Genomic DNA, 243,048 nt, shown 5'->3' with positions numbered 1-243,048 from the left:
AATTCCCTTTCCGCGTGTTTCGCCTACATTTATCAGTTTTAGTGATATAGCCATATGATCAGTTGAGCGTATCTGAGCTGATCTTATATCACAGGAGTTAATTCTATTTAAAAAATCTTTTGCTCTAAGCCAGTAATCTATCCTGCTTGCTTCTTTTCCATTTTCCATTTTTTTCTTCTCCATGTGTATTGTATTGTATTTAAATGTTTACTTCGCCATATATCAATAAGATTAAATGATTTAATTAGATCCTTCAGACCAAACACTGGTTTTCAATTTTTGATATTATTTGCTTTTCTGTCAATTGGTTTCAGAGTTTCATTGAAATCGTCCCCAATGATATTTATTCCAAGACTTAATTTATCTAACTTTTCTTTTAATTTTTTAAATAATGCATTTCGTTTTATCGGCTCATTTGGTGCATAAACATTTGTTAATGTATGTATGTGTTATTATTAATTTTCAAGATCAAAATCCTACCATCTTCAGACTTAAATTGATCTATCAAGTTATAATGCACATTTTTATTAATATAAATTGAAACTTCTCTACTACTTTCGCTTTTCCCTATACAATTAAAGATGTGTCTATCATATTCTTGTTCTATCAAGGGAAATAACTCTAGAGTATAATGTGTTTCTTGTAGAAAAAATTATGTCACATTTCTGTTGTTTAATATATTGTAAAAGACGTTGTCTTTTAGATGAGTCTCTCAATCCCTGTGCATTCAAAGAGATAAGATGGACATTTTTTTATACCATTGTGATCTTTTTTTCATATATATATATATTATTATACTGTTAAAATATATCTCTCTATTTTACATAAAATGTATGTAGTTTTGGTGTTGTATGTACACAATTAAATGTATATCTTTTAAAAATACATTCGAAAAAACAACTCACAAATTGTAAATCGCACTAAACATCAACGCGACAATTCCCCTGATGATGAACCTGTCCCTCACATGGAACTTCGCAGTCACAGAAATAAAAAGCAACAGCACAACACAAACATCACTTCCATTGATTGTAGCCAGAACAAGGTAGTTCACACCTCCACACAAACAGATACAAATACAGCACAAGACGGTACAGATAGTGACCATTTACAATCATACAAAGCTGATACAACATATGTTAAAGACACACGAAACATTGGTCAGTTTACTTCCTTGATCTGTCTATAATGTTTTATCATGTATCTATTTTTATTGGTATAATGTTTTTTTCAACTAATTTTTTTTTCTCATTACAGACACTCGAAAAGTCGCAATGAGACTGTTAATACTTTCTTGCTGATCACCATAGCAATAGCCATCAAAATTAATGAAAATGTCATATTTAAAGAACCAATATGATAACCTCTACAAAATCACAATGACTAATTTCATATGCTATTAATTTTCATGACTATGACAGGTTCATAAATAGTGTCTATAGTGATACCAATACGGCAACAAATTTGATACAGGTTTCTTTAAACCACACCACACCACACGACCTGAAGTATATTTTCATAATTACAAAAAACAATTAGATCTTTTTACCACACAACACGGCGCATTGTTATCAACTCTCGCTGACATTAAATCCTTACATCTCACAAAACGATCTATTCTACCCTTTGTAGGCAGTGCACTTAGCTTTCTTTTTGGCACCACATCCGAAAGTGACCTTTCATCTATTAGAACACATATTAATGTTATTTTAAAAAAATCAACAAAAGATTAAACATATTATGGAAGCTAATTTGTCTGTTTTAAACGTCACACGATTTGGTGTTGAAACTAATCGCCAGAAAATATTAATTTGCTTATAAAATTCTTTTCGTATATTCAAAGAAACGGTCCTTTCCGGTACCAATTATTTACACAGAGCCGAAGCAAATAATTATTATTTCACTATGACGTTTGCTCATGTATCTTCCTTCATTTCACACGTAAGACTTATTCTGGAAAATGCAATAATTCACATTCAAAACTTAAAACTTTAACTCGACATGCTTTCCTTAAATCACCTCTCACCAAGCACTATTACACCATCTCAACTTCGACAAACACTGTTAGATATTCAAAACAGACTACCAAGCACATTAGAGCTTCCATCCAATCCTCAATATGATATTTGGCAATACTATCAATATTTAACTTGTTCTACATTAATTGACCCTGAATAAATTATAATTGTTATACCAATACCTTTAATGAATGCAGTGAATAAGTTTCGCGTATATAAAGTTTTTAATATTCCAGTGGCTATGCCTCTACCTTCCAATTCAAAATCTTCAAATCAACAAGATTGTGGAGCTTGTAAATTAGTTGCCAAATACCAATTAGAAACGTCTTCAATTGCTGTTAACCCAGAAGTTTCTAAATATATGTTTTTAAATGACCATGATACTCGTATTTGTTCCCATCCTTTTTATAAACAATGTCAGCTTACTTCCGCAGTATATCCAATAAATCTACGTACTCATTGCATAGTTGCCTTATTTACAAACAATAAGTTGAATATTAACAAATATTGTGTCACAGTTGTTGTCCCAGACTCACAACTTCCGTTAGGTTTTCACATACAAAATGGTTCTTGGGCCATTACAACCAACATAGAAATGATATTTTCCCTGGTGTGCCAGAAACCTGATGAAACTTCACAAATACTTGTAAAACCTCCCATACAAATTATAAGTGTGCCTTATTCATGCTCCGCATCCAGCGATCATATAATTTTGGCAGCCTCTTTTCAAATGTCTATGGCAACTCGTGCACTAAATATTACTTTTCCTACACATAAGCATCTAAATATTTTAATGAGTTCTTTATGGATACCTTTTCATCAAAAAGTCCCTAACTATTCAGCTGTAACAATACCTACTCGCTTAAAACATATGGACAAACTATCGATGACATCGTTAATTTCTGAACTTTCACCTATAGAACCTGTTGATAATAATTTTTCACGTATACAACAATACATTATTCCATTAGTTTCAGTAATAGGTGTCATTTGTTTATTTATAGTGTCGATATTTTTGTATTGCAAATGTTCACATAAGTGTAAAAAGAATGTTGAATCTTCTAAAAATGTAACATATGGTGTTCAAAAGAAAGGAGGTAACAGTAATAGTCCATCCGAGATACCATCTTCATCACATGCTACGGGAGTTCTCATGCCACCACGTTATGACTACCAACACCTGAATACAGCTATATACCCACGCCTGTCATCTATAATGCCGCCGCCAGTGGTAGAAATGGATCAGTAGTCCATCATAATTCTGACTTTATTTTGTCTTCGTTTATATTTGACTCGTTTGTATATGCCGTCTTCATGTAATATCATCGGAGTTCCTTATTTATATATATCTTCATCGAAGAAACTTTTGTTCAGCGTGTTATACCACAAGTTTCAACTTTGCTTATATATCTTCATCGAAGAAACTTTTTCAACATTTTACCAAATTTTCAACATTGTTTACACATATTCATGGAAGAAAACTATTTTACATCAATACCAACACTTCAAACGCATTTTACATCTTCTGGATTGTCCACCTGAAGTGATTAAGCACCAGGATACATTTGTTATAAGGGCTGTGCAAGGCTATGTCAGAGTCAGAGATAGTGACGTGTTATTTCACGCAAATTTTCAATCATATCTCTGTGCTTGAAGACATAAATATTCACCAACAAAACACCTACATATTCAACGGATAGGGAGGAGCCGATGCAGTCTAATGCCGGAATGTTTGTCTAAAGTCTTCTTATCCAAAGAATTCAACACTACACCTTTCCACGTCAACACAATTATCATCAACGAATTTGGAAATACCCGAAGCAGTCTAATGCCGGGAAAATTGTATAAACCTCCTTTTCCGATGAAGTCAACACAACACCTTCCACGTCAACATATATCTTCGAAGTGTTAAACAGATTTGGAAATACCTGATGCAGTCTAATGCCGGGAAAACGTGTTTTATATTTTTATCTCCGGAGAGGACTCATCACACTTAGTTCAACTTATTTTTTTTTCACGGAACTCTCATCTTAAATAATTCTTAGCCTTATTGGGCAAGAAATCACAGTTGGTTTCAAGATGGTTGTACATCGTTTTCAACACTCATTAAAGTTTCATCACGCGACGGCATATTTATAAACATTTCTATCTCTACGTTGGGCATTTTAAAGTTATATTTTGAATACTGTGTTTTTATAATCTATTTGGAACTATACGTTTTACATAATATACTTATTATGCTTTATATATATCCTTTTCAAGCAACATTCATATCAGTAATTTCACTTTCTTTATTCATACTTCATTTTCAATCAAAATATTGAACATTATTTGAAAGTGTCCTACTTTCATTGTAAATTCACTGTAAATTTTCATTGTATTATTTACATGTATGTATATGTAGTTCGTACTACAGTTCAAGATTCAGTAATTAAGAATATAATGGTCATAATAATAATATAATAATGATCAAGATTTTAGAAATTTTATAATTTATTATATCAAACTATATCTAATTTGACATAATGTATAACATGGCGACGAATGTGGTGTAATATATTAATGATAAGAATTTTAGAGTTTGAAATTTGGACTTATATATAATTATCTACATTTATATGTGTGGCTTTCAAGTATGTTACATTGTGTAGGTCAAGCACTTGTGTTTCATATTTACAATAGTATATATGTACCTACATATAAAGTCTATTGGAAACCAACTTCTGTTAGGGTCATTGTATAACTACTAATTACATAGCCATGCTGTTAATTATGATACATAAGTTCTAATGAGAAACCATATTTCCCTATGTAATACAGCAGCTATATTGATATACAACTGTTCCAGGTATGGGTTATCATACCCAAATATTGACATTTATTATTCTGGTGTACTGCTATATCAACTCGCCAATAATCTCTGTACATAGTCGACTCCTAACTTCCTAAGACTCCAATAAACGTATCGTACCATCTATTAATCTGCGTTGGAGTTCTACATTTCCACAACGTAGACAACCACGAGATTTTCAATATTACATAATCTCATGTGCGGTAAATGCTAAGTACTGACCATTAAGTCGGTTGTTTTTCTCCAGGTAATCCTCCATCCGTAAACCTCACACGTCCATAAAGCGACACATTCTGTTAATAGCACATTAACCAAATATCAAACCAAACAATTTGTCTAACACACTTATATTTACACATACCGTATCACACACACTGGTATATGTGATATGTTCGTTCATGCGCTGTGAACGTATTTTGTACCGTAGATAATTTCGCATGTAAACTGCAAAATAAAGTCACCGTGAATATTATGTTTGGCATGAGAACGCGAAACTAAGTCACCTTGAACATGATTTTGGTCATGAAAACGTGAAATTAAGTTACCGTGAACATGATATTGGACATGAAAACGTGAAATTAAGTCACCGTGAACATGATGTTGGACATGAAAACATGAAATTAAGTCACCGTGAACATGATGTTGGTCATGAAAACGTGAAAATTAAGTCACCGTTAACATGATGTTGGACATGAAAACATGAAATTAAGTCACCGTAAACATGATGTTGGGCATGAAAACGCGAAAATTAAGTCACCGTGAACATGATGTTGGGCATGAAAACGCGAAAATTAAGTCACCGTGAACATGATGTTGGGCATGAAAACGCGAAAATTAAGTCACCGTGAACATGATGTTGGGCATGAAAACGCGAAAATTAAGTCACCGAGAACATGATGTTGGTCACGAAAACGCGAAAATTAAGTCACCGTGAATATGATGTTGGACATGAAAACATGAAATTAAGTCAAAACGCGAAAATTAAGTAAGTCACTGTGAACATGATGTTGGACATGAAAATGCGAAAATTAAGTCACAGTGAACATGATGTTGGTCATGAAAACGTGAAAATTATGTCACCGTGAGTGTACATGATGTTGGACACGAAAACATGAAATTAAGTCGCCTGAACATAATGTTGGGCATGAAAACGTGAAATTAAATCACCGTGAACATGATGTTGAACATGAAAACGCGAAATGCAGTCAACATGAGCGTGATGTCGGGTATGAAAACGCGAAATTAAGTCACCGTGAACATGATGTTGAACATGAAAACGCGAAATAAAGTCAACCTGAACATGATGTTGGACGTGAAATTAAGCCACCATGAACAGGCTGTTCACGTCGATCCAACATAACAGAAGTCATGAAATTTTCACAAATTGATATGTATTTCACCTATTACTTATTAAATACAATCAGAAGACTGTAGCAAAGATACACTAAATTTAAAAGTCTTTCCTAGTTTTACACTCTTCGACCCAACACAATAATAAAACATTTTTTCTTTGAAAAAATATATTTGAAATATAAAGTTGAGCCCAGTAATCAATATATTGTAAGAATAATAGAACAATATAACACAGAAAAAAGGCCTTTTCATCCAGTTTCAAATAAAAAAAAGAATGACCATCCTTTATTTTTAAGCAAGTGTTAACCGGATCTACAATACCTTAGTGGTTTTTAATTCCTATTCGATTAGCCGATAATATGCCTTTTTATTCTACGTCACAGCTTTCAAACGGTCTTTGGGTTACCCGAGATTAATGGGATTTTTATTGTTGTTTTATTTCATAGGGTTTGTGTTTGTTTCGTAATAACTATCTACAAATATCTATTATCTATATTTATTGATATCATAATTATTCTTAATAATACAGGAATGATGAATTCATCGGAAAAAAACGGATAATGATTTGTAAATTTCAGCTAAAGAGTTCACCGGTTTTTAAGCCACACGTAAATTGATTAAACAATTTTGTTTCCGGTTGAAAATAAAAATATCGTTTGTGGTCATAACAAACCTATAAAGACTAAATCATTCAGAAACTTCGCCAGAGAGAATTTGTCTACCTAAACGTCATGAAGGTAAGTAAAACCGTGTTCAAATTCTAAAACATTTAAAAGAGAAAAATGACAGTGACTCTAAAATGATACAAATGTATGGTTTGGACCGTTTTGGACCCAAAATCTATAAAAGATGAATCAAGCATTTAACAATCAACTCATTCACTCACAATGTTTTAAATAAAGTTTGTCTAAGGATACTCATTATTATAACGTGAATTCGAAAATGGTCAGAATTGATAAACAAATAACTTGCATACTTTCTGCATTTCATGATGAAAATTTGAAATACTTACATTTTGATCACTTTATTAATTTTAAGGACTTTAAAAAAGGACAAAGTTAGCGCTGTAGAGAGTTCAAACCTTTTATGTTTATTGTTTCAAATATGAATTCGGTTAACATAACAAACGCCATTCAAAGGATTTCCGTAATACTTTTCTCGTTACTTCTACAAGATATTAGGGATTGTAAGGTAATTTGTATAAAATAGTAAATATTCCAAAGGTCTATGTATGGTTTGGGCCCTTTTTGGCCCCAAATTCGTCAAAACTGTTATTTAATATTTAGAGTGTTGGATTTTAATTGCAATGATAGTTTTCTAATTTTGCAGCTTTAGTTGCCATGGTAATCACTTAAAATATATATTAATTATGAAAATGTGAAAATTTTGACAATTTTGGCCATTTGATTCCATTGTTTTTTGTTTTAAAACATCCTTGAAAAAACTTTATATTCTCCTAAAGATATATTGGAAGTGCATAGTATCCTCACTAAATATAAAGTTAGGATGTCTCTATAGTGTCAGACAAAAATTTACGCAAAAATGGCCAACATTGTCAAAATTTCCATAAATTTTCATAATTTATGCATATTTTGGATGGTTACCATGGCAACTCTATATCTGTAAAAATAGAAAACAATCATTATATTTGAATTAGGGATATATACTAAATATTTAAAATACAACAAATTAATCACTAAATAAGTTTTGAAAATTCTAATGAATTTGGGCGCCAAAAAAGACCCAAACCATACATAGAGGATTTTATTTAATTTCATCAAATTATTATCGAGATTTTGCTGTTTGCTATATCCATATTAGTTATATGCACAAGGACTGGTAAATATTCTCCGCAATACACATTGATATGTATTAAAAGTTTAGATTTTAACACGCACAGTCATACCGACGTATTACATTTTGTGGTATTATGTCCCTTTCAGGTCCTACAGTCCTTGACGGGTTTAGTTTTAGCCTCCATCGTGGGATGTCTGTTCCTCACCATCACAACAGTGAAGGGTCAATATTCCCGACCCCGTCATATCCGAAATTGTCAGCAATTTCGTGATCGACGCGGCCGATTTGAGTTAACCGGAAATGACGACAGCGTTTATTGTTTGCAGCAGAATTTGTATCAATCCGCCTTATCGTCATCGCCTTTTAATGTTTCCATAGTTTATGTTGAAGCGCTCCTGCAAAGAGCTCTATTTAGATGTTCATATTTTAATTTTGTATTCCGACGAAATGCAAGGGAACGTTGTAACTGGGAACGGAAAGAAGTCCGGATGTTGTCAAGATCAGAATGGCATCGGTTTACCAACCGCCTCAATATTCTAAAGAGGCCAGTCGTGAGTCACCTTTTCATATTTTAAATCTATTATTCATAAATATTATTCGACACGCATTAGGGCTATATCAGTATTTTGAATTGACTAGTTTAGAGTTGATACATTCCAAATGACATCCCCGATACTCTAGGGGTTACTGTCATTGATTCTATATCAATCTTTGAATATCTCAAAGTAAAACTTGAGGCAACAGATGAAATAGTTAATTTCATCCTTCGATGTACAAAAGAAGTTTTGCGGGCTTGTGATTACACAGTTGTTTTCTCTCGTGAACTGCCTCCAGTTTTACTATGGGATAGTCCGGAGATGGATAAAACATCTGTGATAGTTACGCATGGGGTATTGAGGATGTCCAAATAACAAATAGGCCGAACAATTACACTTCTCAAAATCGCTACCATTCATACACAAATACTCAATCGTCGTATTGCATAAACATAATGTTATTTCTCCTAGGTTATGCAAGTTATGAACATTGTGTCAATGGTGTAAAGTAACTTATATTTTAAGTATTGCATTGTTTTCAATTGGTAATTTTTATAATATGTAGGCCATGGGAAAAATAGCAATCATTTGCCCAGTATACGCACCCGGTGATGCTTTGTAAACCAAATGATGGTATATCAATAATTCTCTTTTGTATATCTCTATATTTTTGTTGTTGGTTTTACTGATTAATAAGAGATTAAATAAATAGTTTGTTGTTGGGAAACATTTCTGCTGCGTCTAGCCAAATATGAAATTACCATTTCTTAAGCTTAAAATATTATTTTTTTCATTTCCTTCGTACAAATCCCTATGTATTTTGCTGTTTTTGTGGTCATTTTGATTTCTCATTTATCTAATTCGGTTGGAAAATGTCAGTGTTATGACTATTTTTCATTTTTTTTTGTGATATTCGAGATGGCGAACATCTTATAAATGACGTCATTACCGGAAGTTCATCCCAACTTATGCAATGTTAACATTGGTTTTTCAGTTGTTGTTGTTTTGATTGATTGATAAGAGGTCAAATAAATAATTAGTAATAATAGATTGTTGTTGGGAAATATTTCAAGCCAAATATGAAAAAATTGCTAAAAAATTACCATTTTTGAGCTTAGAATCATATGTTGTTATTCCTTGGGTAGAAATCACTAAAGTAATATGTAATGTACTCCTGATATGTATTTGTTGTTCTTTTGTGGTCATTTTGATACGTCATTTGTCTAATTCGGTTGAAAAATGTCAATGTAATGACTGTTTTTCACTTTTTAGTCAAATAAGTGATGACGGCCATCTTGATGACGTCATAACCGCAAGTTCATCTGACCTTATGCAATGTGAATATCTTGATATGTGATCAGTGGGTCATAAAGGTTCAGAAAAATATTGGTTCGGAGGTGAGACCCTCCTAGCCCATTGCCTATTGGCTTTAAAATAATTGTCAGAAAGACATATATACATATCTTTGATTACTTATTCTTCGATGTTATGTGCATTGCTGGTAAGTTGGTTTTGAGAAGTTTACTGTATATGAAATATGAATTACTTGTTACAATGTATTCCTAAATTTCACTATGCGTAACTTCCAGTGCCAGTGACCTACTTCTTTCTTCACAGAGGCTCCCAGGGGGAATCTCCTTCATTCCATACGATATAATTTCTGACATTCATCGCAGTGATGTTAATATCGATGCAGCACACGGAGGACCTAGCTTCCTTGGCTGGCACCGAGTCTATCTTCTTTTGTAAGTTCAACTCTGTTCTTCAATCTTTCGACTTATCTGTAAATACAGTTCAGTTGTATTTGCCCTAAGGCTTAAGGCTCATCTGTAAGTTCAGCTCAGTTATTTTTTGCCATCAAAATTTTCGGCTCATCTGTATAATCCTTTTGAAAAAAATAAACATCTATATCAATACAAAATACATTTTATGATAGACCCTGTCGCATATGTATGTACACGTTCCATTACTTACACCAGAATCACGATCATGTTTATTTAAACTCTATATATATGCAAACAGATTTGATAGTAGGGAATGTTTTTATTTAACATGGTATCAACAAAATAAATATATATATATCTACAATATAAGCATAGGAAAAAATTCACAATTCAACATTTTTTGCATGTTATGTGACAATTCACTTCGTGTATTATCCTTACCCATCTACTGAAAAAATTAATCGGCAAAGGCAATGATCATTAATATGATTCAAACTTGTTACACAGACTAATAGTTGCTGTTTATAAATGTTTTACTCATATTATTACTTTTTCTTATTCAATGCATTAATAAAAGCTCGTGGTTTTGTAAGGATTGAAAACAAATAAATCAAGTGAAATAAGCACCATGCATATACAACAACAGTTAGTGTAACATTTATGTACTATTTTGTAGATTGGAGGCTGCCATTGGTATGCCCGTACCTTACTGGGATAGTAGACTGGACTATGATATGACAGAGCCAACAGACTCCGTACTTTGGTCGGACGAGTTTTTTGGCCCTGGTTTTGGAGTGGTAGATTCTGGACCTTTCGCTGGATGGATCACTGCAGACAATATATCTCTTGTTCGAAATATTGGAAGCCGCGGCAGTCTGATATCAGATGCTATGTTTAATGATATATTACGTTATACAAGACATGATCCGGTCGTGGATCCAACCCAAGGGAGAAGTATTTCAATCGAACGCATACATGCCGGTCCTCATGTTTGGGTTGATGGGCAACTTTCTTCACTCCAGACGGCATCACAGGATCCAGTGTTCTTCCTTCACCACGGCTTTGTCGACTACATATGGTATGTCTTCAGGAATCAAATGCGAGACGATGGGAATATCAACCCAGCATCGGATTATCCAAACAAGGGACCTACTTCACATAGACCACTGGGGAATATGATACCGTTCGGAAGCCTCCGGAACATACATGGATACAGCGACTTCCTGGAGAGCCTGACTCGTTATCAGACGTCCCCGACATGCCCGTCATGTGGAAGAAGCAGGTATCTGGAATGCGATCAAACCATAAACAGATGTAAATCCAAAACCCGGCGACAGTTTCAAAATAGCATCTCCCTTGCCGATGTTTCAAGTGGCAGACGACAGCCTGAAAACATCGTTTCCCTCGCCGATGTTTCAAGTGGAAGACGACAGCCTGAAAACATCACTTCCCTGGCCGATGTTTTGAGTGGCAGACGACGCGCCATGGGACCTATTTATCTGGGTAGGAAATTCAAGTCCTCATTCACCGACAGAAGAACGCGAGGAGATGCTTTAAGGTTTTTACCCCTGATCCGTAGACAGACACTTGTTTAGACTGTAACGATGGCAATTTTGTCTATTGTGTCATATGAACTGTAAAAGATATGAGACGTCTTATTGTAAAAACGTTGAAAAATAGTATTGCTTTAATATTTTACGACAATATTTCATTTGTATTAATAATCATCATTTTATCATTAGTTGTGCAGTTAAAGTCACTCGATATAAAAAAAATTGTCTTTTAGTGTACGTACGATTTTAAAGGATCACCTTTATTTCTTATAATAAGTATGAATATTTAAGTCACACTTTACGTAACAATAAAGAATAAAAATCAAGTTAGATTATACCTCGATATTGTTAGTGTTTGTAGATATAGTTGAAATTAAGTGGGATTTTTTGTTGTATGTCAAAGAATTTTTATAATGATTTCTTAATAACTTTGGTGTAGCAGTGCCTTCATTTTAAACTGGTCGCCATAAAAGTTACGAATTTTGCCGAACGGAAGTCGGAAAGTTCATGACCTATTCTAGGAAGAGTTCGGACAGACGTTACGTAGTTACGGTAGTCACGTGACGTTATCGGCGACGATGTTACAATGTTGGCTAACTTTAGCTTGTTTGACTAAATGGGACCGACCTGGCGATGTTTAATATTTATTTGATTGTCTATCAAAAGTTTTTCGCTCATCTTGACTTCCATTTAGTCCTGTCTCTACATGATTTATGACAGGATTTGTTTTCCAAATTCTTCAAAAGTCATGAAAAAATTAAGACAGATACGGATATTGGGACTATAATTGTGGTGTGTTCTTATTTAAATCGCAGAGAAAGTATTGTTGTATATTATGTAATACATGCCTTTGTAACATGATAATCATACATAAAAATGTTCGCCATGAAATTGTTTTTTATTCTGTTTTCCGTTTTTGTTTTGCATAGCATATATAATGAAAATACATCGTGCCATAATATATGTAATACACTGTATTAGGTAGATATATTTGAGTTGAATATTATTTTGTAAAATACTTCTGTTCTCCTTGTTTATATGCCATTACTGTAAACCATCTTATTTTCACGTACGATTTATTTTCACGAATTTCCCGGACAATTAGAATATGCAAAAATAAATCTTCGCGAAAACATGTAACTAAAATTACAAGTACCATAGACAATTTACCTGTAAACTGCGAAATTAAGTCACCGTAACCATGATGTTGGACAAGAAAAAAGGAAATGCAGTCACCTAGCTGCAATATTGTAGCTCAAAAAACTTTTAGACAAATGTGTCGTATGTAGAGCTACATTTGGTGCATATTACTGCTAATGTATTAAGAAAGAAATGAGTGTGCAAACCATTATCAAAACGTCTGTATGCATTTTATCTTACTTGTTTGATATCACTTACATACAAGGCAATAAAACTGAACCGTATAAACTTCACAGCGAGATATTATGTATATCATATGATGGTCTTTTCGAAGAGAAATTATACGGCAAGTCCGAAAATTACGTATTTGACGTCTTATTAGTGGTAAAAAAAAAAGATTTTTAAAATGGTCGTTATGTTTCTTTTGAACAAAGATGATATATAAATATATGTGTACGCTTAAAATAATTAGAAACCTACAACAAAGTATGGAAAACTGTGCCCGAGTGATTTTCTGAGGCAGTGCTTCACTACGACATACAGGAACCGAACATATTGTTGGACATGAAAACGGGAAATGCAGTCACCGTAAACATGATGTTGGACATGAAAACGTGAAATTAATAGCCCGAGTCTTTGTAATCTCTTTTTCCTTATTACTGCGACATTCCTGGCGAAACAACTACTGTAGCAAAGCAATGGGATATAGTTAGAAAATTGATGACCGAGTAACCAGATGTGGCGACCTACATATATACCAAATGTGGTGACCTAGTTACCAAATGTGGAGACATATATACTAAATGTGGTGACCTATATACCAAATGCAGTGACCTACATACCAAATGTAGTTACCTTCTTCCCAATACTGATTGCTAATTTCGAAATATCTCTGTACGATTTCCCATAATTGATATTCTGCTATCGAAAACGATGACAGTTTTACTAACTGCGAATACGAAAGGAGACACCAAGATTACAAAACAATTTAGGACTCAATCTCCAAGTCTTTCCTAGTTTTGAACTCTTCGACATTAGTGATATACGTATCAACAACATGCGTCTATAGAAACAACAATATAATAAAACGTATACTTTGAAAAATAAGAATTACATAATTGAACCTAGTCATCAATAGTAGAAGAACAATAGAATAATAGAACAAACAACAAAGATCTATTTATTCAGTTTAAAATTAAAAAAAAAAACAATGACCACGGTTTCATTTCAAGCAAGTGTCAAACCGGATCTAGGAATGCCTTAAGTGGTTTTTAATTCATATTAATTAGCCTTGTCTTCTTGTTTTACGTCATATATATCAACCAGTCCTTGGGTTTCCCAGCAGGAGATTAATGAGATTCTATTTTTAACGTTGTTGAACTTTGTCTGTGTTTAGTAGTTGTTATATACAAATTCTAATTATCTACATGTATTCGATAACATAATGATAAATCATGATAAGATAAACTGTGTTGATGATTAGCATCAGTAAATGGGAGTATAATTAAATGAGGTGAAAAAAATAAAATTAAAGAACCGTAAAATTCAATGAAAAAAAAAGATGTTAATTTGTTAATTTCCACTTAATAGTTTATGGGGTTTTCCATAATTTTTAGCCACACGTGAATTAATTAAACAATTTTATTTCCTGATGAAAATAAAAATATCGTTTGTGGTTACACGAAAAACTATAAAAGACTACATCATTAAGAAAACTTCGTCAGAGAGATTTGCCAACCTACACGGCATGAAGGTAAGTAAAACCGCTCTGGTGACCATTATACATTTGCTATACCGTACAGAAAAAAAGTGTATGGTTTAGACACAAAATCTATACAAAAAGAATCAAGCATTCAACAATCAACTCATTCACTCACAATGTTTTAAATAAAGTTTGTCTAGGGATACTCATTATTATAACGTGAATACGAAAATGGTCAGAATTGTTAACACATTTATATTTGCATATTTCTGCATTTCATGATGAATATTTGAAATACTTGCATCTTGATCACTTCATAAACTTTCAGAACTTTACAAAAAATGATAAAGTTAGGGCTAAAGAGAATCCAAACCATTTGTGCATATTGTTTCAAATATGAATTCAGTTAACATAACAAAAGCCTTTCAAAAGATTGCCGTAATACGTTTCTCATTACTAATACGTTTCTCATTACTTCTTCAGGATACTATGTATTGGCAAGGTCTTTTATCAGAAACATATATTAGAAAGATTGACAACTCCGCCATTTTTACGATCGGCAGATGTACCACTGTATGTGCTTAGGGGTTTTCAGATATACTCTTAAATAGTTAAATACAGCAGAATAACTTTGATATGGTATAAAAGTTGAGTAATTTACAGATGGTTTGAGTACGATTAGGAAAGAAAAAAATAATATTTTAACTTATATACTGATAAAACAAAATGCACTTCCGGTTTTATAAATCTGATTTTTGAAAAACCATTTCATGCTTTCAAAAATCATCTTAAATCATATTACTCGGGACAATTGTGATCATAACAAACATGATATGATATTTAAACTTTGTGTTGATGCAGACATAACATGTTAAAAAGAATATACTTAAAAGTAGTTAGCCAAAGGAAAATGCCTATAAACTATATTTGTATTTCATCAAATATTATAGAGAATGTGTTGCAAGGTTCATTTGATATATAAATATTAGCTATATGCACAAGGACTGGTATATATTCCTTACAATCCACAAAGATATTTATTCAAGGGTTAGATTTTAATACGACACTGTTCACACTATTTTCCAGCCGTGGTAAGTCGTGGACTTGTAAGGCTGAACTACATATCTTCTCTGTTGCATTATAGGGTGAAAAGTTACAGTACGTACAATGTAAAGCTCTAAATACTCAATATTCACATTGAAAATGTTAAAACATAAGTACTGGTAAAGAGCGATACAATTTCACTAGCTTGTTAGGATTTTTGAGTCCTGTTTGATATTTTTAATATGTTTTGGCAATTGTACTACTAATCATACAGCTATACTATATACTGCTGTACTTTTACTGCATCTGATCAAATATCAAGTTAAACTAGATTCCTCAATTTTAATAACAATAGTAATAATATTATATTGTACACTATATCCTATCTACCTGTAATATATGAGTTACATAATTAGCTACACAGTGTCACTAAAATAGATCACTTATTTCCGTAATGATGAACACATTATAATACTCAATAGAATTCAGTTGTGATCTTGATAAGCAGATTTCTCCAACGTTCATTGAGTTTTGATTTAAAGGAGTTTAGACTTGTAGCTATTAAAACTGACTCTGTAAGTCCATTCCATTCATTCATCAGCACTCTACTTGAGAAACAATACTTCCCACAATTTATCCTGCTTCAGTATTTTTTCATCTTTATTTGATGTCCTCTTGCATGGTTGTCGTTCATTGTGAAGAATTTTTATTTGTCCACATCATCTATTTCTTGTAAGGTTCTATAGACTTGACGCATATCATTCCTCTTTCTTCTGTATTGTAGCGTTGGTAGTTCTAGCCCTCTTAATCGTTCGCTATATGTTTTGTGTTTGATTAATTTCACTAATTTGACGGCCCTTCACTAAACATTGTCTAATAAAATGATGCCTTTCTGTAAATAGGGTTTCACATTGAGCTTAAATATTCTAAAGGCGGTCTGATCAGGCCTTTATATAATTGTAAGAAGGTGTCCTTTTCCAGATATTCAAATGTTTTTTTTACTATTCCTATCATTTGGTTTCTCCGAGATATGCTTGTTAAATGTTAGGTCCTTGTTGAAGGTTACCCTCACAAGTCTTTTTCCTCTGTTACTTGTTGAATGTAGATTGCGTTACCCACTACTGTCATTGAGTACTCATGTACTCATGTTATTGTATCCTAGATGTAAAGATTTGCGTTTGTTAATTACTGAAGGATATCTCCCATCTATTGGACCAATCAATTACGTTGCCGGGAACCTGTTTTATTGCTGTGATATGTTTCTCTGAACTAGCGCTTCGTAATAATTTTAGCATCGTCTGTAAATAAATTGACCAAAGTGTGGCTATGTTCAGGCAGGTCATCGATAAATATTAGAAATTATAGTATTTTTGCTAAGCACACTTTCTTACGTAATTCCCGAATTTACTTCTCTCCATTTAGATTCCTCTGCGTAAATGACTACCGCTTGTTCTCTTCCGATAAGTAAATCTTTTATCTATTTTAATAATTTCCCCTTTATTCCATAATTTCTCAGTTTTAATAGGAGTCGCTTATTAGGAACTGTGTCGAAGGTTTTTTTTAATTCTAAGTAAATGATATCCGGTGGTTCTTTGTTATCAAGAGTTTCGGTTATGGTTTCTATTCTTATCATTCCAATAGTTGTATAGTTGTTGATCTCCCTTTCCTGAATCCTAATTGTTGTTTGTTTCTTTTGTGATCCATGACCTTATAGTTTTTTCCATTGTGTTGGTAGTTTTGCTTCCTCCGTGGACATGAAGATTATTTCTAGAGATATCTCTTTGATCACTTTAGGATGTAGTCCGTCTGCTGCTGGTGATTTAGTAGTTTTAATTTCGTCTTGTTTATTCAATTAGTGAGATTGTTAATTTGGACTTCTTGAATCATGTTGTTAGCAACTCAGTTGGGAAATGGTGGTAAAGTATCAACTTTCTCTTCAGTAAACACACCACAGAAGAATATGTTTAGTATATTTGCTTTCTTTTCGTTATCAAAAATAATGTTTTCATTCTTCTTCGTCACGCACAGTCATACCGACGTATTACATTTTGTGGTATTATGTCCCTTTCAGGTCCTACAGTCCTTGACGGGTTTGGTTTTAGCCTCCATCGTGGGATGTCTGTTCCTCACCATCACAACAGTCAAGGGTCGATATTCCCAACCTCGTCATATCCGAAATTGTCAGCAATATCGTGATCGTCGCGGTCGATTTGAGTTAACCGGAAATGACGACAGCGTTTATTGCTTGCAGCAGAATCTGTATCAATCCGCCTTGACGTCATCGCCTTTTAATGTTTCCATAGTTTATATCGAAGCGCTCCTTCAGAAAGCACTATCAAGATGTGGAAACTATGATTCTCTAATCAGACCTCCTAATCCGACCAATAAGAAGTGCAAGAAAAACAAGAAAAAATGTCGTAAGCAAAGTCTTTACGGTCGTGTAGCAAGGACACAAGAATCCAGTAGAAGGCATGGAAAAAGGAATTGTAGCTGGGAACGGAAAGAAGTCCGGATGTTATCAAGATCAGAATGGCGTCGATTTACCAACCGCCTCAATATCCTAAAGCGGCCAGTCGTAAGTTGCCTTTTGATATTTTAATCCTACTATTCATAAACATCATAATACACGCCATGGACTATTTCATTATTTGAATTGACTAGTATAGAGTTGACCCAATCCAAATAACATCCTCGATACTCCAGGGGTTACTGTCACTGATGTTATACCCATCCTTGGACTATCTCATTGTAAAACTGGAGGCTACAGAAAATATAGGTTATTTTATCCTTGGTGTATAAAGGAAGTCTCTTTTTCGTGAACTGCCTCCAGTTTTACTATGCGATAGACCAGAGATGGATATAACGTCAGTGATCGTAACCCCTGGGGCATCGAGGATGTCCAAATGACAATAGGCCGAACGACTTTCATTTTCACTCCTTAAAAATGCTACCATTCATACACATCGAAAACGTGATAGTAAATGCAAATAAGTTAATGTTCATTCAGACTGGTCTGATGATTAATGTTGATGATCAATTATCGCGTATCTGTACTCAATTGACATACTGCATAAGCATTATAATGTTTCTTATAGGTTATGTATGTTTGTGTCAATAATGTAAAGTAACTTGCAGTTTAAGTATTGCATTTTCCCAATTGATAATTTTGTATATTCATAATATAAACAGGCTCCGTTTCAAATTTTATATTATGTATATTGTAAATTATGTTCCCTTTGGAACACTTATAAGAAGTTTGATAATTTTGTATTTAATGTGGCTTTGAAATAATTGTAAGAAAGATCTTAACTTACAAAGCCCCAGGAAAATTAATTCGAAAATGAAACTTGTTTGGTGAGGATGTCAATTGAGCTCAAACCTTTTTTCTTAAATGATCTTGATATACGGTAAAATTACTCGGTTACTATTTGATATATATATATGTAAAATTAATGCAGTAACAATGTATTCCTAAATTTCTTCAAGCGTACTGTCCAGTGACAATGACCTACTTCTTTCTTTACAGAGGCTCCCAGGGGGAAATTCCTTCATCCCATATGATATAATTTCTGACATTCATCGCAGTGATGTTAATATCGATGCAGCACACGGAGGACCTAGCTTCCTTGGCTGGCACCGAGTCTATCTTCTTTTGTAAGTTCGACTCTGTTCTTTTGTCAACCTTTCGACACATTTGTAAACACAGCTAAGTTCTTTTTTACCTTCAACCTTTCGACTTATACCAACAACATTTTTGGCTCATGTGTATGTTGTGCGCAGTTCCTTTTTTATATTCAGCCTTTTGGATAAGCGTTTTGAAAAAAAAACCACCATCCACATCAATACAAAATACTTTTATGACAGACCAAGTCGCATATGTATGCACACGTCCCATTACTTACACCAGAATCACGCTCATGCTTATAAAATATCTATATCGATACAAACATACATGTATTTGTTTTTGCGATAGTGAATGTTTATCTATTTTGTTATATAAAACAATATATATATATACAACATAAACATATGAAATGGATGTATGAAGTATTTCACGATTCATCATGTTTGCATATTATGTGAAACAAAACATTTCGTGTTCGTAATAGACTTATGATAAAAGACACATATAACACACTCAATGTAATGTATATGATGTAACATGCTAAAGGGACTTGATTTGGGCTGAAAGATACGGTAGGTCTAACATATGATTTAATAATAACTGTAACGTTAGCACAACAGTGCACACAACTTAAATTCTAGCCATTACGTAAGACTTGTATTCTGGCGCGAGAATTTTTTTTATTTTTTTTTTTTTGTATAATAAACAATTTATTGGCCTGACAGTTAGAAGACATGACGATTAGTTTACCCGCGGCAAGTCATATTTCCCTCGGGAAATATGACATGCCTTGGGTAAACAAAGCGTCATGTCTCCCTACCGTCAGGGCAATAAATGTATAATATCCGTATCCACCGACTGAAGTATAATAAGGAGTTTTGGTGATTATGTTGATTGTTTGTCCTTTTCGGACATTTCGTATGATAAAATTTGCAGGACACAAAACGAAAAATTCAATTGGGTTTGCTTGTTTCTTGTATTGAATCATTACTTTGAATTCCATATGGTGAATAAACGAAATAGTGACACATTCCATGAAATTCAAATCAAAGTTCTCTCTGGCTGGTAGATTTCGGAAAAAATATTTGTTCGTGTTGTTATTGGGAATTTTCTCTGGTACAAGGTGTCGTTATGGTATATGGTATCCATTGTTGAAATGCGGAGCATGTGAGAACAGTCTTGGTGTTGGTTGGGGTCAAGCTAAGGTTTCCGGGACCTTGTATGTAACTTTGGCAAGTTACTCGGTATTCTCTCGCCAATTATGATATAGAAAATTTGATGAACATGTTGATAATTGTTTAAAAAAAAAAAAAATAATAATAGATAGAATTTGCAGGACACAAAACGAAAAATTCAATTAGCTTTTGCTTTTAGATTGTATTGAGAATATTGTATTTGGTTCTCATAATACAAATAACAAAATAGTGTTACATTCCATAAAATACAATCAAAGTTATCTCGTTTTTTTTCAAATTTCTTTTTTTTTCAATGCTACATAATCTTCGCTTTCGCTTAGAGTGTAGCTATTTCCGTTGTACCGATGATAGACGGTGATAATATAATACAGTGTCCCTTCAACAGAAGGCCTCTCGTACACATTTCCATATTTCTACATATCTTCCCTCTCTTTCCACAACTCTCAATATGTTTATTTATATATTATATATTAATATAATCCTCCTCATATATATCTCGTATTGATGACCCAATATAGACACTGAATTAATTGTTTGTAGATGGCGATCCAACAAAGCAATCCACAATTTGAAATATGTTCACACTCACAATTCACTTTTTGGTATTTTTTTTCAAAAAGAACTATTTTATTCAGTAATACATGTAAATAACAATACATTTCCCATTCGCATATTTAGGGCTCTCATTCATTTTCCATATTTGTTATCTTTTAGATAAAATTTACCTCTTTCTTCTCTCTTACATAATTACAGATGTATTAAGCATTTGCGCTTGCATACATTTCAATCAACTATTTGGTAATCCAATAAAGGTTTAATTTCCGAAGTGGACGACCTGTTCCTGAGGAGGTTGGAAGTTCAGAATATCTTAAAAACGTATTTATATGACAGAAGTGACCATTGGTCTATTTGACAAGTAACCCGGATGAAATAAAAATTAATTGCATAAAACATGCTATCACAATTGATAAACTTCACAATACAACCTTCACAATATACAACAATTACGTAAAAACAAAGACCATCTCAAATTTATCTAAGACAGCTAAGACTAAATCAACACCGGCAAGCTTGTTACACAGACTAGAAGTTGCTGCTGATAAATGTTTTACTCACACTTTTTTGTTTTAGTGTTATTTTTGTTATTGTTTCTTATTTATCATCGAAAGTTAGTGGTTTTCTAACGTTTGAAAACAAATAAAGCAGTGAAACACAACATTATTTACAGCAACTGTAAGTGTAACATTTATGTATTATTTTGTAGATTGGAGGCTGCCATTGGTATGCCCGTACCTTACTGGGATAGTAGACTGGATTATGATATGACAGAGCCAACAGACTCCGTGCTTTGGTCGGACAAGTTTTTCGGTCCTGGCTTTGGAGTGGTAGATTCTGGACCTTTCGCAGGATGGATCACCGCAGACAATATATCTCTTGTTCGAAACATTGGAAGCGGCGGCAGTCTGATATCAGATGCTATGTTTAATGATATATTACGTTATACAAGACATGATCCGGTCGTTGAGCCAACACAAGGGAGAAGTATTTCGATCGAACGCATACATGCTGGTCCTCATGTTTGGGTTGATGGGCAACTTTCTTCGCTCCAGACGGCATCACAGGAACCAGTTTTCTTCCTACATCACAGCTTTGTCGACTACATATGGTACGTCTTCAGGAAGCAAATGCGAGATGCTGGTAATATTAACCCAGCATCGGATTATCCAAACAAGGGACCTACTTCACATAGACCACAGGAGAATATGATCCCGTTCGGAAACCTCCGGAACATACAAGGATACAGCGACTTCCTGGAGAGCCTGACTCGTTATCAGACGTCCCCTACATGCCCTTCGTGTGGAAGAAGCAAGGATCTGGAATGCGACCGGACAATAAACAGATGTAAGTCCAAAGCCAGGCGCTCTCCAGTAATCACCTCCGACGCCGATGCTCCAAGTGGTAGACGACGCGCTATGGGACCTATATATCTGGGTAGGAAATTCCAGTCCCAACACACTGACAGAAGAACACGAGGAGATGCTTTAAGGTTCTTACCGCTGATCCGTAGACAAACACTTGTTTAGACTATAAAAATGGCATTATATTGTCTATTTTGTCATAGAAATTATGAAATATTTTACTTTCTGTAAAAAATACATTGAATACCAATGAAATGTTGCCTTATTTTATTACGATATTTGCATTTATAATCAGTATGATAATCATTACAGGCCCACTACCTTTCCGAAACAAAAAAATGAGTTTCTTAAAATCAATAATAACATAAGGAAATATATACCGATGCCCTATGATGAGGTTACCACACCAAACAAATGTTCAGAAGATGATAATTAATGTGGTACAGTGTGTTAACGTTAAGATAATAGCTTTACAAAATTATCAATCTTGTTCTACATTCCAATTTTCAAAAATTAAAAGCCGTTTCAGAAAGGTAGTGGGTCTTTAATTGTGCAGTCACTTGCTATAACAAATGTTTTTTTTTTTTTCTTTTTGTGTACATACCATTTTCAAATGATCACTTTTATTTATACTAAGAATAACGAGCTTGTTTAACAACTATGTTTATAACCGACACTGTATCGCATGACATCCTCGATACACCAGAGGTTCCGATCATTTACGATCTCTACACCCCTGGACTATCTCATAGTAAAAATGAAGGCAGCTCAGGTGAACAGATCTGAACCGATCACAGACCAGCAAAGATTACCTTTGAAGACTACAGAGAGCGACGCCCAACTTCAAAGCCACACGGTCAACCACAGTGTACCGTTATGCGGCTCTTTTGATGTACATCAAAGGAACAAATTACCTGTTCTATTCTGTTGCCTCCAGTTTTTCTACGAGATAGTCCAGGGGTGTAGAGATCGTAAGTGATCGGAACCTCTGGAGTATCGAGGATGATCGCATGATGGTTAGTCTTGTTATGGGTATAAATATTAATTGTGGTATGTTCTTATTTAGATCGCAAATGAGATATTATTTCATGTTATGTCATATATGCCTTTATAATATGATAATCATTACTTTTAACATTTTTTGTTTTGTTTTCCGTGTTTGGTTTGTCATTTGAAACATGTTGCGACAAAATGACCGCAAATCTGTATGTCCTCGTACCGAATGGTTTAAAATCACTATCAAGCAGATATCTTACAATCAGTACCAAAGTCTTGGAAATCTTTCTTTCACATTATTACTTCGACATTCCTGGCACAATTAACAACTGTAGCGAAGTGATAGGACCTATTTAGCAAAATGATGACCTAGTTACCAAATGTTAGATAACCTACTTACCAAATATGATCTACGTACCAAAAGTGTGATGACCTACTTATCAAATATGATGACCCGTTTACCAAATGTGTGATAACCTATTACCAAATGTGATGACTTGCGTATCTACTTACTAAATATGTGATGACCTACTTACCAAATGTGTGATGGCCTACAATAATAATAGTTACGAAACGTGTGATGACATACTTACAAAATGTGTGATGACCTACTTTACAAATTTGTGATGACTTACTTACCAAATCTGTTATGACAGTATTCAACTGAAATGATTACTTTAATTATTTCTTTTAAGTGTTAACCTACTTCCCAAAATGATGCACAAAACAAAACCTACTTCTTTCATCCTAAACGTTGTGATCTACGTTGTGATCTACTTTCCAAAAGTAGTTACCTTATTCCCAACAGTGATTCAGTCATTTACCTAGATACATGGCCTCATTTTGATTGGTTGTTGTGTTCCTAAATGTCAATGTCTCCCACCACGTCCAGTTAAGATAATTAGAGAACAAATGAATAATCATGGTATACTCAGAAATAAACAATTTATTTTAGGTCTTATACTTCAACATTTTACAAGTACAAACTTTCATGATATTACTGTATAGTCAGTTATTTTCACGTGATGGTAATTTAACTATTTCACGGGACATTGTTTTGATCGCGAAAATCTGATCCGTAAAATATTGAGAAATATTGAGACATATAAACCTTGAAAGCAAGATCGCTTAAATTTAAAACTGCAAAATTTAATTTGATTGTTTTTTGATAAAGTCGCACAAATTTTGACCCACCTTTTAAATAACCGGCTACACAGTAAAACAGCATCATAATATAAAGTCTTGGTAACAAAATGAAATGATACTACTATAAATTTCTTAAAGTACCAATCTAGCACAAAGACAATGCTATTAAAATACACAATGTACTTTATGAAAACATTTCAAAAATCCAGTATATAAATTTACGACAAAATCCTATCTTTCATAAGATAATCATATAAAAGTTTGAAGAACTTTAAAAAAAAATCAACATTTTCTGTTAAAAATGCAATGCCATGTGCAACATGAAGAGACTAAGATAATAAAATTTTTGTATTGTCCTAATACAATATAAATCATTATTACGGTCATAAACACCATACTTACACTTCAGTAATCACTGATAAAAGCCTGGGACAGAGACCCGAAGACATCAGACTATATCTATTAATATACTGCTTCAGTGACAAAATTTTCACTTTCATTGTACTAAACAAATTTCTATCAAAGTCAAAAATGGTTTAAAAGATGAAAGATTAAAAAAGAATCTTTCATCCCCTTTGGGGTGACACAGGAGAATCTCAATACGAGGGGTAAGATTCTTAAATTGTTTGATAACTTAAGAATCTTATCCCAAGGGTTGAGATAACCGGTCTCATCCCAAAGAGGGTGAATGATTCTTTTTATCTTACCCTTTGTGAACATGTGCAAAGATCTGCTGTAGCTTGTATTTAGCCTTGGATGAGAAAGAAAAATCTCACATCAGTAAAATTAGTGATATCCCTGTCTGGGTAAGAGAAAGTAAACCCTAAAATTGCAGAATAAAAGTAATTTGAAATTAAAAGGTTATTAAACCTATAATGCAACACTTTGTTTGTGTTAATTAACAATTATCAAATTAGGTATACATGCATATGCCGAGTCATGTTTTTCAAAAAATAGCCTTACCGTATTCGCTGTAATTAGTGCCCCTCCCCTACCCATAAGCGCCCCTCCCCTCTTCTGATTTGAAACAACCTCCCCCATCCCATGGATTTAACAATGATATACAACTGTGTGATGTTTATAATGTTGGCATTGTATCCCATATTCCATGAACTTGTGGGTTTTTCACCTGTGAATCACGGCCAAATTAAGCATCTCAAAAGAAAGAAGGAGTCTGCATCCTTACTATGACATATTAATGTGCTCCAAGTAGCATGGTGAATACGGAATATATAAGACTTATTTTTAGACTTATTTTTAGACTTATTTGGTCAAAACTTACATTTTGGTTCCCAAATAAGTGCTCCACTTTGTTGTGATATTTTAAGCCCCCTAAGCGCTAATTATGGTAAATATGGTAATATATAGGTAACATATGTAGTATTACTGTCTTTGATTATAATGAACTTTAAAACACTACCTGTCTCCGTAAACTTATACAGCATTCAAAGAAGCACATGATCAAATATGTTATATTCTAGTAACTAATCAAATTCCTTTTAGTAAATTAAAAGGTTAAAAAGTTTCAATATTAAAAAAATTCTGGTCAAGGAGTAAGCATTAGAAAATTTTTATGCTATTTAATAGAATTAGTAAAAGAATGTTTATTAGATAAAAACGTTCACAGTACATGACATTGTATACATGTACTTGTTAAAATGTAAATGTAACGAATCAAAGAATATCTTGAATTAAGAAATACATAGTATTAAAGCTTCATTGATTATTTGAGTATAAAATTATTTTGTCATGAGACAAAACACAGCACAGCTTGATTAGTACCAAGAAGTTTTAACGTTTCCAGTCTTTTTTACAACATACAAATTAAAAGTTAAAGACACATAAAACAAATTACTATTAAAAGTGAAATATGCGACTGTATAGTTAAAGCATAATACAACAGAAACTAGAACTGTAAGTTAATGGATACCCCCATCCACCTTTTTACATATTCCTTCATTTTGTTTCCATGGTAACCAATATAGGAGCATGAGATATGACAAGGTATAGACATCTATATTTAACAAAAATTGACGAAGTTTGAACAAAATTGATCAAAAAGCTAATGTCACTCTTGACCACTTTATAAATCCTGTGTGCAGACCTGGTCACCATGGCAACTAAAGTTTTGACAGAAGAAAACCTGCATGCATAACCACACATGGTCCCCGTACATTACTGTTAAGTTTCATTGAAATTGGTCCTGTAGTTTAGTAGGTGTCTGGACAAGGTTTGCAGATGACAAACAGACAGACAGACAGACAAAATGAAACCAGTATACCCTCCCTCTAACTTTGTTATGAGGATTTAATGAGATTTAAATTGGGGAAAAGGACTCTACCATGTGATTTCTTTAAAGAACTTACTGGCAAACTGTAGTACGACTTCCAGATAAGTAATATCACTGATATCAACTGAAGACATTCAGCTGACTAAATAAAAGTCAATTTGTTCTTTACACATATATATTTACTGATACACAATGTACAATCATTTAATTGTAAAAAATAGATATGTACAAATTCTCAGTAATGATAAAATGTTTGTTATACCTAATAGTACAGAAGCAAATACAACACAAGCAGGATACCAATATTCTCATACATGAGATATTGGATAAAATATGTACTCTTACAAAAATACATGACAAAAAAGCACCATAACGTAAATAAATTGTCTAATATTATCCGTAGACTTTCAAATCATAACAAAAAATATACAATGTACTATTATAAAACAGTCATACATGTCATTAAAAACCATCAAGTAACATTAGACCATGAAACAAATAATTCACTTCTTGAATCATAATTATACATATTTAGTGACTTTTAACAACTGATGTGTCAAGTTATCTCCCCTTGCTAAATCTGTTGCCAAGAGAAGATAACTCCTTCATACACTGATGGGATCAATATAAGCAGTGTACTCACCAGTTACTGGCTTCCAAAGTTTAAATATCAAATAGATGTACTATGTTTTCCAAACTTCCATGCTATTATACTGAGAACATATTTTGGCACAGAGGAATTCAATATACCAGTAACTTAAAACCTACAAAAACATTATGGTAAGATATGGAGATACTGGTATTGTGATCTTTGAAGAGCATTTTTTAAGTTGAGCAGGGGTCAAACATTTCACTTAAAACTGGAATAATCATAATCACTGAAAAATTAAAGATGCTTCCTTGCATTTTTCAGAGGTTGAAAATGTAGATACTGGCCGATCACATTTAAGATCCATACACTGTAACTAGTCTAAACCATCGGCAAAGTCAGGTGTCCGGATTATGAAATAAACTACTATACAAGTATGCCATAATATACAGGGAACCAGATTAGACAAGTTACATCGTACTTGAATTTTCTGTACATCGTACTAGAATTTTCTGTACATCGTACTAGAATTTTCTGTACATCGTACTAGAATTTTCTGTACATCGTACTAGAATTTTCTGTACATCGTACTAGAATTTTCTGTACATCGTACTAGAATTTACTAGAATTTTCTGTACATCGTAGTAGAATTTTCTGTACATCGTACTAGAATTTTCTGTACATCGTACTAGAATTTTCTGTACATCGTACTAGAATTTTCTGTACATCGTACTAGAATTTTCTGTACATCGTACTAGAATTTACTAGAATTTTCTGTACATCGTACTAGAATTTTCTGTACATCGTACTAGAATTTTCTGTACATCGTACTAGAATTTTCTGTACATCGTACTAGAATTTTCTGTACATCGTACTAGAATTTTCTGTACATCGTACTAGAATTTTCTGTACATCGTACTAGAATTTACTAGAATTTTCTGTACATCGTAGTAGAATTTTCTGTACATCGTACTAGAATTTTCTGTACATCGTACTAGAATTTTCTGTACATCGTACTAGAGTTTTCTGTACATCGTACTAGAATTTTCTGTACATCGTACTAAAATTTTCTGTACATCGTACTAGAATTTTCTGTATATCGTACTAGAATTTTATGTATGAGATTAATCTCCTGCTTCTATATGAAATGGGCATGGAATGAACATGGATAACGCTACATTGCTTCTGTAAAATTTATAAACGTAAATTCTAAGCACGGCAAATAATGCCATAGTAATTTACGATTAGATTACCAACAGAAAGTACTGTTTAACAATCATACATATAAACTAAAATACAATAAAGAGCAAAGGGAGCCTGGTTCAAAGTATTGAGTCATTTAAATTTTGTTTCTTCAAATCAACACCAAAACATTTTTGATGCGACAAGGAAATATCACACAGCTGAAATCTGTGTCTATCTAAACATAAGTGCTTGATAATGGTCAACTTTCAAACAAACCATAATGTTTCACATAGGTCTTCTGTATAGCTATCCTAGCTAGCTAAGCAGGTTGAGCATTCAATTAGGTTTCACAGATCCTCCAAAGGTTGAGCTTTTGTCAAGTTTTCCTAATTCATTAGATCAAACAGAGCAGTTTTGTCAAGTTTTCCTAATTCGTTAGATCAAATGGAGCACTAGATTTGTCAGCAGTAGATTTTTTGTCAAGTTTTCCTAATTCGTGATCAGATCAAATGGAGCACTAGATTTTGTCAAGTTTTCTACTTCATCGGATCGAATGGAGTACTAGATTTTGTCAAGTTTTCCAACTTCGTCGGATCGAATGGAGTACTAGATTTTGTCAAGTTTTCCTAATTCGTCAGATCGAATGGAGCACTAAGTGGCGTCTCGTCCTCAAGCGTATCTAAGTCTGATGGTGAAGGTGATGGCTCGTCAAATCCTCCGGTCAGTGTGAAGGGAGACATCCTAGTAAACGCCTGGTCATCGTTGTCAGCTCCGGAGAGGAACTCCATTTCTGTGTCACCCGACGGAGAGTTCTACAGTAGGGAATTAACAATTGTTACCTTGTGTATCACAATCTATTTTAACTGTGTACAGCATAAACAAACTGGGGGAAATCCCTCACAAAATAATGCAAAAATAACTTTTTCCCTCATTTTCATCCTGAACTACTTTTTCACAGTGATTAATTTCCAAGATTTTTAGTTTCAGAGTTGTAAGATTCTACTCTACGTATACCTGTCAATTTATTTTCTTGATTTCCACTTGCCTGTGAAATATGGTAATATTTACATGCAATCACATATTCCACAGCCAAAAAATTATTTGAATTTGTTATAAGCACATGCAACAGGATCAGTAGAACCTTACAAATTTAAAATGTGAAATTAAATCATGCAAAAATTAAAAAAAAAAAATAGGGATGAAAATGTGAAATTATGTCACAATGAAAATTAGCCTGAGATACTCTGGCCCTGACACCAGACTTAGACATTAAGATTGATAGATATCTGGTGTAGGGCCAGATCACAAAACCACATGAAAAGGTGGAACTCGCCGTCACCGTTTGGTATCAGGGCAGACTGATCACCGTGAAGCGTCACTTACCTTGGTCTTTTCAACCAATGAATAATTTATCTACCCAAACCTAGCAATCTGTCGAAGTTAGAGGCAATTTGCATACTATGAGAAAATGGCGACAACACGGAGCAAAATTTTAATTTGTGGAAAAGAAAATACTGTATTGATTGATAATATCCATTTGTTGAAAAGACCAAAGTAAGCGGTGCTTGTCGGTAGTAATGTTGTGTAGCAGTATGAAAAGGAGATAAAATCCCTAGAAACCAAAGCCATTTAAAGAAATGTCAGGTTCATAGGTGGAAGGAAGCCAGATTACCTGGAGAAAAACCACTCATCACTGGCAGTCAGTACCTGGCAACTGCCCCCTATCCCCCAACCCATGGGATTAGAACTTGCTACCCAGAGGTGGAGGGCTCTTGGTAATATATGTCAGAACATCTCTTGGTAATATATGTCAGGATATGTTAACCATTCGGCCACGGTGGCCCTGATTACTAAAGGACATCTACTTACCAGGTGTTGACTATTATATCTATGGTTTTTCTTTGGGGACTATTGCTTTTCCACTACCACCATAACCTAGCACAACCTTGATTAAGTAGACATAGCTGTACACACAACGTTCACAACATCAAAGCCAAATATGTGGCTGTAAGTAAGAGAGAAAATGAGGTAGCTTACATAGTAGGTATCTACCTGCATCTCATCCTTGATCTTCCTGCTGCTGAAGCTGGAGAAAGGCAGGTGTTTCAGCTCCTCATCCTCGTCCTGTAACATCGTTCATTGTCACATTAAACTTACTGTGATAGTATTCCACCAAATAAGCACCCACGTCCCTACACTAAAAGCGCATCTTCCCTTTTTGAAGCCTAAATATCATTTACCCTAAATCAAATGCAGGCTGAAACTATGAAAACCATATTGGTTTCAGTATTTGATTTAAACAAAATTGATTTAAGGTTTTACTTTGAGCAACAATTTTACAAAAAGTTAGTCAAAATTTGGTCCTATTAAACATCCCCTCATTTTTTAACTGCTTTATTGGGTTGAATACACTAACAGTACACTGTACATTGTAACTCATCCTAACCTGATGTCACCAAACCAACATATTTGGCTGGTACTGTATAGCTAGGTTTCCGGATTACACAGGTTTTTTGTTAACTATAATATAATTATGCTAGAATGCACAGGGATCTGGATTAAACAGGGGTCAGTTTTGACAAGTTTTACTGTACATGATCCAATCACCTGTAGGGATGAAGCTGGTATTTCGTTGGGAGTCGTTGACCTACTCCTTCCCATCTTTTTACCACTGTCTGTCCTGCCTGCCATCATCTGTGCTTTCACCTTCTCCAACATCCACTCTGGGATGGTAAACCCGATCAGTTCCTGTGGCATCTGGTTACCATTGTCTCTGTAACATGTCAATATATAACGTATTCAAATTAAAACAATACACAATCTGTTTAATCAATTATCCGAGAAATGTCCTATTTAGGAGATAAAGTCCAGGTCGTAGATCAAAAGCCAAAATATACCGGGTACACTAGCTGTAAACAACCGTTATTGCTTTTGCGTTTACAATATTTCACATCTTTGTTGCTTCCAACATATTCGTGATATGTACATAAATTCACAGACGAGGGCTCTTACTGACAATTGTCCAGTCATATGTACATTTTAAACATTATTTGCAAAATAGTTGCGCTAAATTCACTATCAAGCTGGCATGCAAAATTTGCATCTTGTGAATTACCAGCTCATCAAGATGAAACCATAACCTAAATATATGCATCCCATATTCACACATTGTATGTTTTGCAACAATTTGTTACAGGAAATACAACTTAAATAGGGGACCAAATTTGATCAAAATCTGTCAAGGAGTTTAGAAGTAGTTCGCCAGACAAAATTGTGCCTACAGACAGACTAAGAGATGAACAACCACATTCCAGTACATCCCCCCCCCCCCCCCCCCGGCCTTAACTTTATTGCGGGGTATAATGACCTTTCATCTGACATAACGACCTTTATACACCTGAGATAACAACCTTACCTGTACTCATCATCCTCAGCCAGCTCCTTGACATCCTCTAGAAGTAACATGTAGGCCTTACCACCCGTTGCCGGCATGTGGTGGTTCTCGTATAGCCACTGCTTGTCATCTTGGTCTCCAGAAAACTAAAACATCACCAGTCATAAAATGGAAAAACAAAATAGAATACATAGGGCTGAGAAAACAATGTTGAGAACAAATTCCTATTTGTCTCAAGCATTACAAGACACCTCCAGTGTCAATCCAGAGAGGCATCTAAAAATGTTACTTAATTCACTCAAGGGGATTTTTCTATGAGTGTAAACAAGGAGCAGCAAGGCGTGGCATAATCCCACGCCCTGCAGTTTGTACAACAACAAAATACTGATACATCTATATATTAAGCTCAAATTAAGGGTATTAAAGTATAACTTTATATAAATGAATTTTGACTAAGCTTCCATGGTGACAGAAAAAATACCAAAAATGGAAGGTCCGCAACAGCAAAAGGCACAATTAGAGCACTTATCTGATATATACAGAAAGTTTCAAGGAGCTGCGTTGAACAGTTTTGGTGTGATAGCCAGGAAACAAAAGGAAACAGTAACTTGGTATTTTTGACTAGGTTTCCATGGTGACAGGGATAATAAGCAAAATACATAATTTCTTAAAAAGGATTCTCAAGGGGGGTTTCATGAAGACCTAAAAAACCCTATATGTATGAAACATGAAACTGACATCTGCTTGAATGTCTTCATAACTTTCAACAGAAACTCTTTCAGTATGTTTGATCACATCCTCGATACTCTGGTGGTTCTGATCACCTACGATCTCTACACTCCTGGACTATCTCATTGTAAAACTGGAGGCACCACATCAAAACAGGTAATTTAGTCCTTTGATGTACATGAAAAGAGCCATATAACGGTACACTGTGGTTGACTGTGGCTTTGAAGTAGGGCATTGCTTTCTCTGTAGTCTTCAAAGAAAATTTTTGCAGGCCTGTGATTGGTTCAGATTTGTTTCCCTGAACTGCCTTCAGTTTTGCTATGAGATAGTCCAGGGATATAGAGATTGTAAGTAATCAGAGCCCCTGGAGTATTGAGGATGGTTTAATCCACAATAAAATTAGTTTCAATGTTTTCGAAACGATACGTTTCCTGGTATTATATTCATTTACAGCATATTTACAACATTTGTAAGTCTTACTTTAAACAGATCTGGGTGTTTGATATAGATCCTTCCCCTTGTGGCTCCCAGACCAAGGGCTCTGAAATGGAAAGAAAAAATAATGTAGAATTCATTTGGTTGTAAGGATTGGTAACCGGACACAGCCAGAAATGTATTTCTTTAGTTATCTACAAATCTCAGCACTTTGAAATTAAAAGAATTTTATAAAGTCCAAAATGTACTTTTGAATAATGTAAAAACTGTCTTAAATGAAAACAATTTTCTGCGTATGCAATAACAATCTATGATTTATATTGATATAAAATTTTCCAAAAACTTTTAACACCTAACTATAATTTTTTTAAACTGAACTTTGTTTTCATGCAATTACAGATAACCAGAGTCCCAAGGGCCTTAACGGGCATCTGACTACCTTGGAAATAATTGTATAGGAAGTTAATTACTAGATAGTGTCATGGTAGCCATTTTTCATGCAAGTTTCAGCGCAAGGCGGACGACGGACGAAACATGATGACTATAGGTCAGCCTGACCCTTCAGGTCAGATGACCTAATAAATCAAGATAAACTTTGAGACAACATAAAGTTCCATACTTGTTTGCTCTGGCTCCCATTATAAACAACGAGTTGAGAGTGATTCTTTCCTGGTCCCACTGTAAAGTCAAATATACAGCACTGTAAATACCTTAAATCTAGCGTCTTCATAATTAGTTTCAACAAATTGTGATCAAGGCCTAGTATGCTTACTAACAATCAGGCATTCATATATACGTCTGACACAACTCTCATGAAACATTTGAATTCATGTTTGGAGCTTTCTTGTGAAATTAAGTGAAAATTTGTATCTTGATAAAATACAGGTGTTCACAGTATTCACATCACATAATAAGCATGTTCAGTGTGTTTATTTACTTGATTATTCAATGCCTAATAGTTCTGGAGAAAGAGTACAGACAAGTTTTTTTTCTTCTTAAACTGAGGTCAAAGGGAAAATTTTGGTCACAGTGACAAATGGTAATTCTTGATGCTTAATTCAGGGAAATAAGAAAAAGTGTATCTCTAGACATCACACTAACTATCAACTTAAAATGAGCAAGGGCACTTCAGAAGTCAACATGATTTGCACTTTTTTCAGAAGAGAAGTCTTCTTAGAAGAAAGTTTTCCAGTTTATAGGAGGAAGAGCTACAAATGGAGTGATTGGAAGATATATTACTAGAAGCAGAAGAGCGCAAATAAAATTGTACTTGAAAATGGGCAGAGTTTTATTGCTTCAATTTCCTAATAGGGTATAAACAGTATCAAAGAAGTATTATATACTAGCCTATTTTTGATAAATAGTTTTTTTTTATTAAATGGGAGCTAATTGTGCATAATTATGAAAATTGATAAATAGTCAATACACAAATTTTAAAATAACTGTCCACACTGTTACAGATTTAACTACCTTGGGGCCTTCTCTCTTGACTGGATCACTGCTCTTCAGTTTGGATGGGGTAGACCGACTGTAAACACACAATTAGCTATATATATCACAAACATTTCTGGCAACATCTGACATACTGTAAAAGTAAATATTTTTGTGGGTACAATATTTTTGCTTAGTAAGCTTTCAAACTGTTTGCAGTGTGATAATTTTAGCGATATGTATCTAGATTAATCAGTAACATGTTGATATGTTTATATGTTAATGTATTCATAAAGATTTTATTATCAATAAAAGTGAAAATTTTTGCTTGGTGAATAATTACATTTTTACAGTATGCATTCAAACTGGTAATTAAAACAAAGCTACATAATACAAGATGAGACATTGCTATGGTCCCGAATATTTGATCTGAAATATATATACTGGGAAATTGTGAAAATATAAAAGCCAGATGGACAAAATTTACAACCACATAATTTTTTTTCTCACATTTTATTTATATAAATTGGTAAAATCGTGAAAATTTTATCCCATGTAAATAACTAGATATATATATAGGGTAACTATACTCCTGAGTAAAAAAATCTTTAGGAGATCAGTGTGTTATGTTTAAACATACCCAGATACCAGTGGAGGTCTTCCCTTTTTCTGAAATGTATATCAATAATTCATGTCAATAAACATACATGTATATCGTAACCTCAGACAGACATTTTTAGAAAAAGCATCAATTCATAGAAAACATACAATATAACAATTAATTTGGTACTCCTTTTTATCAACACCTTTGATTTCAGTCGCACCAAAGAAATGTTTGCATTTACTATTAATAGATATTTCATTTAGACATTTTTCTCTGAATTATGTTTGCATTCACTATCAATGATATTTTATTTAGACATTTTTCTCTGAATTATTTTATAACCTTATATTATTAGATTACTTACTCGTCTTGGAACAGCATGGCTTTTCTCTGAATCTGTATCTGATTGCTTCCTCTTCCTTCCAAATGGTACCTAAAATATAACAATTAAAAGTTGACAATTACTGCTAAAAGTTTTATTCTGAAATAATATGATATGCATGGAATGACATGGATGTGAGTTTTTTCGGACTATCGTCCAGATTAATTATCGACGGTTCAGTATATCACTGAATACTACCAGCAGATGAAACATAACTCACTCGACTACGACTGCCAGTACTGCCGTTTTCAGACACATTGTCAGGGATGTCGCGAGTTGGTGTAACACTGCAACGCCCCTGGTCTGATAAATACATTTTCTTGGCCTGAAAAGACAAAATATGATCAATGCCTCTGTTCTGATAAATACATCTTCTTGACTTGAAAAGACAAATTAAGATTATGATCAACGCCACTGGTCTGATAAATACATCTTCTTGAAAAAAAAAATTGGATTATAACAATACACTTTATATATTACATAATCATTCATGCTACGACACATGGCATGTTATAGTTGGTTATTTTCATAGACAAGATCTTTTCATGATTTCCCAGGACATCGCTATATCACTTAAAATTTGATCTGAGAAATATTGAGAAATGTATAGAACATCCACATGTTGATACTGATACATTTGTAGCCAAATCACATTTTTAAAATCACTAATATTTAATTTTCTCAGTTTAGTAAAAAACTTGAATATTTTGATCTGCGTAAAAAATGAGTTATATTCTAGAGGTAGAAGACGGCAAACTGAATACTTATGTATTAGGCTCTGGCTATACTGTGCCATCCATGATCAAATAATGATACAAATACAATCTAAAATCAAATTTTCGTATCTAATATAGAAACACGCACCTCCTCCAGCATTTGTCGACACACGGCCTGCAAGTGTTCCTCACTGACAGCCACACTTCCACTGTTCTCCTTAATGTTCTCCATACCAGGCTTGAAAAATTTCTGAAATTATTTTCACAATTTTTCTTTTTTAAATTTCTATCCGGCAAATTGGAAGATAATATGTTGACAAAATGAAATAGACATAAAAAAGAGTTGACTAAAAAAAGGATATAAGGACATCTATAGATTATGTCAATGAATGACTCTAGACTTATGGTTGTTTGTTAATTTTGCCTATATTTTGGGAGACTGCAGTATGTTCGAGGAATTTTTACCATTTTTTAGTGTTATCTCACTGAAGCCTGCTGTCAGGGAACAAACCAAGCACACCCCACCCAGTCACATTATAATGACAACATGTTGTGATGTGTGTAACCAAGCACTCCCCACTCAGTTACATTATAATGACAATGTGTTGTGATGTGTGTCAACAAGCACACCCCACCCAGTCACATTATAATGACAGTTACAAGCACACCCCACTCAGTCACATCATAATGACAATGTGTTGTGATGTGTGTAAACAAACACACCCCACCCAGTCACATTATAATGACAATGTGTTGTGATGTGTGTAACCAAGCACACCCCACTCAGTCACATTATAATGACAATGTGTTGTGATGTGTGTAACCAAGCACACCCCACCCAGTCACATTATAATGACAATGTGTTGTGATGTGTGTAACCAAGCACACCCCACTCAGTCACATTATAATGACAATGTGTTGTGATGTGTGTAACCAAGCACACCCCACCCAGTCACATTATAACGACAACGTGTTGTGATGTGTGTAAACAAGCACACCCCACCCAGTCACATTATAATGACAATGTGTTGTGATGTGTGTAACCAAGCACACCCCCACCCAGTCACATTATAACGACAATGTGTTGTGATGTGTGTAACCAAGCACACCCCACTCAGTCACATTATAATGACAATGTGTTGTGATGTGTGTAACCAAGCACACCCCACCCAGTCACATTATAACGACAATGTGTTGTGATGTGTGTAAACCAAGCACACCCCACTCAGTCACATTATAATGACAATGTGTTGTGATGTGTGTTACCAAGCACACCCCACCCAGTCACATTATAAATGACAATGTGTTGTGATGTGTGTAAACAAGCACACCCCACCCAGTCACATTATAATGACAATGTGTTGTGATGTGTGTAACCAAGCACACCCCACCCAGTCACATTATAATGACAACGTGTTGTGATGTGTGTAACCAAGCACACCCCACCCAGTCACATTATAATGACAACGTGTTGTGATGTGTGTAACCAAGCACACCCCACCCAGTCACATTATAATGACAACGTGTTGTGATGTGTGTAACCAAGCACACCCCACCCAGTCACATTATAATGACAATGTGTTGTGATGTGAGTAACCAAGCACACCCAACACCATCACATTTTTTAAATGACAATGTGTTGTGATGTGTGTAAACAAGCACACTTCACCCAGTCACATTATAATGACAATGTGTTGTGATGTGTGTAACCAAGCACACCCCACCCAGTCACATTATAATGACAATGTGTTGTTATGTGAGTAAACAAGCACACCCCACCCAGTCACATTATAATGACAATGTGTTGTGATGTGTGTAAACAAGCACACCCCACCCAGTCACATTATAATGACAACGTGTTGTGATGTGTGTAAACAAGCACACCCCACCCAGTCACATTATAATGACAACGTGTTGTGATGTGTGTAAACAAGCACACCCCACCCAGTCACATTATAATGACAATGTGTTGTGATGTGTGTAACCAAGCACACCCCACCCAGTCACATTATAATGACAATGTGTTGTGATGTGTGTAACCAAGCACACCCCACCCAGTCACATTATAATGACAACGTGTTGTGATGTGTGTAAACAAGCACACCCCACCCAGTCACATTATAATGACAAGGTGTTGTGATGTGTGTAACCAAGCATGAATAACTATACTCTCACCTCTACATACTGTTGTATAATGACATCTATCTCTTTGTTTATAAACCGCGGTAGGTTCTGTCGCAGTAGATCTAGAGACATACCTCCACATACTGTTGTATAATGACGTCTATCTCTTTGTTTATAAACCGCTGTAGGTTCTGTCGCAGTAGATCTAGAGACTTACCTCCACATACTGTTGTATAATGACGTCTATCTCTTTGTTTATAAACCACTGTAGGTTCTGTCGCAGTAGATCTAGAGACTTACCTCCACATACTGTTGTATAATGACATCTATCTCTTTGTTTATAAACCGCTGTAGGTTCTGTCGCAGTAGATCTAGAGACTTACCTCCACATACTGTTGTATAATGACGTCTATCTCTTTGTTTATAAACCGCTGTAGGTTCTGTCGCAGTAGATCTAGAGACTTACCTCCACATACTGTTGTATAATGACGTCTATCTCTTTGTTTATAAACCGCTGTAGGTTCTGTCGCAGTAGATCTAGAGACTTACCTCCACATACTGTTGTATAATGACGTCTATCTCTTTGTTTATAAACCACTGTAGGTTCTGTCACAGTAGATCTAGAGACTTACCTCCACATACTGTTGTATAATGACATATATCTCTTTGTTTATAAACCGCTGTAGGTTCTGTCGCAGTAGATCTAGGGACTTACCTCCACATACTGTTGTATAATGACGTCTATCTCTTTGTTTATAAACCGCTGTAGGTTCTGTCGCAGTAGATCTAGAGACTTACCTCCACATACTGTTGTATAATGACGTCTATCTCTTTGTTTATAAACCGCTGTAGGTTCTGTCGCAGTAGATCTAGAGACTTACCTCCACATACTGTTGTATAATGACGTCTATCTCTTTGTTTATAAACCGCTGTAGGTTCTGTCGCAGTAGATCTAGAGACTTACCTCCACATACTGTTGTATAATGACGTCTATCTCTTTGTTTATAAACCGCTGTAGGTTCTGTCGCAGTAGATCTAGAGACTTACCTCCACATACTGTTGTATAATGACGTCTATCTCTTTGTTTATAAACCGCTGTAGGTTCTGTCGCAGTAGATCTAGAGACTTACCTCCACATACTTGTTGTATAATGACATCTATCTCTTTGTTTATAAACCGCTGTAGGTTCTGTCGCAGTAGATCTAGAGACTTACCTCCACATACTGTTGTATAATGACATCTATCTCTTTGTTTATAAACCGCTATAGGTTCTGTCGCAGTAGATCTAGAGACTTACCTCCACATACTGTTGTATAATGACGTCTATCTCTTTGTTTATAAACCGCTGTAGGTTCTGTCGCAGTAGATCTAGAGACTTACCTCCACATACTGTTGTATAATGACGTCTATCTCTTTGTTTATAAAACCGCTGTAGGTTCTGTCGCAGTAGATCTAGAGACTTACCTCCACATACTGTTGTATAATGACGTTTATCTCTTTGTTTATAAACCGCTATAGGTTCTGTCGCAGTAGATCTAGAGACTTACCTCCACATACTGTTGTATAATGACGTCTATCTCTTTGTTTATAAACCGCTGTAGGTTCTGTCGCAGTAGATCTAGGGACTTAGCAGCACTCACTATACAGCCAGACCTAGGATTAAAACATACATTTGAATTTATACAGTTTAAGAGTTATTTGTAATTTATCAATAAAAGTGATAGATGTCCTCAACATTCCTTTAAACTGTATTGAGACTGCGCTTCCAAGCAACATCCGATTTATCCTTTCTATCAATTGAATTTTGATAAACCCACCTACCTCAAATTTTAAAATAGCTAGTTCGAGGCCCGGATAGCGTATGAGTCAATAAATTGTCATCCTTTGTTAAATTGTATTTCTTTGATATGTCATAATTACTAAACACAATGTATCATATGCACTATGTGTTGTTGATCCAAAGGTTTAATTTGACAATTTACACAGTGATCATGTCAGCATATCAAACCGACTATCAATTTGTCATAGAAACATCCTTTTAGGAACGTGGATGTGGTGCGATAGCAGAAGGTGCAGGCATGTTTGGCTAGGTGATTGCGTGCCGTAGATCGTGAGTTCGAGTCCAGGATAGGGCATGAGTCAATACATTGTCATCAGTTGTTAAATTGTGTTTCTTTGATATACCTATATATTTTGTGTATAGTTGTATGGGTACAAATCAATGTTTTGGATCATTAAATTGTGTTTCTTTGATATACCTATATATTTTGTGTATAGTTGTATGGGTACAAATCAATGTTTTGGATCAATGAATCAAAGATGAATAAATTCTCAGTCTGTAAATGAGCATTCAACTTTATTATAATATTTATTTCTTTCAAAATTTAAATTTGTCTTTTTCTATTGGTTATTGTTAACTATTTGTTTTACGTGTGTTTTAATAAAGGAATGAGAACTGCCTTGAAAATATGACAATCTATTCTCTCTATATAGTTTGGAATACTTTCTTGTCCCATATTTGCTGTTTGAAGATATTTGTGTCCTACAGACATACATTTGTATGGATCTGGCTTTACCTAGGACATACCATTGACATTACTTCTTTGACTCACACATTGTAGATCTGAGATACTTACTTTGCTCTCTGTACCGCGACCGAGTGTGCTCTGTAGGATGATCTATATATAGAAGTTGTGGGCAGGTTGGCGAGGTTTTGTAATCTCATGTTAAATGGATTGGGCTAAAACAGAAAAAGAGAGAAGTACTAAATGAATTTGTCATGCCAGTCAATACATGCAGTTTCACTTTGATATTCTGAAGCATTTCAGATTACAAAGCATCTATACAATCTGAATCAGTCAAGTCATGATTTAGATTTTAAATTTTCCTAATGGGACTACCGTAATTTACGTACCACGTGATACTCGGTAACATTTGTGCACGACTAATGTCTCCAGCGGTAACATGCCCGTTAAAAAGACGTTAACGCAAAATATCATCTTTTGACGTCATTCCATCACCAATTCATACAATTGCCCCCCACAAACGTTATCAGGTATCACAGGGTACGTGACCTTAGTCCCTTTAAATTGTTAAATTCAAAGAAGAACTTGCTAACTCGGACTAGTAGAACCAGAAACCCTGTTTAATTTGAAGTAGTGATAAAATTGTCCTCGAGTAATAAGTTAAAAAAAATCCACATTTACAGTAATTATATCCAGAATAAACCCTGACACAGACTTTTAAAGCGCCGGAATATTTACAAAAATTATCAATACTGCGAGTACAGATCACATAATCCTTCATCACAACACTAACAACTTACAATGGGAGTCAATTCTTCCATGTCGCCCGCTTTATCTTCCTTACGCCTGCTACCATCGTGCTCACGAGAATTGACCGGAGAGACCGGGAGAAGTTTCGGCATATCATCAGCGCCATCGGCTATCATCGGTTCCCTCGGCGTAGGATTGACCCGTTTCTGTCCCCCAACAGGAAACTCATCTTTACTGTCCACAGGAAACTGGTGGTAGGGGAAGAGCTTAGCATGTGCCTTTGGAGGAAAGGTAAATGGGTTGACTTGCTTATGATGAACCGTTTGTTTCTGGGGTTGTTCAGGTTTCTTGGCAGATCCAAATACATCTGCTACAGATGTTTTTTCAGGCCTGGAGACGTCAGCCATAACCCTAGTCTCCTGAGACATCTGTATGACGGAGTATGGAGAGGGTGCTCTCTTATCCTCTTTACCAGGATGGTTATCAGGCAGTCGGACCAAGCTCACGACAGGCTGACGGATCTGACCAGTATTATGGGGTATATTAACATTAGGTGGTACAGTTGTCGGAAGCATAGCTGATGACAGATGAGGAGGAGGTACAGATGATACATGCGAAGTCTGTAAAGATGACGGGACAGACGTCTGGTGACTCGCTCCTTTTGCCGCGTACGTCTGGTGCAAGGCAGCTAGCTGCTCTTTATGGCGATGTTGTGGTTTAGGTGATGGCACTTTGTGTCTGAACCCCTCCGCCGGAACACCATCCATGCTGCCGCCTGTTGACATTTTGGGTGATATATTAGCTGGTATGATATACCGCATTGGTTGCTGTGCGGCTGTACTAGATGGGATCTGGGATCCTGATGCTAAATGTGACACAGTCCCGGGTACCGGACTCGCCCGCTTTAATTCTATGCTACCCGATAGCGCTGCGTGATGATGTTGATGTGGAGACGGACCTCTTCTTCCTGGAGTTGGACTGACAGTCCTCCTCGACCCATCCGCCTCAAATTTATACATAATAGGTCCTTGTTCATGAGGCTTTGGCTCTTCCTTTATAACACGACTTCCATGTTGAGTTGCATGGAGTGCTTGATTTGCTGAATGCATCTGAGCGTTGGAGACACCCTGTAGTAAGGTTTGGCGCAAGATCTCGCTCTGTAACTGTCCGCCAGACTGGACAGTGTTGAGGATCTGACTTGGGATAGAAATGGAGCCTCCCTCTGGCCGAGACAATTTATGGAAATTTAACTCTGGAGCCTGAAAAAAAATAGATATGAATGCAATTAGCCTATAATACATTAAATGCCTTAAGATTATTTATTTTTATCTGAAGACACAAAATGACCTTGAAGTCACTTTCATATTATTAGGTACTTTAAAAGTAAACCATTGGTTAGGTTAAACACAAATAAATATTGATAGACCAACTATTTGTATTATTCGAAAAATAATCTTGAGTTTGAATAATTAGCTAAAAACAGCAAAAATCACAACTGTGTAAAATATGGTAAACCGACATGGCTGACATAACCATTTGATATTAAGGTAGAAATTCTTGAACAAAACAATTATTATCAAACAAACATATAAAATGCTGATTTATTTGAAATATCATAACAGTATAGAGATATCCCCTTGCTAATTATAGCATTATAGAGATATCCCCTTACTCTTTATAGCAGTATGGGAAGATTGTCTAACTTGTTAATTATAGTAGTATAGATATCCCCTTGCTATTTATAGAAGCATAGTGGTATCCGCCTTGCTATTTATAGCAATATAGATATTCCATTGCTATTTATAGCAGCACAGGGATATCCTATGCTATTTATAGCTGTAGAGGGATATCCACATGATATCTATAGCAGTATAGAGATATCTCCTTCCTATTTATAGTTGTATCCCTTGCTATTTATAGCAGTATAAATATTCCATTGCTATTTATAGCAGTATAGGGATGTCCCCTTACTATTTACCTTGATGGTATAGTCTTGTTGCTCCGTTCTGGGAGGGTGATACACGACATGGCCGGGAGCGCCTGCTTTTGCCTGGTTCTGTATAGCGTACAACGTTGACAACACTGCCCCTGTAATACCCGCCTGTCCACCACCCGCCTGCTTCTTGTGTACTCCACCACCTTGCTTCTTGTGCAACTCAGGAATGGACAAATTCACTGGTTGTGTTTTCTCTGGTTGTTCCTGCTGTTTGCCATAGGAAGGAACTGGAGAGCGTCTTTCAACATGAGCAGGTGACGGAGTTCGCTGTATGGTTGACACATGATAGGGAGTTTGTTCACCCAGATGTGCAGGTTGTGGTTGAGATTCTCTCTTTGCTGGTGATACAGCACGGCGAACATCTTCCCTAGATGTTGGAATTACAATTCTCTGTAATTGAATTTTACCAGGTCCTGGACCAGAGTCAAAATGTTGTTGCGGGAAGTTGATCTTTTCCTCAAGACCTAGCGCTTTGCTGTGGTGTCCTCCCAATATCCTTCCAGTCTCGGTTTTCGAACCAAAAGTTGGGACCTGTACATTTGGTGGTGCTATTGTCCTGCTGATGTCCTCTCGTTGGTATTTGATGGGAACTGTTTGTGGAGACTGTCTCTCACTCCCCCTGTCTAAACCACCTGTAGACTGCTGGTAGGGACTAAACTTCCTCTCTGATTGATTCAGTGGATCCATGGGAAGGGTCATCCTTTGCTGCAAGAGTTGTTGACGGAGTAGTCCCCCTTGTTCTAGATCCTCTGGCCGACTGACATTCACAGGGTGGTGTTTACCTGTAAGGTGAGCTGCCAGTTCAGACGCGGTGTTGGCAGTAGATCCTTGACCTTGACCTTGAAAACCAGCTGGAACTCCTATAAACAGATAACATTTCTATTGTTACGATTGATTCCTTGTTATTTTGCAAACATTTAACAGGTGCATGAAAAGAGTTTGAAAACTTTAAATTTCTTATACATGTTAATATATCACAGTTTCCTTACAAAAGTTTCACTCAAGATCTGAAACTCAAATCTATTATGCTTATGTAATTGTGAAATTATACACTATGCAACAATTTCTTATTCAAGATGCAAGAAGGAATGATAACATTATTACGAGATTCCTTGCAGCATTATTGCATTGAGCACAGGCGCCCAACGTAGGATTTTAAAAAATATGATGTAGAAGTACACCATATATACAAGTACTACATCATCATTTTTCTTTTAATGTGACAGGCACCTGTGCTGTGAGAGAAAAACCAAAGGTGTGTGACTTTTTCAGAAGGCTATAATTATGTATTGAACTGCAGGCAAAGTTTCCATTTATACAGAATTATTCAACAAAATGCACTCTCTCATAATTATAATACTAACCCAATGCTATTTGATAAACAATTTAGCAGATTATATTCTTGCAAGCATATATGGTAGCTCACATTATATTTATATAAAATGTTATTGGACATTATAATGAGTTTCATTGTCACTGCAAATTGAAAAAGTGATTTAAATTACCATGCACTTGTGTAAAAAATATACTATTATTATATTGGAAGACTGCGTGTGAGCAATATGTGAAAGTCAATCAGTGAATTTTTTTATGTCTCTTTTATTTATTTATAACATAAATTCAACAGTCAGTTTTACATTCTAACCTTATAACATAACATGAATTTTATTTCATTTTTATCTTATCTTTGCCATAAACTGTTTGAGGATGGCTTGGGAGTTAGTTTAAACATTTCGTGCATAGCTCTAGGAGTTTAATTTTTGGTATAAAATGAAGGAAAGAAAATTTTCGATATTCATTTAAAATTAGCAAACCTTATGGATTACTGGATTTATTTGTTTCTGGGGAAACAATAACAAGCAATAGTTGGTATGGCAGTTAGTATAAGATGATATTCAATAAATGTCATCTCAAAGTCTAAGTAATAATCTATTATCAAATGGGAGATAACTCATATGCTCATTTAAAAACATAGGTAAATTTAAGTACACAGTGCATTTATAACCACATTTACATAAGTATTTTTTGTACATATATATGCATATATTTACAAATGTCCCTATATATAATCAATGGAATAGGAGTTGCATAACTGCTACAATAAATATGTCTGTATCCAACTGCATTCATACCACCTTTATCACAATCAGAACACTATTCACTCCCTATATATATACTGTACAATAAATGCAAAAATAGATAAATTTCTAAATACTTATTTCTCCTTTTTATAAAATTATCCTTATTTCTAATTACGACTAAACTCATCAAGGAAAAAGCAGTTGCGAAATATGGAAACCCAGGAGAGTATAAGGCAGCTGATTACATACTTTGTCCTTAATCGGATGTCAATTGTGATTTAACAAACAGATTTCCAAAGCTAATAACAAAGGAAGGATTGATTACAAAACTGCTGAAGCTGGATATGAGTATCAGTGTTCAGAAAAATGTAATATTCATCCAGTACAGTAAATTTAAATTACTGTATGGGGAAGATGTTTCTTGTGCATGCCTTAAGGAGTTTTGTTGAGAGTGGGAAAGGCGCAGAATATGGTAATGGTGTTGCTAGTGATTTCTGACATACAAAACAGCACAAGCTCTGATTGATAATTAGTTATTTATCCAGTGGTCCCAAATAACAAGTCAGCCAATTAACCAATCTAATTAAAATTAGACTTGTTATTCCGCTCCACTATGATGCTCTTAGATATGCTGCATTACAAGATCTAACAACTCCCTGATCAGAGTCACCTCAGCATGACCTCTATGATGAGCCAATCAACGTGTCACCTATAACAATCTTTGGTGTTGTTTAATCTTTCCAAAGTATAAATGGCTACCAATATATCCTGAGATGTCCTGATTCTAGGCCAGGGGTCATGTTATGGTGACCCCAAACAGGGAGTTGTTAGATCTTGTATTAGAGCCTATTGTAGAACATCGAAGTGGAGCGAAATTACAAGTCTAATTTTAATTAAATTTACCATTTAACTCAGCAGAAACATTGATGTACTGGAAGTTTGGAAGCAAACAGTTGTTATACATGGGATGCAGTAATAGATTCTTGTAAAATCATATTTAGCGATAACAAGCATAAATCTATCTACCCAAATCCATTATCAATTACACCCGGTGTTTTTTTCACTTGGTTAAAAATTGTTTTCTGATGTGATAAAAACAAATTTTTCACATAGTTTTTTATATTTCTGAATTATAGAACAAAACTTCATAGAATACTGAAGGTTTTGAAGCTACTAAAAACCAAGAATTACACCGTTTACCAGTGACCGCCAATCTCACATCCGCCAATCTCACATTATGTGAAATTATATCATAAAATTATGACTTTGACAACAAAAAATCGCACATTAGAGGCCTCCCAAATTGAAGCCATGTATTCAACCCTGAAACTATCAATTATACAGGTAGAAATTAATTGGTCTTATCCAGGTAAATCACAAACATGGTTGTTATAAACATTGCTTAGCCTTTCAATCAAGCTCACCGAGTACCCCAGCCCTTGCAATATTTCTCATCAAACAAAAAAAAGCCTGCAAGCGTAGGGAGATATATCCTCTGCCATGACGGGAAGATCAAACCAAGCTGACTAGCAACAAGCCTACCATGCCTATGTACTATAAATAGAACACCTGTAAACTGATATTGCCATGGTCGACCTTGACCTAGACCTAGAGCAAGATGACGTTGAATTTGACCTTGTTGTTCTGTGAGTGCAGCCATCCGTGAAGGCGAGATGCTTTTCTTCGGGGGAAGGCTGGTTGGAGTTCTCAGTGCTGAATGGCTTGGAGCTGATGTGACAATGGAGCCGTGCTGTGTGGTCGTGAATGGGGAACTGGAGGAGAGATGTTGAGTTGTCATTCTCCCTACAAAGCTGCTGTGACTGTCGCCCAACATGAGTCCTTCCTGTTGATGTAACTGTTGTGCTTGACTAAAAAATGGTGCACCGCTCTGCTGCTGGGGTTCCTCATGTTTCCTCTCCTTTTTTGAACCTGGCAATGTCAAAATATTGAAGTCAAACCTTAATCACTCCTGAAGAGATATTTGAAGGCAAGAAAAGCTTATTATGTAAAGGAAAAGTTTATTATGTAATTTCAGTGGTGAATTAAGTAATATGACTTCTAGTCCCTCATATAAATTTCATGGACATTCTTTTACATAGAACTATCAATTTACATTACACATACACCCTTGTAAACTCATTTGAGCTCTTCTGATTCAAAGATTGGAAAAGTCCATTATAAATTTTCAGGGGTGAATGAGTTACGGATCTGGGCTAAAAACCTTTTATTATTCAGGTGCTCTACAAACCCATGACTACTTGGTCTTATGATGTCACATAAAATATCATCACATTACCTTGTGATCGTTTCTTTTTCTCCTTGACAGGTTTGCTTTTCTTCACTTCATCCATATTCATTGCGTAATTGGATCCTTTAATACAAATTGAAACCGGTAATTAGACAATGAGCACTTAAAGACATAAACAATATCGATCTGTACGTAATATCACATTATGTTAATAAATGTTATGGTAACAGGGAGAGAGTAGCATGTATTACTATGATTATCCACTCCTGGAATATGTAATAGCAAAATTGAAGGCTCTGTTTTGCGTTACCATGCACTACCAGATGTGCAGGTAGTTTGGTCATTTAATGCAAATGCACATCGAAAGAATCAAATAACGGTACATTGTAGTTGACTGTGGCTATGCATGAGTTCGGGTGTCACAGTCTCTGACTCTCTGTATTCTTCAAAGGAAATCTTTGCATGCTTGTGATTGGGTATAGTTTCTTTCTCTTGAACTGCCTTCAGTTTTACTATGACATGTTCACAGATAGACAAAACAATTGTAATATTTATAATTAATGTATCAAGGATAAGGGGGCAATCTCCCAATACTGAAGGGAATTTCAGTTATCTCCCTTAGCGGTAGAAGGCATCTTCTGTAAGGCAACATCAATAGTGCAGGTCAGAAATTTCTCTTCGTTAAAATCTAAGTTAAAGATGCTCCACCGCCGACAGAGCATAAATGATATTCATCATTTGAACAATAATTGGTGTTTAATCTTGTGTATATATGTCTAATTAACACAGAATATAATATAAAATAATTTGTTTTGCCTTTGGTGCATGCGCAATTAGTACTTCAATCCATATAGGATACAGTGCCACAGATTTTTTTCGGGATGCAAAAATATTTTTCATATGTTTAACTTGAAGTAAAATTAGAAGCTCGACCTTTTCAATGGTGATAATGGTGTAAAGTAAGTATTTTTTGTAACCGAAGAAAATTACTAAATCGTCTGCTCCTGTTTTAGATAGTGAAAAAACACCATTTGTCAGCGTTAAAAATCTAAGTTAACTTTATATGGTTGGATTAATAAATTGGCAAGTTCTTCAATTTAGAATCCCAATATGTGGTTTCGAGATCCCAAAATGACATTAGTAAAGTAAGATTTATCGTTGATTAGTCCCACTTCTCTATGATAGCTAGATGTCATAAATGTAATCATGTTAAAAGATGTTGGGACTAATTAAGCATTGAACGTCTTTCAGTTGGCATTCATAGCCAAAATGAATGAAAACTGGACAGTGGCAATTCATGTTGAATTTGCCTCTGTTCAGTTGGCATTCATTGGATATGAATTCTAACTGAAAGATGTTCAATGCTCATATTTACATTTGGTTACAATTTTATGCTGAAATCCCCAGGGATTTTTCATCTATAATGAAATAATCATTTGTTATTGTCATGGATGGAACTGCCATTTGAACAGCCATCTTCCGTGATCGCTGGCATGACAATTGTGACGACACAATGAAAATGACGTCATTATAAGCGCTTGAAGTTCATTGTCTATATGACTGCCAACTGCGCTTGATAAGTTTACATAGTGGGACTGCAGTGAAAATGTACAAATTATATGTACAGTATATACGGTAAATCTCAAAATGGCTGTATTGCCTAAATATACATGTGATGCCAAAGTCTTTGGTTCTTTAATTCTATAAATGTCTAGACTTCTATAGGCATAATCATATGATCTCTGCGCGTGCATATTAAACATGTGGCATCACATTCAGTGTCACATGTTTAATATGCAGTAGATTACAACATCATGCAGTTATCATTAGGGTTATAACTTAAGCTTGAATGCAAGTAATTTTCTCAATCTCGACATTTTTTACTGGATATTGGATATTGCAAAACCACTGCGATATGCACCATTTGTCGAGATTGTGAAAATAACTTGCCTTTACACTGTTAGAATCCAATAATGCTGATTGTACGAAGTAGCCTTCTGTTCAGATTAAATTGATCAATAGGCCTATATAAAGATCGATTGATGTGAACATAAATCCCACCTTCTTAAGATTACACAGCTTTTAAATCTGGTGTTATTTAAATTTCTACTAGGCCAATAACAGAATTATTTAGTGGACCAGACGATGGCACTTCCATTCCACATCTTCCGCTAGATTGTAAACAAAAGTCCGGGATTATTATTTGAACTAAAAAAAAATTTCAAAAAATGAAAAATACCATGATATATTAATGTTACAAGAATTAATATTTTGGACTACATCCGTTGAATTTATGTGTTTCAATGCCGTAACAATATTATTTTTTTAATGTTCTTCGAAGGAGATTGTAAGAAAAATATTCGCAATCTTTGCCGGTATTAAATATCCGGATTTTGAACGGTCCCTATATCCCCAACCGTAGTAAAAATTTGTGGCAATGTTTGGGAGGCGTGTTTGAAACATGAAATGATATAGAGCAAAGGCAATTATTTCTTATCATCAATAAAACTGTATGAAGATTTATAGGAGTAAAAAACTAAGAAAATTAAATCCCACTATCCGAAACATTGAGTTAATTCTTATGGCCATTAGAGGCCTTGATTCGCTTAAAATGCTTATATTGTTATAATGCCCCGGTAAAATATAAAATAAAAACTTCCGATTATGTAAATCGGGTTGGTATAACACCAATTTTAATTGTTTAAAAGATTCGCGTAATATTGACCAAAAAGTTCGCGTAATAACGCAAAAAGATTCGCGAAATAACGCGAAAGTTTCACTAATAACGCCATAGTTTCGTGTAATTACGTCATAGTTTCGCGTAATTACGCCAAAGTTTCGCGTAATTATGCGATTTTTTTTCTTCTACCAAAATTAGCCCATGCTTTCGTCAGAAACATATATACATATGCATATGTATATATGTTTCTGCTTTCGTATAGATAATAAAACATTAACAATATTTGTTCTTTTAAACATGCGTTTTGTTATTGGATTTGTTCTTTTAAACATGCGTTTTGTTATTGGATTTTCTTTTCCATTACAAATGTAAAGTATCTATGTCTCTGATTATATATACCAGAAACCTATATATTTTTCTGTATATATCATGAAAATAATTAGTTAATCTAATAGTCTTAACAAAAACCATATGTACGAATACATAAAAGTTTAAAAGTTAATATTATCCATTCATACAATTCTTATGAGGAATCCGACGTTTGAAAATTAGGATTTTCTTTTCTCTAAACGGACTTCTCTCTTAGTTTTTTTTATGCTCTCATGAGGGAACTGTTATGATTCAATTGATCTTTTACGAAATAAAACTCGTATTTTTTATAAATCTAAGAGACTTACCTTCTTTTACCGATCTCGCAATTTTCTAAAAAATATTTATGTATTCAAAATATATATATACAATGTATTTAAGATTAAACATGTATAGAATTAATGTATAATTAATGCCTTTGTCAGATCTCTACAAACAATTTTGATTGTATAATATACGTTAATTTATATGTACATTTAGAAAATAAAAAGATATAATGCATTTATAGATATAATATACTTTGTATATTTTACATTCATAACCGCTTCAAGCACCTGTCACAAAAAATACATTTGCTCATGAATACGTATGTACATTTTTTGTTACAAAATGAAATAACAGAAATATTGAGATTATCCCAAATTTTCTGTAGATAAATCCTTTACATAAAAATGGAAAATGATTTCGTAACTATTTTTTCAAGAATAAACATCAAGTAATACGTTCGTAAATTTCACCTGTGTCCGTATTTGTTTTCTTCGCTAGTGTATGCCATTTTCAGCCAATGAGATTACGGGAAATATTAATTCCGGAGCATCAAAATATTGCGCCGGCATTTTCGTTTTAGACCTGAAGTAAACAAAACAAATGCTGACTTAACACAAATAAGTTAAGCACAGGTTACTTCAAACGACGCGGAAAAGCAATGCCTGAAATAACTGTTCAACATGTTGTTTCATACAGCAGTGCCGATAAGGTAAAGGACCAAATAGACAATGCACTGAGGCCGTGTTCGCCAATGTTTTGTAAACAAAAAGCTGCAAACATTTTGACCTCGGGTTCAAAAGTTCGTTTCAGTATTTAACTGTTTGGATGTATTTTTCAAGAGTACTACAAACGTATAAAACAATAAGCAGAGTTATTTTACATTTTCTGTTTGAGTTTTACTTTACTTTGTCAGCGGTTGTAAAACCAGAAACATGTCACACATTTGAACACTGTTGAAAGGAAAGCATAGGGACTTGACGCATTTCATGAGGTTCTGTCACAGGCGTCTGTTTCTGGTTTGAATAAAAAATATAATATCATACGCCTACTATGTTCATATTATGTTGGGGACGTGAATTTGGGTTCAATTCTTAGTGGGAACACTCATGATCAGGAAAGTGCATTTTCCTGATTCTACATACTGGTACTTTTTATTTTATTAGGGCTTCCCAGCTGATAACTTGTTGAAAGCAGAAGGCACCCACAAATGGAAGACAACCGCTCCAGCTGATAAACATGCTACAGCTGTTCTTCAGGTAACTACAAAAGCATTAAATCACTGAAAAAGGATATTGTAAATTTATTTAAGGAGAACTGCATGGTGTCACCATGCTTATCTGTTATCATACCCAGTGGTCATCCTCGATGCTCCAGGGGTTCCGATCACTTAGGATCTCTACACACCTGGACTATCTCATAGTTAAACTGGAGGCAGTTCAATGGAAAAAATCTGAACCAATCATAGGCCAGCAAAAATTTCCTTTGAAAACTACAGAGAGAGTGACGCCCACCTTCATAGCAACACAGTTAACCACAGTGAACTGTTAAATGGCTCATTTGATGTACATTAAAGGACTAAATTACCTGTTCTGTTGCCTTCAGTTTTACTATGAGACAGTCCAGGGGTGTAGAGATCTTTGAATTAGCGATTGGAACCCCTGGAGTATCAAGGATGACCAGTAATTGAAAGTCATGGATGAGTGAATTATATGTTTATGAACATCTATGTAGGGATACTCTTCGAATAAAAAATCTTCCCATGAAATTAAAAATTATGCTGTTAAAAATGAAATGGCAAGATAAAATATGTATAGGTTTTCCAATGGTTTGTTGGTTTATTATTTGATTCATTAAGAAACAGCTTAAAATTATCACAAGGACATAGATATCAATGTATTTCTCTTTCATTGTCTAGTGTGTGTTTCTATGTAAGTTTTTTTCTTATGTTTTCTACAGTTTGAGAAAGCATCAAATATCCACAGCATTGACATCGGAAATGAAGGTTCGGCGTTTGTTGAAGTTTTGGTCGGCAAATCATCAGCCAGGGAGGACAAAGATTATCAGGTAATTCTGTCCCCTAAACCAAGCAAAATCTGTGTTTGCTTGCAATCTTTCTTTCTTCAATTTTCTTATGTTGTGAATTTTTTTTTTTTTCGTAAAGATTGGTTGCCATGGTACAAAATGGACGTAAAGAATGGTTGCCATAGTACAAAAAGAAGGGTATCTGATTGGTCAACAATAATAGATAGTGCTAGAAAAAAAAATATATATATATATATAGGGGTTATGAGGGGTACTGAACACAATTAATGATATGTCGTTGTGTCATTTAGGGGTCATCTGTAATGTTTCCATTACAAATCATTACTTGTTCCTGCTAACTGGACTTAGGCATTATATAAATGTAGACGAAAACTAGACCTAAAACAGTTATTGGTAAATGTGAAATGCTGTTTTACTATCGAGTGACTATTTTAGCATTTAACCTTACATCTATGCTTGTAATACCTTGTATAAATTGTAATGAGTGGAGGAAACCAATAGATAAAATTTTGATATGTCTTATGCTCCTGCCATAGAATGGCAGAGGGGTGTCATATAGGGTTATTCTTGTCCGCTGTCCAGCTTTATTAGTTGGAGGTGAGGGCATTGATATTGAACAGGTACTCCAACAATGTTAGAGGATAGCATGGCAGGACTCTTTTGAAACAGTATGTTGTGTCAAATAAACCCAGAAAAAAAGGCAATGAAAGTAGGACATTAATGTCTTAAGCCATTTCCAGTTCAGTTAACTTTACACCTGAGTTCATTGTAATATTTTGTTACAGGTATTGCTGGTGGCCTCCTCGTTTATGAGTCCCATGGACAGTCGTAACAATACAAACAGGAACAGCGTACGTATGTTTGGTAAAGAAAAGCTCTCCAAGACCACTGCCTCTGAAAAGTGGGATAGAGTGAAGGTCGTTTGTACTCAACCATTTAATAAGGTAAATACACAAAAGACGGTAAATATTTCTATAAGATGTACAAAGTGGACTATCGAATGAACGTAATCATTACATAACTGGCCCATCCAGCCATGTCATATGGCTTTTTCATAAATATCGTAAGACACGTGTGTAACAACACTATTGTGACGTCACAGGTAGTTTTGATGTCATAATCTATTTATGACGCCGCATGATAGTTTCAGTAGACAGAAACATCATATCTGAGCAGGATTTCTACTGTTTTATATAAAGACAAAATTAAATGTTTTGCTTATATTTCTCTTTTAAAATAAAAATTATGTGATAAATAGAATCTTACACTTGTGACTATGTCATATGAAATTCTACATTTATAATGATACTATAATTTCAATTAAGTATATATACCTTGGTAGCCTTAATTCAGATTTTTCAAAGTTAAATTTTACATTAAAATTTTTGTTTCGAATTAGCAGTTTTGGGAACCTGTTACAATCTGTGCATGTTTATTTAACAGACGTCCAGTTATGGTTTGTCATTTATCAAGTTCCATTCCCCACCAGCTCCAGGCGAGAAAAGTGAACCCGCTGTAAGTATACATCAACAATACATCAGTTTCAAGAAACCAAAACAACGTGGGTAAGGTACGATTTACTATCAATTAGTCCCACTTTCCAGTAATTGTGACATCATATTTTGTTGTGATTTTTGTGTCTATCTTTCACTGGATCGTGTACCTTCATAAATATATGTATAATAATGGAAAAAAAAATTTGCTTACTTTTTATCATTTATAGCACCATTTTCTTCATTTAAATACAAACTTTCTCAGCTGTTACTCTTTGATGGTATTGAATCAGCCATTAAATATAATTGTGATTAACTTTCAGCGGCAATGCTTTAATAATGAATGCTATATGATGACTGGATTTTCTTTAAAAGTTAGAATATTCTTAGAAATGTGTTATTTTTGATGCTTAAGACATTTTCCATTTAAGTATTTACAATTTAATATGATTATTCTGATTCTTTAGGTTGGTGTAAAAAAGCTTGGTGCCTTCTTAATCAAACCAGAGAAAGAGGATGACATACAGACCGGGTCAGCTTTCGCTAAACGATCAGAGGTCAAGGAAACTCCTCCGGCCACAGGTACAGTACAGTATGAGGCTTTGAATTCTTATCACAGTAGTCTAGAGTGCTTCTAACTTGCAAAATCATGCATTTGTTGTTTGGCTTACATTAATATATATGATGTCATTAAGTTTCTTTTTAAATATTGATTGCTGCATATTTTGCTACTCCTGGGCCTTCTTTCATCAACATTTCCTAATTTTAAAGGATATTCCTTTCTAACTTAAAATTCTTCATAGGAAAACATTTAATTCTAAAATCTTAAGGAAGGTTTCTTAACTTTTGTAATGCATAGGCTTTCCTATGTGGAATTTTAAGTTAAGGGATTCCTTTAATTTAATGAATATTGATGAAACTGGGCCCAGGATTCACAAAAATATAATCCTGCAAAAATAACTGGCAGGCCATATGGTGCATATCTCCTTTATTTTCATCAAGAACATAATTGTTGATATTCAAAATTTTTCATCCTGACTCTGTATATAATTCTGTCTCTAACAGGGGCAGCAGCGATCCGGGCAGCGTCCAGACTGTCGGAAGAATCCCGCTCTGCATCAATCTCATCTCCAATAGCTTCACATAAATCTAAAACCAGTGACTCGTCACTCAAGTATGAAACCAGTGAACCATCATCATCTTCTAAACCAAGCAGTCTAAAGGCAGCTCCCAAAATGCCAGAGGTAAATAAACCGTACCATTAAACTGGACCTTGAGAACCAATTTTGAGGAACCTCAAGTTTTTATCATCACAGCTTTTAACAGGATACTAAGCATGGTGATGGTCATATTTCACAGCAAATAAGACTCCTCACCCAGAGAAATAAAGGTGAAAGGTGGGGGGGGGAGGTCTTATTTGCAGACAATCTGCCTGATTACATCAATCTAATAGGTCACCATCTTGAATAAGTCGTCAGTCAGACGGTTAATAGCAAGATGTTCTAGCTTTGGTTATATTGATGAAGATGCGCAAATGAAATTCAATCAAATTTTAAGAAAAAAATATAAACAAAACCAGTAGTAGGCCTGATCTCAGAAAGGGAAACAGACTGTATTTTTGCACGAGTCTCATGAACATTCACTGAAAGAGGAAACATACATGCCCCTGAAAATTAAACAAAATCAACCAATCAAGAGGCGAAGGTTCTGATATTAACAGGACTGTAGCATGCATATGATTAATAGGTAGCAGGTGAGCAATGGAAACTGCTTGAGGCCTGGTTGTAATTGTTTTATAATTTCCGTGGTATGTGTTGTAGAACCGCAGTAAAAGGAAGCATGAGTTCAGTGATGATGTGGGTGGCAGTACAGACGATGACGACAATTCACCTCCGGTCAAACCTCCGATGAAGAAACAGTCCACCAGTCTCAGTTCTACTGCCTCCTCACTGAAAAGTGACACAAAAGCCACGCTGAAGAAAACCAAATGTAATTACGCTTTACCCAGAAATGTCTTGTCAAAAGATCCGTGATACATCAACAAGATGTTCTAAAATTGCCTAGTTAATGAAATTTTTGCTTGGATAGCAAGCAAAATAATACTGACTGAATGTTTATCCATTCTTATAGACAATTGTTATTAGCTATGTGTAAATGTTTTGGTTAATGTTTTACATGAAAACAAAAATGATCTGACAGAATTTGTACCTTTACAGCCGAACCTCCGCGTGAATCCCCTGCAAAGTCCTTCAAACGTTTGCTGGAAGGAGTGGTGTTTTCGTTGAGTGGATTCCAGAACCCGTTTAGGGGCGAGCTACGAGACATGGCCATGGAGATGGGTGGTGTTTATAAGGCTGACTGGGATAAAACCTGTACACATCTAATGTAAGTACAATGGTCATGGTAGCAGACTGGAATTTACTTATCTTATACACAGACAAAATTTCCTAACCTGAAATATTGACCAGAATTTCTCATGAATTTCTTTTCTGGTTAAAAATCTTACCTAAAATTGACAGATTCAGATTATGTTTGCCTGTGTACGATAGTGATTAGGACATAGGTTACTCCTGAAGACCATATAAAAGATTGAAACAGTTTGTTTTGTAAAATGAGTTTCAAATTACTGAAATATAAGTTATTCTTACCAGAAATGTTTTCTTTTACTGTACTGTGCTGTTTTGGCACTGGGTACTTCTGTCATTGTTTGAATTATTTTGTGTAATGGTAGAAATATTTGTGTTTGGTCACAGCACCAATAATGTGTAAACCAAATTTTATAATTGTTTTTATATATTTATTGTTCAAAAGCAACCACAAAAATATCAAAATTTTCTACACACATACATTTCATATTTTATGATATTGTGAAATAGCATTGATATTGGTTAAAAACAATAGCAATATTTGATTTTTAAACTGAACCTATAACAAATGCCTCTTTATTTCATCAGATGTGCTTTTACTAATACACCAAAGTACAACCAGGTGAAAGGGAAGGGACGGATAGTGAAGAAAGACTGGCTTCAACACTGCTACAAACAGAAAAAACGTCTGTCATGGAGAAAGTAAGTCAGATGTCAAAGTGTCAAATGGTTTTTTCAGTCTAATAGCATAGACAAGTGAATTACAATTATAGGTCCCACTTTACCAGTAATTGTGAAAATTAGGTTAAATGCAGAAAAAAAAACTTTGCTTACTTTTGATAATTTATAGCACCATATTCTTCATTAGATAAAACTTTCTCAGGTGTTACTCTTTGATGGTTATTGAATCAGCCATTGAATATAATTGTGATTAACTTTCAGTGGCAATGCTTTAATAATGAATGCTATGTATGAATGACTGAATTTTCTTTAAAAGTTAGAAAATTCTTAGAAATGTGTTTATTTTTGATGCTTAAGACATTTTCCATTTAAGTATTTACAATTCAATATATAATTATTCTGATTCTTTAGGTTGGTGTAAAAAAGCTTGGTGCCTTCTTAATCAAACCAGAGAAAGAGGATGACATTCAGACCGGGTCAGCTTTCGCTAAACGATCAGAGGTCAAGGAAACTCCCCCGCCCACAGGTACAGTACAGTATTAGGCTTTGAATTCTTATCACAGTAGTCTAGAGTGCTTCTAACTTGCAAAATCATTCATTTGTTGTTTGGCTTACATTAATATATATGATGTCATTAAGTTTCTCTTTAAATATTGATTGCTGCATATTTTGCTACTCCTGGGCCTTCTTTCATCAACATTTCCTAATTTTAAAGGATATTCCTTTCTAACTTAAAATTCTTCATAGGAAAACATTTAATTCTAAAATCTTAAGGAAGGTTTCTTGAACTTTTGTAATGCATAGGCTTTCCTATGTGGAATTTTAAGTTAAGGGATTCCTTTAATTTAATGAATATTGATGAAACTGGGCCCATTCACAAAAATATAATCCTGCAAAAATACTGGCTGGCTATATTGTGCATATCTCCTTTATTTTCCTACAAGAACATAATTGTTGATATTCAAAATTTTTCATCCTGACTCTGTATATAATTCTGTCTCTAACAGGGGCAGCAGCGATCCGGGCAGCGTCCCAGACTGTCGGAAGAATCCCGCTCTGCATCAATCTCATCTCCAATAGCTTCACATAAATCTAAAACCAGTGACTCGTCACTCAAGTATGAAACCAGTGAACCATCATCATCTTCTAAACCAAGCAGTCTAAAGGCAGCTCCCAAAATGCCAGAGGTAAATAAACCGTACCATTAAACTGGACCTTGAGAACCAATTTTGAGGAACCTCAAGTTTTTATCATCACAGCTTTTAACAGGATACTAAGCATGGTGATGGTCATATTTCACAGCAAATAAGACTCCTCACCCAGAGAAATAAAGGTGAAAGGTGGGGGGGGGAGGTCTTATTTGCAGACAATCTGCCTGATTACATCAATCTAATAGGTCACCATCTTGAATAAGTCGTCAGTCAGACGGTTAATAGCAAGATGTTCTAGCTTTGGTTATATTGATGAAGATGCGCAAATGAAATTCAATCAAATTTTAAGAAAAAAATATAAACAAAACCAGTAGTAGGCCTGATCTCAGAAAGGGAAACAGACTGTATTTTTGCACGAGTCTCATGAACATTCACTGAAAGAGGAAACATACATGCCCCTGAAAATTAAACAAAATCAACCAATCAAGAGGCGAAGGTTCTGATATTAACAGGACTGTAGCATGCATATGATTAATAGGTAGCAGGTGAGCAATGGAAACTGCTTGAGGCCTGGTTGTAATTGTTTTATAATTTCCGTGGTATGTGTTGTAGAACCGCAGTAAAAGGAAGCATGAGTTCAGTGATGATGTGGGTGGCAGTACAGACGATGACGACAATTCACCTCCGGTCAAACCTCCGATGAAGAAACAGTCCACCAGTCTCAGTTCTACTGCCTCCTCACTGAAAAGTGACACAAAAGCCACGCTGAAGAAAACCAAATGTAATTACGCTTTACCCAGAAATGTCTTGTCAAAAGATCAGTGATACATCAACAAGATGTTCTAAAATTGCCTAGTTAATGAAATTTTTGCTTGGATAGCAAGCAAAATAATACTGACTGAATGTTTATCCATTCTTATAGACAATTGTTATTAGCTATGTGTAAATGTTTTGGTTAATGTTTTACATGAAAACAAAAATGATCTGACAGAATTTGTACCTTTACAGCCGAACCTCCGCGTGAATCCCCTGCAAAGTCCTTCAAACGTTTGCTGGAAGGAGTGGTGTTTTCGTTGAGTGGATTCCAGAACCCGTTTAGGGGCGAGCTACGAGACATGGCCATGGAGATGGGTGGTGTTTATAAGGCTGACTGGGATAAAACCTGTACACATCTAATGTAAGTACAATGGTCATGGTAGCAGACTGGAATTTACTTATCTTATACACAGACAAAATTTTCTAACCTGAAATATTGACCAGAATTTCTCATGAATTTCTTTTCTGGTTAAAAATCTTACCTAAAATTGACAGATTCAGATTATGTTTGCCTGTGTACGATAGTGATTAGGACATAGGTTACTCCTGAAGACATATAATAAGATTGAAACAGTTTTTTTGTAAAATGAGTTTCAAATTACTGAAATATAAATTATTCTTACCAGAAATGTTTTCTTTTACTGTACTGTGCTGTTTTGGCACTGGGTACTTCTGTCATTGTTTGAATTATTTTGTGTAATGGTAGAAATATTTGTGTTTGGTCACAGCTCCAATAATGTGTAAACCAAATTTTATAATTGTTTTTATATTTATTGTTCAAAAGCAACCACAAAAATATCAAAATTTTCTACACACATACATTTCATATTTTATGATATTGTGAAATAGCATTGATATTGGTTAAAAACAATAGCAATATTTGATTTTTAAACTGAACCTATAACAAATGCCTCTTTATTTCATCAGATGTGCTTTTACTAATACACCAAAGTACAACCAGGTGAAAGGGAAGGGACGGATAGTGAAGAAAGACTGGCTTCAACACTGCTACAAACAGAAAAAACGTCTGTCATGGAGAAAGTAAGTCAGATGTCAAAGTGTCAAATGGTTTTTTCAGTCTAATAGCATAGACAAGTGCAATTAAAAATTAGGTTAAATGACGAAAAATAAATTCTTTATTAAATATACACTGTATATTGAAAGGACTATAAATGTATGGTTTGTTATCCCTCAATATTCAAACTTGTTATTTAGGGATATTGTTAAATTTTAAACATCGAGTACATTCTATATATAAATGATATCAATGATATGATCATAGTCGTGAATGATCATAGTCATGAATGATCATTGTCGTGTATTGATGCAGCTGTAGTTACTATCATGGTAACTATCCTAAAAATGCCATTTTGCAGGTGTAAAAATCTTGTCAATATCAGCTATTTTTGTGATGTTTTTTGTGATACAAGAACCAATTCAGTGCTATTTGATATGACATTTCCTTGTCGTGATAGGTATAGGCTTGGTGATGCTGATTTCTCCAGTGATGAAGAAGAAGAGGAGGAGGAGAAACCTGCTATGATGAAAACATCATCCAGTAAACACAAGGATTCAAATGATAATGATTCACATAGTAAACACAGGGATTCACATGGTAATGATTCACATAGTAAACACAAGGATTCACATGGTAATGATTCACATAGTAAACACAAGGATTAACATGGTAATGATTCACATAGTAAACACAAGGATTCATATGGAAATGATTCACATAGTAAACACAGGGATTCATATGGTAATGATTCACATAGTAAACACAAGGATTCATATGGTAATGATTCACATAGTAAACACAAGGATTCATATGGTAATGATTCACATAGTAAACACAAGGATTCATATGGTAATGATTCACATAGTAAACACAAGGATTCACATGGTAATGATTCACATAGTAAACACAAGGATTCATATGGTAATGATTCACATAGTAAACACAAGGATTAACATGGTAATGATTCACATAGTAAACACAAGGATTAACATGGTAATGATTCACATAGTAAACACAAGGATTAACATGGTAATGATTCACATGGTAAACACAAGGATTAACATGGTAATGATTCACATAGTAAACACAAGGATTAACATGGTAATGATTCACATAGTAAACACAAGGATTCACATGGTAATGATTCACATAGTAAACACAAGGATTAACATGATTCACATAGTAAACACAAGGATTCATATGGAAATGATTCACATAGTAAACACAAGGATTAACATGGTAATGATTCACATAGTAAACACAAGGATTAACATGGTAATGATTCACATAGTAAACACAAGGATTCATATGGTAATGATTCACATAGTAAACACAAGGATTCATATGGTAATGATTCACATAGTAAACACAAGGATTTATATGGTAATGATTCACATAGTAAACACAAGGATTCATATGGTTATGATTCACATAGTAAACACAAGGATTTATATGGTAATGATTCACATAGTAAACACAAGGATTCATATGGAAATGATTCACATAGTAAACACAAGGATTCATATGGTAATGATTCACATAGTAAACACAAGGATTCACATGGTAATGATTCACATAGTAAACACAAGGATTCATATGGTAATGATTCACATAGTAAACACAAGGATTCATATGGTAATGATTCACATAGTAAACACAAGGATTCACATGGTAATGATTCACATAGTAAACACAAGGATTCACATGGTAATGATTCACATAGTAAACACAAGGATTAACATGGTAATGATTCACATAGTAAACACAAGGATTAACATGGTAATGATTCACATAGTAAACACAAGGATTCATATGGAAATGATTCACATAGTAAACACAAGGATTCATATGGTAATGATTCACATAGTAAACACAAAAATAGTAAACATAGTAAATGAACAAAACGCGCCACAACTAGCTGGAACCAGCTAACTACGGTGTCTAAGAAGAGGTAACAGGTAAGGTAACAAGGATTCATATGGAAATGATTCACATAGTAAACACAAGGATTAACATGGTAATGATTCACATAGTAAACACAAGGATTAACATGGTAATGATTCACATAGTAAACACAAGGATTCATATGGTAATGATTCACATAGTAAACACAAGGATTCATATGGTAATGATTCACATAGTAAACACAAGGATTCATATGGAAATGATTCACATAGTAAACACAAGGATTAACATGGTAATGATTCACATAGTAAACACAAGGATTAACATGGTAATGATTCACATAGTAAACACAAGGATTTATATGGTAATGATTCACATAGTAAACACAAGGATTTATATGGTAATGATTCACATAGTAAACACAAGGATTCATATGGAAATGATTCACATAGTAAACACAAGGATTAACATGGTAATGATTCACATAGTAAACACAAGGATTAACATGGTAATGATTCACATAGTAAACACAAGGATTAACATGGTAATGATTCACATAGTAAACACAAGGATTTATATGGTAATGATTCACATAGTAAACACAAGGATTCATATGGTAATGATTCACATAGTAAACACAAGGATTCATATGGTAATGATTCACATAGTAAACACAAGGATTCATATGGTAATGATTCACATAGTAAACACAAGGATTCATATGGTAATGATTCACATAGTAAACACAAGGATTCATATGGAAATGATTCACATAGTAAACACAAGGATTAACATGGTAATGATTCACATAGTAAACACAAGGATTAACATGGTAATGATTCACATAGTAAACACAAGGATTTATATGGTAATGATTCACATAGTAAACACAAGGATTTATATGGTAATGATTCACATAGTAAACACAAGGATTAACATGGTAATGATTCACATAGTAAACACAAGGATTAACATGGTAATGATTCACATAGTAAACACAAGGATTAACATGGTAATGATTCACATAGTAAACACAAGGATTAACATGGTAATGATTCACATAGTAAACACAAGGATTCATATGGAAATGATTCACATAGTAAACACAAGGATTCATATGGTAATGATTCACATAGTAAACACAAGGATTCATATGGAAATGATTCACATAGTAAACACAAGGATTAACATGGTAATGATTCACATAGTAAACACAAGGATTAACATGGTAATGATTCACATAGTAAACACAAGGATTCATATGGAAATGATTCACATAGTAAACACAAGGATTTATATGGTAATGATTCACATAGTAAACACAAGGATTCATATGGAAATGATTCACATAGTAAACACAAGGATTAACATGGTAATGATTCACATAGTAAACACAAGGATTCACATGGTAATGATTCACATAGTAAACACAAGGATTAATATGGTAATGATTCACATAGTAAACACAAGGATTCATATGGTAATGATTCACATAGTAAACACAAGGATTCATATGGTAATGATTCACATAGTAAACACAAGGATTAACATGGTAATGATTCACATAGTAAACACAAGGATTCATATGGTAATGATTCACATAGTAAACACAAGGATTCACATGGTAATGATCACATAGTAAACACAAGGATTCACATGGTAATGATTCACATAGTAAACACAAGGATTCATATGGTAATGATTCACATAGTAAACACAAGGATTTATATGGTAATGATTCACATAGTAAACACAAGGATTCATATGGTAATGATTCACATAGTAAACACAAGGATTCACATGGTAATGATTCACATAGTAAACACAAGGATTCATATGGTAATGATTCACATAGTAAACACAAGGATTTATATGGTAATGATTCACATAGTAAACACAAGGATTCATATGGTAATGATTCACATAGTAAACACAAGGATTCACATGGTAATGATTCACATAGTAAACACAAGGATTCATATGGTAATGATTCACATAGTAAACACAAGGATTTATATGGTAATGATTCACATAGTAAACACAAGGATTTATATGGTAATGATTCACATAGTAAACACAAGGATTCATATGGTAATGATTCACATAGTAAACACAAGGATTTATATGGTAATGATTCACATAGTGAACACAAGGATTCACATGGTAATGATTCACATAGTAAACACAAGGATTTATATGGTAATGATTCACATAGTAAACACAAGGATTCACATGGTAATGGTGTTACAGGTTTGTAAATTTTAATATGTTGTTAGGCAGCTTATACATATATCCAATAAACAACATGCCATTGTGTGACTCCAATATACTGTATAATTGGTAATTTTCGCATGTGTAAAACTTCGTTATTTACTCTTTGGTACTTTTTCGTGAGGGCTTATATTCATGAATTGTATTTATAGCCTTTTGAAATCATCATTCACATGATGGGTGTAAAAGGAGAGATATTAATTTTTTGCGAATGGGGATGAATCTGCTAATTAAGCAAAAATAAAAAATAAAACGCTAATATTAGTAAATATACAGTAACATGCATTCTGAGCTTTTGGATTAAAAACAATTAAGTGCTTTATATTCTGATGACTGTCAATAATTTTTGTCAGAGAGTTAAAATGTATAGTGTACCAGTAGTTAAATTTTATTTCAGGTTCAAAGGATGATAAAGCCCCTTTAAAGAAAGAATCAACTCCTAAAAAGATAGATGCTGGAGGTAATTACACAATGTTCATTATCATTAAGATATAGGTCAATACCAGCGAATACTGGTAAGTAGGGGGAAATGAAATTAAAAAAATAATGGTCACTCTATAGTCTGGCTTTCATGATCTTTATGATTAAACCACAATCATAGCAATCTCCTGCGAATTTGTGTAAATATCATCCTTGCAAAATAACCAGTTACTAGGTGTCTGTATTTTGTCAAATGTTCTTTTAAATCATATTTTTTTTCAATAGGTTATTTTGAATTATTTATTACAAATAAATTTGTACAGACTGAAGAGTAATCTGACACTAGTTAATGATTTATGAACTACTACACAGAAATATATATTTTTATGTTCCAGTGTATGATAATGACACAGATGTGGATTCAGGGGAAGACACCGAGGATGAAGTTAGAAGGTATAAACAAAAATCACAAAGAAAAAATTTATATAATAAAGATCTAACTCATTTAGCAGTAAGCAACATGTGTAGTATACAAAAAAAGCATGACTGACAAAGGTATTTTTATTCTTCATTTAACATTACAGTCATCAATTATATGGTTCAAAGTTCCCAATGATAAAAAAAAATTCTTATCATAATCAAGTAACATTTCAAAACTTGCCTTTGAATTTTATGCAAGAAAATTAATGAAAATCAGTCATACTTGTTACGGCGTTAACTTTAATATTGAGTCTAAATGTTTTAAGATTCTAAAATTGTTTTTGATATCAGTCTACTTTTTTAAACCTTTTCCTAATTAAATTTCTTTAGAATAAAACAAAAAATGGATCAGGACAAAAAATCAAAGACAGATGATGTTGACATGTACGGAGATTCAACAGACGAGGATGAACCACCACCTAAAAAAACACCACAAAAGGAAGTTAAAATGGAGGCAGACGACGATGACAAAGACTTGGAACTTCCGGAACTTCCAGATCTCTTCACCAACAAGAATTTCTTTCTATATGGAGATTTTTCTGTGTCAGAGAGGCGTCTAATTATCAGATACATAACAGCATATAACGGGTAGGTGAACAAAGTTTATTCTGTATTTGCATATTACAGACTTAGTTATCTGCCCTTGCGGGTACATATTGATTGAGACATCATCAGTTTAAAAGGAGAATGACATTATATTGTTCAGAGAAAATGATGTGAGTTTTGCTCACAAAACAATGATGTTACAATAAGTACCTACCCACATTGTAGATAACTCTGTAATATGCAAAGACAGAGTACAGTATGTTAGGAGAAAAAATTGAGACAAGGCCAAAGTCTGTAACAGTGTAACCATTGTGTAATTTCAATTTCAACAAGATTTTACTGAATAAGATATTTTTGTCAAATGGATTGGATGTTAGGCTATCCCGGGCCCTTTGAAGTCGATTCCTATGTTAAATCTAACGAATTGATAATTTTCTATAGTATTCTACTCTTAGTTGTTTTCAAAATTATCTCATTTTTTGTGTGCATTATACCAAAATAAAACAATACAACCTGTATTAAAATCATGAAGATGTTTATATCAAGCCATGACCAAGATATAGCTTGCTTTAAGAGTTTTATTCAGAAATTACTGTCTATCCAAGTTAAAAATTTGTTTAAAATTGAGTCATACGATGCATTACATTATGTTTGGTTAACAGAGAGCTGGAGAACTATATGACAGATAAAGTGAATTTTGTTGTAACCTACAATAAATGGGATGACAATTTTGACGAGGTAAGATAATTTATGGATCATATATCAATTTACTAATTATTGAAAAATGATATTACTTTTAAATCGGTTCATAATTATTAACGAATGGTTAGTTCAACTTTTAAGCCATGCAGTATATTGTCTACTTAAAATTTCACTTTTGAACCAATTCATAAATACATCTTTCTAATTTGGTAATTTAACAAAAAGATTAATTTTGTTCATTTTAAGCGATGAAGTCTCATGTATTGTCTACTTCATAGCACCATGCAGTTTCTGCATCTCCATTGTCTAGAAAGCTGCCACCTCTGAAAAAATTACTAATATCAATCTTTTTACTTTATTTGTATCAGGCTCTGGCAGATAACTCCGAATTAGTGTTTGTGAAACCAAAGTGGATTTACTCATGCCATGAGAAAAACAAGACTATGCCTTTCCAGCCTTACATTGTTGTGCCAGACTGAACTACTGTAGACCTTGGTTTTGATTAACTCAGTGTATTTATAGACAGTGTGGAAGATATGTTCATTTGGTGTAATATGACATATTATATAACTGGCAGCTGTTAATTCTTCCATAAACACAATTCACTGGTATTAATTGTTAGAAACAACAGGCATTTGATTTGGTTGGATGTAATACAGTAAATTAAAGCTGCTGCAGTTAAGTTGAAAGAAAAATTGGTTTTCATTGAATACATGTATACGATGTATTAATACCCTAGTACCGTATGTCAAATGTATTTTTGTTAACAAGGGAAAATGCACACCTGTTCATCCTTAACGAAAAATATCCATGTAAGCTATACACCCACAGAACATGTTTTTGCACATTGTATGAATGAATCATATCATGTAATCAACGATAATTCTGTTGTCTCAGGAAAATATTTATTTTTATTCATATTTCATTATTCAATAAGAATTTGTTACCAATCATAGATTAATTGTAATTTGAAGAGAATTATTCCTGTGTCCGAGTACATATTCCATCTTTACGTATTAAAAAATGATTTGCCCATGCATGCATGACTGTGAAATTATGTGTTTGCAAGTATAATGTCAAATTTTTCAGTGAAAACAATATGAACTTATCTCACAAAAAAAAGTCACAATAGTGATACTTCCTGCAAGGGAGATAACTGTAATATACGAAAACCAATATTCATAATTGTTAAGAGTGTGCATGTCAGTCTGTGTCATGCAATATAGATAATTGTTACAATGAAATTAGTGCAATGATTGTTCACCAACCTGTCCTGAATCAGAGTTACCTCCCTTTGTTTTGCTCTGTCGGTATCTGCGGACTAAAACAAGGGAAGTAACCCTGGTAGATCAGAATGATAGTCAGTAGTTTCAAAGTGAATAGAATTAGACTTGTAGTAGGAGCCAGAATTACTGAAAGGTACTCCCAAGTAGATTTTTTTTGAGAAAATATTGATTGTTAAAACTTTATTGATTATGTCAGATAACAGCTCATTCCACTGTGCATTAAAATTGTTAAGTTTAATATTAATAAATGTATCATTGGTTATGATTTGTTTAAAACCATGCATATATAGAGACAACTTCAATGCGAATTGTAACTTTTTTTCAATAAAGTACAGTACATAAATGTAGCAAACTATAGCTACCCGATAATTGATGCAAAATTTGTAAAATGCTGTTGGTGATGTTTCTTAATCAAGGAACTGATAAATTTTCCGTTTGTTATTGTATTGTATGATGAAGATTTCTGTTTATAGTTATTGGTAATTTTTTGTCGTTTAGTCTTTCTGTATTGTGATATCTGGTATGTAAATTTTGTATAGGCACCAGACGTATTACCAGGTATTGAGAAAATTGGCGACTATTTTTTAATACATGTTGTTAGAAAACAGAACTTCATTATTCATGTAATTAATAGAAGTAAATATAAATAACAATAAATTTCAGCAATTTGTATTTTTTCTGCACATATCTCCAAAGCTGATCCAAACACAAATTTGAAGACCAGATTTACACTGTATATTGGTTAACTGCAGTTAACTACATGTACCTGGACCTCTCTGTTATAACACAAGCTAGAAATATCAGAATATCTTAAAAACAGTAAGGCCACATTATGTGTATGAAATTTAGACTGTATCAATGTGGGCAACACTACCAGGTATGTATATACCTGCCCTGCCATTTCCAAACAACCTTAAATTAAGATTTATTATTTTTATTGTTTATTACACAGCAAAAAATATTAACCTAGATTACATTGCTACATTTCAATAAGCTCTATCTATACACTAAAGGCAGTCTCTGTCTTATCATGATGTTTTGTTCAAGCTGAGGTCAATGTCTAGACAAGTGCTAGTTATTTTCCTGGTCAAGAAATCTTTTGTTTCTATGTAAATTAGTATGCATACCAGATCCAATCAACAGGCTTGTCCACTCTAACCTTTGTAAGGACCCCTATTGATTAGGGGCCAAACTAAAAATAGTTGTTATTAGAATATGTGCAAGAACCAATCGTGGCATGTATAATGCACGACGTCAGACATACAGATGCAACTGCCTTAATTGTGTAGCGTCAGTTTTGATGAAATTGTCAGGACATACGGATGCTCTTACTGTTCACTTAAATTCAGAGTTAAACAATTCCTGAAGGCTAAACGGCCACCATCCCCAGCTTAGCCTCCACTTTTCCTCCTCGGAATTCCTTCAAGTTCTATTAGTATTCAGTGACCAAATGCTGCAATAGAAACCAAGTTTAAATCTTAATTGTAAGTTGATGTTTCTATCGGCATGGGGCTGTTTCTGTACACCAGATTCCTTCTGTTCAGTTATCCGGCATTAATCCCCATTCGGATTATCATACATATATAAGACTTGCAATCAAATCCTTTTGTTTCTTTATCTTGGAGCATCTCATCACAGCTCAGAGGACCTCCGGTCCCCACATAGGCTCTGGTACCTTCGGTACCCATTCAGTAGGGTATTTCCGATTCCCACCATAGACTTTAGATCTGGGACCTTCAGTCCCCACATAGGCTCTGGGACCTCCGGTCCCCACTTTAGCTAGGGAACCTCCGGTTTCCATTGTGACCTCCGGTCACCACATAGGGGCGCTGGGCAAAAAAAAGGCATTTTTTTTCGCGACATAAAACATTTAGCGCATTTTATATACGACATACAGCTGTCAGAAACAACTGTATAATATGTATATCATTGCATCATAATCATCAATTATTCTAATATCATTACCTATATTATGGCATCAAGTAGACTTTGGAGTGTTTGTGAATTCTCCAAAATGTCTGAGACATAGAAAGAAAATGTTGACTGTTTTGATAATGATTCATTTAATTTTTATTTGGATTAACATGTACAGGATGCCATAATATCTGCTTTGTTTCAGTTCTGTATTTGTCTCTGTACTCTCTGCTGATTCCTTAAGTCTTACTTCAAGGAACATCTTCCATATATTTGTCTTTGCAATGTGTGTTTGTCATTTACAAAGTCCATTCAGTCTCTCATTAAGTAACGTTAGACATAGTTTGAGATGTTCTAAGAAACCTTAACTTCATCACTTGAGTCTTGTTACATAAGCAGCCCCCAAGATTTTTGTAATTACAGAGTTTCCTTTATTTTCTGTTCTGCAATACTGAGTTGATATTAAAGTTCTGACGCAAGATCGAAAAAAATAAAATCCTAGAGAAGTTCCTTTAATTCTTGAATTTGTTAAATAAATAGTAAAACTTTATCTAGTAATAACAAACATCAAACTCTTGATACAAAACATTTTTATTTGTTGCTGTACACAGCTGGTAATATTTCCCTTACAATAAATAGCACATCAGCTGACCGGTGACACACTTCAATACACTACAAGGTGGCGCACATTGTGTCCGAGTGGAAAGCACTTTATATGAGGACAAAATCAACATGAATCAAGGTGAATTCATTTTAATGTTAACATGTACAATTAATAACATACAACAATTCCACATTTGCATAATACAGAGTTATTTCCCCTTGCAGGTAGGTATTTGATTGTGACGTCATGTGTTTGCGAGCGTAACATCATACTTTTCCGAGAGAACAATGTGATTTTCACTCACAAAGTAACAACATACCTGCCCACAAGGGAGCTACATTTGTAACTCTGTAATGTGTAAAGACGGAAGAGCATCGCTGAAATTTTTTAATCTTCAGTATTAAATTATCTTACGATCATACAATACTACTGTTTACAAAACGATGGAAATTTTTTATGAAAACTTATGTTCATGAGAGGGAACTTTTGATTGAGCTTTCAAAATTAAGTGTTTGGCCCTAAATCTTGCAATCAAATCTTATCTACATTATAAATAAAATATTATCTGTATCATAAATACATTCTGTACGCAGGTATCTATACAAACTTTCTTTTTTTTTGACAAACTACCTGAACAGGAATGTAAAATGATCACTTGTACAGTCCAAAACTATACTGACAAAAGACTTATTAGTCTTAGTACAACACACTCCATACCAATAGTTATTCAGATATCCTATATGGTAAGTACCTTTTTGCATTTCTAAATGAGTCAAAAAAGGAAAGAAATGAATAGTTACATTTTTCTACAATTGTATCTTCATTCCTTCAAATGAGATAAGTGTTTTTTTATGTATTAGGGAGACTATGTCACACGATAAAAATAGCGTAGCACAGTGCAATCAACTATATAATGGGTCTCCAACATCGTAAGATAACATGTTTTACATGAAAGATGAGATACATGTACAATTACATTTTTGCAGATTTGCCATAAAAATGGAGATTCATGTGCTAGAACCATTCACGTTTTATAGTATTAAGTTAAAGGCCCACTATACCTTTCCGGAAAAACCCAGAAAGGTTTCTTAAAAACATTAATAACATCAGAAAATATATATCGATGTCCTAAGATGAGGTTACAACACCAAACACATGCAAGATTTCCTGCATAATATATGAAAACAGGGGAGAGTCATTTCGCTGTTTTGCTGTCTGGTGCAGTGACAGTCAACTACCGCACGGTATTTAGGATGACGGTGGGAAACATAAGATGACCTGCATTATGAAAATTAACATTTTATTTATTTCAATAATTATTTTTCAGAACGTGATGATATGTGAAGAATTACAGTAAGTTAATGACTTTTGCGACTCTACAAAATTATCTATCTCGTTTTATATTCCCATTTTAAAAATCAAAAGCTGTTTCGGAAAGGAAGTGGGCCTTTAAGGACCCAATTGCAGATGTTACATTCTATCTAGGCAGAGAAGTGGAGAGTGATGTTTAAACAAGAACTTACATAATACACATTTGATAAAAATAACAATAACTAATAAAACCCTGACCGGGTCTTGTAAAACATCACAATGATAAGACACAAATATACAGTTACAAACATTTCAACAGAAAATTTGCAGTTAAAAGCACTGCCTGAACACAAAAGTGATACAGTATATATCATTAATTAATACTCTTTGGTAATTATAAATAGGAGGACTAATTTATAATAAATGTAATTAACAATTATATTTAAACCTGATAAAATTCAATACATGATCATTTTAACAACATATTAATATCAGAAAATGTGACATATTGTCGAAGCAATTGAGATTCAGAAAATTTAAAATTCAGGTCGTCAGAAGCTAATTTGAAGTGATATTACAGAAGTTAAAATGTTAAAATTTTACAGTGTATCAGATTCTGAAACTTATCAATTTAGCAATTAACCCAAGACATAGCTTCAGAAATATTTTGGCATTTTAATATCATCTCGTTCTCGATTGACTTAACTCATATTTAAATACAATTTAATTTTGACAAATGGTCTAACAATCGAACAGTTCATTTGGAAAACTGGCTGAAAGGTGTATATCTTTTTCATTAAATAACAAATATCAAAAACTGGCGCGTCAGAGTTAAAAAATTTCAAAACTTATAAATTCTATCAGTAAAAGGTGCAGATTAAGAGGTAGTTTGGAACAAGGCTTTGACATTAACACATATACTAACTAAGGAGATGCGTATACTGTAAAGCACAGGGACTTGACATAAATTTCCAATTAAAGTTCAATATATGCAGTATAACATATCTATATTAAACATTGGATGAAAATTCATGTTAAGTCCCTGTGCTGTAAACCACATTTTTTTCGTGAGATACTAATTTTCACGGAACTTTGTGAGAGAGCTCAAACGCAAATTTAAATGTTTCGTGAATACTAGTGTTAAAACGTAATTACAAAATGTAAAATAATGCACTTAACAGCTTTAATCACTAATTAATTTGCAAAAATGTTGAAATTGATTAAGACAGATGTGAAATACAGTATATGCAAAAAATGTGGTTTGCAGTAGATAGCAGATTATGCTGTAGTTTGTGTGAACATAAAGTCGATAAAAGGAGATTTGTTTTCCTCTAGTCAGTACAATCCTAATTTTGTAGACTACAACACTTAACAGGTAACATACAATGATCCTCCTAAATATCGTATGGCCAGTTACTTACATGGGACAATTTTTTTCGCGATTTTACCTAAAAAAAAAAGAAATTTTTGGTGATCCGACTTTCACAGATTTTGCAGATCAAATTTTTGTGACCAAGGAATGTCCCACGATATCATGAGCTCAACCTGATTTGTGCTCTTCAATGAAGAGAAGTCGACTCAGATCTTCTAGCCTATAGACAGAAGAGCTACCAGAAGTAGATCGGCTATAAACGGAGTGATCGGAAGTTATATTCTAAAAGTAGAAGAGAGCAAATCGAGTTAGGCTACAAAAATATCATCACTGCACAAAAAAACCAGCTCTACAGTTATGTTTGTACATGTACATGTAAAGTGATAACAAAAACACAATAGATAACCCACTTACTTTAACAGTAAAACTTCATCCTTGACTTCCAATAACATTATCAGTAAAACTGAAATTTGTACTTAGAGCCACGGTTTCATAACATTAAACGACCACAACAAAATCAACACGTCAACTTATCTAAGTCTGGTACTATTGATGGTAACAACCTACTTAGGGGACATGTACACGTATATATGAAACACATTAATTTAAAAGGTGACCATTTACATAAGGATAGCAGTAAACTAGTAGCAGTATCTGCTACAGAGTCAGATCTACCAACTACATGTACAAACAAATAACAATAATAACAAGTTTACTTAACACCTACAGACCACAACCTAATATATACAGGTTTAATAGTACATTAACAACAAATGAAAATGATTCATATTTCCACAAACTAAAAGTTGTTTGTGCTCTATTTATATCTAGTCTTTTTTGTTCCTTTAATTCACCGTTAGAACACTATTCTGTATTTGCGTATTACAGAGTTATCTGCCTTTGCGGGTAGGTATTGATTGTGACGTCATGTGTTTGCGAGCATAATGTCATACCTTTCGGGGAAAATGACGCAAATTGCACTCACAAAATAATGACGTAACAATTGATACCTACCCGAAAGGGAGCTAACTCTGTAATATGCAAAGACGGAATAAAGACAAGGGTCTAGACCAATACGGTTATAGCCCTTACTTTTGGAGTAATAAATACACCTAAAAAAATCTATACTTGAGTCATTTTATTTTCATAATTTTCAAATAAAAAATGTGGCAAGATAAAAATGTTAAACCTTCTTGATACACCCCTGCACCATACCTAAACAAAATGGACTCTTTAACAGCTAGTGTAGAGAGAAAAACAATACCGGTAATTTCAAATGGGACTTTTCTGGAAATATGTATAAATCTTAAACATATAACGTTACAATGATTTTTTTTTCACAACCTTGCATGCACACAAACATGAGTCTTGCGTATTTAAAAAGTTTTGACTAAAAATGATGTTACAAACTTCTACAATATATGATATACAAAGTCAGTACCTCTTTCATGAGACAGCTGGCGCATTAACTGCAATAGAATCAAACTATAAACTAAACAACAATATAACTTTACTAATAACTAGGTAAGTAAATGTTTAAGATACTACAGGCTGACTGTAATTCATTGTATACTGTGATGTTGTCCTGTATTATAAATACATAATTAGTTATTGTTAAACTTTATTGTTAAATGTAAACTTTATTGTTAAATGTAAACTTTATTGTTAAATGTAAACTTTATTGTTAAATGTAAACTTTATTGTTAAATGTAAACTTTATTGTTAAATGTAAACTTTAAAATTTGAACACATATCAATCATAATTTAGTTTGCAACTGGAAATAACTTATTAATAAAGACAATTTTAAAAATTTGCTTGTAAATGAGCAAAATAACAATATTTCAACAGGATTTAAATTTAGCATGTTTTAAACAAAAATACTGAAATGTACAACTGAAATAATAATTGCAAACTATCCTTCAGATTTTTATATATGACTCTATATGGAATATAGCTTCAAGGCTTTGAAGAAAATTCTTTCCAAGTGTGAAACAAACATGCACTTCAACATGAGGACAAAAACAACAATGTTTACCAAAGGATAGAACATCAAATGCTGAATAAATTTTAAAATCATAAGTAAGCAAAAAATCGCAGTGTAAAAATTTTGTGAAAAAAAAAAGACAATATTTACAGAAATAAAAACAAGCAATTGGCTTTAAATGTCCATAATATAAACAATCTTGTGTCATTAAAATGATGGCTACAAAAATAGCTGGAATGTTAAATGCGTTATATGAATAAACTAAAAATATGCATGCACACTTCTAATAAATAATAAAACAATATGTGCATACAACGAGCATTAGATACAGGTAATGAAAGAAAAACAAAAAAAAAAGAAGCAAGCAAATTTGTAAGTTGATCAGCCACTTTAGGATCATAAATGTTAAACATTATTGCAGTTTTAACCGATCAAATGAAATCTGCTAATTATCAATTTCTCTTTTTTTTTTTTTTTTGTTAGTCAAAATACTTGCCACCATAAGGCATTTGCTGTTGCTTGAAATTTCATAGAAGATTGATTTAATAATTGATAGTGATGCCATGGATATAGCAGAAAATAATCCTGTCAGTTAAGGGGCCATAACTCCACAAAATTGTCTGCTGAAAATGCTGATCAAGTTTACTTTGTTTTACATGCTTAAAACAGCATAAAATCTGTAGAAAAAACACTGACCAGCGGTCAGTACCTGGGAAGTGATTCAAAAACTTGAAACCTAGAGGTGGATGGCTAGTGGTTATATGTCATAACACCATAATCACTCGGCCACCGCGACACTATGCATGATTAAATCTGGTGAAGCAAACATGATCTATGCATAATATACTTTTTGAACTTCAACTGATGCTATGCAAGATGCAAGTGAGTCTAGAAGTGGATATGATTATTAAAGTGAATATTTGGTGCAGAAAATTATACGCTAATATCAGCACTGGCAAGAAACATCTACAAATTGTGAGTATTAAATCATACGTGTACAATGGTTTGGGCATAATGGAATTTGATATACATAAAAATTCATTGACTGTATATCAAATAAATTCTAACATCAAGCTTACACTAAATTCCATACTATCTAACAGAAGTGTAATAATTGAAATGGTTGCAAAATGTTTCAGATTAATATTCCTGCTTTGAAATTAGTGCTTTAAAAGCTTTTATTCCTCTTAAAAATAATTATACACATTATTCTACTCAATAAGTGCCCAGAATGCTTAAGAAATGATGTGGTACTTAATGAGACCAAATTTAGACCTTTTACAAAATTATTGCACAAAGCGAACCACAAATAAATTTTAAGAAGAATTAAGACAAAGATAGTCCGTCAAATGAAACGTTAGTAAAATAATATATTTTCAGGGAGTGGACATGCTTGCACCTGATTGAAACTAAGAACACGGATAATTGCAAGAAAATCGTTCTCAAGTCTCCTCTGGTTCCCTTTAGTCTACCAGGCTACGGGACAGATAGATAGAAGATGTATAAAAAAACTATTATAGGGAATTTGTTCACTTGAGTACTTGGGCACGTATTGGGTTGATTATGGTATCTTGTCTTTCAGGTTATTGTATTAGATAATAGTGAGTACTTCAAAATATTTTGGTCTTGATACCATTGTCGTTGATACATTGACAGGAAGAAGCACTAAAAAGACTTTGTCTCCATGTCATTGTCGTCTATAGGCAAGAAGAAGAAGACAGCAGCGGCAACAGAAAAAATGAAGCCTCCCCAGCCAAAACCGTAGGTCCAATCAAAATCCCAGCGCTTCACATTGATGAATGTCTGTATAGATTCACGAAACTTGATCGGGAAAATGATCAGCGACAGCAAATCTGATAATGCTGTAATTAAAATAAAAATAGCATTAGAAGGTGACTAAATAGCATTAGAAGGTGACTAAATAGCATTAGAAGGTGACTAAATAGCATTAGAAGGTGACTAAATAGCATTAGAAGGTGACTAAATAGCATTAGAAGGTGACTAAATAGCATTAGAAGGTGACTAAATAGCATTAGAAGGTGACTAAATAGCACTAGAAGGTGACTAAATAGCACTAGAAGGTGACTAAATAGCACTAGAAGGTGACTAAATAGCACTAGAAGGTGACTAAATAGCATTAGAAGGTGACTAAATAGCATTAGAAGGTGACTAAATAGCATTAGAAGGTGACTAAATAGCATTAGAAGGTGACTAAATAGCATTAGAAGGTGACTAAATAGCATTAGAAGGTGACTAAATAGCATTAGAAGGTGACTAAATAGCATTAGAAGGTGACTAAATAGCATTAGAAGGTGACTAAATAGCATTAGAAGGTGACTAAATAGCATTAGAAGGTGACTAAATAGCATTAGAAGGTGACTAAATAGCATTAGAAGGTGACTAAATAGCATTAGAAGGTGACTAAATAGCATTAGAAGGTGACTAAATAGCATTAGAAGGTGACTAAATAGCATTAGAAGGTGACTAAATAGCATTAGAAGGTGACTAAATAGCATCAGAAGGTGACTAAATAGCATCAGAAGGTGACTAAATAGCATCAGAAGGTGACTAAATAGCATTAGAAGGTGACTAAATAGCATTAGAAGGTGACTAAATAGCATTAGAAGGTGACTAAATAGCATTAGAAGGTGACTAACTATGAAGATCTGTAATTATTCATTGGTTACATGTGTTGTTGATTAAAAATGCTTTGAACATCATGCATTATGCTTTATTGACAAAGTAAAAATAAACTATTTACTGGAGCAGAACTGTTCTCATATACAAAGGGGAGATAATCAATTATGTAGTGAGCAGAACTGTTCTTTTATCTAAAAAGGGGAAATAACCAACCACTCAATGATTAAAACTAGTCTTTGATTGGCAAAGGGGAGATAACCAATTCCTAAGTAAACAGAACTGGTCTTTATCCCATGAAAAAGAGACAACAAGTCTCCATAAGTTACCTATTAGTTTATTCATAGATGGAGATGTTATTATTATTACCCTGTGAATAAGACCTTTATTTATGATATTTACTACAGAAAATACATAATCACCACTCAGACAGGGAATATTCATCTACCAAGAGAAATTAAACAATCATTCAATGGGAAAAATATGACAATATTTACTCTGGGAAAAATAAATTATGACTCATAAAACCCTCTATATCAACTTTTTCACATGGGAGATAACTATTTACTTACCAACAAGAGTAACAATACCACCGGCTATTATATAGAAAAGTTTTCTTCTTGGGATATCCAAAGAACAGAGTCCAAGTATACCACAACCCACAACTACCACACTGAACAGGAGAGAGACAATGCTGAATGTAGCACACACCTTCACCCAGTCTGAAAAGTAAGAAAATATATATCAGGGTGGAACATTTTGTAAAATTATTATTCATGAAAATTATTATCATAGCTTTTTGTACCTCATTTATGTCTTTATGATCATATGTGAATATATTTATAATCAATGCAATGTTTAAAATTAAACTAGTGATAAGGAAACGGTAATCAAAATTAACACAGGATGTGCATTCTCATGTTCACATTCGGTAAGGCAATGACAGATACTATTAATTCATGATTGCAAAGTAATGTTACCAGTAATTATACGTACATGTAAGTTGGACCTCTTTTTCATTCCAATAGATCACATATTATTTTACATTATTATAAGTGATTAAATAATGCAGAGTGTTCATGGTCAAGCTCAATCAACATTCACAAAATTTACATACAAATGTATTTTACATCATTTGATATACCTGTTGTGTTCGAAGAACATGAATTTCCTTCGCAGATATCCCACAATCCCCATGTGATGCTTTGTCGGTTATCATGATGAAATTTCACTTCTACCCACTCCTTCCCAGCAATGCTACTGATCAGAAGAATGACTGTTATCCCGCTAAAGATAACCGCTATAAGCTGAAAAAGTGAACAAATTCTACCTTATACATAATGTAACATAAGACTATATAAAAACCATAGTCTGAAAGGTTGACGCACAGAAAATGAAATAATGCATATTTTATCTGAAAAGGACCCCATTCATATTGAACACCCCACACAAACTCAGAGGTTATAATTAAGAGTTTTTACTACTATGAAACAACTTTTTGCAGATATTTGATATCATGATTTCCATTTCAAAACAAATTTGTGAAGATCAACTGGAAATTCCTATTAATGAATTATGTAGATGGTCACTGGAGATAAACTTTCATGAATTTTCTTGGATAGTGAAATTCACAAAAGCAAATTGCATGTGAAAGAAAGCTTACAGTATATGATCTGCTAAAATATATGTTGTATTGAGGTGGGTTTAAATTTGACAATACTCATATGAATTATGAACATATTTCAGCAGAATCTTTCAGACAAATCTTTAAACATTTCTATCTAAAAAGTGAAATATACTTGTAGAAGAGCAGGGTAAAAAACACATTCCTGTCGAGTGCCCGAACAGAAATCAAACCCGGATCTCCCGTGTGAAAAACTACAGCTATACCGACTGAGCCAAAGAGGCATGCTCCGTCAGCTGAGTGACAGAGACTGTATTTAACCCAAGTATGGTCAAGCGCCCAAAATTCGTCAGGGACCTGTTTTCGTCATATTTACAATTTTGCTTATATCTCATGAACTATCACATGATTTCATGAAGAGTGTCGCCTGCCAAAGCAGATTTGATCAAGGAAGATTTGTCTTTGCTTAAAAGGGAGTGTGTGTAAACAAGTGCTTTTATGATAACGATGCAGCAATATACCCCAAACCAAAGGTAATTGATCAAGTCCAATTTAAATGAAACTTTAGAACGCTACCGTGAGTGTTTGACTGTCCATGTGCACTGATCAGCAGTATGTCAACAAAGTACTAGAAGTCATGTGTATGATCATGTGATTCATTGCCCAGATTTGGATTATTACAAACTATTTTGGCGATTCAACTTACCCGAAAATTTGGTGCGATATTGTTGAAAACATAACGTTATTCTATGTAAACAAAGGTGTTAGTCACTTTCCATGAGCAATTGGTTCAAAGACTTAAAATTTATGCAACAACAAGAAATTTTCAGCTTATAATAACCACAATATCACAAATGCCTGCTGCTCAACATTTATTTGGAATGACCTAAATTTTTGTAATATGCAAAACAGCCTCCCTGACAAAAATAGGTCCCTATTGTGTCGGTCATCACCCAGAGACCAGCAGATATAAATTGTTCGGTATCATGATATATAGATAAATAATGAATTGATAGACAATTTGTTGTACAAGTAAGACAAAATATTATATATTTGTGGTGATAAAATTGGTACATTTTATTTCTTGCTGGTTTGTTGATATCCGACAGGATTTGATTACCCTGACGAATGTAGCGGGATTGGACTGGGTTGATCATCGGTGACCAGGTAGCTCAGTCGGTAGAGCACTCAGCTAGTGTTCGGAGGGTCCCGGGTTCGAATCCTGGTCTGGCCGCTACATTTACTCCTCTCCTGTTACAAAATTGGTGCCGAACTAAATAACCCACGGTTGTGGTGTTTGGAAGTGTCTCGTATGTCTTTGATGGCGAAGACTTCGAGAAAGGAGGGAGGAGTGTAGCGGGATTGGACTGGGTCGATCATCGGTGAGCAGGTAGCTCAGTCGGCAGAGCACTCGGCTTGTGTTCGGAGGGTCCCGGGTTCGAATCCGGGTCTGGCCGCTACATTTACTCCTCTCCTGTTACACGAATATTGGCCCTTCAAGGGTAACTATGTACAAACCACACCGACCCGCTTCTTTCACATACTTATCACTTTATCATCATAAAAGTACAATGTACAGTATTGGTTTGAATATATGGATTATCAAATTATGGATGGATCATTCATTTGGCTATGCTGTATTTTTTACTTAAATCTCTGTATCTGGATGTTAGAACTTAAAAGATCACGGATTATGGTAAATAAACCTAAAATTCATCAAAATCTCTAGATGTGTATTGGATTTATAGAAAAAGGCATTTTAATTTTTTATAGTTATCTTTTTATTAATGATTTTCATTCAGTACAATATACTAATACACTCAATAGACTCTCAAACACATACACACATACTTAAAACACATACACTCATACATATATACAAATACGAAGTTTAAATGTCTAGTACATAAGGAGAAAGAATTATACAAATTAGGAGTTTGGAGGTGAGGGGAAAAACAATTATATTGCACTGAATATAAGGAAAGGAATCAAAGACAGGATTAGAAGAAAAAAAGAGTGATAGAGTGGCATTTTAAAATTGTTGATAAGAAGTATTCAAATATTCACATAGTAATAAATCATTGTGAACTTTTGATACATTAACAATTTTGGAGATTTGCATGCATTTTACACAAAATCAAACGCAATGTGACATGACCAACTAAATTGATTTACTGCATTTGAGGAATACAAACCTTAATTGGCCTGATCTTCACTACCGCACTGTCAACCATTTTTCAAAGAATCATGTGAAACATTAACGAAAGTGGACATTTGTCCTTATGCAAGAAAACTTTCAAATAATTACCGCACAAATAATTATATTTCTTGCTCAGAAAAGTTACCGGAAGTTATACAAAGGGGGATAACTTCGAGTAACTTTTACTTCCGGTAAAAATGCCATGTGGAGAAGATTTGCAGACCTGTGTGCTGTAGAAGTGGCAATATCGTTTTATTAGCGAGTAAATCGGATGATATAAACACTATGTCGAGAATTATTATCAAAAATCTTCCCAACAAGGTGAGAATATAACATGAAACATCATAAAATAAGTTGAAAACGTGATACGACATTTCAAAATCAGCTGAAAATGTCAAGAAGAAAAATGGCACACAGTAAGCCTAGTCTAAAAGCTGGCCTATGAAGGCTATGATCGTCGAGAAAGAACAAACCGATCTACTATTAATACAAAGTTGCTATTTTCAAAAGAAAAAAGAAATCGCATTCAATACGAGAAATTACAAAATACAATTTAGATAAATAGTTTATCATATAAAAAGTATGTTTTCTTGATGTGTTTCAGATAAAAGAGGAAAGACTTAGGTCTATATTTGGAAAAAATGGCCTGATTACTGATTGCAGCATGAAATTCACAAAGGATGGTCGATTCAGAAAATTTGCCTTCATTGGATTTAGAACTGAAAAAGAAGCGCAAGAGGCCATCGACCATTTTAATGACACCTTTATTGATGCCTCAAAAATCAAGGTAATATAAACAAAAAGTGTGATTTAATACTGTTTTATATATGTTTCCTAAAACTTTCACAAACAATTCTTTTTTAGTTATAAACCATTTTTTTTTTTTTTTAAAGAAATATGAAACGCAGGAAAATTTAAAATTATAGATGATGAGATGACATTCAGTTATCATTCATGTATCAGTTTTGTATAACTGTTTTTTAATTAACCTGAAGTTTATATATAAGCAGTGTAACTTCATGTAATTAAAAAACCTTATTAGTTTCTAAATATGTTCCATCTCTTGGTATATTAGTATTCCAATTTTTATATAAAATCCATCCAGGTTGAAGTTGCAGCAGATTTAGGTGATGCGAAAAAGCCACGATCCTGGAGCAAGTATGCTGCTGATAGTTCTGCATATCGAAAGGCAAATACTGAGAAAGAGGTTAAGACCAAGGACCAAGAGATTACGCCAAAGGTGATTGACATAATTGGTAATCTTACCTGGGCCTGTCAAGTATCTCAGCATGATGCCAAGTGCCGCCTTGCCAAAATCTTTAACTTGGGTTCAGACAACCCTATGTACTTAATCGACCCATTTTTTATTGCTTTTCTGTTAAGAAAATTATGAAATGTTAGTGGTTTAGAATCATGTTCCCAATCCATGATGTCACATAATTATTAAGTGAAAAATCTGGTTCAATATGTTAGCACATGCAATGTATTAAACTCTTAATTGTATTGTGCTAAAACTTCACTTTAAGCCAGGTCGATGAAGTATGTTGAAAACTGTAGAACTCTCTCATCCGTTAAAAACCTGATAATATTTAATTTATAACAATGTTTTAGTACTTTAGGGATGATAACAATTTTTCATCTTGTGCAAATAAAGAAACTTAGATGTACATCATAAGACATCATTTGCGGAATGTAAGAAATTGGATTATAATTTTATGTATTTTTGACAATTGACTTTTTTGTTTTTAGCAAAAGAAAGAGAAGAGAAAGACTGCTAAAGAGAAGGCTTTGGAGGAGATGCTTGGAGATGTATGTATGCTATAGGAATTTATCAGTGATACAAAACTCTCATGGTCATGTGATGTCATGACTAACACTACAATAATATACTATAATGAACAATCGAATGCATTATTATGTTATTTGTATCATTTATTTGAAATGTTCTGTTTGTATACTATGTTAACCATGTGATTTTAAAATGGTTTTACAGTAATAATGTCTGAGATAAATGACAGATATTGTATTGTTTTCTTGTAAGGAAAATTGACTTCCAGTCGTGGATTTCTTCAAATTAATTTAAAAATGGCGGGATATTATAGTTGTAAAATTGCAATAAAAGGTCAAGGTATGAAAGAAAAATATCCCTATCCTTCATATCCACATATGAAAGAGTCTTATATTAATTACCGGCACTCAATTTAAAAGAGAATTTGCAAGTTTCTGCCTGAAAACATGAACAAGTAAATAAAAAATCACTTGTACTCAATTCATTTAAGAATATGTGTATCCTATTGTTTAGCGTTACTATTTTTGTTATAGCTGAAGGACGACCCTGGCTTTGAGGAGTTTATGGCCGCCCATAAAAGGTCAGGGAAGAAGACAGTGTGGGATAACGACGCTGATGTTATAATGCCTAAAGCTTCCAAAGATGAGTCGTCAGATGAGGAAGATGATGAGGATGATGATGAGGAGGAGGAGAAAGAGGAGGATATGGAACAGGATGATGAGGAGATGGATGAAGAGGAAGATGACAGAAAAGTAAATGTTGGAGCAAGTCAAAAAGTGAAAGGTGAGTAGGTACTTTCCAATGAGATTCCAGAAATTTTTTTGGAGTTTTTAAACAAACAAAAGACATAATTTTGATAATCTCTCCCTGGGTTCAATGTGGTCCCCACATTCACTTCAGTTCACCTGCAGTTGACCTTGGGTCACAGAATAGTACTTTGCAGCCCACTTGTAGATTATGCCAGAGTGAATGTTTTTGAAATGGCAGAGGTTGTATGCAAATATAGTGGACCTAACATGATGCTACCCAAATTGGAACACTTTTTGAAGATAATTGTAAAAAAATTCTTACTTGTGGTTGAATCCAGATTTTTTTCTTAACATTCCACAAATAGATGCTTTTATTATTAATTTCATGATTTGTTTACTTGTCAGCAGTGCATATATTTATAAATACAGAGCTTGGAAGCATGCCCGGTCCAGCCTTGTGTTTCAGCAGGTTTGAGTACCCATAATGGAACACCTCCTAAATAAAGTTTGATTAATAAATGCCCAGGCATGATAAAAAATGTTTGAATTCATTAAAAGAAAGTTCAAACATTTTTTAGTTTATTCAAGTCACATGTCTTTCAAAAATATTCCATTCAGCATTTATTTTTCTTATTTTAAAATATATGGTGTTTTTAGGGTTGTCGCACGACGTTGTTTCCTGAAGTTTTTTCAAAATTTCATTATTTTCATTTTTAAATACAGATAACAAGCAACTGGAAAGAAAATGACATATCAAAATTGTCACAGTTATTAGTCAGCACCTTAATTTTTGTTCAGGACTGTTATTGTTAGTTTAGATTGTAAACTGAAAATTCTGTATCACATATTTTAAAAGTGTTTCATTTTGGGTAGCGTTCCAAATTGGGTAGTGTCACGTTATTTCTTTTTAACACCACATTACATAGTACATTGAATACTGTTATTGCATGCAGCAAACACAATAACAACCAAAGGTAGCTTAAGTATTATTGATCACTCTGGACATTTTTTATTTAAATTACAGATGTGAAGATTAAAGAAGAAAAAGACAAAACAGCATCAAAGGCAGATGTCTCTGATATGGATGTAAGCATATTTTCAAGGAAAACAAAAAAATAATACATGTATAAACAATAACTAACAAACAAAAAAATAAAGAAGCACAAAATGTGCTTAAAATTTGGAGTGAATATTTCCGCGTAATATATAAGAACACTCCTTCATAAATTTTAATTCCTGGTTGCTTCAAAACTAAATTCAAGAGAATATTCTAGTTGTTCCTTGTCAATATAAATAGTTTCTATGGCAGTTGATATCTGAGCATTAGTCATACAGATACTGTTTAAATGCAGTAATACCTGCATTATGGTTAAAGATATTAAAGGCTGTAAATCAGAATGTGATTTTACTGTAAACTGTGTATCATAGGGTATCTGGGTACTTTCACTAAATTCTCTAATTTTGACTTCTTCTTTTTTTACAGTATCTGAAATCTAAGATGTCAAAGAGAGACTTGCTGGACAGCGATTCCAGTTCTGAGAAAGACGAAGAAGAAAGTGAAGAAGAAAATGATGAAAAAAGTGATAACAGTAGCGATGATGATAGAGATGATTCTAAAATCAAGAAAAAGGTGGATTCAAAGGCAGCAAAATCCACTGAAAAAAAAAGAGACATCAAAATCGGCACAGAAAAAAGTATGTCACTTGAGCTTTGATCTGGACATAAAAGCAAACATTTTGTGTTTCTTTAAATGTTTTGAGTTTACTGTTTTCTTTTTCAAGCATAGGATTAACAATTGAAAATAGAAGGATGGACATTCTCTAGTTAACCAGAATTTGTTTTAATTTGTTTTTGACAGGTTAATGGACCCAGGGTTAGTGGTTAAGATGAAAGGGCTGCACGTTTCTAGTGGAGAGGTTTGTTGTAATTAGTTTTAATGAGTTTGCCTTTTGTATAAATGATGAAGTCTTGACTCGAATAGCCAATTGCAAATAGTTATTAAATATGTACTGTCAAAAGAGAACTGTTTTGTATTCTTCAGATTTAAATCACTGTATAACATGAAGTTTTCTGTTGTGTGAAACTTTCATTGTTTTTTGTAGTTGCTATGAATATAAAAACAGTGGAAATGTGATATAGATATATTCATAGGGGTGACTATTGATTACAATTTTAACTATTTGCAATACTATTGCTATCGAGGGAAACACTATTGCGATAGTTTAACTATTGCAGTATACCATTGAGCAATAGTATCGTAGATTATGAATTGCAGCAATGAATATTCATTGTCAATCCTGTTCGGATGAATTGGTTCGCCGTGCCATGTAGGAGTGTACGTTTAACATCTAGTGCAGTATTGGTTCTTGATTACAGTAATTTTAGATCCAACGTTACAGAAAAATATCTGTCTAGATTGAAAACTATCGATAGTTTGTGCATACTATTGTGCGATTGTCTAGCTGACTTTATTTGAAATTGCCATCTGATTGATCGATTAGATGGGCATCCAATTGGTATATAATAATCAATAGTCCGATTAAATTGATTACACCACATAATTATCAGTGTCGCCTATAGTTAACCTTGAACAGAGTAATATTTAGGTTCCACGTGGAGAAGATTAACAAACGCGCTCAAAAACCACAAGAGAATGGCTTAATACACAGACATATTATCATTGTTTATACTGTTTACAGTAGTAGGACACATGCATTTCATTATGTTTAGTCTGCTGCTTGTGATTTTATATAGAGTGATTGAAAAACTTTATGACATGATCCATTTCTTATACAGGTTTTGTGTTCCCTCATAAAGCGATTACAGAAGAGTTTTTGTCCAACGTTCCACTACATTTGACCACAATCAGGCAGGGATACTCCAGGAATTGCCGATGGAAAATGCCTATATATGGTTAAGTAAGTTACAATGTTATAACAGATTAATATAATTGATGCTGTGTAATTTGGTGAAGCTAGAAGATATTTACATTTAACAAAACAATATATATAATTGTAACAGTATAGTGCTGAAGATGGGTGATTGTAAAATATGTATTTTCAACCTACTTTTAATATTCTGAATAACTTATGAATTAGAACCTCTTGATATAATGCAACAAAGGTCATCACTGAACATGTTTTGCTTCATACAGCAAAGAATTTTTGAAATATAGCGCTTAAAAAAAGGTATTGATTAAAGCTATTCTGCAGTATGTGTTAATTGTTCCTCCCCATATATTATTCTGTCTTTACAGGGATTGCCTATGTAAGTTTTTAAAGAATGAAAAAAGACATTGAGGAGGCCATGAAGAAAAACAAAAATTTCATTGGTATGTAGAGAAAATTGATTTTAGTTTTCATTTTTCAGAATCACAATCTGGCTTTCAGAATGGTTCGGTTTCATATGAAGGCGAAATCTCAATTTTTAAAATCAAAATATTCTGCTGTTTAATAGATGGTATATCACTTAAACAAATGTTGATAAAAAGATTTCAACTGTCTAATAAAAACATATAAATTTTATTGCGCCGCTGAAAAAATAATCCACAGCACTATATCCACTATATACATTGAAGTTCTAAAAAGTGCACATTCATGTGATATAGTATATCATGGGGTCATTATTGTGTACATTATTGCAACATTATAACGAGGATTTAAACGACTATTGCATAGTTTAAAATATTGCACGAATACCATGCAATAGTATGTGTAGTATTTGGCACTATCTGGAATATTCGATTTTACAATCCGGTCGATGAATTGAAACACCATGTCGTACATCTAGTGCAGTCTTGGTTTAGAGTACTTCCTTGACACTGTAGTGTCAGTACCAACTCAAATGTAATGAGATCGATAGATTGTACAACTTGTTGGAGTTTGTGATTGGTATCTAAATAGTCATGAAAAAAGTGCATTTTTTCATGACTGTTAGTTGGTGACGCATGTATGAAACCATTGAAATGATGTCATGTGATTTTAGTCCAAGTTACACAGCAAATCAATATCTGATGATTGATTACTCCCCAGATAGTTTGTTTTACTAAAGTTTTATGCATTTGAATTATAATAGAGGATTGAACGATTATGATCGGTACCAGAGGCTATGTACCATTGTAAATGGTACCAATAGTCACGGATGTATTGGCCGACGGAAACGCTATGGTTTATCAATCGTCCTATTGTACCACAATGTTGATTTAGTCCACAGATGATTCTAACGGCCTAAACACAAATCGGAATCTTAATAAACAATGAATATTTTATCAATTATCCTGACAGTAGTAGGCAACTGCCTTTAATGTTGTGTCTGTTGTGATTTAGATGAGGATTGAAACTTTGATATGGTGATTTCTTTATTGGATTTGTTCGCCGAAGCAAAAAAACGTTCTTCTGACGCCTGATACATTTGATCCTCCATCAGTGATACACCATATATGCCAAGTCAACAGCCTTATTATGGTATGTTTACCTGGTATACAAGTTTAATATAATTGATTCAGAATGGAATCTAGAAAATTGTACAGGTAATGTAAAACATTATATAAATGTACAGTTAGTGTAAGTTGTGATCTAAGAATGATTTTCATAAATTATTTATGAATGCAATATGTAGGTTTGAAAAGGTTCATCAGGTCTTTACACTAAAATAAGAATGCGCTCTAAAATAGGTATGATTATGATCATTTGCAGTATTGTGAATTTCATTATCGCAAATTCTGTCTTTTACAGGGATTGCCTATGTAAGTTTCTAAGAATGAAAAAAGAATCGCGAGGAGGCAGTGAAGAAAACACAAAATTCATTGGATAATGTAGAGATTTTCACAATCTGGGCTTTCCAGAAATGGGATATGAAGCAATTTTAAACAAAATTATGTTTTATGATTAAAAAGTTTTTTACGATCATAGCAGTTCTTGTCAAACTAACTTCCTCGCAAAAATAATCAGCTACAATCGTATGTATAATGGTAAATGGAAGTCAGTGATAAAAAACATAGTGATTTAAAAAAAAAAATCTTCATAAATTTTAATTTCACTTAGGAAATGTCATAGATTAATGAGAATACTGAGTCTGATATGATTCATTCTGATATGATTGATAGATTATCTCCCCTTGCCGTAGATGCTAATTGTAGATATTCCCACATATCATTGATTTTTCAATACAGAGTCTGAGATTACCGATTCTGATATGATTGATACATAATCTTCCCTTGCCGTACATGCTTATTGTTGATATTCCCCTATATCGTTGATTTTTCAATACAGAGTCTGAGATTACAGAGTCTGATATGATTGATAGATTATCTCCCCTTGCCTTAGATGCTAATTATAGATATTTCCTTACAGGAGGGAAGCGTATCTTCCTGAAGAAGTGTACCCAGACAGAGAAAGGGGCTCCGGTACAGTGGGAGGATGTTCCTCGCCCGTGGGAGTTAAAGGTAGGCTGGAATTTTATCAATGGTTTCGTTACTTTCATGGTGTCGGTAAGAAATGTAATTATGCAACAGATAAATGTTTTCATTCGACACCAAATATGATAATTCTGCTGGTCTTTTTCTGGGTGTTGTTTTATTGCAAATCATAGGCCAACTTCTGAATGCAAATTATTTTAAATTGAAGCCCCCAATTACATACTGTACCATAGAACGAATATACGTACCCGGCCTACTAAAGCTTTCGGCCAGGTATGAAATGGTCCCTATATATTGTAGTGGAGCACTGCCTCAGAAAATCACTCGGGCATAAATTTTCTATACTTTGTTGTAGGTTTCAAATTATGCATATACATGCATTTCTATATTATTTTTGTCCAAAACAAACATAACGACCATTCTTAATATCTACTGCACAGTTCACAAGAGGTCAAATTCACAATTTGTAGAATTGCTGTATAATTTTTTTGCGCAAAAGACCATCATATTTATATGTGAAAAAAATAATGTCCTGCTGTGAATTTGATATTTCATGCGGTTCAGTTTTTAGCTCACCTGGCCCGAAGGGCCGGTGAGCTTATGTCATGGCGCGGCGTCCGTCGTCCGTCCGTCGTCCGTTCGTCCGTTCGTCCGTCCGTCCGTCCGTCCGTCCGTCCGTCCGTCCGTCCGTCCGTCGTCCGTCCGTCAACATTTCCTTTAAATCGCTACTAGTCATAGAGTTCTAAATGGATTGTAACCAAATTTAGCCAGAAACATCCTTGGGGGAAGGGGAACAGAACTTGTATAAATTTTGGCTCTGATCCCCCAGGGGCAGGAGGGGCGGGGCCCAATAGGGGAAATATAGGTAAATCCTTTAAATCGCTACTTGTCATAGAGTTCTGAATGGAATGTAACAAAATTTGGCCACAAACATCCTTGGGGGAAGGGGAACAGAACTGTATAAATTTTGGCTCTGACCCCCCGGGGGCAGGAGGGGCGGGGCCCAATAGGGGAAATATAGGTAAATCCTTTAAATCGCTACTAGTCATAGAGTTCTACATGGATTGTAACTAAATTCTGCCACAAAGATCCTTGAGGGAAGGGGAACACAACTTGTATAAATTTTGGCTCTGACCCCCCGGGGCAGGAGGGGCGGGGCCCAATAGGGGAAATAGAGGTAAATCCTTTAAATCGCTACTTGTCATATAGAGTTCTACATGGATTGTAACCAAATTTGGCCACAAACATATCCTTGGAGGAAGGGGAACAGAACTTGTAAAAATTTTGGCTCTGACCCCGGGGGCAGGAGGGGCGGGGCCCAATAGGGGAAATAGAGGTAAATCCTTTAAATCGCTACTAGTCATAGAGTTCTACATGGATTGTAACTAAATTTTGCCCACAAACATCCTTGGGGGAAGGGAAACAGAACTTGTATAAATTTTGGCTCTGATCCCCCAGGGGGCAGGAGGGGCGGGGCCCAAAGGGGGAAATAGAGGTAAATCCTTTAAATCGCTACTTGTCATAGAGTTCTACATGGATTGTAACTAAATTTTGCCACAAACATCCTTGGGGGAGGGGGAACAGAACTTGTATAAATTTTGGCTCTGACCCCCCGGGGGCAGGAGGGGCAGGGCCCAATAGGGGAAATAGAGGTAAATCCTTTAAAGCGCTACTTGTCATAGAGTTCTACTTGGATTGTAACCAAATTTGGCCACAAACATCCTTGGGGGAAGGGGAACAGAACTTGTATAAATTTTGGCTCTGACCCCCGGGGGCAGGAGGGGCGGGGCCCAATAGGGGAAATAGAGGTAAATCCTATAAATTGCTACTAGTCGTAGAGTTCTGCATGGATTGTAACCAAATATGGCCAGAAACATCCTTGGGGGGAAGGGGAACAGAACTTGTATAAATTTTGGCTCTGACCCCCCGGGGGCAGGAGGGGCGGGGCCCAATAGGGGAAATAGAGGTAAATCCTTTAAATCGCTACTAGTCATAGAGTTCTACATGGATTGTTACTAAATTTTGCCACAAACATCCTTGGGGGGAGGGGGAACAGAACTTGTATAAATTTTGGCTCTGACCCCCCGGGGGCAGGAGGGGCGGGGCCCAATAGGGGAAATAGAGGTAAATCCTTTAAAGCGCTACTTGTCATAGAATTCTACTTGGATTGTAACCAAATTTGGCCACAAACATCCTTGGGGGAAGGGGAGCAGAACTTGTATAAGTTTTGGCTCTGACCCCCGGGGGCAGGAGGGGCGGGGCCCAATAGGGGAAATAGAGGTAAATCCTATAAATTGCTACTAGTCGTAGAGTTCTGCATGGATTGTAACCAAATTTGGCCAGAAACATCCTTGGGGGAAGGGGAACAGAACTTGTATAAATTTTGGCTCTGGCCCCCCGAGGGCTGGAGGGGTGGGGCCCAATAGGGAAAATAGAGGTAAATCCTTTAATTTGCTACTAGTCATAGAGTTCTGCATGGAATGTAACCAAATTTGGCCAGAAATATCCTTGGAAGAATAAGAACTGAGTTTGTATAAATTTTGGCTCTGGTCCCCGGGGCAGGAGGGGCGGGGCCCAATAGGGGAATTATAGGTAAATTCTATCAATTGCTACTTAATTGTCCTAGAGTTTTGTATGGATTGTAAGTAAATTTGGCCACAAACATCCTTGGGGGTAGGAGAACAGAACTTGTATAAATTTTGGCTCTGACCCTCAGGGGGCAGGAGGGGCGGGGCCTAATAGGGGAAATAGAGGTAAATTCTTTAAATCGCTACTAGTCATAGAGTTCTGCATGGATTGTAACCAAATTTGGCCACAAACATCCTTGGAGGAAGAGGAACAGAACTTGTATAAATTTTGGCTCTGATCCCCTGGGGGTAGGAGAGGTGGGGCCCAATAGGGGAAATAGAGGTAAATCCTTTAAATCGCTACTTCTCATAGTGTTCTGCATGGATTGTAACCAAATTTGGCCAGAAACATCCTTTGTGGAAGGGGAACAGAACTTGTATAAATTTTGGCTCTGACCCCCAGGGGGCAGGAGGGGTGGGGCCCAATAGGGGATTTAGAGGTTAATATTAAAATTCCTTCAGAAAAGAAACAATGAACCTGTGTTCAGAAAATTATTTGGCATTACAAACCAGGTGAGCGATACAGGCCCTCTGGGCCTCTTGTATTGCCTAGTAGATAAGTGATATAAAACAAGTAGGATATAATGCATGCAGACGTTTTAATAATGGTTTGCATGAGTAGCTCTAAAGCTAACACCATTATCTGTCTTTTGAGCTACAATATTGCAGCTAACTGTACCATACCATTCCTGGCATTTCACTTCTAAAATGTACCATATTTCTTCCTAAAATGAAATTGCCTTTTCTCAAACTGGTACTGTGAGAAAAAACTCTTATCTGAACCAGCATAATTTTTTTATTTTTCTTATTCTCAACTTGATAATTGTATTAAAAATAGTAGTATGTATATATATTACTTGTTTCAGTCCAAGGATGAGGATGGTGAGGAGGAAACAGTTGCAGAGGTAAGACTATGTTAATCTGTTATTTAGTACAAATCAAATAAAAAGTTTAATAGCTGAATATATCAGCTTTTAATCTGGGGATTTAAATGCTTCAGTCAGTAGGGGCCGCGGTTGCGGAGTGGTTAAGATGTACCGACATATTACCACATGCCCTCCACCTCTGGGTCGCGAGTTCGAATTCCATGTGGGGCAGTTGCCAGGTTCTGACCGCTGGTCGGTGGTTATTCTCCGGGTGCTCCGGCTTTCCTCCACCAACAAAGCTGGCACGTCCTTAAATGACCCTGGCTTTTAATAGGACGTTAAACTAATCAAACCAAAAAAAAGCTTCAGTCAGAAGCAGACAAGGCAGGACATTGCAACAAAAATTTGATTTAGTCAAACTTATTGCGGTTATGCATGTTTCATTATTAGCCTCTGTAAATTTTAGTACAAGTATATTCCACATGATTTGTTACCTTGTTTCAATAAAATGTTAGATTTGTTTTGTTATTATATATACAACATGTTGTGATTGTGTTTCAGTCTGGAAGAATATTTGTCAGGAACTTGGCCTATACCTGCACAGAGGAAGATCTTCAAACTTTATTTGAAAAATATGGTAAGCAACCCCATGACCATGAACTTGCGGATATGGTTACGATGGTAGCTACATGACATTGTATTTTAGCTTGTAAAATGAAGCCTTAGACTACAAATCACAAAATTTCCTTCTTTGTCATCTGTGTTAGTTTGATTTACCTATAATAACTGTGATGCAAGGTTTAACACTTATAAAGAAATGAAACACAAAAAATACATACGGATCTGCTAAATCACTATTATACAGCCATGCTATATGGTCATGTATATTGCCTGGTTGGTGTAGATTTTATAAGGGAATGGCTCTAAGGACATTGATATTTTTGATGGATACTTGTATAACTTCCTTTTTTTTTTTTTAAATGTTTGAAAATTTTCAGGACCGGTGTCTGAAATACACCTTCCCATTGATACTCTCACCAAGAAGATGAAAGGCTTTGCTATAGTGACATATCTAATGCCAGAACATGCTGTGCAGGCCTTTGCAGAATTAGACGGATCAACGTTCATGGTAAATGTTCCACTTTCTTGTCACATTTTGGTGGAATGTACATGTCTGCGACTTCATGCATTATTGGTGAAAAGAAGTAATATGATAATAAGTTAATGTATGATTGTTGAAAATCTGTCCCTGTAAATTTACATATATTAGCTGTAGTCTTATTTTAGATTTTTTCGCATGAGAAATACTAACTTAAAGCAGTGACATGTACGGTTGCACTAATTTTGATTTCTCTATCTCGTTTATATATAGTTATATATGAGATATAATGTAGAAAGTGAGAACTCATCTTCACACTAATCTGTTCAAGATTGCTCTTACACTAAGATTTAATTGTGCCAAATTAGATATAATTATAGTATGGTATTTGTAGATATATATTGTAACAGGTATCCATTGATTTACATGGGGATGATATTTTTCTCAAACTATCGTGCCATGACAAAGCTGCAGTCAAGAGAATTTCCATTGGCATAATAATAAGTGATTGATGAGTCATATGGTCTCTAATTGTCATGTCACAAAATTATAATTTGTACTACCGGTATTTTAAAATCAAACAATGTGAGATATCTCAATACTTCAGCCACCACTAGACACTGCCATTTAGGATTAACACCAAGCAGAAGCCACCACCTGTCACACTTGACTCCAGAAATTGCTTACTTAGTTACATGAGATACACTTGCGAATTATGTTGAATAACAGACATCCTTATATCTGTATTAACACTAATGTACTTCTATCTGCATTTTCAGGGAAGACTGTTGCATCTGATTCCTGCCAAGACTAAAAAGGAAGAGGAGGTCACAGCTTCAGGTAATTAGTGACTGGTGCCAGTATCAGAGATATGGGAGCTTTAATCTTTCTGTGCTTGAAAAAATTAGAATGTACTTAAAACAAAAATATGAGCACTCAGCATAATGTTGCACTGGCATTTACAGTAAAACATATTGATAAGAAAGTAGAACATGCAGGTTTCAGATACCAATATGAAGATGTCTTGGGCGAAATATGATTTACTGTTGAATCAATCTTATCATGCAGTTATTGTGATGTCACAATCACCGTTGAAGGTGGGACTAATCGACAGTAAATTGTACTACACCTGCATTGTTTTGGCTTCATCAAAATCAACTTATTGATTTGAATTTATTTTGTGATTATCAGAAATTGGCATTTAACTAGTTTGTCTTTGTGTTAGAATGTTTTGGTCTCTCTAAACTACCAGTTAAGTTTAAACAATGTGTTTTCTTGGAATTATATAATTCACATTTCATCTTGATTGTTTTGTAATTACAGAGGGTTCATCTTACAAAACTAAGAAACAGGAGAAACAGAAAGCTCTTGCAGGCAGGTATGTATAGTAGTGGAATTGTTCAACATGGGCATTTCTCTAGATGTTTTCAAACATTATTTTTGAAAAGTGTGTTGTGCTAGTAAAATGGCATTTTATATTCCCAGAGATGACGACATAATTTTTATATCTTGATCATATGTTAGGGAACTCAATAGGAATCATAACTTTTGTACATTCCATTTACAAGAGAGAGAAAAAAGAAAATATATGTTTAACCAATTTTAAAAACTGCCCAATGTTTTAATCCAATTGCTAAATTTGTTTTTGCTTACAGCTTCATTCTGAAACCATGTGCACTTAGCAAATCAATTAGTTTTTATCAAAACAATTATGTTAAGATAGTTTGATATATGTACAGTATACATCATACATTTGTCTATGAATTTCTTGCAGTTCTCATAACTGGAACTCTCTCTTCCTTGGAGCCAACACTGTGGCAGATGTCCTGGCTGATAAGTACAGCACAGAGAAAAGTCAAATTCTGGATGCTGTAAGTCAAGTTATGGATATAGCCTCAAAGAACTTTAAGGAGATAATTTGTTGTATATACTGTACATTTAATATGTTCGACCATATGTGTGAACAGTCTTTGGCTCTTTGTGCAATCAAATCAAAATAAAGTCTATTATATTATTTAAAGTGAATCATTGATGAAATTAATTTAAGTCATGTAGGTGCTATTCACTGTTCTTTATTTTTGATTAACGGTTACTGTTGTGTATAAGCTCAGCCCTTTATCTAAACTGATAGACTGCTTTTGGAAATTTTTGGTTTACCATTCCAAAGGAACCAACATGGTTAGTGATTTTTGGGACTTAGCTAAATGAATCACGGACTTCAGTTTCAAGTTTTATCCAAACTTTGGGACTTTCATGTCTTTCCTTTTGGACTTAATTAAGTTTTGAGAGCCCACTTCAATTATCTCTTAGTATTAGAACTTGCCAAAATTTTTGTAATGTCTAAAGTTGGCAAAATCGTATAAAATTCATTGACATAAGGGCCATGTTGTATTGCAGGAAGCCAAACAGAGTCTTGGAGTAAGGATGGCTCTGGGAGAAACACAGATCGTAGCCGAGACACGGGACTTCTTATTGGAGGAGGGCGTGGCCCTAGATAGTTTTAGTCAGGTAAGTACAGATTGTAGCCGGGACACGAGACTTCCTGGTAGAGGAAGGCGTGGCCCTAGATAGGTTTAGTCATGTATGTACAGAATCCATGAATATCCTAAATCAGTTATGTATTTTTAACACTTTTTAACACCTTCAGTTACAGTTAAACTTCTACACGCTAGGAAATTAGAAATTATTAGAAAGTTTATCACATGAAAATTACAAATGATTAGAGAGTAAGCCACATCATAATTAGAAATTATTGGAAAGTTTTTCAAATTATAATTAGATTTTCTGTGCATTGAAAAACTTCAAGTAATTGATTACTGTAATTATTGTAAAGGCTTCTATTATTTAAGGCTTAATTTAGAATATATGAAAAAATGTGTATTTGAATTCGTATTCGTGAATTTAAGAAAATGTTTAGTATACCAGCCACTCTTCAAATTGTAATGCAAGTGCATACTTCTCGTAATCTGTATACTTATTACAGAGTTATCTGCCCGTGCAGGTAGGTATTGAATGTGACATCATGTATTTGTGAGAATATTTCAGTAATGCTTTTTGGAAAGTAGATATTGAATGTGACATCAAGTGTTTGCGAGAATATTTTAGTAATGCTTTTTGGAGAAAATCATTTGAATTTCGCTCACAAAATAATGACAGCACAATAGATGTCTACCTGCAAAGAAGATTTTAAGAATTATGCAAGAAATAAATTGAAATTAAATTTTACAATTGGGTATAAATATTTTTTACATTATAGCCTTCAGCAGCAAGGAGCAAATCCGTGATACTGGTAAAGAATCTCCCGGCTGGCACCAAGTCTGAGGAGTTACGAGACTTGTTCAGTAAACACGGCACTGTGGGGAGGGTTGTTCTTCCTCCATCTGGTGTCACAGCTATTGTAGAATACCTGGAACCAACAGAAGCCAAGACAGGCTTCAGAAGATTGGCCTATTCTAAGGTATGCTCAGTAGAGATCAACCTGTTCTTGACTAGGACTCAGTGAAAAAGATATGATAGAGAGAGAGAGCAAGAGAGAGAGAGAACAAAATTTTGAGTTAAGATTTCTAATTTCTGAGTTGAGGTAAAAAGATTTAACGGATTACCCTTTTATACATTCTGTGCCATAAGTTATTCTGGTTCATTGTTATGTATAATTATATCATGTTAATCATTATGAGAATTATTTTGAAACTTAACACTATAATGATACCAAAGCTTATATTGTCTGCCATTTTTGTATTTAAGTAATATTATACCAAGTTGTTGATATTTTAGTTTCAGCATTTGCCTCTGTACCTGGAGTGGGCTCCAATGGAAGTATTCAAAGTGCCAGCCAGTGTACAGCCAGTTAAAGAGGAAGAGAAACAATGGGAAACTGACACACAATCAAAACAGGTAATGGTAATAAAAAGCTGTTGAGTAAAGAATTAAGTTTTAAATCTTTTCAAAATCATGTTTTCTGATCACTAAATCAATTAACTCTGCCTTCCAAACTATTACATATTACAGTGAAACCTGCCATAGTCACCACCTCTGTATAATGACCACCTGCTTATCAAGACATCTTAGGGTCCTGAATGATCATTTATATAACACAATTTGACCTCTATATAGATATAAAGACCAATTAGCTATAGCGATCCCTTATCCATATGTTGCTCTTTATAGACAGCTTGGATTGTACTATCAAAAAAAAAAGTTTTTATTTAGTTAAGGTTCTTTTGATAAGTTCCAACCAAAATCTGTTCAAGATAGTTTCGAAGAAGATCAAATAGAAATATATAGCTTGTATCTGCTCAATAACAATTTTGTATCTCAGATCTGTGTGACACAACACATACACATGGTATTTAAGTAACAGTTTATTTTAATAGTACTTCAGTTGCTTTTTACATATCGATGTTACCTAGTCCCCGAATTTCGCCCGGCTTTCTAACACCACCTCGGACTCCCCGTCCGGGTGATGTTGCCTTGTTTTCTACATTTCTGGAGACTCTCTCTCAACTCCCTAAATTCCCAGTATATCAACCTAACACCTACTGCTCCATGCCCCTTTGTGCATATATTAAAAAGGCACATGCATCCCAAAATCTCTAATCCCCATCTAACCTAAACCTTACAATTTGCTGCGTTATCATGTTGGCTGTACCGCTGACTGCTTTGATAAGCTGCAAGTCAGGTTCCGCCCTGCTCATCTTGGATATCATCTCCCAAGATGACAGACTACGTGATATCGCGTAAGGCAACACTGCTGCTTCTGACTATCACAGATCTATACCTAAGGCTATCAATCTGCTGTTTGTTTTACTTTCCCATGTGTACTATATCAAATGTACTTTTAAACTTAGTGTTACATACTAAATATCGACCTAATTTGTTACATCTGACTGATTTGTTAGTAATACATTCTGTAAAATTCCAATACAGTATCTAAATATAGAAAGGAATGTGATACTACCTGATAGTACCTGTTTATAACATGGTAAGAAAATGTTTTATTAAGGCTATACAAAGTTGAAAACTAAATAAATTTTATCTTTTTATGTTCAAGGCTAAAAATGTGGAAACAGGTAAGGATGAGAAATTAAAACAGAAAGAAGAAGAGGATTCCGAGGAGGAAGAAGAGGAGGGAGAGGTTTCAGAGGCAGGAGCAACATTATTTGTGAAAAATCTCAACTTTGATTCACGGGAAGACGACCTTGAAAAGGTAAATTTCTGTAGCTTGTAAGAGTAATTTAATTAGCTAATTTACTGTTGACCAGCTTATTTTTACATGTGACTTTCCATATATTTTGTACATTGTAGTAAGAAATCTTAAAGAAGACCAATTTTGTTGAGCATCAATGGGAATAATTATGAGATGTAGGTCAAATGGTGCCTCCGAGCAAATGCATTCCTTTAATTAAGTCAATCCAATTAGTGGATATCCTTACATTTCTAACTAGCTTTTGACTGTGAAATTTATAGTTTAAGATGCTTGTTCGTTTTCTTTCAGAAATTCAAAAAATGTGGCAAGATCAAAAGTGTTTCAGTTGCCAAGAAAAAGGACATGAAAAATCCAGGTATGTAGATTTATGGGATGTATAATGTCTTTAAATTATTTTAATTGGTATGATAATTTCACTGTTGGTAATGATATAGAGCTATTTCGTCAAAAGTTGTTCCCACATGGTATTCAAACTGAAGACCCAGAGGTGGAGAGTTTATGTTCAGCTATCATAACCACTAGGTCACCGCGTCAGCAATACATATCTGCTTTTGAATAATAGATTTGTATTAATTTTCTAGGCAGCTACCTGTCCTTGGGTTATGGGTTTGTGGAGTACTACCAGAAGGCCAGTGCAGATAAGGCCCTGAAGACATTACAACACACGGACTTGGATGGACATACCCTGGAACTCAAGGTCTCGCACCGACAGACAGGGTAGGCTAATCATTGTTTTAGAAATACCTTGGCTGACTGGCTTATGTAACGGGGTGCAGGGTTTAAAATATTAACTCACTGCCTCAGAGATCAAACTCGGGACCTCTGGATCACTAGTATGACGCTTAACTGATCAAGCTAAAGAGAATTAAGTTCTGTCTAGCTGAGCCGTATATTGTGGCTAGTATTGGCCAGGGTCACACTTATAAATTGAGTTCGTTACTGCTCTTTTTTCATTTAAAGTACTGCTCAGAAGCTATCTTTTGAAAAATCATCTTTGATTATACTTTTTTATGCTGGAAGAAATCTCTATTGATCAAAACATTAAGAAATATTAGTTGTGAAATCAGATTTTTTTTTGTAACTTCTGATTGAATTGTATTTCTAAATACAAATAAATAAGTAAATTTTGAGATACCAAAAAGATGTGTGTAGATTATGATGATTCGTTGGTTAATCCAGTGATGTCGTGTTTTGATGTCATTTTTGTGACGTTCACAATCACAGGGAAGTGGGACTAACTGGTTGTAAATTGTACTTCAACTACATCGTTTATGCATCAAGAAATCAACATATTGAGTTCAATGTCTCAATCATAATTCTGTCAATATTACAAGTCATTAGGAACTAGTAACCACTTTAACAATTTTATTATCATCCAACCAAGTATTTTATCAGTGTTGTTTTACCTAACAGAACTACAGAAGTCAAATCTACAAAGAAGAAGTCTAAGGCAACCAAACAGAAAACATCTAAGATCCTCGTCAGAAACATACCATTCGAGGCTAAGAGGAAGGAAGTGTTTGAACTCTTCAAGTAATTATTTGATAAAATCTCGCATTGCATGTTTACTTTTAAACAGTAATTAAACTATTTACTAACAGTAGACCATTGTGTATACAATAAAGGTTCTAATCAAGATTTGTTCTGTGCTTAATGGGCATACAGTCAAACCTGTGTATAAAGGACACCCAGCGGACAAGACTAAAGTGTCCTTTATAGAGAGGTGTCCTATATATAGAGGTCAGTGTTTTGACGAGTTATGTCCCCTGAGCGGTTCAATCTAATTATAAAGCAATCTTTCCATACACAAATACATGTATTTGTCTCATTTTCTTTTCATTTGGTTCATTTTGGAATAAATGAATAGTAACATAATTATTATTTAAAGGAATATGTACAGTATATTTATATTTTTCATTTCAATCAAATCAGAAAAAATGAATCTGAAACAATTATTTGATAAATTGTATACATGTATCTGTGTTTTTTTTTATTCACTTTCAGCTACATACTGCATGTGAAATAAATAAAGCAGGGTTATTCAGGACAAATAATTTATTAACAGAGCCTTTCGTGAAGGTTTTGAACAAGCCATAATATCGTCTGTGTTTGTAAAATCCCAAATAAAAAGTGTCACAAAATGAGAAAATCGACGTTTGGGCTCGTTCAAAAATTTACATTTGGGGTTGACAATATCTTGGAAGATTCCATCTTTTCGCCACTCATATGCATTGGTCCGTACATGTAATTGCTATAAAGGTTCTAATCAAGATTTGTTCTGTGCTTAATGGGCATACATGTGTATCTATGTTACTTTTTGAGAAATTATTTTTAAGAAGTGCAAGACACACAATTATGATTTTATATTAAATGCTTTCATAAATAAGGTCACAAAATTGTTCATTAAATCATCTTTGATGAAAGCTTTTTATAGCACAATTTCAATACATTTGTCTTATTTTTCTAAAATTTAACAGTAATATCAAATAATTTTAATGAAAGATTCTTAAATGATTAAATGAAATTAAAAAAGTGATGCCCTTATTCGATAAATATCTGTTGTTATTAAATAAGAAAGTTTGTAAAAACAAATACATATCTGAATCATATGCAGTAATCTGTGATAATTTGCAAATAATTATAATTATTTTCCATTTCTAGGACATTTGGAGAATTGAAATCTGTCCGTCTCCCATCCAAGGCTACAGGATCTGGCACACACAGGGGTTTTGGATTTGTGGACTTTCTTACCAAACAGGATGCTAAGGTAATGTTTATACCTTTGTTGTCAAATTTTACTCCCTTATAAATCAAAGTTTATATTAATAGAATATAATAAATAGAATATTAATGAAAATTGCAATTATAACATATTTTAGCAGTTATCTTACGTTAGCCCTTTTTGTGTAAGATTTTTCACTCTAAAATATATTACATGTTCAATTTTAATTATAAAAAAAAATGCTTTCTACATAATTAGAATAATTAGAGTATGGATAAGACTGATTTAAAAATTTACTTAAAAATAATCTAACTAAGCTATAAGATGTAATGCATGGTGGCCAAAAGGTTATCTATAATAGTCCGTTGCCAGTATAATGTGACCGGTCGGGGTGTGTTGCTTGGTGTCTTCGGCGGCATGCTTCAGTGATATAGCACTATAAAAAGGGTAACAGTTCCACTATACAAGAAGACACAACATGAATATACCGCAGTCTTCCAAAACACGCACCTCACACAACATACACGCAACACACCGTATACATGGGAGGCCGTCCTTACATGACCATAGCTGTTAATAGGACGTTAATTAATCAAACAAACAAATAATAGTTATAGGACCCTCTGCCTGCGAGATGTTGTTTTAAGGCCCATGATTGGCAATGGTGACATCCTGACTGTGGGCTGATGGTTTCTCTACATTCACTAAAACAACTAAAAACATGCATCATAACTGTTAAGGCATAAAGCATGATTCAAAGACAAATGAGCTGTAATAAAAAAAAAGTCTTAATCGAGTTGTATGCATTTCCAGAGAGCGTTTGAGGCTCTATGTCACAGCACCCATTTGTATGGGCGACGCTTGGTGTTAGAATGGGCTGAAGATACAGAAGACCTTCAGGATCTAAGACGCAAAACATCAGAGCATTTCCATGAGGGTAATTACATTTCTGACATATATTATTATTATTGATGGAAAATACTGATGAGTACCAAGGATTTTCATGAATAGAAATTTTCATAAAAGATCTTGAATGTACACAATGTTTAATATGGAAAAAGAAAAATAAGGCTACACTGATTTTTTAAAATAAATGATACAGATCTTTGTTTGAATATTTCATTTAAGGAATTTTTAAGAAATAAATAAAATTTCCTTAACATAACTAAAAACAGTACATTACTGTCAGCCACTTTATCTTTAAAAATGTAATTTTTCGTGTAATTTGAACTTGAACATGAATTCAAATATTTTAGAATGAATGGGGGGGGAAAGGATTACGTAAATTGTAAATTTTTAATAATTGAAATGCCAATCATGAATTTATTTGTTCGTGAAAATAAATTAGTTAACAGTAATTTTGAATATTTTTAAAGTTTAAATATGTTATGTTACTTAAAATTTATGTTGACTTTTGGTAAACATGTATTTAATTTTATATTCAAGCATTTGTCCTAATGATTATTATATTCTCAAGTTTGGTTGGAGAGAAGAAAATACTTCAAATGAAACAGGGTCATCACATTATATTTCTGTATATCACAACATCAAAATTATCTTTTAATTAATTCATAAATTGTATATTTTTGAATTTCATTTTGCTCAGATTCACCAATGAACAAACGTGTGAAGAAATCAGCCATCATGGATACACTGGAAATGTCTAACAAAGGATCCTGATAAAGAACGCATGAAGGTGTCATAACTCTTATACTTAAATACAATAAAATATACAAATTAATTTGGAGCTCTTGTATTTGATGTAACCTCACTGTTATATAAGGGGTTGGTAATAGGGATTGGTAATTCAGAACCCATCTGTCTATTCTTCTGTCTACTTTGGGGCAATGATGGCTGAGTGGTTAAGATGTACCGACATATTACCACAAGCTCTCCACCTCTAGGTTTTGAGTTTGAATCCCTTGTGAGGCAGTTAACAGGTACTGACTGCTGGAATCTGAGGCTTTCCTCCACCAACAAACCTGGCATGTCCTGGTTGTCAATAGAACATTAGGAGCCATGGTGGCCGAGTAGTTTTAAAGATGTCCTGACATATTACCACAAGTCATCCACCTCTGGGTTCTGAGTTCAAATCCCATAAGGGGCAGTTGCCGGGAACGAACGCTGATCGGTGGTTTTTCTCTGGGTACTGCAGCTTTCCTCCACCAACAAACCTGGCACGTCCTTAAATGACCTGGCTGTTAATAGGACGTTAAACTAATCAAACCAAACCAAACTGTCTAATTGGTGACCAAGAAGCTTGTCTCCTGTAGGTCTTCAACTTTTCATTCAAAGGACTATTACAACATGTTTTGGGTCCTTACTGGCCCTCAACTAAATCAAATTAAGTCTCTAAAATACATTTTTGTACTTCAAATGAGTTAGAGATGCTACACCGCTGACAAATAGAAGTTCTTCCCAATAAAAAAAAAAAACAGCAGCAGACGAATTAATTTTTTTCTTCAGTTACAAAAGTTACTTACTTTACACCATTGCCACCATTAAAAAATTAGAGCTTCTAATTTTACTTCAAGATAAGAATAATAAAAATATTTAACTGCATCCCGAAATAATTCTGTGTAACTATATTCTATATGGAATGAAGTACTGATTGCACTTGCATGAAAAGCAAAATAAATTTTTTCATATATTTTTTTGTGTTAATTAGACATACATGTAAACGATTAAACACCAGTTATTGTTCAAATGATGAGTATCGTTTATGCTCTGTCGGTGGTGGAGCATCTGTAACCATCTTAAATATTAAGATATTAAGCTACTTTTAAAAAGAATGCGTATTTGACCTACTTTAGATAGTTGAAAAATAAAATAAATGAAAACCGGAACAAATTTTATGTTTTTTTGAAAACATTGCAGCACTTGTCTGAGTTTGTTTTGGGTTAAGGTCCTATCTGAAGCACAAGGGACGGGAACAAAATAGCCATATTTAAAGTGTGATAGGTAAAATATGTAACAAAATGGGTTGATATTTTCTCTGTAACACTTAAGTTTAAAAGTATATTTGATATAGTACACATGGGGAAGTAAAAGAAACAATAGATTGATAGGTATAGATATGTGATAGTCAGAAGCAGCAGTGTTAGCTTGCGCGGTATCACATAGTCGTTCATCATCAAAGCGGTCAGCAGTACGGCCAACATGATAACGCAGCAAAGCGTAAGGTTAGATGGGGATTGGAGATTTTAGGTCACACGTGCCTTTTTAATATTTGCACAAAGGGGCGGGGAGCAGTAGGCGTTAGGTTGATAGTTATACTGGGAATTGAAGGTGTTAGGGGAGCCGGGCGAAAAGCGGGGACTATGTAGCAACGAAGTGCTATTAAAATAACTTTTAACTAAATACCACGTGTATGTGTTGTGTCACAAATATTAACAGACACCATAGTGAAATAATCCAAACTCCAAACCGAGAGCAACAACATTAAATACACTATCATATAGGGAGATTGAAATTTTCATAGATCGATTGAAGTAGATGTCAAATTACTGGAGTAAAGGGGAATTTTCAACGAATAACACCAACAGATTAACCCAAGCAGACGACTTTTGGATACTCTTTTGGTGAATGTGGTCATGCTCATTGAAAGAAAGAAAGAAGGAGTATTGTAAACAAAGAAACGAATAGTTCGCGTTTCCCATGCCCAACGACATTTTACAGCGTTCATGATCAGGTATACATGAACAATATGTCATGTAGCCAGAGTTCTCCCTTGAGGATATTTTCCAACTGGGCCTAAAGTCCTGACTGAAACTTACTGGTGTAGTTTGGCCCTAAATGACCTTAGTTGTCGATAGGCCGTAAAACTCAAACAAACTGGCCCTAGACTCCTTACAAAGATACAATTCATCTTGTAGTTTATAGCAAAGTAATAGTTTTACTAACAAAAATATCCACATAGCTGTTTTAGTATCGTGCGCTCTCGACAAAGTTGGCTGTCAAATACCAGAACATTACGAAATATGTTTTGTACACTTTGATCTTCAACCTGTCTAAAATTCTACTGCCATTGTTTTTGTATATACGTACTCTATCTGGACCAAAAAGTTGCCGGTCAAAGGACCAGTCGCATGGTAAAAATTGTCTGCCCTACTAATAAAGTTGTCGGTCACGGACAGACGGACATGCGTTAAATTTTGAACGCTGCATGTAGCTGAACCTTGTTCGTGTCAATTTTATTTTGTGAATTCAAATCGCCTGCGAAAAGAAATTTCACACAAAAACAAGTTTGTTTGCTGTATCTCCAAGAGTGATTCGACAATCAAGCGTATGAGGCAGTATATATCGCTACCAAGTTAATAATATGGGGACTGTATGGCGCAAACCTGCAATAGAATTACAGAACTAGCCGATAATATTGGGTAAAGCTTAAGAGACCTGCTGACAAAGGAACAAAGAAAGGAAAAAGGAACATTTAATTATAGTGAAGATCGATGTGTATTCTCGTTTACCATCAGTTATAGTGCTAGTTTAAAAGTTGCAATGGAAATACAAAAAAAATCTGATAGGAAGTAATGGGGAGCACCTAAAGAGATAATATAAGCGCATAATTGTTCGTCCTCGTACGAGTCTGTTCTTGACATGAAACTAAGATTAATAGCCGACAATGTCCTTATCATTTGTGGGATTGAAAGACCTTTCAGTTCAGTCATCGCTTAATGTGATATAGATAGAACATTTTTTGGTAGAGGTTTCAAAATTACACATACAGCGGAACCTTTATACATTTCGAATTTCATTAAAAATAGGAGTGTCTTCAGCATACTTGCGCACCTCTCGACACACAACACTTATAGAAGGGCACTGTGATAAACAAACATTTAAAGCAAACAGCATCGACACACGTACCTGGAAAACAATATACTAAGTAATCGGGAGTTCATCAAATCTTTATTAAATCTAAACATATAAAATGTTGGTATAGTGTAAAGGTTTTCATAATTGCTTCTATTGACCAAGGTCAAGACGTTTATCTATGTCCTTGTTTCTGGCAGAAATAATAATGCCTATTATCTTGTATTCATTTAGGCTTTATGACACTGTTTGATGGAAGAATACTGGAGACAAGTAAATAACAGTTTTAAGCACAGGCGCTTGCAGATCATATATACTTTCTGTAAGAAGTGCTACAGGTTAATTCTACAGAGTTACCGGTAGCCTTATTCCGTTATACGTTGTACATCAATTTGTAAATGATCTGCAAGCGCCCGTGGTTTTAAAATGTCTATCGACGGAAACTGATGTGTGATTTATCCAGTTTGAATAAGTTGATACTATCACTAAGGTCAGTAACGGCTATAATATCCTGTCCCACAAAGATGGCGTGTCCACTCTGTTGGTAATGCTGGAGTTTGATCATGCATTTTGGAAGTAAATGACCTCTGTCCGTCATCAACAATAATGTCCGAGAGTCTCCGAGAAATACAAACAACATGCCGTCCCTACAATAAATCCCCTCTGGTCGTCCGGCTGGTTCGTACGTCCATTGTAGCTTCCCGTCTTGTGAGAAGCAGGAGAGAAACGAATGTTCACTGGTGTCTGCACTGACAACGATATCCCCTGATGAAGTTACAGCCAACTGCTTCAGTGGCTTTGTGTAAGGTTGTCCGAACACTTTAGTGGCGCAGATCGTGTCGTCACTAACCTTCAACAACACGTGACCCTCTCTGTCCACCACGTGAACAAACCACGTGGTTGTGCCTTCCTCAGATGATGATGTCGCAGATTTGTTTCTCTGTTTCGCAGCCCCTTTCTGCACAGGCCGGTTGTCAGAGGAAGAACTCCCACATACCACTGCAAATTTTGTTTCAGAAATGGCGGCGATTTTATAATATGCATGATTAACGGTGATTGCTACTTTTACGTCTAATCCTTTGTGTGTCGTTAAAACGGAAATACGTCGACAGCTTGGTTGTGTAACAGCTACGTCGTCTGTGCCCGGTACAACCGAGATGCTATAGGCGCCATTCAGCTTCATGGAAGAAACGGGCTCTCCCCGGTCTGTAAACCTCAAAATCTTGTTGTTGGCTTGGTCGATGGCGAAAAGTGAATGGGATATGAGAACCACATCACTAAAGGAAGACTGATTCGTTCGATCGTTTCTTGCATTTCCTTCAGACACGTTCAACTCTAAAAGACATTCGAACGTCGAAGCATCGTGACCCGAGATATCAACATCAAAGGAAATGCTTTTTCCGTTAATTTCAGTTTTTGATTCTTCATATATTTCCGAGCCTTCTGATACCGTTGTAACTTGTAATTTGCCTATTTCTGAACTGTATTTTCCAAGTCTTTGACAGATGTTGACGAGTTCAGGATGTATCTGAAGATGCAGCTGAACTGAGTCTGCCGACGTTTCCAGCAAACAGACATCGTCTGTAAACTCATGAATCCTCTTCCGCAGTACCTGTAGTGACGTCAATATTTCTCTGACGTCCGTCTTCTGGTGCACGAAGTCGACTTGCTTTCGGTAGATTTTGATCTTTTCTTTTAGCATTTTAGCCTGGTCGATCTTGTTCTTGGTCACACTCACGTTTTCAATTTGCGTCAACATATTGATCAACTTGGCAATTGTTGAATCTCGAAACTTCTCTATCTGTGCTGCAATTGTGTGTAGGCTATCGGAGACCCTAGTTTCAGAGGTCCTCAGTGACCGCTCGTGGACTTTACCGTGTATTTCCATCCTATCAATAGATTTAAGAAGTTCATCCAACTCGGTTCTGCGATCTTTGAAAAGTTCTTTTGAAAGTTCCTTGCTTTTCTTGAAAGTTCTACAGTCACAGTCATCTTGTTTATGATTTTCTAACACACATTCAGAACAAGCGAATTCGTAACATCCAAAACAAAAATAACCGCACGTCTCTTTATGCTTTCTACATTCCACTCCTGATGCTGACCCGACTTCTCCTCCCTGAACAGTTTGAAGAAGAGATAACACCAGCTCATCCTTCGGGAACGACTCAGCCCAGTGATAGTCAGACGCATTTGCAAATGGCGCCTGTATTTCCTTCCGGTCCACAGGACATCGGATAACATTGTTCTTTCGCGAGGCTTTGATCAGCTGCTTTAGACAGGAAAAGCAGAATGTGTGATCACATGGCAGTTGACGAGGATCTGTGTAAGTCTCCTGGCAGATTGGGCAGACTAGATGATCGGTTTTAATATTGTCAGCCAAACGTCTGGACATGTTGTTCTTATGGGAACTCTTTTATCTGAAAGATGGAAACATGGTCAATAATATACTTAATGGCGTTATGGGGAAAATTGTTGGATGATTGAGCGAGTTATTGTAAATTAATTGACAAATGAACGATAAAGAACAAAAAAAACACGTTATTATTTGCAAGAGTAATTGTAAATGAATTGACAAATGCTAAAAAGGACTAATTCATATTTAAGAAATCTCAGTTACAAAATACGTATCTCTATTACGCCGGCAGACTCTTTATGTCCATCAGAACACATGGACAATGATCGAGGAGACTAGAGCATTTCTTAGGTTAATCAGAATTCTTGTTGTTTCTGAGATTTTGCGATAAATTTAACCTCTAACAAAATTTTCCGTTTCGATCAGAAAATATGCAAAAATGTAAGAAAACTTTTTATCAGTTTCTGGTCTTTTGAGTTATTTGTTTTTGTTTTTAATTAATTGTATTTACGAATTTTAGCTTAAGTTCTGTTATGCCGATAGTAGTAAATAAAAATCCAACATCATAGAAACACAGAAATTACACTCTTAAGTTTTCACATTACTTTACCACTCAATAAGTCAATAAGTTACAATCATGCATTTGTCCTGTAAACATGTCTTTTACAAATTGACTTCGACGTTACTTACAAAGCGAGAATAGCGATACATGAACGAAAATTACGTGCAAACATTTACAAAACCTACTCGAGTGACCTTTACACAAAAACAGGTTATATACACTAATGGCGATTCAGCTCATATAACTAAACAAAACAAGTCAGTAAATAGTTATACGAATAGGGATATATATATATTATCTTGATATAGACAATTATTGTGAAATGATTTTATTTCATGAAACTACATTAAAGTAAGTAAATATGCCATCTACTTACCAAAATAAATACAGAAGTTATCCCCGACCCTGTTAGTCTGTACAACATGTATTTTGACAGTGTAAAATGGTTGTCTGGCGTATAGAAACCGTACACAACTAACCGTATTATTGTAGCTACCTATTGTTATATGATATCAAATTTAAGATCTTCTCTACACAATAACACGCAGTATCAATTGTCTAGTAATTAATCGCGGTAATCAAAATTGCTCTACTTTATACTTACCGTTCTGGCATTCAGAATAATCTTTCACATTAATTTTCAAAAATAATCCATCGAGTTTATGCTGAAAGCAGCATTAAACTCAACCAACATATTTCCAGTGAAAACCATACGAGAATAATGTGTAAGATCTTTGCGTTAAGCTGACTAGTCTTACCAAACGACAATGCAGTAGTTCATAATAGTCTTTAGTCATTGTTCCCAAAAGCTAACCATACTAACCAAAATAAACCACCTACCATGGAACGTATTCTGGCTAGGACTCAGGTGTTTTTTGAACTTCTCCTACATGTGTAAGCTGAGCAAACTTATATTGTTTCTGATTTGGCAGTGAATCTGACGTTAAATGACAAGTTTAAGTACTCGTATACCTAGGTTTTGTCGAATTCAATATTGGAATGAATAGGGGTAATTTTATTTCAAGGCAAACTGCTCCCTAGAAATCATACATAATTGATTAATTAAACATTTTCTATCACATAATTTATTTTCCGTGAAAGTAATTTATGTACATAATCCCTTTTATAATACAGTTTTGGAAAGAGTATTTGTCTTATTAAAACAAGATTATTAGTTCGTACGAGAGCATAAAACTCATTAGCTCAAAGGCATTGATTCGTATAGTTATCCAATAATAACAGCTTAAAGTCACTGTGAAAAAAACCGCTTAGTTATCATATATAAGTTGCCAAAAGTGTTCCAAAGGAAACATAACCTGCGCTACATGTATACTGCCCTCCAAAAGTTACGTTACAACTTTCTAAATTCTGCATAAAAATAGTGTTTTTAAAATGAAAAAAATATGTTTTGAGAAAATTATTGAGTGTTGAATATGATTGAATTATCAATAAAAATGTATAAGTTTTTTGACAATAACATTTTCACATGACAACTTAAATAACATTGGTATTATTTTGTGTAATAGTTTTATTTATGAAAATACACGCGTAACAGAACTTTTGGAGATCAGCGTATACAACAAAGTGCCTTCTTTCAAATTTTCGGCTACACATCCTTTGATGACGACAGCCTAAATTTAATTATATATCAGAATGACTCATTTTAATTGGATGGTTTACATCTAGTAAATTCCAAAATTTAAATACCTTGCATGGTCTATAGAAAATCCTTTGCTTGAAGAGGAATAGCACTTGCTTGTATAGGCCTAGGGCTTTAAAAAATCTAACGACATTTTGAACCATTTAAATAATTAGAAGTTTCAAATGCTATCTTTTTATAGCACAAAGGAAATGGTATGTAGTCATACTTACTGTGACCTATGACCGCTGTGTTGACGCCTGTAGGCCGTACATTTCTAGAGAGGTTTAATCAAAGACAAACTACTTAAATTACAATACATATAGTACATTGACACTATGTAATGATATCTGTATATACAGCGCGGTTTAAAGTCTCGATTTTACCTGTTCAAACATCCCCAAGGAGGTCATCATGACTGTGTGTGAAATGATTCACTTGAGGTTTTAACTGATATATTTCTTTATAATAAAGCTGAAATTGTAAAGCAAAAGACATTCAATTATGATTAAGATAACGATTCATTTATGAGACATTTTCCTGTTAATCCAGTATATTAACATTGTCAAAACTAATTTTAACGCAGAATTTAGAAAGTTTTAACAGAACTTTTGAAGGGCAGCGTATATATATTATGTCGATACTCGGAATAGTTCTACTTTTTTGTTTTAAATTTTATATCCATTTCAAGGACAAGCTACATTTTACCTATATTTATATTAATCTTAAATTGTGACTTTTAATTTGGATTGCCAGATTTTAATAAAAGATGTAGGCGTTGATATGAAACTGTGAAGTTTTGAATGCTTGTTTTATTTACCTTTTTTCTTAACAAAAACACAATTGTATTTCCCCATCAGTTTTGGAGAGCTGCCATGTTGGAAAACCAAGGGGCAGCACCATTACAACATAAAGCCTCATATATGTCGTCACTCGTTCAACTTTTGTAATCATTTCAACTTGCTCATATATCATTTTATATACCCTTTTACAGATTATACTCAAAATTTGTTATGGTGTTTATTTTCATTTAATTTGTTTTTATTAACATTATAAAAGTTTTTTTGCTTTTCTTAAGAAGGAGAAATAAAATATAATATATATAATAACACACAAAGAGACTATAAACCATCAACTACACGGTACTTTCGCTCATCACTTTCAAATATCATCACCCTCTAATATATATTTTGCATTTTCTTTCCTACATTTTCGAAAGTTATTATGATTTATATCAATAAATTGGACACTTTTCTTAACAATCGAACACTTTTTAATGACATAGCAAAGGGAGATATAAATATAACATATACATATAGAGTAACACACACACACACTCACCCTCACACGCCCCCACACACACAGACTAGAAACAATAGCACAAAGAGACAATTTACAACAACAACAGACGGGAACAAATTACATGATCCATACTTATTTATACATTCTATATATATGTATATCTATTGATAATGACAGCTAAGAAATCCAAAACACGAAATTATATCACAAACATCAACATATATAAACCAGGCTAAGTGAGTAGATACTTTAGTATCTAGTATTTTGAAGAAATTGTTTTTATAAAGGGGTTTAAAGTAGCGAAGAGTAGGGTTAAATAAAAAGACAATTACTGCATTAAAAATATCAAAGGGGTAAACGTAGGTTACATAAAGACATCTGTCCATTCAATCTATATTCATCAAACTCTAGAGTCAGCTGTTTATTTTTATGACAAAAAGGTCTTTAAATTGAATGCTGCTTAATAACAAAACCATGTGACGATGACGGAGGTTTTCCAACATGACGACTCCACCACCTGAGTTGCGAGGTTGAAATCAACGTTGGATAGTTGCCAAGCATCGACCGTGGGACGATGGTTATTTTTCCGGAATTCTATTTTTTCCTCCGTATCCTTACCTGGCGCGTTTTTAAAACTACCCTTGCTATTATTAAGACGTAAAATTTTCAAATATTGATATTTTCTAATGAACATTATGTCGTTTAAGATCCTTGCCATTAATACGAGATAAAACAAATAAAAGTAATTGATAATTCATAATGAGCATTATTTCGTTTAGAGATGCTCCACCGCTGACAGAGCATAAGGATACTTATCATTTGAACACTTATTGGTTTTAATCGTGTATACATATGTCTAACACAAAATAATAACTGTAACTGAAGAAAAATACTTAATCGTCTGCTCCTGTTTTTATAGAGAAAAATACCATTCGTCAGCGGTGAGCATCTTTAAGATTCTTGCTATTTATGTGACGTAAAGCAAATGAAAAATATTGATAATTTAATGAACATATTTTCGCTTTTTCCTTGCTATTATTAATACGTAAAACAAACGAAATGTATTGATCTTTTCTAATGAAAATATTTCGTTTAAGATCCTTGCTATTCATGCGACGTAAAGCAAATAAAAATTATTCATAATAACCCTATTTCTTTTGAAGACATTGATTATGAATTTTGGTTCGATGTAGTTCATGTCCAATATCTATGGACATTAAAAACCAATCAAAATATAAAATGATACCGTGATTAATAATACTAAGAATTTGCATATAACTGAATGACACCAACAATAAATGGAATGGAAGCGAACTCATTTAAGTGTGATTAATATGTGGTGGTGTACCTGAAATAATATTAAATACGAGTTTAAGAATACCTGGTGAACCCCAAAAAGTATAGCGACCACATTTGATCATACAGACCTCGTTCAGAATATGGCCTCTACTGGATTACCAGACTTTTAATTTATGTATGTCTTTTCATGGTTAAACATCGTGCAGCGAATGTTTCCTCTTTTGTATCGAAAACCCATTAATTTCGAATAGACATTTTAGGAAAACGGGTTTGTACTGATTTTAAATACGAACTGACAAGTTCAAGGTAGTCAGATTTACAATTTATGTTTGAATGGTTAAACGGTACCTTCTCATAAAAATTTTAATCGATGCCATGTCATGGAATTGCACCACCAAACGAGTGCCATATTCCCTGTGTAATCTATATTAACAGGGAAGATGCATATCACTGTTTTGCCGTCTGGCGCAGTGATAGTCAACTTACGCACGGTAATTAGGACGACGGTGGGAAACATAATACACTGTGCGACGCGCGTTATGAAAATTAACATTTTCTTTGTTTATACGTGTAATATTTGAAAATTAACATTTTATTTGTTTATAGTGTAGTATTAACGGTAAAATAATAACTTTTGCGACTCTACAAAATTATCAATATCGTTTCAACTTTCCATTTTAAAAATTCAAAGTCATTTCGGAGAGGTAGTGTGCTTTTAATGCATCACGAAAACCAACAGTCACTCTTTTAACTATTTACCACTTACTCTGTCTTTCGTTAAGGGTTTATGAAATGAAGAAGTCGATTTATCTTGTAATTACAATTGAATTTTGTCTTCTTCAGATAAAGGTTATGGTATGGAAAATTAACCGCAGTTCAGTGGTCAGTTTAAACCGAAAAAAAACTTACGCGGAATATCAAATCACAGTTGCTGAAGAAAACATTTTCATCGTCACATGAACTCACATTTTCAAATCTACTGAAGAAAATACAAGGATGTTTTCAAAATTATCTTTATCTTAATATTTTTGAATCCCCAATCCTTTTTCACAATTTTCATTAATATATATAAAGAACTGTTTTCAGGCAAGTCTATTATGAATGGTGTTTGGCAGGTCATTGTTTCACTGGTCCATGTATCTAGCATTTATAACAATCCTCGTCATATCTTAGAGGAATGTCTACGTTATTGAGATCACTTATACTTTCCAGTCGTGGGTATCCAAGTAGTTTATACAAAGAAGAACACGCTTTGTTAGTTTCCATCAGTACAGTAGAGTTAATCTGATACCTCCATTTCCGTGCTGTTTTAGTGGAATCATGCCTGCGGGTATCATTAGCATACCCATCCTTAGTGGAAGCTGTCATTTGGACCAGTCGGTGCCGTTCTATAGAACTGAATCGATAGCCCAGAAATTTGTATATTGAACTGAAAACTTTTGATGGATTTTGTGCCAAATCCTCGTAAAAGACGGTATATACCCTCCCTGGATAAGCTTGTTTTATTTTAATTGCTTCACGAAAATCCTTTGTCATTTTGTTACATAAGGATGCAGCACCGCCTGAAGGTGGTATGTTCCAACCGAGTGGTAGCACGGAATTAATTATCGCTCTTGGATCTCTTAAAAGGTGAATTATTTTTAGATTGGGAAACTCAGAAAGTAGCTTCGATGCCACTCCCATACTAATTCTAGGTATTTTGCTAACTTTTGATTCAGCAGTTAAACACAGATTTAGGTACTTGTATGGACATTCAATAAACGTTGCGTTCACCACACATCCTTTCCTTTGTGATGGTCCCATAGACTTCATATATTGCCATGATTGAAGTAGGTGCTGGTATTTCTGGCTGTCGCAGTTGTAAACTCCCCGGATGACGTCCAGATTCTTATCAGTATCATTGCTTCTGCTGTGAACAAATAGAATAATTTATAGGTTGTCAACATCAATGCATACCAGTATACTTTATAAGTTATCAATATCCAGCCTAGATAATCCAGGGGTTACTTTCACTGTCGTTATATTCACCCCAGGACTATCTCAAAGTAAAACTGAAGGCTGTTCTGGAGAATAAAATCTGACTAATCAACTACCTACAGATGAGCATGTCCATCAAAAGAATTTAATAACGGTACACTGTAGTTGTCTTTGTTGCTTTGAAGCTGGGCGTCGGTCTTCTTGTAAAATCAAAAGAAAAATGCAGTCCTACGAATGGTCAGTTATAATTTCCTGATCTGTGGTCTGTTTTACTATGAAATAGACCAGGAGTAGATATAACGGCAGTGAAAGTAACCCCTGGAGTATGGAGGATAGTCAATCTCAAAATAAACTTCATAGATGACAATATTAATATAGAAAATAAACGCGTTACACCTCTAAATATTATTAACTTTTTTTTCAGTATCTATGTCACATTTACTGTATTGTTGTGTTTTGTCATTGTTTACAAATCTTCATTTTGAAATGAATCTAAAATAATTAAATCTGTTAACCAACTCATTTTCACGGGGGCATATATTTTTGCGTTTTCATAACTAACGGCTTTTTCACGGAAATTACAATAGAAATGTTTTCGCCCACGAGAAATAACATGATTTACAGTAATACGTCTAGCTACTGTAACATAAAGTAATATACAGTATTACATTTCAGTATACTAGCTACTGTAACATAAAGTAATATACAGTATTACATTTCAGTATACTAGCTACTGTAACATTAAGTTATATACAGTATTACATTTCAGTATACTAGCTACTGTAACATAAAGTTATATACAGTATTACATTTCAGTATACTAGCTACTGTAACATAAAGTAATGTACAGTTTTACATTTCAGTATACTAGCTACTGTAACATAAAGTAATGTACACTTTACATTTCAGTATACTAGCTACTGTAACATTAAGTTATATACAGTTTACATTTTAGTATACTAGCTACTGTAACATAAAGTAATGTACACTTTACATTTCAGTATACTAGCTACTGTAACATTAAGTTATATACAGTATTACATTTCAGTATACTAGCTACTGTAACATAAAGTAATATACAGTTTACATTTCAGTATACTAGCTACTGTAACATTAAGTTATATACAGTATTACATTTCAGTATACTAGCTACTGTAACATAAAGTAATGTACAGTTTTACATTTCAGTATACTAGCTACTGTAACATAAAGTAATATACAGTATTACATTTCAGTATACTAGCTACTGTAACATTAAGTTATATACAGTATTACATTTCAGTATACTAGCTACTGTAACATAAAGTAATATACAGTATTACATTTCAGTATACTAGCTACTGTAACATAAAGTAATGTACAGTTTACATTTCAGTATACTAGCTACTGTAACATTAAGTTATATACAGTATTACATTTCAGTATACCAGCTACTGTAACATTAAGTTATATACAGTATTACATTTCAGTATACTAGCTACTGTAACATTAAGTTATATACAGTATTACATTTCAGTATACTAGCTACTGTAACATTAAGTTATATACAGTATTACATTTCAGTATACTAGCTACTGTAATACATAAATTTATATACAGTATACATAGTACTACATTTCAGTATACTAGCTACTGTAACATAAAGTTATATACAGTATTACATTTCAGTATACTAGCTACTGTAACATAAGTATATATACAGTATTACATTTCAGTATACTAGCTACTGTAACATAAAGTAATATACAGTATTACATTTCAGTATACTAGCTACTGTAACATTAAGTAATATACAGTATTACATTTCAGTATACTAGCTACTGTAACATTAAGTTATATACAGTATTACATTTCAGTATACCAGCTAGCTACTGTAACATAAAGTAATATACAGTATTACATTTCAGTAAACTAGGTACTGTAACATAAAGTAATATACAGTATTACATTTTCAGTATACTAGCTACTGTAACATAAAGTAATATACAGTTTACATTTCAGTATACTAGCTACTGTAACATAAAGTAATATACAGTATTACATTTCAGTATACTAGCTACTGTAACATAAAGTAATATACAGTATTACATTTCAGTATACTAGCTACTGTAACATAAAGTAATATACAGTATTACATTTCAGTATACTAGCTACTGTAACATAAAGTAATACAGTTTACATTTCAGTATACTAGCTACTGTAACATAAAGTTATATACAGTATTACATTTCAGTATACCAGCTACTGTAACATTAAGTTATATACAGTATTACATTTCAGTATACTAGCTACTGTAACATAAAGTAATATACAGTATTACATTTCAGTATACTAGCTACTGTAACATAAAGTTATATACAGTATTACATTTCAGTATACTAGCTACTGTAACATAAAGTAATATACAGTATTACATTTCAGTATACTAGCTACTGTAACATTAAGTTATATACAGTATTACATTTCAGTATACTAGCTACTTAACATATATACAGTATTACATTTCAGTATACTAGCTACTGTAACATTAAGTTATATACAGTATTACATTTCAGTATACTAGCTACTGTAACATAAAGTAATATACAGTATTACATTTCAGTATACTAGCTACTGTAACATAAAGTAATATACAGTATTACATTTCAGTATACTAGCTACTGTAACATAAAGTAATATACAGTATTACATTTCAGTATACTAGCTACTGTAACATTAAGTTATATACAGTATTACATTTCAGTATACTAGCTACTGTAACATTAAGTTATATACAGTATTACATTTCAGTATACTAGCTACTGTAACATAAAGTAATGTACAGTATTACATTTCAGTATACTAGCTACTGTAACATTAAGTTATATACAGTATTACATTTCAGTATACTAGCTACTGTAACATTAAGTTATATACAGTATTACATTTCAGTATACTAGCTACTGTAACATTAAGTTATATACAGTATTACATTTCAGTATACTAGCTACTGTAACAATAAGTTAATATACAGTATTACATTTCAGTATACTAGCTACTGTAACATAAGTTATATACAGTATTACATTTTCAGTATACATATGTACTAACTGTACTGTAACATAAAGTTATATACAGTATTACATTTCAGTATACTAGCTACTGTAACATTAAGTTATATACAGTATTACATTTCAGTATACTAGCTACTGTAACATAAAGTAATATACAGTATTACATTTCAGTATACTAGCTACTGTAACATTAAGTTATATACAGTATTACATTTCAGTATACTAGCTACTGTAACATTAAGTTATATACAGTATTACATTTCAGTATACTAGCTACTGTAACATAAAGTAATATACAGTATTACATTTCAGTATACTAGCTACTGTAACATAAAGTAATGTACAGTTTACATTTCAGTATACTAGCTACTGTAACATTAAGTTATATACAGTATTACATTTCAGTATACTAGCTACTGTAACATTAAGTTATATACAGTATTACATTTCAGTATACTAGCTACTGTAACATAAAGTAATATACAGTATTACATTTCAGTATACTAGCTACTGTAACATAAAGTAATATACAGTATTACATTTCAGTATAATAGCTACTGTAACATTAAGTTATATACAGTATTACATTTCAGTATACTAGCTACTGTAACATTAAGTTATATACAGTATTACATTTCAGTATACTAGCTACTGTAACATTAAGTTATATACAGTATTACATTTCAGTATACCAGCTACTGCTACTGTAACATAAAGTAATATACAGTATTACATTTCAGTAAACTAGGTACTGTAACATAAAGTAATATACAGAATTACATATCAGTATACCAGCTACTGTAACATTAAGTTATATACAGTATTACATTTCAGTATACTAGCTACTGTAACATAAAGTTATATACAGTATTACATTTCAGTATACTAGCTACTGTAACATAAAGTTATATACAGTATTACATTTCAGTATACTAGCTACTGTAACATAAAGTTATATACAGTATTACATTTCAGTATACTAGCTACTGTAACATAAAGTTATATACAGTATTACATTTCAGTATACTAGCTACTGTAACATAAAGTTATATACAGTATTACATTTCAGTATACCAGCTAGCTACTGTAACATAAAGTAATATACAGTATTACATTTCAGTATACCAGCTACTGTAACATAAAGTAATATACAGTATTACATTTCAGTATACTAGCTACTGTAACATAAAAGTTATATACAGTATTACATTTCAGTATACTAGCTACTGTAACATAAAGTTATATACAGTATTACATTTCAGTATACCAGCTACTGTACTGTAACATAAAGTAATATACAGTATTACATTTCAGTATACTAGCTACTGTAACATAAAGTAATATACAGTATTACATTTCAGTATACTAGCTACTGTAACATAAAGTTATATACAGTATTACATTTCAGTATACTAGCTACTGTAACATAAAGTAATATACAGTATTACATTTCAGTATACTAGCTACTGTAACATTAAGTTATATACAGTATTACATTTCATAATACTATGACATAGTATACATATCAGTATACATTCATAAAGCTACTGTAACATAAAGTTATATACAGTATTCAGTATTACATTTCAGTATACTAGCTACTGTAACATTAAGTTATATACAGTATTACATTTCAGTATACCAGCTACTGTAACATCAAGTAATATACACTTTACATTTCAGTATACCAGCTACTGCTACTGTAACATAAAGTAATATACAGTATTACATTTCAGTATACTAGCTACTGTAACATAAAGTAATATACAGTATTACATTTCAGTATACTAGCTACTGTAACATTAAGTTATATTCAGTATTACATTTCAGTATACTAGCTACTGTAACATTAAAGTTATATACAGTATTACATTTCAGTATACTAGCTACTACTGTAACATAAAGTTATATACAGTATTACATTTCAGTATACTAGCTACTGTAACATAAAGTAATATACAGTATTACATTTCAGTATACTAGCTACTGTAACATAAAGTAATACAGTATTACATTTCAGTATACTAGCTACTGTAACATTAAGTTATATACAGTATTACATTTCAGTATACTAGCTACTGTAACATAAAGTTATATACAGTATTACATTTCAGTATACTAGCTACTGTAACATAAAGTAATATACAGTATACATTCATACTATATAAAGTATATACAGTATTACATTTCAGTATACTAGCTACTGTAACATTAAGTATATACAGTATTACATTTCAGTATACTAGCTACTGTAACATAAAGTAATATACAGTATTACATTTCAGTATACTAGGTACTGTAACATAAAGTAATGTACACTTTACATTTCAGTATACTAGCTACTGTAACATAAGTTATATACATATTACATTTCAGTATACCAGCTACTGTAACATAAGTAATATACAGTTTACATTTCAGTATACCAGCTACTGTAACATAAGTATATACAGTATTACATTTCAGTAAACTAGGTACTGAAACATAAAGTAATATACAGTATTACATTTCAGTATACTAGCTACTGTAACATTAAGTTATATACAGTATTACATTTCAGTATACCAGCTACTGCTACTGTAACATAAAGTTATATACAGTATTACATTTCAGTATACCAGCTACTGTAACATTAAGTTATATACAGTATTACATTTCAGTACACTAGGTACCGTGACATAAAGTGATAAATGTATAAGTTTCTATACTACTCTGTAGATAAGCTGTGTTGGATTGACAGTCGAGTCCATATTGATCTATAATCAGAACCAAAACAACCCTCAGATATCATAAAACATATATTTTCTGCATTTTCATTGGAATTGCGTATGACGTTTACACTGTAATGTGGTCTTCGTTTTAATCAATATATATCTACCATTACCTTTGATAGCAGGTTACAATGTTACATCGTTACTTGGGCCGTTTTCTTTTATACGGTTTGACTGATTGGACCTAATTGTTCGTTTATGAATTGATGCCATAACTGGTGATTTTTTTACTGTTTTACACAAGCCTTGAGCAAGCCCTCGTAGGGCCGTATCAAACTCTACAAGTCTGTCAGCATTTATACTTGAAATAATAATATAAATACAAACGGTCCAACCAATTTAACCGTATGAACGAAAAAGGTCGTGGTTTGTAATACAGACGCCATCTTCTAAAAAAAGCAATGACGTGAAGCCCATATTCCTATGACGTAATTACCAACATGAAACCAACCTGCAGCTTTCGTTCAGCATAGTACACGTAACGCCTGTGTCGTAATATCCAAATGTGAGTGTTTTATGTAACGGCTCATACACATAGAAATTTCCTTTCTTGAATCCTAGCATTTCTCCTAGGAATGTAGTTCCTCCTCTCAAGTACGACACTATGATCACATCAGAGGGAGGATATAGGGACGGGTACAGCCTATAAACAAAGTATCACACGCAGTAATGGCCAGGGCCAAGTTTCATGAACATTCCTTAATTTTGTGGAATTCCATAACTTAAATTTCTCCATAGAAAATCATTATAAAAGTTAAGGAAAAATCTGAAATTAAGGAACCTTACTTAAAATCTGTAATGCTATCCTATGAAAAATTTTAAGTTAAGGAATTCCTTCCATATAAGGAATGTTTGTGAAACGGGTCATGGTCTTATAATTTTTTTTTTTAATTTTGCGATTAAGGTATTTTTGCGAACGATAATCTCCCGCGGTTATTTTGAAAGGCATTTCCATTTAGTCATAGAATGGATACATTAATGCATTTTGGGCAAAATTGTCCTTAACACTAGTCTACGAGTTATGCGTGTTAGAATGTGTTTCTTCTCCTTTGTCAGTCGGCTATATATAGTAAGAATTTTGACCTATTATACAACTCAAACTGCTATATACCAAACGTTATCAATTTGAGGCGTGTCAGTCTACGTAGGAAATATAGTCTGGATATTGTGGAAATAGCTGACAAAGAAACAACATCAATAATGTTTAAATGTCCCCACAGCAGACGACCGTGGCCAGATTTCAATAATCAATAATGTATTCAGGCAGTTGTCTGCTTCCTTTTTGTTATATATTTTCTATTTGAAATTCAGCACCATCGGTGATAAAGGGTATTGATTCAATGCAATTCTGCATTTACATATTTTTTTTCGAAAATTATTCATTCAAAACCGGACTTGTATTTTTTTAGCATACATGTATCAATCAAAACATATTCTTTCTTTCCATAGATTGTATTAATAAACCAAATGAACTTCATTAAATATCAAACGTTTCCTATAGGAACAGGGACACAGAGTTGCCAATCTTTCTTAATACATAGAAATATGGACTATTTTTATCGATAATACTACCTATGCTGTAGATACCGAATCTATGTAGGAATCTATAACACTAATTTCGAAGCCATGTTCCCATCGCAGTACTGATACACACTATATCATAAGGTTTACCTAAACATACAAATATAAAATTTAAGTTATTGTAACAGAGTCAAATATAATATCGACTTCATATTATTGACATCTTTTGAGTGCTTTACATAAGACAATAATATACCATAAACAAATTTTCTTTAGCGAGCTATTTACTTTCACGAATGTTGAGATTTATTTGCTAATTCATATAAACATCACTTATATCAATAGGGATTTTCATTAAATATTATATCCACGTTAAGTTTTGCAAACTTGTATTGAAATAGAACTCGCGAAATTTAGTATTTACTCATTCATTCATTCATTACATGAGTACTATATGGACTATATCTCTATTCTATGCCGGTCCGTAACACACGATAATTATACGTACCTGTAAATATTTTCTATAAAGGAAAAGCTACTCTCGAGTCCAGTATCGTCCAGAAAAGAGTAACAAACACATATTAGTATGATAACTCCGAGTCCGAACAAATGTCGCTGTCGTCTGCGCATCATCGTAAAATATGGTCACCCTGCCGGTATCACAGCTATTTTTAACAGTGAATTTTTAATGACGCTTGTTCAGCTCGCCTTACTGTACTTTGTCCTAACACGGTATAAGGTTACTTGCTATTTGCTTTTAAAGACATGTCTCATCGAGTCCACGTTATAAATGAGTATTCATATATATTTTTCATGTATATTATAGTACATCGATTGAATGTCTTTGTATAAATGGAACTTTCAGGCCTTTCAAATTAGACGGTCTGTGTTTTGTTACGACACTAGGTATACTCAATCGTTTACTTAATCGGTTGCATAAATTCACCTTTTTTCACAAAGACGGTATTATTTCACCTTTACACTGTGGAAAACTGCCTCATCAACCAATAATTATAATACAATGTGACCTGTATATAAAGACCATTTTGTTTTTGTGTATTGGGTGGTCTTAATGGACAGGTTGTATAACAGTGTCATAGTAAAATAACAAAATTAACTTAAGGTCATTGCTTCCTGACGTTTTCTCAGACATCGCCCCACTTTTGGCTACGAGTGAGGACACACAGTAAAAAGAATTGAATTTGTTCGGAAAATTTACCGAAGAAGCCCTTAGATGTATAATTGGTTTGGTTTAAGTGTTATTTTTAAATGCTAATTTGCATAAAAGTGTTATAATTATCCCATAACTCTAATGTCCGCCTGTCGTTTTTAACGAAATGGTATAATTTCATCAATTTTTCTATGTCAATTGTACAAGGCGTAATTTGTCAAACGACAACAATTTAAACAGAGAACATTATGTGAAGGCAATTTTCATAAATGATTTTATATAGTTACTTGCTTAATATGCAGGAAATGAATAAAAAAATTTAATGTCATGTATAATGATTAATTGAGTTTATATCATATTTTAAAGGAATGCTAGTGTTTTTCAGGTCATCTATACTCTTTAACTGCGGGTATCCTAGTAGCGTATACAAAGGTGAACACGCTTTGTTAATTTCCGCCAGGACCGTACTGTTCATTTGATCCCTCCATTTACTTGCTGTTTTTGAAGAATCGTGTCTGCGTGTTTGAGATCGGCCCGCGTCTTTGAAAGAAGCAGTCATTTCTTTTAATCGTCTGATATCTGTTATATCTACTATATAGCCTAAAAATTTGTATAGTAAACTAAATCCTTTCCTGGGATTTTGTGCCAGATCCTCGTAATAGACGGTGTATAATCTCCCGGGATAGGCCTGCTTTATTTTAATTGCTTCTTGAAAATCCCTTGTCATTTTGCTACATAACGATACAGCACCACCCGAAAGTGGTATATTCCATGGGAGTGACAACCGCGAATTTACTATCCCTCTTGGATCTCTTAAAAGATGAACAATTTTCAGATTGGGAAACTCGGAAAGTAGCTCTGATGCAAGGCTAATACTAATCCTGGGAACTTTGCTGACTTTAGATCTGGCATTCACACACTGGGTCAAGTACTGCTCTGCGCATTCGTCAAACGTTTTCCTTGTTACACACCGCTCTTTATGCTTTGGTCCCATAGATTTCTGATATTGCCATGACCGTAGTAAATGTTGATACTTTTGGTTGTCACAGTTATATATACCCCTCAAGACTTTCAGGATCTTCCAATCCGTGTCGGCACCTTTGCTGTTAAACACAAATAGAATATGGTAAATATCAAGTCGCATTATGTTAATTTATTAATAAATTCCATCCATTATCACGTGTTTAATGAAATGTCTTAAGGACCATTGTGGCGTACATCTTACAAATGTGAATTTGTGGTACACGCCATGACATTACCACTTTATTTAAGCAATACACTGTTACCAGATTGGACAAACATATGATATGAAGCCCGTATATTACTTATATTTCCATTACAATGATTTAAATCCAAAACTATACACGTATAACCTTTGAATTTCCCGCTTGCGCTAGTGTTGACGTCACCAAGTTAACGGAACAGCCATAGCATCAGCTTCTGAATATAGTTCAACACAAAACGGTTTGAAACAAACTGAACAAATGAAAATTATGCGATGATATTTTTTAATACACTCTATTTTGTCAACACGATAATACTATTAGATTTTATAGACCGCACAACTGTAAAACCACTTTTAAAAGTATTTGACCGTTATGTATAGGCGTAAGCATACATTGCATACATTGTCAGTGACGCGGCGGAAACGTTAAATATTCATACGCTTGACCAGATTGGAGTTCATAGTCTGATATTGCCCATCTGGTTTAACATAGATTAAACGGGAAACTGAAGGTAGAATGGAAATATTTCTAAATAACCTGCCTTACATTTCATTTTGATATTTATCACATGATCCTCCTAATATTTAGTGACGTCGCCAATGTCACTATGGTAATAAAGAGCTAGACCGTTTTTAATTGACTTGAAATGTGTTGTGACGTCAGTAAACACGGAAGTGATGTCAGGAATCCAGAACGTCGTGATAAAATGGCAGCCTCCGCTGGATGTTTACAACTCATTCGACGGTTAGAATATGTGATAACAAGCATCTTGAATTTGTGTTCATTTCATAAATGATTTTATGAGATTCGTCTGGAAGTTTTAATTGTAGCTTACTAAGGATCGCAAAAATGACAACTCCTGTCATTAAATCTCATATGAAATGAACACTCATTTAAGATCCTATATGTACAAAACAGGGATACAGTACAATGTTTGATTCTCGAACGAAAAAGAAAAACGGATAGTTTCAGAAAAGATTGAGCAATATGAAATACCTATAAACTAGAAATATTGACGTACGTAACTATAGAGAACAACCAACTAAATAATTTTACAAAGACCACAGTGTTAAACCTTGTTAAAGTTTTATTACTGTATTATTAAAACAAAGGAATATTTATTAGCTGTTGTGTTCTATAATTAAAGTCTAGGTTCTCATATGACACTAGATAGACAAAAAAAGTTTGGGTCCTTCTGCTCAATCTACCAGGGTAGCTTCATTGAAATCAGGCGCATTTTGCACTTTAAAATCCTGAAATTCTAATAGTTTTACCTATTCATTATCAAAATTGAAATTTTGAACCTAAATCTCAGTATGAATTTCCAAATTCATATCATGGTTATCTAGGAATAATTACCTGTCAGAAAACATTTTTACTTTTGAAATTCAAAATTAACCAGCCAATCAGCGGCCGGGTTAAAATTCTATCTTGGGTTCAATCTTGTATACACAGGGGCCATTTCGAAGGTCTTTTTTCATTTAGTTGGTTGTTCCCTTTAGGAAACACATATCGTAATTACAAATACATACAAACTAGAATTATTGACGTAAGTCTCAGAAACAAATGACGTAATCGAAAATACGCACATTCTCAATACCAACCTGCAGCTTTCATTCAGCATAGTACAGTTCAGGTCGCCTGTATCGAAATATCCAAATTGCACTAGATTGTGTAACGGTTCGTATATATAGAAATTCCCTGTCTTGAACCCCAGCATGTCTCCCAGAAATGTAGATCCACCTTTTAAGTACGCAACCACCAGCACGTCAGAGGGGTTCGTAAAAGGGGGCAACCTATATATCACAATAACATTACAGGAATTACTTTCATATATATATATATATTCCTTCTTTGCATATTGTAGACTTATCTGCCCTTGTGGGTAGATATTGATTGATGAAGTCATATCTTTGCGAGCGTAATGTTAGAGAAATGAAAACATAAAATAATGACGTCACAGTCGATACTCTAATATGAATTATGAACGGCTTGAACTCTTGATTGTGTCATACGAACAAATATCTTCTTGCAACATAGTACACTAACCGGTCCGACAAGCCAGACTGTCCCTTTCCAAAACGACAATTGCGTGCTTTGATACGATAATTATCATTTGTTCATGTGAATGTGACGTCATGATTCATTGTAATTATCTTCGCTTAGTGGATTTTTGACTGCATTCCATAGCGTTTAATGTTTAATATTTTTTATTTTAAAAAAAGTTTAAATACTCCACTTTCTGAATTTGCATCAGTTAATGTCATACACTCAGTACTTGTGATCACATACATGCTACCGGATCAGAACATCGATTTGCTGCGTGTAATCAAAGGAGAAGGTACGTTAAGACTCGAATATGGCCCCAAAATTAATTATCCAGTAAAGAACAACATATTTCGCCATATAACAGTTGAATACATTTGCTAACACATTACATCCCGAAAATATCCCGCATGTGCTAATTATGTTCACTATGACGTCATCAACATGCAGTTTCCCGCCATTTTTCACAAAAATCCTTGAAAAATCATACTTTTTGAGTGGTTTTCTCTAAAAATTAATGTGGCCGCCTTCGTGGAGCAGAAAGAGATTTTCACACGCTGTGTATCGTGTATATACGCATATCCATATAAAATATAAAGTTGTTCCAAGGTGGCGGCCAAATCCATTTCAAGCCTTTTCTAACCTAAAGATGATGAATTTCTAGCAAAATTTGTCGAGAAGAGGAAAATCATCAATTTGATGACGTCATAGGTGGAGCACATCGTGTACATGGTTATAAAAAGTTGTTTTGATGAATGGCAAGTATGAGAGTATTTATTGATGTGAAATTGATGTGGATCAGAGTTAATTTTTTTCGGCCTGAAAACTTAAGGCCAAATACTGGTCCTATCATATCTACTCCAAATTTCGTGGAGGAATAGAATTCGCCATGACAGCGTCTGACGAAGATCGGGCATTTGAACTTTAAAAAACATGAAATTAAGAAGTCATGAAAATGTGATGGTTTATCTTACTCTCTGTAATTAAAATGTCTAATGTTATTACATACATGTATCATACACTAGGTTAATGAAGTTTAAGCGATGGTTTCTTACAATTTTTACTTAGTTTATAATAAATATTATTTTGAGAGCGCATCAGTTGATCAATTATTTTATTTTTTTTTTAAATTAACTAAACTTTAGATGACAGATAAATATTAAAGAGTTATTTCCCCTGAACCATTGTCAATTAACGGATTCTTATCAATGTGCTACATTATATTGCTACACTGTAATTGTATGCATTGAATTACTGTTAGATATTTTTTAGATTAGAATCCAAGCTTTGCTGAATTACTGACATTAAACACATAACCAGAAAAAAACTTAGCAAGGAACATTTCTACTTTTACTTAATGCAAAAATACTTGACTGCAGCTGTGTATATATATATTTATATATATGTATAGAAAAAAAAAACTAAAACAAATCTGTGATCGATCTCTAACGATTTCCCAGCTACCACTGTGCTTCAGGAGATGTTTAACAAACATCTCCTGAAGAACAGCGGCAGCTGGGAAAACGTTAGAGATCGATCGCAGATTTGTTTTAGTTTTTTAAAATTTAAATTCCACCACAAGGATATATTCAACATTTATTTAATTTATATATATATATATATCAACTCCATTCACCCTGCCAGGCGAAACATTCCGAAACGGTAGCGTTACATATTTCACAGGAGCTTGACTTTCTATCAATAATATAAAGCATTGATATAGAAACAATTACCTTCTAAATAATTATATATAAAAATACATAACACGTGTTGTTATATTATATAGGGGTATTGTTTTTATAATATATAGGGATATTTCTTATATTAATGCTAAATATATCATTGCCATAACGTCAAGCTCCTGTGAATAATTACATAAAACGGGGTTTAGGTTAGGATTTAGGACAAAAATGAAAAATTCTGTTAACAATCCATTTTTTAAGGTCTACCTTTCTCTAATGTGTTCATAATCAATTTTTTAAATTGTATATTTTGTAATCATGCGAGAGTGTGACTTTGAAAACAGTCTTGCGCAGCACTGGATCTTGATAAGACTTCTGGTTTTCACTTACTGAGACAGTTTTCCAACTCTACATACCTTGATTAACGTTACTGAGACTCCTTTAACACGCGAGATCGCTCTCTATTATGATAAGATAATACAAACCTGTATTCACTTTCGTTGAGGCCTGTGTGCTTCTCAAGTCGTCTATCCATCATGATGAAGATGCTCTCACTTTTTCTATCTGCCAGACTAGCAATGCTCCCATTCCTCCTATCATCCAGACCGGCGATGCTCCCATTCCTCCTATCATCCACACTGGCGATGTTCCCATTCCTCCTATCATCCTGACTGGCGATGCTCCCATTTTCACTATCTTTCAGGCTGCCAATGACTTTTTGGAATCCATTAAGGCCTACATTTCCTATGTTTTTCAGACCCCCAACACTCACAGTTCCTGTGTATTCCCTACTGCCATCACTACTGGTATATGTTTGGCTACCAATGCCTATGGTACCTTTACCTGTCATAGTACCCATGATGCCCGCAGTTCCTCCAGCTTCCAGACGCCCTGTGCTCACAGTTCCTCCAGTTTTCAGACGCCCTGTGCCCACAGTTCTGCCAGCTTCCAGACCCCCTGTGCCCATAGCAGTTCCTCCAGCTTCCAGACGCCCTGTACCCTTAGTTACTCCAGCTTCCAGACGCCCTGTACCCTTAGTTACTCCAGCTTCCAGACTCCCTGTGCCCGCAGTTCCGCCAGCTTCCAGACGCCCTGTGCCCACAGTTCCTCCAACTTTCAGACCCTCTGTGCCCACAGTTCCTCCAGTTTTCAGACTCCCTGTGCTCCCATCTCTTCCAGCTTCCAGACGCCCTGTGCTCCTATCTCTGTCAGCTTCCAGACGTACTGTGCCCACATTTCCCCGAGTTTTCATACCCTCTGTGTTCACAGATCCTCCAGCTTCCAAATGCCCCGTGCCCACAGTTCTTCTAGTTTTCATACCCTCTGTGTTCACAGATCCTCCAGCTTCCAGATGCCCTGTGCCTACAGTTCCTCCAGTTTTCATACCTTCTGTGTTCACAGATCTTCCAGCTTCCAGATGCCCTGTGCCCACAGTTCCTCCAGTTTTCAGACTCTCTGTGCTCCCATCTCTTCCAGCTTCCAGACGCCCTGTGCCCACAGTTCCTCCAGTTTTCAGACTCTCTGTGCTCTCATCTCTTCCAGCTTCCAGACGCCCTGTGCCCACAGTTCCTCTAACATACCATAAACCAAGTTTTCTTTAGCGCGCGATTTACTTTTGCAAATGTTGATTTAATAACTAATTACTATAAACATCACTTAAATCAATAGGGATTTCCATTAAATGTTATATCCTTTCAAAACTTGTATTGTAATAGAAATCGCGAAATTTAATATTTACTCACTCATTCATTCATTATTCATTCATTCATTCATTCATTCATTCATTATTCATTCATTCATTCATTCATTCAATTCATTCAATTCATTGATTAATTAATTCATTCATTCATTCATTCATTCAATCATACGTACGTTCATTCATTCATTTATATTTACATTAATTAATTCAGTACTATATGGGCTATTTTGAGCCGAAACGTACGATAAATATACGTACCTGTAAGCATTTACTACAAAGGAAAAGCTACTCTTGAGGACAGTATCGTCAAGAAAAGAGTAACAAACGCATGTCAGTATAATAAGTCCGAGTCCGAACAAGTGTTGTTGTCGTCTACTCATCATCGAAAATAATGGTCACATTGCCGGTATCACAGTTACATGAATCTTGTTTCGCTGACGTAACTGAAGACCTGAAGTCCGATTACAATATTATGTTAGTCAACCTGTTATTTGCCTTTAAAGACCTATATCTTCGATTCCACTTTATAAATGGGTATTCATTAACATTTTTATGTATATGAGAGAACGTCGATTGAATGCCTTTGGACAAATGGAATTACCATGCTATTCAGATTAATGTCGGTCTGCGTTTTGTTGTGACACTCCGGATAAGCAATCGTCTACATAATTGTACCATATTTACAAAGACGGTATTGTTTCACATTTACACTGGGCAAACTGCCTCATCGAACAATGATTTCAATACAATGTGAACTGTGTATAATGGCTATTTTGTTTTTGTGCACTGGGCGGTCTTTATGGATTGGTTTTACTACAGTATCATGGTAAAAAAACAAAATTTGCTTAAGGCCAGTGCTTCCATACGTTTTTTCAGGCTTCACCCCACTTTTGGCCACGAGTGAGCACACATAGTAAAAAAGAATTGAATTTGTTAGGAAAATTTGTCAAAGAAGCGTTTAGTTGTATAATTAGTTGGTTTAGGTGTTGTTTTTAAATGTTCAAACTTATTTGCATAAACTTGTTATAATAATACCATAACATTTAGTGTCCATCTTTTTAACGAAATGGTATCATCTTATAATAATTTTTTTCTATGTCAATGGTGCTAGGTTTAATTTGTCAAACGACAGAGAACATAATGTAAAAGCAATTTTCATAAATGATTTTATATAGTTACTTGCTAAATTGCAGGAAATGAATTATGTTTTTCAATGTCATGTATAATGATTAATTGAATTTATATCATATTTTAAAGGAATGCTAGTGTTTTTCAGGTTATCTATACTCTTTAACTGCGGGTATCCTAGTAGCGTATACAAAGGTGAACACGCTTTGTTAATTTCCGCCAGGACCGTACTGTTCATTTGATCCCTCCATTTACTTGCTGTTTTTGAAGAATCGTGTCTGCGTGTTTCAGAGCGACCCGCGTCTTTGAAAGAAGCAGTCAATTCTTTTAGTCGTCTGATGTCTGTTATACCTACTTGATAGCCTAAAAATTTGTATAGTAAACTAAATCCTTTCCTGGGATTTTGTGCCAGATCCTCGTAATAGACGGTGTATAATCTCCCGGGATAGGCTTGCTTTATTTTAATTGCTTCTTGAAAATCCCTTGTCATTTTGTTACATAATGATACCGCACCACCCGAAAGTGGTATGTTCCATGGGAGTGACAAACGCGAATTTATTATCCCCCTTGGATCTCTTAAAAGATGAACAATTTTCAGATTGGGAAACTCGGAAAGTAGCTCTGATGCAAGGCTAATACTAATCCTGGGAACTTTGCTGACTTTAGATCTGGCAGTCACACACTGAGTCAAGTACTGCTCTGCGCATTCGTCAAACGTTTTCTTGGTTACACTCCGCTCTTTATGCGTTGGTCCCATAGCTTTCTGATATTGCCATGACCGAAGTAGATGTTGATACTTTTGGTTGTCACAGGTATATATACCCCTCAAGACTTTCAGGATCTCCCCATCCGTGTCGGCACATTTGCTGTTAAACATAAATAGCACATGTTAAATATTAACTCGCATTAGGTTGATTGATTTTTGAAATCCATCCATTATCATTTGTTTAATTAAACTTTTTTATGATTGTGGCATACATATATTTTTAAAATGTACATTTGTCTTACAAGCCATGTTATCTTCTTTTTTTTATGAACACTTGTTAAATTTCATTTTGATACTTGTCACACAATCTGCCTCCTATCCATTATTCGTAATATTTTTGCATGTTATGTAATCCGGAACGTTTTTCATTTGCTGAAAATCCATTGTGACGCCAGGACTTGCCGTTGGTAAACAAGGACGTCAAACAAAATGGCGGCCTCCGTTGGATTTGTAAGAACACATTTTGACGGTTAGAATATTCGAAATTAAGGTCGATGTAGTCTGATTAAAAGTATCTTGAATTTGTGGTGTTCATTTAATACCAGATTTGTGTGGAAGTTTTAATTGTTGCTTTGTTAAGGATCACAAAAATAAAACTCGTTTCATAAAATCTCATATGAACTGAACACTCATTTAATATCCTACATGTATGAAACAGGGATACAATGATTGATTTAGTTTCAAATACAAATGGCGTATTCAAAAATGCATACACATGATAATCATTGACGTTGTTCTCGGAAACAAATGACGTAATAAAAAATCCATGCATTCAAGAATTATTGACGTAAGTCTTGGAAACAAATGACGCAATTACAAATACATATACTCAAGATAAAACTGGGAAAGACTCGATACCAACCTGCAACTTTCATTCAGCATAGTACAGTTAAAGCCGCCCGTGTCGAAATATCCAAATTTCACTAGTTTGTGTAACGGTTCGTACACATAGAAATTTCCTTTCTTGAATCCCAGCATTTCTCCCAGAAATGTAGATCCACCTCTTAAATACGCAACCACCAGCACGTCAGAGGGGTTCTTAAAAGTGGGCAACCTGTGGATTAAACATCACATGTAGATTATAGGAATGATTTTATTCGTCTATTATGTATTTTCATGTTAAAGAGTTATGTGCCCTTGTGACGTCATGTCTCTGCGGGCGTAATGTCAGCGAAATAAAGACAAAATAATTCTTGCGTAGATGTAGCAATACAAATAATTTAGAGGTAAATCAGATTCCGACAATTTATTTGGGAATAATAATTTACTATTCAAAAACAGTCCTATTTTCTTTAAAAATTGGGCAAAGAGTGGAATAACAAAATTGGAACATATTTGGGATACAGAGCAAAACGACTTCATTTCATCGAAACAATTACTGGAAAAGTTAAAAACTAAAAATAACTGGATATCAGAATTCGCAAAAATCAGAAGGGCAATCCCTTCAGAATGGAAAACTGTACTGCGAAACAATAATGAAAATGATAACAAATTTCTCCAAATCTCAGATGACCTAGTAGATAAATATAAAAACAGTCTTCTGATTTTAAACAAGCATTTTAATAAGTGTATTAAGTTGATAATTTTTAACAAAGGTAATGAAATAAAATCCATCAAAAAATGGAATGAAAAATTTATTCTAAATTGGAATGCAACCTGGCTCTCTTTAAATGATAAAATAATCGATAGAAAAATCAAGGATTTTCAATTGGAGAAGTTATCATAGAATTTTAACGACTGAGTATAGACTTAAATTAAGGCAAAAATCAAATGGTATATGTAATCTATGTAAGAACGAAGAAGAAACACAATATCACCTCTTTAGCAATTGTTTTGTCAATGAATCAATATGGAACAAAATGGAAAAATTAATTAACGATTCCATTGCAACAAGCAATATTAATGGACAAAACTATATCAATCTATATGAAAAAGAAAGAATTTTCGGAATCTGTAATTATGCGGATCATATAAATAAATGGTGTAATTTTGTAATATTCAACACCAAATGGCAAATTTGGAAAGCAAGGAATCTAAAGAAATTTGAAAATGAGGAACAAAACGCAGATTCTGTAGTGAATGAGATAAAAAACAACTGAAACTTAAAGCAGATAATTTACTTACATGTACAAATATTATTAAAAATCCTGTAATCATTGTTTTAATAAAGGCCTTAAAATTACATCTAAATAGCTAGTTAAATATGGTCAATTATTTATTTTACTTTTTTTTCCTGTTAAATTTAAGAAGGTTGTATGTAAAATAATGAAGTGTGTGGTGAAATTGACAGAAAAAAATCTAGGGAATGAAAGAATAATGGATTGTTGAATGACAGAACTCAATGCTATTAAATGAGTGAAAGGGTGAGATTCCAAAATGTGTGATTTTCTGTGAAATTTAAGAAGGCTGTATGTAAAATATTGAAGTGTGTGGTGAAATTGACAGAAACAATCTATGGAATGAAAGACTAATGGATTATTGAATGACAGAACTAAGTGTTACTATATGAGCGAAAGGGTGAGATTCCAAAATGTAATATTTATACAAATATTAATTAATATTGATACAAAATAGTAATTCATAAATTATGAGAGAATGAAATAAGAATGTTGCATATGTATCTGTATTTGCTGATTACTGAATAAGAATATATTTAAAAAAAAAAAAAAAAAAATAATGACGTAAAAATCGATACATTTCCGCAAGAGAGATAGTTTTGCGATATGCAGAGACGGCATACTGTTAACTTTAAAGTTATATTGCATGCTAGTTTCACAGTAACGATATGTTGCTTAAACATTTGATATTTGAACATGGACATAAGAGAGCCGAAATCTAGGGATCATATATTCCTAGTTTTGAATAAAGCGCCTTCAATCACCGCCATGTTCAGTGACTTCGGGTTCTGTCGGATTCCGAATCGTATCACGTGACTGACATTCGACACGACCTGCACGTGGTGAGCCAGGTAAATAGCGTAAGCGCACATGTGTGTATTTACGTTTTCCTTCTGGCTAATATGAGCAAATCGTGCTGGTATATGTCCACAGAATGAGTATTTGAAACATCCAATTCACACATTGCCGTAAAATATTGTGTGTATCAAATATTGTAATATGCGAGCATTATTTTCTTTGTAGATCTCATCTGCTGAGGTCGACCACATGTTTTGTTTATGAAAAATTGTTGACATTTTCTCTTGGTTTCACAACTCTCGTGTTACGATGTTCGGAAGAGTTCGGAATGATTCGGTATCTTTCGAACCTATTTTTCACGTGTATACGTTAAAAAGAATTTTTACTTTTATAATTAGAAATACTACCAGTGCTACAACTTTATAAAAAGTGGTAAAATTAGAAAGTTTAAAACTCAGACAGACGGAGAAAAACATGTATAACACCTAAACAGTTTTCACTATGACAAAAAGAGCGAAAGTGATAGACTATACAACTTTAGTACGAATGAAGTATCAAATTGAGCCTAATGGAACATGCACACACTGTAAACAAAGTTATTGCTGCATGTAAATAAATTTCACGGAAGATTATAATTCGCGGCGACGTTTGACAACAATAGAGCATTTTATCTTTGAAAACGTGAAATTAAAAATTGTGATGGTTTACTTGGTTTTAAAAAACATTAAAGTGTCTGGTGTTATTACATTGTACACACTGGATTAATGTAATCAAAACGGTGGTTCCTAACAAACATTACATCCCTATATGGTATTAGGATAAGATTAATAGATTCTTTCACCCCCTTTGGGGTGAGACAGGAGAATCTCAACCCGAGGGGTAAGATTCTTAAGTTGTCAAACACGAGGCTATGCCGAGTGTTTGACAGCTTTAGAATCTTATCTCGAGGGTGGAAATCTCCTGTCTCACCCAAAAGAGGGTGAATGATTCTTGTTCTCTTACCTCGTGCACCACTTTGCGTCTCTAATAAACGTATCACTTATGTAAGCAAGGATGATGTAACCTCAATGAATCGTCGTCTTCGCCGTCTTTGTGACGTCATTTCATTGTTATCGTGACGTAATGATACTATTACCTCGACATCATGATACTGTTGTCGTGACGTCATACAATTGTTTAGCACATGCAAAGATCTCATGTAATTTGTCTTTACCCTAGGGTGAGATAGAAAAATCTCACACCGGTAAAACTGTTGATATTCTTGTCTGGGGTAAGAAAAATTACAAACCTATATTCACTTTCGTTGAGGCCTGTGTGCATCTCAAGTCTTCTATCTGTCATTACGGAGTTGCTCCCATTTCTGCTATCTCCCAGGCTGACGATACGCCCATTTCTTTTCTCATCCATACTGGCGATGCTCCCAGTGTTCCTATCTTTCAGGCTGCCGTTGCCATTTTGCAATTCAATAGTGCCCACAGTTTCTATATTTTCCCGACCTCCAACGCTTAAAGATTCTGCGTCTTTCCTGCTACCAACTCTAACAGTACCTATACCTGTTTGGCTACCAATTACCACAATACCCTTATCTGCCATAGTACCCATGCTGCCAACAGTTCCTCTGGCTTTCAGATCCCCTTTGCTTACAGTCTCTGTATTGTCCTCACTGCCAATACCCACAGTTTCGACATCTTTTTTAATACCAATGCCTGCGGTTTCTGTATTTTTCGAAGTGACAATGCCAGCATTTCCCATATCTATACTTTGCAATTTGTTAATGGTCAAAGTTTCCATGTCTTTCACACGACTAATCCTCGTAGTTCCTGTAGATTTTTCATTTCCAATGCCAACAGTTCCTGTATATTTTTTATTTCCAATGCCTACAGTTCCGGTATGTTTTTGATTGACAATACCCACAGTTCCGGTATGTTTTTGATTGACAATGCCTACAGTTCCGGTATGTTTTTGATTGACAATGCCCACAGTTCCTGTATATTTTTGATTGACAATGCCCACAGTTCCGGTATGTTTTTGATTGACAATGACCACAGTTCCGGTATGTTTTTGATTGACAAAGTCCACAGTTCCAGTATGTTTTTGATTGACAATGTCTACAGTTCCGGTATGTTTTTGATTGTCAATACCCACAGTTCCGGTATGTTTTTGATTGACAATGCCTACAGTTCCGGTATGTTTTTGATTGACAATGCCCACAGTTCCGGTATGTTTTTGATTGACAATGTCCACAGTTCCAGTATCTATTTGATTTACAATGCCCACAGTTCCGGTATGTTTTTGATTGACAATACCCACAGTTCCAGTATCTATTTGATTGACAATGCCTACAGTTCCGGTATGTTTTTGATTGACAATACCCACAGTTCCGGTATCTATTTGATTGACAATGCCTTCAGTTTCGGTATGTTTTTGATTGACAGTACCCACTGTTCCGGTATGTTTTTGATTGACAATGTCCACAGTTCCTGTTTCTCTTTGATTGACAAATCCCACAGTTCCGGTATGTTTTTGATTGACAATGCCCACAGTTCCTGTTTCTCTTTGATTGACAATACCCACAGTTCCGTTGTGTTTTTGATTGACAATGCCCACAGTTCTGGTACGTTTTTGATTGACAATACCCACGGTTCCTGTTTCTTTTTGATTGACAATACCTATAGTTCCTGCATTTCTTGTATTGACGATGCCCACACTTCCTGTTTCTCTTTGATTGACAACGCCAACAGTACCTGTATCTTTTTGATTGACGATGCCCACAGGTCCTGTATGCCTTTGATTAAAAATGCCCACAGGTCCTGTATCTTTTTGATTGATAATTGCCACAGTTCTGGCATCTTTTGGATAAACAATGTCCGCAGTTCCTGTATGTTTTTTACTGACAAAACCCATAGTTCCTGTATCTTTTTGACTGACAAAGCTCACAGTTCCTGTATTTTTGTGATTGACATTGCTCAGAGTTCCGGTAGTCTGCGAACGTCCAGTTTCTTCAGGACGGGTAATTGCAACACTTCCTCCGCCTGTTATGCTATAGCTGCTCTGGAGTCTATTTACATTCAGACTGGTGATGCCCTCGGTTCCTTTACCTTTCAATCCGACAATTGTCCCATTTTCTTTATCTTTATGACTAAATCTGATCTCAGTTGCACTATCGCCAATGTTGTCAGTTTCTGCATGTGTTAGCCTGGCAAGGTTTTCAGTTTTTCTATATATACTACTAGCAATGATTTTAGTTCCTATATCGTTTAGAGTGGTGTTACTGTCACTTCCTCTAAACGCCATGCTTGTTTCGCCCTCAGTGTATGTGTGTTTCAAACCGTTGATTCTTTCATCTCTAACGTTCAGTCTAGAGTTGCTTACGATTCTACGACGATCGGTTTTGTTTGTGCCATTGTTTCTAACGTCAGTATTTTTCACAGTTCCTCGATTATTTAGCCTAGTATGCCCTCTGTATTCCAGACTGACATTGTTCATCGTACCTGTATCTTCCATACGAGTATTTATCCTGTGTCCTTTAGTTTTTATCCTGGGGCTACTCCCAGTTTCTGTAAACACTATACGTGTTATGCCCTTAGCGTGTTTATCTTTCGGACCGTTGACACTATCTCTCCTAAACTTCCGTCTACTGTTTCTCTCGGGTCTTTTTCTAAACCTCTTTCTAATGTTATTTCCATTTCTCAGACTTGTAATTCCACCATTTTGTCGCCTTTTCAGTCTAACATTTCCTTTAATTCGTCTATTATTCAACTTGGTGTTGTTCTTATTTCTCATGTTTTTTATGTTTTTTATGTTCCAAAACCCCTTTCCTTCAAGTCACGATTGTCATCTCTATCTCTTAGTCTTTCGAATCTAGAAGATTCTACTTCTCTCAGAGACCCTTCATTTTTAAGGCTGGTATATATGTATCTCTTATCTTCTTTGTGTTTTAGAATTTCAAGTCTCTCTGAGTCAGTGTCTGTATCCTTCAGAAGGAAATAACACACATACAAAATCACAATGACTACTCCAAGTATAAAAACATGATGTTGTCGTCTGCATGCCATCTTGTTAGCTATGATAGCAAAGCCAGTCTTTGTAGTGTTTTTTCTGCGAGTTTTGGTGTCATGTATATACTTTTCTCCGTAATCCGACCACATTGTTAAGTCGACGATGACGTTTTGATGTCTTGTCCACTCGAGTGGAACGACGGAGTCTTCTTTCTATTGTTATAACCCCTGGTATAAAAAACGAATAGACGAGTAAAAACTTAGACATCCTGTTTATCTTAAAAGCATAAAAAACAGTACTACATTGATGATTTAATAGTGGGAGATTACCTTTCACAATATATCTGGGCAGGTTATTTTCCGCCATCGTAAATACCCGCAATCAAAATGGAAATAAATGTAAAAAAAAAATATGCATAGCTTATTACTGTTAGAAAGTGACAGTGCGCGAAAAAGTCAACCGGAAAATAGTATCAAAGCAAACATCGGAAAAATTCTCTCCCGGGAAGTTTTAAAAACAACCATATAGTACAAAATATTAAGAGGAAAAGGGTGTGGGTTGTATTTTAAAAGTATGATCATCGTTATTGTTACTGTATATGAAACGCTATACTATAACTTTATATATAGCCAAATGGTAGACCTAGCATATCAGCTAAAACATGTTTGCTGATTGGTGGTCCAAGTGGACATGCTATTCAAATTGGAAATGAATGTTTCATCACATGGTAGCTTCTTTTATAGATTGACATGGATGATGGAAATTTAACCAGTTGGGTTGGTTTTCATATATTGCGCAGTCACATGCAACGAACTGTGAAAATATTTCTGATCACATGATAGCATTGTGTGATTAGGTTACATAGCCATTACAAAAAAATGTATCCGTATGTGATTACCTTATGTTGGTTCCTTTCCCTCTACATATTCATATTTGAACAGCTTATTCACTTTGATTGTAGTCGCTCAATATTGTCCTTAGCATCGTTTATCTTAAGACAACCATGTGTCGTTTGTCACTGATACCAGTATCATCGGATCCGTCAATGAAAGAATGTGTTTCTGTAAAAGATGCGCATCGCCGTCGTGTTGTTGATATTCAATGTGCTGTACAAGTTAATTGTTATGTTGAGTTCTGAACTCTCATTGTAGTACACATCGCCCTCCTGCTATCTTCTCTTTAAATCTTTAAATATAATGCAGTCAAGCGAACAAAACGAGATACGTATGTTCAGGAGTGAATAAGAAATCACCATCCGTAACGGATACAGCTTAAACTTTAGGATATGTTATAGAAGTCACTGGAGCGATGCTTAGCATTATTGTTATAGAAGCCCAGTATTGTAAAACGCAGTATTTGATATATTTTACAGAGTGCTGTATCATTTTTAGTTTAATTTCTACTGATTGCAAAGTGTGATTACATGTTATATATACAATCTTAGAACAGCATTGTGATTGATGAACAACATATAACGACACTGAACTGGTTTGTTTTGAACTAGATTTTATTTTTGTTATATTGAGGATGTGTTATGTAAAAAATACCATGAACGTTTTGAGTCACCATATCATTTTTCTATAAAAGATCGCTGTTTGTTTTCTTTGTTTTAATCATGGGTTTACACGTTATTTTTCCAGTATTCATTGTAGACTCTTTCCACAAAGCGATACAGTTGCCAGAATACGAGGCTCCAATAAGGCAATTGTTAACTGATACAGAGGTTTAGCTTAAGTCATTATGATTTGAAACACATTTTTGTACAATGTTGTATGTATAGAAAATTGTAAAGGGTTGACTAATCCGGCCCATGTTCAGTATGAAAAAGGAGACGACGATAAGGTAGATTTCGGTGTTACCTCCCCTTATGCTGTACCTTCTGTAATTTGTTCCTATATCGTAAATCCTAGCCTACGTATGATATTACACTGTACTCTCCATTTTTATATGTTCTTATGACTTGAATTTTGCGGTATTTTTCCCTGCAATGTAGTTTTGCAAATTATAGTCAAAACGTTTCTGATTTCACCTGGGTATAAAATGTTTACAAACTAAATTTACCGGTACTCGGATTCACTCAGTTTGGAAACAATTTATTTGATACCCTTTAAAAATTGAAAAAAATGACGTCATTGTTTACAAAACGTGCTGATAGTAGAAAATGCGATTAATTGCGCAAAGTCTAATGGTAAGCGAAATGTAAATTTACACTGAAATAACTTCTTTTTGTCTTAGTACATTGGTAGTAACACTATTGTGATAAAATGGCGTTTGTCAATTGCTTTTCATTTATTTACATTTTCACTTCAAACTCAACGTCTGAAGCCATTTCATACTTAATCAACATGTTACTTAGCCTTTGTTTTTGTGATGTTTTAACACTTCGCCTCTTACTTTTCATTTCATTTCAGACTGTTTGATTATCGGATGTCCGGGGCAACAGGCCTATACACACGTCCTTTAGTGGTAAACCTGTTGCATGTCATTATGCATAAATATATTATTATCATTTTCTTATTCTGTGTCAGCAATAGTATATCATGTTGTTGTAATGAACTTTTTGGCGATATTTGCCACTCATATTTTATGTATTCTATTGAACTAGATATTGCATCGATGCAGCAAGGAGGAGATCTACTATATCAATGATAATGCGGAACGAAGACGTTTGCTGCCATTTTACATCTCATGGCATTTAGTGCGTTAGGATATCACATTTATACATCATAGACATTTATGGCTATAACAAGTAAAATTACAGTGATAAGAGTCATTCAATAAACTAATCAATAAGAAATTGAAGATATAGACTGGTATTTGATTATAATATTAATAAAATATGTTAAAAAGATATATAATTATCACATTCATGAAATGATCTTTACAAAATACCATTAAATATGTACTTATAAAGTATTGATTTTACTGCAGTACTTAACCGCTTTGTTTACATAATATAGAAATTATTGATCAAAAGTCGATGAATACCAAGTTTGAATATGGAATCAAACATTCGTATTAGCTGGTGTAACATCATATCTATGTCATATTTTATTGTCAAAAACCGTATTAGTATAATATCATAACATCTACGTAATATTCTATTCTCAAATACCGTATTGGTGTAGTTTGCATCATGATGAATATGCAGATCTTCACTATACCACTACGTTATTGGCCCCTTCACCGTCAGGCTTATCAGTTTAACGACAATTTTCAAATCTAGATTAAATAAATTCTGGTGATACGAATTTTACAAGATTTTTATAAGAATATTAAGACCTTCCATCTTTATCTGCTCGCTAATTTTGGAGAAGATATAAACAAACACATTTTGCAGCAAATGAGAAATGAAAATTTCACTAAAGATATGATTAAGGTAATATTTTGAACAAACAGGCTTTGCATTTTAAAATCATTGGTGTAGTGTAGATTTTCATTTTGATTTTTAAAGAAAGAAATAACTATTGGTTATATATTTTGTATATATTTTCGACGATTTGCACGCAGATTAGGTCTCATCATATGTATTATAATTATAAATAAGGGTTTTATCTCTGCCCTTCTGTTTCCTCTGCTTTATTTTTAAATAATGTTTCTCATATATCTGCATGCTTAAGAATAATCGCTTTTATTTATACATACATATATGTGTACGCAATATTGAGCTTTTGGTGGAGTTATAGTTTAATCTCCATTTAAATGCGAAGTCAAAAACCATGTCAAGCAAACGTTGACTATTCCCAATCGAACAGGATAGCAACAGCGTATTGTCAGCTAGAAAAACTGTTGGTATATGGATATCTTGAATGCGTGGACCTAGCTCTGAGGAATCAAATTTTGAGATGAGATCGACAATCATTACCAGAAACATCCAAGATGATAACGTCCGACCTTGACCGACGCCTTGCATGACCTGGTATGGTTCTCCTTGTTTACTCTCATATAATACAAAAGCCGAAACGTTCTCAAACGAGTTTTGCAGTACGCGCCAAAGTTTGCCTTTAAACCCTAGCTGATATAATTTGTAGAGAAGGCCGTTAACCCAGACACTATTAAACGCCTTCGCGTTGTTTAAGAACACCGCATAAATGTTGGTACCAAGTTCAAGAACAGCTTCCCTAACAATAAATGTTGCTGCAATACTACCACAATCTGGACGAAAACCTTGTCGTAGTCTATGTGGAAATTGTATGTTCTTTTTACATCGCTTCGATATTATTCCTGTATAGACGTTTTTAACAACTTTTGAAGGACGGGAGTCCCTAAAATTATTCATGTCCAGTTTGTCATTTTTTCCACCCTTGAATAGTGTTATGACGATGAAATAGAATTTGTTAATTTTGGGGTTCTCTTAATTCTCGCGAACTTAAAACACGATAATATATGTCTTATTACTGTTAGAAATTAGCAATGCGCAAAAGTTCGCCATTAAAACCAGTTTCAATTTAGGAGAAAATTGCTAAATTTTGTTCCAGTGAAATTAAACAACTGCATAGGACACCTGACAAATAGCACTATTAAATATCATGTTTAGTTTTGATAGATTGTTATGGAGTAGATACATTGATGTGATGAGGTCAATTTTTAATTGTACTTAATTTTTGTGTTTAGTTTTGATTAATTGTTATTGTGTAGATATATGCATCGATTTGATATGTAAATTTTTAATTGTCAGTAAAAATCAGACAGCCACATTGTCTACCACCTACTAGTTGACATCTTTTAGTATGGCAGTGAATTTATTAAAATATTATGCGAAATTTGTTTTCTGAATAAATCTCCTTTCATAGAACTATAAATTTCGAACATAAGTTACTAAAAAATGCGTAAGATGTAAATAAACGTTTATTATAGTACTTCCAGTTGTTTTTCGCGTGGTTCGTACGGAGACTTTTACAGAAGTAAAATGTTAACGAGGTGTGTAAGTTAGTGGTTGTCGACGACTTTGACAACGAATGCTTTTTTATTTTTCCTTTATTACCCCTTTTCTGTTCTGAATACTTATACTATTTAAAAAATCTGTACACCAATGGTGGATGATATAGCCGTTATGTCGGCACACTGTCAGGGGTTAAGAGACCCACATAAACGCAAGGACGTTTTCTCGTTTTTTCACGAAAAGAATTATAATATATTCTGTTAACAGGACATACATATTGTAGAGAGTCAACAAAACATCATTAGAAATGAATGGGGTTATGATTGGTTTTTTTTTCAATTCGTTCAAATCCAATTCTAGAGGAGTAGCCATTACGTTTTAATAACAATTTTGAATTTAATGTTATAAAAGAAAAGAAAGATTTAAATGGCAAGTTTCTAGCTCTAGAAGTAAAGACTAATTCGATTACGTTTACTCTTATTTCACTTTATGGACCAAATTCAGATGAACCAGACTTTTTCAAAAACCTCATGGAAACAATAGAATCATTTGGCAATGAAGAAAACAGTAGTTTGTGGAGACTTAAGATTAGTCCTTGATCCCAAAATTGATCATGATGATACATACAAAAACATTCATAACCCCCATGCACGAACAAAGCTTTTAGAACTCATAGATCGCGAAAATCTTGTTGACATATTTAGACAATATTATCCAGAAAAAGACGATACACCTGGAGGAAAACAATCCACTTAAACAGTCAAGACTAGATTTTTTCCTTATATCAGATAGCATGCTCTCTTGAGTAAATGGCACCACAATAGAACAGGATACAGATCTGACCACTCCTGTCCTAAACTTTCTCTAAAAAGTAATGATTTCAGAAAGGGTAAAGGCCTATGAAAATTTCATAACTCACTACTACATTATGTGACCTAGAATATACAGAACTAGTTAAAAATGTCATTCTTAATACAAAAAGACAATATTCTCTTCCGGTTTATGAACTTGAACATATAGACCAAATATTAGACACAGACTTGTAATTAATGATAAGTGACCAGCTGTTGTAGAAGTACTTTTAATGAACATTAGAGGTAAAACCATATCTCATTCTTCATACAGAAAAAAAGTAAGAACTCTGCGTGAATCTGAGCTAAAAACTAAACTACAGGAATTGGACAATGAAGAAACATTAACATAGCAGAAATCGATAATAAGAAAAGTAAACTAGAAGAAATTAGAATGATTAAGATGCAAGTTAGTCTAATAAGATCTAGAGCGAAATGGGCAGAGGAGGGGGGAAAACCTACCAAATATTTTTTCGGCTTAGAGAACAGAAACTTTACTTCCAAAATAATTCCTAAAATTGAGGCAGATGATGGGTCCATTATAACAAAACAGAAAGACATATTAAAAAGGGTTAAGCAGTTCTATGAAAATCTATATAATGAAAAGGACAATATAGTAGATGTTAATCTGGAAGGCTACCTTAACTTTGATTGTGTTCAAAAACTTACAGATAGAGAAGCACATAATCTGGAAGGTCTAATTACTCTAGAAGAAGCTGGTAAATTTCTTATGAACATGAAAAACAATAAATTAGTCCTGGGTCGGATGGGTTTGCTGTAGAATTCTTTAAATACTTCTGGAAACAATTGGGAACTTTCATTGTTAGGTCATTAAATTATGGATATGCTCAGGGGGAATTATCAGTTACCCAAAGACAAACTATAGTCACGTGTTTACCTAAAGGGAATAAACCCAGGCACTTTATTAAAAATTGGCGTCCAATATCCTTACTTAACATTACTTACAAAATTGCAAAAATAGAATTAAATCAGTAATAAGTAAGTTGATAAATAAAAATCAAACAGGATTTCTCTCTGGTAGATACATTGGTGAAAATACAAGGCTACTATATGATTTGATGCAATTCGCGGAAGAAAATGATATACCGGGTATGATACTAATGATAGACTTTGAAAAGGCCTTCGACTCTTCGAAATTTATTGAAAAAGTGTAAGTGGTTTTTTTTGGATTTAAAGAAAACATTATTTCTTGGTTTAAAACTTTACACAATAATGTATCTGCCTCATTTATTCACGGAGGTGGGGGAGGGGATCTATCTAAATTCTTCAAAATTAAAAGGGGTTGTAGACAGGGTGATCCGATCGCACCATATATTTTCATCTTATATGCTGAAGTTACAGCTATTACAGTACGAAATAATAAAACAAATCAAAGGTATTAAAGAAGGTGAGTTACCTATTCTTTTATCTCAATATGCGGACGACACATTCTTTACCCTAGATGGATCTCAATTGTCATTATCTGAGTCATTAAAAGAATTAAATGCTTATACATGTACTAATATTTAAGGTAAACATTGATAAAACTCAAATTATATGAATAGGGTCAAAAAAATACAGTCAGGACTCATATATGCCAGAACTAAATTTACAGTGGAGGCAAGAAAAATTTAATCTTCTTGTGATATGATTTGATGTGAACTTGCATGCTATGCCTAAAGTTAAATATGACAAGAAGATAGGAAAGTTAAAAGCTCTTATAAATACATGGGAAAAAAAGAAATCTTACTCCAATAGGGAAAATACATGTTATCAATACACTTTTAATTTCTCAGTTTAATCATCTTTTTTCAATTCTGCCCAACCCAGATGAAAAGACATTCAATACTATTAATTCAATTTTATATGAATTCTTATGGAATAGTAAAGTTGACAAAATTAAAATGGAAATTGTTGTTCAAGATTATATAATGGTGGGCTGAAAATGATAAATATAAGAGCTTTTGCTAATGCACTGAAACTAGGATGGGTCAGAAGACTGTATTATACACCAGGTAAATGGTCTTCAATGTTAAGTACAGGTGTTAACACAGATATTTTACTCAATGTCGGTGGGGAGTATATACACAATTGTCTTAATAATTGTAATAATAAATTTCGGAAGGATGTTTTAGAGTGTGGTATAAAACGCAAATAATATTGGAAAGATCTATTTGGTTTAGCAGGGACATTACTATTGCAGGAAAACCTGTGTTTTATAAACAATAGTATATTAAAGGAATAAGTACTATAGCAGATTTGTTTTAAGCCAATAGCATTGATAAATTTCTCGCTTTTGAGGATTTTAAACAGACATACAATTTGACAACTGATTTTCTCGCATATTGGGGGACATTATGATGTGTTAAAAAGTATATATCAGATAAATTTCCTTTAGAAAATACTGTAATTAGGCCAATAATACCATTTCATATTCAAACATTTCTAAAAAATGTAAAGGGATCAAAAGACTTTTATGATATTTTAAACAAATCACAGGCACAACCAACTAGTAAAGCAAAATGGGGAGAAAAACAGAAGGATATAAATAACAGAGACTGGGAACTCGTTTATAAAATGCCTTTTAATGTTACAAAAAATACGAAACTACAGTGACTGCAATATAGAATTTCTCACCATATACTAACAACTAATTCCAAAATGTTCAAGGCAGGGTTGGTCATTAGTCCATTATGTAACTTGTGTAATACTGAGAGAGAATCAATCATCCATCTTCTTTGGGAATGTGATGAAGTCTAAAGACTCCTTCAGATGTTAAAAACACTTACCGACGCATTATTTATACAGTTTTCTATGAATAAACAGTCCTTCCTCTTTGGAATTACAAATCATAATTATGCTAATTGTCGAGTGGATAATGAGATAATTTTGATTGTCAAACACTACACATATAAAACAAGATGTATGCATTCTTCTTTAAATATAAATATCCTTGTGAAAATTATACAACATTACTTTTCTGTTCAAAAGTACATTTTAAACACCAAAAATGATACATTCAGACTTGCATTTACAAATGAGTGGATAAAATGGGGAAACCTCTTAATGCTTGATATTTGACTGACCGATATGCTGACAACTTTATGATCATTTTTGCTAATTTTTTTATATACGATATATGATAGTTCTTATCCTATATAATGAGAATGCATGTGTTGATATTAAGATAATTATTAAAAGAAGACACATTTAACTATAATAATAAGTGATAATAACGATATGACACAAGCATGATGGTGAGGGTAATTATGTGAGGTCATTTGTGTTTAATAATAAAGATGATAATGCCACATGATAGCATGCATGTATGGGATAATGTATGTAAGCTATGGATGAAAGTGTATGTAGTGTTCTTTATATAACTGTTTTATAAAATCATAAGCGATACAATTTTTTCTATATTTCCATTATTTTCAGACTTTTTGAGTTAACAGGGAAAATCAATATAACTATAGCATTACCTCTCACTACAGGAAGAGGAAAGCAATAGGTTAGGTGAGGCACCCTCGTCAGCCAATACATTGTCTGAACTCTACACTGTAGCTGTGAGATATGATATTTGTCCAATATTCACTCTTATAATATCATAGCAACATAATATACGGTGTATTTGAAAACTTAGAAATAAGATATTAATGGTAAATTCCGGGTATGAACGAAGTGTCTCGAATGGATCCCCTCCTGTGAGAGGGCACAGTTGTGTAAGCCCTGTTTTAGTTTTTGGAATAAAAAAACGCAGGGAAGACACAGTAATGACTGTATATATATCGAGTTGTTTATATACATTTGATTAAAACCCTTCAAGTAAAAAAGCAAGCATTCACTTAATACATCATTTATTAATTTTTGATAATCAAGGTTAGTGTGAACCTTGGCAGTCATCTGATATATAACGTCAATGTTTTGACGGTTTTGTCGCATTTAATGTCACAGAGTACCGTTAACACACTATAGCCATATGAGAGTTTCATTTATTATCGGCACACGTCTTTTTGTCGTCTGTGCACAAAAAAAAACAGAAATATGTCAACGAGAATAACACCCGGCAAGTCTGATAAAAAATTGTTGAAATTAAGAAATCGTTTTAATACCAACGAAAATCGTTAAACCTATTATATTTGACAGAGATGGTACTGAATACCTGTAACAAAATAAGGCTCTGACGTAACGAGTCCAAGTGATTTTTGTGATTTTTAATTATTATTTTATTTACCAAATGACTATATGACTGGTAAATTCGTGCAACTCATTGTGGATCCATATATCGTAAACCCTTCATGATTTAAATGTCCATTCGATTAATGTCAATTAGTAATATTAACTTTAAATTGTATATTTTGCTTTAGACTGGCTTTCACTAAGGGTAACATGACAGGGTAAATGGACGTACGCGGTGAAAACTTAAGAGAACAGAACTATCAAAATGTCTATTTATTGATTCTTAATTAACGTTAAAAGAGAAATGGTCAAGATGTACACGTGTCACTGCAACGTGGCAATTCGACACGTTGCATTGTTTCAATTAATATAAGTTAGCCTCGGTCACCAGAAAGCCAGTCTTAGGGAGAGCGGGCGGCCTGACAACATCAAACTGCTGTCTCTATTTCTCACACTGTTTGTAAATGTACTGACACTTTATTAAAACACGTGACAGAATTTCGAACCTGACTTCTATCTTATGTAACCGACGCACTGTTACATACCTTGCATAGCGAAGTTGAGTACAGCTGTACCAACTGATTCAGATAAAAGTTTTCCTATGATTCGCGTATTTAAGTGAATAGTCGGGCAAAGGAATGCTTAAGTCGGCAAAAATAGTGTTAATATATCCAGTATATATTTTTATGAAACAGAAAATGAAATTTGCCTTCAAAATTGCTCTGCATGCGATAATTTTTTATTAAATTTATATTTTTTTAATTTAGGAATCCTTAAAAATGCCCCCCGCCCCGGCTGGCTATGTCCGTGTTGATACGTAACCTTGCTTTCAAACAGGCGAATTTATTTTTAGAACTGTGCTAAATTACACCGGGCTTTACATACTTTCAATGGTCAAAACTGGACAACATAAGCAGAACTTGATTATCGTTTTGATATGTATGGCCTTTTGGAAGGAAAATGAACGCATTTGGATTTTTTTCTTTGCCCGACTTTTCACTGAATCATCTATATAATCTTAATTTGTTAGAGCAAAGGATGATTGCTCTTTTGAATCCTGCGCATGCCCACAATGTGTAATTTTTTTTTACACTTTTACAATTTTAATTGATTGAGTGCCCATGTTGTTGTATCGGATACATATAAGGTAATAACAACGTTTGTATTCAAGATAACACTGCTTCCTCACAGTTGTTTGTTTGTTTTATTAGGTTTAACTTTTTTATTAACAGCCAGAGTTATATAATGACGGTATATTGTTGAAAATGGACCCCGTTCAGAATTGATATCGGGTAATTTTCAACGTTGAAAAATGACCCCGAATGCCGTTGAAAACTTAACTTTAAGCGCACTTTTCATGCAGTCTCATTGAAAATGAACCCTGTTGAAAAGTGACCCCAGAAGAACTTACTTATCATTACGTAGGCAAACACTTTCCAAATGACTTGGGTTAACTTTGGAATATCACAATTCAAAAAGTGAATGTCAAAATTCCTGATCATAATTTTCAATGGCCAAGACTAATTTTTGTACGGAAGTATATTAGGCTCACATTGGAAATTATTTTTCAGGTTGACGAAAATGTTTTTTTTTTTTTTTTTTTTTTTTTTTTGTGTTTTTTTTGTTTGTTTGTTTTTTGCGGCCACCATGTATTATAAGGTGGCCGCTACTTAATTTTCGTTATCTTGAAAAAATATTTTCTATTACGCTTCTGTATTTTTGTACATTTTCATCGATTTTGTTTCGATGTTATGAAGCAAATAAACAAAGAAATGTACAATGTAATTGTGGTCAAACTGAACATTACAGTTCTCTATCTATGCATTGAATGACTAACATTAACATTGTTTTAACTTCAGAAAATATATATCTAGAACTGTTTAACGTTCTTAAAATGTAACTATTATTTCAGATGTGGATTTCCAACCTCAACAAAAATAGAACTTGTATTCATAAATTTGATTATAAAGTCACCAGACAGTTTCTGATCTACATAAGTTGGTTGGAGTTATTGAACGTGACGTAATGTGGTTAAAGCAATTTTATTATTATTTTTTTTACTGCAAATATGTTTAATTTCGTATAAATCATGGTTGATTCATATTGTAAACATTTCTTGATTCATAATGTGGCCGTTACTATTAATTTGCAAATAAACTAATGCCATTTAGTAATAATAATTGTAAATTGTACATTTCACTAATGGTGACCTAACAGGCTGAATTGACTTGAGCGGTGAAGAATGAGTGAAAAGAGCTATCTAGATTCAGTGCTAATGCTTAAGTTCTCTAATCAAGATATCATTCCTTCAGGCATAACTTTGGGACCGCGGTTGTGGGAGTGGATAGAGCGTTCTACCACTAGCCCTCTACGTCTTGGTCGCAAATCTCCCGTGGGGCAGTTGCAAAATACTGGCCGTAGGTCGGTGATTTTTCTACGGATACTCCGGTTTTCACCCACCTCCTGAACTTGGCACGTCACTAAATGACCCTTGTTTGTTTATAGGATGCAAAACAAAAATAAACCAAACCTTTACAACGTAAGACGTAAAATGCTAGTTTATTATTTAATGTAAAACTAGGATTCAAAAAAGACAATTAGGGTTTCTAAAAAGCTTTTTATCAATGTAGAAACTAGTAGTCTTTTCTAATGTTCCAATCATTATTCAATTGTGTAAAATAATTACCCCTTTACAAGAAGAAATGGTTTTTTTTTGAGTGTGATATTTGTAGTTTTTAAACCTAATATCTGATTTTTACGTTTCTAGCAAAAGTACTTCGGGTAAACCTTAACAAAACTGCATTATTTTTTTTGCTCGTAAGTTTCGCAAAATAACGCATTGTTTAGCATTACGCGAAATTTTGCGAAATTACGGACCGAATTCACTTTATTCCGCATTTTTTTCTTTCGTAGGGCTTTGTCAGTTTACAAGTTTCAATTCAATTTCAATTACGAGTTCACTTGTCTATGTTAGATACATGTATAATTTGGAATGTAAAGATATAGAAAATTTACTTATATCTGTTTTGAAAATAGCTAACGCTCTCCGCAAATTGAAATACTTGCTCAAACCCGATACACTATTAAAAATTTATAAAACTTTTATTCCTCCAGTATTGCAATATGCTTGTGAACTATGGGATGGCTAGTGTGTTTGAATCCACTTTGGTAGAAAAAAAACCAACGTAAAGCAGCTAGGATTATAACTGGTTTACCCTCATATTCAAGTACTGATTCTCTGCATTATGAAACAGGAGTGAAACAGTGTCTGATAGACGTAAGAGAAGGGCATTATATTAACTACCATGTATATAAAATGAAATTCGGTTTAACTCAAAAATGTCTTAATTTTATTCTACCGCGTACAGTTGGCAAAACTACTTAAAGATGCTCCATCGCCGACAAAGCATAAATGATAGTCATTATTTAAACACTAATTGGTGTTTAATCGTGTACATATATTTCTAATTAACACAAAAAATAGTATAAAATAATTTATTTTGCCTTTGGTGCATGCACAATCAGTACTTAATTCATTATGAAAGCATGTGCTATCGGTCTGGCGCTTGACCATATCGAATAACACCGCATTGAAAAGGCAATAATTTGTTCCGACTCTCTTTCGGTCATGCAGGACTTGAAATCAAGAAACCCTAGAAACACATTAATCCAAAATCTTTTGATCCGAACATTTCGATTATCTTCTAAAACTTACATTACTAATCTATGGATTCCAATCCATGTGGGTATAAAGGCCGAAAGTCAATTGCGGGCCTAGGGGAAAGGCGCAGGTAATTCATGTAGACCGCGTGCGAAAGAAACAAGCACAAACCCTGAGAGATGAAGTTGCCAACCGGGCGAATGAGGCTGCTGAGACTTAGAGCGGTTTAACCGAGCCCCTTGCGGAATTCACATCAGTGAGTGGTGATCGCGAGGATAGCGATACTAGTGATTCCGAGTCACAGCTTATGAGCAGCAACACCCGGCAGCGAAGACCACCGTACTGGCTTAAAGATTTCGTGCGAAATTGCGCTTGCACAGCTAAGGAAATCTTTGTTTAGAGATACATATGGTATGGCGGATTGCCTGACATTTAGAGTTATGTTATTCTGAAACAGTTGTTAAGATAGTTCCTTGTTGATTTTCTAAAAAGCTAGTGTTGTTCGTAGTCACTAGGGAAGTGATATACTATTGACTTACAAATGCGCGGACGCATTAATCCTGAGGAGAGGGTATTGTGATCAGAGATGTGATGAAAACGGAAAGTTTTCCTTAAATCATATATGTCAAAGAAACGAGAGGTTTCCTTCTTGTAATGTTGTCTCTTTGTAAATACAAGTGCGTACGCTGTGACCCAGTTTTGAGTTATAAATCAACACGTGTATACACGACCGGATGTGCCCGTGTTCAGTTACGGTAGCTGTGTGTACTGTATAGTTTCAGTATTGTCAACCTTGTTAGCTTGATGTGTTTCATTGCGAGCACGTGGTATCAGTGTCGTTGTAATTCTTTAAGTAGTATGTGTGTTGTTTAAGTTAATTCAAGCGTTCGGGTGACCAGAGATATATTAAAAATGGAATAACCTGTTTTACCCGTGTACCAAAATATGGACACGGTCATTTGGTATAAATAGAGGTGCTCCACTCATTGTCGGGAGGATGTTGTCGTTGTGAAGGTCGGAAAAGCTAAACAGGTAGAATACAAGGACTGAATAAGTCCCTGTGAAAGTCTGAAGAAGACTTTCGTGTGTTTAGTAGTTTTTACCCGACAACCAGCATTGTAGATAGCAACTGCGCGCTGAAGCAAGTGCGCGGCGCAGCGATGAGTCACCGCTGCGCTCGATATCAGAGCAAGTAGCAAGTGCGCATGCGCAGCGCAGCGGCGAGGTTACCGCTGCGCTCGATAGTGGTTAAGGAACATAGGTATAGTAGCCACTGCGCAGAGTGACAAGTGCGCGGGCATCGGAATAGTGCCGATGCGCTGTATAGCATTATTGTATTGTTAATAGGTATGTGTTGTCAGGTCCGTAGCAAGTAGTACGGCATTTGTTAATTGTATTTCTTGATATAAATCCCTTGTAAATATTCTGATTATTTGTTCAATTGAGATTGAGGTTTTATTAGGTTTATAATTCATTATATTTCGCTACCAAAGGACACAGTAGATTCCGAGTGACCATCGGGACGAACCAGACCCGGTGCACGTTACACTGGGCCCAGTTTCGGTAACATTTTTAACATTTCTGGGGCATTCCTTAACTTAGTTTTATTCCACAGGAATGCATCAGAGAAGCTAAGGTAAGATCCTTGACTAATGATATCCACTCATGGTCTATAATGTTTTCATACGTAAATTTTAATTTGATATTTGGCCATGGTAAATAATTACAATGGATTGATACATATACATTGTTAATATATTGTTTTAATGAAAGCTGTTTAAGCCATATATGTAAAAAGAAAATCAATATATTTTTCATGTATACGTGGAGCAGTGTACCGTATTTGCAATAGCATTAACTTATTCAAATCGCGTCTGAATCAACACTGACGCACTGAACCATCCAAATTTACATATATTCATATTTGAATGTTGCTCAATAGGACATAAATCTGTAGGAGGAAAAAAAACGAATAACATGTACATACACCATGCATCAGTGAGCATGTACCCAGTCGTATTTATTCTGATGAAGTCCTAAATCCTGGCCCCGATTTCTCGAAAAAACTTAAGTCCAAAACTTACTTTAAAGTTTTCATATAAGTTACATAAGAAAAAAAAAACTGAAGTTTTGACTTAAGTCTGCACTTTTGTTTCGAGAAATCGGGGCCAGGTGGTTCAATCAAGTAATCGGCTTACTGAATCGATCGGTAGTGCTTATGTATATATTTATGGTAGATATGTTCTCTATTTACATGATCATGATCAGGCTACATTATGAATAGAACCGAATAAACAGTTGTTTAATCCTTCTGTGTAACTCATAGTACTTATGTGGATATATATGGAATTTGCGTTGTCTGTATAAAGGATGACGAGTAAGTGAATGGAACCGAACTTAATCATTGTTTAATCCTTCTATTGTACTCATTGTGCTTATATGGATATTTATGGTATTTACGTTTTCTGTTTAAAGGATGACGAGTAAGTGAATGGAACCGAATTTAACTTTTATTTGAACCTTCTGTACGGTATATGTTGATATGATATTTACGTTTTCTGTTTACAGGAACGTGAGCAAGTGAATAGAACCGATTAAATCATTGCTTAACCTTCTGTTGTACTCTTAATATTCATATGGAAATTTATGGTATTTACGTTTTCTGTTTACAGGATCATGTGTGTTATTTGTTAAGCGAATGGAACCGAATAAAAAGTTGTTTAAACCTCCTGTTGTACTCTTACTTGCTTGAAACGAGTTGTGTGTGAACAATTCGACAATGACATGGATTACTGAAGTCTGACTCGTATCACACGGGTTTATCTCACGTCCCGAGGTCAGTTGTTTATGACAGCAACAGCAGAGACATGGAGGCATATGATTGTATTGTGGTAGGGGCAGGGATAGAAGGCTCGTCTACAGCTTACAATCTAGCCAAGAATGGACAAACAACTCTGTTACTTGAACAGGTAAGATTTCTGTACTATGTATTAATGCATAGATGATAGTTTTTAAATCAATTATTGAAGACTATTTTATAGCTAAGGATATTTCGCCACTGGTTATATATCTTATATAATCGTCTCTCGCGCTGTTATCGGTCAAGGTCAGGGTGCTAGCGAATAACGGTTTATATACAACAGCAACTGACATACATGTATGGTTAGCTTAATAGTTAATGAAAAAAAACCCATTGAATATGTTTTAAATAGAAACGCATTGACATACGAACTGGAATATCATTATTTGTTGAAACTTTTAAAAGCAGAGCAAAATGATTAAGTTATTATTTCTGATTCGCAACCAGGATAATATCATATCCAGGTATCGGGTTAATCAATATTAAGCTGATCAGACCATAGCGTTATGATAACCTGACATAGCCTACGATAACCCACTAGTATAATAAGTTTGCTAGCTGTTGCATAATTAATTACATATGGTGGGTTTTTTTTCTTTAAATTATTTGAATAATGCCATACAATAGCTACACCTGCTTTTAATATTGTGAAAACCTCTTTTGTCAATGATTAATTAAGAGCGATAAAGTATTGTAAAACTATGTGGTGTTGTACATGCGTGTTGTTGGAGACTTTATTTATTCACGTATATATATCAAGATATCAGTCTTTATCAGTTATATACATGTAACAGTGTACTGTGACTTGAAAACAACACATTGATACCTACATCGCCTCATATGTGACACTTGAGCGTTAACCCTTGTGAAGAAGACGCTTAGCTCTGTCCCTTGACCGGGACACACCATAGTCTAAAAATGAGTAGTTTCTGCAACTCCATATTACTAAGCATGCTAAGCATAAACGGATGGGGCGGCTGATATGTACGTAATATCAATGTAATGTGGTCGGGTAGTGTGTGTTGTTCGTTGTCTTTGGAAGCATGCTCCAGTTCCACTATGACAATGTAGACACAACATTAATAAACTACAGTCTACCAAAACTGATGATCACACATTCTACAAATTACATATGTGGGAAGTTGACCTTAAAGTTGTATGTGCCATACTCACCAATCAAGAAGAGCTTTTAAAGGGACAATTCAGTGAGGCTAATTCGTTACATAACCACGAAGCAAATTATGACATAAATGTATTGTTCCACATTCCTTATGAAACATAATACATGAAATAGTGACAAATTCCACAACATTATTAATTATTTTGATTAATACTATTGAAATTCCAAATCGTTGATCAATACGATTAAGCAGGTACAACATGTACACAGTACCCTTACCCGAGTCAAACAAATAAACGTTAAACAAATGCAATACATAAACACTGAGGAGTTGATGAAAATATTTTTTAGACAAGAACATGCATCTAATAATGTTAACACAACTGTAACAGCGTTTTGAGTAGTTCTAGACAAAAAATTCTTTACTACACAGGCAAGGGTAAGGGTTCGGCATACAAGGCTATGTGTAATGGCGATTGAACATTTCACATACATTTGATTACAGTGGGCTTTTCTGACATATCACAGTTAAACCAACTAATCTAATTTCCATAAGAACTGGTTTGTTTCCGAAATATGTGCAATTTTTAATGTGTTCTTAGACCGAATTGTCCCTTTAATATGTTATTCACCACTAAGCGTTACCAACATTTTGACAATTACAATACTAACAAAGCCTATTTTTTTATTGTTTTTTTTTTGTTTTTTTTTTGTTTTTTTTTAACACAGACAAATAAGAGCTCAAAATGGATTTTGCCAGTACTGCCAAAAATCGTAATATTTACTTTCTACGGTGCAGCGAATTGTGTACATATGATCAGATCATGAACACAAATTGTGGCCTATATTTTTATCGCACGTTTATACAGTGACTTTTGCAGATATTTTTCATTTAAAAAATACGTAAAGCATTAAGGACTTGTTCAATGCAAATCTTTATAAACCAACAAATCTACTAGTAATGCAAATCAGTAAAGATTAATTCCACGCTCACTATTCGATTTGTTTTATTGCGAGATAACATTATTTTGAAGGAAAATATTTACATTATGTGATGTCATATCACAAACATATTAAGAGAATAGAAAATTATATTTTATCATCCAGAAATAGTATCGTTATATTTTGAATATTTTTAAAACTTTGATTACCTTCGATTTCGATCTTGGCATCCATGTAGTAAACGAATTACTTCAAATATTCAGATTTAGAATGCTTATAAATGCGACCATATCTTCTTTGAAAATGGTCTACACTTTTTATAGTTCCCTCTCCCGCATTCCCGCGGAAGCTCACATGGACAGAGCCGAATCACAAGGATGGCGTACGGTGGTGCCGATTACTACACGGATATGATGAAGGAGGCCTACAAATTATGGGAGGAGTTAGAACAAAGATCGGGAAAGATTCTATACAAGTGAGTAAAATACCTTTTATATAGTATAACGTTACCAGTTTTATGTAAAGCTGCTAATGAAACTTTGCAAGTTGTAGCTGTTTTATAATCCCCTATGCTAAAGGAGTTACTATAACTGTCAATATATATATATCTACCCCTGGATTATGTCATAGTGAAATTGAAAGAATGCTAGGAGAAAAAAGTGACTACAGGCATCTTGTGAAGATTGCAGAGAGCGACGCGAAGATTAAAACCATACAATGTATCGTTATTCGATTCTTTGGTGTACTTCAAAAGACCAACCTAGCTAACTGTCCCATATATTGTCGCACACGGAACGTTCAGTTGTGCTATGACATAGTTCGGGGGTGGATATGAACAGCGATAGTAAATATAACCCCCAGGAATATCGAGTATAGTGTTTTATATTTATTCATGAAACGTTAAGACATATCCTACTCGTTAATTTATCTTTATCTTTTTAATAAAACAAATTAAAAAAGAAGAAGAAGAGGAAGAACAGAGTTAATAAGACATTTCCTTACTAGTTGTAAGTCCATTCTACTCCTTGATGCTTGAAATGGAAGTCATAGTTTTCGTTCAATGTCTTCTATCATTATTGTACATACCACAAACTCCTAAACCGTTAGAGATATCAAACTTTCGACAACTTATCGAAGCAGGAATGTGTTGTACTGTCATATGGTCACTGCTATCTTTCTTGACCTCTTTGTCACAGTTGTGACCTTTTGATATTTTGGTTCGGCGATAGTATGAAAAAATGTCTAAGACAGGAATTATAACCTTGGTTATCAGACAGTGAATTTATTAGTTAGCTATCAATTAGGGTATTGGATTGTGGGATTTGTTTGATATTAACATTTCTAATTAATAAGGTGTTTTTTTTCTTTGTTTCTTTTAATTTTTTTCTTCTTTAGAAAAACAGGACTCCTGGTGGTCGGAAAGGCCGAGAGCGATCTAATTGACGGAACGATACAGGCACTTCGGAAATATTCAGTACCCTTTACTAGCCTTGATGAAGACGCCTTGCGGTCGAAGTACCCGATGTTGACATACTCTGGGGTCAAGGGTGTGGAGGACCACGTGGGAGGGGTTCTGTTCGCTGACAAGGCTTTAGCAGCTTTTCAGGTAATGCTATCCTCAATATTCAAGGGGTTACTATCACTGTCAATATATTAACTCCTGGAATATCAATTGAAAATGAAACTGGGGGCATTTCCGAGGGAAAAAAATGGCCAATCATAGACTCGCACAGAAACCTCATTTGTATTTACAGTGAGCGACGCTCAACTTCAAATGCATTCAATTTACCGTTTTTCGATTCTATTGATGTACATCAATACACCAAACTACTTGTCATAAATGTTACTGCACCCGACGCGGCAAAAGATTATAAACGCGAAATACCATCTTTATCATATTTATTGATGGGGATTTCCATCTAATATTTCAATCCGCGAAATTTAAACTCCGCGACCTTATTTGAAATGGGAACCGCGAAATTTAATAGCCGCGAAAGGAATTTGGTTTACAGTATAGTATTATAGATGATTCTCAGTACCAGGTTATATATTGCAGCGAGTTCTATTTTGATTTTGCTATCTTTCATATTACAATACGTATCTAAAAATTAAAAGACCACTAGGTCTTTAAACCAAAAATTACATTTAATGTTTATGGCCTAAAATAAGTTAAAATACCAAACCAATGCACAATATTGGTCTGAAGAAGGCCCTATAGTGGCTGAATATATATTCCTTAGAAATGATTTTGATTTTACTTTGAATTTATTTTGGCCTTTTATTTCGGATTATTAATATACTAGCTTTATACCATTTTTACCTCATTACAATGCATGGTTAATCTTTGTTAATTGAGAATGTTAATTTCGTTTTTTGCCGTATGGAGTAAAAAAAAAACAACGTTGACAACCATTGGCATATTTTATCATACTGTATAGTTTTATTTAAAGATGCTCAGTTTCGGCTGGAAAAAGGAACGTTGATACATCACGTAAGGCTATGGCTAAAAAAGTATTTATTTATTGAAAACAAAGTTATCAGCGGCCATAATATATCATCCGATAATGATGTATTTCTTCACCGAAAGTTTAAAGTGTCATTTAATGTGTAGCCTGAAGTGTCATAAATGTATTTAGGTCAGCTTACCAACCATTATTATACAGTTTATGTAATGACATCATGAAAATTTTATGTGTGACGTTTCGATGACTCTTATGATGAGTACCCTATCACCTTCCGACAAATGACGAGCCAGTCTCACTACCATCCTCGATACTCCAGGGGTTTCGATCACTTACGATCACTACACCCTGGACTATCTCATAGTGAAATTGAAGGCAACTCAGAGGAAAAAATCTGAATATATCACTGCAAAAATTTCCTTTGAAGATTACAAAGATAGCGACGCCTAACTTCAAAGGCAACAGCCAACAACACTGTACTGATATATGGCTCGGTTGATGTACACCAAAGGACTAAATTACCTGTTCTGTTCTGTTGCCTCCAGTTTTACTATGAGATAGTCCAGGGGTGAAGGAGTGTAAAGATCGGAAGTGAGTGGCACCCCTGGATTATTGAGGATGCACCACTACATTTCTCAACGTTTAGAAATACCATATACATGTACAGTCATATGCATCAGAGAATGTAAATATATGTATATTCGTGTTCTTTTTTTTCAAAAGCGAGACTGTTATAAAAATATCATATTCATAGCAAAATATTAATTATACAAAATTTTATTTCAGAGTGAATTTGTTAAGTGTGGAGGAATTATACGTGATAATGAGGCAATGACTGACATATTTCCGGGAGATATTGTGACGGTGAAAACAAACAAGGGAAGTTATCGGGGCCGTAACCTCGTTCTGACCGTAGGACCTTGGGCCACCAAAGTGTTACCTCCCCTTGGTGTCCATCTACCTCTCAAGGTTAGTATTAACAAAGTGATATTTATCTAGAGTAATTCAATCTTGCATATAACGAGCATTTTCATTGACTTAGAAATATTGTATTATCCTTTGTAACGTCATTACTGATTGGCTGATCGCTACTGATTGGCTGATCAGTACAATGGCGTAATTGTTTCCTAAGAAAGAGTCCCAAAATGAATATGGAATTGTGAAGATGGTTTTCATAGCAGATTGAATTACATGTATAACAGTTGAAGTACCTTCATTTTTGTGTGTTATATCTCAATAACTTAAAACATGTGTTCATTCATCGTCAATTATATAAATTGAATAATTTTAGATTAAAGAAGAAGCATCCCAAGTGTATGTTTTTATTTGTTATTCAAATTTCGCTGTTCACTAAATCTTCGAGATAATAAAGACAACAATAACAAAGATGCCTCAAACGCCGCTTTTAAATGGTTACTATCAAAAATAAGTAAAACGGACACACAATACGGTCTTTTTTTTAATTTACATTTTCCGAAAAATATGTTTGTAGGTAGTCCGTATAAGTGTGTTTTACTGGAAAGAGAAAATAGCAGGAACATATGGGGCTGAATCCTTCCCAACATTTCTAACTGCTAGCGGAAGTGGAGATTTTGATGTCTATGGACTTCCTAGTTTAGAATATCCGGGTTTGTACAAGGTAATTTTGTCATAGATTTTGCTTTTAAGTAATTCGTTGTTTCTCTACATAGCGAGATAATAAATATGGTTTTTACCGATGTGCCTGAGATGTTGACGACATGTTTTGGGTTTTATGCATATCTCCCTTTGAAACATGTATGTGTACAATAGTGCCACCTCACTGAAGTAGCCGCCGAAGCACTCATAATTGCGTACATTATAGACTTTTTTCATTTTTTGTTAGACGTTTGCTTTCATTATTCTAAATACTTCCAGCTGTGTTTGCACCACGGACCAGAGATTGACCCCGATAAAAGAGACATGGCTGACAGTAACTGGGTGTTGAATAATATGAAAACATTTGTCGCTAGGCACTTTCCAATGTTGGAGCCTCATCCCGCCATAACAGAAACATGCATTTACACAGTAAGTGAAACTGTATAGTATGAATCTACTGGTTATATTCGCGGGTCAAAATTTTCGCGATTTGGACTAAAAAGAGATAATAAAATTGTATTAGTTTAAGATTTTCGCAATTTTGCTATTAGGGTATATATCATTCATCCATTTCTCAATTTTTAGCGAACTGAACAATTTCTCGGCCATAGTAATATCCCACGAAAATATGAAAATATAAACCACGCGAAAAGAACCAGTCATAAGGCTTAATATAATCCTCAAAGACTAAACCCATTTTCTTTGAAAATGCAATTATTATCATAGCATGACGCGATACATGCACATTAATGATTGGTTTACATTTCCACCTGTTTCTGTTAAACAAGTTTTAGTAAACCAGAAAAGTTTTATTACGAAATAATGGAGATCGAAAATTAGTTGTATATGACACTTTTCTTTCTGTTGCTATGATTAGCATTTCAGAAATTGGTTCTGATTAACATTAAGATATTTTATTTCAAAAAGACTAATTCGAAACCGTACACAAGTCGACCTTGATATTTTAATCGTGTACTCTTTTAATGACAATGAAAATACTTTATTTGAATATTTTATTTTCCTAAGAATACACCAGATCACGACCTGGTACTCGACAGACACCCAGCCTGGCGTAACATAATAATCGGGGCTGGGTTTTCAGGTGAGGTCACGTTACTAATTAGCTCTGTTGTTTATTTTAATTAGATAATTGTTAAAAAAGTAATTTAATTGAGGTAAGTTGCCGTGCCACATAGCATAGGATTTTAATGTCAAAATATCTAATCGAATTTATCAAATGTTGAACTAACGTGAAGGTATATTATACATTTATTTATATTTACTTGAAACATATTGTATTATTGTAAAGGATTGAAAACTTACCAAACTTATATGAGGCGCTCTCCAAATATATTTATCTAGAACAATATTATCTTGGCGGCTTTTAAGACGACATGTTTATCTGTCTGTATGTTATTAGAAATACAATACTGCAGTTAATTTTTGGGGCCGCGGTGGCCGAGTGGTTAAGATGTCTCGACATATTACCACAAGCCCTCCACCTCTGGGAAGCGGGTTCGAATCCCATGTGGGGCAGTTGCCAGGTACTGACCGTTGGTCGGTGGTTTTTCTCCGGGTACTCCGGCTTTCCTCCACCAACAAACCTGGCACGTCCTTACATGACCCTGGCTGTTAATAGGACGTAAAAATAAACAAACCAAACCAAAGTTAATTTTATCTATTTATGTTTTTTGTTATAGGGCACGGTTTTAAACTTTCACCGATCGTTGGAAAAGTTCTCTCTGAATTGGTAATGAAGAAAACACCATCATACGACATGTCTCATTTTAGGATCGACCGATTCCAAAAATCGTCCAAATTATGATGTTTTATGTCTCTTATCAAAGTATAGACACCATTGTGAAATGCTATATGATACAGGGAAAGTCGTTTGTTTAGTACGGATAATGCAGTTTATTGCATATATATTAATCAGAAATTGAAATGTAATATAATTATACAGAACATCTGCCATAGCAATGGTTTTTGCCTTTCATACAACTGTAATGTATGAAATGAAATATGATAAGGCCGTATATTAATTATAAATGTTAGTAAATATGTTCTTCTACCACAATGTGTTATTCAACTCTCGGGGTATCAAGTAAACAATGCAGCTATTGATTAACAATTTGTTTTTACCATGCCTGGTACAAACTCTTTACTATTCTGATTGGCTTGCACTGTGAGCTTTGACCTAACTACATATTCCTCAGTGCTAGGTCATCATTTGTTCACATCATCAATAATCAAGTGACGTCATGTTATGTTGTGATCGGCGCTTGACGTCAAAACTTAATGTTGAAAAGCGTATTGTCGTTGTGTCAAAAAGACGTTTTAATACTTGATGTATTGTGTAACTCGTTTTGACGGGAAAGGATTTTACTGGTTAATTTAATAAGTATGAAACGGACTTAAACTTTATTTCAATGAAATAATGATATATGATATAATTATGGTGGGAACGTGGTTGTTGAATGTGGAATTTATCTCGCACTCGTAAGTTATTTTTTTAAAAGTTACGAAAGACGCTTTGAAAAAAATAACCACTCGTGTAAAATAAATTCCATATACAAAAACTACTCGTTGTGTAACCTCTCTTTAACTTTAGTTTAAAAAAAGGAACATTGCCATGGTAACATAGCAACGGACTATGTTACATTATAAACTTATCAGGTAGCATTAATAGTTTCAAGCTATTTTCATATATGAATGTACAAATCATTATTCATCATTGGATGAGTATATTAATTGATCAAGTCACGATATTACATAATATTCAAGATTTATATAAAAATACGCGTTAACTCTAACTAGGGATAATGATTTTTATCCTATGTATAATTGCATACGAATATGTTATTCCAATAAATTATCGTTAAATGAAACGTTACTTCAGATGGCCAGATGAACAATACTAGTCAGTTTGTATATATGAACGAACCAGGCTACCAAGAATAGATTTAAATCAAAATCAGTGAGGAAGTTACGTCACATTTGATTGGCTAAGTCAAACCTTAAGTCTAAGATTGTTCCATGATACTGGAGTCAGAACGAGACAAAAACCCAAAGGGTAATGATATGTTGAATAAACAAACTTCCAATTTGATGCTTTTATATTATGTCACCGTAACGACACTATTTAGGTGCATATATTTCATAGTTAATTTTATGGCGACATGTGTTTATAATTAAAATAGATATATCAATTTAGCAAAATTATCTAGCAATATACATGTATACACAATTTATGAATAATATTGTATCAAATAAATATTGGTTTTAACCCTGTGTATATTGATTATTGTAACGCAGCAGTTATCGGTAAATTCCTAGATTTGGATAGGTCTGTGTATTCTTGCCGAGAAAATTGAAACAGGATATTTAAATATAGTACATGCATACCGTAAATATTTCAATAATGTTAGGACTCATTAGAAACGCGAAACATTTCGAAAACATGTAATTATTACTGTAATGGTTATCCTGTTTTCATATTATTTCATAATAATCAGATTTGAAAAAAATATTGCCGAAAGGATATTTCACAAATATTTTCACTGACAACTTCAGAAGTGAATAATTTTATTTTCTGCATGTCATATTACTTTGTGAGTGAAAATGACGTCGTTTCTCCCGATAAACATGAAAAATGCGCTAATAAAATGATTCAGATCATAGCAAAAGCACAAATGTTACACGAAGTTAAGCTCTGAATGCAAGTCGTTATAGGATAGATCTAAAAGTAACGACTTTTATCTTAAAACAATTCATATCTATCGTAGACACTCATGATATAAAAGACACATTTAACGATTTTTCTCACTGATACATTTGAAAATACACCACAGATACTCTTTGGTATCGGATATTGATAGATTTGAATAAAAGATCTTGGTCAACGTGGTTTGAAATCAATATGTCGTTTGTTATAAAAGACACATTTAACGATTTTTCTCACTGATACATTTGAAAATACACCACAGATACTCTTTGGTATCGGATATTGATAGATTTGAATAAAAGATCTTGGTCAACGTGGTTTGAAATCAATATGTCGTTTGTTGCACTTCAAACGTTTACGAACCAGGTGCATGACTATCAAACGCTCCTTCCCATCACAAACACGATAACGGCAGATCAAAACCAGCATTGATTATTAATACCATATACTTGGTAATTCTTTTGATAATTGATAACACAGACTGGGGTATTGATAGTATGAAAGATAAAAGGAACAAACACCTGTAACAACCGTTAGAATGGGGTTTATTGTTACTATAAACCCTAAATGATAGTAACTACTACTCCTTCTAACGATCACATAACGAAATATCACGAACATAATTGACTTATAATGATATAATTATAATCTTAACAAATATTACATTGCAGATGAAAAAACAACTGCACCATACAGCTGTTACGCCTATTTAAAACTTTTGGAATTTGGTACCACGCAACGGTTTTTTGGGGGGAGGGTTTGATGTGCCTGACCTCCTATTAACAGGCAGGGTCATTTAATGACATTTCAGATTTATGTAATGGAGGACAGTTTAGAGTACACGAGGAAAAAACACCAACCATGTCAGTATATGGCAACCATGGCAACTATCACCAATGGGATTAGAACCCCTCGTGCTAGAGGAGGAGGGTTTGCGGTAATATGTCGGGTATCATAACCACTCAGCCACTGCGGCCTATAAAACGGTTTGGTTATTCTAGATTCGTACGTAATGGTTAGCATAATTATGTTTTGTAAATTTAGTTAATGGTTAGCATAATTATGTTTTGTAAATTTAGTAAATGCATATATTGTGACCTGTATCGTCGATATTTGAATGGACTAAAGCACAGTAAGCATGTACCATAGGTCATCTTGTCAATGATAACAATACATGTACATTCCGCATGCGATCTCAATCACCTGTTTTGTGCGAACCAACAATCAACGTTCGAAGAAGAAAATGCAAATTAATACTGTTTCATATTTCTAAGAATCGTCAGAATTTAGTAAGGCTTTCATGTAAAAAAGGGGCAGCTAAAATTGAAACTTCAAATGGGACTTATTCACGTACCACCTAAAATCTGATATTGTTTGTGCGGGACTATTGTTTTAATTGGTGATGGAATGACGTTAAAAGATGATATCCCAGGCTAACGTCATTTCAGCGGGAAGTTTACAAATAGTTCCGTTCCATCATCATTGGAGAAACTAGTCCCGCACAAAAGGTATCGGGTATCACGTGATACATAAATTAATTCCACCAAAGGCCAATTTGAAGGCGTTACATTATTCCTTTATCCTTGATCCCCTCTGTAAACTTAAATATATATGAATTGTCTAGGCACATGTTGCACTGCATATCAAAGGCTATTCACCTTGTACAGAAACACAGCCTGCCCTGTTACATATGGGACGATCAAATGAAGCTTTTGATGTCAGTAGAATGTTCTCAGTCTCAAAGCAAGATCATTATTGATAACTTATATGACTGCAACATTCTGTTTACTTATATAACACCGCGTGAACCAAAAATAGGTAAATGCTTTACGATACACAATAGGGTTGGTTCTCTAAAGAGGTATGTATTCTACTCATAAAAGACAAAATGTTTCTATCGAAAATAAAAGTGTCATGCATCCTGGACTCATTTCTTAAACTTTCAAAGATAACACTTGCAGCATAAAGCTGTAACATAAATTACACCATACATATTATGGGGTATTGTTTTACCTTTAAAGTTATATGTACCGTATTTTTCATAGTCACGAATCAAGAAGAGCTTTTATATGTAATTCAACTCCAAAAGTTACCAACATTTTGAGAATTACAATACTTTCAATGCATAGGTTTTAATTTTACAAGTACAAAAAGAACTGAAAATGATTTTTGGCAGTACTGCCAAAAATCATTATATTAACTTCTTCAGTGTAATAAAATGAGTACATACGGTCAGACCATGAAGCCAACTTGGTGTCCACAATTTCATTGCACATTTTTACAGTATTATTAGTAATTGTAAAGTGATTTCTGAAGGTATATTTCCATCTAAACATGTATAAGGCATAAAAAACAAGAATTTCACAGTGCATAACCAATGTGTTCTAACTAACGTTTTTAAGGCATTATATATGATTGCCTGTCCATTTGAATGGTTTTCACAGCTTTATTCATTAAAAGTTATGGTTTTAAATAGATAATTGAAGAAAAAATAACATGTCCAAATTTTCGACCAGTTACGGCACATATAACTTTAAGTTTAGATTTTGTTGCATTTTAAGTTTTCATGACATTAGCCTTACTCCTCCCTGACGATTCCTAGACAGACTAAACAGCTGAAACAAACCTTCCTTAGCGACCACCTCTGTACACAGACCACCTGCATAATAAGACTACTTTCCCAGGTCTCAAATGTTCACATTCAACACATTTTGTATTGTGTGTTATATTTCATTACTCATGTTCATTCACGGGAGAAGACGAGTTTTTAAACTTGTGTCTGATCCCATCTGTATATATGCAGATAAAATAGGGATTAGTCAAAACCAATTAGCTATACATACCATTTGCTTGCTCCCTTCGCTGTTCTTTATACTGTGTAATTTAAATCTAAACACAGATGAATTTGTCACAATATCAAAACAAAATGTTGTCGAGGTGGCGTTGTCGATATACAAAATCATACGTTCATAATTTGCTTTTGCAATTATTCGTGAAACATTTCAATTCGCGTTCGAGCGCTTTCGAGTAATTATGCGAAAATATGTATAATGCAACAAGAATTACAGTACATACAGAACAATTACAAAGTATGCAATTTGGACACATATTCCTTAAGTGACATCACTTAAATTGTTAGTTTCCTTGTATATTTGAAACAGTCGCTCTTCCCTTAGTTCACCATAAAATGGAATTTCCCTGATATACACATGCTTGCATTGATCTCTTGTTATCACGAATGGTTTATTCCACTGGCTTCCTTCGAATGCCATATCACTCGGACCATCGCTTAAGGCCGAGATACAAAAACTGTTAAACTTTGTCTTTGTCTTTCTGAAATAAGCTAACTCGTCAAAGAAATCTGGTGGCTGTTGCTTAATTTTTTGCTTGATTTTTGCAAGAAAGTAATTATATAATGCATAGTCAATAAGTGCCCAGTTTCTGTACAAGCTTTCTTCTTCTGATCCAATTATCAGCCGAGGGTCTTTCTTCTGTTTTGAATTAAGTTTGCCATATAGGACAAACTTTAAATCCCAGTTCAGAATTCGTCGCATCATCACAATGGATTCGTCAAAGTATTCAGTAACAATTACTAGGTCCATTTCATTGTCAAGTTTTGAGATATACTTGTCAATTTCGGTACGGTTGTTTGACCAAAACAATTCGTCTGGAAATCCAAAGTCAAACGCCATTCTGTTATACGTCGAGGGAATCTGGCCACCAAACTTCATGTATTTATCATTATGCAACAGGTACTCCAATACGGGACGTTCTCCGGGTATCCTAACTATGTACCCCTGGCGGTAATATTGCAAATTGGACTGGAAATGGCGAAATGGTTCTCGTACGATTCCGAAGTATTTGGTATCATTTGGCAATAATTGTTCAAACGCTTCTCTATTATACCTCACATGCGAACAGCTTATATCATATCCTCTGTTGGGAGGGGGAGGAAGAATGTTGTTTGGGGAGATCGTCTGGCGAACGCTTATAGTTGAACCCGTGCGTGGAAGAGCAAACACTAAATCGTTGTCGTAGCCATAACGTAAAAAGATATTCTGGACGGTTGTACTCGCAGCTTTGTGTACCTTTATAAACGCTATGTGATGCACAGGCTTTGTCAGTTTCTGGTTACTTGCGTTCGAAGAGTCTTCTATGGACATAGTCCGTGGTATCGGAAGTGTGTAAAAACGAGGTAATGGCTCCGCAAGCACGTCAGGACTAAATGAGGACATGAGTTTCCGGACGGGTGTGTGTATTAAAGTGACAACATTGTCGTAGTTGGAGCCCATTCTAACAAATCCTAAAGTCATCAAACAGCTCAGTCCAAATATCATCCTGTGGAATAATATAAAAAACAAGATATACAGTAATCCATTGTGAGATAGAAATCAGACTTCATTTACTGGAAATCTTGATTAACAAACCACACGTATATAGATGTATACAGACATAAAACAATAATGTGTACGAGTAACAGCAAACACCCCCAACCCAAGTAACGAAAATAAGTTTAAAAGATACGCCATTCTACTTTAAGCTAAAATAACATTTCAACAATAATAGTTATAATGATAAAAACATTTTGTCTATTTGTCTTAATCATATTTTCCGAGCATGACCTCAGATTGCTAGTATACTGCTCATGGAACGGATCTGATTATTGATCAAGTAAACATGAATCTTATGAATTTTCCTTAAATCTAAGGGGTCTTTTAACTTACAGTTTATCCAAAGGAAGACAATACAGACTTTACGGAAGGCTTCTTAACTTAAGGGATTTTCCTTAACTCAAGTAAGGACGGGCCTCGATACAGTTCTTTCTCCCACATATTGTACAGATTTCGGCTTATCTCCATAACGGAATGTTCTTGAAACTGGACTCAGGGAATAAACAACCGGGATGATAATATCAGGAAACGGAATTGATACACTTAATTCAGTGGTCCGGGAAATTCGCAATCCGGACGGTTTGTGCTGTGAAAGTAATTATAAATGTTCGGATTATTAAAGCTATACTGTATAGACTTACAGCATGTTACTCTATTTGAAAGTAACATCACGTCCGTAACATTTTGTTGGTATAGGAAAATGAAAAGAAAGAACACAATATTTTCCTGTTGTGTCGTCAAATGAATAACTTATCACTTTAATCTGAAAAAGGTCGAGTAAATATATAAGTTTTCAAGCTGTCACATATTGGCAGATTAGTAAGTCCTAAGCGGAAGAAATAGAATATCGATAAGTACAATGACTCATAGTCCTATACCATTTACATTTACGTACATAAAAGATACCACATTACATTTATTCCTAAGGTCATTGTTATACACATGGCAAGTCAGCATAGTATTGTTTTCTAATACGAATAATCTACGGTAACTGTGAAAGGACATGAAAATTAAAAAAAAGTTATTACTTTTGCGTAATCGTTATTATAATTAAGTTCACACGCCATAGTATTGCGCTTGCACGCAAAGTCTTGAATTCATACGCATTTTTTTTTAAATTCATGTCCTTTCTCAGCCACCGTAATATACTGACTTGCGAAATGTAACAATGAGCTGAGAAATACTAGCACGAAGTTTACATTAGTCAGCAAATTAGTTTGAAGAAAATGTTGAGTCAGTCGTCTTGATGGTAGAACATGATTGTGTCTGAGGGATACTGTTTTTATTAAGAGTGATATATGGAAGATGTGGGCATTATATATGATATTGTGGAGGATAGTTCTAAATGTTTATCCATTCTTATTCTTTTAACGAATTAGTAGCATAAAATAAATTCAATATCATGGGTGCACAGCTGCAGGATAAACATCATTTTAAAATTGATTCAGGTATAAATGATACTATCTGTCCCTAACCATTGTTTTTAAATGTGTGAGCGTTTCTTTGATATTTATAATAGGTTGATATAACTCATGTAACTAACACCGTCAGGTAAAATGAAACATGCTTTTAAAAGTTTAAATATACAAATTGGACTAATCTTTTTATAATTCATTTCAGGTCACAAAACATACAAATGTAGTGGTTTCAGTTCCAGGTGCGTCATTATATATTGACATCATTTTTTCAAGGACTGATAATTCTAGGCATCAGTGAATCGCGATATATATCTTCCGCGAATTTATCTGTTCCTTACTGCGAAATATTAAACCTACGAATCTAAACGCTACACAGAACCCTTGTTTGTATAATAAAATTATGACACATGTCAACAATTATAATTCAGTATTTTGGCTAATTCCTATTTGTTCTTCTCCGTTGCTTCCTTTTCTCTTTCTCCATCTCAGTCTCCTGGTATGAGAGTGTAAATATAGTGTGTGATAGGTTAACATTTTATATGAATCTAAATATTTATAAAATGACCTAGAAATGGTATAAGAATTAATGTCTCACAATATGTATGGATGTGTAAACTAATTGTCATGATTTATAAATGATTTGATTATAGTACTGATTTTATATTATATCTTTTATTGTAAATCAGACATATTGTTTGAACTCACTTATGCAGTCAAGAGATACATATATATATATAATTCCTATACCTCCCCTTTATATATTGTGACGTCAACAAACCTATGACGTCATCATGTATTGCTGTTGTTATTGTTACCTTGTAACTACAGTTGAGCATCTGAAGATAAAGTGAAAGCGCTAATGCTTAACGAAGACTTCGTCGTTTGTGCATTTTTTTCTATATAGCCTTTAATATATAATAAAATTAACAGTTATAATTAAGTAATTCTTTATAATTCTGTATTCATGCATACACTATGAGTAAATGTGGCATTAGATAAATGTGGCATTAGATATGGATAATGGTGATGATGATGATGATGATGATGATGTGATGATGATGATGATGTAATAATAATGATAATGATGATGATGATGATGATGAATACACACATTTTAATGGATATGAAAATGATTCATAGCGCGGATGAAAGTGCATGTGTAAAGGATTACTATACGGCATTAATATCAATGAGGATGATTATGATGCACAAGTATTAATGGATGTACGAGGGGGCGGATGAAAGTGTATTTGTGCTTATAGCCAGATCGATGTGGCTAGAGTTGATATGACCAACACGGAAATTTGGCTCTCTGTGCAATTGATCAGGCTCCGCGCGCCTTCGCCTGCTTTCGTTATATGCTTACATTACTTATCAGCATCCATGATGGATGAATTGTATTTATTTCTTTACTTATTAATATTTGAAAAATATGTAAATAAAATAATAATCGTTCACCCACTATGATGAAACGAGAATATTAAGTGAGCAAATTAAACTAATCAATTATATTATTTGATGAATGAGTGATTATTTTCAAATGTTACAAAAGGTATTTAGATGTAGATAATAAATGTGTACAATATGTATGTATGTATGTATGTATGTGTGTGTGTGTGTGTGTGTGTGTGATGGTGTGTGTGTGTAGGTATGTAAGTATGTATGTGAGTGTGTGTGTGTGTATTTGTGTATGTATGTATGTATGTATGTATGTATGTATGTATGTATGTATGTATGTATGTATGTATGTATGTATGTATGTATGTATGTATGTATGTATGTATGTATGTATGTATGTATGTATGTATGTATGCATGTATGTACATGTATGTATGTATGTATGTATGTATGTATGTATGTATGTATGTATGTATGTATGTATGTATGTATGTATGTATGTATGTATGTATGTATGTATGTATGTATGTATGTATGTATGTATGTATGTATGTATGTATGTATGTATGTATGTATGTGTGTATATTGCATGAATCGGTATTTTTATGAAAATGAAAAGAATAAAAGAAAATGCTCAAAAAATTTAATATTCTCAACTCTGAGTGGAAAAAAAAAAAAAAAAAAAAAAAAAAAAAAAGTGTATTTGTGCTTATATGTGTGTTCTTAATGTAAAATATAAAGAAAAAAAAATAGGAATAAGGACTGAAGCTAGCAAATCATCTGTCTTACTTGTTTCATTCATTTGGATATATTTGACCCGACAGTAGATGCTTATTTTGATGTAGAGATGTTTACTAACTTTAAAACAGGAATGTTGCGGCATATCTTTTCTTTAATAATAGAACACAGTGATTTCCTTCATCCTTAGATTAGAGTAAAAATTGTCAAAAAATGTGTATCATGTTTTGAAATTAATAAGTCCTTAATGGTTCTACATCACAACGGTATCTTTCCTATTAAAACAGGATGAAAAGCTTGGGTTTCTTACATGCATTTTAAAAGTATTTTTGAATAATTAATTGCATCCCGAAAAATACATGTTAGATCTATTTTGTGTCAATTAGACACATATATCTACACGATTAATTGTTGTCCAAATGATGAATATTATTTATGCTCTGTCAATGGTGGAGTTTATTAATATATGTGCCGTAACTGGGCGAAAATTTTGACGTTATTTTTTCTTTAGTATTGAAAACTATAATGTATAATGAATTAAGCTGTGAAAACCATCGGTGTTGGAGTACAATAAAGCTTAAATGCATACTTAATAGTTTCTACTTACCATAGAAATTTCTTATTTGGCATGTTAGTTTCCATGTAGTAATCCAAAGAATAACGGCGAGTGAAATCCCGAGACGAAGGGTCCGTACCATTTGCTTTACCTTGATCCATTACAACTCGTGCGCCAGCTGTTTCCATAATCGATTACGACAACTAAATCTTATTATTGTAGCCTATTTTCCATATTGTTGTATTTAAAATCATAGCCAATTGTCCAGTTTATCCTGTTGAATGGTCTAGGCAATAGACATTAGGTCAAACTGGACAATAATTTTATAAAAGTGGATCTCATCCACCTGAATGTGTTGTTAAGAACAAAGACTTAATCACTTCATCAGCGTTTGTCAAACGCCTATAAATAGTCACCCGCGGCGTTTTGACTTCCACGTCAGAACTTTTCATCGGTTTTTATTTGAAATATCTTAACCGGATCGGCTGTCAGTTTTAAAATTGTAAAATGGAGGGTTTTTTAAGATTTGTTTAGAGTCTTTGCATTACTTGGTCGTCTAATATCTCTGTCTGGCGTCGTCGTAATTACCGTGGACTAGCTGACTATCACGGAGCAAAACAACCAAATGAGCTTTGGTTGTTATCATAGATTTATATAGGGAATAATATATATTTGTGCTTGGTGGTGTAACTTCATCTTCGATTGAGAAGATTTAGTGTTAAAATTGTTATTTAAACACCTTTTATATATTGTTTCGTAATCGTAGTGGCTTTTCAGTGACTTATGATACAATTCAGCTCTATTAAAGGCCCACTACCTTTCCGGAGCAAAATATAAAGGTTTCTTAAAAACAGGAATAAAATATAAAAAAAATATATACCGATGGTCCAATATGAGGTTACAAAGTCATTTTGCTGTTTTGCCGTCTGGCGCAGTTAAAGTCAACTACCGAGCGGTATTTAGGATGACGGCGGGAAACATAAGACGACCCGCGTAATGAAAATTAACATTTCATTTATCGTAATCAATTGTTCAGAAGGTGATGATACGTGTAGTTTTACATAATTATCGATCTTGTTTTACATTCCCATTTTTAACCTAAAAGCCGTTTTGGACAGGTAGTGGGATTTAAACTAGGATTTTATTCTATAATTTAAAGATGCTCCACCGCCGACAGAGCATAAATGATATTCATCATTTGAACAATAATTAGTGTTTAAACGTGTATACATAACTCTCATTTACACAAAAATGTTATGAAATAATCAATATGCCTTTGGGTCATGCGCAATCAGTACTTTATTCCATATACGAAATAGTGCCACGGATTTTTTTCGGGATGCAATTAATTTTTTTTTTTAAATTTTTTTAACTTAAAGTAAAATTAGAAGCTCAAACATTTCAATGGCGGTAATGGTGTAAAATAAGTAACTTTTGGAACTGAAGAAAAATATTAAATCGTCTGCTGCTGTTTTTGATAGTGAAAAATATCATTTGTCAGCGGTGGAGCATCTTTAACATTTAATATATAATGTCAATGTGTCAACGTATGATTTAACGTTCTCATATATTAATTGTGCTATTCATATGAACCAATAGTTGATATAGATAACTGTAAAGTTCGTGGCGGTGTTTAACTGTTCCTCCTCCATCTTTTGGTATAAATTTACATCGTTTATAGATTTACTATTTGATACTTCATCTAATATTACTAAGCATGTGTGTGTACACGTAACTTACATTTAATTAGTAAATGTTCATTTCGACTAACAAATGTTAAGTTGTTGAGCTATTTATGTCTATGAAAGCAAAACCAGAGCTGAATGAATCAACCTGAGGATGAGATCTTAACTAGATGAATATGGAAAATATTACGGTACTAGATTGTTGCCTCAAGCAAAATATAGATTATTTATTCAGTTGTGTACTAAATAAAAAAAATTGACTGACATTTTATTTTAACCTTTCCTAAAACATTGATATGATGTCATCTTTTGTTGTCCCCAGTACTTAATTTAGACAATTGTTCAAGTACCTGTTCTTTCTTTATAAACTCTCTTATTGGAAATTTGATAATCATTTTAGATAGTTTGACTTCGTAAAGATCTGATCTGCACTGTCTGCCATGTTGCCCCTTGTACTGCTCCACTCAGAATGAAGAAAACACAAACTTACCAAAAAATCTCTGTTAATAATATTGGTATGGAATTTCATGAAAAAATCATGCAATGCATGCACGACCAGAGTAGACATATTACAATAGTTACTGTGCTGACATGTTCAGTGTCAAAGATGGTTGAAGGCCTTACCTGTAGCTGTAGATTAGTTACACAATAGCCATAGTTAGCACTGTACATCAAATTGCTATGTTTGAAGTAAGAGAAACACCTCAAAATGTAGATTAGTCAAGATAATGGACAATGCGAGGCCCGAAGCTCGGCCCTTCGGGTTTCGCATTGTCCATTATCTTGACTAATCTACAGTTTGTGGTGTGTCTCCTATACATCCATTAGTTGGTTCGCTCCGGGTGAAATAGAGATGGTTTATTGAAAAACATTATTAAACACAAATTGCTTAAAGTTAGGAACGACACGCTTCTTAATATAACTTTAGTGTTAAATATGTTCTGTGGCACCTGGTAATGGGAACGAATTAACTTACCGCCAACCATTGATGGTATCACTAGTAATAGATGACATATCCGATTGTCTAAGTACGTCACGCTTTAGCATTTAAAGATGTTCTGCAACCGACAGAGCATGAACATTAACTATCATTTGGACAATATTGTCTAATTAACAGAAATTTACATAATATGAAACCATTTGTGTTGCTTCCGCAATCAGTACCTGATTCCATATACAGTCAAACCTCGATGATTCGAACTTCGATGAATCGAATTTCTCGCTGTATCGAACTTTTTGTCCGGTCCCGAGTTTCTTCACTATATAACATTACTAACTAACCCATGTATGAATCGAAGTTTTATGAATCGAAGTTCTCGATGTATCGAACTTTTTTCATGGACCATTTGTTATAGAATCATAGGTAACTGACACTCGATGATTCGAATAAAAATTTACCTGTACAGATCAGGTGTTCGCCGATACCCCGCGGCATGCTGTCACACCTAGCTGTCTCGCGACGGCCCTTCGCCGGACAATAGGGATTATGACAGCTTGTGATGCTAACTTGATATCATCAAGATAATTAATATCACTAATCAGACCGATACCCGGTGCTTTGTTTTTACAAGCTGCGTTATTAAATCATTAGTACGGCAAAGATACAGTTAGTCGTTATTGATGTTCGCCGCCGCCATTGGTTACGGTTTGTAGAATTTACGGAACGGTAAATAGCGAGCCACATTATTAGTAACTCATACTCAAAACTGTTACATTGCACAACTTTGGCATAAATACTGGAGCAAATCGATCATTCTAAATCGAAGTATTTTGTAGGTGTTGTAGCGCTTTCGGTTCCTCCTTTTTAGTTTCGTTTTTACAACGTGTTTTCGTTTTAATATTCATTCCGTAATATTAACCATCGCTTAAATATATAGTCACCAAACGAACACTTGTACATGGGTTAGGCCTAGTACACGTAAGTCTTGTTTATAATATACGTATGTATTGCTAACGATAGCAATACATGTGATTAATTGCATACTTCGTTTTTATTTTGTTTTGCTTGTGGTAAATACAATGATTATAAAGTTTACGGAACGGAGACGACACACAGTTGGTCATGGTAAAAAAAACATCGGTCTAATTTCAACGATGAATAATTCGAAGTCTCGATGTTTCGAAGTTTTTCTGACGGTCCCTTGAACTTAGGGCATAATTCCGTGTTTTTTTCGCGGGATGCAATTGATTATTTCAAACACTTTTATTCTTATTTGAAATAAAGAGCTCACACTTTCCAATAACGGTAATAGTTAAAGTAAGGAATTTTTGTTACTGAATAAAAAATAGTTCGTCTGCTCCTGTTTTAATGGGTGAAAATGACCATTAGTCAGCGGTTAAGAATCTTCAAGACTCCGGAGCCATATATTAATCATTTTATCTTAATCAGGTTTTTTGTGTGCTTTTCTGAACGTGTCTCTATGCTCATTTTTCAGTAGTCTCTATGCAAATCTTTAATAATCTATGAAAGTTTCTGATTCATTTGTTTGTGTATATATATAAGTAACAATGGCTATTTCGAAATCAGAATTCACGTTTCTTTGACTATTTCGATCTTGCTTGCAACGAGCATTTCCATTGGCTAAAAATGGCATTGTCCATTGTAACGTTGGTTCTGATTTGCTAGAAGTATAATTGCGAAATGATTTCATAGAAAAAAAGAGTTCCTCAAGACACTGCATCTAAAGATAGAAGAGATTATAAAGAAAGTAGATTCGACTATATAAATAATTTGAATATATGTTTGTGTTACGGATGTCTGAGTGTATCATAAACTCATATGTGTGTGTTATATCTACATACCCAAAAATATATATTCAAGACAATCGTTAAATAAATAAACATAGCAATATTAGAATTGGGTAATCGTCGATGCATATTTACTTAACACATCAAAAAAAGGAAATACATGTATATCAATTCATACTGAAAAGACCAATATCTGAGTTAACAGTGTTTAATTTTAAACTTAAATCTAAACCAGGAACATAACTAATTTAAAAAAAAAATATCGATAACGACGATACATATAGATAAAATTTGTTTCCCCATTTTCATGAGATAACAAAGAAAACAAAAGAAAAGGAAAATTGTGCAATTCAGAAAGTTACGCAAGGTGAACCATTTCTACATTTATATTTGCTGATCCAAACAATGTTCATTTTGTAGAATGTTTAAAAACCTTATATTCACATACATGCACAGCATGTCCATATACATATTCGATGAAAAAGAAGTTACGTTCAGATTAGCGTAATCTCAATGACGTATGAATACAAACCCAGTGCAGGACTGGACTACTTCAAATTCACGCTTCGATAAGATCTTGCGACATATGATGGTCTCAATAAACTTTCTTAGTTTATATTTTACCTTTTTTAACATATGACAGATTTTCTTTGATTTCATAGTAAACTAAAAGACGATTTCGGTCTAATATTTGGTCTCAAGACTAACAATATTATGCCGGTTCGTAATGCATAGAAAGTCAGTACAGATTTATTTCAATCAATAAATCTATATCAAATGTCATTATCAACATAGTCTGGGCTGAAGATAGTGTGACCAAATCGGATTATCAAACCATTGTAAAATTGAAACGATACGGCGAAATTGATCGATTGCATTTTATTGTTGCATGAATGTTTTATCTAGTAACGCCCTCTACAGTGACACGTGTTAGTTGATCGTAATATAACAAAGGAATATATTTCTTTTCTTTAAAGGTGTTACAACGCCGATAGATGTCAATTGCAAATTTCATCTATTAAAAATAGGAACAGGTGAATTAGTATGTATTTTTGGAACAAACGTTACGATGCACAATATACACTTGTTATAAAGTCTCCGATTTAATCATTTTCCCTTTGTTTTTTTAATTTAGAAAATATTGAGTCTATATTATTATCTTTTAGACTTGTAATGTCCTCAGGACATCAATCCTCTTGTAATTAATACGTACAAAGAAAAACTCAATATCTAATTTGAAGACATTTAATTCAATCAATATTTCACTAACCTATTAGTATTTAACATAATTACCTCATACAACAATAGTAAAAATTATCACGTGGAAGTCAACGGTGCATCATTTATCCTTATTTCTAATAAACACAAACATTATGAACATTATTGTTCAAATCATTATCAAACCTTCTTAGCATTGTCTAGTACCTTGTCGAGATGAGGAGACTCTGGTGTACCTGCATTGTTTGAATATGTTCTTATTATTCTTTTTTTACTGCTTCAAAAATAGCTTTATTTTGAGATTTAAAAGAATAGACTATCCAATATGGTGTAGACAGTTGACGGCTGCCTGATCTTATAATAGTTTCATTAGTACAGTGCAATGCGGATTAAATAATGATACCACGGCAAAATATATTTAGTCACATTTTGTTTACTTTTAAATATAGTGCGTAAAGTAACTATTTGGACGGGCATTGTTTCTAAAATAAATGACCGGTTGGTTGACTTTGTCGCCTTGTCACGTGCATTTGAAGTCCATAGCATAACTTTTAGAAAAACTGAAAAATCTATACCTTTATTTGCGTATCTGAAACGGTTTAAAACGTAACCGATACTAATATTTAAAAGTTGGTCTTAATCTTATGTCTTGCTATGAATGTGTTGATGGTCAATCTCACCATCCAGGTACCGCGAGTTTGTATTCTGTATTATGTATGCGGGTGAGTGTTGCTGGCAATCGGTTAATTCAGTTAATTATGATATTATTATATAAAACTATTAATCTGCATTGCTCACGAAAAAATAAGCAACCATCTTGACGAATTCCACGTTATTGTTAGCAGTTTTGATTGATACTGTTGACGCATTTCTGATCGTATAGAAATACAATTAATCATTTGTGATGTGTATGCTTTACCCATATTCCGTAAGGTTCGCAAATGCAACAAAAGCTTCAATAAAAAAGATTCAAGTGACAGTTTGAGCTACATTTTCTAGTTTTAGACAAACGTATATTTACTCCACTTGGCCTACAAACTATAGCAGAAAGTGAGCATTACTGACCACATAGTGTACACTCTGAGACAGTTATTTCCAATGTCAATCGAAATTTCAGTGCAATGACTAATTCTTCCTTAAACACTTGTTAAACACTTGTAAGACACATTGCCAATGCATTATTGCCTTATATTAAATATATTGTCGGGGCAATAAACGTGTGATGTCTGCGCTACAAGGGCTTGGAATCGGACTAAGTCAGCGTGGCTTTCTATATAGTACACATGACTTGGTTTCTCTGACACAGAGTAAGCACTATCGAGGTCCGCATAACGACCGACTGTAACAAACGCCACCGTCACATTGTCCTTGTTCAGGGCCTGTCTCTGATGTCTGACGTCATCAAGGTCAGTCCATCCCTCGTTAGAGAACACCACCAACATTTTCCGCGCATCTGCACGTGAACCAGTGAAACCTGTATGGCGCGAAAACGCTAGGGCGGCGCTGATGTTTGACATCCGGTTTGTGGTAGCAATACCAATCTGACTGTTTAATATGACATCGTCCTTTACCGTAAAATGATTAAAAGTAAATTTTAATTGAGCTGTGAAATCAAACGTTGCCATGGAAACATGAATATTTGGATTGTAATTTAACGCCTTATCTTCGAGGTCGCTCAAGTCATCCAGCGTTAGCTGTAGCGACATCTGGTGCATAGAGACATCCACTAGAACCAAAATGTCTGTCGCCGTGTGAAGTGAACAATCTGAATGTGTAGAGAAAACCGAACAACTAGATCAATATAACGAGCAAAATCTGAAGTTACCCCAACCCCTGCTGACTTGGTTTAAATTGCCAACCAAATTTACAATAAGTCTCCCCAACTTAGTCATTGCGCCTTAATGACAAAGAAGCAACAGAGTTAAATAAGCCTCCCCGACTATCAGGATAACGTAACAAACCAAATACAGAACTTTTATAGACTTATTACGCTTTAAAAGCTTTCGTCTCTCAGGACTTTTTAGATATGTTACTTAGCATTATTATTCAAAGTAAGTAAAACTGGAATATTTGACACAGATCAAATAGAACATCAATTGTCTGCCTGTATTACAACACATGGATGATGTCTTAAGAATTCGAGTGTTAAAATTTTTTTTTTAAAGATATTATGAAAAATGTTAGACTAATATTCTGTATTTATTTTTCTTCTCCAAACCTCCAGTATTTATCTCATGTCAAGGACGACATAAAAAATCGATTTAATGCAAAACAATCTTGAATAATTTAACAAAAAATAATTATAAATACTACTATCAATATTAACATTATCTCAAGAAATAAAAATAAAACTAATATCTTCCTTATCTTTATCAATACACACACCTTTGCAGTCACTGTTTACAGTTTCCATGAGGATTGCATTGGTGATGTCATCTTCCCTTCCAGCCGGAGAGATATATTTGGAAGATGATGCTAGCTGTAGTTGTTCTATTTGATCGACTTGCTCCCCATTTCCAATGACAAAAATTCGGATTCCTTGGCTTTGTAATGTCCGAGCCTCATGTATTGCTTTCCTCCTATAGGTAGACATCCCATCTGAGACTATAATGATATAGCGATGGACGTCTGGTCTCGCCCCGTATGTTGATAAAATGTTAAATACCTGCAATTAAAATAAAAGAATGAAAATGGTTAATGTATGTTTATCAATGTTTAGATGTGTATGGTATGTGACTTGCCGTATTATCGGCATAGAAAAAGTATTTAAAATCTACTGGCATAGAAAAAGTATTTAAAATGTTCTACATATTTTTCTCCGCCTCTTTAAGTTTAAACATTCCATATTAATCTACTCCTTTAAAACTCTTATTTGCAAAGTTATTAAACAATTAAATTTAAATATATAATTTTAACATGTACAAGTTTAAAATAGTTTGGAAGTCTCCGAACTGTTCCGATCCGCAGTGGCATTGCCTATGTCGACCACGTGATACGACTCTGGAGGTACCGATCTATTCGGGTATCCCCGATGTCGATCACGTGATGCAACTCCGATATCACTCGAACGTTTGAATCATAGCGTTGACTTTGGCGGTTCTTTCAAAACGTGTGATATTTCACGCGACATTTACCGCTATGTCAATAGTACATTAGTGCTTTTATGGATCTGAACCATCATATATAAGCATCCATATTCACACATTGTATATTTAATTTCATGACAGTTTGTGATGGTGGAAATTGCAAGAAACACAACTTTAATAATTTCTTAAATTTAAAAAACTGAAATTAACATATGTTTCATTATCTATTTTTATCGATATAAATCGTAGTAGCAAACTAGTTATAGTTACTAGTGTTGATATAGATGAATATATTAAAAAGTAGTCTTGCAATCTTAAACAACAAAGACTTCAATAGAAAACACCATGTCTAGTACAAGTCTATTCGAGTATTAGTCTAGGTATTGTTAATAATAATAGTTAACTATTTTGTCTTATTCAAATTGACTAAAGTATACAATAACATTGTAATGATTGTGTATCATCGTATTTGAAAATTCAAGATGGATGTCACTTTGGTTTGATGTGCCTAAGGATGTCATGAGGCCAACAAATTTCAAAGTCATATTTAATTCTTTTCAGTTTCCAGAACAGTGATGTAAAAGTAGAATTTTCATGGTGTGGCAATTTTGGCTTATTTAGCATTCATGAAATTATCTACACGAGGATATTTCAAGACTAGTTCTCGTTATTTATAAAGAAAAGGTTTATTCAGTTAATTTTAAATTGGGACCCATACATTAGATCATTTATATGGAAATACTTCTTAATTTAAAATGAATTATAATCTATGTTTACTCATATCCATTGCCTTTCTCCTAGGTCATATCGAAATTTGGATTTTTTGTTTTTAGATTTTCCTTTTCACAATGTAGCCGGGTTCCACTGTGTTTACAATAAAGTGGGAATTCATATAGCTTTCTTTACTTCCTGTAAAATATGGCATGCGTTAATTGTGGTAGAAAGTGCGACAACCGATAAACGAATTGTTAAATACGAACCTCGTTAGACTTGTCCAGTGCCTTGTCAAGATAGGATGGCCCAAGTATACCGGTAATGCTATCAATAGAACTGATCATTGATGCTTTATCGGTGAACGTATCAAAGGAAAATTCTATCTTGGCTTCAAACGAATACGTCATAACTGCTGCAAGAAAGTCGTCTGCTCCTATCGATAGTTTGTTGACGATAGCTTTGACGGAAACCTTAGAATCATTAAGTTGTTTGTCGTTTCTGTAGGAGGTATCCATGATGAACAAAATGTCGGCTGGTCCAGGTCGACAGTCTGTCAAACATATTATTTGCTATTATTTTTGTATAAAAAGTTTCCATTGTTCCTATTCTAAATACATTAATATAATGAATCTTTATATATTTGATATAATTCCATTGATAGATGAAATATATTGCCATTTGATTTATAATGTACTGAAATGTAAAACTTATCTAATGATAAAGTTTCTGATTATATACATCGTGCACTTTAGAAACCGGTGAGTGTAGATCCTAGTTTTAATATAACATGAAGCAAACAACAATTACTTGAAATGACTAGGATTTAATTTTCAAATGACATCATTTGATATGTTTATGTAAATATGGAAGTCATCATCGAAATCTAGTTTAAAATCTAAATTTATAAACATCTACCTAGTTCATCGTACTGAAGTCCATGTCCATATATATTAGATAGGTGGCTATGTACAAGGAAAGGAGAAAATATTGATGGAGAGATGAGAAATGTGAATTAAACTTGTAGAGTTTTCGATAAAGCAAGATCTTGAGGAAGTGCATTCCAGTTTTGGATACTACGGGGAAAGAATGAGTGTTTGCGAGAGTCTGCAATGCATGTAAAAATACGTAATTTCACTAACCATCTTCCTTTTCACAAATATACGGGCAAGATTTTGTACAATCTAAATCATTCCAGCCATGAGTGTACATTTGAACACAATCCTCATTACCATCGCTGTCATCAGGTTGAGGCGTCCTCCAGTCATTGTAGACAACATCTGAGTTGTCTGATACCCATAACCAGTTAACATGGCTAGATGTATACGCTCCGATCCAAGGATCTTCTTTTTTCCAAAAGACATTTGTTCAATAAAAAATAAATTAAAGTTGTATGATTTGTGACATGTTGTATTTTTGGCATAGAAGAAAATATTTAAAGTGTTCTACAAATTTTTCACCGCCTCTCTAAGTTTTAAACTTTTGATATTAGCTGAATTTTGTAAAGTTCGTATTCACAAAGTTATGGAATAATTAAAGTAAAATATTGATTTTTCAACCTCTAAGAGTATCGCCGATGTCGGTCACGTGATGCAACTCGGTTTTCCGATATTACCCGAACGTTTGAAACATAACGTTGATTGTGGCGGTTCTTTCAAAACATGTGATATTTCATGCGACATTTACCGCTATGTTAATAGTATATTGGTGCTTTCATGGATCTGAATCATCATATACAAACATCCATATTCACACACTGTATGTTTCATGAGAGTTTGTGATGGTGAAAATTACAAGAAATACAACTTTAAGTTTGTAATAAAACAATCTTATCAAAACTACATTGTTAAAATGTTGGATTGTTATTTTTGTATTTGCATATTACAGAGTTATCTGTCCTTGCAGGAAAATATATTAATAGTGACATTACGAGCGTAAAATCAAATTTTTTTTTTTGAGAAAATGATTTTTATTATGTCTTGATTTCTTTGACGTTTCGCTCAAAAACTAAAGGCATAATGGATACCTGCCCGCAAGGGTGGTAAATCTGTTATATGAAAACGGAATAATAGGTACCTTGCGTAAACTGGTTATTCTTCAGCCAGAAATTTTCCGCTGACTTTTCGATCTTTACGAGGTTGCCCCCATGATTTATACAATCATTCTGTAAAGAGAAGTGATTTACAATAACAGAAATTACAATCACTTCCAATTCCGGAATAAATCTAGCGATCAATAACTGTCAGATCATCTGAAAATATATTTCATAAGAACTATAGAAAACACTTCGATGGATCAGATGTTAAACAATGGTTGAAATAGGAATATGTGTTTTAGAAGAAAAGAAGAAATTATTTAATGTTTGCAAATTTTAATTCGCGAAATTTCGCGATCGTACTAAATTCGATACAAGCTTGTATCCGCGAATGAATGTTTACATCACATACAGTAGGGGACAAATTGTTGAGAAAGGTTATATTTCACGATATATTTCACGATATATTTCCTATCATGATGGTGTTTTTCATCAGAGTGTCTAGAAATTGCACGATTTTGCAAAAATAAAGGACTAAATCCGGTAAGGGCTATTACATGTAGCAGCCCTATAATTATTTTTTCTTTATCAATATTAGTTAAAAAAAAATAATAAATAATGTTGAAACTTGTAGTTCTATATGATTTGAAATATCAATTTTGGTAGTTATATCGTTTTTTCTACGACCCTATGATGTATGAAGTGGGAACAAAATGCTGATTTGTGCGATTTTTAACCCGTATTGACCGCATGCTTAGATCTTTGTTTACAGATATACCTGACTAATAACCTACCTTGGCATCGTACCACGTTTTGGTGTTTGTAAACAATTTATAACAATGGTGATTATATCCTTTCCAGCCATTCAGACAACTACTACTCTGTGATTCTGAAAAAAGGACACAAAATAGTGTACATTTAATCGCTATTTTTACGTCAACTTCCAATTTAAATACTATAGATTTACTTGCCATTAAAATATTTTAGCAATTATAAATTTATTTTTGCGAATTTTGCCTAAAAATACTATATATCTAACAAACACGGATTTATGAAAATATTCGAGAAAGATTTGAATTTGAGTTCGCGATTTCTTGTGAAATTACCTGAAATCAATATCTCGCAAAAATAAAATGGCGTACAGCAACTTATAATTTTATATCACTATTCTACCCAACAGTCTACAATTACTTCTTACCTGATAGTAAACACACGAGTTCCCAGAAGACCACTAACCACCTCGACGACATTTTCAATCTCGCTGTAATAAAGCAAATAATTTCAAAAGCATAGTTCAAATGTAGTTGATTATACGTCTTTGACTTGAAAGTTTAAAAAATTGACAATTTCAAAGTAACCTTGATAAAATTCGATTTCAAAACGGAAACTACGTATTGGAGTTAAATAGGTTTCAAACTAGTATCTCCATATTTTTTACATATTTAGTTAGTAATGTCACCTCAGTCTAGATAACTAACATGATAAGACTGCCCAATCAGAATATGTTTAGAAAAAAAATCGCCTATTAATTATGATAGTCGACATAATTATCACGTGAAGTCATGAGGTGAAATGATTATCTCGTCAAATATCAAGTGATGACAGGAATATACCACCATATATTGCAATACGTTCACATTTCTTTTCTTTGTGTTATTCATTTAAACATCAGTGTGTAAAGCGAATCATGATGTGTTTTGTGCTATAGTTCCATGACAAAACATCTATTCAATTAAAGGATTTCATGTATGTCTTTTCTTATCAAATTCATTTGCTCTAGCTTTTGGTATGTAGTTTACCATCACCATTATGAAACACAAAGAGTTTTACAGAAATAGCTATAGAACGAGGCGACAGTTTGCTTGAATTTCCATTTGAGGTTAAGTACAGTATACAACGAATTAAAATAGTATCGATATCAATCGAAAGGCACAGAACAGCTAAAATTAACATTTATTTGAAATATAGATATTATGCAACGAATTATATAGCATCAATATGAATCGAAATGCACGGTTGAACTTACATGTATTATCAAATTGAAATATAAATATATGTATATTTTTACTTAAACTTTTAAAAGACGTTGTGCATCAGTAGCTATTAAGAATAAAATATATCAACACGGCATTCCTTTTCGCTAACGTTTTCAGGCCATTAAGGCCATCTTTAGGCGATTGTTTATTTACTTTAGCTTAGACACAAGATGCATCATAGTAAATGATGACGTCATAATATATAATGTAGACCCCCCCCCCCCCTACCCCACTTGGGCCCGGCACCATAAATCTATTCTCAGACAGATTTTTTACCCAAGTATGTAATTTTACATAGGCTTGAGTAAAAAATCTGTCTGCGAAAGTTTTATGGTGCCGGGCCCTGCTTTCCGGGGTCACTATACTGCACCTTACAGATATTTAAAAAAAAAACTTACCTCACGCAGTTTGTCTCAACAAATTCTTATTCTGATGCCGTCAGACTGAACTTTCTTCAGTTTGCTTTGGCAGTCATATAACCCAACTGACCTACATGTAATCCTTTCATCATTATTTTAATACATTACTTGGTTTATCCAGCTAACCTGCAAGGTACCGCCAGTTAAAAGCTAAGTTGTACATCTGTACAACAGTGGTTTATCGTCCAGGTACACATTACCAAGTTATATTATATCATGACTAATGTTGGCTCCAAAGGTGGAGATCCTTTGTGCTCTGGATCAGGAAGTTGTATTCTTTAGAAAAAAAAACATTTATTATATGTTCTAAGTAGAACCGGTAATTTCATTTCAATGAATAAGACTATTTATAGATTATCATTTTATAGAAGGAAGAAGTAAAGAGGACAGGTATTGAGCAAATTCTTTTCATATAGTCAGCCATAAATAAGAGGTCAATATCTTACCAAATATCGCAAACAAAAACAGAAAAGGAGTAGATATGATAGGACCAGTATTTGGCCTTAATTTTTCAGGCCGAAAAATATTAACTCTGATCCACATCAATTTCACATCAATAAATACTCTCATACTTGCCATTCATCAAAACATAACTTTTTATAACCATGTACACGATGTGCTCCACCTATGACGTCATCAAATTGATGATTTTCCTTTTCTCGCCAAATTTTGCTAGAAATTCATCATCTTAAGGTTAGAAAAGGCTTGAAATGGATTTGGCCGCCACCTTGGAACAACTTTATATTTTGCATGGATATGCGTAAATACACGATATACAACGTGTGAAAATCTCTTTCTGCTCCACGAAGGCGGCCACATTCATTTTTAGAGAAAACCACTCAAAAAGTATTATTTTTCATGGATTTTTGTGAAAAATGGCGGGCAGCTGCATGTTGATAACGTCATAGTGAACATAATTGGCACATGCGGGATATTTTCGGGATGTAATGTGTTAGCAAATGTATTCAATTGTTATATGGCAAAATATGTTGTTCTTTACCGTAGAATTAATTTTGGGGCCATATTCGAGTCTTAACGTACCTTCTCCTTTGTTGTCAATAATTTTCACCCAAGCTGTAAAGCTTGTACATGTAATCAAAATATTTTCCATCAGTTGATTCAGTACAGTAATACGTAAATATACGGTTATCCAATCTAGATATTGTGTATTTCAATTTTTCAATTAAATGTTTTGTCTCCTAAACTATGCATAATTTATGCAAATGCTTTGTTAATGTTCATAATTACAGGTCGTTTTTTGTTCATACGTCGTAACCTGATAAAGGTTGATATGGTAGGATGCCCGAAGGATTTCTTCGGCACTATCTGACAAAAAATCACAAAATTTCATATTAGAAAGCTCTGTTTATGTAGTCTCTGTTTATGAAATGATGTTTATTACACAATCGATGAGCATTTTTGATCCGTGACATTCGATGAATAGTATGATGTGTACATTGTCACCTTAAACCACAGATTACTTACAGTAACGTACGGGTTATCTACCCTTGAACAGACCATCACTATACATAATGCCCATACAATCAGTACGTGAATAGTTTAGGCTAAAGACTGGAATAAAATGGAGGCTAAAGACTGGAATAAATTAGAGAGCCATGGAAGTACATACTAAGACAGAATATACATTAATTTGAATAAAGAACTGGTGTTAGTTATAAAAATGTTTGATATACATTTCATTCTTTACCGTAATAAGTGTTTTCAATAACATTATCTATCAATTATGTTGAGGTCCATGTGGTGTTATAGCGCCTTTGTAGAATTAAGTAATAACCGAGGGCGATTAAAGATTCATAATTGCCGTATACGATTTGTACTTTAGTTACTTTGACAAACACTAATATAATAATCCAATGTACATGTAAATTACATGAAGAACGATGGCTATAGAACGTCACCTTGAAGAAGAGAACGTTTGGCTTTGATGACGTCATAGAAGGAATGTCGACCTCATTTTTCTAAAAATGGAAACACCTAGTCGATATGCTATATATCGAACCTCGCGTGATTTTGTATTAGCCAATGAGAATAAAGGACAATCAGAACATATTTAATATTCATCAATAAACATTAATCAAAATAATTCATATTGTCAACTTCAAAGTGTTTTATTACTGTATACTCGCAATATTTCAAGCAATCAGACAAAGATACTTTGACTTATTTCTGAAATCGACAATTATATCTTAATTAAAGGAAGCTTTCGATTGAGTTATGCTCCTGTAGTTGAGCCGTTAATTACAGGTACAATGCATCTCCTTATCACTAAGTAAAATAACAACATTCTCCTACAGTTTGAAGCTGCAATAGTATACAGAAGGATAACACATTGCTCTTTGATAACACATTGCTCTTTGATAACACATTTGCGGTGCATACATTATTAATGTCTGAAATCATTTTCGTATATCAAAAAGGTTGCCAGGACATTCCACGTGTGCTGTCTGGGCAACAAGAGCATTGAATCGTTCAAAATCGTTGTGGTTCTCTATATAGTACACGTCACTTGCTCTTTCCGCAACAGAGTAGGCAATGTCAAGGTCAGCGTCCTGACCTATTGTTACAAACACCACCGTCACATTGTCCATGTTCAGGGCCTGTCTCTGTTGTCTGACGTCATCAAGGTCAGTCCATCCCTCGTTAGAAAACAACACCAACATTTTCCGCGCATCTGAACGTGAACCAGTGAGACCTGTATGGCGCGCAAACACTAGGGCGGCGCTGATGTTAGACTTCCGGTTTGTGGTAGAAATACCGATCTGGCTGTTGATAATAATATCGTTCCTATCTTTATAATAGTTTAAAGGATATTTTAATTGGACTGTCAAATCAAACGTTGCCATGCCAACATGAGTGTCTGCGTTATTATTTAAAACCTTGTCTTCTAAATCCGTCAATGCATCGAGTGTTAGCTGTAGCGATTTTTGGTTTTGGGAGTCATCCACCAAAAACAAAATGTCTGTCATCTTGTGGAGTGAACAATCTGTATAAACAATCAATTTTTGCACAATTACAGGAATAAGTCTTTGAATCATTTAATAATTTACATAAAATAAAAATTGGGTAACTTTTTAACTTTCCTAGCTTTGCATGTTGGACTTCAATCTATACATATCTGCTATACACTGGCTTACTGTTTAAACAAAATTCTTTGGTAATATTTTCACCTCAGAAATTAGAAAATATGCAATAAATATAATAATGCGCAGTTAGGCTAACCTGTACAGTTACTGCTGACGGTTTCCATGAGGATAGCATTGGTGACGTCATCCTCCCTTCCGGCTGGGAAAACATATTGTTGTGCTGTAGCTAACTGCAGAAGTTCCGTTTGATCGACTTGTTCTCCGTTTCCAATAGCAAAAATTCTGATGCCTTGACTCTTCAACTCCCATGCGCCATATTTGGCTTTTTCTCTCTGGGTAGCCAACCCGTCCGAGATGACAATGATATACTTACGGACTGATGTTCTTGCTCCATATATAGCCGAAAAGATCTGTAACCATAGTTTTGCCATATTTACTGCTACAATGAAGTGATATTGTGAAAAGTATTAGAATGTTTTCCAACAATTTAGTATTTTAGATTTTTCATTAATTGATATTTCAAAGCAGCGTATTTCCTTGGCAACTCGAATATAACGTATGATAAACAGTATTCCGATAAAAATCAATTGGTTTCGAAAAGTGTCAAATACTGGAATAAATTGATTTTTCTAACTTAATATTTGAATTTTAGGTAGAATTTAATATTACTGTATAGTATATATAGATGCATTTGTTTGTAGCTATGTGTAAAACTCTTACATACGTCTTTGGATTTTTTAAGTGCCTTGTCGAGGAAGGAAGGTCCTCGTGTACCAGTCAAATTATTTACGGCGCTGATGACTGATGCTTTATCGGTGAATTGGTTGAAGGCAAACTCCACTGTGACATCAAACGAATAAGTTATAACCGCTACATGAAAATCGTCTATTCCTATCGATAGTTTTTTGACGATAGCTGTGATGGAAGACTTGGAATCGTTTAAGTGTTTGTCGGTACTGTAGGAGGAGTCCATGACGAATAAGATGTCGGCTGGTCCAGGTCGACAGTCTGTTAAAATTACCATTAAATATGAATTTCCATAAAATAAATATTTTACCCTCGATGATTCGGACACATACGTCCTCAGCATATATTGTGAATTATCCGGACTGCCGAATTCCGTTTACTAAGCCACTTATCAAAAATATGTCGCCTGACATTTTCATCCGGATTGCGAATTTTCCGGGCTATTTGCGATTATCTTGCATATGGTTTCACTGTATTAAGAATTATGAACATTGTGGTCAATGTGAAAAGTACCATCGATATCATTACATTACCAATTTTGTCGGAAGAAAACAGTAAAACAAATAGTTTATCCATAGTATTAGACTTTATTCTTTTAATTATTTTTTTTCTGCCAATTGAAAGTTGCCAACATTATTTGACTTAAACAGACATTCTATATAATGTACGCAATATCCTGAGCCCAGTGGAAAAATATTTTGTCCCTGGTATCTATAGCTAAATGAATAGATACCACTTTCAAAAGCAGTCAGTCTATATGGCAAAATTATTCCTAGACTTCAAACTTCAAACTTCAAATGTATTGGTTCCGACTTTTTCTAGTATATACATTTTACCTCATTCACAAGTACTTTCGGTTTATCTGTCAATTTACCTGTTTCACATGAACTTCCGTTGTATCTGTTGGTACAGGAACAGTCGACGTAAATATAAAAATTTTGGAAGTACTGCCAAAAATCATTTTAAACTCTTATCTGTACTTGTAAAATTAAACCTATGTATTGTAAGTATTGTAATTCTGAAAAGGTTGCTAATATTTGGTGGTGAATAGCATATTTAAAGCTCCTTTTGATTCGTGGGTATGAAAAGCAGGGCACATATAACTTTAATACACTCTTTGTGTGTTTATTACCTTGCAGTCGCGGGAAGATAAAAAAAAAACACTCACACAGTTCATGGTTAATATAAATGCACATTAAATAGAATAGGATTAAAACTGAAATGATTAACAGTATGAATAGTCAGAATGTTCCCATTACAGCTTACGTCTGTAACAAAAAATCGTAGTCAAACGGGAAAAAATGTCAACCTACCCACTACTGTAAGCCAACTGAATTTCACGTGTGTTTAAATTTTGCGTATTTCCAGGGCAATTAGAGTTCGCGAAAAAAGATTCTACCACATATCCGGAAATTAAATCGCGGTAAAACGCGAAATAAAGTTACCAAGACAAAGATTTACTGTACATGTATTCATTCAAAACACTAACATCTAATGTCAATAGCATGACAAAGTAAAAACAAACAATCTAGCTTAATGATTAACAGATATATATCTTCATTTCTCAGTAATGTCTATTCAATAGTACTAAAGTCATATGCAGCCATATGCACTTGTGGTCCAACTTTAACCATGAGGTACAATCATGTATAAGAATCAGTGGATTTATTTTTACATCATTGACAAAGTTATTGCATTGTATCATGATTTTTATTTATCTATTTGATGCAAACTGGAGATAAAGAAATGAGTTAAATATCGGCTTTTTTATTGTTTCAATGGTGCGGGTTCACTAGGATATTTCGGGGGCTTGGGGATAGCATACATTGTATAATTAAACCTGTGGTAAAGGACACCTCTATATAAAGAACAGCTCTCTATAAAGGAAAGAATCATTAACAACATTTGGTGCAATTTACTTTATGATTGACCTCTGTATAAAGGACACCTGTCTATGAAAGAAAATCGTAGAATGTCCATTTTGTGTCTTTTTATAAACAGGTCTAACTGTATTAAAATACGTACCAGATAGTAGCAACACAATCCACACCGCCCGCATGTTCTAGAAAGTCACACTGAAGTAAAGATTTATTTTTTTCAATACATAAGTTTTACCAATGAAGACACGGAAGTTAATTTGTTTTGTTTTGAGGAAATAAAGGAAATAATAATATGGTTCATGAAATGTTTCGATTGTTAGAAACACCTGAACGGAAACAAATCGCTACTTAGGGCAGGTGTAACGTTGAAAATGAACCCCCGTTAAAAAACTCACCTCGGGTCATGAAACCGATGAAAACTGAACTTAAGCGCACTTTACACACCGACCCGTTGAATATGGACTCCGTTGAAAAGTGACCCCATAGAGTTCGTGTTTTACACAACACAAACACTACACACGACACCACAACACCACACATAACCACACAGCATCACACAGCACAACAGTACACCAACAACACGTACAACAACAACACATAACACCACACAACACCACATCACACATCCACACATCACAAAACAACACAACCAAAAAAAACACTCAACAAAACAGCACAACGTCACACAACATAACATCACACAACGCAATAACACACAACACAACAACACATCAAACACAAAACAACAACACAACACTAAGCAAAACAACATCACAATGCAACCATGCAACATCAACACAAAACCATCTAACAACAACACAACACAACACCACACAACACAACACCACACGACAAGTTCACACAACAACACAACACCACATCACAACAACACATCACACAACACACAACAACAACAACACATCACACAACAAACACAACACACGCAACAACAACACAACGTCTCTCACAACAACACAACACCACCCAACAACTACACAACAACAAACAACACCACAACAACACAACACACGACAACATAACACAACGTCTCCCTCACAAAACAACACAAACATTATAAAACAACACATCACACAACACAACACACACGCAACCAAACAACACAACACTACACAAAACATAGTCAAAGCATCACAACACAACACACAACAACACAACATACAACAATACAAAACACAGCATCACACAACAACACACAACACTATATCACACAACAACAACACACAACACAAAAACACACAATCACAAAACAACACAATGCAACACAGCACAACCATACGCAGAACACAACATAACTGATCCATACGCAGATATATAATACATGTATTCTAGTATTGTAGGAAATACATTCATATTAACATTCACCGAATACCTAACTAAGTGTGTGGACGCTAACGCTATTCCAAGTAAGAATGCCGAAACAGTTCTCAAGTGCTTTGAACATTTCATCTCGAATCATGGTGTTACAGAAAGTCTTATAACCGACCAAGGACACGAATTTTGATGACATTGTAGGAAGTGGACAGGACGGTTCGTTCCACTCGGTCATAATTGACGGGAATCGAAGAAGCTGTTTTTATATAGCTAGGTTCTAGCAGCAGGAACATTAAATAATCTGTTATGTCGAAAATTGAAATTATCACTTATATTTAAAGAGATTTGCAATAATTCATAAATATGAGAAGAGCAATTTTTATTAAACATATTTTAAAAAGTTATATTTCGATGTAGATGTCTTCGTTTAATAAGTGGTACTAGGCCAGATTCCCTGTAAATTATAGCGTGACTTGTTCCCCTTCTTAAATTAATCATAATGCGTGCTGCTTCAAGCTGAACTGACTCCAAATAATCACATTCAGATTGATTGCAATTTGGCCATACTACATTGTATATTAGAATACTCGATAATTGGTCGAATAAAGGAAGTTTAAATAGTTTGAAGATATTTCTATCAAGTTTGAATTTCAGTATTCTGAGTATGTTTATTCTTTTATATGCTTTCTCATAGATATAATTTATATGGGTAGACCAATTTGCCATTGAATTGAAATATGCTCCTAGGTGCTAATGATTGGTAACATTATTGATTTTTGTATCGTTGAAAAATAAATCAGAAATTAATATTTGGGCCTTGAGAAAAGAAGAGATACAATTTTATCAGGATTAAAAAGTATGACCAATTTTTCTGCCCATAAAGATATTTTTCTCTTATCATTGTTTAGAATTTCTGCAGATTCTTGTCTATTTCCTTCGATGAGACTCATTAAGAAAGTATCCTCAGTAAACAATTTAACATTAGAAGAAATATCATCACCAATATCATTAATATACAATAGAAAGAAATATGATCCCAGGACAGATCCCTGTGGTACCCCTGTCTGTATGGATTTAAAAGTAGATTTGAATTCGTCGAAGACCATTCTCTGTCTCCTTTTCTTCAAATAAGATGTACTGTACTATGGTTTCGTCATATTCAAACGAAAACAGCGACGACTGGGATGAAAAGTTGGATTTTGCACTGTTTGCATACGGAACGGCGAATCACGAGTCTACCAAAATGGACCCATTCTCATTAGTATATGGTAGACAATCAATGCTGTCAGTTGAACTGAATGTATCTGTTGTCGAGATTTACCATTTGAGGCTGCTCTGCAGTTGATGGTGGAGAGTTTTGTCAACTTAATTAGCTGCATCAGGGAAACAGGCATCGGAACACGGGCACAGGTTTGACAGAAACATTATCATGACAAGAAAGCGTCAAGAGCAATATTCCATAAGGGTGACAAAGTCCTTCTTAATAACACCAGGAAAAGGAAAACTTGATTCGTGATGGCTTGGTCCATACAAGATTGAATCTATTCTTCCAAAAGGGACATATCGCCTTGAAGGTTTACGTAGCATCATCAATGCTAGTAGACTGAAGCACTACGTGCAGGACACCCGATGTTCTGATGCAAGTAGTAGTGAAATTACCGTTATCCAAGCATAGGGATGTGGATATGAATATTTACTCTACACAGAAAAACCACAAAACCCACGACAATCGTTCCATACCACTTAAGAAACGGATAAAGGAAAGGGATCCTTCTCCGGATTCTGATGATTATACTGGAACAACTTGTTCGTACGTGTTCCAGTCAGAATTACATGAAGGAGATGGTACAACTACTTGCATGCATGTTGAAACGGAACGCGCAAAACCTATTTTGTTTGCGAAGACGGACAGAAAATCGCAGGATGATAAATCCGCTCAGTTTGGGATAACGGTAAAAATTTATCACCCAGACTCCACATCTCAATACTATAAGACTCTTTTCATATGTGGATATGAAGGATAGGGATATTCTAGCCGAGGGTCACAAAAATGTAGTAAAACCCGAGGCTTGCCGAGGGTTCTGCAACATTTTGTGATCCCGAGGGTAGAATACCCCTATCCTTCATATCTACTTATGAAAGAGTATTTTTCTTTCATACCTCGACGTTTTATTGCAATTTTACTACTAATATATCCCGCCATTTTGAAATAAATTTGAAGAAATCCACGACTGGAAATAAGTTTTCCATACATGAAAAATTATGTGATATTTTCAACACAAATTTCATTGTGTGCATCTTTTATAGTAAAACCAGTCATATTTGTGAAAAAAATGTTTAAATTTTACTGAGGAAATAGAGATTTTGTTGAGGCCGTGAGGTCACGAGGCTTTATTGCATGGGTAGACATGCAATACAGCTTCAGGCAACATGAGTGTATTGCCCTGGACCAGCCAGTATTACACCCGTAGGTATGAAAATAATTGATGTATGTACCTGTCCCGAGGATACGATTCCAATGAGACGAGACGGAATTTGCCTATTTAGAGCTTTCAGTTATGTGTTGTTTGGAGTACAGTCGTATCACACGTTGATACACGATTACATAATTGATTAAATGAAACAAAACGAGAACGTTTTCAACAATATCACCTTTACACCAGTACACGCATAAGGAAACTCAAATAGGAGAGGGTGGCACCTGGGGCACGGAAGTAGAAATATTGGCTATGGCAACGAAACTGAACACAAACATAGTCGTATATTGTGAATACAGCGAGGATGGGGAATGTTCGTGGCTGTTGTATGCACCACATGGAGATACGAGAAATGTTGTTGAATATGAAAACATTTATATTGAAAACATACACGGACATTTTGAGCCCGTCGTGTCTGTCGATACCGAGGAAAACGCATTTATAAAGACATCCGTACATTGGAATAAAGCACAGCTTACCAAAAAGGTATTGGAAACATGTTTCCACGGGAACTCTGGATGTAATTCTTGTGGACAAATCACCACGACAAGGATATTTTTATGGAGCAAGGCCATGTCCAGGACATCTTTGTGAAATCGAACACAAGTGTTCCATACAAAATTGAGGAAACGGAACGTGTGTAAGAGACATAGATCCGAATGTGTTTGATCTTCTATGTGACACCGAGAATTTCGCTGAGAAAGTTGTTGTTAAGTCGAAGTACTTGTAAGCTGCATGTACATATTTACATGTATGAACAACAACATTATTTCAGATTAGGGACTTGTTTTGATTTTTGCTTTTCTTTTAAAGCCTGCAAATTCTGTTCCCGTACGCAACCATCATAAGGCGGGTTCAGTTGTGTAACAGATATAATTTGTGGCGTAAAATAAATCGTCGTCAAAAATATAATCATTAAAAAAAATAATTGAGAAAAATAATAATATCCCATAATTATAGTTTTTTAATACTAGATCTATCCACTGGTACTAGGAAGTGAACATCACATAGTTCAAACTTTGACAATTCCTTTTCATTTACTGTGTTACCTCAGTGTTAACATATAGAGCTATATTACTCAGTTTGAGAACAATGAAAGTTTTGTAGAGCTACACACATGCACCTAAAATGTTTAAATGAGGTATCTGTTACGATGATAACAATACAAAATTTCAATTCAAATCGTGGTGATTAGGTTATTTAAATACTAGCACAGAAGGGGTGCTTATATTAGGAAAGGCGATAACAGAACTCGAGAATTATGTTTGTGCAACAGCTTATATATGTGAATTTACCAAGGTCATTTTCAACAGAACATCCGTTGAGAGTTTGCCAAGGTCATTTTTCAACAGAACTGACCCGTAGACGCTATCAATTTTCAACGGCATGCTCAATTTCCCACAGCATTCGGATTAGGCGTTTTCAACGTTGAAAAATGGACCCGAGGTCAATTTTCAACGGATGTCCATTTTCAACGTTACACATGTCGTTTATTGGGAAATTCACACGACGTGGCAGAGAAGGTAATTACAATACCGTGTTTACCACCATAACATGTAATATTTAATGTTATTATGATACAATGGTCCAATTAAAAATGAAATACAAATACGTGTAAAAATACGTAATAAATTCCAATACAAGTACCTCTTTACCTGCATTGTATTTTATATATTCTATATTCATCCTTGTAATTTTATGTTAAATTTATTTCAAAATTACAATAAGTTAGTTTTCAAATGAAATTTTAGACGATCGACGGGCATAACAAATTACATATATGTTGTGGTTTTAACAAATTTGATGTACATTATGTAACACAAATTAATGGAAAATGTTCACAAAATTTTATTAATTATGAAAATCTAGAAATCTTCGAGTATTCAAGATGTGAAATTTGCCCATTGACATTTTTCAGATTGTGACGTTAAACTACCAACGATTTTTAAGGGGAAATATTTTGCACACTTTTAAGACCTACCATTTAGACTAATTTTCCGTCGGATTTCACGTAAAGAAATTTTCCATCTGTCGTTAGTCACATGTAAAAAAAAAATGCACACTTCATAATACCATGGATCTGCAATTTATTAACGTCTAAAACAAATTTTCTTTCGTTTTTTACAATTTTGGCATAATTTGCAAAAGTAAAAGACTTGATTTCGACAATGTCAAAGGCCCGCAATATTATCTTTTGAGTACCACAAACATATCTGTCCATACTGTAGGTAACATAAAAAGGGGAATTCCTTAAAGTTGAAAATTCTAAAGGTATGTTTTTGAACGGAGATTACTTTTACGCCTTGTATATGCGAAATGACGCACCGGAAAATTTTTGCTTCGCGTTATAGTATTTTTAATGGTTTGTTAATGATTTTATTTAAGGTTTGCTTCGACATTACACTACCTCTTTAAAACTACCAACGATTTAAATAGATCTACCCAATAAAGAAATCATCACATGTAAAAACACACTTCATATGGATCCGTCTAAAACAAATATTTCTTTCGTTTATTTTTCAATATAAAATATGTAGTCCATACTGTAGACATACAATCGGAAAATTAGATAATCTCTTCACACTATGTCCGGAAAATAATGACCGCTTTCTTATTCCTCCGGATCGACAATTACCACTTTAGACTATGTTCCGGTAAAAAGGCTGACGCTAAGAAATTTAATCTGGTGGAAAAACAGAGAGATTTCTTTAAACCCTGTTGGTATGTGATGTATTTCTAGTGTGTAATTCATTAAGTGAAGATGTAAATTACTGTTGTGCATGGCTATATGTCACAGAATCGTTGAGTTCGCAATACTTAGACCTTCAATTGTCTGCGGTCTTTCTATCACTGTAATGTACGTTTGCAGTAAACCGTACCGGCAGGCGACCTGGGCCGTTTTTGTTTATTCGGAAAAACCGGTTCGACCACAGGCCTCGTTGGATATATAAAGTCATTATTTCAGACGTGTATAAATATCCTGACGGACTTGTTAGTTTTTCAAGATACAGGACTATGAGGGCTCGTCTGAAAACAGTATAAAATCACCAGGTCCGTCTTTAATTAATAAACGAACTACTAGGTCCAACCAGTCAAACCGTATAATCGAAAACGGCCCAGTTCTCACCGAGTACCAATTCTCGCCATCGCATCTGTATCTGCAAAATTAACATGGAAATTTAGTAACTAAAGTCTGATAGAAGACACTACCATTATGATTCCCACAAAAAGTGGTCAGAAAATTTGTGTGATCATACAAGTACACATGCGATGGCGAGAATTAGTACCCGGCGAGAACTGGTCGCTTGCCAGTACAGTAATATAGGCAAATTGCGAGATAAAGGGGTTCTCTAACATACTGTTCACTATGTATACTATTCAGTGCTGATAGTTATTGGTCGACACATTTGACTGTCCATATACTGGAAATTATGGTTGTATATATACCGTATGTCTTTTTGGGAATTTGTTGGTCCACATCTTCACATGCATGAAAATAGTCATAGACTGTTTTTTTTGTTATCCAATTGCAAATGCAGCCAGGATTCGGTGAAATGAAAACGCCTACAGTCGTTCTGAACATTTTTATAAAAAAAGGCATTATAATTTTTACATAGCATTGATATCGTCACTAATATAACATCAAATGTGGGTAAACTTCATTGTCTTAATTTTTATAAAAGTCACAAACTAAATCACCTCCATTGTTTACCATGGGGCTAAAAATAGAACATAGGTAAAAAACCAATTCAGCCATGATATTTGCACTGAATAATTGTCAACTTAGGGCAAACAAGTTAATTAATTTGATTTGCCTCAAGCCTTTACTTAACAAGTTTAATACATCTTATATTGCATACATGTAGCCACAAGTGTATTATATTCTATCAGAATCACCAAACCAGAGGTTTAGATAGTATCTAGATCTCTAACAAGACTTTTATCATTAAATGGAATATTTATAAGTAAGTAAAACTGCAAGCTTTCACAATTTTTTCTAAAATATGTGTCACAATCTGCATTTAATTTTAGTGAAATCAGTGAGATCAAAATCTAAATGAAATATTCATTTTAAAAAAATATTTCAAAATTATGGTAACATAACCTTGTGCGTACCTTGGGTAGCTTAATGAGTCATGATTTATGATAACGTTATGAAATATATGTGTTGTATTCTTTCCTTGCAGATAAGCTTTTGGTGGAAAAAATAGCGAAAAATCACCAGAAAAGGATAATAAAGTGTCATCATACAATCATGAAGAGTGACACAGTAGCACAGCATTTAGTAAAGAGATGGGCAGCCTACTTTCCCTCCTTCACAGACATTTTTGATGAAGAAATGTTCTACATTTGTTTCTTTCTCCTGACTGTGGTGAGCATTTTATTGGCAGTGTTTCTATCTCGGCGAGTAGACATTAAAGATGCTGGTCACGTCGATTGATAGTATTGACTGGTGCTTCAGAATGTGACTTATTTAAGGCCAAAATGACTGTGCAATAAAAACAAGCTGGTTTGACACCATTGACAGAATTCTTACCAAAAAATGTCCAAAGGATGAAGATCTTCTAACCGAGCTTGTATCAGCTGATTTAATCATTTTCATGTTTCATTTTAATCAAAATTTTATGAAACAAAAACACATGGAAAATGGTTGTGTTTCATAAGAAATTACATTAAGATATTTTTTCCATAGTCTAATATTTTTTGTGTGTTATTGTGTATGTTTATTTGAATAACTTGAAAATTGAAGTGTAAATAATGTGTGATACATTTGCCCACACAAACTATACCATGATGTGCATTTCATTCTCATCCTTTGAATTTATGTTCTATTCAAAAGTTGTTGATACAAACTGTGTTGTTTTGTGATATCTTTCTTTAGTGTTTTACAGTTAATCTTTTGTATATAACAGAGTTTTCTCCCTTTTTACAGTTAATCTTTTGTATATAACAGAGTTTTCTCCCTTGCTGATAGGTATCAATGATGACGTTACAACTGTGTGGGTAATAATAAGAATGTTTTAATCTCTGAAAAATATGATATTACACGCATGAAAACATAATGTAACAATCCATATTTACTTGCAAGGGTAGATAACTCTGTCATATGGAAATACAGAAGATGTATTGTGAATTAATTTATGACAATCCAACATACTGGTTGCTTATATATTGCTCTAGTGAATTCACCTTGTTCACCTGTTCATTATTATAAATGTTACGAAAGCAAAAAATCATGACATGTAATTTGTCCCTGTGTTATTTATTTATTTATTTATTTTTTACATGGTTATTGACCTGATCTTATTAATAAAGATATTTGTTTATTGAATAATTAAGACACCTGGTATATACGTATACGCTTAAAGGCTTCAGCTTTTGTCAGGAAAAATTTAGTTTAATTCTCATGTTTTATATAACATATATACTTAACAATGTATATGTAAGTTCTGTGACACCAGTTCCTGTTCAATGTTGCAGGGACACTAGATGTAAAGTAGAGGTCACAGAAAAAAGTCACAGCTAGGGTGGACAAGTCAGAGCAAAAAGTAAATTCAAGGTACTGGTATTTTGCACTTTTGAAGAAGATCTCTTAATAATTTTGGCTGATTTTATGGACTTTCTATTAACACACCTTTTTATTTGGTTTACATTAGTGTTCAGTATTCACAACACTTAACAATCAAACTGACCCCTCTAATTTAAATTTGTGTTAAGAAAAACTAATAATTCTATTTGATAGCAAACTGCTATAACAATTTGACGAAATCAAACATGAAATAGAAATATTGTTGACAGAAAAAATCCTTAGAGCCATCTGAGCTTATATATTGACAAAGGCAAAATAATATTAATTGCTATGTTTTAAGTTAGGGATAAGCTTTCATCTGTACAATATGTAGGAGAGGAAATAGACCTCCAACCTGACGGACCTTTATTTAGTTCTATCTTCCACTTATTATAGATTGTGGCTTTTAAGTTCAATATCCCAAAAGATATATTTGCAAACAATAGTGTTAGACATGAATTGAGTTTATTAAATAAATATAGGTGTCCTAAAAATCTAACCAATGATATTTTTAAATTACATTTATAATAAGTTAAAAATATTTGAATTACATGAAATTTGAAGACTGGCAAAGCATATAAATATTTAGGTAAAACTTATTCTGCCTTTGTATATTACAGAGTAATCCCTCTTATGGGTGCATTTTTTTACATGATTACTTTTTGTGCAAAAAAATGTTGTTTCTCCAATTAAAGATAATGTAATAATTAGTATATATCCACAAGGGTAGATAACTCTGTACACAATTTCTGCAGCAACTTAATTTTGTGTTCTGTAAAACAACTGATTTTGGCAGCAATTTCATTTTGCATTTTCAAGCTTAGCCACTTTTTTCAGGATGACCTATAGTCGTCATGTTTCGTCCGTCGTCGTCCGCCGTCCGCCGTGCGCGCCGTGCGCCGTGCGTCCGCCGTGCGTTAACTTTTCACATTTTGAACTTCTTCTCAAGTTCTACCGGTGCGATTTAGCTGAAACTTGCATGAAATGATCCTGACATGGTCCCGACAAAGTGTTGTTATATTTCGGGTCGATCCGAAATCCAAGATGGCCGCCACAGCCGCCATCTTGAAAACACATTTTGAACTTCTTTTCAAGTTCTACCGGTGCGATTTGGCTGAAACTTGCATGAAATGATCCTGACACGGTCCCGACAAAGTGTTGTTATTTTTCGGGTCAATCCGAAATCCAAGATGGCCGCCACAGCCGCCATCTTGAAAATACATTTTTAACTTCTTCTCAAGTTCTACCGGTGCGATTTGGCTGAAACTTGCATGAAATGATCCTGACATGGTCCCGACAAAGTGTTGTTATTTTTCGGGTCGATCCGAAATCCAAGATGGCCGCCACAGCCGCCATCTTGAAAACACATTTTGAACTTCTTCTCAAGTTCTACTGGTGCGATTTGGCTGAAACTTGCATGAAATGATCCTGACATGGTCCCGACAAAGTGTTGTTATATTTCGGGTCGATCCGAAATCCAAGATGGCCGCCACAGCCGCCATCTTGAAAACACATTTTGAACTTCTTCTCAAGTTCTACCGGTGCGATTTGGCTGAAACTTGCATGAAATGATCCTGACACGGTCCCGACAAAGTGTTGTTATTTTTCGGGTCAATCCGAAATCCAAGATGGCCGCCACAGCCGCCATCTTGAAAATACATTTTTAACTTCTTCTCAAGTTCTACCGGTGCGATTTGGCTGAAACTTGCATGAAATGATCCTGACATGGTCCCGACAAAGTGTTGTTATTTTTCGGGTCGATCCGAAATCCAAGATGGCCGCCACAGCCGCCATCTTGAAAACACATTTTGAACTTCTTCTCAAGTTCTACTGGTGCGATTTGGCTGAAACTTGCATGAAATGATCCTGACATGGTCCCGACAAAGTGTTGTTATATTTCGGGTCAATCCGAAATCCAAGATGGCCGCCACAGCCGCCATCTTGAAAACACATTTTGAACTTCTTCTCAAGTTCTACTGGTGCGATTTGGCTGAAACTTGCATGAAATGATCCTGACACGGTCCCAACAAAGTGTTGTTATTTTTCGGGTCAATCCGAAATCCAAGATGGCCGTCACAGCCGCCATCTTGAAAATACATTTTGAAGTTCTTCTCAAGTTCTACCGGTGCGATTTGGCTGAAACTTGCATGAAATGATCCTGACATGGTCCCGACAAAGTGTTGTTATTTTTCGGGTCGATCCGAAATCCAAGATGGCCGCCACAGCCGCCATCTTGAAAACACATTTTGAACTTCTTCTCAAGTTCTACCACTGCGATTTGGCTGAAACTTGCATGAAATGATCCTGACATGGTCCTGACAAAGTGTTGTTATTTTTTGGGTCGATCCGAAATCCAAGATGGCCGCCACAGCCGCCATCTTGAAAATACATTTTGAACTTCTTCTCAAGTTCTACCGGTGCGATTTGGCTGAAACTTGCATGAAATGATCCTGACATGGTCCTGACAAAGTGTTGTTATTTTTTGGGTCGATCCGAAATCCAAGATGGCCGCCACAGCCGCCATCTTGAAAATACATTTTGAACTTCTTCTCAAGTTCTACCGGTGCGATTTGGCTGAAACTTGCATGAAATGATCCTGACATGGTCCCGACAAAGTGTTGTTATTTTTCGGGTCGATCCGAAATCCAAGATGGCCGCCACCGCCGCCATCTTGAAAACACATTTTGAAATTCTTCTCAAGTTCTACCGGTGCGATTAGGCTGAAACTTGCATGAAATGATCCTGACATGGTCCTGACAAAGTGTTGTTATATTTCGGGTCGATCCGAAATCCAAGATGGCCGCCAAAGCCGCCATCTTGAAAACACATTTTGAACTTCTTCGCAAGTTCTACCGGTGCGATTTGGCTGAAACTTGCATGAGATGATCCTGACATGGTCCCGACAATGTGTTGTTACATCTCTGGTTGATCCCAAATCGAAGATGGCTACCATGACACTATATCTAATTAATTTCCTATATGTTAAGGCCCTTGGGCCTCTTGTTTGAAATTAAATTTGTTGAAAGAAATTGAAAAATGATCCTGATGTGGTCCTGACAAAGTGACAACATATATAATTAATTTTACTATTGCCAAGGTAGTCAGATGACCGTTAAGGCCCTTTGGGCCTCTTGTCATGCTTAGCCACTTTTTTCACTGACAACGATTCAATTAAAACATGTGCTTGGAGTATTTCTGGCAATATTTTTTTTTAATTTCCAATCACTGAAAAAAATAGTCATCAAACTAAAATTGCAGTAAAGACTTCTTTGTACAACGACTTGTATGGCTATCTTTAAAGTGTTGCTGTTTTGATTAAAGATAGCTTTAGGAAATGGAAAATTGACTGTCATTGTTTGCTTTGCCAATGCATTTTAAATGTACAAATTTTATATATATAAATGAATTTTGCATTTGATTATTTCATAAGAATTGTACGATGTTTCCATTTTGACTTTACGTGTAGTGTGTGTGTAGTCCATACCTAACTTTACATTTCTACAGTGGTTGTTATGAGTTTGACCAAAATCTGTAGTTTGAATCTCACCAGCCCTCTAAGCTGGATCACATTTATTGTAATGATCTAAAGTTATACCTTATGTGCAATAAAACGTTCATACCTTTTATCACAATTACTGTTGTATTGTTTCTTTACCATTTTACAACAATGCTAATTATAAATTATTTATATATATAGTAGTACTGTAGGGGTTATGTATAGTCACACTGAAACTACAATTCATTATTTGTGTAATATGTATCTTTAGGAAAGAAAAATAGTAAAAACATGAAATGTAAAAATATAATGATTAGTGACAATTACCATGGTAATGAAATAGAGGAACATTTGGTTGTCAGTGTCTCAAATAAGGGGTAGTGAGGGATAAGTGAGCCATAGGCTTACACTTTCAGCTTTCTTTCATGTAATTTAATCTGTAAAAAAAATTCCAAAAGTAATAGGAATTATCCCTGAACCAAACTTCCATGTGTCATTGCAAAGAGGAAAACGGTAACATAAATGTATAGAATTAAAAAAGGCAAAGATATCTTGTTCATATACATATATTATCCACATCTATACTTTTAAGGGGTATTACCACCGTGATTCATTGAAATCCCTCCAGTAGTTACGGAGGAGTAGCCTTTTTAACAAATGGACAGAAAAAGGTGGAGATTAATTCTGTTCCGATATATAGATTGTGCACTGCAGTGCATAAGGATAACTACCGCAAAGTTTAGATGAAATTCATTTGGTAGTTTTGAAGGAGTAGTCAGTCGACTGTTTTTAACAGAGTAAAGGGGTCATAGACTTCAAAACTGTGGAGATCTCTGGTTCCGATATAGATTATGTACAGCTACACTGTATAAACATTGTATAAGTATTCAGTCCATGCAGGAGTACCACAGACTCCCAAAACACAAATTTCACACACGCATGACACCACCAACATTGGGGACCATCCTTAAAGATGATCCACCATTGATACTTATTTTTTGAACAATAATTGGTGTTTACTCGTGCAAATGAATGTCTAATCAACACAAAAAGACAATGTAAAATAATCTGTTTTGCTTCTGGTGTATGCGCAATCAGTACTTTATTCCATATAGGGTATAGTGCAATGGACTTTTCTCAGGACGCAATGTGATATTTTTATCCTGATTTAGAAGTAAAATAAGAAGCTGAAACTTTTCAATGGTGGTAATGGTGTAAATTAAGTAAAAATGCCAATCGCCTGCTACTGTGTTTTATAGAGAAAAATGCCATTGTCAGCTGTGTAGCATCTTTAAATGACCTTACAATAAAAATGTAGCTGTTAATTTGACGTAAATGTAATAACCAAACCAATCCTTAAGAATTCATTATTCCAAATTCGATTTTCAAATACCAAAGGCGACTACATTTGGATATCTTAATGTTATATTCCTATAGGCCTATAATTGGTATTTGACTGATATACATCACATAAAACGTTTCTTTGCTCTTGCCTAACCTTGTTCATGAAGTGAGAGGAACATCCGGTTTACTCCTATAATGTGACTGGGTTGGTGGGTCTGGATGTTTGTTTCTTTGCTCTTGCCTAACCTCGTTCATGAAGTGAGAGGAACATCCGGTTTACTCCTATAATGTGACTGGGTTGGTGGTGCCGGATGTTTGTTTCTTTGCTCTTGCCTAACCTCGTTCATGAAGTGAGAGGAACATCCGGTTTACTCCTATAATGTGACTGGGTTGGTGGTGCCGGATGTTTGTTTCTTTGCTCTTGCCTAACCTCGTTCATGAAGTGAGAGGAACATCCGGTTTACTCCTATCTCCTATAATGTGACTGGGTTGGTGGTGCCGGATGTTTGTTTCATTGCTCTTGCCTAACCTCGTTCATGAAGTGAGAGGAACATCCGGTTTACTCCTATAATGTGACTGGGTTGGTGGTGCCGGATGTGTGTTTCTTTGCTCTTGCCTAACCTCGTTCATGAAGTGAGAGGAACATCCGGTTTACTCCTATAATGTGACTGGGTTGGTGGTGCCGGATGTTTGTTTCTTTGCTCTTGCCTAACCTCGTTCATGAAGTGAGAGGAACATCCGGTTACTCCTATAATGTGACTGGGTTGGTGGTGCCGGATGTTTGTTTCTTTGCTCTTGCCTAACCTCGTTCATGAAGTGAGAGGAACATCCGGTTTACTCCTATAATGTGACTGGGTTGGTGGTGCCGGATGTTTGTTTCTTTGCTCTTGCCTAACCTCGTTCATGAAGTTAGAGGAACATTCGGTTTACTCCTATAATGTGGCTGGGTTGGTGGTGTCGGATGTTTGTTTCTTTGCTCTTGCCTAACCTCGTTCATGAAGTGAGAGGAACATCCGGTTACTCCTATAATGTGACTTGGTTGGTGGTGCCGGATGTTTGTTTTCTTTGCTCTTGCCTAACCTCGTTCATGAAGTGAGATGAACATCCGGTTTACTCCTATAACGTGACTGGGTTGGTGGTGCCGGATGTTTGTTTCTTTGCTCTTGCCTAACCTCGTTCATGAAGTGAGAGGAACATCCGGTTTACTCCTATAATGTGACTGGGTTGGTGGGTCCGGATGTTTGTTTCTTTGCTCTTGCCTAACCTCGTTCATGAAGTGAGAGGAACATCCGGTTACTCCTATAATGTGACTGGGTTGGTGGTGCCGGATGTTTGTTTCTTTGCTCTTGCCTAACCTCGTTCATGAAGTGAGAGGAACATCCGGTTTACTCCTATAATGTGGCTGGGTTGGTGGTGTCGGATGTTTGTTTCTTTGCTCTTGCCTAACCTCGTTCATGAAGTGAGATGAACATCCGGTTTACTCCTATAATGTGACTGGGTTGGTGGTGCCGGATGTTTGTTTCTTTGCTCTTGCCTAACCTCGTTCATGAAGTGAGAGGAACATCCGGTTTACTCCTATAATGTGACTTGGTTGGTGGTGCCGGATGTTTGTTTCTTTGCTCTTGCCTAACCTCGTTCATGAAGTGAGAGGAACATCCGGTTACTCCTATAATGTGACTGGGTTGGTGGTGCCGGATGTTTGTTTCTTTGCTCTTGCCTAACCTCGTTCATGAAGTTAGAGGAACATCCGGTTTACTCCTATAATGTGGCTGGGTTGGTGGTGTCGGATGTTTGTTTCTTTGCTCTTGCCTAACCTCGTTCATGAAGTGAGAGGAACATCCGGTTTACTCCTATAATGTGACTGGGTTGGTGGTGCCGGATGTTTGTTTCTTTGCTCTTGCCTAACCTCGTTCATGAAGTGAGATGAACATCCGGTTTACTTCTATAACGTGACTGGGTTGGTGGTGTCGGATGTTTGTTTCTTTGCTCTTGCCTAACCTCGTTCATGAAGTGAGAGGAACATCCGGTTTACTCCTATAATGTGACTGGGTTGGTGGTGCCGGATGTTTGTTTCTTTGCTCTTGCCTAACCTCGTTCATGAAGTGAGAGGAACATCCGGTTACTCCTATAATGTGACTTGGTTGGTGGTGCCGGATGTTTGTTTCTTTGCTCTTGCCTAACCTCGTTCATGAAGTGAGAGGAACATCCGGTTTACTCCTATAATGTGACTGGGTTGGTGGTGCCGGATGTTTTTGTTTCTTTGCTCTTGCCTAACCTCGTTCATGAAGTGAGAGGAACATCCGGTTTACTTCTATAACGTGACAGGGTTGCAGGTGTCGGATGTTTGTTTCTTTGCTCTTGCCTAACCTCGTTCATGAAGTGAGAGGAACATCCGGTTTACTCCTATAATGTGACTGGGTTGGTGGTGCCGGATTGTTTGTTTCTTTGCTCTTGCCTAACCTCGTTCATGAAGTGAGAGGAACATCCGGTTACTCCTATAATGTGACTTGGTTGGTGGTGCCGGATGTTTGTTTCTTTGCTCTTGCCTAACCTCGTTCATGAAGTGAGATGAACATCCGGTTTACTCCTATAATGTGACTGGGTTGGTGGTGCCGGATGTTTGTTTCTTTGCTCTTGCCTAACCTCGTTCATGAAGTGAGAGGAACATCCGGTTTACTCCTATAATGTGACTGGGTTGGTGGTGCCGGATGTTTGTTTCTTTGCTCTTGCCTAACCTCGTTCATGAAGTGAGATGAACATCCGGTTTACTCCTATAATGTGACTGGGTTGGTGGTGCCGGATGTTTGTTTCTTTGCTCTTGCCTAACCTCGTTCATGAAGTGAGAGGAACATCCGGTTTACTCCTATAATGTGACTTGGTTGGTGGTGCCGGATGTTTGTTTCTTTGCTCTTGCCTAACCTCGTTCATGAAGTGAGAGGAACATCCGGTTTACTCCTATAATGTGACTGGGTTGGTGGTGCCGGATGTTTGTTTCTTTGCTCTTGCCTAACCTCGTTCATGAAGTTAGAGGAACATCCGGTTTACTCCTATAATGTGGCTGGGTTGGTGGTGTCGGATGTTTGTTTCTTTGCTCTTGCCTAACCTCGTTCATGAAGTGAGAGGAACATCCGGTTTACTCCTATAATGTGACTGGGTTGGTGGTGCCGGATGTTTGTTTCTTTGCTCTTGCCTAACCTCGTTCATGAAGTGAGATGAACATCCGGTTTACTCCTATAATGTGACTGGGTTGGTGGTGCCGGATGTTTGTTTCTTTGCTCTTGCCTAACCTCGTTCATGAAAGTGAGAGGAACATCCGGTTACTCCTATAATGTGACTGGGTTGGTGGTGCCGGATGTTTGTTTCTTTGCTCTTGCCTAACCTCGTTCATGAAGTGAGAGGAACATCCGGTTACTCCTATAATGTGACTTGGTTGGTGGTGCCGGATGTTTGTTTCTTTGCTCTTGCCTAACCTCGTTCATGAAGTGAGAGGAACATCCGGTTTACTCCTATAATGTGACTGGGTTGGTGGTGCCGGATGTTTGTTTCTTTGCTCTTGCCTAACCTCGTTCATGAAGTGAGAGGAACATCCGGTTTACTCCTATAATGTGACTTGGTTGGTGGTGCCGTATGTTTGTTTCTTTGCTCTTGCCTAACCTCGTTCATGAAGTGAGAGGAACATCCGGTTACTCCTATAATGTGACTTGGTTGGTGGTGCCGGATGTTTGTTTCTTTGCTCTTGCCTAACCTCGTTCATGAAGTGAGATGAACATCCGGTTTACTCATATAATGTGACTGGGTTGGTTGTGCCGGATGTTTGTTTCTTTGCTCTTGCCTAACCTCGTTCATAAAGTGAGATGCACATCCGGTTTATGCCTATAATATGACTGGGTTGGTGTTGCTGGTTGATTTTCATCACATTATGTTTCAGTGAATAAGCAAAGGTTTCTCTATTACAAGGAGACAGCACATAGTTAGGACAGACCACGATCTCCAAAAAAAACCCCACTTATTAACCACGGGAACTTGTTACATGCAGGGAAGGTCACTCATGAATAAGATAAGATGATGATAATACTGGTGAATTGTTGTTCTTGCCATTCTATGTCATGTTGACATGATTTATAATATAGCATTCACGACAACCATTGTGCTTTCTGGGTTTTTGTTGTTGTTTTTTTCTTAACAACTCTTTGAAATATAAGGCTTGCAATTAAGCTCTATTATATGGTATCTGATGAAAACAAAATCAAAGTAATACTGAAAAAGCTTTGACGAGTTGTCGTCATTTTAACGGGTTAGTCGCGATCGATAGATGGATGCCTCAGCCACAAACACTATTGATACGTTTCTTTCTGTATGTGTGTAATACTTATATAGACCTAGTAGAAATATCTATAGAGTCAAATTTAAGCTGAAACGCAAATGGGCAATGAGAAAGACATAATTAATGTAATATTATAATCCAATTGTTTCAAAGAGAGCATTTTAACCTTTTTGAAGTATTCCATATCCGGAATAATACTGACTTACTAGAGGATAAAACATATTGTAACTAGATGCCTGGCCTTACAAATCGAAATACATATGTACGCACATTCATCATTTAATGAAAAAATAATTAACAAATAGTCTCTTAACATATTAACATCCAGTCTGGTCCGAAAAGATAAATAATAAAACCGAACTTAATTTGATTTTAATTATAACGAAATCAATACCAGGAAATGTGTTAGTTTTGAGATCACATGGTAAACAGATGTGCTTAAAGACAGTTATAGTGATGATGCCATGATGTTATGACGGAATATATTTTATCAATTGAAACATATGTTCGACACACAGTATAGATGCACTCTATTCAGTGTTTTTTATATTTCCTGTCGTGCAGTCGTATACACCAGGTGTATTCTATATGGAGCGTACATTATTTCCTTCCGACAAAATACTTCTCCATTTATACAAATACACAAGCGTAAATTTTCACTGACGATGCGCTGATAGATACGTACATACAACAAAGTCTATGTCGTTGTACAGAGTACCTGTATTCCAGAGAGAGCCTAGAAACTAGTTCTGTCAGTGATGTGACAGCTAGTAAAGGTAGTTAACGACAACGTACGTGAGATTATCATCCTTAATGTCACAGGTAATCATGTAATGATTTCAGCATATTTAATCGACACACATAAGCATAAAATGATGCTATCCTGATCAATATTGAACTCACGTATTACACTTTTATGTACCAATAGATGTTATCAACATTATTGTACCAACGCGACTAATCAATGCATGTCCAAAGTATGAGTTGTCGTTGATGTCAACCACATGCCGATGTAACCCTTTCTCATTACGTTAAAACATCTCTGGATAGCACATTCAGTGTTAAGATATTGTAATTATGAATCCATTCTGACCAATTACAGTTCAACTGATACAAAGTGATATCCTGCATTACTTTTTAATGCTAGTGGAAATGAAATATTTGCTCGAGTATTATTTGAATCACAATTCACGAGATTTCGGTGAAGCTTAAAACTGTATATAGTGTATCTTAATATTATTATGATATTTTCTTTCATAGTTTGGCCTTAACATCCAATTTTTGTCGTTTATGAATTATTGAAAGATCATTTTACCGAGTAATCAAATAAAGGTCGTTGTGAGAACGTCGAGTTGCTAATTAATCGTTGATACCTTTGTTAACATAAATAGACAAAATGAAGCCACCTGAAATAAGTAAGTTACAACAGAATTATTATTTTTCAGCATCATGGTCCGCCGAATGCCAGTTGTCGTTGGATGTGTCGTCACCGCTCTTTGTGATACTGTTGTTTCCACTCTCCTTTTCGGACATTGCGATCAGCTGGTAGACAAATTCTCCACGGCAACAGCCCAATATTCCGTCCTAACATCTACATTCGAACTATGGTGCTTTGGTGTGCTTCGAACATGTGTTCTTTTAGGGCTCGCGTTGGCGGTCGTCCGGCATCCTCTGGAAGCATTAACCAGGATACAGAAGCTAGAGGAAGGTGTCGTCTGCTTTCCTATACTTATGGGGATTTACGACCTTGTGAAACTACTCATGGTATCAGATGATGCCGAGAGGTTAAAAGACAAGTGGTTCTGGGCCCAGTTCGGCTGGTGTCTCATGGGATGCCTTCTATTTCATATACTTTATAGTGCTCTATGTAAAATTTCAATTGTGCAAGGCGATGATTTCTTACAAAATGACTATATTCGAATCAACGATGGCGACGAAGAGGAGAGGAGACGTCTTTTATCATCTGATTCAAGAAAGACGCCAGAGTCTGATGATAGCGATGATGATGATGACGACGATGAAGATAGCGAGAAGAAGTCCAAAGCACGGTCTCTCTCAGAGAAAAGAGCAACAGTTTTCAGATTGTTTTCCTATTCTAAACCAGATCTAGGATACATTGCAGGAGCATTTATGTTCTTAGTAATTGCGGCCGTCAGTAAGTATATTGATATTAAAGTTCGATTTCTGCCTATATACACTCAAATATTCTTCTCCCCAAACATATTTTATTTTTTAAGTTTAATATTATGAGATTGCGATAATACTATATTTGCAATATACCTTACAATGTAAGTAAGTAATTATTTAAGTATTCAGTCAATTTTGTTTGATTTTGCTTTACATTGTATTATACGTCTACTTTATATATATTTGGCAGCAAATAGGTACGGAATTCCAAGTACACATTTTTATTATTTTCGTGGGGATATTCTTACGATTTTGCGAAATATTGACATAATCGCAAGAGTTTGAAGAGCGTTAGGTTATAATAAAAATATAATAAATGTTTGTTCTATAAATGTCTTGCGAATTTTTAATTTCAGGTGATATTTTTATCCCGTATTACACCGGTCAAGTTGTGGATGGAATTGTGATAGACAAATCCAAGGCTAAATTTACTCGGGCTATCATATACGTCGTCATTATATCGACTGGCAGGTAAGCAAACTCAGTTCTAGCTATGTTACTCATATTTTCATAATATACCATTTAATTTAATGGAGAGGTATATGCATTTTGTCTTTGATTTTCTAGATTATGAGTTGGAATGGTAGTATATTAATAAAGATTTGATGATTAATAGAGTGTTCACAATAATGCTTCCCGCTTAGTTGAGTTTACTAATTACAAATTCCATGCATAGGAAAGCCTCAGTATGTATTTCGTTATGTAAGAAGCCATCAGTTACCTGCATATACATATCAAATACTTCATTTTTGACCATACAGTTTCACATTATTTTTTGTATGATCAGAATTACACTATAAATTCATTAATGATATAAAGCACAATTAGGCTATACTATTAAAGAGTTCACATACTCAGAGAAAGTGTTGTATTAAAATTGTATCCCCAGTTAGAAAATTAGCAATGTGTCATTTTCGCTATACACATACAGTGCTATTTCGACCGGTCTACGAGGAGGTTTGTTTTCTGTGGCGATGGCGAGACTAAATGTCCGGATTAGAGATCTTCTCTTCTCAAGTATCATTGATCAGGAAATTGGATTTTTCGATAGTGTTAAAACTGGTATGTGTCATTCCTGTGTAATTAATTCAAAACACGCTTTGAAAAATAAATAATAAAAACTCATAATTGTTTATATGTCATGAATTAAGATATTTGCTAATGTTGCATGATTCGTTATTATGTGCAATTAATTAAAAGCGCACTTTAATATATGTCTTCATTATTCTTAATGCAAACCTAACCCCGTGCAGTATCACGAAACAATCTTTCTGCTTAGCCAATCAAATATTACGTAACTTTTTGTCAAAACTTAGTTTAAATGAATCTGGGACGTGGTACTAAATTATATGCCAATATTTCAGAATTCATAAGTTGTCTTTTACCTTATTTTCTCATGAGACATACCGCTTAATCCCACTTCTGCCACCGCTGTTAACAGTGCATTACTACAAAATGTTTTTTTTTTTATAGTTTTTATGCCGGATAGCGGATAACCGAAGGGTGGTATTTTCGCGATTTCGCGGGACGATGCTATGATCGCGAATATTTGATTCGCGAATTATAGAGAAAAAAATGGTTATATCATACCCTAAAGCCAGATCGCGAAAATTTAAAACCGCAAAATTTCTATTTCTTCCTTTGAACATACATTTCTTAAAATCACACAAAATTCTGACACATGTAAATAACCGACTATGTTATGAATGAAGGTTTGTTGCTATTTACATGGTTTTTAATGGTGCATTTGTTTGAAATCAAGTTTGGTTTATTTTACGTTATGTCTCCAGGTGATATCACATCTAGACTGACCTCTGACACCACTGTCATGAGTGATACTGTCACCTTGAACATAAACATCTTCTTACGGAGTATCATCCAGGCAGCGGGCGTGGTTGTTTTCATGGCCAAATTGTCCTGGCGTATGAGTATACTGTCTCTAATTGTCATCCCGCTGGTATTCGGGGTGTCCAAAGTCTATGGCAAGTACTATAAGGTATGTAGAGAAACGTTAGAAAATAAATGTTTGTTTTTTTTTGAAAAATACTTTATTTTACAAGAAACAATAAAGCCCCACATTATAAATATGCACTCTATATGTATCTGTCTTACCTCTCTTAACACAATGTCACTTTTGATTTGTTTGTCTGTCATTGTAGTATTCAATTAACGGTCGATTTACTAGTAATCTAATTGTGCACCAAACATTATTTACTAACTTTCCCAAAAATAAGTTTCTAGTTCATTAGCAATATTAATACATTGTCAAATGGTTGTATTTAAAAATATCCAATCAATTAGTAGCTATAATCTCTACAGGTATACATATCACCAAATATGTGAAGAAACCATTTATATATAAACGTTAATAAGAAAAAAAATTATACAGCAGCAATGAGAAAAATATTATCAACGATTTAAGTTTTTCCGGTAGCATTAATTGGAGACGAAGACTAATAAAAATGTTTTAGTTGTATTTATTATTTATTTAGATTTCGGTTTGTTGTAATTTCAGAGACTCTCCAAACAAGTACAGAACCGCCTGGCGAAAGCTAATGAGGTGGCGGAAGAGGCATTCACGAGTATGCGCACTGTTAGGAGTTTCGCTAATGAGAATTCAGAGAAGGCTCGTTACTATTCCCACCTTCTGCGCATGTACAAAATAAAGAAGAAGCAGGCAGTGTTCTACGCTGGATACGTGTGGACTAACAAGGTTTGATGTCATCGCAGATAGAACAGATGTGACAATATAGGATACTAACTATGACAATATTGACACATGTATTCTAACTTTGTGAAACTCTCTTATCTAACATACAAAATAGTTGGTATATGCATATACATGCCAACTTTTTGAAATCCCCATGGGGGTAATTTCACATTTTGAAATTGTTAACCTCAAGAATGTCTACTTAGTAACCCCCTATGAATAAATTAAAGGTTGATTTTTGCATATTTTGACCTGTTCTTTCTGATGTTATAGTCAGACTTTTTACATTTTGAATATTAAAAGAATTTGGACTTTCTAAAATGACCTAAATTGGGGGTTCAAAATCGGGAGTCTCCTCCAAAATAAGGAAGGTTGGCAAGTATGCACACGTGCTTTTAACTATTGTATTTTCGCGTATACAATATTTTGCGTCAATGTTATTCGCGAAATATTTGAATTCACGTTCGAGCTATCCTTCGAAATTTTGCAAAACTTGGTTTCTCGCAAAAGTCAAGTGCGAGTAAAATGTATTAAATGTTTTTCGTGACTTTTGTATGCATCTTTATGATAATGATATGTTTTGATCCTGGTTTATCCGACTTTCTGTTGCTGTTTAAATAATCCGTTTCAATTCTCACTTGTTTTACACGTAGTTGTTTGAGCTAATGCTGACGGCATCCGTGCTGTACTACGGAGGCCACCTGGTGGTCAATGAAAAACTAAGTGGAGGTAACCTCGTCTCATTCATCCTCTACCAAATGCAACTTGGGGAATGCCTTGACGTAAGTTGTTCTATTCAAGGTTAAAATTTAATGCACATAACTATTGTACTTCAAATAAATTATTTTATTTCAAAAATGTGATATTTTATGAATCATTTTTTAGCCCACCATCATCAGATGGTGTGCTATTCAAATCGCCTTTCGTCCGTGGTCCGTCGTCCGTCCGTCCGTCCTTCCGTCCGTCCTTCCGTCCGTCCGTCCGTCCGTTAACAATTCTTGTTACCGCTATTTCTCAGAAAGTACTGAAGGGATCTTTCTCAAATTTCATATGTCGGTTCCCTTAGGACCCTCGTTGTGCATATTGCATTTTGGGACCGATCGGTCAACAAGATGGCCGACAGGCGGCCATCTTTGATTTTGATAGTTAAAGTTTGTTACCGCTATTTCTCAAAAAGTGCTGAAGGGATCTTTCTCAAATTTCATATACAGGTTCCCCTAGGACCCTAGTTGTGCATATTACATTTTGGGACCGATCGATGAACAAGATGGCGGAGAGGCGGCCATCTTGGATTTTGATAGTTAAAGTTTGTTACCGCTATTTCTCAAAAAGTACTGAAGGGATCTTTCTCAAATTTCATATATAGGTTCCCCTAGGGCCCTAGTTGTGCATGTTGCATTTTGGGACCGATCGGTGAACAAGATGGCCGACAGGCGGCCATCTTGTAATTTGATAGTTAAAGTTTGTTACCGCTATTTCTCAAAAAGTACTGAAGGGATCTTTCTCATATTTCATATATAGGTTCCCCTATGGCCCTAATTGTGCATGTTGCATTTTGGGACGGATCGGTGAACAAGATGGCCGCCAGGCAGCCATCTTGGATTTTAATGGTTAAAGTTTGTTACCACTATTTCTCAAAAAGTGCTAAAGGGATCTTTCTCAAATTTCATATACAGGTTCCCCTAGGACCCTAATTGTGCATATTGCATTTTGGTACCGATCGGTGAACAAGATAGCCGACAGGCGGTCATCTTGGATTTTGATAGTTAGTGTTTGTTACTGCTATTTCTCAAAAAGTACTGAAGGGATCTTTCTCAAACTTCATATGTCGGTTCCCCTAGGACCTTAGTTGTGCATATTGCATATTGGGACCGACTGGTCAACAAGATGGTCGACAGGCGGCCATCTTGGATTTTAATGGTTAAAGTTTGTTACCACTATTTCTCAAAAAGTTCTAAAGGGATCTTTCTCAAATTTCATATACAGGTTCCCCTAGGACCCTAATTGTGCATATTGCATTTTGGGACCGATCGGAAACAAGATGACCGACTGACGGCCATCTTGGATTTTGATAGTTAAAGTTTGTTATCAATATTTCTCAAAAAGTACTGAAGGGATCTTTCTCAAATTCCATGCATAGTTTCCCCTTGTACACTAGTTGTACATAGTACATTTAAGGACTGATCCATAATGCCTTTCGGCACTGATTGGTAAACAAGATGGCAAACCGGCCGCCATCTTAGATTTCATTGTTGAAGTTTGTTACCACTATGTCTTAGAAAGTACTATAGCGATCTGTTTCAAATTTTATATGTAGTGTGTTTGAACAAGTTTGAAAAGCAGGGAAAAGATCCCTCTTTCCATTGTCAGACATAGATCATTCTTTGGTGGGCGCCAAGATCCCTCTGGGATCTCTTGTTTTGTGAAAATGATAAGTTTGTGTACGTACATTGTTAATGGATATTGTAAACAAAATTATATTCAGGGCGACTTGATTTCGCAAATTTTATTTAACCGCAAAATACGCAAAAATAAGTTCGTTTACAGTAATACACATGCTTTTAGATGTCATGCAACATATTAGTAAAGACGTTGTTCATAATATTCTGTCTTAATGTTAATTTATTCCTCAAAGTACGAAATAATGAAGATATTTTTGATGATATAACAGAATATCGGGAACGTGTACACAGGATTGATGCAGGCAGTTGGAGCGTCAGAAAAAGTATTCGAATATATGGACCGTGTCCCCAAAATACTAAACAATGGTACCTTAGCACCACATTCTGTCCAGGGTAGAATTGAGTTTAAAGACGTCACTTTTGCTTACCCAACGCGTAGTGAAACACCGATTTTGAAGGTAAATATTTGGAGGACCCCATGAATGTAAAATCGTTGAATAGTAAATACAATTGTGTTACCATTTGGCTTTCTATGATCGTTGTACGAGCGTTGAGAGAGTAAACAGCGAATATTTTTAACATGATTAAATAATGATTCTTCTAAGATACCAGATACTCGATACTCCAGGGGTTACTATCACTGTCAACCACAGTGTACCAATATTCGATTCTTTTCATGAACATCTAAGGACCCCATTACCCGTGTGTTAAGTTGTCTTCACTTTTGTTATGCCATTGTGCAGGGTGGATATAACGTCAGTGATTGTAATCCCTCGAGTATCGAGGATGCGATACCGACAACAAGCAAAATAATGAATTATGCTTTTGTATAATCTTCTTGCGTTGGTATTCTAATGCAATATCGTATTTACATCCTTATCTTATATTTCTTGGAGATTGGAAATAATTAATGTACCTGCCGCCCGAGTTGCATGATCGCAAAAAGTCGCCATATAGACCTTACATACGCTCTATTTTTCAATTATGTGAAATTGCTAATTTGTTTTCAGAACGTATCGTTCTCGGTGGCGCCAGGAGAAGTTGTGGCCCTTGTAGGCCCTAGTGGTAGTGGTAAGACTTCGTGTATCAACTTGATGGAACATTTCTACGAGACGTGTACTGGGGCAGTGTTACTGGACAGTCATCCGATACAGAGTTACGACCATACGTTCCTACATACAAAGGTATATACTTAAGTAGTTCGTGTAATGAATATGCATATTTATTTATAAAAGTAGAGTTAAATACAATCATGGTACATACTTGGTATATAGAATAAATATCATACCTATCTATATGCAAAACTATTATTCATAATCATATCCCATAGAAATTGCTAGAGGAACGTTAATAGATGCAAGATCGTGTATTGTTATTTTGAGCACAACGGCAATTAATAAGTATATTAAAATATTTATATTTCAAATTCCTAAAGCTTGCTCTGGTAGGACAGGAGCCTGTGCTTTATGCACGGTCACTCAAGGATAACATTAGGTGTGGGCTACCGGAAGAGAATTATGGGATGGAGCGCGTGGTTAGAGCTGCAGGTTTAGCTAATGCTCATCAATTCATCACGGAGATGAAGAAAGGTTATGATACTCAGGCTGGCGAGAAAGGACTACAACTCTCGGGTAGGAATTTACGTGACATTCGTGTCCACATGTGCAAATGCTTTCTAAACTTGAAATGGTTTTGAACAAATACGATTCTGTAAAATCTAAAAATGGTTGCCTTACAAAAAACTATGAAAAAAGTCGCAGTTGTTAAAAACCTCGTCAAATAAAGCATTTTGAATGTTGTATTGTCAACATCATGTCTGCAGTTTCACTTGTTTTTCCTTATATTTGGTTCAAGAAGTCTTGTTGTTATTTTGTTTTTCGATAACAAGATAGTTTTCATATGAAAGTTGTGCATTTCATTCTTTTCTTTATTTTTATTGTATTAAGGAGGACAAAAACAGAGAATTGCTATTGCTCGTGCGCTGATCCGAAACCCCGCCATTTTATTGCTTGATGAGGCAACCAGTGCACTCGACTCGGAATCAGAGCACGTTGTAAGTAGCGAAAATATATACCTTATAAAGAATGAATTGCAAATGCTTTCTGTTAACAATCACTCCATATAAAACTTGCCTTCATACAATGTAATAATACTGGTACCACTTTGAAAACCTTTCGTCTTTCACCTGACAAACTAATATATCAATTAAAATTATATATTGATAAGATAAAACAAATTCAAACTTTAATAGTCATTGTCAAGAAAATGAAATATGTGCATTGGTCAGTACCTCTAAGATAGTAAGATTTATTTCATACATATACGTCGCATCATGTTATATGTCCTGGCCCCAGGACATATACGTCGCATCATGTTATATGTCCTGACCCCAGGACATATACGTCGCATCATGTTATATGTCCTGGCCCCAGGAATTCCATAACCAAGAGATTATAAGGAATGTACCTTGATCATACGTATCTTGTAATAATATTTGATGTCATAGGTTCAGCAAGCTATCTACAAGAACTTACAAGGAAAGACTGTGATTATTATAGCTCATCGACTCAGTACCGTAGAGAAAGCTGATCGTATCATTGTGATAGATAAAGGTCACGTGGTGGAACAAGGGTCCCATGTCGAACTCCTCTCTCATAAAGGACTATATGCTAAGCTTGTTAAGAGACAATTGAAAGAAACCAATTCATCTTGTTAGTAGGTATACGATATTGTTGATCAAACGATAACTACAAATATTTATGATAGCGTATGTTTCGCTTGGATATATAGTGGTCTGTTTCGTGTTTACATCAGAGATATGTATGGAATGCCTGTCGAACAATCATTTCCACTTACTGCAAACGTGCTTATTTTAGCGGTAGATTTATTTTAGCGCTTTTCGTAAATTTTGTAAAAAGGAACTCCCGGTTCTTCCGGTATTGAATCACCGAATTGCGCTAATTCATATCCTCGCAAATATATCATAATTAACATTTTTGTTCTCACTTGCGCTTAAATTTAACTGCGTTGAAATAAGTACGGTTACAGTATTTTTGTTATGAAATGTATTACATGGACAAATGTTTTATTTTTACAAATGTAAATTGAACTAAATCTATGTTATAATAATAATATAATAAAACTTTATTTAGAGGGGATATCATGCTTAGCCAAATGCTAATCTACCGCAAGGTCCTCTAGGTTAAAATAAATTTTTCGTTAAATAGATTTAAGATACAGCATTACCATCGAAGTCATGTATGGCCGTTTATACACCGATATATTTAAAAATAAATGTAAGATACATTTATATTTACATTTCCTTGTCAATTCTACTATATAAATAAACCAAGTATAAGTGAAATATATGACGTCATAACTGACACCAAAAACATGGCCATTATGACGTCACTAATGTTGACTTGGTGACGTCAACTGATCACCGTCAAAATGGCTGTTCCATCTTGTGGATGAAATCGTCGTTGATAAATGGTTTTCCTGATCTAACTTAAACAATGTTAATGCAGAATCCCTAAAATGAGTTGATAATGTAAATATAAGGATTAAACTATCTTCCTATGGCATCTATGGTCTATATAGATGCCAGAGCTTTGCAGACAATCATCTCATAATGTGGAAGATTGTCTGCAAAGCCCTGGCATCTATATAGACCATATATACCATAAGAAGATAGTTTAATGCTTAAATAAATTACCTTGAGATGTAATCTAGATGTACAGGGTGTATAATCTTACTTACGTGTAATTACCATTCCAAAACAGAGAAATGTAAACCAATAAACCATTACTGTTAAAGATTCGTTTGATAGTCAAAGAATACCTCATTATGTTTGTGATTCGTAGGAATGGCATTAATGCAGTGGTGTTTGCAAGTTTACATGTATATTCGAATATAACCTATGTACTTACCAAAGTTATTTATACATGAGGAAACGTTTTTCTCCTCAATACTCACAACACCTAGTCATCTGGTATTATGACTTTTTCTTTATATTGGACCAATATTTTTGTGTGATCTATTAGATTTAAATTGTTTCTCTTTTTGTCATATATGGATTATATGTTTTGATCATTTTCTTGAAGTTAAACTACAAGTGCTTTAATGTCTGCTTGTTTGTTGCTTTATTTTAAGTGACTTAGTTGCATTGATTTACTTTAGCTTTGGATGAGACACCGTTTCATGACTTTTTCTAGGATGAGTGCAAACATTCGTGAACAAACATTTTCTATACAATTTGACGTATATATGACAATAACATCTTTAGCGGTATTCTCGAAATCTCCTTCAATAATACAATCTTTAGCTTAAAAGATGTTAACTACGCCTCGGGGATTTGAATTCTCTGGGTTTTTTTTTTCTTCTTTTTTGTATGAATCGTTCGTCAAATTACAAAGTGTTCCTCATTCAAGTTTAAAATTTTAGATCTCGGCTTTAGAGATGATGTGATTTCTGCGTTTTCTTTTAGATTACACTCAGATGCATGTGTTCAAGTATATCTGTAGCATATAAACATTTGTTCAAGACAATCCTTGTACGATAACGCATTGCATCAAGTTTGATCTTTTCCTCATTCAAGTTTAAAATTTTAGATATCGGCTTTAGAGATGATGTGATTTCTGCGTTTTCTTTTAGATTGCACTCAGATGCATGTGTTCAAGTATATCTGTAGCATATAAACATCTGTTCAAGACAATCCTTGTACGATAACGCATTGCATCAAGTTTGATCTTTTTGAAGTCTCGGTTGATGTTGACAAATTATTTTCATTGAAACATGATCTCTTTGTATTAATCCGATATTATTGTTTCATTTCGTCAATATATTTGATGATTCAATTTTGTTTAAGTGATTCCTTTCATATTCTTTATTTACATAAACATGAATCTCGTGCCATACTCGAATCTTAAATTTACAATATAGTACTGAAGTGAAAGTTAATGCATATTTATCAATGATGATAATAACGTTAGAAAGTCTTTGGTTAAGATACAGCACCAAGAAAATGCACGATTTTTATTTAAAACTATGATTTCTACTCAATATGAAGCTATGAAAATAATGTAGACTCATATCTATGCTTTATTGCGTAGCATAGTAATAGCCCATTGGGTCTGATCTTTTAAAGTCTCCGTTGATTTTGACACAAATATTTTTGATTCAGACCTTTAATTCAAACCTAGCTCCGATTTCTCGAAAGAAAACTGCAGACTTAACTCAAAACTTAAGTTGTTTCTCCTTACGTTACTAGGTGAAAATTTTGACGGTTAAGTCAGTTTTTGTCTTCATTTTGTTTCAAGATATCAGGGTCTGATGTTTTTGTACTTTTCCGGTATTATTGTTTCATTGTATCAATTGTTTATTAATCAATTTATTTATCATAAGTGAAAAACACTCATTATTATTTATTTGCATCAACCTGAATCTCGTACTCTAGTCGAATCTTAGTTTTTACTATGTTTCTGAAACGATAATACATGTATATAATTATCAATTACCTCAGAACATCCATGACTACCAAAAATGGCAAAACTCTGATGTAAAACGTATTACAAATGTAGACTTATTTCACTGTTAAAAATAATGGCTCATTTCTATGTGACTGCGTAGCGTAATGGTAGACAATCGCCGTGCATTTGTTTTATAGGTGAATCGTTTAGAAAGTGATACTAGTAATAAGTTTTCCTTTAAAGATGCTCCACCGCCTGCAAAGCACAAATGATGAATAGCACAAATGATATTCATCATTTGAACAATAATTGAGGTTTTATTGTGTGTATATATGTGTCTAAATAACGCAAAAAAAATAATATAAAATAATTTGTTTTGACTTTGATGTATGCGCAATCCGTATATATTGCCACGGAATTTTTTCAGGATGCAATTAATTATTTTTTGTAATTATAACTTGAAGTAAAGTTATAAGCTCAAACTTTCCAATGGTGGTAGTGGTGTAAAATAAGTAATTTTTGTAATTGAAGAAAAATACTACAATGTAAATCGTCTACTCCTGTTTTTGATAGTGAAAAAAATACCATTTGTCAGCTGTGGATCATCTTTAACAGAACGTAAATATGATTTTGAAATCTATGGAATTTACTCATTTCAAATCTACATTTTCAATCTTTTGGCTTTAGGTACATGCATATATTGTTTTCCAAATCTTTCTCTTGTTTATTAATGTTTAATATTACTAGTCGGTTTTACATTTAATGGGTGTTGTGTATTACTTTGCTTTTTGTTTGGTGTGGTTGGGAAATAAAATCGCTTCTGTCTGTACGGAAAACTACATGTAAATCAGAGATAATCTATGACTGAGACGTTTGTATGGTTAAATGAAAAATGGATAAAATAATCTTTTTGTTGAAATTACATGTATATTCCTGTTATGAACAACACATATTTGTGCTAAGTTCAATTTTGTCATATCAAATAAAATCTTTGAAAATGCAATTATTTGTTATTCTATGATTAATCAAGTATTTTTATTGAGTGGAGAATCAATGTATCACTATGATATTTTTGCTGGATTTGGAGATTGTCCCGATAATTTATCCAAGACATTATATTAAGAAATGTGTAAATTTTATATATTCTAAAAGACAGATAGTTGGATGCATACAAAATATAATTTTTAATGAAACAAAACTTGAAAAAGTTTATATCCGCTCTAGTAATGGACGTTATGATAGTTTATTATCGTATTGACTGCCAGGATGATGTGAATACACTGTACATCACTGTTATAAAACGATTTCAGGTGAATGATAATATTTTATTATTTTTATATTTTACAACGAGTTATCTACCTTTACCGACTAACAGTATCTACGATATATTTTTTTTCTTGAACTGTAAAAGTTAGAAATTAATCTTTATTAAATGGTTCCAATTTATTTACTAGCCTATACGTTTAAAGATGCTCCAGTGCCGACAGAGCATAAATGATACTCATCATTTGAACAATAATTGGTGTTTAATCGTGTATATATATGTGTAACTAACATAAAAAATAATATAAAATCATTAATTTGGCTTTTGGTGCATGCGCAGTCAGAACCTCATTCCATATAGAACATAGTGCCACTGAATTTTTTCGGGATGCAATTGATTATTTTTAATATTTTTATCTTGAAGTAAAATTAGAAGCTCAAATTTTTCAATGGTGGTAATGGTGCAAAGTAAGTAACTTTGTGACTGAAGAAATATACTTAATCGTCTGCGTCTGTTCTTGATAGAGAAAAAATACCATTTGTCAGTGGCGGAGCATCTTCAATTATTGAATACAATTACAAAGATGTTTATGGAAATATATGCATCTGCGACGCAATCCATGCTAAAGTTGTCTCGAGACTTATCCCATAAGCGTGTATATGATTGAGGTAAATCCTTATATATTTATATAAAATGATTTACGAAAAAACGTTGTCGACAACTACCAAAGCAGTGAGGTTTTGTGAAGCGTTATACAATTCTGTTAGGACAGATTTTGCTTTGCTTTTTTATTTCGCCAATACTGTCGGCCTTTAAACGCCTGTCATGCCTCTAGCATTGCTTTCCATTAATTAATATTCCTTCTATTTTCACATGAGATGTCTAGTTGCATATTCTCTGATATGAACAAATGGTTTAAAAATTAACAAACTTAAAATATAAGCACACGTATTTTATTACAAAATACATTTAGAGATTATGTAAATATCAATGATTCTATTTATAACATGGTAATAAACAGTTGTATAACACATGTCACCAATATATATGAAAATGCTGTATATATGAAGGTTTTGACGAGGAGGAAAGATATAAACTGCACGGATGTGAAATAGGAGGTTTCTTACGATATTTTAAAGCGTGCACTTTTCCCTAGAAAGCACATGGTTTGACAATTCCACATCACCACTTGATGTAAATTTACGTGTGCGTAAATGATTTTTACTTATAATCGCAGAATGTTCGTAACGTTTTAGAACCATACATTTAAACTTTTCTCAATATTGTACAATGTAGTATGTTCATGATTATTTTTTTTTCAAAATGACTATACGTTCATATTATTTTTTAGATGCAAATGATGTTGACATTATTCATATAATTATACACCTTTCTCATTTTACTGATATTAGACACTTGGAATATATGCGAAACTATAGCTAGTTATTGTTCAATAGCTAGGATCACCTGGGTTAAGATTTTATGCCATATATTTCGATTTTTTACAAGGATATCACAAATGATCTTCAACGTAAACATGTATATGTAAATGGCAAGGCTGGTGAGGTAATAGGTCAATATAGGAAACCAATGTAATGAAAACCGTGTTTTAATATCGTGCACATCTCCAGTGTTTATCAGATGGTACATATTACATATACATATACCTACATACACACTAAAGCTACTATCAAGGTATTCCCAACAAGTATCCATGGACAATGAGTACAAACTGCACATGTACCTTCACATTATAGTTACAAAATATTTCTGTAGTACAATCAAATATTCAAATGTAACTACAAATTTGCGAATACATTAATTCGTGATTAAATACTCTTTCTAAAAATCACGTATTTTATATAAACGTTTTGCAATTATTCGTAAAACAAAAGAATCCGCGTTCGATTTAATTCGCGAAACTACGTGAAAATTCAAGTTTGTATCTTGCGAAAATAAGGTGGTTCGCAGTGGTCAAAAAGAACTAATTGGTTCTTCATATCCCCTATAATCAAATTAGCACTTGTAATCAAAGCTACATATTGTAAATTACATGCCATTGTAGCTCGAATCGGATAGAGACCGCTTGCTATCCGTAGCCTGAGAGGCCTGACCATTTGTGAAGAAAGTCTTTTTATCTTTCGGAGAAGGCGAGCTTCCAGGACTGAGGTTCAGGTCTATTAATGCTGGGGATATGCAATTTGCTGAGTCCATAGATAACGAGTGTTTCCGTTTCCAGAGCGGAAGTGCAGACCCATTTAATTGACGGGGTCTCGAGAGAAGATGTCCGTTAGAATTTTTTCTTGTGACGATTGTGAAGCACCGTTCTTGACTGTCATCCTTCTTTGGACGTATTTCTGATTTAGGTCGTATGTTGCTGTGGGTAGTATTTCCATTTTGAATACTTTGTCCACTTCCGACCGTAAGACGTGTATTGTTATTTACGACGTGTCCATTTTGCATGCCTTGAGCGTTCCCAGCCAAAAACTTTCCAGAAAATTTCGTTTTCTCACAAGCATCTACTCTTGTAAGCAGTCGAGACGTTCTCACAAGCACATCGTTGATGCGGTTCACTTCTGCTTGCTTCTTCAATGTCAGCGCATCAGCTCGTATCTCGCACGCTTCCTTCGAAATAGCAACAGGTGCCGTTCTGAGAACATCATCAAGGGAAGTTTCAAGTTTCAACCTCCTTGAGACAATATGTTCGTGTAACTCCCTTTGAATTTTTTCCACAATAGTCGTTCCATGGACAAATATCCTGTCTTTGAGGTGTGAAGATTTGGTGACATCCTCGTTAATATCGGTTATCTCACGACTCATGTCCCGTACTTGATTTCGATACAATGCGATTTTTTCCTCCAGTAATTTAATCCGACATTCCAGAAATTGCACCTGAGATCGGTAGGATTCTGCCCTGATCTTAATGATATCATTAAAGTCTTGTTCACAACTACCTCGTCTCGTGACTTGACCGTAATTCTCTTTCAGTTGAAGTTCTTTTTGATAATCTGCCATTTTCTTCTTTTCAAGGTCTAACTGGTACTGAAGCATTGACAATTGTTCACATTTGGAGGCCATTTTCTTAGCATTACTCTGCACGGCCTCTTGTAGCTCGTTCATCTGACGGCTTTGTTCCTCTAAATCTCCTTCCAGTTTATTTTTTGCATTAGAAAGTTGCATTTTCTCACCCTGCAGCTTTTGGCATTCTTTATTACGCTGATCTACTTCTAGTTTCAGCTTAAGGATTTCCTGGTTCGATTTCTGTTCACGATCCTCAACATTCCTGTTTTTAATGTTGTTATGTTCAGCAATTACAAGTTTCAAACCATCAATCTTTGAATTCTGTTCTTCAATTACCTTTTGCTTTTGTTGTAATTCATTCTCGAGCATCTGCTTCTGTGCATCGAGGGTTTTTAAAGCGTCTTGACCCTTTTCAAGATCAAGAAGAAGAAATGACTGTTTGTGTTCTAGTCTCTTCTCACGCTGTTTATGAACCATAGCTAGACTGGTGTCGCTGGATTTGTACTGGTCGAGAAGTTCAGTTTTGAATTTTAACTCCCTTTGCAGTTCGGCCAATTTGTCCTCAAGGTCGAACACCTGTGATCATGATAAAGAGAATAGACACATGACAGGATGCAACATCACGTTCTTAATGATAAACATGGTACCTCATTTATTTTTACTAATTAAGGAAAAAAATTCGTTTATCAAATACTGTGAAATCTATGTTTTCTGTGAGGGAATAATTTTCGTGGCCTTTGTGTTTTTACCAGAATCAGACAATTTACGTCCCGAAAAATTTGATCTCGAAAAAATAAATAATTTTACTGTTGATGTAAGTTTATTTCTCACCAACACTACTACATTGCCTTTAACAATTATGCAATCAGAAAAACAATGTTCTTTAATTACCGAAACTAGGTTTTATTTATTTTTGGTTGTCTCTGTTTCTGATATTAGATGTCGTTATTGAATATAGTCATATTTTGAATTAAAATGATACACTAAAAACCTGATAACTTTATCAGTTGTAAAAATTCGAATGAAAGTATTTTTGGCTATACACATTGTGATTAAAAAGATTTTCATCCACCTTCTGTCAATACATTACAATGCGCATGTCATGAATGTTATTATAATGTTGTACCTTTGCGCTGTATGACGTTTTCAGATTATCCAGCTCAAACACCATCTCTCCATGTTCCTGCATAAGACAGTTATTGAGGTATCCCCGGAGAGCTTTCATTTCATCTTTCGTTAACTTATTTGCTAGCCGCCGGTGTTCCCGGAACAGAACTGAAAATAACAATGAAAATAGCATTTGATATTAAAGACTACTTCTTCTTTCATGCGAGAGTCATAGTACTTCAGGCAACTGTGACTTTATGTGAATCTCTCTTTACGCGCTTTTGATTTTTTAATGCTTCCTTGATTCACTTTAACAAAATCCTGTTTTGAAAGTTTTTATATTGAACATTATCATCGTAAAATTGAGCAGAATAATACACAAAACGTCATATAAGTTTTATTTCTTAACTTAAATACCTAATTATTTTTAAATCGCGCGAGTATAAAATTTCGTGGTTTACTATTTTGAACTGACACACATACTCGCAGGGAAAGCGTAATTCTTACGACACGCTGTAATATATACATATGTACCACTACGATTTTTATAAAATTTCTCGAGGTACCAAGTTTCGTGAATTCGGATGAATCCGCGAATTTAGCGAAATAAAAACAACCCGCTAATTTTAGCAATTATGCAGTAAATGTAGCAACAATACGGACATTTAATGGTTCCACTGTGTAATGTAATTCCAATATATCTAATCTAAATTCAACTTTGCTACCAATGCTTGTAGATATTACCCAATAGCAATGATAATGATTTCCCTTGGTAGTAAATGGCATTAACCTTTAATTATCCATTTGATTGATATCGATTTGGTCGAATACTTTAGGAAGCATTGCTGTTATCGTGTAATGAATGCATCATCGAATAATGAAATTTTCTATTATGAATTATCAGCACGTTTTATCTTCATTATTCAATTAGCATGAAACAAGATTTTTTTTCCTTATGACATGATTAATGAATTAATCAAATATTTCATTTAATGTAATCAAGCCATTCAGCTCTTAACAAAAAAATACACGTAGGTACACATTCCATTCTTTACTCGTATTTTATATTATTCGTTTATCGTCCTATTAACACCCAGGGTCATTTAAAGATGTGCCAGGTTTGTTGTTGGAGGAAAGCCGGAGTACCCCGAGAAAAACCACCGACCAGCGGTTACATGTAGTACCTGGCAACTTTTCCACATGGGATTTGAACTCGCGACCCAAAGGTGGAGGATTTGTGGTAATATGTCGGGACATCTCAAACAATTGGCCAACGTGGCCCCTAATCTTTACTCGTGTATGTAATGACATTATTCAACACTTAGAGCTGTACCATTTGATTAAAACCTATTTTTAAAACAATACCACGTACGTATATCATTTGAATATTATTGGTTCATATGTATAATACACAGTTCAAGAGTTAATGATCTAGAAAAGTAATTGTCTTTGGTTTTGCTCTTTGTTTACTTATCAGACAACCGCCTAAAACATAGGCCAGGTCTGATTGTAAGCGTTTATACAAATCTCGTGTTTGAAATGTTACCCTCGACAGAAAATAAATGAGTGTAACATATATGGCCGATCGAATGTGAATTACGGTATGAATAGTGTTGATTTGCTTTAACGACTAACGGATTAGAGACCGTAGAGCCCATTGATGTTGCAAGGATTTAACCGAGCCACGGGGAGTCCGCCATTTTTGATTGAAACCCGATCTATTGCATAAAGAAACGCATCATATAATCTGCACGTCTCATTTTCTATCTGATTCAGATTCAAAATTATTGGTTTGCCTCACAGGGTTTCTGGACGGTCAGATATTGTATACACCTGTATTCAGGACGACTACAGTATAACAACAAAATTTGATTTAACATTTAAAATCAATCAAGCCAAATGCTATTTATTTATTTATTTATGTTGCCATTTACTATAAGGAATTTATGTTTTGCGGTGCATTTAATTTCGCGTTTTAATTCCTAACAAATTTCACAGCGATTAAACTTCTCAATTTTACAGTTTAAAAGTTTATTTTACTTGTAATTGAAACGACTTATTTTCGACTCATGTTTTGCGGTGACTTTATTTCGCGTTTTCATGATTTTTTGATGTTGATTTAATTTCACAATTTACAATCATACATGTTATACTGATAAATTAGTACTACTGCGGCGATTATTTTCTGCGAATTCTAATCGTATGCAAAATACGCGAAACTACGTATACATTTACGTTTTTTGACATTATATAAAGCCCTTATTTGCTTTAACAATTTGATACACTTGATTGAATTGGAAATATAATTTTCTTAATCTAAAACATAATGATGTACTTTGTTTTGTTTGGTTTAATCTCACGCATGTGTGAACAGCTAGGGTCATGGATGAAGAGAAAATGTTCAGTCCCATACGTCACAGGGATACCCCGTGGTTGCTAGGGAAAATATATCTCTATCTTACACAGGAGGGTGTAAGACAGCTCACACGCGTTTGACAATAACGTGACGTCATCAATACATACGGCGTAACTGCGGCGCGCATTGCAGATAACGTCATCAATTTTCCTGCATAACGACGTTCCTGCGTTAATGGCGCGATGAAAAAGCTGGAAACCCCAATGGAATTTCATCATTCTTTTCTACCAAGTATGAGAGAAAAAGAATCTTACTTGTAAGATTCTATTACTCCAACATTGGTTTCATATGTGTTTATATGTACAAAGAAACTGTATTTCTCATGATTGTGTTAGATACTACCAGTTCCGTTGTTGAAACAAGCTGTATGACAGAAATCTATGCATTAAAATAGCATTTAAGCATATAAAAGTAAATGCTAGGAAAGGGGTAAGTATACAAAATATACATGTATACTATTAATAGAATATGTAAAAAGAACATTTCTCTGTTATCTTTGTATGTGGGCACATAAAATATGTGGGTAAACAATAAAGTATATCAACCGAGGTCAATAGATGTATACCCACACAGTCGTGAAGTTACAGTGTACTTTATACAGTGGAAGGCCACTTTAATAAAACCATTCAATTGATCTGATACAGAGATCGATACCTAATACAGTTGGTGCTCATGCGTGTTCAGATTTGGTTTGTGTTGTAAACAATGACCTTACATATTTTGCGGATTAGGTTCTAGCTATCTAATTACGAGTTCGTCAGGGTCATGTCAGGCCAGTGTGGTCAGATGTAAAAGTAAAAATGATTCATGTGTGTATTGCAGAGGTTTTGCTTCGCAAATATAAACTTGTTTGACATAAAGATCGGTTTAAGTCAACAATCAATGGGTTTGGTTAATATTAAGTGTATCCATTCGTAGTGGTGTGTCATAGGAAAATAAAACTCTTTTGTAATCCATAAATGTGAATTGGTTGGTTAGTATTTTCTATGGTTTTTTATGAGTGAATTCAATAATAAATTTAAGATGGCGACTTCCTTGTCTATGAAAACATTGAATGTACCGTGTCACTGAATGTGCTGAATATATACATTATCTATAATTTACGATGCTAAGATTACGGAAGACTATCAGAAAGTTTTACGGTCGATTTTATTTACTATATAAAATAACATATAAAGTGTATTGTGTCTGTTACATTTACTGCTACATTTGTATGTCTAATGAGTGTCCCTTCTCTGTCTTTATATCAGATTCGGTTCCTCTTTTAGTGTAACTAAATGAAAAAAATAGTACAAACTTACTTTTCTATAATAGGTGGTTAATTCCTCTCCAATTATTATAGCTCTGCATGACATTTGAGAATTTATTTGCTTTGTTTTCGTTATTTTTATATAATTCAATTTTGCTTGTCACGAGCATTTCCATTGGCTTAAAAATTTACTTTATCAGCCCATAAAGGAAAAAATGGCGTCGCCGTTTGTAACGTCGCTTCTGATTGGCTGAGATGACGGCGTAATAATTTCATAGACAAAAGAGTCCCAAAATGAATTTCAAATGTTGAAGAGATTATCTTTAGTAAATTGAATTATAAGGATTAATTTGAATAGATTTTTTATGTTATGGAGATATAACACAAAAAATCTGAGTGTTCTCTCATCATAAACCGCTTCGCGGTTTATTTAGAGTACACTCAGATTTTTGTGTTATATCTCTATAACATAAAAAATCTATTCAAGTTAATCCTTAAATAATTTTCATAATGTTTATTTCGTACTCAGATACGTTTTGATTACCGCCAACGCTTTTTCGTCAAAATGTAAATAAAAGTAGGAAATCACGAGAAAGTTTGTCTCCGGGAGAAAGTTTTTTAAAATCATTCTTTATATTTTATTGGTTATGCAAAATATCTATTGTAATAGAGCTTGGCGAATATAATTCTCATACCGTATAGTCGATTAGCTTAGCAAAATTTTCGCGATGTGGTAAAATATATATATATATATTATAGAGCAACAAAACTCGACTTCAAGAATATAATTATGTAATTCAACGATTTCTTAATATTTAATAGATTAATTTTTTGTGACGATGGTGATAAATCGCGAAATCGTGGTCGTGAAAATGTCATTCCTTCGAAAATAACCGGCTTTACGGTATATCTTATATGCATGTATATATATTATTTGACGATTTTTAATTTAGGCAACTAAATACCTTTATTTATTAATCCCTCCGAATTACAGTAGCAGTCATATAAATTATTGCTATAGGAAGAATGGTATAACAGGCCCTCACAGGTAATAACGCTACATGTAACGGGACTAGGCGTCATAACACCGACCCATGATGAGTGAAATGTGACACGATTATCGTTACATACCGTGAGTGACTTAAGAAAACCAGGTGTTTGTATTGTAGTTCTAAAATGTTTAGTCAGCTTTAGCTATTTAAATTAATACTTTCTATCTAGATATGTTCATTTAAGAATTTTTTAAATGTATGAAATAATCCCCAATACATTAAGAATGCAGTATCTTTATAATGTACGACATAAAACGATTTCTTCAAACACATTAAAGCATGTGGGATAGATAATTATTTATTATTCCGTTGTGGTTAACATGACTAAGCTTTGTCTAAAACGTCAAGGATTTTAAATTGCGTGATACTAGCACCGTCGTCGGTTTCCCTTTTAACATATAACATTTATCGAAACTATTCTAAAAGTGACCTGGATGACATTTATAATAAGTGCAGTCATCTAGAATGTCTTTTTAATTTATTTCATGTGTTTGCCTATATATCTACGCCTATATAGTGTCAACATCGCTTCGTGGGTATAAGTAGTTTCGCTACATTGACGAAATTGACATCTTATTGAGGAAAATAAAGCTATGGAATTCTAGCATAATTACCTGTCAAAATAATACCGATATAGGTCAAAGCATTTTCATGACATTTAATGTTAACACCTCATATTCAATTTTGTTTAGAATCTGAATTTTTATTTCTTTAAATGAAATGTATAAAGTAATTTAATAGCTTCAAATATTTAGTGTTCTGTTGTTAAAATACTTCATGGAAAATTCTGTATTTTTTCAATAATTAACGTAAATATCTTGATAATGGCAATGATAAAAATTTAAAAAAAATTATCACCGTGTTTAGAGGATAGCCCATGTTTTCAATTTCATGTAATAATTTAATGTCATAGGCAACACATTTTAGTGAATTTTCTAAACAATTTTATAGATATAACTCTATTTGAATGATACATGGGGTTTGACTTAGGTTCATAAAACTGATAAAGTTAAAATCAAAGTAAATTGTATATGTTGTATGTATTTTTTATCATAAAGTGTTATCAACTACTTAATGACAGAATTCTTCGTAACCATGTGCTCTAAGTACATTACTTAGATATGCGTATATTAAAACACAAGCGTTGAATGAATTATTCATGATTCAGGATACATACTGAATTATAATGTGTTATGTCTTAAAGTGGTGTAAATGTATTTCACAATCTGAATAAAATCAGCTGTTTGCTACTCCGCTAACTTCGTGCTCCGCTACAAACGTTTGTAGCGAAGCACGAAGTTAGCGGAGTATCAAACAGCTGATTTTAATCAGATCGTGTATTTCACTGAATACTCTCCTAGATAATTATGTCAATGTAAGAAATATCCATATATCCGATTAATCGAAACATGAGCTACATATAGTACTGGTGCAATAACATCGCTATTATTTACTCTCTGGTGGAGCTCGCTATATTGACCAGTAACTCTTTGTCTCTTTTGAGCTCATTCTTTATCATGGTGTTATGAAAGACTGCGATGAAAAGTAAGTGATTGATGTGTTATTCTGAGTAGCGAGCATTATCTTATAATAATCTTCAAATAAAGCACGTATATGAAGTCTATTTAAATACAAGCCTGTGATGAGAGACAGTGTGACACTAGAAATGCTACCTTACTTAATGCAAAGAAGATAACCAACTCATCAGTACACTATTTATGTTTCCATGGGGTTTAAATGTCAGTCTAATCGATAAGTCCGCAATGTCTTTGAGCCTAACGAATGGGTTTCAGTCATTGAGAATCATGTTCAAAGATGTTACAATTACTCATTACCGCTCCCAAGTTCATTATATAGGTATTGATTTGTATGTTAGTTTTTTTACGATGTCGAAATGGCCAGGGGATGTCCGTCCATCATTACATTGGCATCCACAATAACAATGGTTTTATAGCAAATCCTCATATCCTACCATATGGTTTTTTTTCAAATGATTTACGAATTGCACTCTGGCTACGCTCATCTTCTTCTATGTTATAGACCCTCATATCCAATCATATGCTTTTGAATGTCTATTATTAAGTAAAAGAAGATGTGATTATCTAAACATCATTACAGTCAAACAATCTGCCTATAAAGACCACCCAAAGGGCGAACAAAAAGTGGTCTTTATGCACAGGGAAATTATGTTGAAATTACCCTTTTGGAACTTTGAGAAAGTGGTCTTATTATGCAGGTGGTCTTTATACAGAGATGCAGGTTTGATTGTTAAACTATAAGATGGATATTAGCAATGGTTTCATGCGGAGATACATAATTATCCAAGAAAAATATGAATTTATCGTTATGCATGGTAGACTTGATCAGAGCAATTTACCATCGATATGATAATTTTTTTATGTGTGGTACATGAAATGAGAAATATATTATCGATATATAAATATGTTTTATTCACTGTACACCTAATGAGAGAGATCTATTATCTGTATCAATATGACTCAGCAGCTCGGACCGAAGTATACTGTCCAGATTATCATCGTATCTGAGTGTCCCTATCAGAGTCAATAACTGGGATATAATCTTCACCAATAAATCGTCGTATACGAAGTACATAACGACGGGTAATCATTTCCTGTCATGTTTTGTTTACGTAGACCGCCGAACGTTAATATGTAAATGACTTTTCTGCGTATATCTGTTTACATGTGTAATAATGAATCTAAGAGAAATGGCTGAGTGATTTATTTCCTGTCTCTTTTATGCTACTCGCACTATTTGTATTTACGGGAGAGATAAAAAGTTAGCCCTTCAATCAGGTTTTGATTCCATGAGGAACGCGTAGTACATATTATAGTGATCCCTTATCAGTAATCTGTATATATAATGGAACCCTAAACACCTGTACTTTTACTTCCCAATCAACTTTAAGGACCACAACTGTCCTTTTGTATAGTTAACCTTTACCAGTGATTTCTGTAACTTCACTTGAATATGGATATAAAACTTAAAACAACTGAGATAAGTCTTAACGGACCCATGTTATTCTGAAAATATGAAACATTACAGACTTTTTTTAGAGTACATAAAATGAAAAATTCCTCTTGGATCGTGATTTTCAACTTAAAATAATATTTTTATGAGCTAATATCAAATATTGAATCTATTAATTAACATTTATTTATTGTGTATACCATGACCTTGATCATAGACATTTTTCGTCTGGTACAAAAACCTAATTACTTATTGATATTCAATTGGTTAGCCTCAGCACTTATTAACCTAGTTATGATTTAAGTTGATGACTGTTAATGTTATATTACCATGTGTATTGGTTTGTGCTGCCAGGCTTACTCTTTGTACAGTATTACTTCATATATGGACACGATTTCCTGGTGAAGTTCCCTTTTATATAACGGTATTAATGTATTTTACAGTATGGTGTGGTATTACTACATGTATACGGTGATTCTGTATTGCACAACCTTGTTATATGGGTCCACTACGTCCCGGAATACTATGGAGATACTTTCCTCCTGAAAGATTCTTTTTGGTATTCGATACTCCACTGTAGATGTACAGGTAGTAATGTTTTTTTATGTTGTGAAGTTACTATAGGGACATTTCTGTGTTGGTCATTCTTTTTCTTCGTCCCGGAGAACTATGGACAAAATTTCCTGGTGAATGATTTATGTGACCAGCCCATACATCCCTCTCGGTCTCAGTGTCATAGTTAATCCGATTATCTTTACGGTAGAAATCTATACCATCCAGTCACTCTGTGCTCTACATCTAATTATTGGTTTAATTATTCAGATACCATTGATTTGAAATACAATAGACATTTATTAAATTAATCGATTTTCAATATTATTCAGCAATTCAGTTGTCAAAAGATTTAGATTAATTGGTTTGTGTTCCCCAACGATGAGCTTTATACATTTCTCTGATGTATGCACATCACATAATACAACTTCGACATATCATGACACCGTTCACATAAATCGCCTATGTTTAGGATATGAAATAAGTTTATGGGTATTTGTTGTTTTATTAAATTTTTGTACTTTGAGTGCAGTCGTTAGAGGTTGTTAAGTTTTTTTAAAGGATCTATAATTAATTAAAAACAAAGTATACATTTCATCACTCTGAAAACGCATGTTGGTGATGCTTGTAGTGTCATATAATGGAAACAAAATTAAACAGAATTAATCATATATTCCGATCACGAATTCGAGCGTAAGTGTCATTTCCATTTCGTACGTTTCTATAGAATTTCGCTTAATGCAGCGAATGATATACCTTCCACATAATGTATATCTCAGTCATGATTTAAAAGAATTGAAATTTACATGGGTGATTTCACCTGATTCTGCATTTTGCTTGTTTTGCTATAATGAATGATGTAGCAAAGGACGAAAACATCTGTTCAAGGTCAAAGTACGTCATTTTCATATCCATTTCAATTTTAGACCAAACGCTCATCAATGCTCTTATCCATATAATAGCTAGATTTTCTTTATACAAATACAGCATCAAAAATGTAGATTCATGTTTGGTCCATTAAACATTTTTTTATATTGCACTTTGTTGTGGATACGTTATAAATACAATTTGATATAAATTTAAAAAACAAAACTCGCTTACAGACAACAATTGCCTCATTTTAAGCATGACATTCGATACCACACAATGCTAGTTTTTATACGAATTCATATTTCTGTGATATAATAAAGCCAATGTATTATTGTAAAATTAAACATAACTCGATCCAGACAAACCACCTCTGCTATATCATACTTACACCAAGAAATTTAAAAACCTACTCCCAACTTATGATTTAGTTCTCATGATCGACCCCACGTTGAGAACTAAGAATATTACTTTGATATTATTTCGACATTTAATATATTTTGGTTTTCCGGCTTTGTGACTTATTAAAGTGCACAACTGACAGACCCTTAAATAGGTTTCCCGCTGCTAACGTTGACAATTGGACTAATAATACGCGTAAATGTTTTCAATAGCAACTTTCTCTTATAAAAGATTAAATGTACATTTCATATTTAAGATTACCGTAGATTCATATGATAAAAGAACCCTATAGATATTGTTAATCAAACAAGTTTTTTTGCATGAAAATGTCAAAGTTATGAAAACATTAAATGTAAAGCATATGGAATGTTAACGACGAAAACAATGAAAACAAATTAAACTAAACGATCAGATTTAATACAGCCAAACTTGACAATAAAGACTTCTGAAAGGACAGTGGGTCTTAATTGAGAAGTTGTCTTTATACACAGGTCAAAATTGATCTTAATGGACCTACTTAATGTGATTGAATTAAGCAAGTGTTTTTTTTACAGAGATCGTTACTAATGCAGGCTTTACTATGGATAATATATGACTGATGTCATTTCATAATGTATTATCAGGAAGATTAGAGGTTTTCATCGTTTAAAACGATTGAAAACATCCCCAAAATTAAAGAAAACATAAACGTGAAGGTGAAGCTGCCAGTCTGAGATGTATCAGGTGATGATAATGTTAAGTTAATCAGTAACTTTCGCTATAGACAACAACACAAAACATGGCTTACCTTCTATTCCAGGTAGGTCGTTCATTGTTTTTGGCTAGGTACTCCTCCTCTTTCTCCTCCACTTCCCACTTTTCCTTGTCCCTCCACTCTCGGCTGAGATCTACCCAGACAGTGTATAAGGATGATTAGACCAAATACTCAGATAAAATCGATGTCCAGGTACGACCTATAGAGTTTTGTAAGCCTTGCATACTGCACAGATCTTGGCATGTTGCTGAATTTCCATATATATGGTAATTCGACTTCCTAGTCTGTCGCCTGATTTGTTTGGCGTATTTTCACCTTAGAGTTGTTATTGCGCAAATCTCCACGCCTTTGTATATCCTATCCCTTTTCTGTGTAATTCTTCAAGATGGAAAACACAAACTTGTATGACAAATTTGTCAGTATTGTCATTCAGCATAATAAAATGTAGTATATTTAAAAATATACATTTCCATTGCAGCAGGGGAAATTTACACCAACACCGGGAAATAGATTAGGCTTTTATAAGGCTATTAACAGCGATACGACTGCTGTGAAATTCCTTGTTACCATGGTTACGGATTCCGGAGTCAGGTAGTGTTAATTGTCAACAAGAGGCCGACTCGGTAGGCGTACGATACGGGTGTCAGGTTGTATTCTTATAAACACGTCGTTCGTAACCTAACACAACTTCGCGCTAGGACTAATGCTCTAGGTCTATATGTTAGTGACACGAGTCACCTGTACAGGTAAACACTGGAAATTGTGGTGTTAGCTACCCGGAACTACGTCATCATTTTGGTTATGTGACTTTGTATGCGAGTTCTTATCTTTCTGTAGATGAAACCGTTCCATATTTGCTTCATCATCATATAACTCTGAAACTCCTACATCTTCCGCACTATACCATAAAATAATTATTCGGGGATATATTGTTGCTTGTGTGTACGGTATTTGGTATACGGAAAATATCGATTTTGATGT

General features: G+C 34.3%; 14 protein-coding genes across 20 annotated transcripts; 6 read left to right on the top strand and 8 right to left on the bottom strand.

Annotated features, from left to right (window-relative positions):
* Window positions 1-6,953: 6,953 nt before the first annotated feature.
* LOC138330538 (tyrosinase-like protein 2) lies at window positions 6,954-12,713 on the top strand. Its single transcript, XM_069278104.1, has 4 exons — window positions 6,954-6,959; window positions 8,166-8,570; window positions 10,173-10,300; window positions 10,956-12,713. Exons 1-4 carry the CDS (start codon window positions 6,954-6,956, stop codon window positions 11,872-11,874), a joined length of 1,458 nt encoding a protein of 485 aa, XP_069134205.1. The 3' UTR covers window positions 11,875-12,713.
* A 1,985-nt stretch (window positions 12,714-14,698) lies between these two features.
* LOC138331517 (tyrosinase-like protein 2) lies at window positions 14,699-23,593 on the top strand. The gene is made up of 4 exons (XM_069279200.1): window positions 14,699-14,725; window positions 17,790-18,293; window positions 19,245-19,372; window positions 21,804-23,593. The coding sequence occupies exons 1-4, from the start codon at window positions 14,720-14,722 to the stop codon at window positions 22,621-22,623; spliced, it is 1,458 nt and encodes a 485-aa protein (XP_069135301.1). The 5' UTR covers window positions 14,699-14,719; the 3' UTR covers window positions 22,624-23,593.
* Window positions 23,594-29,144: 5,551 nt separating this feature from the next.
* On the bottom strand, window positions 29,145-50,291 carry LOC138331516 (uncharacterized). 3 transcript variants are annotated; one of them, XM_069279197.1, is made up of 18 exons: window positions 50,141-50,291; window positions 48,128-48,202; window positions 47,401-47,760; window positions 43,733-44,610; window positions 41,805-43,013; window positions 41,116-41,219; window positions 40,027-40,132; window positions 36,504-36,605; window positions 35,860-35,964; window positions 35,622-35,690; window positions 35,294-35,322; window positions 34,693-34,750; window positions 33,842-33,900; window positions 33,268-33,328; window positions 32,080-32,204; window positions 31,272-31,437; window positions 30,702-30,788; window positions 29,145-29,476 (listed from the first exon to the last, which is right to left on the bottom strand). In XM_069279197.1, exons 2-18 carry the CDS (start codon window positions 48,186-48,188, stop codon window positions 29,291-29,293), a joined length of 3,765 nt encoding a protein of 1,254 aa, XP_069135298.1. In that variant the 5' UTR covers window positions 48,189-48,202; window positions 50,141-50,291; the 3' UTR covers window positions 29,145-29,290. The 3 variants fall into 3 exon arrangements, with proteins under 3 accessions (XP_069135298.1, XP_069135299.1, XP_069135300.1); XM_069279198.1 differs by having other exon boundaries at window positions 30,717-30,788; XM_069279199.1 differs by having other exon boundaries at window positions 47,467-47,760.
* A 1,636-nt stretch (window positions 50,292-51,927) lies between these two features.
* On the top strand, window positions 51,928-69,003 carry LOC138331515 (DNA repair protein XRCC1-like). The gene is made up of 16 exons (XM_069279196.1): window positions 51,928-52,104; window positions 52,559-52,651; window positions 53,352-53,459; window positions 54,224-54,382; window positions 54,882-54,953; window positions 55,399-55,513; window positions 55,997-56,175; window positions 56,752-56,920; window positions 57,148-57,316; window positions 57,886-57,999; window positions 61,421-61,560; window positions 65,537-65,599; window positions 65,955-66,012; window positions 66,370-66,627; window positions 67,248-67,323; window positions 67,656-69,003. The coding sequence occupies exons 1-16, from the start codon at window positions 52,054-52,056 to the stop codon at window positions 67,764-67,766; spliced, it is 1,935 nt and encodes a 644-aa protein (XP_069135297.1). The 5' UTR covers window positions 51,928-52,053; the 3' UTR covers window positions 67,767-69,003.
* Window positions 69,004-71,060: 2,057 nt separating this feature from the next.
* On the bottom strand, window positions 71,061-82,376 carry LOC138331513 (p53 apoptosis effector related to PMP-22-like). Its single transcript, XM_069279193.1, has 4 exons — window positions 82,216-82,376; window positions 79,541-79,703; window positions 78,969-79,118; window positions 71,061-77,621 (listed from the first exon to the last, which is right to left on the bottom strand). The coding sequence occupies exons 1-4, from the start codon at window positions 82,252-82,254 to the stop codon at window positions 77,425-77,427; spliced, it is 549 nt and encodes a 182-aa protein (XP_069135294.1). The 5' UTR covers window positions 82,255-82,376; the 3' UTR covers window positions 71,061-77,424.
* A 15-nt stretch (window positions 82,377-82,391) lies between these two features.
* Window positions 82,392-104,446, top strand: LOC138331514 (probable RNA-binding protein 19). Its single transcript, XM_069279195.1, is given in 27 exon segments — window positions 82,392-82,541; window positions 82,825-83,007; window positions 83,326-83,460; window positions 83,970-84,029; window positions 84,543-84,792; window positions 85,783-85,844; window positions 86,242-86,456; window positions 86,617-86,678; window positions 87,576-87,671; window positions 88,015-88,089; window positions 90,110-90,201; window positions 93,668-93,706; window positions 94,229-94,304; window positions 94,666-94,796; window positions 95,546-95,606; window positions 96,090-96,144; window positions 96,541-96,637; window positions 97,164-97,274; window positions 98,023-98,223; window positions 98,541-98,660; window positions 99,817-99,972; window positions 100,261-100,327; window positions 100,554-100,689; window positions 101,386-101,505; window positions 102,634-102,739; window positions 103,508-103,631; window positions 104,301-104,446. Coding segments are annotated over 27 exon segments (2,940 nt in total). The 5' UTR covers window positions 82,392-82,505; the 3' UTR covers window positions 104,375-104,446.
* A 3,143-nt stretch (window positions 104,447-107,589) lies between these two features.
* Window positions 107,590-110,931, bottom strand: LOC138331512 (uncharacterized). Its single transcript, XM_069279192.1, has 2 exons — window positions 110,798-110,931; window positions 107,590-109,923 (listed from the first exon to the last, which is right to left on the bottom strand). The coding sequence occupies exon 2, from the start codon at window positions 109,896-109,898 to the stop codon at window positions 107,937-107,939; it is 1,962 nt and encodes a 653-aa protein (XP_069135293.1). The 5' UTR covers window positions 109,899-109,923; window positions 110,798-110,931; the 3' UTR covers window positions 107,590-107,936.
* Window positions 110,932-113,217: 2,286 nt separating this feature from the next.
* Window positions 113,218-132,445, bottom strand: LOC138331510 (putative per-hexamer repeat protein 5). Of its 4 annotated transcripts, none has more exons than XM_069279188.1 (6): window positions 132,066-132,445; window positions 130,594-131,679; window positions 127,970-128,176; window positions 124,492-126,257; window positions 122,914-123,105; window positions 113,218-116,570 (listed from the first exon to the last, which is right to left on the bottom strand). In XM_069279188.1, exons 1-4 carry the CDS (start codon window positions 132,188-132,190, stop codon window positions 125,480-125,482), a joined length of 2,196 nt encoding a protein of 731 aa, XP_069135289.1. In that variant the 5' UTR covers window positions 132,191-132,445; the 3' UTR covers window positions 113,218-116,570; window positions 122,914-123,105; window positions 124,492-125,479. The 4 variants fall into 4 exon arrangements, with proteins under 4 accessions (XP_069135289.1, XP_069135291.1, XP_069135290.1 ...); XM_069279190.1 differs by having other exon boundaries at window positions 127,985-128,176; window positions 132,066-132,444; XM_069279189.1 differs by lacking the exon at window positions 122,914-123,105.
* A 23,094-nt stretch (window positions 132,446-155,539) lies between these two features.
* On the top strand, window positions 155,540-166,475 carry LOC138331509 (peroxisomal sarcosine oxidase-like). 2 transcript variants are annotated; one of them, XM_069279186.1, is made up of 9 exons: window positions 155,540-155,824; window positions 156,861-157,157; window positions 159,434-159,585; window positions 160,506-160,716; window positions 162,359-162,541; window positions 163,065-163,211; window positions 163,469-163,618; window positions 164,216-164,291; window positions 164,890-166,475. In XM_069279186.1, exons 2-9 carry the CDS (start codon window positions 157,056-157,058, stop codon window positions 165,012-165,014), a joined length of 1,146 nt encoding a protein of 381 aa, XP_069135287.1. In that variant the 5' UTR covers window positions 155,540-155,824; window positions 156,861-157,055; the 3' UTR covers window positions 165,015-166,475. The 2 variants fall into 2 exon arrangements, with proteins under 2 accessions (XP_069135287.1, XP_069135288.1); XM_069279187.1 differs by lacking the exon at window positions 155,540-155,824 and having other exon boundaries at window positions 156,813-157,157.
* Window positions 166,476-170,026: 3,551 nt separating this feature from the next.
* LOC138330537 (galactose-3-O-sulfotransferase 3-like) lies at window positions 170,027-175,602 on the bottom strand. Its single transcript, XM_069278103.1, has 2 exons — window positions 175,466-175,602; window positions 170,027-171,251 (listed from the first exon to the last, which is right to left on the bottom strand). The coding sequence occupies exons 1-2, from the start codon at window positions 175,600-175,602 to the stop codon at window positions 170,027-170,029; spliced, it is 1,362 nt and encodes a 453-aa protein (XP_069134204.1).
* Window positions 175,603-181,144: 5,542 nt separating this feature from the next.
* LOC138331508 (collagen alpha-6(VI) chain-like) lies at window positions 181,145-189,607 on the bottom strand. The gene is made up of 8 exons (XM_069279185.1): window positions 189,332-189,607; window positions 188,096-188,158; window positions 187,692-187,786; window positions 186,939-187,026; window positions 186,005-186,208; window positions 185,132-185,415; window positions 183,451-183,730; window positions 181,145-182,830 (listed from the first exon to the last, which is right to left on the bottom strand). The coding sequence occupies exons 2-8, from the start codon at window positions 188,145-188,147 to the stop codon at window positions 182,244-182,246; spliced, it is 1,590 nt and encodes a 529-aa protein (XP_069135286.1). The 5' UTR covers window positions 188,148-188,158; window positions 189,332-189,607; the 3' UTR covers window positions 181,145-182,243.
* A 1,773-nt stretch (window positions 189,608-191,380) lies between these two features.
* On the bottom strand, window positions 191,381-194,119 carry LOC138331507 (collagen alpha-5(VI) chain-like). The gene is made up of 4 exons (XM_069279184.1): window positions 194,078-194,119; window positions 193,181-193,464; window positions 192,593-192,866; window positions 191,381-192,356 (listed from the first exon to the last, which is right to left on the bottom strand). The coding sequence occupies exons 2-4, from the start codon at window positions 193,427-193,429 to the stop codon at window positions 191,770-191,772; spliced, it is 1,110 nt and encodes a 369-aa protein (XP_069135285.1). The 5' UTR covers window positions 193,430-193,464; window positions 194,078-194,119; the 3' UTR covers window positions 191,381-191,769.
* A 7,410-nt stretch (window positions 194,120-201,529) lies between these two features.
* On the top strand, window positions 201,530-226,962 carry LOC138331506 (ABC-type oligopeptide transporter ABCB9-like). Its single transcript, XM_069279183.1, has 14 exons — window positions 201,530-201,613; window positions 203,080-203,264; window positions 204,374-204,452; window positions 215,071-215,780; window positions 216,169-216,283; window positions 216,744-216,874; window positions 217,603-217,808; window positions 218,328-218,525; window positions 219,176-219,304; window positions 221,194-221,382; window positions 221,935-222,108; window positions 222,360-222,555; window positions 222,871-222,977; window positions 223,431-226,962. Exons 4-14 carry the CDS (start codon window positions 215,075-215,077, stop codon window positions 223,638-223,640), a joined length of 2,361 nt encoding a protein of 786 aa, XP_069135284.1. The 5' UTR covers window positions 201,530-201,613; window positions 203,080-203,264; window positions 204,374-204,452; window positions 215,071-215,074; the 3' UTR covers window positions 223,641-226,962.
* A 1,633-nt stretch (window positions 226,963-228,595) lies between these two features.
* Window positions 228,596-242,809, bottom strand: LOC138331505 (uncharacterized). The gene is made up of 3 exons (XM_069279182.1): window positions 242,101-242,809; window positions 231,804-231,952; window positions 228,596-231,253 (listed from the first exon to the last, which is right to left on the bottom strand). Exons 1-3 carry the CDS (start codon window positions 242,123-242,125, stop codon window positions 229,706-229,708), a joined length of 1,722 nt encoding a protein of 573 aa, XP_069135283.1. The 5' UTR covers window positions 242,126-242,809; the 3' UTR covers window positions 228,596-229,705.
* Between the last annotated feature and the right edge of the window lie 239 nt (window positions 242,810-243,048).

The sequence above is a fragment of the Argopecten irradians genome, chromosome 9 (genome assembly GCF_041381155.1).
Source record: "Argopecten irradians isolate NY chromosome 9, Ai_NY, whole genome shotgun sequence".
In the NCBI taxonomy this organism is placed as follows: domain Eukaryota; kingdom Metazoa; phylum Mollusca; class Bivalvia; order Pectinida; family Pectinidae; genus Argopecten; species Argopecten irradians.
The sequence above is the reverse complement of the archived record's forward strand: the minus strand, read 5'-3'. Positions and strand labels throughout refer to the sequence as shown.

Bases quoted from the DNA above. Each gene is read 5' to 3' on its own strand.
- LOC138330538 (XM_069278104.1), top strand. The intron at 8,571-10,172 runs GTGAGTCACCTT...CTTTCTTCACAG, and splicing joins ATATTCTAAAGAGGCCAGTC to AGGCTCCCAGGGGGAATCTC. The intron at 10,301-10,955 runs GTAAGTTCAACT...ACTATTTTGTAG, and splicing joins CACCGAGTCTATCTTCTTTT to ATTGGAGGCTGCCATTGGTA.
- LOC138331517 (XM_069279200.1), top strand. The intron at 18,294-19,244 runs GTAAGTTGCCTT...CTTTCTTTACAG, and splicing joins ATATCCTAAAGCGGCCAGTC to AGGCTCCCAGGGGGAAATTC. The intron at 19,373-21,803 runs GTAAGTTCGACT...ATTATTTTGTAG, and splicing joins CACCGAGTCTATCTTCTTTT to ATTGGAGGCTGCCATTGGTA.
- LOC138331516 (XM_069279197.1), bottom strand. From the start codon at position 48,188: ATGAATATGGATGAAGTGAAGAAAAGCAAACCTGTCAAGGAGAAAAAG. The intron at 44,611-47,400 runs GTGTTCTATTTA...ATCTGTTTATAG, and splicing joins ATGGCAATATCAGTTTACAG to GAGTTCCAGCTGGTTTTCAA. The intron at 35,691-35,859 runs GTGAGTTATGTT...GTTATATTTTAG, and splicing joins GTACTGGCAGTCGTAGTCGA to GTACCATTTGGAAGGAAGAG.
- LOC138331515 (XM_069279196.1), top strand. From the start codon at position 52,054: ATGCCTGAAATAACTGTTCAACATGTTGTTTCATACAGCAGTGCCGAT. The intron at 61,561-65,536 runs GTAATGATTCAC...ATTTTATTTCAG, and splicing joins TAAACACAGGGATTCACATG to GTTCAAAGGATGATAAAGCC. The intron at 66,628-67,247 runs GTAGGTGAACAA...TTTGGTTAACAG, and splicing joins TACATAACAGCATATAACGG to AGAGCTGGAGAACTATATGA.
- LOC138331513 (XM_069279193.1), bottom strand. From the start codon at position 82,254: ATGGTTGACAGTGCGGTAGTGAAGATCAGGCCAATTAAG. The intron at 79,704-82,215 runs GTTTGTATTCCT...TCACTTTTTCAG, and splicing joins TGAAGATCAGGCCAATTAAG to CTTATAGCGGTTATCTTTAG. The intron at 79,119-79,540 runs GTATATCAAATG...CTTACTTTTCAG, and splicing joins ATGTTCTTCGAACACAACAG to ACTGGGTGAAGGTGTGTGCT.
- LOC138331512 (XM_069279192.1), bottom strand. From the start codon at position 109,898: ATGTCCAGACGTTTGGCTGACAATATTAAAACCGATCATCTAGTCTGC.
- LOC138331510 (XM_069279188.1), bottom strand. From the start codon at position 132,190: ATGATGAGTAGACGACAACAACACTTGTTCGGACTCGGACTTATTATA. The intron at 128,177-130,593 runs GTTTGTATTATC...TGTGATATATAG, and splicing joins CTCAACGAAAGTGAATACAG to GTTGCCCCCTTTTACGAACC. The intron at 126,258-127,969 runs GTGCGTATTTTC...TGTGTTTAACAG, and splicing joins TGCAGGTTGGTATTGAGAAT to CAAAGGTGCCGACACGGATT.
- LOC138331509 (XM_069279186.1), top strand. From the start codon at position 157,056: ATGGAGGCATATGATTGTATTGTGGTAGGGGCAGGGATAGAAGGCTCG. The intron at 157,158-159,433 runs GTAAGATTTCTG...CACTTTTTATAG, and splicing joins CAACTCTGTTACTTGAACAG to TTCCCTCTCCCGCATTCCCG. The intron at 163,212-163,468 runs GTAATTTTGTCA...AAATACTTCCAG, and splicing joins AATATCCGGGTTTGTACAAG to CTGTGTTTGCACCACGGACC.
- LOC138330537 (XM_069278103.1), bottom strand. From the start codon at position 175,602: ATGGAAACAGCTGGCGCACGAGTTGTAATGGATCAAGGTAAAGCAAAT. The intron at 171,252-175,465 runs GTAAGTAGAAAC...ATTATTCCACAG, and splicing joins CCAAATAAGAAATTTCTATG to GATGATATTTGGACTGAGCT.
- LOC138331508 (XM_069279185.1), bottom strand. From the start codon at position 188,147: ATGTCGTCGAGGTGGTTAGTGGTCTTCTGGGAACTCGTGTGTTTACTA. The intron at 183,731-185,131 runs GTTCGTATTTAA...TTTTAATTGCAG, and splicing joins CACTGGACAAGTCTAACGAG to GTATTTAACATTTTATCAAC. The intron at 182,831-183,450 runs GTGTGTGTATTG...CTACACATTCAG, and splicing joins TGTAAACAGTGACTGCAAAG to ATTGTTCACTTCACACGGCG.
- LOC138331507 (XM_069279184.1), bottom strand. From the start codon at position 193,429: ATGGACTCCTCCTACAGTACCGACAAACACTTAAACGATTCCAAGTCT. The intron at 192,867-193,180 runs GTATGTAAGAGT...CTATGGTTACAG, and splicing joins CACTTAAAAAATCCAAAGAC to ATCTTTTCGGCTATATATGG. The intron at 192,357-192,592 runs GTTAGCCTAACT...TTGTTTATACAG, and splicing joins CGTCAGCAGTAACTGTACAG to ATTGTTCACTCCACAAGATG.
- LOC138331506 (XM_069279183.1), top strand. From the start codon at position 215,075: ATGGTCCGCCGAATGCCAGTTGTCGTTGGATGTGTCGTCACCGCTCTT. The intron at 216,875-217,602 runs GTATGTGTCATT...TTATGTCTCCAG, and splicing joins TTTCGATAGTGTTAAAACTG to GTGATATCACATCTAGACTG. The intron at 217,809-218,327 runs GTATGTAGAGAA...TTGTAATTTCAG, and splicing joins TCTATGGCAAGTACTATAAG to AGACTCTCCAAACAAGTACA.
- LOC138331505 (XM_069279182.1), bottom strand. From the start codon at position 242,125: ATGAACGACCTACCTGGAATAGAAG. The intron at 231,953-242,100 runs GTAAGCCATGTT...TGTTATTTTCAG, and splicing joins CGACCTACCTGGAATAGAAG to TTCTGTTCCGGGAACACCGG. The intron at 231,254-231,803 runs GTACAACATTAT...TCATGATCACAG, and splicing joins AAACGTCATACAGCGCAAAG to GTGTTCGACCTTGAGGACAA.